This window comes from Glandiceps talaboti, chromosome 18 (assembly GCF_964340395.1).
Source record: "Glandiceps talaboti chromosome 18, keGlaTala1.1, whole genome shotgun sequence".
In the NCBI taxonomy this organism is placed as follows: Eukaryota; Metazoa; Hemichordata; class Enteropneusta; family Spengelidae; genus Glandiceps; species Glandiceps talaboti.
Genome location: NC_135566.1, coordinates 12051606 through 12275000, shown reverse-complemented (window position 1 = coordinate 12275000; position 223395 = coordinate 12051606). Strand labels below are relative to the sequence as shown.

The following is a 223395-nucleotide window of genomic DNA, read 5'->3' as shown; positions in this document are numbered from 1 at the left end:
AAGATTCTGTGAAAGTTGATTATTTGTATGTGATCATGCATCCTCAGTTGGCTTGTTACAGAATAGGAGTAAACACCACGATCACTGATTATTTCTGAATGTGTCATGTGACTAGTTTGGTAGGTGTTCATACCACCATGCAAACCAGGGACATGTGACTAGTTTGGTAGGTGTTCATACCACCATGCAAACCAGTGACATGTGACTAGTTTGTGGTAGGTGTTCATACCACCATGCAAACCAGTGACATGTGACTAGTTTTGTAGATGTTCATACCACCATGCAAACCAGTGACATGTGACTAGTTTGGTAGGTGTTCATACCACCATGCAAACCAGTGACATGTGACTAGTTTGGTAGGTGTTCATACCACCATGCAAACCAGTGACTAGTTCGGTATGTGTTCATACCACCATGCAAACCAGTGCCATGTGACTAGTTTGGTAGGTGTTCATACCACCATGCAAACCAGTGACATGTGACTAGTTTGGTAGGTGTTCATACCACCATGCAAACCAGTGACATGTGACTAGTTTGGGGTAGGTGTTCATACCACCATGCAAACCAGTGAAATGACTACTTTCATGCAACTTTTTTAGGTCAGTGATATTTATCTTCCATGTAGAAACATATTTCTTTGGAGAAATGGCAAAAACATGATATAGATGCACCCAAATGTGTATGCATTACCCCATGACAGATGAACTTTAGAAACCTAACATTAACAGAAAGTCAAAAGAGACAGCTGCAGGAGTCACTTCCTAAAGAGAAAAATAAGATTGTTTATTAGGTCAAAACAGATGTAAAGACTTTCCTAAGTATATTGAAGGTTTGGTGTAACCTTATCTGCACTGCAGTGAAAGCAGAAATCATAGCAAAGAGAAATGAATGCTTTGTCAATGTGTAAGTACCGTTTTTTCTCAAAATAGAAACCTCTATTCTATATGATACTGGTTGGTCATCCCAATATCAATGGGAATAGAGGGGTTACAGCTCTGTCTAGCTGTGATGATGATGCTTTTGTGAACTGCAGTGTCATTTTCGGGAAAACTTTCATCTGCCGAGTTAAAGCTGTAAGTTTTGTATTTTGGATCTAGATTTTTTTATACAATAAAACTGTAAGTTAAAAAACTAAAAGAAGACAGTGTTTATTTTTGTATTTGGTGAATGAAGAAAATGAAAAACAATTTTTTTTAGCACAACTGAACTGAGGTTCAGCATGCTATAGGTATCAAGTCTTGTCTGTCTGTATGTATGTCTGTATGTATGTATGTATGTATGTATGTATGTATGTATGTATGTATGTATGTATGTATGTATGTATATGTGTGTACGTGAACAACAAAGTGAGAAACTGCTGATCAATTGATTTCAAATTTGGTAGGGACATTGCTTATGGTGTATAGATGAAAAATTGTTCAAATGAAAGTGATTCCATCAGTGATTTTCAAATTATGTCCCAAAAAAATGATTTTCTAGGTCATCTTTTACAGTTGAAGTGTATGTGGTATGGTTATATTACATCACTTGGCTAAAGTTCATGGGATGTTCCATTATCCTGTAGGGGGTGGTTTCATGTTTGAGGTGTGTTTCCCTCACTCATGTGCATTCCAGACATTGGATTTCAGTTCTGCTATATTGCCATTGGCAGTATTTTTTTTAAATGGCGTAAAGGATTCATAAGTATTTGCAATCAGTCATTTTGCAACTGTAAGCCAAGCTGTTTCTGTGGTACTGTTGTTGGCAGTATATCAGTAAGTGAGCAATGTGGGTAGGGATTTGGGTGTTACTCAAATATCTTTGGCTTTTACATGGGGAGGAGGGGGAGGGCAAGATATCTATTTTACATTGATGTATAAATAGTCCACGTTTTCTTGTATTATTCTGTTTTTCATCTATCATGAAATGACAATGAATCAACAGATACATACATCTTTCAGTCGTCTTTATACTTTGCATGCAACATATGATATCCTCCTCCCCCTGCCTTTCCCAATGTTTGGCCATAGCCCTCCCCCACTCTGTGTGTGTGTGTGTGTGTGTGTGTGTGTGTGTGTGTGTGTGTGTGAGTAATGTCCACATAACACAAAGAGAAAATAATATTTTATGATACAGAGGCACTACATGTAACAAGTGGTGGTGCCTGCATTGATCTCCACCAACAAGAACACGTGAGTTTGTAAATTCAAGATGAAAATCATTCATGAGACATGCCTTAAAACAATGCATTATGATCAATATGACTGAAAGTACATGACCTCTCCTCACTTCCTGTGCCAAGATCATTACTGTAAATCATGAGCAAGACCACCATAGGTAAGTCAAACTAAGTATATAATATAACACCAGATTCAAAACCAAGGTATTGCTCAAGATTTGAACTTATCACTACACTACCTACGGATAAATTTAACCAATTAATATATAAAAAGTCTTTTTTAAAAGTTTACAGTAAAAACTGAACAATTTCAGAGGTTTCGATAAACATAGAATGGCCCCGTGCTGCATCCTGATCGATGGCCATCGATGGCACTGCTTGTGCGCCCCCTGTCGGTGAGTGCCTCGCTTTGATATGTAAAGGCAAAACAAAATGGCTGCTCCCTGACAAGCCGAAATTATTATTTCTCATTCCGAAAAAAAAGAGGATAGTTATTATCTTCTCCATGGTTGAAGACTTAGGAAGCGCTCGTCAATCAAAGGTGGAATAAGACTTGGAGAAATGGCTTCAACTATAACAGATAATACGCAATGGTTGTCGGTGACCGAGGAAACTCTTTTCCTTCACGATGGTTTATTACGAGTGACCGACATAGTTGAACTTCCTCATGATGTAAGTAGTGGCAATCAAAGCACAGAGCTCGAAAATGAAGTTGTTTCATTTGATTCGAAAAACCCAACAGAGTTATCTGATCGTCTATTGGCGGTCTGTGGGACCAGAAGCAATGCTCATGCTTATTCACGATTGCTGGAATACAGACAGAACGCCCTGAAGGGACTTTGGCTCGCGCAGCGACAGATGTCGAATGCAGACGAACAATCAGAAAGGGATGCAGCTTCGCACGAAGAAACAATTGCATTGTTGAAAAAACAAGGATTGTGGCAACAAACTGAACAGGCCCCATTTTCGTCTCGTGTTAGCCTGTTACTAACGTTTCCCCTGTTGAAATCACAAAGTAAACTTGACCCAACACTTTGCGGAACAACAGCAGAATTGCTACTGTCGTGTTTGAGAGATTGTGCACCTTTGAGCTTGACAAAAGAACCATCGGACTGTTTGAATGGTCTTGAAAATTTACTATGTTCATGGTTAGGTGAAGATGTTGAGGAAGACACAGTTCCCGCAAAATTTGATGTGCAACAGCAGGGAAATGCTGCAGCTACACTTGTTGCACTTGCCTGTGCAAGGTGAGTTCGTCTGTAATGGTGTCAGTCATGTTGACAAATATGGCATTTATGTCAGCATCTGGACACAACACAAAGGCCATTCTTTTCAACACAAAAGATTCTACATAAAAGGGGGGGGGGAGTTGATAATAGATGGGTGGATTCTATTTGATGAAAGGAATTTACCCCACCCCACTACACAGCAAGATAGAAAGTGATATTTGCAGCAACAATTTAAAATTTTTATCCTCAAATGAAATTTATGATTAACTTCTCTTGTTGCCAATGTTACAGCATCACAGGTTTTCTACAAGTTAACATCACAAACAGTACTTTCTAATGGGAGTAAAATTTATAACTCGTTTGCATATAACAGACAGTGTCGTACTAAACTTAAGCAAACTTACAGCTGCAGACAGGCAAGTGGGTGGATCATCTATGTTAACTAGTTAGACTAAATTGATTGTATAGATTTCATTCATAAAACTTGATACGATGTTTTCAAAACAACAAGACACCACTTCCTTTTAAAAGTAGTTTCAAAGCCAAGGTGGTCCTCAGTCAGCTCTGTGACAGTGAATAATTAGTCTTATGTAAACATTGAAAGTACATCATAAAGGTGGGATAAGGACATCTTCTGAATTCACAGCTAAATCATTTAACGATTTTGAGAAAGATGACTTAGAAGTATACAAAAATGCTAAAACATGCAGGCCTTTTCAGATTAGTGTTCACTATATCTGTTTGATACCACCATGAAGAATCCAATAAGAGACTGAATGTTAACGTAAATGAAATGAAGTTACATGCACCATGCAGACATCAAAACATTGGTGCTTGCGTGTCTGCATCTAGTTGTAATGTATATATGTTTATTTTATTTCGAGAAAACGTATCAAGAAATTGTAATCTTGCTATCGTAATGTGTAGAATGTGCCATTTCCTATTGATTCATGTGTTGTTGTATCAAACAGAGCCAGTGAACACTAACATGAAAAGGGCTGTAAGATAATTTGAATTCTTTGACGGTTGTACAAATGTACATTTGTACGGGGGGGGGGGGGGGGGGTGTACATTGAAGTTTACTGTATATGATGCTATCAAAGTGTTTCTCAATGTTAGAAAGTATGTACTAGTGTACTTTTTTATCATTACAACCGTTGGTATCATCACTGATAGCCTTGTGTTAAACACTGATTACATGTCTTATTAGATGTAATCAACCGTATCATGCATATCATGATTTAATTAATTCTTCCTGCACTGATAGAAAACAGCTGAATGTACATGTACATGTATAGTAAATAGTACCGTTTGCAATAGCTTTCTAACTTTTACTACAATCTACTCATTGTTCCAGTTCAGCACCATAAAACATGTCCTGTTTGATTTTTAGTGCTATACAAATTCTTTTGATTGATTGATTGATTGATTGATTGATTGATTGATTGATTGATTGATTGATTGATTGATTGATTGATTGATTGAATGATAGTACTGTTAATGCTTGTGAGTCAGCAGTACATACCATAGGCTTTTCCAAGAAATAGAAAAATCTCAAGTGTTCTTCCCAGGCATGTGGTTTTCCACATTGTGATTTCTCCAGAACAGTAGAAAGCAATTGAACCATACATTATTTTGTTTTGTAAATTTTACCCAATTCCCTGTTTTCTGGAAAGAACTCTGCTTTAAAGGAAACACAAAAGTGTGCACTGCAAGTAGAATTACATTCCAACCTTTCAATGTGCACATCAAGTTGTTAATTTGTCAAGGCAATGTTAATTTTTAAGTCTTTTAAATCTGAGACAGTTGAGTGGCAGCCTAGGTAACCCCACTTTCCATGTATATCTAATTGTAGTTGTGCCTTTAGGATTATCGCTGAATAAAGTAGCATCACTTTTTAGCAGACAGTACTTTTTTTGAACTTTAGTTTCTACAGTCACAGCCAGCAGCTGCTAAACAGTAAACAGCATTTTTTTTGTATCTGTCCTAGATTTAAGTAACCTCATAAAAATTCTTGAATACCAATGTATTACAAGTAGTTGTAGCTAAGAGATGTGTTACCCAAAAGAGTACAGATTTTGTTGTCATTGACAACACAGAAACATTTAACGTCAACTTCCCATTTTCATTAATGTTTACCAAATATAGGAAACTTAAAACTAAATGTAACATCATATAAAATATTGTTCAGAAAGAAAGAATTTAAGATAATAAGATGTTATTCCCCAATATTTTTCTCCATTCAGCTGCGGAAAATACTTGTGACCTAACAGACTTTTCCCATAGGTGATGAGTATTTTGCAGCGGAATGAAGTAAAACATTGGGGAATAATATAATTATACCTCCTCAAGCATAATTTATGAAAAATTGGAAAAAAAATGTGATTTTGACTCATATTTCATTTACTGCCAGATCAGTGATGTAGAAGGACCAGGGTATTATACATAATCTATATTTTCTGTTTAAATACAATAACTTGGCTTGAGTATGGTATAAATAGATGTTTTCCAATATTTGTCTTCCTTCAGCCAAGGAAAATATGAGTGACCTAAGGGATCTTTATTACTACAAGTTGATAGACAAGTAGTGACACCCCTTAGGTCACAAGTATTGAATGAAGAAAAATATTGGCGAAATCAGGAGAATAACATAATTATACCAGCACCAGGAATATAAAAGAAAAATTGTGGAAACTAATGGCAATTTTGAAGATTTTGATTCATATTTCAAACACAGCAGAACCAGTGACACAGACACGCATTGTTGTGACATAGACATGTGTTGTGACTTGTCGTGATGTACATGTAGAATAACCAGAGTATACAATGCATATCTATATTTTTTGTTCTAAATGGCTCATGCATCATGGTATACTAAATAATGTCTTGAAATCAGACATACATTGTACACAATGAGCAGATGAGTTAATCATGTGTGTTTGAAATAGCGAGGTTTGCCAAATACTAAAGGCGTAAACGATATAAAATGAAAGGAAACCTGGCAGGACAGAGCATAAATCAAGCTAATCAAGAACATACTAGTCAGAGTGTATTAGTAAGCTACATTTTGTATTCTGTTGAAACATACATGGGCTTGTCAAATGTACATATATATGCATTATTATATGTACATGTACTACTCCTGAATTTGCGTGTCAACGCCACACAGGAGTGAAAGCCATACTTGAGAATTTATACTATAGCCTAGGTATTCATGTCAGACACATCGGTTGTTTATTGTGATACTTTGTATTTCATCAGTCTACATAAATCTAGTTTAATGAAAGTGTGATCTGACTACTGTATTCCAACTAGAATTGCAGTTACACATGTATTTGCATATACAGTACATGTTTACTAAGCTAGAAAAAGCCTTTTATATAGACTAGTACATTGAAAGGTGTATGTACAGTACGTTGAAAGGTTAGAATGTCAATCTAGTTGCAGTGCAGTTTTTGTGTTTCCTTAGCAGGGTTCTTCTCACATTTGAGTTGTGAAAAGTTTACCAAACAAAAGAATGCCTGGCATTCCCTAATAAACATTGTGGATCTATGGATGAATGAAATGACCCTTTGCATTGCAATTGAATAATTTGCGTAACATTACGTTTATTACGTCAACCAACCAATCATAGACCACAGGGGTCAGGAGGTTTCCAGCTAATGTTTGAGCACCTTTTATACTATTGCACAATGGCGGTCATCCTCTTGGATTAAGGAATCTATACATTGTGCAAGGTGTACATGCAATGTATGTAATAAGGCCTAATAAAAAAAAGTTGTTTGGTTCCGGTTACCCGACCCCCACCTAGTTTTCACGCCGACCCTAATCTTTTTTTTTTACATACTATTCAAGAAAAAATAAATAAAATCGTGAAAATCGTGAAGTCTCGCAAGAAATAGTGGATGCAGACAGGAAACTGAAATCAATATAAAAAAACAATTATATAAAACTGTCCTTTTCCAATCTGTAATGGCTGTACATCTGATGAAAAGAAACAATAACACAGAGACCATATGGAAAACAATGGAAAACATAACTAACTGAGCTAGACACTCACATATGAAAAAAAAAAAATGATTTATTAAAGTAAAATAAAAAATCTACCTACCCCACCTATTCTAAAATTGAAAGTAATCAGAACCACACAATATTTTTTTTATGCCTAGTAATGAATGAACTCCACGAACTAACAATGGATGGTTGGGCATACAGAAATTATTTTTTGCTAATGGTGCAGTATATTCTGCTGTGTTTTTGCTTGCTATCACTCGCTAAAATACTGCCACAGGATACACCGCATCACTTGTGAAAATAACTTCTGTATGCTCCACCATCCATTGCGGATTATACGGCCATTAGGGTTTGTCATTGTATATGCCACTGTATGATAAGATATAACGGAAGTATGAACATTTTTTAAAAAGGAATCATTTTGTGTTTAATAATAGTTCCATTTATGCTTCTGTCAGGGCTTTCCAAATGAGAATAAGTTGGTGATATTGTAAATAGTCATATTAAACTGAACATGTTGATTTTAAAAAAAATAGAAAGATGATGCTGAATGGAAAATATACATGTAGCTTGTGTGTGAACATATCCAGTTGTTACAACATGGGGAAACGTCAACAATTTACTGACAAGAACTACAGTTTAGCAGGCTGAAATAAGTTAATAATTTACATATAAATGTTGAATCTGTATGTGTTGTCGTAAGGCCATACATGTACATACCAATGGACTAAAGCGATACAAATGTCGTATAGTACAGGTATTAGCCAGTTATAACTCCAGTGTTCTCCTCTGGATATAGATTGCAAGGATGTGCCTAATTAATTATTTGCATATTAATTTACATATAAATAAGATGGTAATTTGCATATTGGTTTGCATAGTGATCAGCATATAATATACATGTCTTCAACATTGGCATAAACTCTGATATGTGTATTTTAACACATACATACATGTACAATGAGGATTAGCCATTTCTCTTCATGTGAAAATATTATTATGATTTTGTTATTCAACGATTACTAAAGCTCAAGGATGGTAGAATACTTTTGAAGCAAGAGTAGAATCCTGCCAAGCATGGCGGCCTAGATGGCAAGAATGGTGTTTACCCTGTGTTTTCTCTATAGTGGGGAGAACACTGATTACTCAAGGCCTTTTGTCTGGTACATCCTGTTCAAAATATTGGATATGTAAAATTCACACTACCCTGAGTCAGTTTTAACCAAATAAACAAACCATCTGATAACCTTAAGAGATAAGTCATTGAATGATTGACAGTGATAAATTTAGAAATTTAGTACATGTGCATCTAACGTTACAATTCTTGTGGCTTTGTGATTTCTACAACTGTACATGTAGGTCTTCTTCTTCTTTTTTTATCGCTGTCAAATTACTCCGCATGTAAACTTTCATTTTAGAACACGAATACAGTAAATTCACAGAACCCAGTTGGTCAGAAATTATAAAAACATGTATATTGTATTTAAACTATGAACAGTCCCTGTAGTATAGTATTTCAAACAGAACACATACATTTTATTAAACCAGTTATTATAATATACAAAATGTATATGTTTCATTATATTAGTCTAGCGGCTATATGTGGCTTCGGTTCTCAAGATGTTTCCACAGATAACCCTTACAATAGTGTTTAATGACTATCGTAAATATAATTTTATTCTAAACTTTTAAATTTAATTTTAGAAAATAAATACACTTTATAGTGTACAGTTTGTATGACAGATTTCATGTACTAAATATGATAGGAACCAATCCTGATAGGAAGTTGCCAATATCTCAGTGACAAAGTATTTATCTTAATAAAGACCTTGCAATATTTTAATCAAGAACATAAAAGGTTGCCAGACAACAGCCATAAGGTCATAAGATCAAAGGTCACTAGCTAAGGTCATCAAGTTGACCTGCTACATGTGTAAGGCTGTTCTAATCATATTAAAATATATACTATTTGTGCATTATTTGTTAGCTGAAGATTTTGCAATATTTTGTGAAAAAAATACCTTGAGTATTCAAATATAAAATGCTGTAAGATATATGAGTAAGGTCATCAGCTAAGGTCATGAACTTTGACCAGATTTAAACACTATCAGTAAATCCTTATGTATATATTAATTATGTCCTCCGCTCCACTGTCTATGATTTGCAGATCACTCTACAAACTGAACACTGAAATTTCCTTGAAGTTGATTACAATTCTAAAAGTACACAATATAATAAGAATTTCATCCGACAATTTCCATATTGCAATATTAATTAATTATTAACGTGAATATCTAGGCTGGTTTTTTCATTGTGGTGATAATTGTTGAGACATATTTCTATAATCACTGATGATCCTTCTTTTCAAAATGTATGATGATGAATAAATTACATGTACACACACTTTCCAGGATTAAGAATATAATTACGTTATGAGTACATGGTACGATATCATATTTTTACCATTCCATCCTGGACAAAAGTAATTCTAAATTAAATTTCTATTCTTTACATGACAAATGAGAGGATGTCACTACTCTACATGTATGAAATTAAATATTTCCTGGCGACACATTATAATCGCTATGTGTCTACTGTAATAAAACTACCGTAAATGTGAAAGAAATGCAACAAGCAGCATCCTGTATTTGTTCAACCTGAGTGCATATTCTATGAGTTCAATTCTTTTCAAAGATCCAATGTGTTTGGCTACTGTAACTACTACACAGTTCTTTTCAAAGACTGTGTTCAGCAGTCAGTGTTTGCAGACGGAGAAAGTCGGAGCTCAATTCTGACATTGTCCTGTGAGAATTGAGCTCCATCTGTACATGTAACAAACACTGTGCCATGATGTAATGATAAAATATTGGTGTTCTCAAGAGTCAACACACTGTACGAGACGGGAGAAAACTAAAATGTTAATGCATCAATTGGAATTATCATGCAATATTTGTGCATCAAAATTAGAAGGCACACTGCATATACAGTATTGTACATTGTAGTACTTTTCTTTATCTTTACAGTGACTGACCACAACAATCTTTATCTTTAGACAGTTAGCATCAGCTCTCCATCCCTTGAAATATTCAAAGGATTCAAAGGAGTGGTGAAACATATCAATAGCCTCCACCTACACACAATGTTATATACTAGTCCTGTACATACATGTACATGTACCTGCAAATCGGATTATTTCACATGTACATGTACTTAAAATACCTGTGTTACTGAAATAAGGAGATTTGGATTTATTGAAAAAAGGAAATACGATAACACTGCTTGTATTTCACTTTCCTTAATTTCAAAAGGCATTAATGGAAATACTAGATGAAAAGTATTTCATATATATTATATATACTTATAAGTTTGATGCTTCTATGATGCATGGATTGTGGATATTTATCATCATACAGTATTACACTATCTTACAGTTTAGTTCTTTGGTATCGGTTGTAATTGTAATCGCAGAAAGGAACTTTACAAATAAAATTAAAATGTTCATTGGTATTATTTATGGTAGCTGTGAAGTGTATTTTTACTATAGATTATTTTCACAGAAAAGAAGAGATACATTAAATTTTAATAGAATAGGCCTTTGCAAAATATGCCATGGTGGCGCTCTACTTCCTGTCTGTGTGTACATTGGGGGGATACATGGTATAGGTTACTCAGTTAATCATAGAGCATTGCTGCTTTCCTCGATGTCTGCACAATACGAAAAACATCCCTGATTTACACTTCTACAGAATACCAAGTTAAGAAACGGTACTATGAGGTGATGATACCCCTAATTTGAGCAAGGGCGCTGTATTCTCAATTTCCTGTTTGCAGTCTCAAATGGTCTATTTAAAGGAAAACTGAGAATGGCCATAGATTGTAGTAATTTATAGTACTGACAGTTCTTTGGAGTAAGGAGGAACATTGATTTCAAGCAAAAGTGTATAAATAAGATCAAAATAAATGTGTCAGATTAGTGTTTTGTGAATCTTCTAATTTGTCTTTTCACTTTCATATTCTTCAGGGGTTCCATGAAGACATTCATACATACTGTACACCTTCTACAGAAATTACTGACTGCACTCCCAAACTTACCTGTGGCTGATGTGTTATATAAATTATTACAACTGGAAGGAGGGTCAGGCATTCCATCGTCTCTCATGGGAAGTAAACACGTTGTATGTTGGGGCTTTGAAGATATGCTAAGTGATGCGGAAAAATCTGGTGATGATAAGGACAGCAAAGGTATGTACTATCGTATATATAAAGTATTTGCCATTATTGTACAGTAAGTGGTTTCTTCCTTGCAATGCCTTTTTGTGTCATTTTTGAAAATGATGATTGAAAAAAGTACTCTGGCACACAACAGTGAGTGACTACAGGTATTTTAAAAGAGGCAACTCAAAAACATGAGATCAAGTTGAGTTCAGGGAGACATGGAGATTATAGAGGATTATGATATGGTTTTAAGAATTTGACTCTAATACCTCTACCAGCCAAGTTTTTATCACCTTTAACTGAATAATCTCCTGTCTGAGTTCCTGTGACCCAGATCTACATTTGGATGTCCATTTGTAGACTGCCTGGTGTATACAGCATGTGTTACATTTAGGATAAGCTGTATGAAGTACATGCAAATCGAAACAGTATGCAGCCCCTGGGAGTCACCATGCATTATTATGTGTATGAACTTCTCCCTGGGAAAAGATATTACAGCAGGGAGCAATTACTAGCCAGGGTACACAGGTACATTATATCATGCAAAGGCCAAGTATGTATGCATTTGATCATAACAATGTGCACCAACAATATACATGTACAACATTGATTCTGTTGACTAAAATGGTCAGAATCACCCTGTGATTTCCCGATACTTTCTTAAATTTAGTATAATTTATGCAGGTATAATTATGAATCTCCTATATTTTTCTTCATTCATTTGGAAAATACCTGTGTCGTACATTTAATGTTTTTTTTTCAAGACCCCAGTATGCCACTCTTATTTACCTCAGTTAAACAACAAAAAGTATGGGGTATAGGGTTCTAACTAACTGCATAGGTCTATAGAAGTGAGCTGTATTACCAGTATGACAGTTTACTAAAACTCGAAAAGATATGTCAAGTTTCTGTACAGGAGATTCAGTTTTGGTGGGGAAGGTTTCGATTACTTGGATACAAATCATCCAAAGACTTGATTGCCTACTAAGACTACATGTAGAAATTGCCATGGTTGCATAATCAACATAATTTGGTTTCCACATTCTCTCAGCCATGGAATGATTGATATGAAACAATATAAATCATATTAAATGAACTATAGTAGAATTACATAATTTTATACATAGGTACGAAATATGTTATGCAACTACGAATGTATGCTATAGCCTATAGAATATATACATGTATATGTTACTGCAAATGAAAGCATAGAGTCTAATTCCCAATACCTCCAATAGTATTTTATACCTTATACTAGACATACATATAGAACAAGAAGGTCAACTTATTCTCAGGCGCACCTATACTAGACTGTATTAAAGATACGTCATGTTGTTCAGCCCTATCAGGCTTTTTAAGTGAGTGCTGGCTGATAGCGTGGCACAAATGTTGTATCTTACAGACTATGCCAATACTAATGCATGTGACTTGAAGCGTGTGGCGCGAAAGTTAAGTTGTTGACCAAGAAATAGAATGTTCGTTATTTTTATGATGCAACTTGCCAGAAATATTCTATTTCAGGTACCGAGAATTATAGACACACAAGTCACAACTTTTGTAAATTGAAAGTGTAATTACCTAGATTCACATACAATCATTTATCTGTTAGATATCAACGGGAGTCATTTCGCTGGTCCCTGTGTACATTGCATATGTATGGAGGTTACCTGTGAGCTTGAGTACATGTACCTCTTACCTGAGATAACTAGTAATCACAGCTCACGCTTTTATTGGCTATGATAACAGGCGAACCCAAAATTCACTGTGAAAAATTGTGGGAATGTACATGTATGCATTCCCATGGTAATACAGGTAATGCATTCAATATGGTTGATTCAAGATGGCTAAATTACTAGTTACTTGTTGTCTCACACAAACTGATAGGTCACATGATGCCACAGGGACCAGAGAATGGCAGTTGTTTGACTAGAAAATCATCTGATACAAAATTGTACAAATAGCTCTAGGCATGTTTGTACATGAAATATCATAATAATATGTCTATTGAATACATACAGTGTATATGTTAATTAGGAATTATCTGGAGATGGAAATACCCTTCATGAAGTTACTATATTTATAGATTTGTTTATCAGATTCATAGAAAAAGATATGATTTCAGATCAACTTTATACTATTGTGGATTGTCGTTCTAATTCATTTAATTGCATCACTGCAAGACTAAAATTACAAAATCGCAAACGTACATTTTATACTTAATTGGTTTTTGCTAAAAATTACATTCTTGTCGTCATCTCAGCAACTTTGCCTCAAGACTCCAAGCCAAGCATGGACTGATATTTAATATGTGTATCTGTTTTCAATTGTGTAAGATTATATATCTGGACAAATGAGTCTGTTTTCAATTACTAATACTGCATATAGATGTTGTTAGTGGGGCAAAAATGAAGAAAAAAAATGTTTTGTTTCCGATAACATGACTTCAAAAAATAGGGTAGGTAGGTCAGAGTTTTATTTTTTATTTTTTATTTTTTGTTGCGAAATTGCTTTGTCCAATGGATAAGATTACTCAGTTTGATGAGGTTTTAAAGAAGTAAATGAAGACAATTATATGTGTAGTAAACAGATACAATATACAGAATGTATTGTATGAATTCAACTTGCAATTTGAAAGACTTGATTTCTCTGGAATGGGATTTTTAAAAAAAGAATTGACCAAAGATACTTTGGCAAGAAAAATTATACAGTAATAGAAGTATAAAAGTCTCATCATTTACCTTTTTTTGAATGTAAAAAAATGTGTAGTGTCGGTGGCTTAAACTAGGGCCGGTCGGGTTACCGGAAACACACAATTGTTTTGGCCTGATCCTAGTTTGCTGTGAAAAAAATGGTTTCATTGAAAAAAAGAGACAGTGGAATGTATGTTTATGTTCTTCTAAATTTATTTGTTGAATTTTAATTTCATACTTGCACTTGTTGAATATAAGTATAAGCAAATATTTCACATTAAAAAGTAGTCAAACTGATGCAATATGATTGTCACTTAGTATTTAAAGAAAATTTTTATTTCATAAATTATCATAACCAACTTTGTATAAAAATTATTTGACAAACTATTGAAAATATGTATAATGTGGCACTGCCAAAGATGTTTATTGAAATGTCAGTACATGTACTTTATATGAAAGGTACATTTACATTGCAGCTGTAGGGCATGGATTTACTGATTATTGTCAACCTTTCAATTATTGTGAAAATGTGACAGTGTATAAAGACAACTAAATGTATACAGTGTTTTAATCTGTATGAGTAGAGTGTGTCTGGAAAGTCTTTTGATTCATTAATATTTGTCACAATGACAAGACAAATTCATTGATCTTTTACAGGTGGTACAAATGTACATGTAAGTTATAGTTGTAGGATTTGGTTATGGTGGTGGGTGGGGGTAGGGAGAGGAAGGAGCCTATCAGTGTTTCATTGGTGAGTTGGGGTTCAGGAGAGAAGGGACCTACATGTATTGGTGTTATACTGTGGTGGGTTGGGGTGAAGGAGAGAAGGGCCTACATGGTATTGGTGTTATACTGTGTTATACTGTGGTGGTTGGGGTAGGCAGGGGAAGGAACCTATCAGTGTTACACTGTGGTAGGTCTAATAGGGTAGGGAAAAGAAGGGCCATATAGGTGTTATACTGTGGTCGACGGGGTTAAGGAGGTGAAGGAACCTATTGGTGCTATAGTTTTTAGACATGGTTGTTATTTTATGTTATGGTGTATTCTTTGGTTATGATGGTTTAGATGAACATGTCTTGGGAAATCAGCTGGAATCTGTTGACATATACAGTAATATTGTGTGGCCAAATTTCAGTCATACATTATATTAATTGACTCTTATTTACATGTAACCATACACACAATTACCATGTTCTTCATATTATCAAATTTTTGTTTCTGTTTTTGCTTTGTCTTTGAAGGCAGTGTATCTACCGGTAGGTATGATGTAGTCAGGGCAACCCTGCACAGTTGACAAAATGCATTGAAAATTTAAAAAAATTTAGACGTACAATGCATTTAAAAAAATCATAGTGAATATACATGTAATATATTTTCACACTTGTGCTTGAAAACAAGTTTTATGATCCTAGCTGTAAAAATTTGAGGCAATTCATGTTTTGTGAGTCAGAGTGATATCTAAAAATGATCATATAATCCATTGAATGAATAATGAACGTAGAGATAAATTGATCTGATTTCAATTTACTTCCATGTTTTAATATTAAAGTAAAGTAAAGCACTGCAATCATCATGCAGAACCCTTGTACAGCTTACATTGTATCTGTACATAATATTATATATTCATTCCCATCAGCTTATCTGTACATCGTATATTCATGGTGAATAAAGTGTCTCATTACTTGCATCAGTGAACAGTAGACATGGGTATAGCTATAATTGTATTAAAAGTGTCAGCCTTTCTTGTAAGTAAATGCATGCCACCTGAGGTGCAATAAGACTTCATCAATTAGACATTATTTGCATGTACATACATGTACAATGTTTTTTGCTATGGTTTTGGAACCCTGGTAACACTAACAATGGAAGGAAATTGATAAAACTTACATAGATTCTTATACCTTTTATCAGAATTTTGTGTTAGAATCCTTGTAAGAGTCTTTGGAAATCAGATAGCCTATCTGTAGACTTGAGAATGGCTATCGCTAACACTATAATTTTGCTATCCCAACGGACATTTCAAATTTTTTGAATTTGCTACTGAGTGAAAATTTACTGCAATACATGTACCTCTTCTATATGTACATGTACATGTATAATGCCTATTTAGGATTAAAATAGGTAACAGCAAATTGAGTTTGGATTCTGAGCGGACTCTCAGATTAGTACTAAAACCTCAGAACCAGACACCAAATCTGAGCTAAAACACATACATGTTATTGTAAAATATATCCCCATGTGGACAGGACTACATTGTTGTACAGTTGTATCCAGCCATTTGGTATTGTAATCAACCAGTGACCAGTACATGTATGTTATATGATATAGTTTGATCATTTCTTGGCAAATACAGACACAGTGAACATTATATATGTGTTTAGTTTACCTGTAATAAGAGTCGGAGTTAATAAGACTACAAGAAGTGTGATGTTTTGAAATAGAATTAGTACATGTACAGTACATCACATCTATCAAGCTGATTAAAATCGGATGTGGGAATATGACTTTATTTCCTTTGTCGCAAGTTTGTGCGTTATCCTTTATTTTTTATTTGATGTCCTGAGAGTTGACCACATGTACCTTATGAAGGCTTATAAGTTGACAGTTATAATTAAATCTGATGTACTGTAGGGATAGTGACTATGATACATTGTGTACTGTAAGCTACATTTTGTACTTTCTAGATTTCCTTTATGTACAAATGTACATTTACTCAAAACTTGTCTATTCCAAAGAGCATTCATGTGAACTGGGAGCGCCATTGGGCATCTTTTGATGGATATCAGGCGCTTTATAAATTTGTGTTTATATGTATATTTATATTATTTACCTGTTTATTTCCTAAATGTATATTGTTGTTTCGTTTTTATTCGGTTGCTCTGAGAGTTGATAGCCCATAAGCTGGACCTGATGAAGCCATCAACTACTCTAGTTGCCAACACATCCTTTGAAGTGCTTATTTTATTTCCAGTCTGGTGTTATTACTGAGCTAACCTCTGGGGCTAGCGTAGTGTTAACACCCTGGTGTATGCAATAAACCTTCTACATTAGTTGCTAAATACGTTGTATCCTGTTCTGATGTTTGCTCTGAGTGAGCCCTGTGCTGCACATACACGTAACTGACTATATTCTGGTTTTACATGTAATACCAGAATACAATCAGAGAGAGGTATGTAGTTGCTGGTGAATGTGTGTTATCACTTTGTTGACCTCTAGCTGAACTTTGAAAGGGTAATATCGACTTTTACAGCATGTCTGCATTTTTGTACATGTAAGTGATAGTGAGTAAATTGCAGTAGAGATATCCATAAGAAATGGAATAGTTAACAAATAGAAAAAGAGATATGGGATAATGAGTGGATAGGAAAACAAACCAGTGTGTGGCTGGCTAATAATGGGTTAAACTGGTATGATTGATATGATACAGACATTCTATGGATCAGACTCATGTTGTGTATGTCAAAATACATATACATGCTTTTCTCATGTCGAGGTCTTGTGAACAGTTTTGCTAAGGGTCAAAATCCCATGTACAGAGAAAAACAGTCGCAATTAAGTACAAAAACAGGATAACAACAGAGAATGTATTATATGTGGTTATAAGAATCCAAGGATTGGAATGTCACATACATGTATGTTTCTAATTTACCAAAAAGTTCATGATGCCAAAGTTACTATATTTCAATATCCTATTGATGATAGTACATAATTTACACTTTAATATGATACATTGAAATGAGTATATCCAAGATCTGGATGTTTTTGTACATGTATTGTTTTAAATTTGTATGAACGTTATATTTATTCCTAACTAACCTATTCACAATGTAACCACTACTCAGGGAGTCATAGCCAAGAGATTTGTAACATCAAGATTAATATCCAATGAATGATTTGATGTGACAGTATTTTGATGCACACATAAATTGTTATTGTCCTCAGAATTACATATAGTACATAAACCTGTCATAGTAATATGCAGCTGGTAATATGCATATATTAAATTGTAAGCAGAATAACTTTTTTTTTAGTTTTATTTGTCATACAAAGAATGCACACATACCTGTGTATGAGCATGAAATAAGTACAGACATTGCCAGATAAGAAGATAAAAGAGACAACAGTTATGTTTGTGAAACTGTGTGACTGGAGACTGGCAATTTAGAATAGAATAGAATAGAATAGAATAGAATAGAATAGAATAGAATAGAATAGAATAGAATAGAATAGAATAGAATAGAATAGAATAGAATAGAATAGAATAGAATAGAATAGAATAGAAAAGAAAAGAAAAGAAAAGAAAAGAATAGAATAGAATAGAATAGAATAGAATAGAATCTTTATTGCATCCATTAAGAAAAACTACATTTCTTCATTGGATTTTCTGCAAAAACTGTTAGGTGCTAAAAGAAACTAATAAATATATCAACTAGAGTAATAATAGTTGACTCAAAAGAAAAAGCTAATCGGTGGCCAGTTCCTATTCAGAGAGGTTAGGGGTTAAAGCACTCAAAGGATTTTGTGTTTACTAGTGACAATACAAGAACAAAGTGAAACCAACTGTATATGGTGAATGACCATTAGTAGCAAACCTTCTAAGGATACACATACACATACACAATTGTTACTGTAGATGAATCGTATAGAGTATGGTAACTTTAATACAATGTATGTCATATCTTTGCTCATTGATAGCTAAAAGAGAACTGACCAAGTCTTAACTTTTCTCTAATTCTAATTCTTCTTACGAGAAAAAAATAATACTGGTTGTGCCCTTTAAAATTGGCCCCAGTTTAAATTGCATTTTTGCTGGACTCGTCAATACAAAGCATGTGAACTCTGGTAGATTTTACAGACTTTATGCAAGAAATATATATTCTATTAGCCCTGCTCCTAAATTCCTATATAGTTGTAATAGATTAAATGTAGGTAATAAACCCTGAATACAGGGAACACAAAAGACTACATAGCCTTGCTTTTATTTGTAATAATATTTTAGTAGAATTAAATAACAGGATCATGTTAACCTATTACTTACTTTTGAGCACAACTGAACTAGTTACATTGTAAGTAGTGTTACATGTATACAATGTACATGTAGGTATGGTGAAATGTCATCTCGCTCCTGGACTTCGTGACTTCTGTCTTCCTAATTGTAAGGTGCACAAAGTGTGCCCCAAGTAGGATGGGGGGGGGGGGGGGGGGGGGTGAAGTCACAACAAAAATGACGTGTATAGTCACCCAGCAACTAAGTTTCTGCACATAGCAACAGTTGAATGATTGAGAGAGTATATTGCATAGGTACAGTACAATGTACATGTAACAACAACAAGGGTGGATTGGCATGTGGATAAATATTTTAAAAAACAGTATTACATAAACTGTACAGTCGTGCTACAAAGCCATTGGCACTATTTTTTGAGAGTGTGTCTTCTACACAGACTTGTTGTCGAGTCATGAGATGGCATACTGTGACTGGTTAAATGCTGTGTATTATATTGTAAGAGTGTTCCATAGAGTGGTTTCAAGAGAATTATCGAGTATATCTGTAATTTGTCATGTGTCACTATAAACAGCACTTAATGAAATCCTAATAATGCTTGATATGTTTAGTAGATAATCATTTAGATCCAATAAAAAGCCCTTAGTATGTTCAGTATTAAGTCCATTAAAGTATAGGTTTCTGTTTATGTCCTACATTTGTATATGTGTAGGCGCTATGAACCGCCTGTACAATATACAAAGTACATGTACTGTCAATGCTTTTTGGTTTCTGAGAATGTTTCATTTTCAAGCTGCACTAACTGCAACTGGAACATTTTTTGAAACTGTTTTGTTAGATATAATGACATACTCATAATATCGTACACCCTGTGCAGTATTGAATCACTTGTGGGTAAATGTATTTGTGGAGTAGCAGTACACATGCATGTACAATGTACATGCATTATGGTCCAATATATCCAATGAAGTTAATTTTTTGGGTCCTTAACCAAAAAACAGTGCCCAGATGCAACCATGATTTCAACCTATTACTGTTGTACACTGTACTTATTGATATAACTGACCTGTCCTCTAATTAACATGTACATTGTCTAATTTCCCAATTGGTATTTTAAGAATTTTCAGTGAATGAATTGGTGATTGTCTAATCAACAAAATAATACTCAAGTTACAGCAAGTGCATGTTTAGACCAAGATATATTTTATATTATCTGATATGTTTTTACTCACAAATTAAAAATGAAACTCCCCTGGCATACTGTCGATATACATTCAATTATCTTTCTCATGTTTTGATCAAATCTTATATATTAATTCTGTCAGTGAGATATTACAGGGTTGGATGGAGATTGAAATTACGTGTATATGTACAATGTTTCCAGAGATACATTTCGTAACCCTTTAGCTATACAAGACTTCAAGTTGATGGAATTAGTGTATGATTACCCAATGCCTTTCCTTTATAGATATCAAAATAGGCTGTATAAACCTCTAGCCGTAAAACACGTTGTTAATGGAATTACTCACTACATGTACTTACTATCCATGCATGTTTCTTTTATAGATACCGAAATAGGTTGTGTAACCCTCTAGCCATACAAGCAGAATTCATGTTGATGGAATTATTTTGTGTACTTATTATCCATGCATGTTTCTTTTACAGATACCGTGTAGGTTGTGTAACCCTCTAGCCATACAAGACTTCATGTTGATGGAATTACTACATGCACTGATTATCTATGCATGTGTTTTCTTTATAGATACCGAAATAGGCCGTAGCATAACTACCGATGGTAAATTCCTCTATACAACTAATTCATCAGGTCGAGGCATATCCAAGATTGGGTCTGGATTACATGGTACATTAAGGTAAGATGAATGGACATATAAACTACTTTTGATGATGACAATGTAGATCTTTCTAATACCTTGACAATCTGCTTTTAACATCATGTTTGAGTCACTGTTGCATCTCAAAGGGGCAACCTGTAATAAATTTTAACTAACATGAAAAGAAAACCTACAATATGTATGTACATGTAGTTGGTGGCGAAAGTCCATTGCGATCCTTGGTAGAAAATATATTGAAAAAAATATAGGGAAAAACTACCAGGAAACTGATTGGTGAAAGTGTACATTGTACATTAATATTTGCTGGAAAAAACTACGTGGAAGCTGATTGGTCAATTCATAAGGAAAACTATGTGTGATTGGTCAACATGCATGTGATACAGTGTTTGATAATATTGAAATGAAGATAGGTGTTATTGGTGTAGAAAGATGTCATTAAATTCTGTTCTTTTATTAATTGTATTTATATGTTACAAGTTAATACAATGTATTAGATCTTTAGTCTTCATATCTGAAAATACATCCATCCATCCATTTAATGAACTATTTATTGTCAACATATTCGTTGTCACTGTAATTATCAAAGTTGTTAACATCTATACGTTATAGTATTGGCATGACTGTTGTTTTATTTCTGAAGCATTATAAGATATTTGGTGTGAAAATCAACAATTTTTGCTGTAACAGTCTGGATGGAACAATAAGACACGGAGACTTATTTCAAGTGTCTACACCTATAGACTATAGTACAAGATGTTACACTCTGCTGATGTGATATTTCTGTTAGTATCTCTATATTTGACCCTGATTTACCTCCTAAATCAAAATTTGACAAGAGAAATGAATTTCATTTGTTAGTCACACAGAAGTATGGTGCGAGAGGAGGTGGGAGGGATTGTATCTGCTATGGAGACATCTGTTAGTCACACAGAAGTATAGTGCTTGAGGTGCTTGGAAGAGTGTGTCTGCAATGAAGACTTGCTTTTTTTAAAATTATTTATGTTTTGTATATTTTTGAATGTTACAGGGGTTATGTGTATGCTCGTAATCCTGAACCTGAGGCTGGTTGGGTGGCATATGGAGATGGATATCTTATACACAGACCGGCTGAATATGACCAGAGACCAGCTCAGTTTATCCATATCATGGACCCTAGTACACTTAAGGTAAATCAAACCATAAAGGTTTTCATGTCAAGCTTTCAAGAAAATCAAGGGTTCAAGTTTATAAAACATGGCATCTTCAAGTTTATAAAAATTATTATAAAACTGTCCAGTATGAATAGAAATTATTATAAATAAGATGAAGAATATTATTAAAACTAACATGCCAACTTTAGTTAAAAAATTACAGCCTGTGAATATTTTGGGTTCGCTGTCTCCAAGACAACCCTTTATCAATGTTAGATATATGTTAGTGTCAATGATGACCTCACCAATACTTCTGCTGATCACCATCAGATAGACTTCTCAATTACATACAATAATAATAATAATGATAGCACTTGTCAAGCGCCATATATCCTAAAAGATCATAGGCACAGAAGACTGCAAAAGCGATACAAACTAGGTTTGTGTTTTGAAAGGCTTGCAGTATAAATACAGATCAGTAAGTGGAGAGCAATGTTAATGTTTCACTAAATCAATATATGTTGTATTTTAAAGTTGTAAAAACTCATCAATATTACAAGACTAGATTTTTGTAAGATGTCGTTTAATTATTATGTATGTATATTTTGAAACACACAGATGAAATGTTCACTGTACACTCCTGAATTGTACCTGATTCCAGACAGAGCCAATTTTGCTACTATACAACTATGTAGTGATGGAACATATTTCTATTGGGTATGGGTGCCTACTCCCACTGTTGGTATTGATAAATCTGCAATGAAAGGACATACCGTCTATCTTGATGTTTTTAAATTAGAGGTAAGGAAAACAGAGATTTATGTATATGGCATTTGTCTTCCCATATATGGTCATACATGTGTAGGTCAGCATTAGGTCACACTGTCTACCTTACTGTCTACATTGATGTCTTCAAATCAGACAGGAAAATGAGACAAGCTAAATGTACATGTATGTACCTGGCATTTGATAGTCTTCCTGTTATGTAGTGTTGGGTCATAGGTCACACTCTACTGGAATGTCTTCAAATTAGACATAGGGAAATGAGAGACAAGCTAATGTACCTGGCATTTGACAGTCTTCCTGTGGGTCACAGGTCATGTTAGGGTCAGAGGTCACATTCTACCATATCTTCAAATTAGACATGAAAAATGAGAGAAGCAAATGTACTCCGCATTTGATAGTCTTGCTGTTATTTAGTGTTAGGTCACAGGTCATGTTAGGGTCAAGGGTCAAGGGTCACACTGTTTTCAAATGAGTGGTGAAAAACAGAACATAGTCTAGTGATTTAGTTTAATTTGAATGGTCAGTGTAAGAGTCATAGGTCAGTCTGTCTGTCTCAGTGTCTTCAGTTGAGAGGTGGGGAGAACAGAAATGACTTTGTTGTCTCAGTCTGTTAATTAATAAATTCCCAGAAGTCATGGAAACTGAAATGTTAAAAAGAAGATCAGCCATACCATAGAACTCCTATTGCCAGTCACCCAGACTTTCTCTTGTGATAAGTCAAATGGCAATTTCTTAGTGAGATGGAACACAAAATATTCTTTACAAATGCAAGAAGGAATGTTCATGGACTCTAGGTTCACTGTTAATAAAGAAAATATTCTACTAACAGAGCCAAAACATTTTTTGGATGTGATACTCACATTTTCACAAGCATCTCATTATCAACACCAGGTGTGTATTACAATGGGCTATTATCGAGACCCCAGCTGTTTCTCCCAAGCTTGTTTGTGTTTCTTTTTATACAAGATACATTCATGACAATACTGATGAGATGTCACCAAAAATTTTAGATTTACTTCCAATTTTTTTTACTCTATGAGCAAAACTTTTCATGAGTAACTCCTCACAAAATGACATTAATTAATCGTGGTTTTAGAAACTTTTACAAATTTGATGAAATTATTGATTAAGTTAATTGTGATATTTTCAGGAGAGAGAGGGCAGTGTTGTTGGTGTGCCTATCACATCTAGAGTGATACTACAACGGAAAGATGAGTCTTCTAAGAATGTTACTGATACACTTCTCGCTAAACTACGTCCATACAGAGCTAGTACAACGGCAACGTTAGTAGCATTGACTGGTGGTTCACTCACAACAACTACCACTAAAGAAGACCCAAGTAAGTTTTTGATAGTGATTAAATCAACCTTTCATTAAATATTGTTGGTAGTGTCTTTAAATAAATTCAAAGTTTATGAAAAATAATTATACATAGTCATACTTGGTTATAGACAGTCATACTTGGTTATGTAGTCCAACAGTGCTTATAAAATATGCTGAAATAATATGTACTGCAAAGGTTTCATTTCTTTGAACTGTACTAAGTTGTTTGTTGTTTTGTGTGACCCTAGGTACAACAAGCTGTGGCATCACGTTGAAAGTCCTGAGGAAGACACCAGTGTATTGTTGTGGTAACACAGTTGTGATGGTAACAGCGCCCCCTGGTGGCAATAGCAATTCTACAGCAAGGTCTCTGTTTGGTAGTAGTTCAGGCCTCTCAGGAACAAGGAGTAAGTGAAAAAATTATGACAGATTTTGGATGTTAATTTTAATTTTTTTTTTCATGTATGAGTGTCTAGTTCAGGTAGTTATGTTTTCCGTTGTTTCCATATGGTCTCTGTGTTATTGGTTTCTTTTCATCAGATGTACAGCCATTGCAGATTGGAAGAACAGTTTTATATACAAATGTATTATCTTTTTAAGTTGATGTCAGTTCCAGCATCCAATATTTCAATTTTCACGATTTTATTATTTTTTTCTTGAATACATAAAAAAGTGTAGGGTCGGTAGTGAAAAACTAGTGTGATCGGGTAACTGGGTAACTGGAACTAACAATTTTTTTTTTAGGCCAAACTAAGAATGTTTCATATGACAAGTCTATATCTTGGAATTGTTTACAATAACAGGTGAAGAAGGCTGAGTGATTTAGCCATAATATACTAGGATGCTCTAATTTCAGAACTAATGCGAAATATTTCATATTCATATTACAGCATTAGGAGTCAACTTTGTTTACAATGTAAATGATGGACAGTTTAGCTGTAGGAATGAATTCTCTGATGCTCCAACGTGTGCACTGGCTAGAGGTGCATCGGTCCAAGGACTTGGTAAGAAATACTTTGTAGAGACAGTAAAGGCTTGTCAAAAGCTTGATAAGTATTGTGTCTGTGTATTGATAGTAGTGGTGTATCAATATATGCTTGCTTTGAGTTAAAGTTGAGTCATTTTTGGAAGAAGATTCCTTGTTGCAGGCACAAGGCTATAGGGGATTATATCTCATCATTTGCATACAGCCTTCAGTGATTGGCCTCGATCACGCTATGTGGAATAGGGTAGTGACCCATACTGACCTCAATTTGCATAGAGCAAGGTACTAGTCATGTTGTATTTTCCCTAGGGCAATAGTCATGTAGCACAAGAATTTTTTCCCAGTGAGTTGCTTTGACTATGGAAAGACTATGTGCTTGAGAATGTGATGTGTTATGAAACACTTATTGCCTTGCCTTATTCGGGCACTAGTTGATGTCATATTACCCCCATGCTATTATGTAGGAACTATTTATGTCAGCTTTTCAGCTTCAGGGAAACCATTGCTGTATAACAGCCATCAGGGTAATAGACATGTACAAGTGCCTGAATAAAGCCAGGCAGTAAGTGTATATTCCATTGTATTACATGTAAGACATACAAGTTGAAAAATTATCCCAGCCAAGTATTTATCACACCTTAGAATAATCTCCTTTCTGACTTGTCCCTGTAAGATTCACCAAAATAGCAGAAGTTACTCCGGTAGTCCTGGAGGTCAAAACCTCCATGCTTTCAGGAAGGGAACACTCCCTACCAACTACCAACTAATGGTCTCCACCTGATTTTACAAAACTCCCAAGAAAGCACATGCTGAAAGTGATTGTCCTCACTTTGATTTACAGGTGTTTGTTATGACGTGTGGAATAACATGTTATGGACGTGTTCCAGTGAATGGGTAGATCAGTGGTATAACCCAGGACATCAGGCAGCACATCATGTATGTCAACAACTTGGAATTACCTATCAACAAATGGAAGAACCCAAAGGTAAAAGAGCACAGACTTAATTTTTCTAATTAAAAGGTTCTGTGTAGTTTGAGTTCTTTCGTAAAATAAGTTGGGTCAGTTCTTTCATTAGATAAGTTGGGTCAGTTCTTTCATTAGATGTGTCAGGTCAGTTCAAACTGTAAACAAAAGCAAACAGTGTACTTGGACTACTTAAAAGGAATCTTTGGAACTGTTCCCAAGACACAAAGGAAATAGCATACAAAACACTTGGTAGACCCAGACTTGAATACTGTAGAGCAGTCTGAGATCCATACCAGAAAACCCATAACGAACAACTCGAAAATGTACAAAGAAGAGCAGCTCAATTTGTTTATTAATGATTTCAGACATACCACAAGCATCACAGACATATTAAAAGATCTTGACTGGGACTCCCTACATGACAGACGGACTAAAGCAAGACTCAATACAATCTTCAAAGAAATGCATGGAATCACTCCTGCAAATATAAAACACCTCTAGGCTCTACCAAGATAACCATACCAAACACACCACTTGTTAAACACAGAAGCTAAACTATAATAACACTATTCACTCCAACAGAGATTGTTATCGCTACTCACTCTCTCCACAGTCCATACCTTTATGGAACTCACAAACACCAAGTACAAAAACGGCAAAAGATATGGCTAATTTTAAATCACTGATAAACCTTGAAACTAAATATGGAAATTTGAATTGCGATGCATGATGGACTGTACATTTATATCCACATCTGACGTTTTGTACAGTAGTAGACAAGACAAGATCAGTTCTTTCATTAGATTTCAGATATTTCATGACATTGCTATAACTTGTTGTTTTTTTCATCATCTGACAGCACAATCACTGGCATTATCAGCAGTGATCCAACAACTCCTTCAGCATGTAGGTAGTATGTGTTGTCATCAGATTCATAGCGATATGTTAGCCACTCCACTAGGCAGCATACTACTACGTAACCATCCCATAGATCTCACATACATGGCCAGAATTTGTGATATACTGGAGAAAGCCATCAAAGAAGAAGATGTAGGAATTGTACAGTGTATGCTTATTGTATTGCAGGTAAGTTAATGATATTTTGTAGCCAAGAATCCAGCTGTATGGTGATTTTCGTTCGTGCATTTCCCATTTTTCTTCAGTGGAACATTAAAGTTGCACAAGCTGAGTTTATAAGCTTTTGTACTCAAGTGAAAATACTTAAAAAAAACTGCATTCCAATGTAATGTTAATGTCGATACATGTCTCCTATAACATTACAATTATCTACTGACATTGTTAGAACAGTTGATTGCATAGTAGGGATTTCCTGAACATTTTTTTGATAAGTGTCATAAATTACGTCATCGGATCATTTGTGGGTTATATCTTAATACCAGGTTTGAGTTCAGTCAATTGCAAGTGGTGGTTAAGTGTTCTTCAGTAAGTACAATACTGCGAGTACCTTTTAAATCTGCAGCAAAAACTACACCCAGATATGGATAAACTCAGCTTGTGCCCCTTTAAAGTAAGAAATAAATAAAAATCATTTTTCAGTGTTTTGTACATGTATCAGAATCCATAGAATGTATGGTTCTAAATTTTGGTGCAATGACCTTTGAACTTCTACACCAATACTGATCTGAAGGTGTTTGATTTTGTCTAGGTGATATTCAAATCTTATCTATTCAAGAATGAAGAAGAAGAAAAACATTTAGTCACGAGAGCTGGGTAAGTTGTACATTCCATTATAAATATTAAAATATTCTTGTAAGTATGTTTTCATTTTCAAAGATTTATAGTTCAAAATAGTCTTTGATTTATATATATATATATAGTGGTCATATGGATTGAAATTCGGTATTTATTTTGGAATTCTGATAAAAAAACAACTTTACCATGTTTTTCTACTTGAAAAAACAATGTGAAATAACATATACCAAGTCCTTGTTTGCAAAAAGATGCAAAAAAGTGTTAAAAGTTTATTTTTGTTGATATTTTGTTAATTATAAGAGTAGCTTGTTCTTTTTGTAAATATATCCAAACTATACTAGAAGAAATGATTGACTAACAATTCCCATATATTTTTGTGTTTGTCTAGTTCACTTGTGTGGCAGTTACTGATATCATTAAAGTCTCTTGGTATGTCTGGAATTGAAAGAGAAGTATGCCATTCCATCAGGTAGGTTTAAACCCCAATGTTTGAATCCCACAATCTGGGACAAGTTAAATAGTAATAATAATGTGAATATATAATGCGCCTTTTCTCCTGACAGCTCAAGACACTCACAATTATTACCCCTGGCATGGATCAATAGAATCAATAGGCTATTCAATTTTGAGATAGATAAGTCTTGTTCCAAACAATAATACAACCATTGCAGCTGTTTATTCCTCTTTGTCTCTACCTGAACATCAAGGATATTTGAAATATTTTTAACGATGTCGATAACAGGTATCTCATTAGTCTACAAAAAACATCAATTCTGATGAATAAATACATTGTGTTACATTTTGTATATCTGTCACTCACCAAGTGGGATAAAATGTGACTGTTTATTATCAGAACTGATTTTTCTCTTCCCAAAATAAATGGTTGCAACTGCCGACATCAGGCCGTTTACAAATAGAATTTGATTTGATTTTATTTGGCAAAAAATATTCACGAAACAAAAAAAACAAAAACGGAAATAACACTACAGCTTTCACAAACAAACAAATACAGCATGGAATACCTTTGCCGAGGATAACACAAAAAAGTTTTAACAACTTATTTCCATTGTGGTCCTTCAACATGAAACATTACATAGCATAAAAAACGACGAAAAAAAAAAAAAAAAAAAAAACAGTACATAACAGACAGAATATACTAAAAAAAACTGACTGACCCGGCTACTACATATGGAGCGAGGCCAGCCTACAGTAAATAAACGAACTCACTTTCTTCCAATTCATACAATTTCTCGTACATAAAAGCTTTAACACTTTTCTTACAAAGTTGCAAAGAGCTGACATTACGAATACACGAAGGTAGACTGTTCCAGAACCTGTTATTAACAAGGAAAGTAAACAAATGAATTGGATTAATAACACTTGGCACAGCATGTTAGAACAGCAGAGACTTGTAGTACATTTCATAGTTTGATAAGAACAGTTTTATGGCCTCTTTATGTGTACATGAAATGCCAGGGGAACTTCTAATTTGTTGGTGAACGTGAACTATTACATAAAGAGGCCATACAACTGTTCTTATCAACTGATGAAATGTAATATAAGTCTCTGTACTTTGAACATGCTGTGCCAAGTGTTATTAATCGAATTCAGTCGTTTACTTTCCCTGTTTGTAACAGGTTCCGTTCATCAATGGTCTGCTGTCATGTATCCCTTGTTGGCACCATCAAGGATTATTAAACTGTTGTCCAGATAGGAGTAAAGTCAGAAGTAGAGCTGTAAACATTGTAATACAACAAACTTGTTTGTATTCATATTTGGATTCCATATTTTCTCTCAGTTAAAGTGACCTTGTCTTCATTGGTTGTTATTTTTCACTGATTATTTCAGTGCTGGACTCCACATCCTGTATCCCACAGCAGAAGACCAGAACACATTATTACATAAATTACTAACAGAGGGTGATATGAACCCAGGTCTGGCCAGATTACGTGATCTAATACTGGTGGATTTGTCTGAACAACTCAAAACTGATGCAGAGAGAGGAGAAGATAACACCGTCAGCAGGTACAGTCGGGTCTAATCCCATGTACCCATACACTGAACAAAGTTAGGACTGTATCACAGTGTGTATAGAGTCAGAAAAGTTTGAGAGACCTCATGTCAGTGTCTGAAGTTGGGACAGTTTCAAGAGGGTATCAGGGTCCCTCACATTGGCATCTAAAGTCGGGACAGTTTCAGGAGGGTATCAGGGTCTCTCACATTGGCACTTGAAGTCGGGGTTGGTTCAGGAGGGTTTCCTGAGACATTCACATTCAAATCTTCAAGACGTGTAAGATGTTCATGGGCCTGTGGTCTTGGAACTGAATAAACATTATTATTGACATGTTTGATTTCTTACTTCATATTTGCAGGTTGAATGTTGATTTAGTCTCATATATTTTGAAAATTGCCGTCAGGGAGTCCTGTCTGTTGCTACGGAGATGTCAGACTGCCACCGTGGAAGAATTTGAAACTTTAGTTGCAAGCATTCCTGTAAGTAAATGAAGAATAATATGTACACATAGTATTACTGTATTTGCAGTGAGTGGTAGACAGTGATGTAAAGAGACCATGTATTTTCATGACAGTGCAACTTGTTATAAACAATGATGAGTTCACCAAGCTCCAGGAAACTTTAAGATAATGACACTAGATGTAGACTGTATTTTCACCTTAGATATTGTATATTTACAGCTTTCTTCCCCCTGTCTACGTTACATGATGGTTTTACAATGTTACATGTTATATTTTACAGCTTTCTTCCCCCTGTCTACATTATATGATGGCATTACAATCTTACATTGTATATTTTACAGCTTTCTTCCCCCTGTCTACATTATATGATGGCATTACAATGTTACATGTTATATTTTACAGCTTTCTTCCCCCTGTCTACATTATATGATGGCATTACAATCTTACATTGTATATTTTACAGCTTTCTTCCCCCTGTCTACATTACATGATGGTTTTACAATCTTACATTGTATATTTTACAGCTTTCTTCCCCCTGTCTACATTACATGATGGTTTTACAATCTTACATTGTATATTTACAGCTTTCTTCCCCCTGTCTACATTATATGATGGCATTACAATCTTACATTGTATATTTACAGCTTTCTTCCCCCTGTCTACGTTACATGATGGTTTTACAATCTTACATGTTATATTTTACAGCTTTCTTCCACCTGTCTACGTTACATGATGGCATTACAATCTTACATTGTATATTTTACAGCTTTCTTCCCCCTGTCTACGTTACATGATGGTTTTACAATCTTACATTGTATATTTTACAGCTTTCTTCCCCCTGTCTACGTTATATGATGGCATTACAATCTTACATTGTATATTTTACAGCTTTCTTCCCCCTGTCTACATTATATGATGGCATTACAATCTTACATTGTATATTTTACAGCTTTCTTCCCCCTGTCTACGTTACATGATGGCTTTACAATCTTCCATTGTATATTTTACAGCTTTCTTCCACCTGTCTACGTTACATGATGGTTTTACAATCTTACATTGTATATTTTACAGCTTTCTTCCCCCTGTCTACATTACATGATGGTTTTACAATGTTACATGTTATATTTTACAGCTTTCTTCCCCCTGTCTACATTACATGATGGTTTTACAATCTTCCATTGTATATTTTACAGCTTTCTTCCCCCTGTCTACGTTACATGATGGTTTTACAATCTTACATTGTATATTTACAGCTTTCTTCCCCCTGTCTACATTATATGATGGTTTTACAATCTTACATTGTATATTTACAGCTTTCTTCCCCCTGTCTACGTTACATGATGGTTTTACAATGTTACATTGTATATTTACAGCTTTCTTCCCCCTGTCTACGTTACATGATGGTTTTACAATCTTACATTGTATATTTACAGCTTTCTTCCCCCTGTCTACGTTACATGATGGTTTTACAATCTTACATTGTATATTTTACAGCTTTCTTCCCCCTGTCTACGTTACATGATGGTTTTACAATGTTACATTGTATATTTTACAGCTTTCTTCCCCCTGTCTACATTATATGATGGCATTACAATCTTACATTGTATATTTTACAGCTTTCTTCCCCCTGTCTACGTTACATGATGGCATTACAATCTTACATTGTATATTTACAGCTTTCTTCCCCCTGTCTACGTTACATGATGGCATTACAATCTTACATTGTATATTTACAGCTTTCTTCCCCCTGTCTACATTACATGATGGCATTACAATCTTACATTGTATATTTACAGCTTTCTTCCCCCTGTCTACGTTACATGATGGTTTTACAATCTTACATTGTATATTTTACAGCTTTCTTCCCCCTGTCTACGTTACATGATGGTTTTACAATCTTACATTGTATATTTTACAGCTTTCTTCCCCCTGTCTACGTTACATGATGGTTTTACAATGTTACATGTTATATTTTACAGCTTTCTTCCCCCTGTCTACGTTACATGATGGTTTTACAATCTTACATTGTATATTTTACAGCTTTCTTCCCCCTGTCTACATTATATGATGGTTTTACAATCTTACATTGTATATTTTACAGCTTTCTTCCCCGTGTCTACGTTACATGATGGTTTTACAATCTTACATTGTATATTTTACAGCTTTCTTCCACCTGTCTACATTACATGATGGTTTTACAATGTTACATGTTATATTTTACAGCTTTCTTCCCCGTGTCTACGATACATGATGGTTTTACAATGTTACATGTTATATTTTACAGCTTTCTTCCCCCTGTCTACGTTACATGATGGTTTTACAATGTTACATTGTATATTTTACAGCTTTCTTCCCCCTGTCTATGTTACATGATAGCATTACAATCTTACATTGTATATTTTACAGCTTTCTTCCCCCTGTCTACATTATATGATGGCTTTACAATTTTACATGTTATATTTTACAGCTTTCTTCCCCCTGTCTACATTATATGATGGCTTTACAATCTTACATTGTATATTTTACAGCTTTCTTCCCCCTGTCTACGTTACATGATGGTTTTACAATCTTACATTGTATATTTTACAGCTTTCTTCCCCCTGTCTACATTACATGATGGTTTTACAATCTTACATTGTATATTTTACAGCTTTCTTCCCCCTGTCTACGTTACATGATGGTTTTACAATCTTACATTGTATATTTTACAGCTTTCTTCCCCCTGTCTACGATACATGATGGCTTTACAATCTTACCTACTGAGGCAAGCAGTACTGTATACCAAACCAAAGGAAAGCAAGAAGGGTGAAGAGAAAACTAAAGAGACATTATCACTTGAAACCATTCAGTCATGTGTACTTCTTATGTCTAAAAAGATATTTACTGGTTGTGAAGAGGTCAGTGAAAGTGAAGACATTATACATTTATTCATCAAATACACTAGTGCACAATTGGAAGGCTAGCAGTCTTTCTAATGCTGGATGATAATACTAATAGTATTTTTACAATGATCTACTATTGTTCCTGTTCAATGCCATAGAACATTGTATTTGATTTTGACACTATACAAATTCTTTTAATTAATTAATTGATTGATTGATTGATTGATTGGTTGGTTCATTGATTGATTGATTGATTGATTGATTGATTGATTGATTGATTGATTGATCGATTGATTGGTATATGTTGGTACATGTATGTACATTTTGTCTCTGATTTTGTTCAAACACAAACTTTAAACCTGATCCAAATTGTGCCTGTAATGTTGACCAAAAGGTAATGGTTATATTTTTGCAGGTGCTAAGTGTTCTTCTAGAAGTGACCAATGCAGTTGTTAGTAATAACTTACCAGATTTTGAAGACAGGATACAGGGGTTAGAAAGACTTATCAAAGCTACAGTATTAGGTCATCAACTACCAGTACTAATTACATCATTAACACATGTCAATTTAAGATCATTGTCTATGGCTGATGCACTGATGCCACAGTTGGTACAACTTGTCATACAAACTAGTCAGGTAAGTACAAGACCATTATGCATTGCTATGTTTCTGTCAACTCAGATTAATATTACTATACACTTATTGCCTGGCTATGAGGGCACTTGTAGACGTCTGCTGCACCGAGGGCTGTTTTGTGGCACTATTTCCTGTTGTCACCATGGGCCACAAGTCCATCCCACATGACATGATCTAAGCCAATCACTGAAGGCTGTATGAGAACAATGTACTATAAATTGCCATATCACATTTCTCTCACATACACCTGTGATATAGATAAGTGTTCACTTCTAGTCATACGTGTTACATCACACTTGTGAGAGCTAGATTAAAGTGTTCACATTAAGGAGAGTGATACTTGCCATTAACATTGTTCTGCTTATCATTGCCCATGTGCTATACACAAGAAAAAGCAGTACCTTGTCAAATTGTTAAATTTGCAAGATATCAATGTAATCTGTTTAGCGGTGTTACTAGATGAAAATCATGACAAACAGTTAATGTACATATTCCATCATATAAACATCCACTTGGCATGCAATGAAAATATTACATTCCCAATATATCTGTGATTTGGGATCAGGAGGTTATCCAGCTTCCTCATGTCAGACAGATTTACTACCCTGTCCTCAGGAGCAAATGTCCATGTTGGTGTTGTACTATAATCTATCATATTTATCACTTGTATCATAGGCTGCCTTATTGATGAAAACCCAGACTCAAAGTAGCAAGGTAGAAGATGGTATGAATACAAGTAGCGATGCTGATGTCTTTGAACTCCTAGGAGCACTTTCTACTGATAGGTAAAGTGACTGTGTTTTTGAAATTGTAGGTTCACTCTCCACTGATAAGTAAATTTACTGTGTCTTTGAACTTCTAGGTAGACTCTCCGCTGATAGGTAAAGTTACTGTGTTAGTCAGTGTTCACATATTTAGAGACAAGTATGTACCCCTATACCAAGATAAATGGTTGTCTCTACTTATTCTGTAATTTCATATATTTCACCAATCTGATTAAAATCCGATGTAGAGTGTACGTCGCAATTTCAGATAGCAGAAATACATTATTCATTGGTTGGACATTGAATATTCATGACAGCTGTTTCACACTGAAGTGTATAGCATTTTGTACTCATGAATATTCAGTGTTCAACCATTGAATGATGTATTTCTGCTATATTCCATGATGCAATAGCCCATAGCAAAGATACCCTGTAAATGCACAATATCAACTTGATGTTTCTCTGAAAGCGCAAATAATTGTAGGTGATGTAAAATCATGAAATGACTCTCCAGAACTCATAGTTTATAAAAATGCCTCTATTTCCTAGAGTGGGGTTCCTCTTTAATCTAAGATTTTACATGTAATAGTATTGAGACAAGTCTTTATGTTTCTTTTTTATTTCCAATGACAGTGATTTACAAGAGCAAGAGGAGACGGGGTTCTTAGCAGGGTTAAAGATTCCAGCTCCCTGGGCTACTGGCAAAACAGTAGAAACTATTCATCCAGTCAGAGATAACTACAAGTTTAGAGAAACTGTACATATACCAGGTGCAAGATGTTTGTATTTACGATTTGATCCCAGGTGCTCATCACAGTATGATTATGATAAGGTAAGTCTATTGGCTAATAGAGAAACTTTATGTCTACAAGGAGTAGTCACCCCAGGTGTTCATTAAGTTTTTTCCAGACATATCTGTTACAGTAGTCTAAGATCAATTTGTTCAAGTGAAAAGTGAATAAAGAGACATTCATCGTCCAAATGAAACACACACACACACACACACACACACACACACACACACACACACACACACACACACACACACACACACTTGTATATTTACTTGCTCAATGAGAGCCCCCTTATGTATTAAAACAACACATAATATAGTTTGTAACAGTTACTATATTTACTTTACAGCTTGTTGTATATGCTGGTCCAACAACAAGTTCACGTAAAGTGGCAGAGTACGGTGGCAATACACATGGCTATGGTAGCAGAAGTGTACTTGGCTCAGGATGGCCAAAAGATCTTGTCAAGGTCAGTTGTGGATATCTTAGTATATATTTAGAAACAAACAACACTGTGAAATTCAGAATTTGAGTGACATATTTTTAGATGGAAATATTAGTCAGGGATGAGGGTGATTGTAAAACACTATGACAACAATGATTCAGTTAGTCAGCACATGGTTCTGATTCTACAAGCAAAATTCATTGTAAAACTGTAACTAACAGTCACCCATGTAGATACATTTGTATTATGTTTGTATATGTTCAATTTGGCAGGTTGAAGGAAATACTGTGACATTTGCATTTGAGATGAGAAGTGGACGAGAGCACAACACACCAGACAAAGCTATGTGGGGATTTGGATGTACTGTCAGGGCACAGGTAAGTATCACACATTGTTTTTTTTACACTTGTACATATATTTTCATGTGCCTTTTCATTTGTTTTCTATCTCTCTCAATTAGTCAGTCAGTCAGTCAGTCAGTCAGTCAGTCAGCCAGTCATTCACATCACACAAGACATTAAAACCTTTCACTGTCTTTTGTGACCTTTATGTCAAATTTGAACTGGCAGCCATTTTCATTTTGAACATTAGTTTATTACCAAAGCCTACCAAGATACATGACTTGATGTTACTTCTACAAAGAGTTGTGTTTGAGGTTACCTTAAGAAGGAAGTGTCCATGGTCCGCAATTATGTCAACCTACCAGCACATAAATACAAGATAAATATACCATGGCTGACAGACTAACGGAATGTGGATGTTTTATTTTAGGAATCCGCAGATGAGGCTTCCCATGGTTTGCCATTCCTAGCAGATTTGGCATTGGGACTATCGGTACTGGGTTGTACTATGTTACATTTACTATATCAAGGGCCTGAGAAGACTTCAGATGAAGAGGCCTGCCAACATTTACTGAAATCTAAACTTTTACAAAGGTTAGTAATAGGAGACATCGCTCCTACAGGCATATATGACAGTGATTGACATCATTTTGACAAACTGGGGCAGAGACAAACTACATTAAAAATCACGAAACCTGAAACATTACATTATCTAGCTTGACAAAAATCTTACCAACAATACTACTTTTTATTGTCTGGCTCAACAAAAATCTCTCTAACAGAGATATTTGATGCCAGATGATAGAAGTAGCAATGTTCGTAAGATTTTTGTTGAGCCAGATGATAAAATGTGGCACTGTTAGTAAGATTTTTGCTGAGCAAGATGAAGCTTTGTTTCAGCTTTCATAGTTTTAATTACCAATTGCCAATTGTTGCATGAGTGGTATATTACATAAATAGATGATCAGCTGTAGCATAGTCATCCTGATACACATGAATCTTTCAAAGTAAAGTTTATGAGGTGTTATATTGGCATAGGGAATGTACCCTGGTAATTTAGCCTTTGGTTTACTAAGATAGACACAAACCCACAACATGTTGATACAACAGTGATAAGCTATTGAATGGATGTTGGTTTGATTATAGTCTCAATAGGGAGGCTTCGCAGAGTTTTATTGACTGAGTTCCATAAACCGGTAGGGTACTGTTTTGGGACTTCCAATGTTTACACTATGTTGATCACAGGGTGATTGGAATCACACAACAGAGGAACCAATATCACCCACTTGTGTAATCCACCACATTGAAGAACAATAGCTTCAGTTTGCGCTTATCTTAGTAAATTGAAGGCTCAATTACCAGAGTCTTATTTCCTATTTGTGTATTTGTTTGTTTCATCATGTCTTGTTTGTCTTGTCTTCTAGATGTGTATGGCAGCAGGAATCTGGCAAAGTGCCAAGTGAACCTGTTGCTGCAACAATCAGGGAAGATGAGGAACATCCTACAGTTGCCGGAACAACGCTTCCAAGGATTAAACTAACAAGTGATGTTATATGCAAATTTCGAGAGCTATCAGGAAGAATAGCACCACACTTCAGACCAAGCATCAAGTAAGTACATGTAGATGACAACTATGGTGTGTGATGTGAGGTTATTGAATATCCTCCATAGATGATGATTTGTTGTCTGTAAATATACAACAGTCATTGACATTCTATAGATATACTAATGACTCTTAGATCTACACTGTAAAGTACATCGCCAAGAGCGTCCTTATCATCCTCCCAGCCCCTTATGACTGTATGTACACTGTAGGATAGTGTGGTGGCAATCAAAGCAAAAGAATTCCTCTTGCCTACTGTTCCCAACAGATGTCTGATATATGTAAACGTATTGCTAATATTATGTTATGTAATCTCCTATTTATGTTATCAAATATATACATCACACATTTCTGGGAGCTATGTGCCATCTTATCTGATTGTGACCACACACACCATGTCCAGTATTGGCATGAACATTGCAGGATGTAATTGTCAATGAACTGAGTGATCTGAATGGATGCAACAACATTTTGTTGCAGAATGGCAATCACACAGATCCCCTTCAGTCATTTGTGGAAAGGGGTGATAAAAGCGCCCTCAACGGCTGATCTTTCACATCATGCATTAAATGATATAAATTATTCTTTTCCTAGTACAAAATGAACTCTTGATTCTCTTGATATCAAATATCCTAAACTTATCTTTTTTTTATTGAAACAACAGGGAGGTGCTACAGCCAGATGTGATAGAAGAAGCTATTTTATCAGTTGCCATAAAACACTTAGACTTACAGGAATGTTTACAGTACTTTTCAAGTGTAGATATACCTAATGAACAAAGAGAAAATTACAGTTTACTGTGCAATGTCATCTCAGAAGTTTACCGGAGGTTGGATGCTATCATGAGACAGATACAGGTAAATGATACTGTAAAGCCCGCCTGGCGCACATGTGAGCAATCAGCTGAGCAAAATTTCGCTCGTGGCATTTCCTTGCACCGATTCCTTTTGTGTGCGGGCAACTTTTAGCGAGATTTTGGTTATTTGTGGCCATGAGCCAAATATCTAGCATGTTTGATAATTTTGGTCACTTGTGGCACACTCTTCACCATGTACGCTGAATGCTGAGCCATCGGCTTACGACTTGCTCTTAGAGTGCATGTATGGTGATGACGTAAACAGTACACAACAATGGCTGTGCCCAATCGGTAGCATGTGAACAATGCCGTCTTTGAAGATAAACTTACTGATCTATGGCTGGATTATCCGTGCATGTGCACCTATTTTCATGATTCGGTGGCTTGTACGATCTACACGGTTGTCTATGTTGAGGTGATGTATTTACATTTGATCCAGTTTCATGGCTATTTCTTCTGTGTCTGTCTTCTTTCTGTCACGTTTGTCCCAATTTTTAAAATCAGGAGACCTCACATCACACAATCTAAATATCATCTATGATAGAAATGTAAGACTAACATGTTGTTGGCATAATTGTTTTGTTTGTAGGCTTTGGCAGAATTAGAACAGAAATGGCAACAAGAAGTAGATGACCTAAGGAAGGGTAGTTTACCATTGGGTATTGCATTCTTTGCAGATTATCATTTACAAGATGTAAGTACAAATTATCCATTGTCCATGGATATACAACCTGAGACAGGCAAGCATTTACAAGCAGAACATGTTACAATCAGGAAAAGTAAATAAATAACTTGACAAAACATGTTGGAAGTGTGTGTGTGTGTGTGTGTGTGTGTGTGTGTGTGTGTGTGTGTGTGTGTGTGTGTGTGTGTGTGTGTGTGTGTGTGTGTGTGTGTGTGTGTGTGCGTGCGTGTGTGTATGTATGTGTGTGTGTGTGTGTAATACATTTCTTGGTTTGATCATAGACAGCCAGAAATGCCAGGGGAACTTGAAATTCACTAATGAATGTGAGCTGTTATGTAAAGAGACCATAAAACTGTTCTTATCACAACATAAAATACCTGTTACCTGTTTGTAACAAGTTCTGCTTGTAAATGCTTGCCTGTCACTGGTTTTATGTCTGTGGTCATCATGGACATGATCTATTTCAGCTGTGTAATGTTTATGACTTGTATAAGGTAAAAGACTCCATGATACAATGCATTACAGCCATGTGTTTGGGAATGTGTTCATCTCATAATTGTCTGTTTTGTTTATTTTCATGGTTGTGCAGACAAAAGGCAGGGAGTTAGCTTTCTTGTGTTATCTAAAAGATGTAACACTAGATCCGCTGAATCTTGAAGAAGCTGTCAGCACCCTAAGGTTGGTATACATCATAGATATCAGAGATACTTGCTCAATCAATCAATCAATCAATCAATCAGTCAGTCAATCAATCAATCAATCAATCAATTAATCAGTCAATGAATCAATCAATCATTTAGATAATCAATTGTTCAATCAATCAAGCAGTCAAGAAGCACTTTAAGGTCTTTGCAGAACTGTTTCTAAAACATTACGCTGAAAGAAGTTTTTCCTCAAATAGTATTCAATACAAAAGTATCAACAACTCTATAAAGTGAAGTAATTCCACGTGACAAACCATGCAACAAATGAGAACTATGAACCTAACTCATTATTTTGATGATTTCATTTGTAACAGGGAAAAGCTTGAAACAGAGGCCAGCTTGAAAGAAGATGAGAATAAAATACAAACATTATCAAAAACCATATCGCTTATAGCTGGGATTTCAGAAAGAGCTGAACTATTACTACATGTCAATATTAGTAAGGAGACATCTGGTGTAGGAACAATGGCCAGGAGTGTGTCACAGTATCCAGAGAATAATGTCCCAGGTAAGGCCTATGTCATCATTTGATGAGGAGTTAGGGGGTTCATTTAGTAACAAAAGCTAGGAATATGTCCCAGGTCAGGCCTATGTCATCATTTGATGAGGAGTTAGTGGGTCCATTTAGTAACAAAAGCTAGGAATATGTCATAAAATCCTAATGATAATATCCCAGGTAAACTGTTTTTTATCATTAAATTTTGTGATAGGAATATGGTCATCTCTTACAATAAGAATGCTTATTCCACAGAGAGCAGCGAGTAGTGGCCATGTGATCTAGAATGTCACCACCATATACATTGTACATGATAAGCACATGCCTGTATATCAGGTGTGATCATTCCAAAAAAAAGTTAATACACAAAGTGAAAAAACAAGATCAAATTCTAGATCACATGCTCACTGCTTCCTCTTGTTTTTTAAGTATCCAGAGACCCAAACAAGCCTTAGAGCATTGACAATTTAGATGGGTGGGGCAACAAATGTCAGAATTTTGACTCTCGATAAAATGAGCCCTCAGGTTACTAAGATAGGCGCAAACTAAATCCGTTGTTCTTCAGTGTGGTAGATTAGATAGTGTAAACAGTGGAAGTCCAAAAACAGTACACTGCAAGTTTATGAAACTCCGTCAATAAAACTTTGCGAGGCCTGCCTACCGAAACTATAATTAATCCAACACCCATTCAATAGCTTATTGATACTATTGTATCATCATGTTGCGACAATAGTTTCAGTTTGTGTCTATGTTAGTAAACTGAAGGCTCTGTATTCAGGCAGATGATGTGTGTCCTAATATAAAAAAGTATGTGTCTCGTTAAGGTTAAGACCATGGAGAACAGTTAAACTGTGTGATAAAAAGTGATGTAATGTTACAAAGACATCAGAAGTATGATAATCACATTCTAGATATGTATATTGAATTGTGTTTTTTTGATATCAAGTAAACTATTTAATGTTTATTTTGATTCAGGTGCAGCCTCAGACACTTCTATACAATCATACAGTGGTCCGGTGCCATTAGCAAGGAGTTTATCAGCACCATCAGAATTAGAGGGTGATGTATGGGATGCCAGACATGATATGAGGAGATCACATCGGTTAGTACATAGTACTCTCCTCTCCTCTCCTCTCCCCTCCCCTCTCCTCTCCCCACTTCCTCCCTCCACCCATCCATCCAAAGATTCAGCAACATAAATTGATTGTAAATTAATCACCACGTCATCAGGATTTCAATAAATTTCAGACAATTCCAAACACTGATAATATCTCATTAACATGAACTCAGTCATGTACTGTTGTAACAGAAACTGTTTATTTATATTCCTTGTCTATCTTCATTGTATAATCAGATGGAGAGGACCCCGTAAAGGTCCAACATTACTACTACAAGAACTCATTTCAGAAGAAAGTCTTGGTGACAAGGACAAACCAGCATATTCACAAGTTTTAGATCAACTTTTTGCCTTCATTGGAAGTAACTTAGAAAAAACAGTAAGTCTACTTTTTGACCTTTATTTGAAGTATTAAACTTAGAAAAAAACAGTAAATCTGCCTTTAATAGAAGATAATGAGATAAGCTGTTAATGATTTTTTGAAATTCGAGCTATTTTTGTACATTCATTTGTACATTATTACAACAGATTGAAAACTGTGAAATGTTCTATAGTATGGAGTAACATGCTTCTGAAATGGATAATACTAAGGTGACAAAAATGACATTTCCAATGGAGGATTTTGCACCAGAGGCATAAGTTTTTGATGACAGTGTGAAAGAAGCATATATCTGAGACCAATGAATGTTTACAGTGGATTTTTAACATGACCAACACTGGAAAACGCAACATATTTAGCAAGCAGCTATAAATGATAACCATAATATGCCGTAGAAGGAATATGAACATGAAAATAAACTTAGTCTTGATTACCTAGACTCTTCCTGGTTGGGCTATAATATAAGACCGCCCAGATGGTGAAAGGTGAATTATGAATGCCCATTCTTCATGACTTGGAAGAAATGTACTATGTTTACTTACAATGCGAAAATCTTATGATTAAATTTCCTCAGATTCCCATGTGGGTAGTCTTGTAGTAGAGCCCTCAGCAGTGAGAGTCTGGGTAACCAAGACTGTTATAAACTAAGTTAATGTTAGTGTGTCTATGATAATAGACTGGGTTTCATTTAAAACTTTCCTAGGTTTCCTGCAAGAGTTTCCTATCATCTGCCCACGTAAGGTGGCGGCGTGGTACTACCAGAAAACAAGCTTTAATACACATGAAGGAACTACTAACAGCAGCATCTAGAGTTGGAGGGGGAACTCATCTTGTGGCAGCAGTGACATCAGTTTTACAGAGTGGACCCAGGTAAGGATACAGTTCAACAGAGTTTAAGGTTTATATATCAATTTTACAGATTCTTTTAAAAAAAACACTCATCAACATTCACATACTGCTATGGCAAGCAAGCAATTCCTTAGGTAAAACAGATACAAAACTGTTGTTGATCAATGTGTAGAGTACACAAGTTAGTGATGGTGGTACTTTAGTTATGTAGATGTAATTTATTATAATCACATCGTTATCAAGAAAATGTAAACACTGAATGAGGTTGAATGTGTGGTCACTTAGGGAATGCTTCCCATAAGAGATGGCACCTTACTGAGTGTAATTACATAAAAATCAGTTGCCAGCTTATATCAACATGTTGCAATAATAGGTTATTTTGTGCCTGTGTTAGCTTCCTGATAGCTGACTTGGCATCACCGTAGTGAGTTTACTTATGCTGTCAAGAGGGTATGTCCTATTATCACTATACTAAGTACCGCTATACCAGTACAGTAATTATGCTTGGTATCTTGACCAACAGGATTGAGGAACTGACGTGTGGAGGGATGGCAGATCATGTTAGAGAAGCCTTTGCAGAGACGATGACATCTGTAGTACAGCTATCAGCACGCTATCCAATAGCATGCTGTAATAGTATTGGTTTACTATGTATCATACCGTATACAAGGTAAATAGAAATACTCACTATTTTTATAAAGTCATTGTTCAATATAATAAAGTAGTAAATAAAACAAGACAGAGGTCTGTTGAGCTAGAATTCACTGATGATTAGAAATGGAACTAAAATCTAAACAGGTGTAGTATTATACTGTCTTAGATATGCATTGTTCTATTTGCATAAACAATGTAGGTCACATAAAGCCCACTCTAGAAAGTATCTTTATGGGCCTGGGTATGGGTTTGCAGACTTGGGTTGTACGGTGGAAGGGCCCAACCATAAAAGAGCTCGTAAGACTGCTGAGGTCCCAGAATCCATACCCAAAGGTTTTATCATATAGCCTGTGTAGTGGCATGGAAACATCATTTGAATCACATAATCACATAAAGCGATAGTGAAACATTATTTATGTGCAAAAATGTAAAGATATTGAGACAAAAATCAATGTCAAATCACTGAGCAAGTGAATATATATCGATGAGCAGGCCACTTGCCATATTTGGGCAAAGTGTGTCAGGGTGTGATATGGAAAATTATTGCGTGTGTTCAATGTAAGCGCTCTCCATTGAATTGTATTGGAAGCGATACTGGATATGCGATAACATTAAATTTTAAATATGTGAAGGATCAAATGTTTTCTGATATGAATTGACTGTACACTAGTATGCCATTGTATTTGATTGTATTTCATTGTATTTGATTGTATAGGAGTGAAGAGCCATGCCTCGTTAGAAGTGGTTTGGTACAGCTGTTAGATAAACTATGCAGTCTTGGTAGTGATAGAGGTGATGGTAATGCAGAGACACAGAGTATCAGACAAAGAGTGTCAGCTCTAGCCTGGGCTGGATTCCAGGTCAGTCAATCACAGCTATAAGTAACATCCAACATGATACATCTATTTTGGAGATCCTTTGTTTGGATTGACCAATGAAAATGAACTTTATGTCTTGTTTTGACAATACAGTCCTTCAAGGATGTCATATTTTGTATCGTATGAATCTTAGAAATATTTGCAACATTTTTGTTTTTGGTAGTTTGCTAATTTCCTACCGAGACTTTAACTTGGGAAGTAATATTTTTGGATGCAGTGGACAAACTCAGTCTAGAATCATTTGTTGCATGAACCTTTTGCTCCACAATGTTGTGACTGTTTCTTTATCTGACAATGGAGTCAGACTTTTATTTTTACGCGTGAAAGACATAATTATAGAATTATTGAAAAAAAAGCCATATAAAACCTCCAACCAGCTGCTTACAACGTTCTATTAACAAGCACCTAGCACAATATATTATCTGTACATCTGGCGCATTATTGTGTATTTTTCCTCTGTTCCATAGATTCTTGATAATTGTTGAGTGTTCTCACAGGTTCTTACTGTGTGTTCTCACAGGTTCTAGCTGTGTTTTCTCACAGGTTCTAGCTGTGTTTTCTCACAGGTTCTTACTGTGTGTTCTCACAGGTTCTAGCTGTGTGTTCTCACAGGTTCTTGCTAATCATTGTGTTTCCTCACAGGTTCTTGCTAATCGCTGTGTTTCCTGGGAGACAGAGGAAGGCAGTCAAGATGTTTTGGAGCATGCAGGTCTTGCTAGGCAGGTGTCGGCACTACTGACCAATCACCTGGCTAGAGCTACTGAGTCTAACGGCAATGAAGCTGCTGGAAGTGAGGCACTACAAGAAGTGCTCAGTTTGTTGAACAATCTTTCCAGGTAAAAATAATCAAAATTTGTGGATTTTGATAGAATTTCTACCCCCAAGAAAATGTCAAAAAAAGATAGGCTACAAAGAATGTAATGATTTTACAACTTCAGAATCTGATGACAAGTCAATCTTTTGAATGCTATATAAAAAACTTTGAATATTCAATAATGGTAATATTTACATGTAGTGGTCAAAGTTCTTTTCTATCTGCATGTATAAAGACATTTACACTACTCAAAAAGTATAATTTTACCCACCTTTACCCTACCTGTGACCCACCTAACCACCATCTTTGTCTAGGGGTAGTATGAGATGCAGTACCACTTTTGACTGTCTACAGCCCCCAGGGAAGAGATCACCGTGGGTAAATAATGTCAAAGGTGGAACTTTGTTTCATCATACTCACCGCATATACACATCGTCTGCTCAAGCTTTATCCAGGGTGGAAAGACATGGTCAAATATGACTTTTCGTGGAGTGAAATTTCTTTCTGAAGAGAGGCACGCTTGCAATTATTATTAAGATGTTTTCTTACTGGAAAGAAAGTACTTGTCTGGGGACTGTCTTTTGTTATACTTTACACAGAAAGAGATGTACTGAACAGACACTCAAGAGTAAACAATGTTTTTTGCTATTTTCGCACACAGAAGTCGAATGGGTAAAGCCATCCTAAGTCAACCAGCCTGTGTATCCAAATTGTTGTCTCTGTTACTTGACCAGAGACCTTCCCCTAAGTTGGTGCTGATAATACTACAGCTGTGTCATGTTGCACTGCCTTTGATGAGTGCTGAGGACTGTGAGAGTGTTAAACTGCCCTCGTGGGGTCAAGAAGTGTTAGCTGGGGAAGATGAGAATTTGTCAGACCCACCTGCTAAGATCTGTAGTTTGCTGCTAGCCAAGCTAGGCGACTATGTTGTACCTGGTAAGTTGTGGTATACATTTATGGACCAAATTGAAGCTTTTTTTAACAATTGAGGATAATATATGCATTTGAATTTAGAACAAGAATAGAAAGTCAACTTAAAGGTGAAGCTGGCCACCCATGTGGTTGGTGTTAGCCCCCTGACTTCCTAATCTTGAATAAATAAGAGTAATGAACAAGCCCCAGTCTGACCATATTTTGTTCAAAATTGTATATACCATGTATAAATATCAACTTTCTGTAACAACGCACACATTCCCAAGACATTCACACATCCACACATACCAAATTTATTACCAAAATCACCAGCTGCTCATTGTTGTCATGGATTTTCATAGAGGAATCATGCGTTGTTCACTGTACACATACAAGTTTTACAATAACCCCCATGAAGTTAGGGGGCCTTTTATATCACTGTCTTGTCTTTAATGAACATACATTATTAAAATATACTAATATAGCAAGTCATTGCTAAATCTCAAACCTTCCTGTCTATATCTTGTCTTTTTGATATTGTGACAGAATATCTGACTAAGAGTCAATAACCTAATGTCATAACTGTGATATTTCAGGAGGACAAACCACTGCCACACCAACCACTGAATATCCAGACCAGTCAGCTCTACAAAGCCAAACAGTGCCCTCTACAGTTGAAAGGGATAAAGGAGAAGAATCAGAAGCTCAGGATGGTAGAATATCTGTATTTATACACAAACGTGAAGACCAGTCTTCACATGAAGTCATACAACCATTACTTAGGTATCTACAATCTTTTCAATGGTTTCGTTGAAAATCTTACACAAGATTTGTAACTTTTCAGCACTTTATTGTGGCTGTAATATTTGTATGAAATAGCTACACATAATTCTACTGGGTTTCATTGCCAAGTCTTCTTCAGTACATGTGCCTGTCATTACAGCCTAAAGCTATGGTGTTCTGTTGTTCTATATAATAAGTGAAACCCTTATGTTTGATGGCAGGCACATCCAGTCATTACTAGAAATCTTGCATGATAGACATAATTTACAACCTACAAAGGGATAAGCTACAGACACTGACCATCAGCTTAGTTGATCTGTAGAATTACAAAGGTTATAACACACAAGTAGTCTGTACGATTCAGACATTCGTGCCATGCTATCAGCCAGCACTCAGAATCCTGATAAGGCTAAACAATACAACATATCTCTTACAGTCTAACACACATAATTCATTGGTTTTTAGCATTGAGCTACTGATTGACATACATATATTAGGGATTAAACTAACTATGTTTTTAGTTAAGTTGGTTAAAAATGATATTAAACTTCCTATAAAGAATACAGGTTCATGAATAATGCCATTATGATCTGTCACCTCGACTTCAAGCTGGTAATAATTTAGATAGCCTGACAAGACATTCAACCTATACATCAACCCTTTATTCTTTACCATGCTAACTGTACCAACACATATTTTTTCGTTTTGATTTAGTTCTGATGGGAGACCATTTAGACTTGGCAGTGGTGCTAATATGGAGAAGGTGGTTAGAATGGATAGAGAAATGACTAAGGTATGTGCACATATGTGTCTGTTAGTGTGGCTGTGGTAGGCTGAAAGATCCAGCCATTGGTCCGCCTATGTAACCACTCACTACCCCACTACTCACTTGAAAGCACATTGTATAAGCAGAAAGAAAGTCAGGATCTTTCAGGCTATTACGACTGTGGGAAAAACATTAACATTTGTCAGTTCACATTCGTGAAGACTAAATAGTCGTTTCCCAACCTTTTTTTTTGCAGACAGAACAAAGTGAGATGTTTAGAAAGCAAAAAAAAATTAAAATAATTTATAAATTTTTCATACTTGCCAATTTTTTCTTCACAGCATAATAAAGCGGAAGTGATGATGGATGATGCAGTGACAGCGTTAAGGAGGGCAGCCAAGTGGGCACAGAGTGGATTAGTTGTTAGTACAGGTCCACCTATAGAAAGTAGTGCACAGGATAATGGTGGCAGGGATAAGAAGAAAACAACCAGTGAAGCTGTGTGCAGAGAAAAGAATTCAGATTTAGCAAGGTATGTAAACACTAAGAGTAAGAATACTAGTATACTCACTATTAATTATAGAGAGTCATATTATATCATGTATAGAAATATATAGGTAGTATTATTATTGTTTATACAAACATTACATTGTAGATTCCAAGTGGTAGTGTTAAGTTTTCATTATTTTTGTTAGTTTTTGTCCATTGGGAGCAATGCACTAAATCCTACATGGAAACAACAAAAATAACACATAAAGTGTTTAGTTGTGCTACAACTCCATTGGCACTATTTTTATGTTGTGGTTAGGGTTAGACTAGTGATACAGGAATCTAGTTTTGAAGCGGGTACGTAGCTTTCGTCTGAATCCCTTGGATGTCATCAGCATAATGATATTAAGCTGCTTGGTTAGGTGGTCAATTTCTGTTCTACTAAGGGTTAGACTCCTTAGCATTGCTTTATTAGCCCCCAAAGGCAGAGGCTAATGCGATGGGCTCAGCCCACCCATTCGTCCATTCATCTGTTCCTCCGTGAGACTGTTATTGACTATGATGTATGTATTTTATTTGTGTTTTTATGACTACCATAGAACTGATCCAGTAAGACCATTTATAAGTGGACATGTAGCTAACAGTATGGCATCTGAAGTTATAGGACTATTACATGGCCTACTAATGGCACCAGAAACTACAACTGCACAGATATGGGCATCAGCTGTAGAACGGGTAAGATAACAAAATTAGATGATTCTGAAAACTGTTTTAACCAATCTCACACAACTGCAAATATGATTTTGCATTTATGAAAGCTTTGGGTGAGAACCACTTGCCTTGTTCGCTTGCTGCCACTAGAGGGCATAGTAGCAGAATAGGACTGACTGACATTGTTGGGTGGCTACAAGAGATGATCATAGATCGTAGATAGTTGGTACTGTTCTTCAGATCCATTCAAGATTAATTTCTATTTAGATGAAGTTGAAAATAAGTGATATCCTTTATTTTTGGATGAAGCAAATATGCATCTGACATGAAAAGATAAATTACTGTTAGTTATCTATATGATGTCTGGTAGTAAAACAGTGAAGTTTTTATCTGACGTATTATCAAGCTCATGTAGCAGCTTTTAGGGTATTTTGTAATATTCTGTGAACATTTTGATTCTGTTGACAGGTTTTATCACATGCATTGACTTGTGTATCACAACTGACAAACACCTTACTACACCATGCTGATCTGTTATCATCATGTTCTAATGGTGATGTCATTGATGGACTAACAGCTGTCTGTCGTCAGGCTGTAGCTGCATTGTGTGCATTGGGTGGATTTAGAGAAAGTATCAAAGTAGGATCTGCAGTAGAGGTAAGTCATTCATTTCTTGTATTGTGTGCCTTCGGATGTGTGTGTGTGTGTATGGTGGATTTAAGTCTAAGTGCATCGTATGGAATTGGGTATGTTAGCATGGTGTGAGTCTGTAGATTCAGGTATGTGTGCATTGCATGGAAACATGTCTGTGTGCATTGTATTGATTCAGGACTGCCTTTGATGGATTCATGTCTGTTAGCATGGCATACTTCTGTATACATTGGATAAATATGTGTTTGTGTGCATTGGGTAGATTCAGGTCTGTGTGCATTGTATGGATTCAGGACTATCAGAACTATTAGTTTATCAGAAAAACTTAATATTTGATACTCATGTTCACAGGTGATTGGTGAAGGTGTATTGCCAACAGCAGGCCAGGTAATAAGTGTATCAGAACAACAGGGAATGGCAACAGTGAAATTAGACATCTCACCAGATGACAGGTCACCCCGACCCAGTGATACTATGGAGGTTACAATGACTAGACTTAGACCACCAAAGAGTGAAGTAAGTGTTATATGTCAGGCCTCAAAATTAGCTGTAGTCTTGCATCAATTAAAGTCCTCCCAAATGACCACCAAATCACACAAAATCCTGGGGATATTGTCTGTGTAATGAGAAGACAGTGTAGGCTAAGTATCACATGTTATATCGAGTTGGTGCCAGACACATTTCACTGTCAAGTACGTGATATCAATTAAAAATCACTCACTTTCTAGCCATTCAGTGGCCTGGTAAAATAAACAAGTAGCTTATATTTCCACTGGGTGGAGGGTCTATGATGTAATCTACCACATTGAAGAACAATAGATTTAGTTTACATCTATCTTAGTAAACCGAAGACTCATGGCAAAAAATTCAAAAGCTTGGTGCTGTTATATGTCAAAGTATAATGTGTATGTTTTTGTTTATTGTGCATAGCCATTGTCACTGGAACAGCTATCAATGACAGAGAAGGTTGCTGCTGCCTTGCATTCCTTGTTGTTACCAATAGATGAAAGTGGATTGTCACCCCTACAAACACCCCTACCAGCTACCGGAGATGGGTCATCCATTGCTATGGCAACCTGTCGAATACTGGCTGAAATTAGATCAAGGTAAGGTCATTTGGTTCATGATGAATTCTATCAGTATCTCAATGTATGTGCAAACTTTCTGCTCGGCAAAGTATAGAAAACAGTGCAGTGTTGTTACCAAAGACATGTAAATCACTAAATACTGTCGCAATTCCAGAGTTACAGCTGACAACTAGGTAGCAGTTAGCTGTAACTATGGAATTTGATTCTGATGAGGATTGTCAAACAGATCATACCGCCACCTAGTGGTCAGCTGTAACTATGGGATTGACATTCTGATGAGGATTGTCAATCACAACAGATTGAAAACTCAATGCTAAAGATTTGAACTGCTTGAATGTGCATTATAATCTATGTAAGTCATTTGATCCACCAAGCTGGTGAACATCTTTGGTCATTTACATTCATGTACTTATATGGATGTTCCTTTCATCTGTGAAAAAAAGCAAACATTAGTTTTTGCTAGTAATTTTCATGGTTATAGTGTTACATTCTACCTTTGCATTCTGTTGTTAATTACTTGTTATATGTAATAAAAGTATATCTGAGTCAGTCTCTTTATATTAAAGGAGCACAAGCTGAGTTTATATGTTTTTGGACAGATTTATGCTACGTATTTAAAAGTCACTAGTGTATTCTACTTACTTGAAGCATATGTAACTGTCACTTACAACTTACTGAACTCAAAGCTGGTATTAAGATATAACATATAGATGATCTGATGATGTAATTTTTGTGCACATCAAAAAATGTTGAGGAGTACATACTATGCAATCAACTGTTCTAACAATGCCAGAAGGCAAATGTAATATCATAGAAGGTATGCATTGACATTATTATTATATTATCCAGGTTTTATGCAATTTTTCACTCAAGTACAATATTTATAAACTCAGGTTGTGTCACTTTAAGGAGGTTTACACTCAAATCTTGACGTTCAGTTTTAAAATATGTCTCTTCACATGCAACTTCCATACAACAATCACAAGAGAACTAAATTATGTTCTTTTTACAACTCTGTAGTCAAATCGGTATTCCCACATGCAATATTTTTTTATTGTTTTTTTCTTGTGTGGTGTACTTTATGTGCAGGGCATGTATGGTGCTGTCGGCTCACATGAAGGAATCTACCTTTGCTGCTGAATTCATCAGACTTAGTACAAGACCTATGGAGATACTTAAATCACTGGCCCAGCAGTGTAGTTCAGGTAAGGAATCTATGGAGATACTGAAGTCACTGGCCCAGCAGTGTAGTTCAGGTAAGGAATCTATGGAGATACTTAAATCACTGGCCCAGCAGTGTGGTTCAGGTAAGGAACCTATGGAGATACTTAAATCACTGGCCCAGCAGTGTGGTTCAGGTAAGGAACCTATGGAGATACTTAAATCACTGGCCCAGCAGTGTAGTTCAGGTAAGGAATCTATGGAGATACTTAAATCACTGGGCCAGCAGTGTAGTTCAGGTAAGGAACCTATGGAGATACTTAAATCACTGGCCCAGCAGTGTAGTTCAGGTAAGAAATCTACCTACAAGACCTATGGAGATACGTCTATGGAATACAGTGTCATTACAAATACAACAAAAACCAACAGGTAACAACTAACAACTTTAGAAAGCACTTAAAGACATATCTATTCCCCAGAGCAGTCTTCCTGTACAGCGCCTCTGAACTCTACATTGTAGTGGAAACTGGCATGTTTTAAATTTGTGGAATGATTGATTTGATTGATTGATTGATTGACTGACATTAATTGATTGATTGATTGATTGATTGATTGATTGATTGATTGATTGATTGATTGATTGATTGACCATTGATATATTTAACTCTGCCCCAGCATTTTAGTTCAGGTTACGGTGTTGGAAATCTCAGTAACATAACAAGATTTTTTTTTTTAAAGTAATAACAAGATTTCAATTCACTTGTAGGTGAAAGATTAACAGTGACAGAAGCACAATGTGAGAGGTTGAGAATGCTGTATAGAGATTGTGCAAGACCACCACCACCTCCCAGCAATACAATTGGTAGAAATGTGAGTATTTGGGGGGTATACACCTGTCAGTAATACAGTGGGTAGAAATGTGAGTATTTGGGGGTTATTCACCTCCCAGTACCAAAATTGGTAGAAATGTGAGTATTTGGGGTATACACTTCACAGTAACACAACATGTAGAAATGTGAGTATCTGGAGGTATGCACCTCTCAGTAATACAGTGGGTAGAAATGTGAGTATTTGGGGGTTCTTCACCTCCCAGTACCAAAAATTGGTAGAAATGTGAGTATTTGGGGTAAACACTTCACAGTAACACAACATGTAGAAATGTGAGTATGTGCCTCTCAATAACACAGTGGGTAGAAATGTGAGTATTTGGGGTTATATTTAGAGTAAATGAATGTACATGTGACCTGAATTTTTGATATTTTGGGCTTTATAACGTAAACTGTCAGTGTTGTGGAACTACCTGCAAGATTAAATTTATGGGAATTTCATAAACAATACAAATTTAACATTTTCTTTTTGACCTTTTTAACTTCAGAATAAAGAAATCACCTGGGAGCCATCTCGTACATTTCCACCAGTACGTGCCTGTCTGTATTCTCATGGTTTAACAGGTATCACCTTCCTAGGGGATCCTAGTGCTGGTAGTGGACTCCCTAGGGGAACTATGTGTTATGCAACTCAGTCCATACCTTCACAGGTAAGCAATGCTATAGACAATATCTTGCATGACAGAAATACCATAATAGTTATAATATTATGTATTACAGGAATTCTACAACATTGTAATATCATAATAATAATGAAATATGTATTTCAGGCACCATCATTTTATTGGGAGTTAGAGATCTGTTCATACGGTGAATCAGGTGATGAGTCTGGACCAATCATGTCCTTTGGATTTGCTCCAGCTGCAGAGAGGAAAGACGGTGCTTGGACCAACCCTGTAGGCACAGTGTTGTTTCATAAGTAAGTATTGGACCAAACCCTATAGGCATAGTGCAGTTTTATAACAATTTTATCTCAAGGTAGGTAAAATGGCAAACCTCTTTCCAAGAGACCTCCCTTAGAGTTATTCTATGAATTTAAATTTTAGTTGGCCCAGTGAATTTCCTTTCAAGGACAAAGTATGTACAATATTTGTTAGTTTCTACAAATTATGTAGGACTTGTAAAATAATGTTTCACAAAAGTAATGTTTTTTTTGTAGTAATGGCCGAGCAGTCCACTACAATGGTTCAAGTTTACTACAGTGGAAGAGTGTACGTCTGGACATCACTCTCAATGCAGGAGATATTGCTGGATGTGGGTGGGAAAGAGACGGAGACTCTCCCCCGTTGCCAGGACAACAGGTCAAAGGTCATGTATATTTCACCTACAATGGCAAGAGGTTGACTCAAACTTTGGATGATGTATCTGGTGGATTATGGCCTGTAGTACACATACAGAAAAAGGTAACTCAGCAGTCACATGATCTGAACTGAACAGAAACAATAGTACCTGACTAATGATCTAACTGCATTGTAAGAAAACCATAAGTTTGATTCCCATGGTCTTTGAGTAATTTCATAACTTGATAAATCATCATTTTACATGGACTGCTTTAAGATACTCTAGTACATCTTATCTCATGAGGAAATGTAACAAGAATAATTTGACTAAATTTTTAGTTCATTTTATTTCAAAAACTCCAATTTCTAATTATTTGATAGAACACACGCATTCGTGCCAATTTTGGATCCCGTTCCTTTGCGTATGCCGAAGGACGTCAGCACCGCAATGCTGCAGATGAATGTTCTGATCTGACAGAAGAGATCACTGCCAATTTTGGAGCTCTTCCATTTCACCTAGGGGATGACAGTGATACTGAAGGCAGTGGAACTGATTTGGTATCTGAAATAACTGCTACAGAAGATAATATGCCACCTGGACCTCCCTGTAGGATAGCAGAATCTTCCAAAGAACTCAAAGGCAAGAATTGTTTGACTGTGTGGAAAAAAAAAAAAAAAAAAAAAAAAAAAAAAAAACCCTACTGCACATTTCATGTTAGTGTTCACTGGCTCTGTTTGATACAACCAGGCAGTAACCAATAAGAAAATGTACATGCTACACTTTAACCCTTTCACCACCAGTACCCCATATATGGGGACGCGCTAAGGCGCCCACCAGTACCCCATATATGGGGACGGCAAAGTTCATTCACCCATGGTTCGCCTATCTCGCCGTTATGCCGTTAAACGGCAGCTATTGCTGCAAAACTTGCTGCCATAACTAGTTCCACACATGCGTATTAGCTATGTTTTGCTTGTCTGCCATTTTGAACACATGGAAGTGAACGGTTTAGAAATAGGACCGAAATGACGAGCGATCGTAATTTTTGTGTGCGTTTTTCACTGACAAAATCAAATTTCAACATGGCGGAAGTAACCAACGGCTCTTATAACATCTCCTACGATGTCAATTTGTCAACCGTCCAAAGAAATTTCCAATGAATTTTACCAGAAATACATCGTTGAATACATGTAGTTGGTCGTGGGAACGGTACAAGCATCAGAAGTACCGCTAAGTTCGTGTTATCTCCCAACGGGGAATTTACGGGTGTCGTAGTGAAAGTCGGGAAAAAGCGTAACTTGTTGACCCGTAGTCTGCGCCCATACTGTCGTCTTGGGACCAATTTTTATCGATGTAAAGAATTAATTTGTTCATATTTCTTTGTGGTAATGTTCAATAATGAATAATACTCATACAAGTTCAATTTATACTGGTCAATGGTGGGTAGATTACGCACGATCTGACGATTTTCCGATCGGATTTTTAGCGTGCGTTTTTTTAGGAAAAATTCAAATTTCAACATGGCCGCAGCCAAAATCGTCTCCCCTAACATCGTTTACGATGTAAATAACGGTTCTGTTCGTGAAAAATTCTGTTAAATTTCGACGTGGATGGCATTTTTGACTACAAGTAGGTGGCTGTATGAACTCAGTGTACTCTATGTAACCATCACGTTACAGCGACGTACGTTCAAAATGCTAGCTGCATATTTCCGTTGATCGGTGTGCATGTCGGCAAATACCACCACCTTGCCCATCCGATTTTGGCGCCGATACTACCAACTTATGGACATTTTTTACCGATTTAGAGAATAAATTTGGTGATAATTTTTTGCTGTCTTGTCAAATACTGAATTATATTTACAGAAGCTCACTTTTCAGATGGTCTTGAGGCAATGACTTTAGATATTTTAGTACACTTTCAATGCCAGTGGGGATGGACTGCAGCGTCATAAATGGATTATTGAGCCGTTAATTATTTTAATTCAAATTTAATACGACTGAAAATATCATTTTCTGCCAAATTTTCGCCAATTTTGACCATTGAACCAGTGTACAGAAGTTTTGTAGGCACTTAAATGTTGGCATTTTGAATTTTGTTTGTGACATAAATATTTTGTTTATTTGTGATGTCAATAAATAAACAACCTGTCTTTGTTTTATTAATATTTTATTACTTTAATCCATATTTCGGCTGTGTGTGTGATAGTTGACTGTATGAATTTGCATCTATGATGTAGAAAATTAATTTTCCATTCAAATGATACCTTATTTTTAAAAAATAGGCAACTCTGAATATTTTTATATCAGTTTGATTACATACCACTCACTCTCACATTATGTTAGTGAGGGGGCTGGTGGAGCACAAACAATCCCATGAGGCCAATGGTGGTGAAAGAGTTAAGGTAGCAAGATTGAATTAATACAGTTACTTGTGACATTTTGTCAAAATGCGGACATCAAAACATTGGTGTCTGCATATCTATGTCTAGTTCCAGTACGTTTAAACAGTGTATTTCATAACAGTCAAAATTGTAGCAAGAAATTGCAATCTTGCTATCTAGTGTAGAATATGCAGTTTCTTATTGGTATCTATATGGTTGTATCAAACAGAGCCAGTGAATGGTAACTTGAAACGTGCTGTATTTCATAGCAATGAATGATTTGCCATGCATGTAAAATTATAATTTTGGTTTATTTTCATATAGAGTACAACACAGACGCGTCAATTCTGTACAAGCTTCATCAGAGCTATGACAACTTCACCTCAACTGGTCCTGACATCCGATCCATGACTGCAACCTCCACTGCAACACAGGACGAAGATAGTGACGACGGCGATGTAGAAGATGAACCCCAAGAAGATCATCATGCACTACTGGTCAAAGCTTGGGAAAGTAAGGTATTCCCTGTCATTAGGAGAAGGTTCCGGAATGAAGCTGAGAGAAGATCTGGATTAGAACAAATCAAGGGAGCTTTACAACTTGGTAAGATGACAAGGATTTGGTGGTCACTTAAAGGGGCTTGTTTTGGATTGATGTAAAATGTCATCCAAAATTACAGGTTACAGGTAGTTGAACCTTCAGTTTTCTAAGATAGACACAAAACTAAAACTATTGTCACACCATGTTGATACAACAGTGATAAACTATTGAATGGATTGTTGGTTTAATTATAGTCTCAGTAGGGAGGTGTCACAAAGTTTTATTGACGGAGTTCCATGAACTTGCAGTGTACTGTTATAGTACTTCCAATGTTTACACTATCTTGATCACAGGGTAATTAGAATGACACAATAGAGGAACTGCTATCACCCACTAATGTAATCTACCACATTGAAGAACAATAGATTTAGTTTTCATCTATCTCAGTATACCGAAGCCAGAGTTACCACAGCCCTAACTCAAACATAATTAGAACGATTTTATGTCTGTGAGAAACATGGATGTTTAATAATTGAGAACATTTGAATCAAATTGAACTCTCGTCAGAAGGATAAAATATTACCATGTCCATATTGATTTGTAAATGTAATTAATACACTTTTTATGACATTAGGTATGACAGACATAGCCAGACAGACTGTTGAGTTTCTGTATGAGGAGAATGGTGGCATGCCTAGAGATTTACACCTGCCAACTATTGAAGACATCAAAGCAGAGGCTGCTAAGTTTACTATTGAGAGAGTTAGGAAGGGGACATCTGTGGTTGTCAGACAGTATGCCAATGAAACTGTGTCTGGAGGAACTGTAGTCCCTAAGTTTGCCGTCAGGGGTATGCTGAAAACGTTTGGACTGACTGGAGTTGTTCTGGATGTGGATTCAGTAAGTGTACTTTATTCCAATGTCAAGTACATAATATTGATAATTCAGAATCATTTTGTGTTGTTAGCTGTAAAATTGCAGACAGTTAGATTGATGGTTAACAAGTTTGAAGACAGATTCATTGTGTAAAAACTGCTGTGTTAACTTGAAAGTGTCCTTGTACAACCCAGACCACCAAGTAAAGCATTTTCTGTATGTACCACAATAGTTTATAGCATCCATATCAAGTGCAAACGTATACATTTCATTTGCTAATTGACGACATTAGAAAGGCGACATGCTAGGCTTGTAAATAAACCAATTGAAACAGTATACTTTTACACTTGATATGAATGCTATAAATGAGTGCAGCACATAGAGAAAGTGCTTTACTTCAGTGTTACTTGTTGTAAATGGAATTGAAAGCATAGGTGAGACAATGGGGACGAGATGGAGAAGAGTGTAACTACATGTAAACTAAGAACAAAACTACATGTATAATTCAATTGTATTGATTTGTAATAATTGCCTTGACAGCACAATGAACTTGTACAAGTAGAAACATACCTACGCAGTGAAGGTGTACTTGTCAGATACTGGTATCCGATTGACATGCTAGAGAGACCACCACCAGGATACCGCAAAAATTCTACAACTGGTCTATCAAATATTGATACCTCCAATTTACATATACACAGGTAGGTTGGACCTTGCTGTACTTTCCAGTTTATGGACATTCACAGAATCTCTTTAAAAAATGCATTGAATATATTTTACAAACATTCTGATGAAGACACCTCAAAAGTAAAGTATGGTTGTGAGTTTCTCTGGAAAATTTTGCCTGATATTCTAATTGGAAAATTTGAATTCAGATCGTAAAAAGACAGGAAAATTTGTAATGACGAATAGGGGGAACTTGCAAACGCCATCTTGAATGGTACATTATGAGAAACTACAGATAATCTACCTCAACCTTTGCAGGAGGGTTATCTTTCCAATCACCCGAGATTATGTATAATCGCAACTACAATTAATCCCACTGTCCTTTGCGTTTGAGATCAGTATTGGGTTACAAGTTGGCAACTGATGCATTTCTTCACATTTTATTTTCAGGGAGTTACTTCGTTGTGAAGCCGCAGTTACTAGAATGCATTGTAGAGGGGCTTTGTTAGAACTTATAAATCAATGTCGCAGTCCAATCAGACAATTACCTGCTTCCCTAGAGGACATAGAACCTGCACTCATTGCTGCAGCAGCAACTGCAGTTCCTGAACTTGACCTTACCCATCTACAGCTGCTATCCAATGACCTTCTAGCATCGCCTCAACCTGATGGTGTCATCACAGCATCATCCTTGACCTCAACACCGTCACCATGGAAATGCCTTGCTTCAAACACTGGCTCAATCATAGATGCATTTTACCATGACACTCACAAACTAAGGGAGGAGTTATCTATTGCCATAGCAACCGCTGCCAGACATGGAGAAGATCATCTGATGGAGTTAACAAACCAGCTGTGTACTTGTCTGCAGGTGAGAGATGTTAGCTGTGATAAGGGATGTGTCAAAATGATGTTTTCAAAGGAAAGACAGTGTAATTAGAGAATGTTAAATTTGATGTACATATATGAATTACATCCTGTGTAAAAGCATCATGAGATGCAAACCTGGCAAGACATACTGTAAATGTAACCTAGATATTTTCACTACTAGAAAATTTTGCAATTTTTGCAGTCTTCAGCTAGTTCTCAAGGACTAATTATTTTACTAATTACCAGACTGATAAATTGTGTTCATGTACAAGAAGGCATTTTAGTCACTACTTATTTTTGTGTTTATCATTTTCTAACAAAATAAGCAAAAATAAATCTTCAGCAAAATTTCCCAGCTTTACAGTATATAGCCACATTTGTAAGCATTTAACGTAATAGATCTGTGTACAAAGAAATGTAGTGAGCCACATTTTGAAAATTTTTTACTGTTTTACAAAGGGAATGATTGTATAGGAATTCTGATGTGGAAAATAATCGTAATTCTAGTGTAAACGATAGGGACATATTTATGAAAAATAGTAATAAACTGCTAGAAAAGAAGTCCTTCACCCAGTACAAAATTTAGCACTTTTATAAGAAGTAAACCTTTCGTTTCTAGAAAACCATTGTAGATGTGACCAACTAATCATAACTATTATGTCAGATATTGGTTGAATGCATGTACATTTGAAACGTGTTGACTTTTGTTCCCAGAATGCACCTAGTAACTTCTTGTGTCAAGTGCTACCAGTTACAGAGAGTAAACTCAACTCAGATATCCACTTCCCTGGTGCCTCTCTTCTAGTAGTCAGCTGTAAAGCAGATCCCAAAACAGCAAAGAAAGAGTGAGTCTACATTTGTATTGCACTTGTTGGTCTTTGTCTTCATAGTGAAATTTCAGAATAACACCATACATGTACATACTCATGTATACACATACACATGCACGAACGCAGGCATGCACACACAACCAAACACACACACACACACACACACACACACACACACACACACACACACACACACACACACACACACACACACACACATACACACACACACATACACACACACACACATACATACATACATACATACATACATACATACATACATACAATGATACATACATACATACATACATACATACATACATACACACATATACATACATACATACATACATACATACATACATACATACATACATACATACACACACACACACACACACACACACACACACACACACACACATACATACATACATACATACATACATACATACATACATACATACATACATACATACAGTACAACTCAGTGAACAAAGTATACATGGCACACCAAAGAAATTGGAAACTGTTATGAAAACTGAGTAGTCATTAAGAATTAGGAATGAATGTGATTTTTGTTGACTTTTTTTTCCTTTTTGGGCTGTTTGAATTATTTATCAACATTTTACATGTATTGAAGGACATTTTAAACACAGTCATAAGGACACAGTATCTCTAATTAAGGTATGAGACATATGGTGTTAATTACAGCATGATACTAAGTCTAAACATAGACCCTACTCGTGTAGGATCTATCATGGGCCAAAGTTAAACATTATGTCACCATAGAGTTATCGGTTGTACTAAATATGAATAAAATGAATTACTTATCTCTGTGATTCATTGAGAATATTTCGTTTCTTTTCATTCATAGCTCTTCACTGTACAAATCACCATGGGCAAGACTGTACTGTTATAACATTGGTCATCGTGTCAAGAAGACGGGGCAGACATCCAGACAGGAAGTGATCAGTTATCCAATTGAAGCATCTCTCAGCAGTACAGGCGGTTTGACAGCCCCACCTAGCAGTCAGATCGACCAATATCCAACAGTGTTATTACCATGTGATAAAATCCATGTACACATGGGAATCTCACCTCCACCTGGTGTCATCATTACAGTTCATGGACTACCACCTGAATTCCCACTCGCCCTTGCCTACCTAGAGATGCTAACTAGTGGTCAAGTGTTCAAAGAGAGGGCCTGTTTTGGTGAAATGAGTGACCAACCTGTGGTCATTACATCGAGTATATTGCTACATGCCACAGAGTTGCTTACGTACTATCTGTGGCATACAGAAGTATCAGCCCAGGTCAAGGAGTATGCTTTCCTCTTGTTAGCACAGTTACTTCGTAGGCTTCACAAAACACAGCAGATGGAGTCAGCACTTCCACATCCCAGCCCTTCCCTGTCACTACTCATGCAGCTGCAGCAATTACAGACCGAACTTCGTAAGCTTTACGATAGTGAAAGTCAGTCTGGAGGTTCCAGTGGACACCACAGACATACTACGTATTTCCATGCTTTGATGGAAGTCTGTTTAGCTTTGTCAGAGATAAGTACACCAATGAGTACAGGGTCTTCGCTGACAGGTGCTTCCTCAACGGGGTCAGTCACAGGAGCAACTTCCAGTGTGTCTACTCTGCCAACAGCTCCAACTAGTCCTGTTACAGCCGCAAAACGCAAGAAGCTAAAAACAAAGCGCATCAGTAGTACCAAACGTAGTCTTAAACCCAGTGATGGGGATAGTGCTGGTGATGTTGGTCTGAGTGGTTCAAAACCAGAAGATATGTTATGGTTTCACAGAGCCCTGACTATTTCTTTGATTTTACGACACCTAGCATACCGAGAATCACAAGGACATGCTGTGACTAATGATGCAGTGAGTGATGCCTGTCAATCACTTGTATCATCTACTGCTCATTCTCGGTTACTCGTCATCTCAGGAATTCCTACTCATTTAGAAGAAGAAGTGGTGAGGAAGGGAATTATGAAATCTTGTAATGCGCAGGGAGGTCTTTACAAGGAAGAGATCTTTATTCCGACTCAAGAAATTGAATTGGAGGAAAGTGGTTTGGAAGCAAATGATACTAGTAGGGCTGAAGTGAAAGAGCAAGCTCAAGGGCAAGACATGGAAGAGAGAGGTGTACAGGCTGGAATGTCCAATGAACCAGGTCCATCAGGTGTACTGAGAGTATCAGAAAGTGGAACACAACAGGGTTCATTAGCTGTACCAGAAGACTCTGAAACAGCAGAACAGGGTGAACCCCCTGTACCAGATGTGACTGGACATGCTGCAACACATGCTGCAACAGATGAGCAGCGGTATTCTGAAGAACTACGTGTTGAAGACATTGAATTCCAGGATGTAACTGAGGCTGAAGCAAATGTTGATGTTGTTACCACAGTAGCACAGGAGGATGTCACCATGACAACCAGTGAAGAATCAAAACGTAATGTTGGAGATAAGAAGGATGGTAACAATGAGGAAGTGAAAACAATACAATGTGTACAAGGGGTAGCTGTGATTGAGGTCAGGTCAAAGGCCAAAGTTGAAGACATTAAAGCAGCACTTTTGAGGAGTAAACCACCAATTGGAGTATGTCTGACATTTGGGGATGATGATGTCATGGATGTGACTACGGAAACAATGTTATCAGTTGCTGGTGTTAATCAAAGTCTGATAGCGGAGTCTCACACAGGAGATGCTCTTGATAGGTACTTTGAACAGAAACTGATCACCAAAAAACTTAGCGCTGGTTTGAATGTCAAAGCCATCGACACACTCACAGAAATATACACCAGTTGTGCTTTAGCTGAGCAAAAACTGAGACTGGACACCGCTAGTAAAGAACTTGTTGCCAGTGACTTGATCTTGAGTAAAGACCAAATGTTATCACAGACACCAGGAAATCTCCTGTACCAATTCTTCAGCAATGCCAGACCTCCAAAGAAGTCCATTTCAGAGCATGTTACTCATGTACTTAGACAATATGGTATTGCCAAACCAACCAAAGTCAAGGTGCAAGGTAGGAGGAGTACTAAGTATATCTATACGATGGTTCATACTCTGAAGAACAATTATAGTTCTGTTATGTGACGGTGCCTTCTAGTGTTATAGTGATATTGATAGGAGACCAAGGTGGGAAGAAAGAGTGCATATCTATATGCTGGCTCATCATCTTTTTATGTGACAGCGCCCTCTAGTGTTACAGTGATATCGATCGCAAACCAGGAAAGAAATTGCCTTTCACACTATCCATTTAAAAAAATCTGTAATCTTTGTAAATTTCTTAATTTGCATGAAGAAAACCTTTGACACATTCAATTAGGGTACAGAGTAGGGTACAAAGTAAATAAATAGTCTTTGGCTAGATTGTAAACATGGATGTCATTAAACATTGTCTAGATCTCATTGCCAGCTAAATATAATCAAGATTGTGATGGCTATCATTCACTGTAATCAGTGTGATGTTCTTTTTAGCAGAAAACACTGTTTACAAATTGATTACGTTGGATAGCCCACATTCTAGGCATAAAATTAAAGTAATTGAAAGTGTATACTTTTACACTTGATGTGAATTCTATAAATAAGTGTAACAAATAGAGAAAGTGCTTTACTTCACTGTTAAGGGTTGTATTTGATATATGCACAATAGGTAAGAATGGGAAAGATGGTGAAAAAGCTGCCAAACCAATCAAGAAGAACAGTAAAGGAAGCAAAGAAAGACTTGCTTTAGGAGAAGTTACAGCCAAGGTCAAGTAAGTCGGCTGAGTTCTGAATTTATTTTGTATTTTCAAAAACCAAAGACAATAAGTAATCGTCTAATCTGTAATCTGTCACCGAAATGAAACTCTTTTCACCTCCATTGTTGTTTCAGTAGAACTCTGATGCATCATGGGCCTTAGATGAATATGTATTAGATGAACAATATACATTCAGGCAAGTGGTTCAACTTAACCACTCGGTCAATGACAACCCCAGCTAGTAATCAGAAGTATTCAAATGATAAACAAATTATTACTTAATTGGTTCTTATTTTCTCTAGAACAAGTAGCATAGAAAAGAGAGTGAAGAAACAAGAGAAGTCAGCTAAGGAGACTAGTGAGAAAACTAAGACAGAAGATAGCAAAGTTAAGGAGTCCAGTGATGACAAAGTATTGACTCTAGAGGGCTTCCTTCAATATGTGGCTGATAAAGTGAAGCAAGATGTAAGAGCTGTGTGGAGAGCTATTATGGCATGTGGATACGATTTACACTTTGACAGGTAAGAATTCAGTCAAATATTGTCTGCCACTATTATAATTAGATGTTATTTGCCAATATTTTTCTTCATTCAATCAAGAAAAATATGAGCCCCCCTAAGGGGCCTTGTCACTATGAGTCACTAGACAAGTAGTGACAACCCTTAGGTCACGAGTATTTTTCGGCTGAATGAAGAAAACTATTGGGAATAATACAATTATATCATCGCCAGTAATATAAAAAAAAATTGGTGATTCAGTAATGGCAATATTGAACGTTTGGACTCATATTTTGAACACAACAGAACCAGTGATGTAGACATGTGTTGTCATGACATCGATGCACATTGTGGTGATGTAGAACAAGCAGGGTATATATTCCATATTTTTTGTTGAACTTTGTTCATGCATGGTATAATAATTAATAGCTGTTTCCTTCTATTTAGCCATTGCAGGTATAATATGTAAAAAATAAAATTTAAAAAATATACAAATAGAAGAGTAAACATCAACAACAAATAAACAAACTCAGAAGACATGGGCACAATCTGTTATCCCTTGTACAGACCTATAGCAGTACAAACCCATTTGAATATGCCCTTCCTGGTGCTACTATGATAAAAAAAAGACACTTGGCCCCATGTATGTGTTGTACACCATAGTTCATTTTAATCCTGGTATTCTAATATCCATAATACTAATATCACATACTCCTTCATTTCTACAGCAGTATTTTAGAATTAGAGACCTTTATCAAGTTTGTTATAAACACAAAACTTTTGTCATTCTAGAAGAAATCAGTAAATGTTTTGATTTGTTATCATAGATGTGCTTGTTCTGATGTTGCGGAGGCCTTGGAACTCTGTAAGAAATGGACACTGGAAATGGATTGTGCATTGGTATCTTTTGTCAATTCATTATGCAGACGACTGGCTGTTACCCCAGCTAGACTTCACCCCCATGAAATATACCTCACTGAAGCACAATATGCTAATCCAGACTACAACTGTTTGACAGGTAACTTAAAGTCATTATTAGAGTGAAACTCACACCACAGATAGAATGGCTGGCTTTGAATTGGAGTTGGTAGGTTGAAAGTCATCACTTGAGTTACTGTAAACTATGTAATATGTACATGGAAGCAGGCCTGTCCTCTTTTCCCTCGGTCTGCTCCCGCGGCCTTTTGGCCCCAGCCCATTGCCCCTGGTTATTCCCCCCCCCCCAGCCTTTGCCCATATGTATGTATGTATGTATGTACATACGTATGTATGTATGTATATGTGTATGTATGTATGTATGTATGTATGTATGTATGTATGTATGTATGTATGTATGTATGTATGTATGTATGTATGTATGTGTGTGTGTGTATGTATGTATGTATGTGTGTATGTATGTATGTATGTATGTATGTATGTATGTATGTATGTATGTATGTATGTATGTATGTATGTATGTATGTATGTATGTGGGGAGAGGGATGTGTAGATGTGTGGGGGGTACAAAAGTAAGTGTTGATCTCGTTACACCTATAATTCATCATGTACTTGTGTTGGCATTTTACAGCTGTCCATTCATATTTTGAAATTAAATCAGTAGTATTTGACAAGGAATTGTTACATAGTGTGTCTGTAAGCTAACATTTCCACAATAATTACACCAAGTGCAAGATTAAAACCAAATCCAATCTCAGACAATTTTTAATGAAGTACATTTTGATTACATTGACAGGTGTACCTCTGGAGAGTATCCGACTACGATATGCCTTACTTCAATCTTTGAACACAACACTGGAATCTTTTTTCCTACCATTAGTAGATCTCAGACCATACAGGACATTTAGTGAGAGTACAGCAGCTTTACTAGCCAATGCTAGAGGATTGGTATTCTATGATACAAAGACTATGTTACTCAATCAGATTTTGAATTCTACAGCACAGCGAAATTTAGATCAGGCAGCTCCAGAGATTATTCTAGATCCCTTACAGGCTGTCAGTGGTAAGTTCAATCAGATATTGATTCTCAGTACCTGAAATAGAATATTACTACCTTAAGCAGATCATACGAACATTCAATTTCAAGTGTAATACATAGAGAAAGTGCTTTACTTCAGTGTTACTTGTTGTAACTTATTTTACATGTAATCCCTCACTAGTGTATACATTTGTCATAGCATCAATGGCCCATGAACCACACAAGACTTTGTCATCTGTACACAGAACAAATATAATGACCTCTTTCAGGTCACATTTAGTGTCAGGCCACTAATTATAAAAGCAGTGAAGAATATTAAGAAGTATGAAGTTTAAGATTTTTAAAATTTGAGAATTGAAACCCAACATTTTGTTTTACATGTAAAAATGTCTGAAATAAGTTTTGATTACCTGTCAGTGTGGTATAGTACCGTTTCTATACCTACTGTAAATTAGTAATTTCTGTTTTCCATTCTTCAGGTGAACCTAAAGATGTGATGTCATCTCAGTTCTGCCAGGCATTTAGACAACTTTGTAGTATACCATCAGCTCAGTTGTGTGTCAGAATAGCCAGTGGTGGTGACCCGACGTATTCATTTAATGTTAGACTTACAGGAGAGGAAGTCCATGGTACAAGTAAGTTTAACACTTTCACATCAGATGTAAACAAAGAGTATGAATTTACCACAAACTACACAAACTTGTATTTGTAGCCCCCTCCCCAAATGTCTATTACTGTATGGGTAGAAAGTGTAACACCCGTAAAATAGAAAGTGTGAATTTAACTCCTTGAGTGTTTGGCCACTAAGCTAGTGCAATTACAAGTATATAATAATATATCACTGATCGATTAGGTATGTTATACCCCAGATAATAATGACTGGATATTTATTTATTTCACTAGGTGGATCATTCAGACATTTCTTATGGCAAGTGACTCATGAATTACAGAGTCCTATTCTAAAACTACTAATGCAATGTCCCAGTTCATCCACTGGTAGAAATAAGGGTCAATACATCCTAAGACCTGGTCCAATGACATATGCTGAGGAAAAACTGCTGCAGTTCTTTGGTCAGGTAAGTCTGGGAGTGGTTGAAGTAATTTAATTAATTTGATTGAGTGAGTGAGTGAGTGAGTGAGGGAGGGAGGAGGGAGGGAGGGAGGGAGTGAGTGAGGGAGGGAGGGAGTGACCTGACCTCACCTCACCTCACCTCACCCGACTAGACTTGAGTTGAAGAGCACATACTTTTATTCATATACTTGTTAATCCGATGTCAATTCATTGAGTGATGCGTCTTTGGGTAAGATATTCCTAGTGGCATTAAGAGAAGATATTCATCACTAACATGTACATTTCTTGTTACCATAGTTACTGGGTGTGTCAATCAGAGCAGACATTCCTATTTCTATGGATCTCCTGTCAACTTTCTGGAAATGTGTAGTGGATGTACCACTTGATTGTGAAGAAGATCTCAAAGAAGCTGATATTGTAACTTACAAGTTTATCAAGAAATTGGAACAGGTAATATACATTATGCAAATGTGAAGACCGTAGAAAATGTGGACGAACGACTCTCCTTAACCAAATTAGAAAATAAACTATTACCTTCAAATCTTGAGAAAGTCATGCCATTTTAAAATATACCCAGTACATGTAGCTTCTGATTCTAAAATTGAAATCTTGTTTATTTTGGTTCAGCTGGAGGATGAGAGTGAGTTTACTGAGATGTGTTCGGAAAGTGGTCCTTATAGATTTACATACTCATCAATGACTGGCACTGAAGTAGAACTAAAACGTGGTGGTAGAAATATCTATGTCAGGTAAGTTGATATACCACACTACTGGTCTTTTAATAACCATGACCTTTGGACCGTCAAGGCCAAATTTCAAAATTGGGGTATTCGCTGTGTACATGAACGATAGTCTATGCACATTACATCACCAGCAGAAGACAATAAGTATGTTGTAATGTATGTCAGGCTTTGATACAGCATTGGTTTACTAAGGTAGACACACACTAAAACTCTTGTGTATAGATTACACAAGTGGGTGATAGCAGTTCCTCTGTTGTGCAAAATTTCACTCTGTGATCAAGGTAGTGTAAACATTGGAGGTCCCAAAACAGTACACAGCAAGTTTATGAAACTAGTTTTCAGAGAGCCGCCCTACTGAGACTATAATTAAATGAGTGACCATTCAATACATGTAGCTTATCACTGTTGTATGAACACATTGCAACAGTAGTTTTAGATAGTGTCTAACTTAGTAAATTGAAGGCTCAATTTATACCAGAGTAATAATATTATGTTCTTACTTACATGGTTGGTCCAGAGGTAACAAGTTGTGTACCTTGTTTTCCTGATAACACCTAGTGATTCATGCATAAATCAAACTTGAGCAGACACAAATATACCCATGCTTCTACTGAGACTTGTTTATTCTACAATTCTCCAACGAAATGCTTTTACAGACCTGGTACAAATTTTCTTAAAGAATGGTAAGCTTTCCAAAAAATTCTATACAACTGGATATGAATAAATTGATATTATTAGGTATATCACATTGATATTCATATCAAAAATAATCTCTAAAATAACGGCTCTGTCATTTTCTTTCAGCTGGGAAAACAGGCTAGAGTATGTGGAGGCTGTGACTAGACTACGGATGCAGGAATTAGAATGTAGTGGTCAGTTATTGGCTGTACGTTGTGGTCTGGCATCTGTCATACCCATGCAGTTATTACCATTAATGACACCACAAGATATGGAACTCAGAACGTGTGGACAGCCAACAGTAGACCTAGATTTCCTTAAGGTGAGTCTCACAGTGTGTGTGCTATACTTCTTAAAGTTGCACTAGCTGCAACTGGAATGTTTCTAAAAAAAATATTTTCTTGGGTACAATAACTTACTCGTAATATCGTACACCATGAACGGTATTGAATCACCTGTGGATAAACATGCTGTATACACAATATATCAAATCAAGTTGATTAATGGGTCCATACCAAAAACAGCGCCCTCGCTGGTGATAACGATTTCAACCTGTTTCTGTACTACTTATGGAAAACATCGACCACTGATTAACATGTACTTTGTCTTGTTTATTTTGACAATTTTCAGTGAATATATTGTTGGCTGTGTGACTGAAAAAATAAGACCTCGGTTACAGCTAGTGCTAAAATCCACATCTTTTCATTTCACTTTTCACTGTAGTCTCACACCATGTATCAAGTTGGTCTGATGGAGACAGACACGCACATTGAATATTTCTGGAATGCCTTAGAGAGTTTCTCACAGGAAGAATTATGTAAATTTGTCAAGTTTGCCTGTAATCAAGAGAGAATACCATGTACATGTCCCTGTAAAGATGGCAATGCAGAAACAGCCCATGTACCACCCTACCCTATGAAAATAGCACCACCTGACGGTCCAAGTGGTAAGAATCTTTTGTTTTTATATCTTTCACACCATCATTACTTCCAAATATGTACATGTTGTACATGTGTTCAGCGATATGATGCCTTCCAGAGAGTCATTTCATGATTTTACATCACCTACAATTACTTGTGATTTCAGAGAAACATCAAATTGGTCTTGTGCATTTAGAGGGTATCTTTTCTATGGGCTATTGCATCATGGGAGATAGCAAAAATACATTAGTCAATGGTTGAACACTGAATATTCATGAGTACAAAATGTTATACACTTCAGTGTGAAGCAGCTGTCATGAATATTCAATGTTCAACCATTGAATACATTGTTTCTGCTGACTCCCATGATGCAGTAGCCCATAGCAAAGATTTCTCTGAAATCGTAAATTATTTATGTGATGTAATATTGTGAAATCACTCTCCAGAACCCATATTTTATGAAAAAGTCTCTATTTCCTTGAGTGTGTTCCCCTTTAACTATATAAGTACAAATGTATATTAGTTATACCATCATCTTACAAATCAAGTTATACACATGGTTTTCATCTTTGGTATCTCTACAGGTTCCCCAGACTCCAGGTTTATCCGGGTTGAAACGTGTATGTTTATGATCAAGTTACCACAGTACTCCAGTCAACAGATAATGACTGATCGACTTCTGTATGCCATCAACTGTCGTGAAGATCCACTAAGTGGATGAAATGGAACAGAAGTGTGACGAAACGGCACAGAAACAATTTTACAATTCTGAAATTAAACATGACCATGTATTTTAATGGTGCTAGTGTGTTTTAGTAAATGTATGCATAGTGAAAACTTATCGGCAGTTAACTCCTATGAATGTGGTTGATTTCAGTAGAAGTGCGCCCTCACAGCAGTTAATCCTATGATGTGACTATGTTGATTTCAGTAGAAGTGCGCCCTCACAGCTCATCTATGACATCCATAAAGACATCATCATTTCTTACCTGTATAGTTATCATGTGCTTTAGGTGTAGTACATAGATTGCATTCTTACTGTAAACATACTGCTCAACAAATGATGAATTTTGTGATTGCTTGCTCTGCCATATTGTTGAATATTTTTTTTTTAAAAGTCACATTTTTTTTGCTAATAACAGAAGTTAGTCACTTTTATTTGATTTCAACTCTTTCAAAATGTCATACAGAGAAAATGTGGATAAAGGAAAATTGTTGATTGGGAAAAGGACTATGAATGAAAATCGTAAAATGAACTCAAAGTTCAGTCTAAATATAGTTTTAAGATGGAAATGAACAAGTATTAAACCTTGTACTTTTTATGTGTAGATTATTGACTAAGATATGAACAAGGTCTTCCTATGAGTTTTGTCTGCAAACTGCATTTAGTTTGTCAGATATGATATACATATAGAAGATATGTACCAGATACAAAACTAGTGCACCAGCAACCCTACATGTATTGAAAGACAGTTTGTCCAATGTATAAAGCTGTGAGTTTAGGAGTAAGATGTAAGGGACTAGAGCTCCAACAACCCAGTATGTATTGAAATATAATTGGTCCAGTGTACAAAGCTGTAAGACTGTAGAACAGATCATCTGTGTTCACTCATGCAGTTAAAATAGTGACAAGCAGATGTATGCAACTTCTTTGGAATATAGACATTGTAAATTTCAGAAGTGATGTGTTGAGTTTGAACCACAATATTTGTAGCATAACATATATGCCAGGTAAAGCCTCTAAAGCTATTATTTTTCACAGTTTTTTTTTTCAAAACTGTTAATATGCTTTGTACTAGCGAAAGACCCATCCTTCTTCAAGTACAGTCAGCAACAGGCATGCATTTACAAGTGATACAAACAGCTAAAGTAAACAACTGAATTTGAGGATAACACTTAGTATAGTATGTTGGCAAGTACAGAGATATGTAGGGTTGGATAAGAGCAGTTTTATAACCTCTTTACATGTATATGAAATACCTAAGGAACTTGAGATTCTGTTGTGTCAAGAGGCCATACAACTGTTCTTCTCAAATGATGGAATGTAATACTTGTTTCTATGTATTTCCAACATGCTGAGCCAAGAGTTACTAGTCCATTTCATTTGTTTACTTTCCCTGTTTGTAACAAGTTTTGCTTGCCTGTCGCTGGTTGTATAATAGCTGAATTATTGTACTCTGTACACTGGCTTGAAGCCTGTGTGTAAACAGTACAAGTTTAGCATTTAAAGTGTTTGTCAACAACTTGTAAATTAATGAGATGTTGACAGGGTTTGATCACTAGGCAACCATAGGTGCTTCTCTAATTACGACAAAACATAAAAACAAACATTTTGACAATAATATCATAAGTATCAGGTATATATAGGAAACTGTATTACCCGTGAACAGTCTTTGTATTTGGCTAATATATTTTTATCTGACACAGTCAATGGTCAACTTTTATATGTTTCTTTGCCAAATATCAATTTTACTCAGTAGAATTTGGTGCTTACAATCTTTTTTTGTGTGTGGGATGGAAAAGAAAGTTTGTGTTATTCAAAAGACCGTAATTTTCTCAAAATCTAGAAGGGTAGATATTAAATTTTTTATGATGTGGAACTCAAAAATTGTCCACACAAAGAGGCAGAGGAAGATGAAACAAAAACCAGAAGAAACAAAATGCTAGAATAGGGTGATAAAAAATACCCAGAAATACTAATTTAACAAAAAAACCTCTATATACATGTATATATGAAAATCTGTGTTCTTGTTGTACTATGGAAAATAGTTTTTACAGAGTTGTTATTTTCCAGACATCATTTTTGTGCACCATTCTTGATAAGGTAGTATAGAAATAGAACAATTTGATTCAAGTCCACAAACAGTGTGATTCCTAGTAGGGGTAATATTTTTATTAGTTTGTGTACAGAAACTAGCCTTGCATAAGGCACAAAAAAAATTGTTTCTGGTCAGCGTGTGCATTACTTAGATATCCTCACATCTGTCTTTCTTGTGTGTTTGTCCAGATCATGCAGTCTGCAGATCTGGGGTGAAACACAAAAATAACTCTCCCAACTTCAGTGAAGACAACTGCAGAGCCATTCATGAACAAGCAAATAACATCTGCCCCACATACACAATTGCTCTAAAGTGCTAAATAAAAAAACAGTAACTGCCATACATAGTAGATTGAGTGACAGGTTTGTTGAGAATCAAAAAAAAATTTGCATCATCGCATTTTAGACAGGATGTCCTGACCAGAAACAATTCTTTTTTTTCTTTTCTTTTTTGGCCTAAACATCAGTGTCATTATGGCATCAATTTGGGATTACTACCAAACCAGAGAGACTATAGACTTTGAATTAGGTGGCACAATATATTGTTTACATCTCGCACTACGTTTTTGTTAACAAAATACAGGCACAGATAGCACCCACACAAGTGAAATGTTACATTTTATCTCACCTTGAACATAGTTTTGTGTTTGAATCTTCCTTGTTTCATCTCAAAGTGATGGTGATTTGTGTTGACAGTGAGATAAAATGCAGCATTTTATATGCTTGCACACTATCAGTGTTTTTTTTTTGTAATTTGTAACAAAATGTAGCAAAAAAACGTATTTGTTACAAAAAATGTGTCAAATGTAAAGAACATTGTAACAAAAAAATGTGTCAAATGTAAACAACATTGTAACAAAAAAATGTGTCAAATGTAAACAACATTGTAACAAAAAAATGTGTGAAACATAAACAACATTGTGCTGTATACTAGTCACTGTGGTCATAGACCGTTAATGAAGGGTCTGTGGTCTGGTTTGGTAGTAACATTCTACTACACTTTCACTTCATATCTTTATTGTCAATTTTATTTAAACTTTAACATCATATACCCTGCACTAGTATATACCCTGCACTAGTATATAGTTAGTTACATATTCAATGTACATTCGATATACATGTCACACTTTTGATCATTTTATTTTTCCATTTCAGTTTGACTTTTTTTCTGTCTTCATGTGAGGCCTTATGTAAAAAGGAAACACAAAAAATGAATTAAATTTCCCGATGCATGCCATGTCGTCATTGTTTAGAATAATTGACATACAGAATGTTAGTAATACAATCTTGTGTAAATAAAGTTATTTTGTATTCAGTTTAGTGTTTTTTTACCACAGGGGTCAGGGGGCATTAACAGCATTTATTGTTCATGATCTGATCAGACTCCTGTTGCCATTAGTCTGATCATAGATGTTTACACAGGGAGGGTAATGTGTTAATTGGGCAAATAGCCTGTGAGTTTGTTCTAGGATTAACTGTGCACTAATTTATGCAAAAAGTTGGTAGATGCTGGTAAGACGGTAGAAAATAGGAACGAGACAGAAGAGATAGTTATAATGGTAATATTTATTTGAAATGTAGAGAGAGAAAACAAGAAAATGATATTAGAAATTCAGGAAACCTTGAAAAAAAATGCTGTTTATCCCTCCTGACCCCTGTGGTTTTAGCTGAAAGTTCTGTAGATAAAAAGGTAGTCGATAGCTAGCAATGATGTAGATTTTCAGAACTATGAAGTGTTTTGAAATGAAGATGAAAAAAGTAGTCGATAGCTGACAGTAACAAACATTTTCAAAACTAGGGAGTGTTTTGCAATAACGATGAAAGACCTATGAAACACATTTAAAGCACAGAGGTCTGAGATGAATTGGTTTGTAGAATTAGCATATCTGAGCCTACAACACAAATATTACACCAGGTACTACAAGTTGTAGAATTTACCATGGTTTTGTCAGAGAAGAGAGGTCTTTAAAACTGATATGAAGTTCAACTTTATAATGTGTTGTTGTGCTGGTCGTTTTATCTCATTGCCTCTATAGACAGCCACGTCACATGTAATACTGTAAAAAAAGTGTTGTAATTTTCAACCAGTGATGTAGGAATACTCTCCTCAGAATGTAGATATGATGACAGTGTTAATATTACACATTCTATCTAGGGATATATGAGCTAGTGAGTTGCCTCAATGATGGCCAAACCACTTCCTATAGAGACATGATGTCACTCGCCATGTATTATCCTAGAACTGAACAAAATTAATTTGTGATGGGATGATCGAGTGACAACGGTTTTTGTGATATAATGCAAATGTTTAAAAAGAACGAGTGTTCATGGAGAAGATTTCAAATTGATAATTTTATTTGAGTTGTGTATGTGCAAGTTGTGATGTATAGAGCGAGAGAAATATTAATGTTAATAAAATTGCCATGTAATGTTATCACATTAAAAGTCTTCTCGTTTCTCTGTGTGGCTATATGAGTCTGTCAATACCTCAGCATGAAATCGACAAGCCATCTGTTTGAAAAGACATTCCTATGGAAACATAGACTGTAAGATACGTCATGACGTTTCGCCCTCACCGGCCTCCTCTCGGTGTTAGGGGTTGGCCGATGGTTGAGGGCGCCCCGTCACAGCGTACCTTACAGACTAATGGAAACAGTGTATGAAAAGTCATTAGTATTGTGTAACAATTGAAAAATGACAGTTTCTCTGTACGGCCAATAGCAACTAATGCCCAGGCCTAAGTAAATGATATTTTAGAGTTTTTGATGCAGAAATAAAGAAAAGTTACATTTTTCACTTGGTAACTGTCAGGTGTATGTTTGAACAAAAGCAATCCTTCAAACTAGTCTTGCTGCTAGACGTTCGGGCTTTCTTTCGATGCTATAACTATAAGCGAACGAAGTTCGCATGTGAGGGCTTGCCCATCCTCGATAGCGTTGTTCGGTTGTGTGTCGTATTTTATCGGAAGAACATCCGAGGGCTAGCTGATAGACTATCCTTCAAACCTACTCCAGACGATAACAGAGCTTGCGACCCCCCCCCCCCAATTAACACCTGTGAGCATTACCTATTGCTCATGCCCCCCCCCCCCTCCCTTCTCTGTGCCGCTAATTGATTCCCGTATTTTTTTGTTTCATCACCTCATGAATAAAAAAAGTGAAAAATTTAAAGCTTGTCACTATTAGAGATCGATGTGTGAGGGCGCCCTATCATAAAATATACTTTACTTGGGCCATGGACACACATGTTGCTAGCTATTGGCCTTGGCAATACAAATTAAAGAAACTGACTCTTTTCAACTTTTATTTAATACAAATGTAAGTCGTTCTGACACTACAAACAGTTAGCCCCAACTAGCTACCGATCTGAAATATTGTCTCTACGTAATCCCAGAATCAAGCCATCCCGGCCCATGTGTATGGTACGCCGTGATAGAGTGCCCTCACACATCGTCTCTAAGTAATCGTGACAACTGAGTTTTAAAAATTGTTATTTTTTTTATTCATGAGGTGATGAAACAGAAAATTACGGGAATCAGTTAACACCACAGGCAAGGGGTGAACCCATGAGCAATGGGTAATGCTCACAGGTGTTAATAGGAGAACTAAAAGCTCTGTAATCGCCTCGAGTAGGTTTGAAGGATTTCTTTTGTTCAAACATACGCCGACAGTTACCGAGTTTTCCGTGATTTGCTCTTCGGGAACAATCGGCCTTTGCTTTTCACGATGAAAACGACTTATTATGTAACAGTTGAAAAATGTCAGTTTCTTTGTATTGCCAATATCATATCAACATGTGCCCATGGTTCATATTTTAGAAGACTAGTTTTTAATCCAAAACAGAAAATTTAGAGGCGATTTTTGAACATTAATAAATATATCGGTAAAACTATCAGATACATTGAAATAATAACGGAACAGTTCGATAACTCAACTTCGTTTATTTTCGTACATTCTTGGGATATTGGTAATATCACATTGATAAGTGAATGACCGGACACAAAGGGGGTAACGACAAAGAGAGCGATTTAAAAGAAATTCATTTACACAATGTTGTTAGAAATTCCGAAAGAGGGACACCATATTTCGGGAGAAATAATCCTCCGTGGAAAACCAATAACTTGAATAAGTACAAATCGTCGCTTTTTCTTAATAAACACAATATATTTATTCAATCAAGCGTACGTTGCTATTATACATTGAAGGAAAGCACCACATTGCAGGGAAACCATTTCATATCAAAGTAGGACAGTCACTTTTAATTTAAATCTTAGGGATATTTTTTTCTTCACAATTTACTTCTGTTTCCGTGTTACCTTCCTGCATTTACCTCATCTGTGTTCGTCTACTTACCTTACATGTATAATTGTCTTCATTTACTTCTTTTACACCTCATCAAACTCTCATGGAAGTATTGTGATTGACGAGTATCTTATTCGCATGTTGGGGGTCGAAGCAGTTTATCTATTTATTTATTTTTAAATTTAAAATATAATAAAATTCCGACCCATCAACCTACCCTATTTTCTGAAGTCATGTTTAAAATTAACATGACTTCACTCACTGTACCGTTTATCAGAATTGTGGAGGATCGTACTATGTCAGTAGAGATTGTGAGTCAGGTTTGCTACTTGCATTTATCCTTTGTAAAGGAATATTCATTTCAAACATCAGGAGTGTACTCCTTGTAACTTTTGCACTCCACACACACACACACACACACACACACACACATAAACACACACAAAACATACATACACACATACCATGATACATACATACATACATACATACATACATACACACACATACACACACACATACATACATACATACATACATACATACATACATACATACATACACACACACACATACATACATACATACATACACATATACATACACACACACACACACATACATATACACACATCAACAGGTGGTCTTGCCTTTTTGCAACTAGAGATCATTCATAAACATGAACACTGGAATACACATCAAAAGTGGAATCTCATTCAAACTATTTGTACAGAACAACATGTCTTGGTTCTTATCATTCTCAATTCATAGATTGATAGTTTATTCCTGCGATATCACAATCAAAACAGAAAAGAACAAAACAAAATATAGGAGGTAAAATTAATGTGATCTAAAGTATGTGTTGATGTTCAACAATACCATAATTCATGTGCTAGAGTGAAAACCACGAACCCTGAAACAAAACGTCATCTGCCTTGACAAAAATCTTACCAGAATTGCTACATTTTATCATCTGGCCAGACAAAGATTTCAGAGGAGTTGAATCTGGCTGATTAACATTTCCACATATTGTCTGGCATGGCAAACATTGAAGTACAATTGTTACATTGTAGTCAATTGACTGTCTCAAAAATATCAGAATGAATACCACAACATTAGGTTTAATACCTTCACATGTTGGCCTTACATTATACATGTAACTGATAATGGTAGCTCACCATTGGCACAGAGAAAGTGCAGCAATGTGTTGCCCCAGACGATAAAATGTAGCAATGTGTTGTACCAGATGATAAAATGTAGCAATGTGTTGTACCAGATGATAAAATGTAGCAATGTGTTGTACCAGATGATAAAATGTAGCAATGTGTTGCCCCAGATGATAAAATGTAGCAATGTGTTGTACCAGATGATAAAATGTAGCAATGTTGGTAAGATTTTTGTCCAGCCAGGCAACATTTTGTTACAGGTTTCATAATTTCTGTCATGTATAGCAAGTCCATGAGAAACAATATCAGTGATGGAACTGAATATTTTTTCTTTCAGCTGCATTTATCCAGATATAAACCATTTACTATTGCATCTATTGTGTGGTATTCTGAATAATCCAATGGTCTTCAAAAGTTTGTCTGACCAATATAGTATGGTTAAATTCTGTAATAAATGAGATGAAAAGTACAAGATATTATGACATTTCTTTTAACACGTCCTGTTTAGGACAACCTAAAATATGAAAATAGCGAAAGTGGTATTGTAGCACAACTTAGGGATGATCACGCAATGTTTCACAAGCTCAATAAATGAACTTTGTTAATTTAGGACATAGATCCCGTCCCTAAATGAACATCAACGAGTGTGACATTGACACATTTATATGATGTAAACCATGGTGAAAATTATAGCGGCCACACCATTATGATCAATGTAAAAACATGATGGTAAACACATTAAAATACTACCCGGTAACCGGAAACCCAGCACTGTATATCACATTAGAAGTAAATTTTAATCAACTTATGAACATCGCAGTAGTAAATACAGAACCTGTTATCACTGAAGGTGTAAAAGTTTTTCCTAAATTTGGTTAGAAATGTGAAAATGAAGTTCACCAATTGCATTGATTCCAGCCCCCCCCCCCCCCCCCCCATAAACAAACACAGTTCGCTTGTGTGACATTGTGAGGTCATCCCTTATTACTGAAATAGACGAACTAACTTAAGTTTGTACTTTGCACTGATCAGTGATAGTTTTACATGAAAGTAGCAAGCACTCAGGAACCATGAACATTCATGTTCAGTTATTACATAATATTGTATATCTGCTGACTCCCACGAAGCAGATATGCAAGGAACCTACATTGAACAAGGAACATGGAAACGGTTTCAATTGTTTTTCTCAGCAAATCACACATAATGTTATTAAAAACTACTACATTAAATGACTCTCAAGAACCCTTTATTTTCTAGAGCGGTGCTCCACTACGTCAATAACGTGAGAATTAATGCCAAACTTACATCACAACATAGTATACTCTGCAGTGTTTTCAATCCAAATTTTGGATAATCTAGACTTACTTTTTGACAATTTGGATGACATCTTCATCATCAAGCAAGTGCTCTTTACCAACTTTCTGTGGATTGTGTTTCACTGAGGATCCCCATACCAGGGCATACTTGAATTCCTTCATGATGGCTTTGTGAAGGTTGTTACAGAAATCTTCCACACAGGATTGACCACTTTTCAAAACGACTGGAGCTTCGTAGTCTGGTAACTGACCTTTAGGTTTGGTGTAACTGTACAGTGACAAATGTAACAATATGAATACCATGTTGCCCTGACAACCAATCAATAAGACCTGCTTTGAGTGTGAATGTGGGTGTGTATTCAGTGTTCACACTATCTTTATTACAGGGTGATTATATCCACATAACCAAGGCAATGTTATCACTCACTTGTGTAATCTGTCACAAGCAATAACTAAAATGGTTTTACTTTGTGTCGATCTTAGTCTGCTGATACCTTGTTTTCCATAGTAGTACATGTAATTTGACCGACAATAGGAAATTGAATGAGGGATTCTAGTTAAGTATTATTATTCTTATGGGGACAGCAACCAATTTGTGCATTCTTGGTTTCATTGTATGTTTGATTTCAAATGCTATGAAACTTAGACTAGACGGGAGGTTCTATAAGTGTTATTGTTGTGAATAACTTACATTCTAACAAGGTCAAGGTATTCCCATATCTTCTCTAGTAAATCATCAAAGTTCCATTTATGATGTGCTGATATAGGTACAGTATGTGGAATCTTGTAGATTATATCCAATTCCTTGGAAATAAAACAAAGATTAACAACTTCTTGTTTTTTCAACTTTCAACTTAAATTGTCCTTGTAATTAAAATGACGTTATAGCATGTTCATTCTCTGTTTCCCTTCAAAAACACTTTGAAATTACATTTCTAGAATTCATTGTTAAAGTGGCCATATGGATGAGGATTGGGTATTTAGTTTGGATTTTTAATTTATAAAACAATTTTATCATGGCTTCCTACTTGAAAAATGAAAGTGAAACAACATTGACCAAGTCTGTGTTTGTAACACAATACATTGCAAAAAGCTAAAAAATGTGTAAAAAGTTTGTAACTGTATGTACAACAATAAATATTCTACATATGTTTTTTTTTTGCAATTTATCGAGTTTTGTTAACATCGTTTTCTCAAGTAGGATTTGCATCGATGTGCGATGCATCTTGGAACTGGTAACATATCGATTCTCTACACCAAGTATAAAGTCAATACTTACAGGGACGGAGATCTGATCAATTTTATTGAGTACATAGATACATGGGATAAATGCTCTGTTGCCTTCTATCACATCAATCAAATCATCAGTTGTGGCATCGGATCGTAGAGTAATATCAGCATTGTGAATTTTGTATTCCGACAACACAGTCTTAACTAAGTCTAGATCCAGTTGTGATTGTGCACACGTTGCTGTCAAGTTAACACCACCTTTTTCTTTCTTTCTAAATGATATATTAGGTGGAGTTTTATTTAACCTGGAGAAAAAAGAATGAAAATATGTCACTTTAACATTTATTCTGTCACAAGGGAAACGATAGTATAACTGACAATGATTGTAACAATCAAAGACAACAAGAAGATTATTTTCTAAGTAACAATGTTGTTTTCAGATTTGCTGTCCCTATAGTAAAGTTTCTGTGATTGAACTTAATTTTGAAATTTGGGGCTCTTCTCTAATACTTAGGACACAGTTTTGTAGGGTTGTGATGACACTACCATTGGGGTAACAATGTATGTAGAAGTCTCTATCATGTTGTGATAATCCTACCAGACAGGCATATAATGTATACTACAAATTCAGTCACTAACAAGCCTTGTAAAGGAAGTGTGTCTCTGCATATCTTGATCTGATCAATGTTCAGTCATCTTGGCCACTAAAGACACTTTGCGAACCACTATTCCAGATTAAGTTATATTTATATTACCCTGGTAATTGAGCCTTCGGTTTTAATACTAAGACAGACACAAACCAAAACTGTTCTCACAACATGTTGATACAAACAGTGATAAGCTATTGAATGGATGTTGGTTTAATTATAGTCTCAGTAGGGAGGCATCACAGAGTTTTATTGACAGAGTTCCATGAACTTGGAGTGTACTGTTTAGAGACTTCCAATATTACCAATAGCTTAATCACAGGGTGATTACAGTCGCACAACAGCAGAGGAACCGCTATCACCCACTTGTGTAATCTACTACATTGAAGAACAAATAGATTTAGTTTACATCTATCTTAGTAAACGGAAGGCTGGATTACCAGTGGTCATATTTATCATTTCAAAATCATATCAAAAAGTGGCAAGTTATCCTCTAGTAGAACATAAGGTGACACTTGTTATTGAATGGAATGGTCATTTAAACACAAACAAATATCTTTGTACGATTCTCAGGCTGAAATAGTGCCATAGACTCTACATTACTGTACTACATCATCATGTACAAACCAACTGATCTCATAATCTCCTTAGTACCAGTAGTAAATAAACCTGAGATATATATTCTCACCTTATACCAAAACCTTCAAGTTCTTTTTCTATAATTCTTTTATGTTGCAAAGGTTTGAGTACATCTAGTACAATCAGAATTAAACTACAAGTTCTGGCAACTGAAAGAAATACAGAATAATGACTCTAATTAACAATGAGAGTGACTGCTTTCATAGTACACAAATAGCATGTATAACTGACCATAAATCAGTGCTGTATCCCGGTAATACTTTATTACAGTACATGCAAAGTAAATATTTTGGTAATAATCAGTTTCATAAAATAATACTATCTGTCAAAAATCACAAGTTACTGGGCAATATAAACTTCACCTATCCTGCTATCATTATAAGAAGCAGCTATGTGAAGCAATGGCAAACTAGTATGTGTATGGTTAAGCAATACTCAAGACCCCCTATGTCATGAATGCGTTAGTAGTACACAAGACCCCCTATGACTATATCTATTGTATCACCTGCAATAACTTGTCTTCCTCTTCCTTTACCATCTTTAGCGCCCTCTATAATACCTGGAAGATCTAATAACTGAAATTCAAAAAAATATGAAAATTGGTATCAAACATAATTATTAATATAAAATAGTTATTTTAAGTATGTGGACAGAATGTCATTAAATTAAAGTATACATTGCAAAGGTGTCTGGTTCTTTCTACTTTCTGGAAATTGATTATATGATATATACACATTGCTACCGTTATTTAATAAGCATGACTTCTACCCAGTTTTCATCTTATTTTTAGGGTTCTCTCCAGGCCCAAGGTTTGCAGTCCAAATTTCTTGAAAAATGTTAACAATGTATATGAAAATTAATTCTTGTGTTATGTGTATTTCACTTCAAAACACAGTCGATCGGTTGGTCAGTCAATCAATTAACTTTCTATAGCGCCGATTTTCAGAGCAATGTTCTCTTCAATAGTGCGGAATGGCTAGAGCACACCATAGGAGTTTAGTTTTGAGACAATCTTCAAATACATCATTACCGTCTTTACAGAACTATTTCTCTATTTGGTAGAAACACATAAAATCATTGAGTTTGATCTTTTCATAAATCCAAACTTACTTGAATTTTTGCCCCTTTATACCTGATAACACCAGGTACAGTGGTTAACGTTGTAAACTCATAAGCAGCTACCTCTGAATAGACACCAGCCAGATTACTTAGAAGTGTAGATTTACCAACAGATGGAAATCCTGATAACCAAACATCAACACAGATTTTAAGTCAAAACATCAACCAAACTTAGATTAGTTTGATAAATAAAATAGGGAGTGATTTCCTTGTTACATAAAATTTTATAAATTAATTCTAAAGAGGCATGTCTTTTATGTTAGTCAGTTTTAGTCCTCATCTTTGTAGAGAGAGAACATTTTTACCTCTGCTCCACGCAGCTGATATATAACACTTAAACGGCTTTGTAAATAAATTATATTAAATGAACACTGATATCAAGTGTCACTCTTCCTAGATCTTGGGTTCCACTCGAGCTTTGCCAAGTAATTAGGTCTGAGTAACATCAGTTTTAATAAATCATGTCAATTCACATGTTTTTGGGGGTAGTTTTTCACCAACGTATAATCATACATTGATTCTTTACATGTCAAGTTCACTGCAAGGTTGTTTATCTACAGTTCACTGACATTGTTTCAAGTAATTTTCAACCCATCATGACCGTTACTACAATAAGTTCTTAGTTACAGTTACATACATCTTTATTACTTGCTGTGAGACGTTATATGTAAGTAAACTTACCAACAAAGCCTATCCTGGCATCTCCTGTTTTTGCCACATCAAAACCTGTCAAATAACACACCAATACATGTTATAAGTATGACTTGAGGCATGTAAACTAAATCTTTGAATCCTTGTCGTCATAGCGATAGTCAAGTAATTAAACTAAAAAACTACTGAAGCAAAACATGTCACTCGTTAAACTCTACACTTCATATAATTTGAATTCTAAACTAGTGACTTCTTCAAACCGACATTTTTGAAAAATAATAACACTTTATTCCAATTTTGTGCTGAATTGTCCAAAACTATTTTTGCATTTGGGAAGGTCAAGATCATTTTGTTCATTTTGCTTTGTGCTGCAAGAATGATTGAATTGGCAAACAATACCAATACAGTACACAACAGCCTCACTGTGTTACATACTTGACCTCACATAACCTTTGTAAATCTATTTGAATATTCATGAGTATGTAAATGAGATACCTTACCTTCACCAGTACCACCACCACCTCCCTTTGGAGTGATTAACTCTCGTCTGAGTTTAGCTAACCTTGCTTTTAAGAGACCCAAGTGACCCATTGTTGCTTTATTTCTCTGTGTACGGGCCATCTGCAAAAGTAGGATCACAAATCAAAAATTTAGTGGAAAAGTAAGAAATTGGTACCAGATTTAAGTCTGGCATTTATTCTTGAACGAGAATCTAATAGTTTACTCACTTGGAGTGTTGAAAACTGAAAACTTTATTTTGAAAAAACATGAAATCAACGTATGTATTATATACACCAAATATAAAAGAATACGATATAAAACAAGGAAAAACTACACAACCACCATATTAAATATAATTAACAAAGTGTTCAAGAAACTTCTATGAATATGAAAACCATAGCGGGCGCTATATGATCTCCCGGAACAGAAATATTTCACATATTTTTTTTTAGGAAAGGGGCGGAGGAAAACATCATAATTTATCGACAAGTTAAGTATTCAGTTCGTTCCAATATTCCTAAAATGTGTTGATTGAAATTATCATATTATGTCGTTGATACCAACACAGATGAGAATGTATGGTACAGTATGTATTATTGTGAATGTGTTTTTCGATACATTGTACCACACCACACGTGTGTTGTCAATCTGACAACGTATGGTTCTCGATTACAACATTACAAAAAGACAACGCTTACATCTTAACCCGGGATTCATTAACCTACTACTTACTTCAGCCTCGATTTCTGCTATCCTCTCTAAAATACCCATTTTTAGGCAGGAATCTGCAACTTTCGCGGGGATTACACAGGTGACGAGTATAAAGTTGGTGTCAGATTCAGATTCAGATTCTGCTAGCGTCATATTGAGCGTCAGATTCAGCGTCAGATCCGAAGACACCCGACGGACTCAATCAAACCTGAAATAATACTGTTGAGACTACAGGGAAAGATTCCGCTTCACAGCCTTTTGATGGAAGTTGGAATGTCTCTGCTTGCACAATTTTTATTTGGGAAAAATATGTGAAATAGAGTTGAAATACTTGCAACCGAGACATTGATAGCCCCAAGTTCAGCCACTGTATGTTCGTTGGTTGATACGTTTTGCCAATAATGTACATGGTCTGGTAAAAGTTAAGTTTACGTATGTAATATGTTGTCATTTTTTAAAATTTGAATTTAAAATTTAAAAATTGTGCAAGCAGAGACATTCCATCTTCCATCAAAAGGCTGTGAAGTGGAATCTTTCCCTGTAGTCTCAACGGTATTATTTCAGTTTTGATTGAGTCCGTCGGGTGTCTTCGGATCTGAGGCTATCTGACGCTGAATCTGACGCTCAATATGACGCTAGCTGAATCTGAATCTGAATCTGACGCCAACTTTATACTCGTACACAGGTGACGGAAATACGGAAGTAGTTTGTTTGTTCGTATCTTCTTTTCTCCTAACTAGCGCCCTCACAGTCATATGAAGTAAGAATAAACACCATTTGTTTTTACATGTAATACTTGTCATAATATGAGAGATTGCCATAAATGTTGTCTCGTTATAAAAATGGAAATGCTTTTAAAAAGATGAAATATTTCTGACAAACTATTTATGGACTTAAGATGATTGCCAGAGATACATGCATCCCTCTATGTTTGTCAACACTTCATCACAAAACTTCTGAATGTTATGTTAAAAACTTAAATAGCAACTGTTTTTCTTTTGATTAAAAAACAGTATAAAAATGCAGTTTTTACATCTATGAATAGACAAACTAATATGAAATAATATAATCACAATATAAATACATAAATATAATTGGCCAGTAAGGATTACTTAGTTAAATACATTCATGTAAATTATGTCCTTATTCCAGAATAATCGTTTCAGTTCAATAGTCATTGCCATTAGCCAATATTACAGGGAGGGTGAGCATGAAAGCTATGGGGAAGCTAGGAGCTTTCCTTTAGGATGGCAAAAGATCAAATCTATGTTCCCTTCCATGATTATGCAATTTTTACCGATTTCCATTCTCACAATCCAGAGCTGTTGTTTCTTCCGCGACACTGAGAAATAACAATATAATGGTGTGTCTTGGATGATGGCGTAAAAGAGGTGTGATTTACCACGATGCATAGTTCCTGTTCATAGAGAGGACTCCAATACCACACCATTACAAGTTCAAGGACAGTGCCTTTTTGATAGTTTACAAGATTGCAGACATTTTCATTGTGATAGTTAACAAGATTTCAAACAGTTTAATTGATGGTTAACAAATTTGAGGACAATTTCATTGCATTAAAGCTATGCTGTTAATGGAGACCAAAGTGTTCTGTTAACTGGAATTGAGACCATGGTTGAAACAATGGTACATCCCATATAACCTTTGTACATGGTAGTACACATCTCCAAGTTACATACCTTACACACATTCAAATTCTAATCACTTGGATCTCAATCACTCCTGATCAACCATTACCATCAAGTTTAAGACAAATAGACTTGAGACACAGTTAATGTACATTGATTTATCAAATGCTGTATTCCTTTCCTTTTTTTTAATTATTACAGTAACAATACAAAGACACTTGGAAGAAAGACAACTGATAAATGTCAATGAAAATGACAAAAACAAGGAAAGTGCTGTACAATAGTGGTGATATTTGGCTCAATCAAGTGCAAGTGCAGAGAGAATACTGTACATCCACAAAAAAGTTTCACACTGGAGAGATTTCGTGAAATACATATATTATATGACATTATATGACTGCTGGCAGTTCATTTCTAATGGATTGGATGAAATACAAGCTTTTATCACCAAGGCTCTGCATTTTAGGAAGACAACCACATGCAAATCAAGAGAGGGAATAATAAATACCATCGTACTTTCTACCAATGTTCTGCATTTTGAGTGTGAAATGAAAAGCACCTACAAAAATTCGGCCTGATTGGTTAACTTTGAAGCATTTGAAAGCTTCAAAATGATCGGTTGTTGATATGAAGTGTTTACAAGGTTCATACTTATTGGTTGTTGAATGTACAGCATTTACAAGATTTATCCTAAGTTCATCCAAATTGGTATCTTTTAATTTTGTTATATTCATGCGACATAACGTGACGTTGTGGGTTGATCCCATGAGAAATCCTGCATATGCTGCACGCAACTTCAACATATTGAGATGAAAATTGACAGTAAACTCTACTTTGCCTCATATCACTTATTACTATAGTGGCCTCAAACAAGTCAATAAGCAGAATCTCGCTATTAAGCAGGACATTTCTAAAGTGAAGACAACAAGGACATTCTCCTTACTGTATTTCTTGAAGAGTTCTACGTACCCTACTACAAAAGGAACAACTCAGAACCAAGAATTGACAAATTTCATTTGGTATTTATGTGAAAAGTTACTTAATATCTTTAAAACCTCTCCATTATGTATAGTTTCTATGAAAAGACTATCAAATGAGTATAAATGCTTCAACAACATAATTTCTTTGGATAAAATTATGATCTCAAATAAATATAAATTTAAAAAATTACGTGCAGGATTCATACTTAATCACTTAAATTTTCCAGCCCTGTCCAGTTATACTTTCAAGGACTTTTTCAGTCAATTACTGTCATTCTCCAGCTGTATTTTTCAAATAAAATGTACATCTCACTAACAAACTACTATTTAAATTGTTCATCACTTTATGGGTGATCTGATAATAACTTTCATTTTCTGGAAACTTCCCATAGTTTTCAAGACCTCAAGAACTTTAAAGAAATGCTTTGAAACTCCTACATATCCAAGGAATGGGAAAATCCTAAACTTCCAAGGAATGATTTGAAATTCCTGGACTTCCACAGAGTACTTTTGAAATTCCTGGACTGGACTGGAAATTTAATGATGTTACACAAGCCACAATGTATGAACCATGTATATAATTGTCAGTAGTTTTGTCAGGTGTAAAATGAAGAAGTAACATTGCTTCAATTACCGGTATTAGCATTTTAATACATTCACATATGAAATTGAAATCAAGAACAAATACCAAGATATTACAAGATATTATACTTTTTTGTCAAGTCCCACGGCTGTCTTTAGCCATGTTGGTTCAAATCAAAACCTTCAATACTGAAGTGTTAATCAACAGCATTTCATACTACAGTCAAAGAAATAGAAGTCATAGAAAATGTAGGACAATAGGAAATATAAATGCAAATTATAGGAACACTGAAGGAAATGATATGCACTTCAATAGGGACAGACACCTTTCACGTATTACTAGCTATATGTACTTGGTGACAAGATTATGTGCTTTCATCTAACCCATCTATGCAGCTAGACACACAAAACGTTGACTTAAGCTTTGAGACATCTCTAGCTGTGTTCACACTACCAAAATTAGTCCCTCAATTCCTATCGTAGGTGTACATAAGACTTGGCCCAGTTTAGAGGCTGTGTAGACACTCATGCAGATTACAGTGCTCTACACCTCTGCAGAAGTGCAGCACCTAAGAGAGATATTTAGGACTCCTGAATTTGCTGTAGATGTGAACTTTGTTTATTTCCAAAGTTCAAAATCCTTCAAATAAATATAAACATATCCAACCTGTGGCAGGATGTCCTACCTTTACAAATGTAAACATGGCTATTAACGTAACTCGGCAGTCAAAGCAACAGTTTGAGGAATACAGCCTGCAAATGGTTCAACCATGTTGAACTGAACTGAACAATATGGCTTGGCAAAATTTGAGGTTTGCTACACACACAGCCTTTAATGACAAAACGTTCCCTTCCCTCAATAACATAATATGTGAACATGTACAATTGATATTAAAGTGAAAATATTTATCTTGATATTAAAATACCTCAATAATACTAGGTATAGGATCTATTCTGTGCATGGAATTCCACTATGAGTTCCCACATAGATTGTAGATGAGCTAATTGGGGAACCCATTGTAGATCTCACTGTACGGAATAGGTCCTCAATCAAACAAAACATATGAAAACTGAAGATATCACATCTATACAATAAATGAAAGGCTTGGATATTTCAACATCTTGGTGAGATTATATTTCATTATAAAGTAAATTTATATTATTATAAACTGTATTGCGTATCATAGTCAGACTGAACTTGAGGAACTGGTGATGTATGCAAAACTATACCCAAACTAAAGTATTTCAAACTGAGCCCCACCAAACTTGGCCTGTCTACTCATTGCATCTACAGTGACTTCACTATACACTTGTTCTCTATCCAGCTTGTCCTGGTAGCAATTTCAACCCATATTTTAAGCCACATCCTCCAAAGACTTATTAGAATGCTTACATGTATAAATGGACACATTATCAACATTACATGTAAATCATCACACTTGTTCATTGGAGTTCAATGTTCATTTACATAATGACCACATTTGAATAATCAAACAGTCTGATGTAATAATAATCACTCCTCATTGTGACCAATCAGCTTAAGTGGACATTTCCAAAACTCAATAACAGGTTGGAATTGCTACCAGGATAAGCTGGATGGAGAACAAGAGTAGCAGTCAAAAATCCAGCCATCATCGTAAACAACTAGCTTTTTTACAACAGCAGTTAACAGATGCCCCCTTAGTTGCATCAGCGAGGTTTATAAAACATAATGTATGATTTGGAAAGGTTTGTTTGCACCATTGTTACTTCATTTGGGGTCAAAGTCTAGTTTGTGACTTAAAATGTTATTCATGAAAACTGATAGGCTGAATTATCATAGAGAAAATCAACTTCACAATGAATATTTTTGACCAATTTTATCCAAATATTTTTGTTTAAATGTATCATTCATGGCACATTAATACTCCTATGCTGAATACATAGTTTTATTTTATGATTTCACATTTTATGACGATAACTTGGTATCAAACCATTTTTACATTAAAGAATTGTACCATTTCAACTTTTAGTTACACTAGTCTTGTTTTTTAATCATAACGACAGGTTAGCTGAGTACGCCGAGTCAAGTCTTGTGAGGATGTTAAATTTGACTATAGTTTTCCCACAGCCTGGTGTCTCTCCACAGTTACAGTCTCCCCACATTATTTGACTCAACTATCACTGGGTATATGCTTGAAAACAGTTTTGTTTGAAGTTGGATGGTTCATGTAGCATTGCTTTTTGAAGTGGAAGTCTAGCATTGGTTTATATGTTGGAATATAACTTGTCGCTACATCCATCAGAAATGTACTTACCCCTGTACAAATACAGATATCAAAAGGGTGGTCTTTTTAAATGATGCAAGTCATATATAGCGCATTTGGGTACATCAGCAAGTTTACTAGAATATCTATTTCTATTTAAGTCTTGATAAACTATGGGACAGGGTAACATGATTACATAAGAGCCATATTGCTGACTGCTATGACAATGCTATTGTCATATACAGAGATATTGTTGTGTACTGCGTGTGCTGTGCACTAGACTGTGATATTGTTAAGGACTATGACAGTGTCTCTCATGTACTATGACAACGTTGTGTACTATGACAATGTTGTGTACTATGACAATATCTTGTACTATGATAATGTTGTGTACTATGATAATGTTGTGTACTATGATAATGTTGTGTACTATGACAATGTTGTGTACTATGACAATGTTGTGTACTATGACAATGTTGTGTACTATGATAATGTTGTGTACTATGATAATGTTGTGTACTATGACAATGTTGTGTACTATGACAATGTTGTGTACTATGACAATGTTGTGTACTATGATAATGTTGTGTACTATGACAATGTTGTGTACTATGACAATGTTGTGTACTATGATAATGTTGTGTACTATGACAATGCTGTGTACTATGACAATGTTGTGTACTATGACAATGCTGTGTACTATGATAATGTTGTGTACTATGACAATGCTGTGTACTATGATAATGTTGTGTACTATGACAACGTTGTGTACTATGACAATGTTGTGTACTATGATAATGTTGTGTACTATGATAATGTTGTGTACTATGACAATGCTGTGTACTATGATAATGTTGTGTACTATGACAATATCTTGTACTATGACAATGTTGTGTACTATGACAATGCTGTGTACTATGATAATGTTGTGTACTATGACAATATCTTGTACTATGATAATGTTGTGTACTATGACAATATCTTGTACTATGATAATGTTGTGTACTATGACAATGTTGTGTACTATGATAATGTTGTGTACTATGACAATGTTGTGTACTATGACAATGTTGTGTACTATGACAATGTTGTGTACTATGATAATGTTGTGTACTATGATAATGTTGTGTACTATGACAATGTTGTGTACTATGACAATGTTGTGTACTATGACAATGTTGTGTACTATGATAATGTTGTGTACTATGACAATGTTGTGTACTATGACAATGTTGTGTACTATGATAATGTTGTGTACTATGACAATGCTGTGTACTATGATAATGTTGTGTACTATGACAATGTTGTGTACTATGACAATGTTGTGTACTATGATAATGCTGTGTACTATGATAATGTTGTGTACTATGATAATGTTGTGTACTATGACAATGCTGTGTACTATGATAATGTTGTGTACTATGACAATATCTTGTACTATGACAATGTTGTGTACTATGACAATGCTGTGTACTATGATAATGTTGTGTACTATGACAATATCTTGTACTATGACAATGTTGTGTACTATGATAATGTTGTGTACTATGACAATGATTTGTACTATGACAATATCTTGTACTATGACAATGTCTTGTACTATGACAAAGTCGTGTACTATGACAATGATTTGTACTATCATACAATGTCGGGTACTATGACAATATCGTGTACTATGGCAATGTCACATACAATGACAATATGACAACGTCATGTACTATGACAATGGTGTGTACCGTGACATCATACATCAAAGACTTTTGTATACAAATTACCAATTTTTAAAAAGAAATTTACGATACACTTAGTCAAGAGGATGTAATGTATGACTTCAACATCAAAGAAAGACTATACACAACTTTACACTTTTACATCAAAATTATGCACCATGTTAATAGATTCTGTAGTAGTATTTTTTTCAGTAGACAAGACAAGCATGGCAGTAACAATATCTATTTCAATATATAAAACAAAGAGATGTGTTATGTCTAGGAAAAGAAAGAAAAAAGATTTTATGTTAGACTATAACAGATTTCAGTACACAATAATGGTTCTGAAAATTACAAAAGTATTAGGTCTTGTCAGATAGTGCAATATATACAGAAGTCCACACCTAGTATTACCAAGCTCCTACACAGTGCTACCATAAAAAAGTCGACCTCCACAACTTCCGGTCCAACTTTCCAAAGTAGCGCTGCATTCAGTGGGGGCCATATTGGATTTTATCATAAAACCAGTGTTCAAATATAAATAGTAAGAAAGTTATTTACAAGAAGATTTGTTGATAAATGATACAAATTTTCAATAACTTTTCCTCTGTGGTGAAATTTCTAAATCAATGGAACAGATTTTGACAAGGTATACACAGGATTGCTGGCCGCTGGTTGACATACAACTACAAAATTTGTATATATATGTGACACCAGCTTTTGGTGGAATTTTTGTAACTTAACAGAATGTATTTCAAAATTGAGGCAATGTATTCTATTTATGAATTAATTATTATCAAAACCTCCAAAGGTGTGTGTCACAGTATCCACTTCAAAAAGGTGGCAAACGTGTAATATAAACTCTGTGATAAGGCAAACATGGCACCACTGAAGGCAGCGATAGATTATGGGATATCGATGCGTAGGAGCTTGCTAGTATTACCTGAAGAATGTACCTGATTACCAAAATCCAAATTGTCGGCTTTCAGGCACATCTACAGCACGTTTCAAGTTACCATTCACCGGCTCTGTTTGATACAACCATGCAGAAATCAATAAGAACCATCATAATCTACACTTAGATAGAAAAGTTGCAATTTCTTGCTACTTTTTGTCAGTTACGAAATAAACCATTTAAACGTACTGCAACTACATGCAGACATGTGGGTACCACTGTTTTGATTATCTCGTGGTGGCACATTAGTTCATTTCACTTTGACAAAATGTCACAAGAAACTGTATTCATTCAATCTTGCTATCTTGAAGTGTAGCATGTGCAGTTTCCTATTGGTTTCTGCATGGTTGTATCAAACAGAGCTGGTGAACAGTAACTTGAAACGTGCAGTACGACTATGTTGATCTATACATAACGATGGCAGGCAGTGGGGAAAAAAACATACAAAGTACAAAATAGTAATGTTCGGGTTGGTACTCTAAGCCTTTATGGTACATTTGTAACTTTTATAATGACAGCGAACAATTTCAAACATTCCATCTTGCTGTTCTAATTTGTAGTGTCTCATCTCCATTGTCTTGAAAAGTGTAAGTTACTCATTTTACGCTACTGCACTAAATTGCAAACATTTACAGAAAAATAATCTTCCCAACAATTTGGGGTAATTTAGGACTATCCTTCTGATTTTACAACATAATGCAGAAAAAAAAATTGAGCCTGTTTGGCAATGTTGTTTTTTGTTTTAATTCATTTATTTGACTGTGTGTCTCTGTAAACATCTGACATTATGTTGGAAGGCTGTGTCAGCCTTGGAGTTACTTGTGAAGTGTAGGAAGGAAGGGTAGTACAAATTTGATCACACTTGTCTCTACAACGACAACAGAAAAGCACAGCCAGGGAAACATACTGTGTGTTTACAAATTTACAAATTGTACTGTACCATAATTAAAGTGAATATCGTCTTGTTACAAATAACCATATTTTTAATTTTTATTTTCCATAATGGTTATTACTGTGTTACAACCAAAATATATCAACTAGGAACAATTTCCAAATATAAATTTCTGTTATTGATGACTTAATGTCAATCCCTAGACATCAACAAGTTTTGACATGTATCAATATTGTCAATCAAATACAACTAGAACTGTGTGAACTGTGATGGTATTCAAAGTGGAAGTCAATCCATGGGATAACTAAAAACATATTTAATGCACAGACCTACACCTGTGGCACTTCACTATTGGTAGGGAGACTTTATGAACTGTGATGGCATACTGGTAGAGGTCATTGTGTGGGATACCCCCCCCCCCCCCCCCCCCCAAAAAAAAAAAAAAAAAAAAAAAACTAATACGCAGACTTGCAACCATGGCATATGGATCACCATGGGATACCTCAAAACAAATTTTAATACACCGACTTGCAACCATGGCATATCAAATACTGGTGTTGCCATTACAGATTCTTTGTCTGTGACCTGGACATGCGGCACCTAAAATTATTAAATGTATTGACTAATTGATAACTGCCAAGCAATTACTGTCATAACTAATAACAACAGCCAATGAAATACTGTCATAAACCTTTAACATCCCTTGGACACCTAAAAGTATCTCATACACGTGCCTACTTAACAGATTTCTATTCAGCATATAGCTTGTGAATGACCAACAGCAGGTTTATGTGGTATGCATACCATGTACGTCTATCTAGGTGAGAAGTAACAAACTTGATCAACATCCTAATTCTGTATGGTTAAACTTCTCTAAATATTTCAGTTTTGTTTCATACAGCACAAGATGCAACTGTGGAAGTCCAAGTTACTAGTTGATTTGTTTTGGTTGTAAATCTATGTTGTCATGGCGATTGACACCTGAACGTGAACTCGATTCAAAAAATGATGATATGAGCTGATCAACTTCTACACACATCAACTGATACGTCCAATGTATGAAAATCCAGCTATTAACACGAAGGAAGGAGTACATTGAATACCACAAATATCTATGAAAATGACAAAGACAGACATGATTGTGTTACTAATACAGACCTAGCCACATTGCTAATTTGCTGGAGTGACTTTTTAAACACATTTATTAAGATGTAATACTTCAAAAGAAACAAAAATGATTAGGCATAATGAAAACAAGAACACATGTAGTTATAAACATTTGGCTTACAGAATACAAAAATGAAATAAACGAACGAGGTCAACTTTGCCTCACACACATAATTTTTATGCAGATATTTGTCTTTCCTTTGGCATTCTCTATGATGTTATCTATAAACAATGATGACTTAACTCTCTATGTGGTAAATTTTGAGTCATTTAAACCATCCCTTAATAACAAGGTAATGCCAAGCTAGGTGAAAACAATCACTGAAACAATTTTTTATGGAATACACATTTGGACTCGGACATGATAAATGTTAAATTCACATTTTTCAATAATGTTTTCATCTTCTTATATTCTGCTATCAAAAGGCCACAAAAAAATGACAGAAAAAAAAACTATGATGAAAAAAAGAAAGGTCAAATATCAATCTTATATATTTTTTTGGTTTTCTTTTTTACACAAGTTTTGTACCTCGTAACAACATTAAGTCTTCACACTCTAGATAAATTTTCAACTGACTGGTTGAGGGAAAAAAAAAACATATTTACAGACAAAAACTTAAAGACAATATGAAAATTTTGAAAAATAACGCAATATATCAATACTCTTTGTTCATTTCGAATACAAGACCACATTACAAGGTACTGCATATGATAAACACCTCCAATAAGAAATATGAGGGGGCTGTAAATGTAAGAAAAAAATCACTGGATAACTTTTTTGAATCCAACTTTTTTCAAAATCCTAGATCTCAAAGCAACATTTATTGCTGTTAATATACGGACATCAAGAAAACAGAGAATGAAGCACCCAGAAAATTTGAACAATTTCACAAGACTCAAGAAACATGTACATTACGTTTCATAGATATTTTTTTATCTTTATCTGAAAGTGAATGAATAGTAACAAAAAAAGAGACTTTTGTGCCAAATTGGCTCCAATTATTGAAACACTACACAAAAAACAAAGTTTGACAACTTGTCACATTAATTTTATATTTTTCTTTTTCTTTTTTTTTTCTTCCAAACTTAACTGGGCAATAGTTTATTTTATTCACTGTGTGTTCCATTATTTTCATATTGCTATACCACAGTTTCTGAGCTGATTGCTGGTGACACGTACAGTTTCTGAGCTGAGTCAGTCGCTGATCATTTGGTGTCTTCAACAGTTTTTACACTTATCAGTGGCGTCATGCCATGTCAGTATCGAACAGTTCCTGAACCAGTCACTGATGACATACAAGGTCCTCAATGGTTACTGAGCTTGTCACAAGGGTGACAACTGAGGTCTTAAACAGTTTTGGGTTGATCAAGGGTGACATTCTATGTCTTCCACTGAAAACACATTTTGTCCGTGGTGTAACATTGGAGGCATTTGAGGCAGTGGTTGCTGCAGCATATCATTACCAAACCACTTGGTCAGGTTGACTGGGGACTGGGACCTCTGCGCTAGTGAGGAAAAGTTCCCAGTTGAACTTCCAAGGGGAGGTGTGTTTGGCATATCTGTTGATAACAAATAAAAAGTACTTCAAGTGAGACATGTTAGGTTGCACATGAAAGACTACAAAAAAAGATAACAATATAAGTTGGCTGGACTAGCTTTTGCTATTATCCGTTCAATGACTCAGAGAAGGATTTTACTGGTAAAAACAGGGTACAGTTAGGTATTACCCATGCCCCTGAGTAGAGCATGCTAACCCCCCAGCATGTACAGAAAATATGCCACTGTATGGGGAGAAGCGTGATGCATCTTGAAACTAGCAATAGGTCTATTGCCCATTTCCCATTGCATGGCTTGTATCATCCATAAGAGTATATACAGAAGCAGTCTTTTGGTATCTATTTCTATGTGTTTTTGCTCACCTGGTCTAGGCACATTCTGTGTCTGCTGCGACAGGCTTCGTTGCAGTCCTGCTTGTGCTTGCATAGCAGCCATAGCTGCAATGGCAGCAGCATTGGGTTGAAGCTGTCCTGTTGACGTGACTGGGAATGGTGCCCTAGAGTTCATCAGCATTGGTAACACGTTGCCAACTTGCTGCATGGGTCGGGGTCCAGGTCCAGAACCCTGTAAATCACAGTTATAGTAATTATACTGAATGACAATCCATGAAACTAAATACTGCTTTTCAGAATCAGATAATCAGGGGATTGAGGGTAGAGCTACATTTTGTATATTTATTTACACCCTAAACTTGTACCATTATTTACTGTTTTCTGGGGTCAGACAAAATTAGTATCACTTTTTCCTGACTCCTATTATCCGATCTGATTGTTTGCTTCTTTGGTATTTATGTTTCTGATGTCATTTTCCTCTTCTCTTTTTGATTGGGTAATAAAATATATCGTATTGTATTGTTTTGTACCATAAATTAGGATCAACAATTGACAAATAATAAATCTGCATTTCAACAAACTAAAATGTGTCAGTTTCTGGAGTCTGAGCAGTTAGGATCAAGAGTATTGAATCAACTGCGGGTAAACACATTTGTGTAACACTACACATAATTTGGTGCAATATATCCAATCAAATTGATTTTTTAGTCCCCACCCAAAAATCAACGCCCTAACGAATCACAATTTCAACTTATTGCTGAACAATTTGTAGATAAATTAAAACCTCTAACATGTATAATGTCTAATTATTGGTATTTTAAACAATTTTCAGTGAATATATTGTTGGTTGTCTGATTGAACAAATAATACCCCAGTTACAAGTATTGCAGACTCAAGTCACAGAAGATATATGTACAAGTATTGCAGGCTTAAGTCACAGAAGGTATACGTGGCTTACCTGTAGCCTTTTCTTACTGGACACTGAAGACGAAATTTGTTTTTGTGAAGTGGCTTACCTGTTGCATCTGCATGGGAGACATATTCCTCACGTTAGGGTTCATACCACCAGGGTACATTCCACGCATCATTGGTGGGTAAACTCCTGGACTATTAGGTGGACCCTGTCCTGGCTGCACTGGCATACGTTGTAGTAATGGGACAGGCAGTTGAGGTTGTCCCATTGGACGGTTCTGCATTTGTACTGGTCCTGTTGGTACAACACTTGGGTTGTTTTGTCCATCAACAGCTGCTGCTGCTTTTTGTTGCTGCTGCAGCTGTACTTCTCGTATTCTATTGTAATCTATATCTCCACTGGTCTCAGCAGTGTCTCTGTTTGGTTGACGCATTTGATTGTGAAGCACCCTGACTGGAGGGTGTGACGGTGTCTGATGCATTGGCATCGGTATAGGTATTGGGTTACTCCTCATAGGCTCATGCTTTGGTGATGCCTCTGGTTTGTGACAAATCTCATTTCTCATTGGTTGACGTTGAGGTGACATCATCATAGCTGTTGAATATGAAATACATACTCAATATATTTCTATAAATGATAACCCCTGAAAACAATGCCAGTGGTTATAGTATACCACTCACAACACACAAAAATTGATGACAAAGAACACAAAACTTGCTGACAAAGAGCACAACACTTGATGACAATAAGTATAAAACTAGACAAATAGCACTAAACTTGCAATTGCAGACAACACAACACTTGATGACAAAGAGCACAACACTTGATGACAAAGGGCATAAAACTCAGTTCATTATCTAGTTTTGTTTACTACAAATATTTTTAATGGTAAGATTTTCTTTGGATAACATTTTCAGATTTACGTCCATTCTGCTTAATATTCAAAGGTTCCGACAATATAAGCTTTGCTAGCATAAAAATAAGAGTAAAGTACTCACGTCTGGGTTGTTCCATTGGCTTTGGCACCTGTGGTGGTGTCTGTAGTTGTGGCTGTGGAATCATCATTTTGTTGGCAGTGTTCATGAAGCCTTGTTGTGGACTCAATATCTCATTTGTCTGTTGTTCGGCTTTGGTCTCGTGCATTTTACGAATGACTGACGTTGGAGTGAAGGCTGGGAACATACTTGGTGTACTCTGCTTTGTGAAATCAGAAAAAAGTTGTACACTCATTCAAAATATGGTTCAGATGTGAGGACATAATAATCACAAGACATGATCTAAAAGGTTGGGTAAGAAAATCAAAGATTACTAACTGTTATTCTGGGGAGTGGTTAAAATCGGTATTAATGACAAAAATGTGCACCAGTGTCGATCGACTTTACATTCTCGTAAACACTGTCATGCATATTAGTTACTCATTCAATACATATCAGTGTGGTCACATCAATACACAATTAGGTATATGTTAACTGACAGAGATATCTTGGGTTTATTTGATGTACTATCCCTTATATTGTATTACTGTAGTCGTATGTTTTTTCGGCGCTAGATTTATTTGAACTGAATAGGTGCAAAAGCTTTTTTCTGCTGAAATAAGTCCCAGTAACATACTTTACGAGTTGTCCTATTTCTATAGTCAACTGTTGTGAAAGGTGTCAACAACAGCAGCTGCACTGGATACTGTGGACTGACTGGGTAAGATATTTCCAAGTACAAGTAGTGCCTACTTTACCCTTGCACTGTCTACCAAATTAAAGTCCACCTGACATGTCTTAAATTGCCATTCCACCAAATTTTCATGCACCAAAATAGAAACAACTACAGTATAATGCAAAGGAAACCCAACAAAATGTGGGATAGTTTACATATTTTACCTATTTAAAGCCGTTACAAAAATTAAGATGACCTATTGGCATATGGTATGATCATTAATAATAAGTGGGGAAGATGGGGAAGGGGAGGGGAGATGAAATACTTACCTTTTGGATAGCAGATGGGGAGAGACAAACCTGCTGTTTTTCACATGGCATTTGCATCATATTTTGAACAGTAGGATTTGGAGATTTACCTCTGTGAAATAAAAAGACAACATGTTGTCAGCATGCAGTGTTCAACTGAGACTTGAATTATGGTATAAAACAATGAACATATAGTTATACTGACTTAGATCTGTTTACAATATGCTATAAAAAGACTGGGGAGAACCCCAAGTATGTCAGAAAACAATGCCCTGATACATGACTGACCTGACCTGACCAGACCTGATATGTCATGTTGAAAGCTTAGTACCATGAACTTCAGAAACTGAACAGGTTTTATCTAACGCTAGCCATTTGATAAACTAGCCTGTTAATGTTATGTTTAGAGACTATATAAACAGATATAGAAAAAAGTAGCCAGTTATGAAGTACAGAAAGATGCCACTGTTCTTATACCAGGAATAAAATATTGATAATAATATTCACAACGTGCTATCTGCAGTAACAGTGCCTATTTTTCAAATTAAATTTCTGTTATAGTCTGAGTTGCTGGTCTGCTCATGTAATCACTGACTACACCACCACGATTGCTCATATGGGTTTGAGCATATCACATACATGTATAAAGCGGAAACAATGACAGATCTTTCTGGCTAAGTTTTCAGTGTTAGGAATAACATGTTCCAACTTACCTTGCTGCTTCTCTAGCTAGGTATTTCTCTTTCTGTACTTCTAATTGTTTTTTAATTAAAGCTTGTTGATAGATACTCTGGGTATGTGCCACTAAATCTTGAGGCGATGGGACCCGTGGTATCACTGGTGTTCTACTCTGTGGTGTATTAGGTGGTGCTGTAGGTCCCATTGGAGATGGTCCTATAGGAGATGGCGGTGGCACTGGCATAGGTCCACATGGCAGCGGTGATGTCGCTCTTCCCCCTGATAGTGGGATGTCTGTGTTTGAATGTGAAAATGGCTATATTTTATTCATTTATCTCTAGTGGGATGTCTATGTACTAAATGAAGATGATTGTGTTATGTAACACTTATGTCATGGCCGAGTGGTTAAACCACTAGCCGCTTATGACTGCAGTCTGGCTTCAAGCCATGGTTTGGGTTTCATTAAATTAATTTACCACACTGTAAGTAAGAAGTGTCATTCAGTTTGACTCTACCAAACAATACTGATTTTCTCCAGTTTTCTCCTGCATTAACACTGAACTCATATCACTGGACTTCTTTGGAGACAACTTTATGAAAACCTAAAGAACTATCCAGTATTACTATGCCATCAGTTAACATTCAGATGTTTCAAAACTGCGCATAACGAGATGGGAAACGTGGTAAAATTTACGGACATAATTACAGATTCAATGTTTTTGATGAGGTTACAGAACCCAAGTAACACAGAAGCTGCATTTCCCATGTTTTATAACAAGTCCTCTACTTTGTCAAAGACATACTCCCCAACGATAATGTGGTATAATTTCAAAAGGCAATGAACTTGGAATACATTCTTTACAAAATACCAGCAATGGCATTGGGGTTAACAATTTTGGTTCGGTAATTCTTAATTTGCAAAAAAACTGAGGAAGTCAGATCTACCAGCCTATCAGAAATTACTTCCTGCACCAAAAGACTACAAATGCTTTATTTCAGCTTGTTCAATATTAATTATCAATACTTACTGAGCGGAGCTGGTGATGGTCCCCTTGGAGTTGATTGTGCTTGTCCTAACATTTGCTGTAGGAATTCTTGTGGAGACTGTGGTCTTTGAATAGCTGCAGCTTGTTGTTGTTGTTTTAACAGGGCTCCCAATAACTCCTGGCTTGGTGATATTGCCCTACTACAAAGTTTGAGATATAAAGAAATTAGTCAACATTTATGATGGCTGCAGCTTGTTGTTGTTGCAACAGTACTCTAAATAACTCCTGGCTTGGCAACATTATGAAGTTCGAAACAAAATATCTGTGACAACATACATGAACACATTATGAGTGTATTTTAAAGCCCCAGTAACTACTTTACCTAGAAAACAATTTTATGGACATATATGTCACACAACACTAACGTCATGCGATAAATCTTACAAATGGTTTTGTGGAAAAAAAAATTTTAAGATACAATTTCATGTCCTTGTTGGCCACACTGCGCTCATAGTTTGTCATAAACTGCACTTATTTCCAAAAGTAATTTGAGAAAGTTTGTCTGTTTCCTTTGATTATACATTTATTTTGATAAGTAACTTGAGAAAGTTTGTCTGTTACCTTCAACTATACATTTATCTTGATAAGTAACTTGAGAAAGTTTGTTACCTTCAACTGTACATTTACCTTGATAAGTAACTTAAGAAAGTTCTCTGTTACCTTGGAGTACTATACACTTATCTTAATAAGTAACTTGAGAAAGTTTGCCTGTTACCTTTGCGTCATGTTCTTCAACATCTGTTGCTGCTGCTGAGGTGTTGGTTTCAGCTGATTGACAGCAAAGAAATTGGGTGACAGAGGTCTTGCAGGAGAAGACAGAGGTCTTGTAGAGGACATCTGATTGTTTTTGACAAGTTCCTGTAGAAGTTCTTTCTGAGAAAATGTGGGTGTTAATCGACCCATCTGTGGCATAGGGATTTGTAGTGGTGGAGGGGACAGCTTTTGCTGGGGCATTCTTGGTTCAGGTTTTTGAAGTGTTATTGGGATATCCTGTTTTGGGGGAGTTGGGACTGATGGTGGACGTATCAGAACTTCTGGTTCAGGACCTGGTCCGTTCAGCTTAGGTCGTCTATTTTGTGGATTTCCTGCCACATCCAACGGTGACAAAGGACGTCCATCAGACTTTAGCTGAAGATAGAAAGATAAAATACTTGTTAAAGCCTTAAGTACATGTACATTATCTTATTAAGAAATTTACGATCTAAATCTTGATGCACCATTATCTTTGAATCTAATTCACAACATACCAAATATTAAGTCTGTTCAGATCGTGATTTCTTTTATTAACATTTCGGGCAATTTTTCTGTTATGTTCTTTGTTTTTTATTTGTTCATTTGATTCAGTTTATCCTTATCTATATAATTACTAGTCATTGGACCACAAATAATTTATCTAACTTCTTGACAAATCTCTATCGTATGATGTAGTTTAGTGGTTTTTTAATACCATTTGTTGATTTCTACACTACTAAAGAAGCTTTAATGACTTTATTTGCAAGGCATGATGGTCAACTATCAATCCACCTTTCCTCAACTGCAGTGTTCTGAATAATAAGTCCAAAAACAACAAGAAAACACTAAAAAAAAAATGCCTCGATAAAACTCTGAAGCAGCTAAGATTTTGAAGATAAAAAAACTGAGTACTCACCAAAGTCTTTGTTTGTGATGGTAAATTACCAGTTGCTTTCATGGAGAATACCAACTTATCAAATGCTGACATGCCTCCATTGCCTAAGCCTAAGTCTTCATTGCCTGGTTGTCTGTCACCTTTCTGTGTCATTGGTGGTGGTGTTGGTCTCTGCACATGTGTAATAACAACTGGATGTGTTGGTTTTCTAATGTTGTTGTTGCCAATCACTAGTTCCTTCAGTTCAGCCTCCAGTTCACTCACACTCTTCGGCTTGTTATCAATAACTACAAAACAAAACAAAAAATAACATCACATTTCTTGTCTATTTGTACTTTTCAAATCTTATCTTGGTATGTCAGGTCTTCAGAAGGATACATGGAAAGTATATGTAACTCTATGCTTCTATGATTATAATCTTTAACAATACAGGTAACAGATTGATCTAACAAGGAACTAACCCACCCCCACCCCCATTCCACATACACACCACCCCATCACCACTTATATACATGTACGCTTTTTGATTGAACAAAAATATATTATATATCTCATCTTTCTGTATAAATTGTATATTTATAACTGTTACAGTGTTTTTGCTAAGGTTGGGGACCCCAGTAACAATAATTTTGTTTGGGAACCCTGGTAAAATGACATGGGAACCCCCCGTAGATTGTACCTATTTACTGCCTTTAGCAAAAACACTGTTTATAAGAATTAGAAATACAAGGAAATCACTAGAATAATGGTATTAGTTTAATATGAAAGATATAAAATTGTATCCCTGAGAAGGACCATTGAGTCAAAACGAGTCAAACATTTGAACCATTTTTGTAATTATTTACATCATAAATTGTATCTGTATGACTTACCAGGTGCTTTGCCATCAGTGGTCTTTTCAGCAGAATTACTATTTACATACGGATTGATGTTGGCTTTGTGTAACATCTCCAGAAATGCTTGTTGTCTTTCTTTATTGTCTGGTGGTGTGATTGGTAAGAATACTGACGCTTCCGGTGATGGTACAATGTTAATCCTTGAAAGTTCTGCTGTGAGATCAAAATAGAAACACACTGTCGTATCAGATTGTTCTACGAATGCCAACAGAATACAGTGGGCTGTGTTGTGTTGTATTGTGTTGTGTTGTGTTGTGTTATGTTGTGTTGTGTTGTGTTGCGTTGTTTTGTGTTGTGTTATGTTGTGCTGTGTTTCGTTGCATTGTGGTATTGTGTTGTGTTGCATTCATAGTATTGCAGTGTGTTGCGTTGCAGACATCTAACTGATGCTTCATTTGTACAAGGATGCAGTCTAAAATATATCATTATACAAACTTCAGAAGTATAATTTAGGAAAGGATACTGTATGAATTCATTGTGTCTAATATAAGCTCGTATAATGAAAAACATAAACTGCATTGGTTTCATTTACATATTTGTACTTTCACTTCTCAAATACACAGCTGGCATCAGTTCCTGACATGCAGGCCTTGCTTGGCAACTTCTAATAAAAGCATTATTGATGCCTTCTATTGTTATTTTAACTGATAACAATACAAGCAGTCAACAATACAAAAGTATTGTAGCAAGTGTGTCTTATTGTATTCTGAGATTGCCCAATGATTAGCTTGCCATCTCATGTATCACTATCATTAAAACATGTAACATCTATGTTGGAATACAAAATAAAGTAGTTACCATGTAAAGACTCTAATTCTTCATGAGGTGTTGATCTTCTACTTCCACTGTGACTACTACTATGACTAGGATTACCACCACCAGATGAGAACCACTGACTGAACCTACTGGTTTGTGATACCTCTCCAACATCTGGAGTTACCGAAATCTGTAAAAACAGCAACATGTATGACATATCAGCACGGTAACTCAAATAAACAGATGACACATTACATAAATTTATCTAATAACAAAGACACAAGTTTTTTCCATTTTGCTGAATTTATGTCCTAGAATAGAATAAGTTTGTAGCTCTCCTCCAATCATCACACACAATAATACTCACATACTGAAATTTACTAGGCTGTATAAATTTCACAAATTGTAAATTAATCAATCTGTTAATATCTTTTCTATAACATAAACATTATTTATTTTATAAACCATCCAATAGGCAATGCCAAATAACAGTAGGGAGTTCAGTATTTGTGCAGGAGGAAACCGGAGTACTTGGGGAAAACCTGCATTTGTTTGGTAGAGTCAAACTGAACGACGCTGTTCTTACTTACAGTGTAGTAAATTTAATCAAACCCTGAAAGGGTTCAAACCTTGACCGCAGTGGTAAGAGGCAAGTGGGTTAACCACTCGGGCATCAACAACCCTTAACATAAACAACAAAACATACAAGTTTAATTTGATCAGAAAGAACTATTTGTATATGTACTTACATCCTGAAGTCCCGGAATGGCATCACTAAAATTAAAGAACTGATTTATATCAAAGCTCTGATCTTCAGTAGGTGCACTTGTGTCTTGGTCTTGGGATGTCTCAGGGGAACTGGACCGATGAGTTTCAAAACTACCATTGCGATTTTTGACACTAATAACTACAGAAAGATATAATATAATCAACATTAATACAAATGTAACTACATTTCCAAGAAACTCACGAAATGTTTTTTTACTCTTCTGGGTTAAATCCCAAAGTACTTGACATTTGACAAAAGTTGAATCTTTCAAAGTAAATGTGATACTTTTCTTTGCAATCTGTAATTCCCCGAATTAAACCATTTTTAGTCAAGTTTGAAAATGGATATTTCTGGAGTAGAGCTAATGAGTTTACAGTAAGATTTTTTTTACAAATAAGACAAGAAAATTTACAAAGGTTGTGGAACAATATTATATTTTTGACATCATAAGAATCTTTGAATTTCATTGCATTTTCTTGGAGGGAAGAGTGGATAAGGATGTGTGGGGTGGGTTGTGTGTATGTCTACATGTGCAAGGGTGGGGAGGTGTGCATGTGTGAGGGTGGGATGTGTTCATGAATGTGAAGGTGGGTAGGGATGTGTGTGTGTATGTGGGTGTGGTGTGTGAGTGTGAGTGTGGGTGTAGCATGTAAGTGTGTGTGGGTGCGTGAGTGTGCGTGGGTGTGGTGTTCGAGAATGTGTGGGTGTGTGTAAAAGTGTGGAAATACAATCTAAATCTTGTGACATACCACTACTAACAGTTTCTTACCTTCTGGTATGTGTCTACGTTCTTGTATTTCTTTGCGTAGTTCATCACTCCTATTAAATCCCCGTAATTCAATAGTCTCAGACTGACTGGATGGACCGGCTGAATACCATTCTGGTTCAGGCTCTTTGCGTCCATGGTGACCTGTTAACATATGAAATCATGTATCCATTACCTATAATGTCTCACGACATCAACATTCGAGTTAGAAAATTTCCATCTGTCACAATATGAAACATTCATCAACTACGTTGAACGGAACAGGAGATTTTTATGTTTCTATAGATCTGAAGAACTTTCATCATGACCCCTCACTTTTCATTTACATTATCAATGCAAAGTAGGTCCCGGTTCACTCCACAAAGAAATCATTGAAATCAGACCACTTGAAGTTACTTGGTCACCACTCCTTGCAGTTAACCTCTCCGGAGTCTATGAACTTCAGAGGGTAAAATCCTAAAATCTCTGGAAAACTACATTATACCTTTAAACTAATTTTCATAGCTACTTTGTTGGAAGTGTTCTACCACGTTACCCATGCCGCTGGAAAGTATATATGTAACACATATAATCTACTGAGTATACCACCATCTACAGGTCAACTTTACTTTGGAGATACAAAGTGGTTACTCTCAAAAGGATGATTTGTCATAAAGATTGAAGGTCAATGGTTCAGTATAAAATTGAACTGACTGTATGATAACTAAGATTCTTTATCACTATTGTACTTACCATATCGTTTGGAATCTTTGGACCCATATCTGTCATATCTACCATCTTTTTCAAATCTTCCATCTTTTTCAAATCTTCCGTCTTTTTCAAATCTTCCATCTTTTTCAAATCTGCCATCTTTTTCAAATCTGCCATCTTTCTCATGTTCATAATCCCGATCATATCGATCACGTCCCGGTCTGCCGCTATTCCTATCAGCCCGGTCATCATAATCCAAAGACCTTGTACGATTGGTTAGCCTCCCGCTCCCAATACGTCTCTGTGACTGGCTGCCACTGTTGCCATGGTTTCCGCCACCATCTTTCTGTTCAAGCGGACTCCCTGATCGACGTTGGTATGTGCTCTGTATAGAGCCCTGACATCCATGGCCAAAGCTGCGACGTTGTGGGCTGAGTACAATTCCATCTCTTTCTTCCTTAAGTCTCTCTTTAGCATCTGAATGTGTGAATCAAAGTGAAATGAGTACCAAGTGATTTCTGGGTATAAACTTTGTGCAATCTTTTTTGCATACTTGTTGATGCTGTGGTATTGATTACACCCCTTTTACGTAAGTTTTGAGGTTTTCAATCTAAATAGATATACTGGTGCATCTAAAACTACTAAATATATACTCAGTACCACAATGTATGTGCTTGTGGGTGTTTGGCTGAGATCTGAGATCGGCTGGTGCATGCCAGAGATACAAATGTATGAGAGTGCATGCACACAGACAGGTGGATGCATACATGGACGAACACACAAATGGATCGCACCTGAAGTAATATCCCCCTCTGAGTGGTACCCCCATTGGGGGCTAAAAATTATTATACCATGTACAAGCCAAAAATATGGAATATATACTCTGGTCGTTCTATGTCACAACAATGCAGGTCTATGTCACGATATGTGTCTACGTCACTGGTTCTGCTGTGATCGAAATATGAACCAAACTGTTCAAAATTTCCATTCACTTTCCCCTATTTTTCCTTGATATTACTAGCGCTGATATAATTATGTTATTCTCCAATATTTTCCTTCATTCAGCCAGAAAATACTCATGACCTAAGGGTTGTCACTACTTGTCTAGCGACTTCTGGTGACAAAGACCCCTTAGGTCACTCATATTTTGCTTGGCTGAACGAAGAAAAATATTGGGGAATAATATCTAAATCGTTCAGATTACTTCTGTACCCTTACCTGAAGGTCGTCTGTTGCGAAAAATATCCCTTTCTAAATCACTAGGTCTTCTGTCTATAAACTGAATTGGTGATGGTCCTCTTGATCTTTTTCCCGACTGACTCATATGCCATCTTTCAGGATCCCATCTTCCATCAGGACTGAAGTATGGTGAAAAACAGGGAATGAAATACATGCAATGTCAAACTGGTATCTTTCTGGAATCTGTCAGTTGGAAAATAGTGGGTCTTAAAAATTGTCTAAATCGCATTTTCTTATTTAATGTTTGGGCTAATGTGAAGTACTTGAAGAGTCCAACTGACTGGAAAGCATATATACTATACAATACACTTTCCTTTTAGAATTTTCGCAATTATTGATGATACATTAACTTTTGGAAAAGATTGTTGATGGATTGTTTTTAACTTTGTTTCTGTATTTGAGTCTTTTAGTGTTTTTATGTGGTTTTGTGATGATTTTTTTTTTTTTTTTTAAATTTTATATGAGCTGGTACTCGAAATAAATTATCATTATAATACAGGCCACAGATATCAAAACCTATCAGAGTGCATCTTTCAGAAGTCTTCACATTATGCAACTGTTTTATACCTAACTCACTGCACATGAAAGGAAAATTGTATAACTTCAAAAACACTTCAGTAATTGACATTTCTAGTTCACCTTTCAAATCCCACTATCTATTGATAAAAACACAATGGAAACTCACACAAGTGTATGAAGTAAGAATTTGAACAAAACTCTTTCGTGACAATGATTCTGGGATGGATTTCAATATGATAAAACATACAGGATAGATATTACTCATTGTATTTTAATAATATCTATTTACTAGGAATCACTCTTTCAGTATGATTTCTACACCCCCCCCCCCCCCCCCCCCATTCTACAACTTATAAAAAAATGACAAATAAAGCCAAACATATTCTCCTTACTACACAATAAGCACTTTCAATTTCCAAGTGAGTTTATATTCACTTTTTAACGATGGGGTTTATTTTGAACTAAAATATCATCACAATCAAAACATCTAACATAGACTTCCTTTGTGCTTCCTGAAATAAGTGATAACAAAATACCACAAAATGAATAACCAGTTGTTTGAATGTCGATTTCATCTCACAAAATTAAATACTATTATTCCGTACATAAGCCCAATATTGGGGAAAAATGTCTACTTACAGGGCAGAACAATATTTTCAAAATTTATTTTCATGTTAGTCAAAACATAAAAGGGTTAATTTTGTTCTTTGTCCATATATACCAGCATTTAGAATTCCATCTTTACAATTACATCATGTCATCTGCTAAAACTGTTGTGGTTTTTCTTTTTGAGTATCTATGCATTATTTATTGATCACGATGTAATCTCATGGAATCATTCCATAAGGTCATTTATGTTTTAATATGCCATCAAATATTTTGGGTCAATAGATTCATGTCTTAACATTATACCAGAGGGGTTGATACGAAAAATGACAATTCAGAGGTACAGGGAAAAACGGGTTCCATATTTCTGCATACACAAATCAACTAGACTGACTTTGCCAATACACACTCGAATACTCGGGTGGGTCATTATCATATGCAAGTGAGATATGTGAAATAATAGTTCAAACTGAAGTATGGCATATACATGTGTAGAAATAAACAGAAAAGTCCATTTCTGAGTACATGTATATTTTTTCATACAAAGTTCCAGTTGTGTAAGAAGAGGTTACAATTTATCAAGATTAAATAAAGTCAATAATAATAATAATGATGATAATAATAATGATAAATAAATGACTTACCCATCAAACTCTTCAGCAAGACAAGTAGGTCGTATCTTTGCAGCAGGACTCTCAGAAAATTCTACTAACTCATCCTACAAAGAATTGCAAAATTAAATCCTAACCATCATTTCAGTAAAAATGAAATCTAATTACATTATTTAGGAAAATTTTCATTAGTTGTGATTGACATTTATAATACAACTTATGAAGCAAGACGTCACTGGAGACTTCTTTCCCTGCCCTAGGTCAATCATACTATTTGCTATTTTCTGTATAAAAGAATTAAGCAATCACATAACCAAAACTACTGTCATTTTCACTGACATGTAGGTGAATCTAAGGAGAGTATACTATGTTCATCAAATCTGGGGCTGACATGAAGTCCTGCGAAAGTTCCCACTGATTACATGTATGTTTATCAAATCCAGAGTTCACATGAAGTCCTGCGAAAGCTTCCACTGCACTGATTAGAAAGCATACATACATTCATTCATTCATTCATTCATTCATTCACATGTACTAGACTTTCTGGCAACAAATTTGATTTTTTCCAATCAATCTCAGAGTGAATCTATCCATAGACCCTCCACCCACAGGATATCTATCAAAAGGATTTGCATTATCCACATGACCCCTTCATAAACATAAACACTGCCATGTGTCCTGTGATGGAACTTGACTTAACATATCTGTATCTGTATCTGTATCTGTATCTGTATCTGTATCTGTATCTGTACCTGTATCTGTACCTGTACCTGTATCTGTATCTGTATCTGTACCTGTATCGTACCTGTATCTGTATCTGTATCTGTATCTGTATCTGTATCTGTATCTGTACCGTATCTGTATCTGTATCTGTATCTGTACCTGTATCTGTACCGTATCTGTACCGTATCTGTATCTGTAGCTATATCTGTATCTGTATCTGTACCTGTATCTGTACCTGTATCTGTACCGTATCTGTATCTGTAGCTATATCTGTATCTGTATCAGTACTACCTGCATCTGTACCTACATGTGTATATCTATATCTATATCTGTACCTGTACCTCTATCTGTACCATTACCTGTGTCTGTACCTGTGCCTTTATCTGTATCTGTATCATTGACATACAAACACCCATACTGGTTGGCACGTATATAAACAAAGTACTAAGGAGCCCTAGTATATGTCTTTTTTTCAAAGTATTCATGTTTATCAAATATAACACATGACATTTACAAAGGAATACACGAGTAGGCAATATCTATATTTTGTTTTCATGTTGGTGTAGAGTGATAAACTTCAGTCTAAACCCAATAACAACCTTGTTTCAGCTAGCATAAAACTGTTTGTAATTTGTTTGTACACAGGTTAAGTATGACATACCTTAACCTAGACTACAATACAGACTTTAAGTATTTCAATAACAATATAATAGACTGAGAAATTCTTTGACTTGTAATGTGTGTTTGCAGTTTCTACATCGACTGTAGACTAGGGCCTGGTTATGATAGGCAATAATTAGTGAAATCGTCCAAGTCAAATCTGTAATATGATATACAGTTCATAAGATATTGAAATCACAATATTGACACTGATGTCACTTTGTTGTACAAATAATGTTTGGTCTTCCTCTGTACTATGGCAGACATTATGTGATGTTAAAGCCCTATAAGTTGCCCACAGCACATACATGCAGTGGCCGACTTTAGATTCTGTTTCATTAAGGTTTATGTGATGTTAAAGCCATTACAGAATCACCCAGGGCACATACAGTAATGGTTTAGGTTCTGATTCCTTAGTTTTCATGCTCTATAACACCAATGATGAGAATAATGTCGAAGTTTTTTTCCATAAATTTGCAATCTTTAAAAAGTTTGTACATAAACGAGAAGTCACATATTTCATAGGGAAAGAAATATAGGGTGAAAATAAGACCTCAGTAACAATGCTGTGTACGAAAGTTTGAATTTCCCGCATTTGCATAGATTACCAAATATGCCCTTTATATACATGTATACTCTTGTGAGTTTAAATAGATTTATAACACTAAACACATATTATGATGATGGGTAAAGAGAGAGTGAAATGACAGCTACTCGGCAACACAGATTTCAGTACATATGTATTAAAATATTCAACTTACTTTTGAATAGTGTTTTGGTGAAGTAGGTTTCTTGGAGTCGTTGGATTCTTTACACAGTCCTTCATCATTCTTTGCTACTTCAATGTTACAATTACTTTCCATTTCCTGTGCCAATACAAAGATAAAATGTCATCACAGAAGCAGGAACTGAATTCAATTACATTATAAATGAGTCCATGTTTTATTCATTTCACAAAAACCTTGTATATATCTTAAACTCCTTTTTCCCCCCATCTTGTAGTTTTTTGTGTACTAACAAATACCTCCTGGTAGAAAGCAGATTTTAAGATATACGGTACATGTACAAATGTAATAGACCAGTTTTAAATGGAGAATAAGGTTATGTTTTTTTTATAGATGAACAGCAACTTGAATGAAATAAGGCATGATTGCACAATAAATGAACTTTGTTTGTTTAGGTAGGAAGGGCATCAATGTGATTGCTGAACTTCATTGTTAGCACTTCTCACCAAATTTTGAAAACTTTCACTCTTTCAATGACAACAGGTTATGTATTTACTACTGAGATGTTGATAAGTTGGTAAAAATTTACTTCTAAAATGTAATCGTCAAGTTTACTAATGAATTGAATGTATTTGTTATTTTGAACATTGCCACTGGACGATTATACAAGTTCTATGAAACATTTTGAAAGTAAATTTATTACTGTAGTTATTCTTCTGGTTATTTGAAACTGATATCCAACTAGGAAAGCAGGATTTGCTATCTGTTGTCTGCAATTTGTGTCTGCATCTGAACCTGAGGCAAACGCCACCACCATTGATAATGTTCAGGAAACAAGGAAACAATAATGAAACTATTAATACTGGACGACTAAGAAGTGTACCTTCCAGATGTATTTCAAAGAATTTGGCAAGTTAATTCGTAAATATACCTACTATTACTATTCTCTTAAACATTGATGAACATTATTCTTTACAGCATAAAAAGTTTTAAAAATTCCAAGGCTTTCCAGGGGTTTTTCGTCAGTTTTCAAGGGGTATTCATATTGATTTGGGTCATTTTCCAGCGTGTTGACCATCAAAACTAATTTTATTGAATGACATCTAATTCTCTGACATGGACGAGAAGTAATTAACAAGGGTTCTCACAATATGTCACAAAACATTTTAAAGACAGTCAACACTCTATGTAGTTGTTGGTTTCAAATAACATCATAGCCATTAGATTAATATTTTTCATTTTCAATCAGCAAAATGGAAAAGTCATTAGCTACAATATTTAAACATTGAAAATATTAATTTGTTTGTCTACACATTTCTCTTAATCTCTGCTTCATTGTCTTATTATTTTAGTACTATGAGTCAATACTGTGATACTAGACTTCACCTCCATCAAAATCTTGACAATCGTGTTCACTCACTAGTGCATTTTTTTTAGTAGTGCTAGAATATAAATTTACATTGTAGGTCCAAGAAAGCTTATCCCTACCATCATTAAATCAACCAATTCATCACAATCTTTCAAACTACATTTTTTTGAGCAATACATTGATCAAGTGTAACTTTTACCATGTTTTATTGTGTCAGTTTGCCTGCACATTGAAATCGACTTTAGTCATGTACACCTCTGTTTTCACTCTGAGATGAGCAGAGAGACTTCCGTTCTACCCCCCAAGTACACTGTCAACAGTCGTCTTGACTTTTTGGAATTTACCTTTAATATTACTGTTGTCGCTGAAATTAATAGAATTAAATCATGGTGTGCGCAGGACGTTCCATGAAGTCAAGACGATGTTGGATTAATTTATATTTTATGTTTTTGAATCCTCAGTGAGCACGTGTTCTGTACAATGTAAGTGCATTGTGCATACTGACTATTAGATTGATAACTTATAGGTTATGTATTTATGTATTTGCACACAACTAGTATTTAAATAAAACATATTTCAGAAGGTTTTTTAGGAATACGACAAAACATAATCTGCGTCTGAATACAGACTACCCCCTACGTAGTAGTTTCGTTCCACTGTAGCATTGATTGTGTAATATTTGAGTCGCAGGATTCATCAGTCTAATACAGACATATTCGGTAAAACAAATAAAACAAATAACGTATGTCTCTCAATATTATAAGGTTTGATCTGAATATATTTAAAAGTCACCTAAAAACCGAAATTACGGGCTATGAATAACTGAACACATTCATCACTTGCACCGCAAATGTTTATGCATGGTGCTACGTGTTGCCGAATGTCACGATTTCTCAATTCAACTCGATGTTGTACTAACAGACATAAAAAAGTAGTTATTCTTTTAGAACATGTAAAACAAATTTCAATATAAATGTCAAAACTGTACTTCCACAACCTATAAATTCAACTGAACTAAGTCATCAGTGGTCTGTACGATATATCAAACTTACAAATAATGCAAAAATTTCTAGGGGTACAGTGATGCCTTGATACTCGTTATAATGTTACGATAATCATGCTAACACACCTACTGTTACAATATTGCAATGCATGGCTATGTTATGTCGCCAATATGACGACCGCAGTACAGCAGCAATACAAAGTACGCAAGATCAAAACAAACATGGCAGCGCCCAGTGATTTCTATACAATGTACACACGTTCAGTGGGCGAAGTATATCATGGAATGATCGTTTGACTTTCTGGTTTGCAAAATTTTTGATTCACCACCTTGGCAAAAGACTTTGAAAATAGCTTCGCCATTTCACTTCCACATTTAGGAGTGTTCTAAATTGTGGGTTGCTAGTGTACAAACAGAAATGTCAATCAATTACGCTCATTTTCAAAGGGTTTCCAGGGGTAGGGAGCATTTTTCCAGGGGTTTCCAGGTGTTTGTTTTTTTTAAATTCCAGGATTTCCATGATCATGCGAACCCTGATAACAATAGGCCACATGGGGTCAAAAGGTTACCAGCCGATGTCGGGTGACCCTGATCGTTTTTGCTCGTAAAAATACTGCTGCAGGATACATCGTATCACTCGCGAAAATAACTTCCGTATGCCCTACTGTCCTTTGTGAGGCTGTGGGGTTCTGTCATAGTATACCACTGTTTTAACAGGGTATAAATTAATTGAATATGCTACAACAAATGTCCTTTTTTCAATGAATAAATTCCATCTACATCAATTTTGCAATAAAGCTTGATTTTGATATACACATGTAAAACTAAAAGGTCAATTTTCATATTCTTCACAGAAAGTTCAAACATGCAAATGCGAGTGTAGACACTTCATTAAATTCAAGACACCACAAACAGTAATATTAATCAGAAGATAGTTTACAAACTAGTGAAGTCAAATATGGCTGAAATTTGACTAAATTGTTCAACACAGCTACATGCACATGTATGCACATGTCTGCTATACATATACATGTAGTCTCTCATCCAGTTTGCCCTCTAAGCAAATTTGCCATGCCACTGATGCACACAATTTCTAGTGAGGCACCAAAATCTCTTACTATGTGGCGACTAACAGGAAATCACAGTTTTTCCTCATTTTTGACTCCCAACAGCAAAAGTTGGCTATCATTAGAGGGCACACATCCCTTCACCAGGTATGAATGAAATAAATGCTTTTCAAAATTTAAAAAAGCCCTAGGTCTGTTTTGCCTGGTACTAAATCAATTTTAAGACCCTCCAGGTACGTCTTTGCTCTTTTGCATACTTTACTGCAGAGGTTGTTTACCAAGCAACATCTATAGACAAAGACAGAATCCACACATACACATTTGCTGTTTCTTGAAAGGCATGCCCAAAGGTCAAGAGATGAGGACAATTTAATATGACAAATCTAAGTAAAAACATTTTCTCAAAATTACAGAACACAATCATTTAAAAAAATATGACAAACCTTCATTGAAGACTGAGCTCCCAAACTGGTGTTTTTATGGCAAAGTTATTGTGCACATTTGCAGTGTCTGAAGCTGCAACACACCCTCATATTTATTCACCAATTTGCCATTTGACCTTGAATATGGAGGTCAAAGATACAATGTATAAAAACAAAGCCACCGTTTCTAGGGTATAGACATTTAAATGGTGTCTTCGTGTGTTCAACTTCTTGAGTTAACGTAGAAAGCAAAATTTTGGTCATCACCAAATGTTTGTCACGGTCATGCAAATGTAGGTCGTTAGAAAGCTCATCATTGATCATGCGAGGGTAAACACTTTAATGGTGTCCATACATGTATGTATCAAAACTTTTGGAGATAACCAGCAAAATGTGCTTTCTATCACAAATATGGCCATCGTTTTGCTATACAAGGCAAGGCCATGAAATTAAGTGACTTGCCACACAGTTAAACCCAAGTCATGATTAAAATGTTAATACAAATGTACTTAAAATGCTTTTATTTATGACATATAATCCATATTTGGTTATTTGACCTTGAAGAATGTTTTCAAGGTCAAAGTATTAGTATATTTATTAATTTATTTATTCATTTATTGAGATGTCTACAGGATTACACCATTTACAGGCACTCAATAATACAGGTATAGGCACTTGAATGGAGTCACTATGTATTACACCTCCAAGTTGCGCATATTGAAAAATTTAACAACAAATTTGGCTGTCAGTTTGCCATATATGATCCTGATGCGAAACAAAAACAACATGCATATGTATCACATACATGTAGCATGTTACCTTTGTACCAGATTTGGTTGAAATCACTTGGTGGATGCCAGACATATGAGGGTGAACACATGGACGGATAAACAGACACACAGACGTCACCCAATGCAATAGCTCAAAATACTATGATGAAAGTAAAGAGAAAGTAAATGTATTTGTAGTCAGTGTTATATGATTTACATTTTTTCATATAGGTTTATAAATAAATGGTGAAGAAAGATATCAAATTTTCATAAACAATCTACTACTTCTCTGTATATATCATCAAATGTTTCTTTACCTCCCATTTGATAGTAGTCTAGTTCCTCCACGGTGTCGTTATGATTTATACCTCCACTCACCTATTTGTCTTTATCTATTTGTGGTTTAGTTAGAGACCATGTTGACCTGTTTTTTATCTATTTGTGGTTTAGTTAGAGACAACGTTGACATCCAGACTAATTTGATACCATTTGTATATTGGTACCAGTATATAATAAAGTCATGTTTTTATACTTTATGTAACTTATCTTGATGTTACTTCATAACATTGATTTTATCTTTCATAAAACTACTAGACCTTTGATTAAAGGAGAATTCATTAAGGTTTAGCTTGAACTGTCATACACTGTAAATGCAGCAGGGATGCTTTTTTTGCATTTGTGTAATGTGTGCCTTTTCTAACTGAACTGAAAATACAGATGACATGCAGTGAAGCTCTTTTTCTGTGTGCATTCATTTGCATATCATTTTTTTGTGCCTGCTTGTAATTTTTGAATTTTCAGTTGCATATTTTTGAAAATGACAAGTTCTATGATCACAAGTTCGAACACAAACATTGATATTATTGTATACATGAAATCGAGGGAAAGGCTTTTGTTAACTGGGTAAATCTCTACTGCAAGACAAAGAACTTTTCCCAAAGTGAACCCTTGACTTCATGTAAATAGGCCATATTCTATGTCAGTTAAAGGGTCATGTTTCAATCCCAAGTCATCACATTAATATTATCTTAATTAATAGGGATTACATGGGATCATTCTTTTGTTCTGTGCCAACTCTTCCTGTGCTCTGCCAAACAAAATAATATCACACCCAGACTTTACATACAATCCTCATCTGAATTCTGAAGTGTGGCCTTTATGTGTGCAATGAATGTATTGAAGACTAACCACAGGGTTACCTAGATATGATGAATAGCAATACTAAATAAACAGAGACATGTGGTAAATAAACTCTTAAGCTTATTACTATAAATAGAGATGACTGAATACTGTTGTATTTTAGTAGTGCACGGTGTGCAACTTTTACTTTTCTGGTAAACAACACATTTCATTAGAATATACCTGTAGTATGTTATTGTTATGTAGTATTTTATGAGCTGCTTCCATACTAAAGCAGGGGGTCTCTACTGTACTTTGTTACCTGTTGATAAGAAAGATACTCGTACACTCTTTCATAAGATCATTCAACCATCAAAACTGATTGATTTTTTTTTTATTTGTAAGAATCTGTTCTAGTAAATGGTTCAGAAGACCTGTCAACAAGTAAGGGCAGACAATAGCTAACGGAAAACGCGGACAAATAATAGTACTTCCGCTGAAAGACATTGACATGGCCTCTACTTGTCTTTATGTTTACAGTATTCACAACCTCAATGTCAATGAAAACGGCAAGATGGCAGTGTCCATTTTTAATACGATTTTTACTACCTAATTCTGTACCGATGTGCATCCAATGTCAGTAAAATGTTATGTAAAAACAAAGAGAAAGGGAACGTAATATTTAACCGTTATACGAGAAATGGGTTACAATACATAAGCTTGTGATCATATTCACACTTGTTATTCAAAGCAGGGCAGGTGTGTCATTCACTGTTCTCCTAAATGAACAAAGAGTGAATCAGCATTCGCAACTTCCTGATTGAATCCTCAAAACACATATCTTGTTTATGTCAAATTGGTTACAGTGGTTATAATAAGTCAAATAATGTCATTTTATGTCTGGTTGGGTTGTAAGGTTACCTTGTTCTCTTGTTTTCCCAGGTGCGTATTTGAATACAATATATTTCTGCTCTGAGGGGTTTTTGTGCTTATGAATATGCACCAACACTGTGAAGAAATCGTGCACACATTCGTTGGCCTTGAATTTAGTCTCCGTGTTCTTGAGTGGCGATAAATTGGAGACCGTTATATCGTTACATAAGACCAAAAAGGGTTCCTTAGTGTTTAGTACGTCCCCTTGTGTACACTCACACATTAAATAATAAAAACAAAAATGTCTAACCTCAGCACCACACTGTCGACACAGCTTGCCACGTTGTTTCGGTTGAAACCCTTCTTCAAAAAGCACCGATACAAGCAGCTCCAATACACTAAGACCAACTAGATATCCACTAAATACGGGCTAGAAAAGCAAGGAATAATTCTAGGAGCGTCGAATACTGCTAAGATACCAAGTTCACTAACATTTTCCACGAAATTTTCCACAACAAAAATTTGAAAACTTGGAACAGCACAGAAATGGAGAAACATCATAAATTGCCCGGATGTAAACAAAGTTTATTTGCATATGAACTGGTAAATAGTGACGTCACAGGAAATACTTCCGGGTCGTGTTTATGTTTCGATACTGTATTTTATGAAATAATTTAATTGGTGTAAAAACTATCAAAGAAGATGTAAAATCCTCTAACTCAGTAAATTTTACATTTGTATCCCCATCAATCGATTATTTGATATTTAAAAACGATTATAAGTCTAACGCGAGGATACATTTAACGAACAAACCTACATAATCTGCATTTCCGTAATCGTGATTCACTCGCATGAAATCTCGAATTTGCCGTGTGTGAACGCCTTCGGTATTGTTTAGCTCTTATTAACTTAATATTAGGTAGGTAGAATCATTGTGAAAATGAGCTCAGCGGGGCCTGAGACCAGTGGACAAGACTCGGCATCAGGGGCGTCGGGAGGAGCCAGCGATGCGACGTCGGAGGGCAGCAACAATGAAATGTTCGAGTGTAATATTTGTCTTGATACTGCCAGAGACGCAGTGATAAGTCTTTGTGGACATTTATTTTGGTAAGTTTAACACCATCTAATGCAGTGATAACATGTCTTTTATTTCGTATAAATACAGGTAGACGTTATATTTTGAAAATTAAAAAACAATACGGTGTAATGTTACATACTAGTATCAGTATGATGGCATTCACATGATACACAACTGTATGTACACTGTATAACATATATGGCATGCAGGTATATCAATGACAAGACCACGTAAATATGTTGGATGGGACACGTCAGCTTAACAATAATTACAAGATTTTGAAATATTTCTTGCATCATGTAAGATACAACGATAGGTGTTAACCACAGTCTACCCCTTGTGAACACTATTAACTGACTACATCAACTTTTATATTTTTTAAATATCGTATTGAGTATTATATGCTTCAACTCAACTTTTTGTAGGTAGTAATTTCTCCATCATTTCAAAATAAGTAGTATGTGTCACTGTGCAAATGTTTTGTTCAGAGATTGTGTATTTTCATAGTTCCTATTTAAGTTGGAATGAAAGACAATGTACATCATATATGATCTTATATGAACACGGTGTGGTAAAGTCAAGTCATTTTATAGCTGCGTTGTGATTTTGAGGGTTTTTCTTCTGTCTTTGTGCTTTTTTTTTGTTCTGATGTTTAACTGGAAGCAAACGCTACAATTCCTGTAACACAAAAGCAAATACACAAGATCACGCTGAAAATGTGAGATGTCAGCGTACTACCCATTTCAAAATGCTGCATGCATTGCTACTTTTGCCAATTTTGACAAAATTAGGTACCTCTGAATACTTTTTGGGTCTTGAAGACTCTGTAATTAATGTTGGAGTTAAGAAATGCCTGATTTTTTGGCAGGCAAGGTGTAATATAGCAGCAAAATCCACCCAACTTTGTGATTCAGATCTGAATCACATAGTTGCATTAACGTTACAGTAATTATAGCTTTTGCTTCCAGTTAAACATTAGAATGAAAAAAAAGCACAAAACACAGAAGGAAAATCCCTCAAAATCACAACAAATGCTACAATTATTGGAGTCATTTTAGTGGTAATATTGGATAGAAAGTGTTGCCAATATGTTTTTAGTGGCCTGATGAAACTGAAACTTTCAATATTCCCTTTTTTGTCACATTTACCAATCTCAACTATCTACCAGATTTCTAAATGAATTTTGTTGTAGCAAACATCAGTATACATCATTTTAAATGAACAGCACAAACTTGGCTGGTGTCAAACACTAATCTTATTTCCAATTCCAAATGATACACAAATTTGTTTATCCTTTTGTGATTTGTTTTACATTTGTAGCATAAATATACTGTAAACACATGACACACTGCTTCAGTTGTCAATTAATGTACTATTTCATAAAATTGATTTTCTCATAAAATGTTACATTGCAGTTGGCCATGTTTACATCAGTGGTTGGAGACCAGACCTAACAGACAGGTTTGTCCAGTGTGTAAAGCTGGTATAAGTAAAGACAAAGTTATACCCTTATATGGCAGAGGAAACACAAAGCAAGAAGACCCAAGGTATATAAATTCAGAACTAAAACACATTGAAACTTGTAAATGATTAGTCATCAATAGTACTTTTTTAGATGAAAACATTGTTGTTGACCTAATTCTATGATGGTCTTCTGTTAGAGCCATCGCATGATATCTTCCTTTGTTTTGTTCTGCAAGCTTTGTAAACTTAGAAAGCACTAGAACTTCAAAGTCAGTTTCATGGAGGTGGTGGGTGGGGTGGGGGGGGGGGGGGGCTCTCTCTCCAGGGTTTTGTTTTATTTTAGCACTGACCATGGATAACCAAACAAATAGCAATATGATTATCTCCTGAATGAAAAAGATTTTATATGTTAATGAAATTTGTGTGAGTGTATTTGCTTGCCCAGTCAAATTCTATAGTTTGTTTGATACTAACTTGTTGATGTAACTTTGTTTTATCAGGGAAAAACTACCACCGAGACCTCCAGGTCAAAGACCAGAACCTGAGACACATGGGGTAAGTCAAATTATGTATATATCTCATCAAAGTAAGTAACTCATGTAGTTGATGGAATCTTTGAATACATTTGGCTTATTTTTGTAATTTTTCCCAACAGCAGACAGATGTACAGGTATGTCACACAAACATCAACATTTCAACCTGACTTATCCTGACCAGTGAAGAAGGGCTGTTTATCGATATCACTTGTCCCATATAAGTTGTTACAGTAATTACAGATGATCCCACAGTCCTTTGCATCTGAGCATGCTCAGTCTGCATTGCAAGATCCCTTGTAATGAATGGTATAGTTTTCATATATACATACATGTCTTCAGGAAGGTTGCTAACTTTCTAAAAACAACAACAACAATGAATTCAAAAAACGATGCAAGATACCTGGTTTTGACACTGTCTTTTGTTTTTCTTTTATTTCTAGCCATTCCAAGGGTTTGGGTTTGGAGATGGTGGATTTCAAATGTCATTTGGCATTGGCGCCTTCCCTTTTGGAATATTTGCATCAACTTTCAATTTTAATGATGGTAGACCAAGACCAGGTGAAGTACATTATATGTTTCTCACAATCACACATTTATTTTGTAGTAGTAGAAAACATCAGAAATCTGTTCTGTAAAGCCAACTGCAGACATGACCATTCTAATGAATAGCGCCCTCTAGTGACAGTGTTGATGTCACACTGGGACCTTATAACCTAGTCTTGTTGCTAGATGTTCGGGCTTTCTTTCGATGCTATAACTATAAGCGAACGAAGTTCGCATGTGAGGGCCTGCCCGAACAGTCTAGCGAATGTCATTTTCAGACCGGACATTCCATTGAGATTACGATAAGCAGTGGGTTGGGCCATATATGCATATATATACTTTAATATATTCAATCTCTGCATGCAGGTGTTGACAAACACATTTATGTCATTACTATGTCTTATCAGTTTATGGTAATTGTGTTTGATGAGTGTGTAGACGTTGTCATTCACACATTTTAGTTAACGCATTGGTGGTTATTTTTACAAGCCCCTCCTTAAGATGAATATGCATGAAAATTTAGCTATTGTCCTCTGTTTGTGCTTGTCGCTAATACGGTTCTCTGATTGGCAGTTATTTATATCCTGATGACATTCACTAGACCTCAGATGTTCCATCCTCGATAGCGTTGTTCGGCTGTGTGTCGTATTTTATCGGAAGAACATCCGAGGGCTAGCTGATAGACTACTTATAACCAAGCTACCAGCCAATTTGGCCAAAATTACCAGGGAATATCGTACCATCATCATGCAAATTACAGCAGCTTGTTGGTTGATTTGTGTATAAATTAATACAATTATTGTTGTTTTAAACATACTGCCCCATGACTACACTAACAACAATGTTCGTACTTCGGATATACTGCTTTAATAACACTGAGCCCATATCTTGATAGGGCTTTGGACAAAGCCTCTAACAATCGTCTAATCAACATAACCAGTACCGTAAACATCCCTAACCATAGTGTTACTTGTATATTGGACACTAAACATGACATGGTGAGTTTTTAGGGTTCTTACAAAATCTAATTTGTTCCTATGAACTAATGACAGTACTTTTGTTAAGGGTGATAAGCAGGTAAAATTGAGCTAAGTTCCCTAGGCATTTTACCAGGGTTCCCCACCCAAATTATGATGCAAGCAATATGGTACGGAAAGATTTTTGCATATTTTACCCACTTTCCCTCCTCTGTTATCAGGGATTCCTTGAGCTACACAAAAAGACTGAATGTCAAAGGCTAAGGTGTGAAAACTTTGAAATGAAATTCTTCTCTTTTTTTTTTTTACTTCAGCTGCACCAGGAACTCCACAGCATGAAGAAGAACAGTTCTTGTCAAGAGTTTTTCTGTGGGTGGCACTGCTGTTCATGTTTTGGTTATTAATTGCTTGACTATGGAGACCATATGTCAGTTACATCAACATAGACTGTGATTTGGAAGTCCACTGTTTCTTGTAACTCAGGGTGATGGACACAATTGAAGGGTTCCTCCATGAATATTACTCAATGTTTTCCACATGACTTGCCCTCTTACAGTGACAGAGAGCATTGACAGGAAAATAACTAACATATTTTTGAAAATGGCTGGCTGCCAATTACTGAGAGTGAGTCACACCCAATCAGCATCATTGTACAGGTTGTCCCAACTGTTCTTGCAATATCAGTGGGTACTACTATGTGCATATGGAAGTACAGCTTTTGTGAAAATATTGAATTCTGTATGGTATTTAATTTTAATTTTTCTCCAAAACATCGTTAAAAGACAGTGGAATGATCATAAGTGTATTACAGCAACAGTGATTTCATTTTGCATTAAAGACACCCTTAGTTTGAGTTATAACTATTAAACACAATTTACATAGCAAACTTTTCTACCACTATTTCAGTGATGGTTTCTTGGAAAACATGAATAATTTGTCTACTTCTATTTACAATTGAAACCAGTTAACCTGAAACAGAACATTGCCAGGCTCATTACCAATATTGTAACATTTTATCGTCTGGCTCTACAAAGTAATCAATATTTTATTGTCTGATTCTACACAAATCTTACCAATCGTGCTACATTTTATCATCAGGATCTACAAACATATTACCAAAATTGCTACATTTTATTGTCTTGCTCTACAAACATATTACCAAAATTGCTACATTTTATCATCTGGCTAGACAATATTTGCTACATTTTCTTTGCTGGATTAATCATTGTCTGAAGAGGCTGTCGTCAAATCATTTACAGTTTAACAGTGTATCCTTACAATATTACAAGAAACAATGCCCTTATCAAAACAAGTCACTTTGATACAGTGTAGCAATCTGCTAAGATAAAGTTAGCATACACAAAGAATGAAGCTATGCTGCAAAGATAACATGTTGAGCTAGATGATAAAGTGTAACAGGATTGGTAACATTAGTAAAACCAAACGGTGAAATGTAGAAATATTGGCAAGATTTGTATAGAGCCAGATTATAAAATGTAGCAGTATTGGTAACATCTTTTTTAGAGCCAGACAATAAAATGTAGCAATATTGGTAACATTTATGTAGAGCCAGATGATACAGTGTTGCAATTTGTTGAGCCAGAAGATAAAATGTTGCAATTGTAGAGCCAGATAGTGAAATGTTGCAATATTAGTACAATTTTAGTCAAGCCAGGTTACGTTCTGTGTTAGGTTGACTGTTTTCAGTTGTAATCATATGCTTCATACATACATATTTTCTCAGTCTATCGAAAAAGTTTTGTGATCAATTTTTAGTAAAATACTATGAAAAAAAGCAATGATGGACAAGTTTTTGATGAGTGTATACTGAAGGCAATAGCATAGACGCACACTAGCCATGTCATGGGTACAATATAACGCAGTTATTTATAGTAAGTCTTGATAAAATGTATTATTGGGACAGTATACATTATCATACCATTTACTTTTATTTCAAATTGTAGGATAGAATATTTTATTTTGTGTCTGTAAATAATATAAACTGATTAAAAATAAGTGGATCACTAATGAAATTTAAAAAACAAACATTTTAGATAACAATGAAATGATAAATAAATTGCTTCTTTTCATTTCCTTTTTTTCTTTCCAACAAATGAATAAATTCATTTGTCAAAATAAAAGTAATGACTTAAAAAAATAAATTAATGTTTTAGAAATTCAGTTGTTTTCCGGAAAGCTGTCATTTGCGATAGGTGATAATTTCAAAATATACTATATTGATTCCTGAGAGATTTTCGTGCAATTTTATTTTTCAAAGACTGATGTCATTATGTTATGTTAAAATAAATAGTAAAGTTGGAAAGACGTTCACCCAGATAATGATGTGTCCAAGTTTCAAGTGCCCACAGGCTGTATTTACACATAGGTTGAAAGCTTTAGTGTCATAGTCACTGACATGTACAAGAAGTGTGGAAAGCTTTATTTTAGCACTTCTGTAGGTATCCTTAGTTAAGACAAGACCAGGGGCAATTATGGTATGATACCATGGAATTGTATGCACATTAAACTGCTGCTACCAAAGATATGAATTAGAAGCAGTACTTTGCCTGTGTCGATATAGCTACTGGCTAATAGACAAGATTACAGATAGCTACTGGCCAAGAAACAGGATTACAGATAGCTACTAGCCAATAGACAGGACTACAGGTAGCTACTGGCTAATAGACAGGACTACAGATAGCTATTAGCCAATAGACAAGACTACAGATAGCTATTAGCCAATAGACAGGACTACAGATAGCTACTGGCTAATAGACAGGACTACAGATAGCTACTGGCCAATTAGACAAGACTACAGATAGCTACTGGCTAATAGACAAGACTACAGATAGCTACTGGCCAATTAGACAAGACTACAGATAGCTACTGGCCAATTAGACAAGACTACAGATAGCTACTGGCCAATTAGACAAGACTACAGATAGCCACTGGCTAATAGACAAGACTACAGATAGCTACTGGCCAATTAGACAAGACTACAGATAGCTACTGGCCAATTAGACAAGACTACAGATAGCTACTGGCCAATTAGACAAGACTACAGATAGCTACTGGCCAATTAGACAGGACTACAGATAGCTACTGGCAAATAGACAGGATTACAGATAGCTACTGGCCAATTAGACAGGACTACAGATAGCTACTGGCCAATTAGACATGACTACAGATAGCTACTGGCTAATTAGACAGGACTACAGATAGCTACTGGCTAATTAGACAGGACTACAGATAGCTACTGGCCAATTAGACAAGACTACAGGTAGCTACTGGCTATTAGACAGGATTACAGATAGCTACTGGCTAATAGACAAGACTACAGATAGCTACTGGCTAATAGACAAGACTACAGATAGCTACTGGCTAATTAGACAAGACTACAGATAGCTACTGGCCAATTAGACATGACTACAGATAGCTACTGGCCAATTAGACAGGACTACAGGTAGCTACTGGCCAATTAGACATGACTACAGATAGCTACTGGCCAATTAGACAGGACTACAGATAGCTACTGGCTAATAGACAGGACTACAGATAGCTACTGGCTAATAGACATGACTACAGATAGCTACTGGCTAATAGACAGGATTACAGATAGCTACTGGCTAATAGACAGGACTACAGATAGTTACTGGCTAATAGACAGGACTACAGATATCTACTGGCTAATAGACATGACTACAGATAGCTACTGGCAAATAGACAAGACTACAGATAGCTACTGGCTATTGGACAGGACTACAGATAGCTACTGGCTAATAGACAGGACTACAGATAGCTACTGGCTAATAGACATGACTACAGATAGCTACTGGCTAATAGACAGGATTACAGATAGCTACTGGCTAATAGACAGGACTACAGATAGTTATTGGCTAATAGACAGGACTACAGATAGCTACTGGCTAATAGACATGACTACAGATAGCTACTGGCTAATAGACAGGACTACAGATAGCTACTGGCTAATAGACAGGACTACAGATAGCTACTGGCTATTAGACAGGACTACAGATAGCTACTGGCTATTAGACAGATATTGCACTACAGGCATTGAATGTTATTAAAGTCTGATGAATGGCAGTCAACTATAGAGGAACTTTAGTGATATTTCTCCTGAAAGACAATTTTAAAAAGTAGAAGGTTTCAATGACAAAGTTTCAACTGTCATCTACTGTAGTCTGTCTTTGATACTTCCCACAAACTGCATTCCAATACGTCATCGCAAAAAGAAAATGCCTTTCTTCTGAAATTTGAAAACTGTTGTCCCACACTTTGCTTTTCACCTTCTCACTTTTTGAGAGACTCTCTCCTCTGTGAATATGTTCTTTTTTAATTGACTTGGTTCTTATTTACATTGGTGTTGAATTCATACACAAAACATAGTGTTGAATCAGTATATTATTAAAAATATCAATGTTAAGCTGCAAACTTTTATCGTAACTTGTTTGGTTCTTCTTTATTTCTAAATAGCTCTACTGAGTTTCCTCCAGGGTATGATCTTCATCTATTGTCAAAGTGGTTAAAATTGCAAACTTTAGAATATTCTTGTCAAATACAAATGATAACATTGTAATCAGCTGATGATGTATGAACGATAGTGTAGTAAAATTTACTGATATGTTAGCAAAATATATACTGTTAATGTATTAATTGATTGATAATATGGAGTCATGATGGTCGAATGGTTAGAGTGGGCTGCTTGGAAGCTGCAGGTTTGAGCCTTGTCGCTGCCATTTGTTTCTGAATGGCTAAAGTCCTTGGGTAAGATTTGAACCACAATTGTGCCTCAAGTCAACCCAGCTGTATAGCACCAGCAAAATGACAACCTATTCCAAAAATAACAACAGTGGTGGGCAGCAAAGTGAGGAGGCATTCAAAACTTGGACACAAATGTGCCAAACAACAAAGACTATACCCATAGCAACAGCCGAATTGCACTATCTACTACAAGGAGAGCGATACTGATGGGTATTTCAGTGAATGCACATACCAAAATAAACACAAATGTGTATAGCAACCATGGCCACAGCCATAGCAACAACCAGACAACTAAGTCTTCTGTAAAGTACAGACAAGGAAGCATATCAAATACTCGTACATAATATAATCGACATTCAACGGGAAGATCTACATAACATTGGATTGTTATTTTCATTTGAAAAGATGTAGACTCCCACATCAGAAACAGGGTTGCCTGATTTGTAAAAAATTATCATAGCAATTTCTTATTCCTTTCATAATGTCACATTTATCTTTAATAGACAAATCCTTGTCAGTTTTAATCTCTGACAGTGAAACGAACAGAATCTGTTATCAAAACCACTTTGTACATGTTGAAAGTGTGAATTCTGGCCTTTGGAAACAAAGTGATGTAGTAACGTAAAACACAGGGAAAAGGTGGCATGTAATTGATTGATCGATTGATCAATCAATTTATTTATTGATTGTTATTTGATTTAATGATTGATCAATTGAATGATTAATTTTTGTGGTGAAATATAACTTATTTTTTGTGTGATATTGATCAATTGACTGATTGAGTTTTGTGGTGATATAAAACTTTTTTTCCTTCTTTCCCTGGCTAGTTTTCTCTTTCAGCTGTATGTAATTCTCTCTCTTTATTGACCGAATAAAGACATCCTGTCCATTCTTCTCCTCTTATTTAAATTAAAACACTCCTAATCTTATAATTACCAAGGCATAAGTTACAGGAACAATTTGCTTTATCTCTTATCTTCATGGAGATTATCAGACCAAGCACACACTCATTCATATGCAAATTAGCTCTCTTTAATGAATGAATGAATGAGTGTGTGTGTGCTTGGTGTGATAAATTAAATCATTCAGTTGATCAATCAATCAATAAATTAATAGATCGATCGATCAATCAATCAAGTACATGCCTGCTTTTCCCTGTGGTAAAACCACGCTATTATAGTCAGCTTGTATTACACAACAATGTGGTGCCAGCTTGTAACATGTCAACTTATTGCAGTGTTATATTAATTCTGTCAAAGCATAATACTTTAGGTCGACGTATTATAGCATACATGTTTTGATAAGACAGCAAGATAGACAAACTAAAATTATTAAATTATTGCGATATGTTCAACTTGTACAGGACGTGGGTGTAATCATACGCTCATTGAAGAAACCATATATTACAGAATGATGTAGATTATTACTAGCATCAAAAAGTTGATATTTTCGTCAAACCGCGACTATATAATGTACATTTCCACCACACCGCCACCAAAAGTGTACATTTCCGTCAAATCTCCACTATGTATGATTATTATAGTCTATATTTCCATCACCACTCCGCCACCCAGTCCTGCTTGCAGATGGAGTAAGTCGGGCCCTGGAAGTCAGGACTCGATTTTGACATTGTCCCATTTCGTTTTCCTGCCTCTTTGTAAATTTCTGTGAAACTTACATTTCCATTTAACCACGCGTGAATGAAATCAATTAAATATTCAGATCTGACGATGGTATTTGGAAATACAATAATAGTATTTTATATATACACACACACACATATATATATATATATATATATAAAACTAATCAATTCATCCTCTTACCTCCACATGGGTAGAATTGGTCAAGAATAAACCACTTTATAACGGGAGGGATAGCATGTATACCAAAGTAGTCATTCTGGTGTTAACATCGCAGCGTGTACAGTTATGACAGGCGTGAAGCAAACTCAAATTAAAAAAGAAACATGTACTTTTTAATTTGTTTTAATTTCCTTGCAATTTAATATTTCTATCATTCACTCTAAATCTTTCCTGTATTTTTTCTCACGAAAAGTCAGTTTTTGTTACCTCAGGCCCCATATTTTGAAATGGTTAATCCTTAATAAAAATCGGTTTAATTTCAGCTTTTGATAAATCCAAACACCATAGAAATGAAAGGAACACCCCTGATTATTTTTTTTTTAAATTGAATGTGTCATGCGATGAAATAAATTAACATTTTGGCCAGTTCACGAAATGGCATCATCTTTATACCTCCGTTCGTCGTTATTTCGTGACCTGTCGATCATAACTGGCCGATTATTTAAAACTTGTTGTATCATTTGCTTTTGGTCTGTTTTCATCATTTCAATCGTCAATATACTCAACAGAGTAATTAACACACCAACTGAAGCAATCAGGTATAGTAGCATATTTTCCTCTAATACCAACAATATTTTATTTCCGAGTACTTTTGAATTTTGAACAAATCTGAATTCTAAAAAAGGTCAATTGTTGTTGTTGTTGTTGCTGCTGCTGCTGTTGTTGTTGTTGTTGTTGTTGTTGTCGTCGTCGTCGTCGTCGTCGTTGTTGTTGCTGCTGCTGTTGTTGTTGTTGTTGTTGTTGTTGTTGTTGTTGTTGTTGTTGTTTGAAAAGAAATATTGACTATATTGATAAACGTATACTTACAGTGTAGTTATCCTGGTTACTTCGTGGCATACTAGCGGTAGATGATATTAATGTCCGTATTTACAACAACGGCAATGGAGGTTTCGTTTTAATTACTAAGATCTCAGATCACTCAATCTATCTTTTAGTGGTCTCAGCTAAGTTATAGACACAAAATAAAACTATTACTAGTATTGTCTGGTGTAGTAGATTACACAAATGCTCTGACACAAATTAGTGACCATACATGTAGTGCCTTTGTAGTGCGCACAATAATCACCCTGTAAAATCAAGATAGTGTAGAACACTGGAAGTGCCAAAGCAGTGAAACCGCTTTAGTTGACTGTTAGCCGTTGCAATAATAGTTAGAGTAACCATGGAGATATAAGGGGAGACTTATACCTCCATGGAGTAACAGGGATATTCGCTTTCGAAATGCTTGGGACTGATGGATATCGGAATGATGGGTTATGCTTTCATCGCAGACTATATGTTGTGGTACGTGTTTCAATAGACAGCGACCAGTACTATCAAAGTAACTTACATTAATATTGTCCAAATGCAAACTTAACCTGTTTATAGCGCTTAAAAATAACAAGATGATAAGTTAAATGCCTGGTGTTTACATAGTGTAGAGAGGATCAAGTCGATTTTGAATTTAATACTCTCCACTATATTCTAATTATAGGTCCGATAAAGAACGTATAAAAGAGGATCTTGTGTCGTCTGATGATGTCAATCACACATCACTTCCCATGTCAAATGCAGACCAGTCTGCTGTCGACCAAGTTGTAGATAAGTTCCCCTGGCTCAGAAAAAAGAATTACCTACCAAACTTCTTCACCAAGCGAAAAGACGTCGATGGCCAAACAGCGCCACCTATAGAGGATTACAGAGATGGCGTTATAGTTTTTGTACATAACCAGAAATCGGGTGGTACAACTACCAAGGTGTGCATGAAGTGTCTACTCGATGAATCAGGGAGACATGTTCCCAAAATCTTAGGAAACGGTAACGCTAGGAGGTACTATTCTAAATTAATTTACGAAGGGAGTGATCAGAATCTGACCTGGGGAGTCTATCTCGGAGATTCTACTTTTGGTATTTGCGACTACAACAATAAACCGTGTTCGTATTTTACAATTCTTCGGGATCCATACGAACGAGTTATATCTGCCTACAATATGTGTCGTATGATACACCCATGTCAATGCAGGGTTCGCGATGCCAACAAACTGACGCTCAATGAATGGAGCGTTCACCAAGGAAGTTTTTTCTTCAGACAACTTTTGGGCAATCACGAGTTTTTCACCGATAAGTATGATGACTTAGTGAGCAAACTTCGAGGGCGTGTGGATACCCGTATGGCAGCCAACCTAGTACCTCCCTGGTGGAGAAACGAACTTATCCTTCGTTACTTAATGACCCCACAGCAGAAATCCGTTATTCTTGAGTATGTCTTAGACCATTTGGAAACTTGGTTCTCAGTAATTGGACTAACTAGTGAATATGATATGACCTTTAAACTTATCGAAAAGGTATATGGACTTCCATTTTTCACAGCTTGTGCCGGGACGAGGGAGAATGCCAAATACGATTACCAAGAACAACCAGAGATGGGAAACCAAACCAAACAGGAAATTATCAAATCTCTCAAAACACAACTGAAGTCAGATTACAAAGTTAATGATGCCCTGTACTATGATCTCAGAATTTACGACAAGGTAAAGGAAATTTTCGCGCGCCAAAGACGGATATACGAGGAAAATGAAAAAGAACACAAGAACAAGCAAGACCCTTAAACTTTTAAAATATAATTTATAGTGTATATTTATTGGTCTGCAGAAACGTAAAATGTGATCACGACATTTGAATTCAGATCAACCGTTTGACTCTACCGAACAACGTTGGTCTCCCCCAAAAGCATATTAACACTGTAAATTAGGCCTTATTGAACTTCTTGGGAGATAAGTAAATAAATAAAAGTGAATAAACCACAGAATGATGTAGATTATTATTATGTTATTATCAAAATGTTGACATAGACAATGTCATACATTAGGTACTAACCATACTAATTGATATGTACTTGTGAATAATGTAGTATTATGTCATCATATCTTTTCAATGACATGTTTTATAGTGCAAGAGACAGACAGAAAGGGACACACACTCAAAGACAGACAAATGGGTAGGCAGACAGCGAGGCAGGCAGGTAGTCAGACAGACATACATACATACATACATACATACATACATACATACATACATACATACATACATACATACATACATACATACATACATACATACATACATACATACATACATACATACATACATACATACATACATACATACATACATACATACATACATACATACATACATATATTCATAAGGTCTGGAATCGAAATCCTCGAAGTCACCGAAGACCAAGGTACAACGGTATGTACTTCTCTCAGACTATCTGTCTAAAGAAATAAAATATGAAATCGAACAAGTCATGATAAACCTGCACTAGCTGTAATTGATATTATTTTCCATCAAGCAACTAAAGATATATGATTTTCTTAATCAAGTACTAGTAACTAAATATATATTCACTACAATGTCATAAAAAGACATTGCACCTAGAGTTTAAACACCAAGCGTATCAACACAGTTAAAACTATGAATGACTGGAACTCATTAAAATTATGATATGAAAGCCAGTCAGGACACTAGCCCCGTCTACACGGCACTAAAAATCCTACCTGAGGTAGGATTCAGGATAGTTTGAAGCCCGTGTAGACGCAAACGCGTCCTGAACCTGTCCTGAAACCGTCCTGACTTAGGACACCTTTGAGAGGTTTCCTGAAACCCTCCTGACTTCATCCTATGTACTGTCAGGACGGAACACATGTCATCTCTGTTCTAACCTTCCTACGTGTAGACACAAATCTATCCTACCTCAGGTAGGACTTGGGACTGCCTCAGGTAGGACGACCTACGTGTAGATGGGGCTACTGATACTTTGAAGACTCCATAAACGATATTACTAGGTTTTATGTGCATCTCTCCCCCAGCTGTGATATCCGTAAGGAGATTAGCTGGTATTATATACACAGATAGGTAGGCCCACGTAGATGTAGATTCTGGAATGTACAAATTGGTCAGATTCTCAACCTCATTATTATTATGTACATTCTTATCATAGTTTTTTCAAAACTCGAAGCCACACCTGAAATATTGGGCCTCATATAATTGTGCAAAAAACTTCCATTTAGAATATATAAGTAAAGTAAGTAAACCTAATTAACTTTATTTTGGTTTGTCTATAAATTGATTTAGTTTTGTTTTCTTTCTGTGTCCTAAATTGTCAATGATTAGGTGACCTGACGTAATTTTACAATTTCGAATATATATAGTTTTCATTTCTCCAATTGTCTTCTGGCATACTTTGTGAAAGCAATTCAACGTTAACATCATAGACGCGCTGCAGAATAATTGCTTGAGTTATATTCACCTGCCAAGGTTGATATTGGCTGTTAAGTACTGCATTAACTCTATGCGAAAATAAAAAGTTGAAATTCTTGAAAACAAGACATTGAGCCCCGGCTTCTTATTACTGCAAAAGCACCCGGAACAAGATTTCATGTGGCAAAGGTTGAAGGAATTTCAAGAACTGCAACTTCGATTCCTGATTATTCGAAATTGGTCCTTGTTGCCGTCACGTGGTGCGAGGTTAACTGTCAGTGTAACTGACATCATGGCAATTATAAGCCTTCAAGGCTATAACATATTTTCATTTAGAAAAGGCGATTTGATGTGAGTGGAAGAATAGAAATAGTGAATTGAAATAGTGATATCCAGTCAATAATAGAAGAGTAATTAGCAGGAAAAGAAACGATCGGAAGTTATTCTTGTATTACATGTATTTAGTTTATAAACGGGAGAAAGAAAGACAACAGAAAAAAAATTAAGCATCACAAAAAACCATGATAGTGATTGTAGTTCACAAGTTGACGATGTTTGCTGCGCTATCTTGTGATAATAGTGTCTCCCGCCCCCCTCCCTTCCTGCCTGGGGATCACGCTCTGTAACTAGAGTGATGAGCGCCCCCAACGATACGACTGTGTATTTCAAAATGGCAGCCTCCATGAGGTACCAAACACGTCGTATTTTCGCGAGATTTTATTCGATTTCCCGCGTTTTGCAACCATCCAAAGATGTAAAAAGCACAAGACACGTCGGATCAACGACTAATATTTTGAACAATGTATTTTGCTGTCGTAAGTTGTGCTGTTCGCATAAATTTCGCCCTGTCACATGTACGAAAGGGAACTCACGTGTCTCTCAGAGTTGTCACTCCACTTGTATCTTGTACTTGCAACGACGCTACGGTACCCTGAAGGAAGACAGTACAGACGGGAAAGTAATGGGAATGAATACGAGGTCAGAAGATGATTATTTTGGTATCGATCAGGAAGGGAATTTCGATAAATTTGACACGACTTTGGACACCACTTTTTCAATTCAGGAGAAAACAGTCGACACACAACAACGACGCAAAAGGAAAAAAACACAAAGTTCTACCTCTCGTAACATTCGTGAAAAATACGTTCCCGGTGAGGACGATATAGTTGTCGGGGAAACACAAGATAATTCAGAGTCCCAAAGTGTACAAAATGATGAAGTGTCATCAAGTAAAATGTCAACTGCTAAGAAAAGTGCCATGAAAATACGCCAACAACTTTACCATGAACGGTCACAATCCAGTCGACGTGAACATACACGTGTAAATACAGAAGAAGAAAAGAGAAATCAGACAGGTAGGTCTAGATACACACACCTGCAATATGGCTAATACGAAACACAAATCAACTTTATGGGCATCGGGTTTATGTCAGGGATAGTCCTGCAGGAGAGGGACCTGGGAGAGGAACATTGTTGGAATCAGTCTCGACTTTTACTCCGTCTGCAAGCAAGACTATTATGCTAGGGAGTACTAGTCTAACTCTAACCTTATCCCAAAAGTTTATGCTAGGGAGTTCTAGTCTAACCCTATATTCCAAGGCCTAAAGTTTATGCTAGGGAGTACTAGTCTTACCCCATATTCCAAGGCCTAAAGTTTATGCTAGGGAGTACTAGTCTTACCCCATATTCCAAGGCCTAAAGTTTATGCTAGGGAGTACTAGTCTAACCCTATATTCCAAGGCCTAAAGTTTATGCTAGGGAGTACTAGTCTTACCCCATATTCCAAGGCCTAAAGTTTATGCTAGGGAGTACTAGTCTTACCCCATATTCCAAGGCCTAAAGTTTATGCTAGGGAGTACTAGTCTTACCCTATTCCTAAAGATTACTAGTATGTTCGTGAGTACTAGTGTAATCCCATTCTAAGCTGTAGTGCCTATTTCCATATATTGATAGATCTGTTCATTAAATTACCTGGATGTATGATATCAATACAATCATGATTAACTCTTATATTTTTATTTTGAAAGAGTTACCAAGAGGTAGGACCGACAGTCATGGATATCAGGTCCTATCATACCAAGTTAAAGATTTGAGCAGACTGTCTACTCAAGTTGTTGCCAAGATCTTGCATGACAGTATCATCTATGACCATGGTAAGGCCATCCACTATAGTTTAGTATCATCTATCACCATGGTAAGGCTATCCACTATAGTTTAGTATCATCTATCACCATGGTAAGGCCATCCACTATAGTATTGTAAGTATAGTATCATCTATCACCATGGTAAGGCCATCCACTATAGTTTAGTATCATCTATGACCATGGTAAGGATGTCCACTATAGTATTGTAAGTACAGTATCATCTATGACCATGGTGAATTATTGAAAAATTCACTTCCAAAGAGAGTATCATGAAACTTGGACAGTGACACCAGTTTCCGAAAAAACTCTTTGATTGTTAAAATTCAACATACATTTGGGTTATATGCATACTAGTATTATCTTCTTTGTGATGTTATGTAGTTTACATTTCAATATTAGTTCTATGGTAAAAACTGATAACAATTTATCTTTCATTACTGATTTCAGATGATGTTATTGCTATTGATAAACCCTATGGTCTTCCCTCACATGGTAAGTTACTGCATGATGCACTTTTTGCTATTAAGGGCTACTTAATCTAAAAACACAGAGAAAGTCTCCAGTGTTGGTAAAGTAGAAAGTAGAAAGTCTTGTGTAAACCACAATAGGATATTAGTTACAGTTATACAGTCAAATAATATCATATGACATGAGGTAGAAGTCATGTGACTTGATGAGGTAGTAGTCAGGTGACTTGATGAGGTAGTAGTCAGGTGACTTATTTAGTCATATAATTATGAGGGAGAAGTCATGTGACATGATGAGGTACTAACTAACTAGCCACATGTTGTGTACTAACCCCATTTTCTGATATTCAAACAATGCATGTTGCTGACAAGGGGGTGGGAGGAGGGTGTTTACCCAGACGTAACAATATTTTAATGAAGTGATCTAAAGACTTGGGAATAAACTTTGTACCATAATACTACCACTGACAATACCTACATATGAATTAAGTACTTCAAGAGCAATGGGTGGTGCAGACAATCATGTAGAGCCTGGGTATTGCAGTATTCATGTAACATTCATGTTTGTTTTGTACTTTACAGGTGGACCAGGTGTCACTAACAATGTCAATGATACCCTTCCATTGTTGGCAAGATTGATTGACAAGTCACTGACCAAGTTGTACTTGATACATAGACTAGACAAAGAAACCACTGGTGTGATGCTTCTAGCTAGGTCAGAGGTCACTGCCCGACAACTCAATGCAATGTTCAGACATCACCAAGTTGTCAAAAAATATTGGTAAATTTCCACATTTTTTTTCACATAGCCCTGTACAGTCACTTGAAGTGAAAAATACTTCAATTCTTTGATCTTGATCGTATTAAAAGCCATGTGAGGGAGATCAAACATGTTATTGATCCACTGGTGATGTCAGGGAGATCAAACACATTATTAACCCACTGGTGATGTTAGGGAGATCAAACACATTATTGACTTGTATTTCAAGTACTGCAAAACTGATGACATAGATCTGAGTTGTCATGACATAGGCAGACAAGGATATAAAAAACCAATAGTTATGTTTGAACATGTTCAACTTGGCTTGTGTATGGTATAATCTCTTATGTATAACACATTGTCTGTGCATATTGTTATGCTGTTGCCAAGTTACATTGATGTCTGCTGTAGCTGTAGTGTCATTGGCATAAACATACTACTTGGTTACTTTGGAACACATTTTTTGAAACTTTAGATTTGTTCCTGAATGTTTTCATTCTTTGACATTGTCAATCACTCATTCACTTTTCTTCTTTCATTTGTAGGGTTCTAACAATCCATGTACCAGAACCAAATGAAGGTGGGTGTGATTGTCAGAATATATATCCATTCAAGTATGGTCTTTTATAGAGTAATGGGTTCCATCCTATGATTTCACCTAATAATCAGGGTTCTCCCCAGACCTTTATAGAGTAGTGGGTTCCATCCTATGATTTCACCTAATAATCAGGGTTCTCCCCAGACCTTTATAGAGTAGTGGGTTCCATCCTATGATTTCACCTAATAATCAGGGTTCTCCCCAGACCTTTATAGAGTAGTGGGTTCCATCCTATGATTTCACCTAATAATCAGGGTTCTACACAGACCTTTATAGAGTAGTGGGTTCCATCCTATGATTTCACCTAATAATCAGGGTTCTCCCCAGACCTTTATAGAGTAGTGGGTTCCATCCTATGATTTCACCTAATAATCAGGGTTCTCCCCAGACCTTTATAGAGTAGTGGGTTCCATCCTATGATTTCACCTAATAATCAGGGTTCTCCCCAGACCTTTATAGAGTAGTGGGTTCCATCCTATGATTTCACCTAATAATCAGGGTTCTCCCCAGACCTTTATAGAGTAGTGGGTTGCATCCTGTGATTTCACCTAATAATCAGGGTTCTCCCCAGACCTTTATAGAGTAGTGGGTTCCATCCTATGATTTCACCTGATAGTCAGGGTTCTACCCAGACCTTTATAGAGTAGTGGGTTGCATCCTGTGATTTCACCTAATAATCAGGGTTCTCCCCAGACCTTTATAGAGTAGTGGGTTGCATCCTGTGATTTCACCTAATAATCAGGGTTCTCCCCAGACCTTTATAGAGTAGTGGGTTCCATCCTATGATTTCACCTGATAGTCAGGGTTCTACCCAGACCTTTATAGAGTAGTGGGTTGCATCCTGTGATTTCACCTAATAATCAGGGTTCTCCCCAGACCTTTATAGAGTAGTGGGTTCCATCCTCTGATTTCACCAAATAATCAGGGTTCTACTCAGACCTTTATAGAGTAGTGGGTTCCACCCTCTGATTTCACCTAATAATCAGGGTTCTACCCAGACCTTTATAAAGTAGTGGGTTCCATCCTATGATTTCACCAAATAATCAGGGTTCTAGCCAGACCTTTATAGAGTAGTGGGTTCCACCCTATGATTTCACCTAAAAATCAGGGTTCTCCCCAGACCTTTATAGAGTAGTGGGTTCCATGTTAACAAAGGGAGTTCTCCAAAAAGGAAGTTTGTTGTTTCTATGGTAACTGTATCACCCTATTATGAAACCATTATATAAAAACATCAAAAAATTGAAAGTAATTTTTTCCTTCAATTAAGAATGATACATCGATATCATTTTTGTGTGTTGCAGGTGTGATAGAGATTCCTATGGCAGAAGGTGAAGTTGCTGGCAAAAGAAGGGTATGTATAAATCATTGATACGGCTGAAAGTAGGCTTGCTGTACCAGTTGTTAGCTACTGAAAAAAAGAACAAATATGGGTAAAAAGAATTTATAGATGTACTTCAAAAAGTTTAGATGCCTTTGGACAAATATACTTCTGAGACCAGAGACAGTAATTGGAACGTGCCTCAATATACAATAATCCTGTATAGAAGGACTGTGATACACATTATCATTTTTTCCAGATGGGAATATGCTGTTGAAGCTTATATATCCAACAGACATTATACACATAATTCGATGCACCTCATCAAAGATTGTAATTTTTGTAGTAAAGACACTTTCATATTTTGACAATCTAAATGAATGGAAATCGTAAATATGAAAATAGATGTACCATAGAAACATTTACTGGGCTTGTAATGTAAAAAAAAATATTACAACCCCATATATAGGTGTTTATACTTTTGGATCTTGAATAACATGCATTGAATCCTCGGACACAAGCATCTACATTTTGGCTGTAATATCCAGTGTATTATTATAGCCACTGAGTCTTGTTGGAATTATGTAGTTCTTCCTCATCACATTGCTAGAGTTGTAAATATCAAACTTTTTTTCATCTTCTAAAGATGTTGCTGAGACCAGAGTATGGATTAGTGTATAAAGACTTTGCTAAGCTTCCTAGATCTAGAGGTACTGCAGCCATAACCAATTACAGAGTTCTTTCTACCAGTGGTAATTGTGCTCTAGTAGAGCTTCAACCAGAAACAGGTGAGATTTGTATAGACTAAACATCAAACCTTTGCAGTGTATGTTCATTTACTGGGATTAATATGTGCCGCAATTCTCTTCTTCCACTTTATAAAACAAATAATGTAGCAGTCAAAATATCTCCAGTTTTCCATTTGTGACATAAATGGCGATTTTGTTACATACAGGAAATGGACAAGGTGAACCTCAAATGTTGTATATAAAGTCGAGTATTGTCTAGAAACAGTTCAACTAAGCTACAATTAAAAATAACCATAGTGGTGAATTGTTTGTCTTTCGCAATTTATACCACCTATTAACCAGGTCAAAATTTCCCTACATAACATATCTCCCATCTTAATTAGCTAAGCCATGAATTGTGTAAATAAATGTATTTTGAAGTGAATAATTGTAAATAATTGATAAGGAAAGGAATGAGCTAAAATAAAATATTTTATATCGCATTGAAAGAAACATTTGCCTTGTTTTCTCCTTGATGTGTGATACCTGTAAGATCAGCTGTGATAGTAAGAAAGTTGTGGGATTCCATCGAATTCATATGCAACGTAGAAGTGGAGAGAAAGTGATAATCTGCCATAGGGTTAATAGTGGGGCTCATAGGGTTAATCTCAGTCAGCTGTTGCTGACACTGTAGCTAAACATACATGTTTTTATTCTAATTACTTATTTGCATATATGATAAGTTTGTGCATGCATATGAACATCATTATATTAATTGTCTTGGGAAAATGTATAATCCACGAAATCATTCATTGTTGTAGTTTATCAGGTTAAACATGTTGTCGTCACGGATCAAGTTGTCACAACTTACTACAAACACAAATAACAGACTAACACTAAATTTGATTTGAACAGATGATCAAGTAATCTATGTGACAGAGAGTATCACAAACTGGCCACTAGTTTGTGAAAACAAAACACATGTCAAGCACCATCAAATTGTTTTATGTAGCCCAATCACCTTCTCCTCTACAAAGGTGTCTACTACACATGTTTCAAAGCCAACAAAGACAAGGAAGTAGAACAGTGGACTGATTGTTCAATATATACACATTTGTATTCAAGCTAGGGGGTTAGTTTTAGAGTTGGGTTAGGTTAGACTCCCTAGCATAGCCCTGATTTGTACCTTCTAAAGTGGACTGACACTATTGGGGTCTTTGCCTTATGGGACTTGGCATACATACATATGTATTAGTTGAACAGTGAATATTCATGATGCCTTAGTGTTATACTACCTTCAGATAGTCATGAATATTCATTGTACAGCTAATACATATGTATGTCTGTAAGTCCCAAGAGGCAAAGAACCCAAAGTGTATGGAAATACCTTTATTTTCTCGAGTGGCGTTCCCCGTTAAAGTATCTTACCATGGTACGATACAATCCACCATAAACAAGAACTCAAAACATCACAAAAGAAATATTTTGATGACAATTTAGGCTACAAAAAACTAAACTTGTAATATTACCACTGTATTTATTTATGTTTGTTTCCGGACCCCCTGCACATTTTCTTGAAGATCTTACACCTCTAATTATTTATAAATTCTTGTTTTCAGGCATAAAACACCAGATTCGTTGTCATTTAGCGACTGGTTTGGGTTGTCCAATACTTGGTGATCATAAATATTCTCACAGCGATAGACTAGCACCACAGGTGAGTTTATTTCATTGTTTTTTCGTCCTCTGCTGTATCCTTTACTTGTAAGTTTTTCAAAGGACTTAAATTTCTTGTATATTTTTAAAAATATCTTTTGATATTAATAGGATGGATAAAGACAATCATTAAAATATTTACATTAGGACTAGGGTCTTATTTAGTTTTATAAGACATCATTTTCATACAGCCTTCAGTGATTGGCTTAAATTGGGTCACATGGTATGGACTAGTCTAGTGACCCATAATGACCTCAATTTGCATAGAGCATGCACTAGTTCAACTATTTGTGTACAAATACATCCCCATATCTTATATTCATGTATACACCACCATTCACACTCAAACACTGATCAGTTGTCAGGGGCAACATGGTATTAACATAAAAAAATACTTTTGTGATATTCGTCTATTTCAGAAAGTACCAGGTGATATGTTGCAGAAACTGGACATGAGACAGTCTAAAGCGAGAACTATACCAATGCATTTACACGCTAAGCAACTGATTATACCAGAATTCCGTGATGGCAGAAATCTCTTCATCTCAGCAAAACCTCCAAAGCATTTCACTAGGAATATGAGAAAACTGAAAATTGAATCTCCATAGTAATTCTATTGCTTGTTGCATGGAAATTGTTCATTTCATCCATGGGCTAGCTGGGTGTACCTACATGTATACACAGTTCTGGTTTTCAATGGCCAGCACAGATTTAGTTTGGTTGTAAACTGAAGGATTGTTCTAATAAACACATTCAAATGATCTTTATTTTATAGCCAATGATGTAAATATTAGTAGCAAAGCAGCATTAAAGTCTTGAATTTCAGTCTTTACCTTGCTATGTCACATCTCTATATTTATTACTGTATGGATGGAAAGAGTTCTTCTCTATCGAATGACACAGAAGCATGGACTTTAAGCTATGCACGGAACCAATAATCTTGGCAAGAATGCAGATGAATGTATGGTTTTTTAGAATGGTGTAGTGACTCTACTTTGGAAAGTATCCATGACTCATCCATATCTGATCATCAGCTGTCACCATACACACATTAAATCCATATACCTATCTGTTCCCCAGCTGCCACCATACATATATTACAACCCATAACACCAAAGTAAAGTGTTTTTGGTATGTACCACAATCATTTATAGCACCCATATCAAGTGTAAGAGTATACTGTTTCATTTGCTAATTGACCACATCAGAAAGGGGTTGTAAATAAACCAATTGAAACAGTGTACTTTTACACTTGATATGAATGCTTTTAATGAGTGCAGCACATAGAGAAAGTGCTTTACTTCAGTGTTACCCATTGTAATGTGAATGCTATAAATGAGAGTAGCACATACAGAAAGTGATTTACTTTAGTGTTACTTGTTGTAATACATATATCTATTTAGCTCGTCAGCTGTCACCACTTCTGGATCAGGTCTACATTGTGTTAGAGAAATCTCATATCCGGATTATCCTACTAACACAATGTTATTATAATTGAATGTAGTAATGCCTGTTTTGTAACTAAAAAATATACTTCTTGTTGTTATTATTCTAGGTTTCATGAGTACTTTCACCTTCTAAACCATTGCAATGTATGTCACTAAAAATGCATGGAGTCTGCTTTCCTACTATTTTTTCTTTGCAGCCTGCAATGGTTTGTCTTTTTCCTTCCTTTGTCAGTGTATGTCATTGTTTTCCCTTTTGTAGAAAGATAGAAAAACAATAAGTAATGGCATTCTACATGTATAGAAATTAGACAATATTCCCCAAGAGAAGCGTTCATGGAAATCAAAACACAAAATCCCCATTCGCCTGGATTCTAGGTTATAAGAGTGCTGTAAAATGATACAATTCACAGGGATTTCATGTACAAATATAAAGCAGCATGTATGTATATATATATATATATATATATATATATATATATATATATATATATATATATATATATATATATATATATATATATATATATATATATATATATATATATATATATATAGACTGAATTCAAAAGAATAAGGATGATATAGGTCGTTACTCGCAGTTTCACGCTTCCTCAGCGATCATCAGGTGACGACTTATAACATCCTTATTCTTTTGAATTAAGTCTATAATGCTCTGCTACTAATATTGCATCGATCACTGTTCTCTGCAGACTTGTATTTACACTGCTCTACATACATATGTATTGAGCACTGTTTACTCCAGCATAGACGCATTACATATACTGAGTTTATATACATCATATATACTGGATATAACACTTTTGGATTGGTTATTTACTGATTATAACTGATAATTGTAGTACAGGTCCTTGCCCATTTCTTGGTTTTAACACAACACTTTTGGGTAACACTGTTTTTTTGTCCAAAACAAAGCCCTTACTGTCAAAACCCCGAGTATTTTATTCGGGAATAACATAATTATACCCCTGCTGGTAATATCAAAGAAAAATTGGGGAAAATAATGGCAATTTTGAATGTTTTGACTAATATTTTGAACAGAGTAGAACCAGTGACGTAGACACGTGTTGCCTTGACATAGATGCACATTGTCGTGATGTAGAACGAGCAGGGTATATATTCCATATTTTTGGCTTATGCATGGTATAATTCATATTATGTAGATATTAGTAATGAAGCCCTCACATTTTGATTTCTGTACAAGTACTAAAAACCTTTATTAAAACTTCTAAATTCAAATGCCAAGGTCATTTGTTGGAAAAAATGAAGAAAAACAAATGAAACTTGGATTTTAACAATCGCCAATCTTCATTTACGACTTTCATATCTTTTATTCTTGCCATATAACTGCTCAAACTTAAAACTGCTTCCTTAGATAAAATAATGTACAGTATATCAATTGTGATTGTGCTGTAGGACCATTGTTGTCAAACAGAAATGTACAGTACTATATAAGGTCTGGAATATATACATGATTATAATAAATGTTTACATACAAATAATACAATGGCATTTTATTTCAAATAGTGAGTCAATCACTAATTCTGTGAATTATAAATCAAGTTTTTGTCACACTCTGATGCAGATAGCCTACCTGTACACATGTTGGACTAATACTACAACACTATTACCGCTATCATAACTGATATTTTGATTTGTGCAATTTTCGCTCCGTCCAACAAGTCTACTCCAACTTTCACTCATTAGGCCAAGCCCCGATACACATAACATGCACAAAACATTAACATAAATTAGAATAGAATAGAATCTGTTTCCCATGTAACCTCTCATGAAAACACCTAATTATGGATTCATCATGTGACCTAATTGCATGATTTCAATATGTCTAATTATGTATTCGACCAATCACAATGTATTGTGGAAAGCCATTCAAGACCAGTGCGAGTGAAGAGTTAGAGTAGACTTGTTGGATGGAACAGAAATCCAAAAAATCAAAATGTCAGTTAGAATAGCAGAAATAATGTTGAAATGTTAGTCCTACACGTCCAAAGGTAAGCTATGACACAGACATCGCCGTTTTCAGAAACCCTCCTTTGGTACTCTCGTCATGATTAACATCTCTTGGTCCAATACAAATGTACTTTTATATTGTCAAATAATTAAATAAACTGACCAAATTACACATCATGTAAATAACAATTTTTTGCATTTAAACTTTCTGGTCCACTTCACTGAAATTCTAGATTTATGAATGGCCGCTGAGGGCGCTCTTCAGTCAGCAGCAGTAACTATGGGGAAACAAAATGACTGGCTCCTTGGAAAATTATGGTTTTAGCAGTACTGGTTGATACTAACACACTACAAAATATACATCACCTATTCTCTTTAACTTGACAGTACATAATTACTAAAATTCAGCACACACAAAATACATGTACAAGAGGAATAGTAGAAACAGTAGGAGAAAATATATACTCTGTGATATACAATATGTACTTGTTTGCTATGTGTAAGGTAAACACTAACGACACCTTGGTCTCTGACATAAAACAGTTATGGAGATAGACTGCCTTATTGCAGTTGACAACATACCCCATCAGTTTAGAGTTGGAGACAGACCCCATCATTGAATATGAATTCTATGCCGTTTCATATTTTTTATTATGTTAAAGTTAAAAAGTTTTTAAACTAAATGCTTCTATACATATAAACTTTTTTCTGGAAATAAATGTATAAATTTTATAAAATACAGAAGCTGCAGATAAAAAACATAACTGGAATCTTTAACAATGATATAAATATGATATAAATGTATTATATAGTTTGTACAGAACAGACAGTAGATTACATGTACAGGGCTGTGTTTGTATCTGACCCACACTGGAAAGGAGCCCTCTACCATAACCAAACTCGGTTTTTTTAAGCAAAGAGTTTTAAAAATAAAGAGCTTCTGTAATAGAATCAATCTATCATGGAAACAGTTTTTGGTTACAATAGATAAAGCTTACATTGTTCCTCAGATAGGCTATAAAAGTTACATCTATGAGGGCTCTATATATGTTCGGCATTTGTACTACTCTAAAGTATATGGCAGCTAATCTTGCATTGCATTATATGAATGAAACATATCAGCATCTGCTTCATGATTATATTCAATCGAAAACATCGTCTTTAAATAAAAAGTGCTAGATAGACAGTGGCTTCTCCACTCTCTATGGTACTAGCTAATACTTTGATTGAATATGGCAAAACCTATTAAAATTGGGTGCAATGTGCTGTAAAATGACACTAATGTTTGTAGATGCTATTTTAAAAAATACACATTCTGTGTGTGACAGAGTTCAGTTCATTTTAAATAGCCAGCAATATTGAGTACTGTTTGTGCGTGATTTCCCAGTTTCACAGGTTTTCTCCCCCCCCCCCCCCCCCCCCAAAAAAAAAAAAAAAAAGAAAAAAAAAGCAGGACAGGGATGAAGAGTTAAAACCTGGCAAAAGAATGGCATGGAAGAAATGTTGACTATGAAATCAACAGTACTGAGTTTCATTTTTATTTGTAGCATTGTGTGTGTGTGTGTGTGTGTGTGTGTGTGTGTGTGTGTGCGTGCATTCAACATACTAAATTACAATATTGCTGCAGCATAGGTTATTCAGAACTACTGTCTTACGTCTATCTGCATTTTGAGAATGTGTGTGTATGTATGTATGCATGTGTGTGTGTGTGTGTGTGTGTGTGTGTGTGTGTGTGTGTGTGTGTGTGTGTGTTCAACATACTAAATCACAATAACGTTGCAGCATAGGTTATTCAGAATTCTATCTGCATTTTGTCAAAGTATATTCTCAATGCAATAAAATTAATTTTCTATGACTTTCGCATGACAAAGTCTACAAGATGCCAACATACAAAACCACTGGCTGAAAGTAAATTTGCTATCTAATATTACAGCTTATTTAACTTGTCCATTTGTATAAAATGCATGTAACCCTTTTTAATAACAAAATGTACTTTCAATACACAATTGGTAGATTAACAAAGTTTAATCTGTACTCTAAATATTTCATCTCCAGTTTATTATTGCCACAGACTATTTTCTATGTTGTTTTCTTGCTAGGAGAACCAGAGCAGCTCTATCTGACTTGATATTCCTTCAGCTGCTGACAATTGAGGGTTCAAAGTTCGTGACATTCACGATCACCTTGACTCTGAGATTGACAACAGACTTGTACTGACAGACTTGCTAAGGTCGAGATTTGGTGACATCTTCTCCAACAACAAGGACAAAGTAATTCCACTCTCTGTATTCAATACCATACTTTCCAGCCACTTTGAAAGAGTTTCAAAACTTGGCCTATAGTGGAAGAGAAAGAAGGAAGGAGGAGGGGAGAGAGTGAGAGAGACAGAGTGAGACAAAGTATTCAAAAATTTAACTGTGGACTATGAATAAACAGTACAGACAATACTACAACCACTGACATACAAACATTTACAAGTGTAACTTGTTACAAACAGGGAAAGTAAATAAATGAATTAGATTAACAACACTTGACACAGTTGTAACTACAATAAACTAGAATAAATTTCAAGGTTTGATATGAAAAGTTTTATCATTGTGGCCTCTCTATGTGTACATGAAATGCCAGGGGGACTTGAATTTTGTTTGCGAAAGTGAGCTATTACAGTGTGTAAAGAGGCCATAAAACTGTTCTTATCAAAGGATGAAATGCAATACAAGTCTCTGTAGTTGCAACATGCTGTGCCAAGTGTTATTAATCCAATTTATTTGTTTACTTTCCCTCTTTGTAACAAGCACTGCTTGTAAAATGTTTGCATGTCGCTGGTTGTAGTTCTCATTCTCAACTCAAGTTTACCTACTGTATTTTGTGTATGTACTGTATACTTCCCATGTCATCATTAAAACAAACCCAATGTATTTTCGAAGTGAAACTGCACATCCACATAGCTAAGATTTGCATAAAATTATAAAGTTCTATTATCAACTGCCACAAAACATTTCCCTTACCTTGAATCGGGGTCCATATTACAGCTAAGTTCTGCAATTTTGAAGAAAGCATCTGGGCATTCTTGGCAAAACTTTCGTTTAAAGACATCCACATTGAGTCCAAAGTCTGAAGTTCTTGGTAAAAAGTCTGGGTCTGCATTAACACGTCCTATCATTTCACATAACACTATCCCAAATGAAAAGATGTCCACTTTCTCATCATAAAGTTTACCTGTCAAAACACATATCATACAAGTTAGAAAGATAAAAATAACAAGTCTTCATGGCAGACATATGCGCCCCCCCCCCCCCAAAAAAAAATACTTTACTTCTATGTGACTGAATAGTGACATGATTTAAGAGAAATTGGTAAACAACAAATAAATACTACAAAGTGTCTGTTATAATGAAGAGAATTGCTGAATTTTGTTAAATTGAACCTGGAGATCAGAGTCAAGGCCAAAAGTCAATGTCTCTCAAATGAAAGTTCAAACCTGGCAATATGGGGGTAGACACTTGAATGTAGTCTCTCTGTATTATTAAAGTAGCCATATGGATGAGGATTGAGAGAGATTTTAGATGTTTAATTTGTAAAACACTTTTATCATGACTTTCTATGTGGAAAACACTGACAAAGCCTGTGTTTGTAACTCAGCAACCCTATTCTGCCACTTTAATACATACCTTTCATCATTTCAGGTGCCATCCAATAAGGGTTTCCAACAACTGTGTATCTTTTCTTTCTTACACTCCGATTACTACCAGTTTTTGGTGAGTTCTTTCCTCCACTGGGTGACCTTTTGATGGGGCTGTGTTTGTCTTCAACCATGATCCTAGCCAGGCCAAAGTCAGCCACAACAACAGATTTATCCTACAGTTTGTATAGCAACGGAATAGTTTCAGAGATTTGACAACAGATTTATTCTACAGTTTGTATAGCAACGGAATAGTTTCAGAGACTTGACAACTGATTTATCCTACAGTTTGTATAGCAACAGAATAGTTTCAGAGACTTGACAACTGATTTATCCTACAGTTTGTATAGCAATGGAATAGTTTCAGAGACTTGACAACAGATTTATCCTACAGTTTGTATAGCAACAGAATAGTTTCAGAGACTTGACAACAGATTTATTATACAGTTTGTGTAGCAACGGAATACTTTCAGAGACTTGACAACAGATTTATCCTACAGTTTGTATAGCAACAGAATAGTTTCAGAGACTTGACAACAGATTTGTCCTACAGTTTGTATAGCAACAGAATAGTTTCAGAGACTTGACAACAGATTTATCCTACAGTTTGTGTAGCAACAGAATACTTTCAGAAACTTGACAACTGATTTATCCTAGTTTGTATAGCAACCGAATAGTTTCAAAGACTTGACAACAGATTTATCCTACAGTTTGCATAGCAACAGAATACTTTCAGAGACTTGACAACAGTGAACGTGATGAACTCAGAACTCATGTAGTGCACATATAACAACTTATAATTTCAATATCGCTATTAACACAATGTGAACATATCAGTCCTAATCAATAAACCTAAATCACACCTAGCTTTACATGCATTTACTTTATTAAAAGTTCCATAAAATGTGATGGTAGAAATGTTTTGAGTGTGTGTTTGTGTGTTTGAAAGAGAGTACAGACAGTTGTGTTTACAATGACTTCCTATAGTCCTAGGAAGGATAAGAAAGCTTTGATTTCATGATTGTGAACACAGTACTCTTGTACTTACGTCTTTGACCAAGCAGTTTGCAGAATTGAGGTCTCTGTGAATGATGTCCATCTCGTGAAGGTATGTCTACAATGGACAAAAGTTTGATGATTGTTTATTCTCAGCAAACATTTAGTAGTTTTTTTTGACGAGAAGTAAAAGTCGTTATGAAAATCCGACACTCATGATATTCCGTAATTCTTTTACAACTTAACAGCTGGTAATAAAAATTGGTTAATACACCTTCTTCTTTCATGTCATTTCCATCGAAATTTAGCAAGTTACTTTTATGAATCTCGGCTTTTGAGTGGTGCACAGTGCTGTATGCAATGACTCGGAGCAAATAAATTATAGCATATTATGGGACAAAAAACTGCATATTGTGGCACTACATGTTGTGAGATACACCTTCTTGGACATTTTATGTGGGCATTCTACTAAATACTAGTCTAATATTCCAATAAGTGTCACTGCTGTATGCAAATTTGCTTTGTCAATACTGTCTTTTGCTCAAATGTGGTGGTTATACTGTAAATGGTCTTTAATGCTATGGAAATTGTGTAGAATTATTTGACAGTAAAGAAACCTGTAAAACTTGTCAGATTCTCTTTATTGAAAATCTGAAAATCTTCCTGAAATATGTTTGGCTTCAAAAATCATGTTAATGTTTCAAAATTTTCTCTAAAATGCATTGATAGGAAGGTGTGTCATATAAGACGAGGAATCTAATAGTTGATTGTCATACATACCACCCCTTTTGCTATATCTCTTGCAGACTTTATCCTTTGTAGCCATGGAAATGGATCATCCTATCAAAAGATGAAGACATGCATTAAAGATGGCTGAATGTTTTAAAAGTCATCACAAAAAGTTAATTAGCCACTGTCTGTTTCATTTTCTGGTTTTCATTAATATTTAATACATTAATTTTGTTTTTAGAACGGGTACAAAATATCTTTGAGCAAACCAGATATTTTTAAGTAAATCATTTTCTGATTTTCATATTAATAACAAGAATAATATATTTGGTTTAAAATTTAATTTTTTTTTCGATTTTCAGATTTTCATATTAATACTGGATAATACAACACAGCTGTGCATGCATGACAACTGTGGCAAGTGTGACGTTTTGTTCTAACTGAAAGGCTACAAAATTCACACATCCAGCTACCATACAGCCTTACGAAGAAATCTACAAAAAAATCACATATCCAACTTACCATATCTTTAATGATGTCTTTTAATGTTCCACCTGATATGTATTCTGAAATAATGACATTCAAGTTATTATTATCAAGACAACTCACAGTAAAATGTATACATTGAACCAATTTTCTATTATTGGTTGGAGTACACAATATATATATACACCAGATCAATTGCTTTACAGCGTTACCCCATTCTCTACTGTTGGTTTTCATTTATGATCATTTTGTACTTTGACCAGTATTATACAACAGAACAGCATTCGTGTTTACATTAAATAAAAATTTACACCTACAAAAAGTTTGAAAACAGTGCACTGAGTGAAGTTTGAAAGAACAACTTTCACACAGATGTAAGATTAAAGGGACATAGTCTACAACTACAGAGTACTTTTCATAATCTTTGTTTCCAAATAAATGTTACTTATATTTTACCATTCGCTACCACTTGTCTAAAAACCAGCACCCACTAACAAAAATCCTACCGTATAAATTGCTGTGATACTGTAGTTTAAGATATTAGAATAAGATGACACCATTTTATTCATATAGTATTAGAATACAGCATCACAGTACTGTAGTTACTAATACGGTGAGAGTTTTTAATATGATGTGAGGTTTGCCGGTGACTCGACTACTGACAGTGAATGGTAAAATGTACATATCATTATATTTGGAAACATGTCGAAAAAATTGTTAAAAGTTGCAGACCCTGTCCCTTTAACTTCTTAGCCGTAATTATAATCTGTATCTGATAAGAACTCACCTGTCACTAAATTAAGTCTCTTATCCTTGTAAAGTACACCGATAAATTTCAGTACATTAGGGTGCTCAAGTGATCTCAGTACTTTCACCTGTGGAATATGAAGATTTTACACATTTAGTAATCTTTTGCAATTTATTTATTGAGTTACAAACACAGACTTGGCATATGTTGTTTCCATTGATTTTTCAAAGTAGGATGCCATGATAAAATAGTTTTATAGATTAAAAATCAAAAATAAATACCAAATCCTCATCAATATGGCCACTTCAAGAGAGATTGTTCCACACTATTTTTTTGTCCATATCACTTGGCCTGAAACTGTTCACTTTACCCCTTTTTAATCTAAAATTGTTTTATTTACCAAATTCAAACAGATTACATATGAATTGATTTAACTTAAATTTGTCTTACTTCTTTAAGAAAATTCTTCTCAGCATCATCATCAAATTTGACTAATTCTTTGATAACCATGACTTCACCTGTCAGTCTGTGTGTTACCTGAAAGTTAGGAAGGACTGTCAGTGTGTGTAGATTTGACCCCTCCCCTCCCCTTTTCAACTCATGTAGACTTGACTTTTGATTTTTTATGCAGTATGTAGAGGTTTGACCCCCCCTCCCTTTGAATGCATGTATGACCTTTGACCCCATACTTGGGACAACATAGTGTTCAAGTTGCCTATCTTCCAAGTTTTTGAAAACATACGGTTCCAGGTTCCTGATTTCAAATTTCTCCAAGGCTTTTAACTTCTATTTTCTGGCAAAATGTAGACTTTTGACCCCCAAAAATGTTTGTAGCATATGTGCTTGTAATTTGAATCTGCCAGGATACACGTGTACCCATTCCACAGCTGAGTACCCCACCTCATCCCCCACCTACTTGGCCTCTCTCTCCCCCCAAATCAGTCGTAGCTAAGCACTCTGTAGATAAATGCATAAGAACATCAACTTCCACGGTCCATATGTATTTCATTAGATTACATCCTATATATCAAAGTGAGGAATAACATAAGTGTCATCATCTCTTGTACCTTTATAGCCTGGCCAAAAAATCCTCTTCCTAATATCTCCCCTTTGATGAGATCTGATGGCCGGAATATTCGTTGATTTTTTGGTTCCGCTTTCAAAGACTGGGTTCTTGCCAAACTTTCATATGTAGGAGATGTGACATGTGGTAAACTAGAGGGTCTGCAAGAACTAGAGGAATAAAAATATTGTTGATGACTGTAAGCAGATAAAAGAGTTACATGTACCATGGCCTACCATAAGATATACTTTCTACCTTAGCTTTATGTGTATTCTTTTACTTTGTAATAAAATTTCTACTCACAGAGTCAAAAAATTTTTTTTGGAAATGAATCCCAAATTTTCGCCAACCTCTCAGCACTGTTAGGGGTGTACTACTATGTGCTATTGTCAAGAGTCTCAGAAGAGACACGTAAAATGAGCTTGAGAGAAACAGTTGGGATCGCCATGCCTGCATCCCGGTTTCTTTTATTCGTTTAGAATTCTTAAGGTTGCATTAAATTTGCATCAAATTTCTTGAAAAAGTCCAGTGATGTGTGAAACTAGTTGAAGACTCATTTTTGTACTCATTCACTGCAGATATAATGATATTCTAAAACCTTTGTGAGAGGGCGCTGTTCAGGAACATATTAACACTTTCTGGCATATGAATACAAGAACACTGCTATTTCCACAGAAACTTACACTAAAACAAATAAAATCTATAAAATATCTTACTTTCTTGGCATAGAGGATGACCTATCAAGTTTTAACCTCTGTTTCCTTTTATCTACAACTGCCATTTGACGCTTGCGATCAAACTCAGTCTTAGGGGGCCCTGGTGAAGCTGGAACTCCACCATCTATTTCATCCTCTGCCATCGGGGTATTTTGTGAAGAGTTTCCATGGCAACAAGACAACAGTGGATCATGCTCTACTGTCAAATGTAAAACTGAAGATGACTGCTTCAACATCTGGTCAATCTGTAAGAATTAACATATAAATATCGAGGATGAAATGTCAGTCTTTCAATATCTGGTCAATCTGTAATCTGTATTTTGAGACATCAATGATACAGACTGATGACAGACAGACAGACAGACAGACAGACAGACAGAAGCCCGGCATTTCTTAAGTTCTCCCTTTACTCACTAAAAACTTGAAACTATAGTATACATTTGTATGATGTTTCATGAAAAGGTGAATTTGTACCTTTGAAAATCAAGACTTCAGTGCTCGGAAATTTCCCCCACAAATGACTTGCCACAATAAAATCCTTTTACGTAAACCTGTTGGCAAATCTCACATTCATTTTAGAGGGAATTTTTTTTTAATGTGGACATTTCATTACCTGTTTAAAACTCATTGTTTATGATATTTGATTCACTTACCTGGTCTAGACTTTGTTCCTTGATTGGTGTACCATTCACTTCCAATATCTTATCACCAACTTGTAAAGATACACCTTCTGGTGTGTAAGCAACTCTGTAAAACAAAGGTTTGATAGAAGTTTTAAATATGATTGGCAGTTTATTGATACATCAAAAAGTATGGGTGAAGAAAGTCCCATTTCTGAATTTCAGATAAATTTCTAACAGCTGATGATTCAACATTGATAGATAATACAAGAGCTGAGTACACATTTTTCAACAATTGTTCAGGCTATAATTCTATTGCAACTGTACCATATCACTTGAGTTATAACATGTAAGTTTATATGCAAGTACATATGCACTTATATGTGCATGCATAAACATACATATACATACACACACACACACCACATGCACACACATATTGTGCACACACACACACACACACACACACATACATACATACACACACACACACACATGGTGCATTCATGAACACATGCATGCTAATTTATCCACTTGCCACACACACATGCACACACACACACCACACACACACGTGCGCACACACACACACACATGTGCACACACACACACACACACACACACACACACACACACACACACACACACACACACACACACAACTTTGTTGTCGTGATCTATTACTTACTGTGTAACACAGACATTTTCATTCCTTCTCTGTAGAGGTTCACCATCACACAAACTATGGCCATTAGTGAGTTGTTTTTCTATTGAAACAGCAAGACTTTTCTGACCTTCTGGTGAGGGTGGAATTGTTAGTAGTTGTACTGTATGCGGACTTCTTGATCTAGGAGTTCTATTCAAAGTTGGCAGTATACTCCCCTGATAACATTTACCACTAGATTCAGACACACAAACAGACATAGATTGTCAGTATTTGGTATAGCTTCCTTACATAAACACAATTAACATACATATACAGCAGATTTTGCGGTACCTGAAATAAGGTATTACAGCCTATCTAAGGCGCATCGTAAAAATAATGAACATTTGATTTCTTGGTCAACACCCATAACTTCCGTTCCATGCACTTCACATGCATTACTATAGGTGCATGAGAATAAGTCGACCTTCTTGTTCTATTTTGACCCTCTAGCATGAGCTAAAAAGCTATAGCGAGTACCGAGAATTAGACTGATTTTTGTCCATCTTGAAAACTGAAATCAAGAAAGCTAGTCTCTAGCCTAGAATCCAGTAGTAGTACTAGAGGAAAGGCGAGTTCACAAATCCTCACACAACTTGATTCAAGGCTAGAAAGTCTCACTCTTCTGTGTTAACCTGCCTTTTTTTCCCCATGTACAATCTTCTCCAAATGTATTACATTCAATAATTCCAAGTGTTGAGCACTAACTTTATAACTAAGATTAAGAAGCTATTCTTTACTGTGTCAGACAATACACTAGATTGTGCTTGCATCTACTTTAAAACAGTACAGCATTATGGAAATGATTGTTACAGTAGCAACCGTAACACCTATAGGAAACTAGACTAAGGCTCTGAACTTCTATACCATATAATGTGAGAAACTTTTACACGTGTTGTGTCTCATAATACTGAGCATTTATATTTGTTTAAAGTAATGACTATGCAAAATTATAGTTACTGTTATCAGTTTATATAAATTTTCATGACTCAGAGTCATCAACAAACATCCTGCCTTTAATACATTGTGTATAACTATGATGGCAGACTGCTCTATGAAACCCTTGACTCATGTACACCTGATACTAGTAATAGCACTACTTGGAAATACATTAATAATAGAACTAAGTTACATAACTAGAGCTTAACATTACAGCGATTGCTAGTGAGATATATTATAAAGAGATTTCCTTCACAATATGATGTAAGTTATATTGCAATATACATCAATAGTGTTATCTCACCCAGTGTAACATACGTCAAGATACATCAACAGTGATACCTCACCCAGTGTGATGAATGATGGAAGTTTATTAACACACTGTAACATACGTCAATGGTGATATCTCACTGTCTGGTAATATAAGTTTATACACTGCAAAATAGGTCAATGGTGATATCTCACTGTGTGGTGCTGTAAGTTTATACACTACTAGATAACAATATCTCACTATGTGGAGGAACAGGAAATGTCACAACGTCACTATCTTATAGAATAGATAGGAATGTCTTTGTTTTGGCCCTGTATATATAGTTACACTGTCATATACGTCAACAGTCATATCTCACTGTGTGCAATGCAAGTTTATGTGATACCTCAATATTTGTCATATGTCACTATATGTGGACAAACAGGAAATGTCAAAACTCTCTATCTCATAATATGTAGATAGAAATGTCTTTGTTTTGACCATCTAGCTTTACACAATGATGTTTTTCTACATCCATTCAAGAGAGGGAAATCTGGTGACTGGTAATGAAAGATAACACACTTGTTTTGTCTTCAATATTCCCCAGCTAACAGATGAAAACAAGTATTGCTAATAACATGATTAAAACCAGCCTGTACGTGTAACTACTTACAAACATTGAGTAATGACCAGTACTTGTTTACTGACTTAATACCTGTCATACTTATTACACTTATTAAATACTTAATACTTGGAACCAAGTACAATAACCTCGCAGCCTCAATACATACCTTTCAAAAATAGATATAGTTGGTTGTCACCATATTTCATTTTTTTGGGGGTCATGACATCTCTATTTTTATATTATTAAGATTTATGACGGCAGTGATAGGGAAGTCAATGCACCCAGTGCCATAGTTGCATTCAACTGAAAAATGTCCCATTGACTTCCCAATCACTGTGACGGTACTGCCATTTACATATTTTTTTGCATTGTAAAATAAGTTTACAGATTGCAAGAGGAAAACTATTGAGCAGGCCACTGCAATTGTTCTAGTTTCACCTAATGAGAATGTCTGACTTGCCAATGTAATGTGATCTCTCTACAAGGGCATATCCCTCCTTTTAAAAGTGATTCTATCTGACGACTTACCAATATAACTGTGATCTCTCTACAAGGGCATATCCCCTTCCCCCACCCCACACACACCCCTCCAATGTGATTCTATCTGACTTTAACTGTGATCTCTCTACAAGGGCATATTGCCCCTCCCCACCCCCAGACACACACACCTCCAATGTACATTCTATCTGACTTACCAATATAACTGATCTCTCTACAAGGGCATATTCCCCACCCCCACCCCCACACACCTCCAATGTGATTCTATCTGACTTACCAAAATAACTGTGATCTCTCTACAAGGGCATATCCCTCACCCTCTCCAATGTACATTCTGCAATTCTTACATGTAAAACATTCAGGATGATACTTGTAGTCACCTGCGACCTAGTAGAAACAAAAAAAAAATGTTTAGAAAGTTAAAAACACTATTGACAAAGGTGTGCTGTTATCCTGAAACAAATATCGATAACATATTGTTACAATGAATGTTCAGGGAATCGGAATGACAGTTATAAATTCAAAAAAATTCCAAAGTCAAAAAAATTTGAAAAATAAATTCAAAATTGTCAACCAATCTAGACAACACTGACATGACAACAGTAAAGAAAATTTGAGATTCACTTTCCATATTTTTGAAATCTGTAACTGGTAAGTATAAATTATATCTATAATCAAACATAATATTTTTCGCATTTAACATTGATAAATATATTTACCATGACAGGTCCTGTCATAAGTTGTAAACATCCATGGCAGGCTGAACCATACTTCACCCAGTAGTCTGTCTTGCAGAACAAAAACCCATCTTTTTCAAAATACCAATGGGATAGTTGTATATTGCATACTGAACACCTATAGTATGATGACATCATAGAAAAGACTAGTTTAGTTACAGTGTTTACACTGTGACATGGATGTCAAACCCAGTGTTTTGCTAAGGTTGGGAAACCCAGTAACACTGACAGAAAGGGGGAAAAGTTGCATAGTTTCCCATACAATCTACCATCATTTGTTTGGAAACCCCGGTGAAATAACTGGGGAACCCCTGGTAGATTTCATCTGCTTGCAACCCTTACATACTGTCAAACCAGTGTACACAATACAAATGTACTAGTTGACAGGTAATTCAGCTAATTAGTAAGACATCTGTAGATACATTCACATTAACATGCTGAAATTGATATTTGGTCACTTCGACATAAATCTGGATGCAATGATTTGCAGAGTTGTGAAACAGAAGTAACAAGATCCTACCACTAGAGGGCGTCATTTGAGAATGTAGTGTGATCACATAGCAGTATATATGCCAAACAACTTGCACTGCATGCACTATCACAATACAATTCTTAATAGGTTAGTATCAATACAAGAAAACAATTCTTGAAATAGTCACTTATAATATTTAACGCTTATTGCCTGGTCACAGTTACACTATAAGACATTTAATACCAGGTGAGAGCCATTTAAATGAAAACTATTAAAACAAATAATCAAAGGGATGACATATTATTCTCAATTGGATGTAGTAAGTAGAGACAATCAAATGTCTTGAAACCATGCACTCTATGTAGAACTTAGTCTACAAAGTATATCTGATTCATTGTTTTCAGTATTACAAGACTCAATATATCATTGTTTTCATACAATATATCATTGTTTTCCATATGCAATGATTCAATACAGTGTGGTAAATGGTTGTTAAGACTTTGAATCGTATGTGTCAAGAATATATAACGATAAATGCACTTATCATATTAATATTAATGACTATTTTTCAGATATTAAATTCACATCTTTACATAGCAAATTCTCTTTACCTAAAACACAGCAAGTGACTTAATTCACAGTTGAAAGGTACACATCCATACATCACGCTATTATTACTTTATTCTCATACTATTATCTATTATCATTTGATATTACATTATTAATAACTTATATCATAACTTGGCAGTGCCCATAAGCTCACGCAGGGTAGACTCATTTGTGACCGGCTGCCTCAAAATGATATTGTAGATAGCGCCCTCCACGTGGAGAATGCGCATAGTTGTGCATAGTATATAGAATGTGCATGCTGCTGCAGTGCATCCTTGGGTAAAATCACCAAAAAACATCACATAGTATATAGGACGCACATGCGTACTAGTCATTGAGCCGCTATGTGGCCGCTATTATTCTTAATTTTCATAGCTTGCTGGGAGACTTGCTTCAGTTGGGACACATTTTGTTGTATGGATGTAATTGAAAGCAACAATATTTTGATTTTTAAAAACATGGTAAAATACAAATTACAATGTTTTCAAAATGAGTTAGGTGAACAATGTATTGGTAGTAATTATACATGTACAGACCAAAATTTAATACAGTGTTCACACACTTGCTCAAAGTCATGTGAATTTCCAAGAATTTTTACAACATGTATGAGAGTTTTCATGGTCAATCTTATGGGATATCCGTAGTTGATAACATAAGTTTTATTTTACAGCGATTCCGGGAATAATTTACATGTTTCCAGGATTGTCGGGAATGGTATAAATCTAGGTATTATACAACAAAGACAAAATGGGAGTACTAACGTAAAAAATAATCAGCTGTATATAAATCTGCTATAAGGCTTTCTTTCCAACTCTTAGGTTTAAAGGGCTAATTTTCAATCCCAGGTCAGTGTCTTGACACTTCCAACATGTATCACGGCAACATTTTCAAGAATACAGTCCCCAAAACACAACTAATTTCCAAAAGTACAGGGACAGATTTCTTTCCTGTATATCCATAATACTGTATAGTCCAACAGGAGGAGATAAACAGATCTGTAATACTCTCTAAAACAGCAGTTTCATAGGCACTTTATTAGCTCTGTGAGCTGTCAAAAGTCATCTAGCATAATGAGCAGCATCTTAAAGTGGCCATATGGATGAGAATTTGGTATTTATTTTGGATTTTTATTTGATATAACAGTTTCACTATGTTTTTCTACTACTACCAAAAACATAGTGAAGCTGTTATATCAAATAAAAAGCCAAAATAAATACCAAATTCTCATCCATATGGCCACTTTAAGCCAGCCCCTATTTATATGCAGAGTAGGAATTTTAAGAAGTTCAAATGAAATACAGACACACATGTGTATAACACTCATATTCTTAAGTTTAAATACTTTTCAGTCACATAGCGTTACACAACAACACATATTAACTACATTAATCATAAATAATGAACTCCTCAGAGTGTTAAAGTTAATTGATAAAGCAAATAAAATCTTTTTTTAATGGCTAAATATCACTTAATAATCAATATATCTACAATATATGTTCTACAGACAAATAAAATACCGTTGCCACATCTATTAATTTGATACTAAGTACAGTTTAGAATCCATTATGATATTCTAATATAAATATTTATTGATTTTGTCATATTTTTCCACTAATTGAAGACAATTTTTCAATACATGCATTATCATAAAAATTAAACGCATTGTATTTGACCAGAATATATTATTTTACATCATTTTTTGGTCAGATAAAATATCAATATACACATTAAAGATGAAAAGTATTACTAATATTGTAAGCTTGTTAGCGTGGGAAAGGAGTATATTTTTTCCTCCTTTTTTTCATAATGTTATAACTATTCATTGGAAGGAAAAGGGTTTTTTAAACATTAGATTCATATTAGGACCAGTCTACATTTGATGGTTTAATTAAACAATCATGTATAGTTACATGTATACCTTTTTGAAGTATGTATACATTGCTATAGTCTGAGCTGACGTCTGAACTATGATCACTTTATATTTGATGGAGTAGTCTGGATGCCAACGTGGTTTGTAACTAAACAGGTGAGTAGAGGTGTAAATGGTAATGATACTGTATAGGAACTAGACTGTGTAAGTGGAGGTGTAAATGGTAACGATACCGTATAGGGACTAGACTGTATGAGTGGAGGTGTAAATGGTAATGATACTGTATAGGAACTAGACTGTGTGAGTAGAGGTGTAAATGGTAATGATACTGTATAGGAACTAGACTGTGTAAGTGGAGGTGTAAATGGTAACGATACCGTATAGGGACTAGACTGTATGAGTGGAGGTGTAAATGGTAATGATACTGTATAGGAACTAGACTATGTGAGTAGAGGTGTAAATGGTAATGATACTGTATAGGGACTAGACTGTGTGAGTAGAGGTGTAAATGGTAACGATACTGTATAGGAACTAGACTGTGTGAGTGGAGGTGTAAATGGTATCGATACTGTATAGGAACTAGACCGTGTGAGTGGAGGTGTAAATGGTAATGATACTGTATAGGGACTAGACTGTGTGAGTAGAGGTGTAAATGGTAACGATACTGTATAGGAACTAGACTGTGTGAGTGGAGGTGTAAATGGTATCGATACTGTATAGGAACTAGACCGTGTGAGTGGAGGTGTAAATGGTAATGATACTGTATAGGAACTAGACTATTGATGGAATAAATGGCCATATCTTTGTATGCTTTATAAAACCTAGCTATTTTCAGCTATAAACATTTCTAGTTTGTGTTTGGTACTGAGGTGAGTTATCTTAGCACAACTAAATGGTTTTACTATATTTTTCCATTTCAAATGAACCACATGGCCATGTGAAGGTCAAAGGTCACACAACCCAAGTCATGTTATCCATCTTAATTCTATAATCTTAATTCTATTAGCAATTCCAACATGACTCATGATTCAATCTAGGGATTCTTCTAAGAATAATAATCAAAACATTGACTTGTAAACTCACTCTCCTTTAATCAGTGAAGTCCATGCTGTCCAGTTTAAACACAATTAGGCAAAATGTCCAAAAAAATACACAATACCTAATACATGAAGACAATTATATTGTCTGGTTTTCATTTGGAAAATATGTCAAAAAATGTGTTCTGTGTTAATCTGCTAAGGGTCTCTGTAAAGCTAATAAAGGCAAAAAATTTGTTCCAGGTTTTAAGTTATCTACAAACCATACAAATGGCCAAGTATAACATATAATATAACTGTGACTGTTTTATTTATATACTGATAACATCAGCCTATTTCAATGTATTGTTTTTTTATTGATCTTTAGTTGGATCTTGGGCCTAGGCTGGCGGTCCACTGAGAGGTGAGTCATTGCCTGTCCTGGTCTCTCCTTCGGTGCTCCCCTGGTGCTCTTAGCTGAATGCCGGGAGTGGCTGGAACATTTACTTTGAAAAAAGAGTGTTCAAAGCAGGCCCCGATGCCAGGATAGCCCAGCATGGAATAATGGAATAGGACCTCGGTTCTATTGCATTGGTTTTCGTTGGTTTTCGGAATACGAGGTACCCTAATGATTAATATCTTTATTACACGATGCAGGGATCACCCTGGCTCCAGAGCTGCATGAGCCAATGTCCCATTTGGAGAAAATGAGTGAGACAATTTGAAAACTGTGTGGGACGGAAGTAAAAATATGGCAACTGTATGTGCGTCATGTGTATATTATACTGGTATACACTGTAACACACACACACATCTATATATAATTGTGATCATAAGCCTATGGATTTCATATCAACTTTCATACTAGAATTTGCTACTGTACAAATAAACACAGTACATACACATCAACATATTAACTTCATGAAACATTTATTTCATAGGAAAATACCACGTCAACGGTCTATAACTCCTATACTTGTCTTGCATTGTACATCATTGTCCTTAACTGTAGATTTCTGCGAAGGTAGCAGATCATTTCTCCCTTGTCCTTATCGTGACGCAAAAACGACCCATACATAGCCAGCCAATTATTTTGAAATTTCCGGTTTGTCTTGCGACCTACACCAGGACATACCCATTCTTCGTCCTCACTAGCGAATGTAGTCGAATCCAGATTAGTTCCCAGCGAAGGAGTAACTTTTGTACAATAGTCCAAGATAGAGCATTTGCGTTTCTTGGTCCCACTCGTACCAATCTGATATTTGATAGGCTGGTTTTCCTGTATTTACCTTTATTCCATCGTTATTGCGTCTTTTTCGTGAGTTTTTTCCCCCGGGCGAATGCCAGTTTTTTTTCCCCCGGGGAAAAAAACTCACGAAAAAGACGCAATAACGATGGAATAAAGGTAAATACAGGAAAACCAGCCTATCTAATATCAGATTTTAATCAGATTGCACTCGTACTGGCACCCGACGTCTTTGAAAGCTCCATTACGTACACATGTACGTGTGACTAATCAGTAATGAACATTTACTGTATCAACTCTGTTGATTTGTCGATGAGCGCCTGCCTTCATGTCGGCAACCAATCATAGATACTGTTTGAAAGGGGCATGATGCAGATAAACCTTGCCGCCTGAGGGCAGCAAAAGACATGCGTAGTATGCGCCTTGTACGTTTGTAGTAAACAAAAGCTTAGATATGATGTCGCGTATCTATCACAGTGACGCGCTATTAGTATCAACGGTGCGATTTTGTGTCCCAATTGAGTTTTCTGGACGAGATATTTTTGTTTTTACAGCGCAAATAGCGCGTGATCGCGGCCCAGAGTGATCCCTGCACGATGTACCCAAATAGAATTGTCAATTTGCTATATGGTTGTAGTAAAGCTATCTCGCATCTTATCTTATCTCATAATACATGATTACATGAATATGACCACTCCACTACTTTTTTCCAAGATTTTCATTTATACATTTTAAAAAATTTACTGTGTAAATCAGGATATGAAATATTTATATTTATGTCTAGTGTGTACATTACTTCTGAAATGTAAAAGTTTAAGAATATCTAGAAATGGATATAATTCCAGGTTAGTTTATTCCAGGTTAGTCTATTATGATAAGATCAATGAATTCATGCAATATTCTCAGCATTCATCACTGGGATTTTTTAAACACACACATACAGATAACACTGGAATGTGCAGAAAACAACAATACACTGCAACATATTCATCTCACACATAATATTCAAAAGACGTTAATTAATTATGAAAGTAAAACTAGTTACTTTCGAACAGTACACTGGAGGTGAATGTAATGCTCTGATCCATCTGTTATGGACCTTGATTCAAGAGAGACACATGAACACTGCTTTAGAATAATTAAATCATTGCGTGATCATGGTCCGTAGAAGATATGCATCAAAACATCGCATTTGTTTACAATTTATAATTTACCATTTTAAGGTACCTATATTTTACTGTCCTAGTGATTCTTGGATCCATAGACAATATATTTTAAAATCAAATTATATTTGATACTTTAGTTAGTAATTCATCATCGCTATAGTTAGCTATCGTAGATTTGTACAATACACTTTGATTTATACAGAAGGTTTTGAAATCTACAGGAAACAAAAAGGCTGATTCAAAACAGCATGCATCATGCACATATTAGGTAATTTCCAATAAATAGCATGCAATAATTCATCATCACCATGGTGACTTATAATATTGATGACTAAATAATTACCTTAGTCTGTGATTAGGCAAATGGATGATATACATCATGACAAAATAGTTGAAGTACTAGTGCAGTATTTCACGGCTCTCGACAAGCATAATGATTCTATAAAACAATTTATTTTTATCACTTTTACAGATACACTTCCTTCCTACTCCATGACTTCATATATTTCTTACTTACTTCCTGTCAAAATAATGAAACAACTTCCTGTTCTAGGTACCCACAATGCAACCAATCAAAATACTGGAATAACTTCCTGTTCTAGTTACCCACAGTGCAACATGTCAAAACAATGAAACAACTTTCTGTTCTAGTTACCCACAATGCAACCTGTCAAAATAATGAAGCAACTAGTCTTGGTTACCCAGACTCTCACCGCTGGGGGCTCTTCTAAGACACAATCCAGACAAGAGTCTGGGGAAACAACACTCCAACAACCCAGCACAGGAAGTCACATAGTACATTTCTTCATGAAAAAATGGGCTTACAAGGACTGTTCATTGTAATCAAGAAGTCTCAGTTGCTTGAAAAGTGGTAACCTGTCGCAAAGGTACCTAAACCATTCAGCCAGCAATGTTGGAAATGAAGTATTATTCCCCAGCATGCACTGCTCTAGGCACTACTTCCTGCATGGGATAGTTGGAATCTTGTTTCCTCAGACTCTCGCTTCTGGAGGTCTCATAGGCAGAGCCCCCAGTCTGGGTAACCGAGACTATGCAGCAACGTTCTATTCATTACCCACACTGTAACATCAAAACAATGAAAAAACCTCCTACAGTACTTTAGTTACCCACAGTGCAACCTGTCAAAATAATGAAACAACTTCCTATTCTAGTTACCCACAGTGCAACCTGTCAAAATAATGAAACAACTTCCTATTCTAGTTACCCACAGTGCAACCTGTCAAAATAATGTAACAACTTCCAACTCTAGTTACCCACAATGCACTTGTAGGGCTACATTGTAACTCTGTATGCTATATTATACACTGTATCTAGGAAACTGTGGATAGCATCAGCAATCTCAAGTATGATTCCTGTTGTAAACAAACTTGTCATATGTAGACAAGCCTGTCCTTACACGTCACTTCTTTTCTTTTCCTTCCACATATAGTAGAACAGAACAACATGGACACCTGGCTATACGCTAACATTTTAAAAATTTTATCATTAAATTGGAATGTCCCTATGTGGCACATGATTGTCAAAATTTATTTAGCTTAGTGAGTTTTTCTTTTTTAGTCCTGTGGAAAAACCAGAGTGGGATGTTTTTTGTATGCAATATTGATAGTCCCTATATAGTGTTTACAGTAATAGAATGGTGATATTCCAACTATAAACAACACAACAATAATTTGTAATTAAAATCACAAGTGATTGAAAACTACATCTTCAGTCTTTAAACGCAGTATATATTTGAAGGTAGGGCAAAAAATTTCAGTATACTGTAAATTGGAATATTTATTCATGTACTTAAATTATTACTCGTGAAACCTTTGATGTTAAATTCATGTGCAATGTCAATTCCATGGTGGAAGTAAAAGATGTAGTTATGAGTAATTCTGTTAAATTCAAAGTGGAAGTAAAGATGTGGGTAACCAGATATAAGTTTGAACTTAAATGCCACCATAACTAGACAGGTTTCCTATCATTAAAATATATTTGGATTATTATTACAAAGCTGGACACAACACACTTTTTTCTACTTTTGATATAAAATTACTGAAGCTTCAATAATATATATAATAATATACTTTATAAAGGGAGAACCATATGTAGACATGCATTTGCATAATTATACTTTCAGTACAAACAGTAACATGCACATGGCACCTTCAAACAAATATATCATTGCACAGTAATACTTTACATTAAAATGTCAGACTGGGATAATTTTCAGGTTATAAATTTGATTCCATTATCCTCAGTAAACATAGGAATGCACAGACTTCAAGTCTATCATTATTATCAATACATGCCTGTTTCTCAGAAAAGCTATGTTGTGAACTATGAGCGCACTTTCATTTCCTATCAATTTTACATTGGAACAATTTCTGTTTCAAGACAGCCGAGTCTTCCCATGTTTCATCTCGTTTACAGAACAGGTTCGCCATAACACTATGATATTTTCAATCAGATCATTAAAAGTCTGTGTTAATTTATTTCCACTAAGCGGTAGCCCAGACACTTGTCTTTGCATAATACTTTCCCAGTAAGCTCTCTTAGTTTACCTTGATGTAGACTTCTTCAATGAGATATATGAAACCTCATTTTCCATCATGGTCTACCGCTTAGATTTTTCTATACCTTTGATAGGTTGTTCAGCATAAGATTCCAAACAAGATGCACTAAAAATCATTCTGTTGCAATTATGTTTGGCCTAAAATTCCGCTAGATTGACTGGACTAATAACAGTAACACCAGGACAATTCTCAGAGCTAACTATACTGTAAACTGAGAGCCATAGGTACAATTGTAAAAGTGAAAGCAAATACTATGAACAGATGCTGAATTTTATTTTGAATGACTATTTTCCTTGTTTTGTAATTCAACACTTGGTGGTCAAGGGATCACTGTATGAGTGAACACTGTCGTCCATGATGTCAAACAGAGAAATGTTTCTCTATATTTTGATAATTCAGTGGAAGTCTTTGATGAGGAAATCTTGTCCTACAAACACCACAAATGACAGATACATTCTAAATACAAAACTGCTGGTAAAGCTACAATTGCAGAGCATTACAGGACGTGAGCAAGGCTGTCTGTGACTGCATGAGTATGTCCATCTATGGTTTAGGCATAGTAGCAGGATATACAAAGTTAAGAATGACTCAAGTATGTTTCTAAATCTGTACGTACATGTATCTCCCTCCTTCCTATATATGAAATGCTATTTGACAGAATGGGTGCACAAGGCCAAGGTCCCCCCCCCACCCCGGTGGCGTTGGTGGATATACAACAAACACTCAGAAAATCATCCCCATAATGATACAATTTTTAACAATCAATAGCCCCTCCCCTCCCAAATAGTTGGCATGATTGGCATTGGTGGGTATACAACCAACACAGAGAATTTTTGTGGTCCTGTCTGGAGTTTATAGATATCTTTTATTTAGTTTTCATTGTTGATGTATAACCAATTCCATTTCATCACTTGATATGTCAATTTTGTTTTCTTGACTTCTGGCAAATATTGAAATAAACATGTATGTATATGTATATGTATATGTATGTGTGTGTGTGTGTGTGTGTGTGTGTGTGTGTGTGTGTGTGTGTGTGTGTGTGTGTGTGTGTGTGTGTGTGTGTGTGTGTGTGTGTGTGTGTGTGTGTATGTATGTATGTATGTATGTAAACCCATAAATTTAACAAGCTTTCACTCAGGCCCACTGCACTTGATAGAATTCCATATTACATGTAAACTGAGATCTTTTGACATTGATTATACCATGCACACGCTAAGTTGAACAAAAAAAATATGGAATTCATACCCTGGTCGCTCTACATCATGACAACATGTGTCTATGTCATAACAATGTGTTTCTACATCATTGATTCTGCCGTGTTCGAAATATGAGTCAAAACGTTCAAAACTGCCATTATTTTCCCCGAAGTTCTCCGCTGGTACTGGCATAATTATGTTAGTCTCCAATATTTGTCTTCATTTAGCTGGAAAATACTCATGACCTAAGGGTTTTGTCACTACTCATCTTGCGACTCATAGTGACAAATCTCCTGAGGTCACTCATATTTTCCTTGCCTGAACAAAGAAAAATCGTGGAGAATAACATCTAATCACAAAATGAATATGTTCATAAACATCAAGTCATTCTGGGACTGGGGAGAACCCTGATGGGACAGGTCACAGTTGTGACTTTTAAATTCTAAATACACGATAACTGTATAATTACAACCATTACAAGGATACAATTCCAAACACTCCACTTTCACTTCATAGTGTTCATTATTTTCTCATTTCGATGGATTCCTTTTACCTACACAAAGAGAGTACTCAATGATAAATTTTATTATTTATAAGATAAAAATCACAATTAAAACTACTATATTATGTTTTCCATGGATAAACACATCTTTGAAGAGAAAATTCTTGACAGAAATTATTTCACTAAAAACTCATTAAAATGATTATTAAATAATCCTGTAAATAAATGAAATCTCTTCTTGTAACTTGCAATGTGATATTTTCAAACACAGTGGAAGATATATACCAAATACATTTGGGAATGTTCCTTTATGTAAAATCTCATCGGTATACTCTTTAAGATTCACACGTTGTCAGTTGTCTATGTAGACAGTTTCTTGAAAGGCTAAACACAGTACTTCTATACAGCATTGGTGAGATGAACATGACATTTCCATGGAAACAAAGTGTTTACAAGACTTTGAAAGTAAAGCTAATAGTCTAATCGAGTGATAATGGGTATTTGAAGTGTTGCTCCTGAAGCATCCACTTTTTCCCCTTATTATATTTAGTCTACTAACCATGCTTAAAAGAGAATCAATATATTATGAATATATCTTAAATTCTGAAGTGTTTTTCAAGATGTGGCCATCAAAATGCTGTATCGCCGTGGCCCATATAATTTTATTGTAGTATGACATGGTTTTTACATCAAATACTTATTTTCATATTAATATTACAAACTGCAAATTGAAGATCATATTATTTGACATATATGTTATTAATTCTAGGATTTTAAATATTAAATATGAGCAAATTAGTTGCATCTCTATTGCCTGTACTTTTAAAGCATAGATCATTACAAATATTAAATTCAGAATATTTTAAAATTTACATTTTGGACCCCCCACCTCCAACCCTTACAAAAAGTTGTGTATGCGTCAAGAATTGACATCCAAACATCCACAAGTTACAGTTTGAAATTTACACACATTTCCTGTCAATAAATACATATTCCCCCGTGGATAAACACATATTCCCATGTGGATAAACACACTTCATGGAATGTTAGAGAGATACCATTATGATATTATCTCATGTAAAGATTAAATTTATACCTATCCCTGTGGATCACGACATATCCCCTATGGATAAACATATGTCTATGTGAATAAACAGACATATGTCCCCTGTGGACAAAACACTGTTCATGGAATGTCACAGTGATACCATGATGCCAGTCATAACTACAATAACAAGGACATTACTACAACTATGATGAACGTTTAATTGCAAACAAATTGTTTTCAGGAGGTTGAATGTTATGTTTAATAAAGTTTTTATAATGCTTGCTATTAGACCATAAAGTTATATGATTTTTAAAACTTTATTCTATACATGTATATGTCTGTCTCATGTATATTTCACTCTTTGATCTTTATTTAAACTTATGTTTAGGCAAATCAATATTTCTATCATTTTTATCATTGTGTTACTTGTGGAGTAAATCAGTGCACTGCTGATCAAGACGTGTCAAAACAACATCACTGCCTGTTATCACTATAACACCAGTTTCAACAAGACAAACTTCAAACTCTGAGACATAACTTGGGACAAGTATGGAAGACTGGAATATTTCATTGCCAACAATACAAATCAGGTTTAAGCTAGGGAGCCTAACCATATTCCCATCCCTAACTTAACCTAATCACAGCCCCCTAGCTTTAATATAAACTGATATTTTTTGTACAATAAGCCTTTCTGGTATTTTTTTCTTATTGAATATTTTCTGAAGAAGTCATAGGGTAAACAAGACTATATAGCACCCCTGTGGATATATTGTCAGACAAAGTCACACTGTAGATATCTGAACTCCTGTGGATATATTGTTTGACAGTCACATAAATAGCTGCCCCCTATGGATATATTGTCTGACAGTCACCGACTATAGACAGCTGTCTGACAGTCACCAACTATAGATAGCTGCCCCTATGGATATATTGTCTGATAAAGTACTACGGATAGCTGCCCTCTTTGGATAAAAGCAGTGCACATAATGGGGTTAGCTGGTAATAGGGTCAAGAGGTGACCTGACATGACACTAGTACTATATTGTTTCCAAGTAATGCAATAATCTTGGTCCTATTATGAATAAACAACCATTGAGTTTTAAAAACATCATTTCATTTGCCCTAAACAACTACTAAATGTAATATTCGTCACAATATGATAAAACAGTGCCAATTGCATTGTAGCACAACTGCATTTGGCTGTTGCTATGGGTGTGGTCTTGTTGCTAGGCATATTTACATTTTTGGAATCTTTATTCACTTAATCTAAACACCACCAAAATTCAATCCAATCTGAGTGGTGGTTTTGGAATTATAGATTTTTGACCATTGAAAAAGACACATTTTGTGACATATTGTCTTTTTTAGTTGATGTCAGTTTCCGCATCCACTTTTTCTCGAAGGGCTTCACAATTTTTGCGATTATATTGTATTTTTCGCATATGTAAAAAAAAGTTTAGGGTTGACAGTGAAAAACTAGGTGGGGTCAGGTGACTGGAACCAAATAATTATTTTTTTAGGCCTTATCTACATCCCTGTGTAAATTTTAGCCACAGGGGGATTTTGTCTTTAATTAGAGTTTTTAACTCATAGCAGAAAATAATGTGTATCAAGTACGTATATCTTTCTCTGATCAGTACATTGTCGTTAACCTGTAAGTATCCAAGTGTGTGAAATTTTATTATCTAATTAATTATATACATAACTGTCTAGTCTGAGATAATAGTTTTAGTACGCTATCAATTATCAAAGGAGTTGCTCAAGCTGAGAATTTAATTAAAAAGAATTTTTTATAAAAGAATGGCTATAGTTACAAGAAGCAAACTGTTACTATTGTGTATCAGATGATGACCATTTGAAAAAAATGTTGAACATGTACGAGATCTCAGAATTAATTTGGAAACTATGCTGCTGTGGACATCATGCAGATCAACTTGAGATAGCATGGATTCAAATTTCAATATGATTATGAATATACTTGTAACACTGATTATACCATGCACGAGCAAAATCTAACAAAAAATATGGAATATATACTCTGGTCATTCTATGTTTGACGACGTGCGTCTATGTTACGACAATGCATGTCTACATCACTGGTTCTGCTGTGTTCAAAATACGAGTCCAAATGTTCAAAATTGTCATTACTTTCCCTGATTTTTCTTCGATATTACTGGTGCTGGTAATCATGTTATTCTGTAATATTTTGTCATTACTTTCCCTGATTTTTCTTTGACTGATATTTCTGGCACTGGTATAATTATGTTATTCTCTCAAATATTTTGTCATTACTTTCCCTGATTTTTCTTTGACTGATATTTCTGGCGCTTGTATAATTATGTTATTCTCCAATATTTTTCTTCATTCAGCTGGAAAATACTAGTGATCTAAGGGTTGTCACTACTCATCTAGTGACTCGTAGTGACAAAGGCTCCCTCGGTCACTTGTATTTTCCTTGGCTGAAACGAAGACAAATTGGGGAATAACATCAAAATATCCCCCACTACATGTATTACAATTTGTAGGGATGTATAAAAGCACCAGTAGCTTGCAAAAACACCCATATACTTTCTTTCTGAGTTTTTCAACATTTTCAAATTCAAATCATTCTATGCTAACTTGTATAATACAAAACATGTATTTCCGTTCACTTTTTGTTTGTACATCTTTCGATTTGAGAAACATCCACTCAGCTAGCAGCATCCAGAGCTTTCAAGTGGTGCTTATATTGAAGTACCACATACTGTGCGGATACTGACCTGAAATGAACTTTTACAGAGGACAACTAGTTTTGAAATACATCCTGATATCTATACTATTATATCTTGATTATTAAAACATCACATACTCTCTGCAGACCACTCATGCATACTAAAACATTGATCTATATTAATAGGATGACCCTATTTTTTTTTCTGTTTCTCATTGCCCAACCGAGTCATATTTTCAGCTCCAACTTCAAAAAAAAAGAAGTTTTCGCCCTCCCGTAATGTTTTGCACAACAGCCCTCTCTGGCAAGAATAAGCAAGTGTCTGGACTGTCAACATCATCTACAGTCATGACGGTGGCAATGACACTTGTTCACAAACACCTAATTTCTTTCATGGCAGTAGGGGGACCTGAGAACATGCCATGGTGTAGAGAAAACCTGGGAAAGGGCTTGTTACCAGGAATCCAATAACAAAATGAAGATAGAGAGGAGGAAAAGGAGGCAGAGGAACATGAGAGTGATTTTTTATTTGTTCACATTTTTTTTAAACAAACGACCAACCGACTGATCCATAATTGCCATAAAAAAGTAATATGAAACATAAAAAAAAATTAGGGTCATCCTAAAAATATATATCTCATTGTCTATGAAGGAGGAAGTGAGATATTAAAGTGGAATTACCCCACCACCAACATAAAAAATAATAATAATAATGGTGCTGACACGTGACTCACATATTTTAAGTAATAGACTCATAATTCATCATATATAAGGGAACCATTACTTAGTTTGTTATTCTACTGGCATTCTATCATTCTAGGAGTAAATTAGAGATGAAATATGTCGTCTGGATAAGTTGTAAATATTAAATCCCAACCAGGATTATGCATGCACACACACTAGTTGTAATCGGTCACAGTACATGATATGTATACAAAATATATACTCTTGTATTCATGATGTAGTATCGCCATGCTGTGTTGTATTAGCCATTGTTTGACTACTTAATTAAATCTCACAAACCACTGACAAATTATTTCATGAATTTTGTACAGTGAGAATAAAAAATACTGTTTGAAAATAAGAATACAAATTGTCTACTTGCTAGTGTTAAATATATTTTTATTGTCTACTTGGTAGTGTTCATATTTTGATATTTTTATTATTTTTCAATATTTTGTTATTAAAATTTATATTTCTGATATAATTTAATTATTAAACTGTATTTAAAAATTAAGTTATTTTGCAAAATATAATTTGCTGAAAGCTGCACTAGCTGCAACCTGAATGCTTTTTTTTAAATGTCTTGTTAGGTAAATTAACATATTTTTTGTAGCTATATAAATGATAAATCAAATCAAATTGATTTTTGGGTCCACACCTAAAAATCAGCACCCTCAACGGCAATCACGATTTGAACTTGTTTCTGTACTACTTATGGATAATATCAACAATTGATTAACATGTACAATGTCTAATTTTCATTGAATATATTGTGGTTGTCTGACCGAAAAATGGTACTCCAACGGATTCAAAACCAAGATTTTGCTCAATATTTAAACTTATCACTACACTACCTACTGATAATACTGACCACTAATTAACAGATATATTGTCTTTTTATTTGACCAATTTAGTGAATATATCATTGGTTAATTGATGAAAGAAATGCCCCAGTTACAGCTAGAGTGTGGTCACTTGTTGTAGACATACAAATCAGGGTGGCTAATGCTATATTTATCCCACCCTATTACCCTTCACCTATTAACAAAGGGCTGCTAGTAACAGTAGAGAGAAAAGGTACTGGATTCCAGGCTATCAAAATAATCATTCTACACTACTCTTGAATATTTGCTCTTTCACTAACATGTATGTTTGTACTTTTTTTGTTAATTTATATCCTTCCTTGACCTCCAAATAACATTTCAGAATTTATTACTAGATAATATTCACATGTATATTTGTATATTGTACCTGTACCTGTATCTTGTACGTCTCTATTTACATCATATTGGTGACATAATTCTTCAAAACATTATCTTAACTTAGGGTGGCTGTACTCAATTCTACTCCTCACCCGACCAACCCTATATTTCTTTGATCTAGCAAAATAATTTTTAAAAATGACGCCCTCTATGGCAGAATTAGAAAAATCCTGCAATGTCACTGACTGTACAATGATGAACATACGTATGGCATATGAGCAAAAATTATCGTTTGTTCATATTTTAATGCTGAAATCTGGGAATTTTAATAAAACAAATCATTCAAAGTTTCCTTCTGACTTTAATTGTCATTTCTATGTCATTCAGAATGTTAAAGTATGATTATGAAATGAAAATATCATCAAGATGTACACATATGCTTAATATTTTAATACTTTTTTTTAACCAACTGACCAACCCATCATTTTTAAGTGTCCACATGGATGAGGATTGGGTATTTATTTTGGATTTTTAATTTATAAAACAATTTTATCATGGCTTCCTACTTGAAAAATCAATCTGACACAACATATGTCAAATCCTTGTTTGTAACTCAATACATTGCAAAACACAGAAAGATGTGTCAAATCTTTGTTACTGTACATTTTTTAGCGTTTAACAATGTATTGAGTTACAAACACAGACTTTGTCAATGTTGTTTCACATTGATTTTTCAAGTAGGAAGCCGTAATAAAATTGTTTTATAAATTAAAAAATCTGAAATAAATACTCAATTCTCATCAATATGGCCACTTTAAGGTGTTATGATGGGAAACACAGAATTAAGTATTGTCACTCTTACATAAGTTACAATCCATTTCTAGCTAGAGGAAACTTCTATGGCATTTCATCTTGATAACAAAGTTATGTAAAATATGCATGTGACAATTAACATGCCAGTTATTTGGGATGACATACATAACGATCACGTCATTGAAACTATATGTAATAGTTATTTTTTAAATAATCGTCAGGAATTTCAAATTTGTACGCTGACATCAAACATTTAATGTGTGTATCATGTTATGTTGTTTTAGTAATAAGTTATAGATTTCTTACAATACTAAATCAATTACAGTAATCCAATATTTGCTGTTCTCAAAATGTTGTACGTGCTGCTCATCTGAACTAGTCTAGAGGCTATCTGTGGCTTCAAATCTCTGAGTGAAGAGAGATCTGGAGATTCAAAGCCACACATAGCATACATAGCCTCTATACTAGGGGTGAAGAGAGATCTGGAGATTTGATGCCACACATAGCCTCTATACTAGGGGTGAAGAGAGATCTTAAGAATCGAAGCTACAGATAAAACTCTATACTTGGGGTGAAGTGCCATCTTAAGAATCGAAGCTACAAATAAACTCTATACTTGGGGTGAAGTGAGATTTTGAGAATCGAAGCCATGGATAGCCTCTATACAAAAGGTGAAGGGAGATCTTGATATTTGATGCCATGATAGATCTACACCATAACATTTGTAAAAGCCTTGAAAGTCTAAGAGTAATATATATTAGCTGTACAATAAAAACTTTGATCCATTCCCTATCTATATAAGAGAAATAGATATTATATAAACTTATGCAATGGCATCAATAGATTTGATATAGCTAGAAGATCAATTTACTCATAAAAAAAGAGAAATGACAAACTGTAATCTATGTAGATAGAGAGAGATATACAGTTCCAAGGACTCTACACAGGTCAAGTGTAGATTGAAGCTGTTGTCAAATTTTTGTAGCCTGTTTATGTTGCTGGGTCTGTGACAAAGTTGGCACTCCTTCTGCATACCTATTACCATGGTAGGTAGAGCAATCACTGGCATGGTCACAGACCCACAGACTTACATATGCCAGGATTTCTATTTATCAAAGTAACAGTGAAAATTGTACCCAGACTTTAATAAAAGAATAGTCTTTTCATTCAATATTTTGGTCAGTGTGTTCCCTATTAAAAAGACTAGTTTCACAGAAAACATGAAATTTTGTAGTAAAATCTTGTCTTGAGCAATTTGTTACAGGTGACTGAGATGTGCCAGCACTCTCCTACCCCAGACTCTGGTCTTCATGTTACTATTTATCTCAATAAAGATCTTTGTGCTTCACCAAGACAAATTTCTGGGCTACCACTCGCTTACATGTAAACAACCAACGCAACCATACTGTGTATTTTCCATGATAATTACAGCAAGGTATAAAAGCTATTCAAAAGTTTTTGTATGCTTTGGTCCAAGAGATGTTCACATGTGTGTATAGTGTACATTCCCCTTTTGACCCTAAGTTACAGTGAAAGGTTATACAGTACTTCTGACAACAAACTCAGGACAATAACTAGTCTATATACAGCACTCTGTTTGACCTCAGCTCTCTGTTTGACCCCAGCTTCTGATTACAAGGATGTTGTATGCCATATATATAAACAATAACTTCACTCACTGATTGCATTGAAAAACAACAACCAAAATTGACGAACATTTTTGCCCAGAAAATATCACCATTGTCTGAACTGTGTTTTTATTAATCCATTGAAGGTTAACATAAGAAAACCTTTGAAAAATATTTACTTTTCAATCTTTAACAGCAAATATAAACACCATAACCATATGGATAAAGGGCTGATACTGACTCACTTGGATTATCCAACTACAAGTATATACCATCTTGTAAACACTCCTATTACACCCTCCCCCAGACTCTCTCACAGTCCTCAGAGCATTGCATTGCTAAAAGGGCTCTTTTGTCTGTACTGATATCTACTGCATAATTGTACTGTGGGCCAACTGACGTAGTCTATATAGTACAGTACTGTATAGACTACGTCAGTAGTAAGCAGCAGTTCATGCCTGATGATCCTTCTGGTGAAACAGTCCGTAGCATAAATCCATAATGTAATATCATACTCGTCTTCTTTCATTTTATGTATGATATGCTCTCAAAGCTGATTGAGCACTCTACTTGGCGAAAGAAGAATGAAACTATATGTATTATATATACATACAGATATATATATATACACACACACACACACACACACACAAACACACACACACACACAAACACACACATACATATTACTTTCCTTTTATACAACACTTTTACAATGATACTGATACCCCAGACATTCCTTAATAGCTAGACATATAGTTTACAAATTTATGGCTATTCCTGTTCCTTTGTTTACATAAAATGAGTGGGGTTACTCAGAAGAGCTGACAGGTTTTTTTTCTATAAATAGTTCCCTGTACTGTAGCAAATAACACTTATAAAGTGTAAACCTTGAGTTTGTTGGGATGTTATGTCTCAGGTAGCTACTAGTGCACTATGTAATTTGTCACCTCCTTTTTTTCACTTTCTCTTCTGTTGTCAGATTTCAGTTAAATCAGCATCACTGACAAGAACAGAGAATCAAGTCATGGCTCCTACCTCCCCCCTACCATTCCTGGCAGTTTGCTAGCAGCTGTAATAGTCAAACCTACAAGTTAACTAAATTATGATTTCCGCATTGACTTTCAACCCCAATTAAATTATGGTAATTATGTTAACATGTATAACTTACCCTCTGAGTTGGTTCTTATTAATATCATATGGTGATACTATTGACCTCATCTTACAGGAGGAAAAAACTAAAACCACATAAGAATATGTGCCTTCTTTCAAGCTTAACATTCAATATTAAAAGTAAACTAACCTAGAGTCAAGTCGTGTGGGAATGTTGACTATTGTCTCTGTCTAGTCTAAACATTTTGTACTATTTACAGAAAGTAACTTGAGATTTGAATTGTCATGATTTATGTTTGTGACTTGTCATCAGATACAACACTAGCTACACACAATGGCATGGTGAAACCACCTCATCCAATACAACACTAGCTACACACAACGGCATTGTGAAACCACCATACAACTTTGAGGTTTCTGGTGACACCAAGACAACAAACCATACACAAACCTGACATGTATATTGGTGTTGTAGGCTACTTATATATCATAGATCCTTAAAAACACCTGTACAACACATACAGGGACTGGCAAGTGAACATGACAAACTACTTATACTTATAGTCAACAAGCTATTTTTTTAGAACACCTACAGCGTCTGGTTGATACACCCTAGCCCAGAGACTTGTCCATGGCTTGATAGGATTGCTAGATTATGTTCAGCCAAAGACTAGTCTCTTAGGTACAGAGACTTTAATACTACTGTATATAAATCTGACTCGTGTTCTGGTGAATACCATTGTCAAGCTCAGATAGCAAAGTCAATAGGCTATTAAAATACATCTAATCAGATATAGTTTCAAAACCACTGTTTCCGTATTGATCAGTTGATGCTAGGTCCATTTACTCAGTTTGCTATTTTTATTAAAATACACCATTGGGAAGGTACTAGTATGGTACATGATTTCCAAAATGTATCTAGTTTCTCTCAGCCTGCTATAATAAACAACTATTTCCCAGTGAAAGAGATACCCAACTATTTACAAAAGCTATACATTTTTTCTATCTTAATCAACATGTCTGTAATATATAACAAAAAGAATATTCTCAAATTTCTCACTACTACCCCTGTACAATAATTTAACAAATGAAGAGAAATTAATTAAAAATCATGGATTAAATAAAAATAACTTGAAATTATATTTCATTCAAAAGAGTTAATAATAGTCTACATTCGATACTAGTACATAGTCACTTAAGACACCTGATAGGGCTGAACAATGCAATGTGTCTTACAGTCTAGAGTTACTCTTTACAGTAATTTTGTGAATGTTTTCGCCTGACGTTTTAGAACCCTGGGTACAGGATGGGGAAATTCTATAGTACATGACTGTTAGTTTGAACAATTGCATGTAAATATACAACATTCGTGCCATGATATCAGCCAGCATTCAGGTTCAGAAATAGAACCCTGATATTTGGATGTATTAGGTCTCCCCTATTAGTTACATCCATGGGCTGAACAACATGACGTACCTATACTGTCTAAGTACATTGATAGTAAGAGGACCACAAAACCCACATGAAATTGGCAGGTGTTAATGTCAGTGTTATTTGTTTAGTTCATACACCGACACATGTGGGATGGAATGTACGTATTACGTTACTTCACAAGTATTTCATTCATTAATTCTTTCATTCACACCCCGTGTAGCACACCACTGTCATTATTTGATCAGCCGTTCCTATATATTCTACATATAACTGTATTGTTTAGTTTTCAAAGCAACAGTTCTATAACTTCTGGTTTTACTGCGCTGTTTATGTCTGCTGTTTCTTTCTTACGTAGTTCTTTCCCTTCAAATTATCTCCAGGTTGTTTTGGGAGGGGTAACCATTTAAGTTTACAGAGCTATATGCCCCATTAAAAGTGTACGGCAAAGTTAAAAGTAATAAATGACGGCGCCCATATAAGACAGTGGCCGTGTTGATGGGGTGAGTCACCCATTCAAAACCAAAACATCACGTTATAGCTGAGAACGTTTGTTGAGATTCGGATGATGCCAGACGGAGGGGAAATGTTTGCAAGACAAGAGTATCTTCAAGACATATATGTAAAAACAGCTTTCACGTGCTTGTAACCCATATTTAACATATTTTAAAAGCAAAACACCACACATTTATGAGACAAATATATCAGAATATACATCATTTCGAAACTACCTACCTGAAGCAAGATGTATGCCATTCACCGTTCAATGCTTGGAAAAGTGTGTCGTCGTAGATCGGCTGAGAACACCCCATACATCGTAACGTACAGCCTGTATAAGTAATATTACTCTCGTATGATTATGTTATCGACTAAATAAACCAGAAACGAAACGAAATTTCCAGAAAACCAATCATTTCTTGAATTTCTCTAGGCCTACCTGACTCCACCATGCCCGCTCTCTGTGCGCTGTGTGTTGTTTTTCTTCTGCTGTATGTAAACATGCGCAGATGCTAGATGTAGGCGTTACGATTTTAGAACACAACACTAGGTGGCGTTATCAATCACTGCCCACTGACATGCCGAGCTGCACCAGATCGATCATCCATCCACTTGAACTCGAACTTGAACACGAATAATGTCGTAGTATGTGCCTCGTTTATCGTCTACATATGTACCTTCGATGTTTATATATTGTATGAATGACAATGCTCAAATATGCCACAAGTTTAAATCACAGACCAGTATGGTATGTTCATTCATCTGATAAACAATTTATCATACGAGCTGGTGATGGCAGTTGAAGCGCATGATGATGATGATGATTGTAACCAATAGCAACTGATCTCATCCATCACAGTGGAGTCTATCTCTCAGGTGAATATGATGGTAGTATGTGAATTAACCAAATCCCCTCTCTTCACAGCAAGCTAGTTCAACCATCTTATCAAAATAGTTGAAAATATTGCAATTTCAATGAGATTGATAATAATGTTTAATTAGTTTTTATATAGCACATTTCCCCTGGCATAGACCAATAGTGACACAAACAGAACTGCTAATGCATCCTCAACTCCCTGGGAAACATAAAATCCATTGCACAAAGTTACATGTGAAGCAAATTTGCAATACGCAGGTCCTTATAATTCAGTATGCAGCTAGAAAAATGTGAAATTTTGTATAATGGATGTATTAATTGCTTGAACTGCATCTAAAACTTTTTAAAGTTTCACAATAATTTGAAGTATTCCAGTTAGTTAGTGTAGAAATAAATCACCTGAGTTCATAGTCAGTCCATTGCTTCATTGATGCTTCTTTGCATAACAATATTATAATAATATTTTCACATGAAGAGAAGTGGCTGATCCCGATGTCCATGTCTTAATATGTTAAATTTAAACATGTCAGAGTATATTTCAATGTTGAAGATGTATGTAATATATTGATCATTATGCAAATAATTATGCAAATTACTGGTATTGGTATGTAAATATTTATGCAAATTAGTCACGGTCTTTGCAATCAACCTTGGGGAGAACACCACAAAGCTATTTGTGGACACAACACTAATAATATACAACATACATTTCTAAGATGAATTATTACTTTATTAGTAGAAATAACCAACCAACAAGAGTACAGTTTCAAATAACAAAATGAATAATATTTATGTATTCCCTTCCAAAATATGCACCATGAAAACTGTGATCCAAGAACTCTATTTAGCCATTCTTATTTTTACGAGTGATAGCCAGCAAGTTACTACCTTTGTCTCCTGATGATAAATAATATCCAGTATATCACTACATTCTAGCTCTTCCTCAAGATCATCCTCTGTCTGTAAAAACTAGGCTGAACAAATTATTTTTGGATCACATTATTTTTCATCAACAATGTTAAATCATCCCTGAGATTCCTAAAACTTCCGATGTGTACAGCGCCCCCAGAGTCAGAAATATGAGAAACTGTTTCTTTTGTTTACTTTGACACCATTTCTCTAGTATATTAGGTGCCAGTACCAGTAACACAATATATTTGTGGTTTGAAAGTCCCAAACAGTATTACACTACAACATTTTGAAGGAAAAGTGGAGAATTACAAGACAATTATCACTTCATATCAAGAATGACAATTAGTAGTTTTACAGGAACCTGAATGAAAGCTGGTCTAGTATAACTTCCAACTGAAAACTATAAAGAGAATCTACATGACTTTATTATGTACATGTACATATTTCATTACATTTTTTCTATCTGAACTAAATATTAACCATAATCACTGGAGTACCACAAATCAAAATTCATCCAACTGAAAACTAATAATGAATTTAAAGTGAAAATTCAATTAACTGAACCATAAATCAGTTATTGCCATGGTAACATAGTATTTACAAACCCATAATGAAAAGTAATACCAAAATATCTTTTGATAACTTTATACTTTACAAATAACTCTATATACTAACAAGCAAACTACATACACTATTAATCTTTTACGGCCTGGATATTGGTTTTGCAGACTGAGGTTGTGCGATGGAAGGGCCCAACTTTAGGAGGGCCTGTAAACCGTATGACTGAGGTCAACAAATCCAATATCTGGGCCGTAAAGGTTTTATCATATGCCCCGTGTAGTGGCACAGAAACATCACCTGAATCACAGAACTACGTACATTGTCAGTGAAATATTATGTTTTTCGCAAAAAAAAAAACCATAAAGACAACGAAGAAAATAACAATGCCAGATCACTGAGCAAATGGATATCGACAAGTGTGCCACTTGCCATATTTGGGCAAAATGTGCCAGGGTGTGATATGGAAAATTATTGCCCAGGTTCGATGCCTGTGCTCTCCATTGCATTGCATTGGAAGCGATACTGGGTATATGATAATAGTGTAAAGGCAGCCATAGTATAAAGATAGTTTCATGACCGACCACTAAAACATAATGTATTATTACGTCAGACTGTCCAAATCAAACAACACAGCAAATACCTGGTCGGCATATATATCTTCTTCTATTTCATTTACAGTACGTAGGTATACTACTGAAATTTAAAATAATCCTCAATTGAAAAAAAAAAACAATTCTACAGTTGCGGAAAAAGTAAAAAACCAATACCTCATAATAGACAAACAACAGAAATGTGACAGCAAAAATCTGTATGACTGGTAAGCGATTTCACTGAGATAAAAAAATTATGATTCTCAAGTTTATTTCAGGTTAATGGGATTCAAGATTATGTTATCCCTCAAAATTGTATTATTTTTTTTCACTTTCTTGCTATTGCTTTGTTTGCTGTCAAGAATGCGTAGTCTGACAACACTCCAACTGAAAAACTGTATCTTGTTGTATAGCCATATACTGTAAAGGTATGCCATGATGGGGCGCCCTCACACATCGGCCAACCTCGTTCATAGCTGAGGGCAGAGCGACATGATGTATCTTGCAGTCTAACATATGTGTTACTTGTGTTTGTAGTAATTCATACAATGTATGGTCATAAACAAATAACGAAGTATGAATTATGGGACGCACATCACAACATCAATTTGTGACAAAATATAACTAATTTCTATTTTTTATAAATGTACTGTGAAAGTGTACAGTAAACATTTAATGTACGCATACATTAGTAACAAGTACACAATAAAGTCACCGTACATATACTTAGTAACAAAGTGACTGACATGTATTCATTAATAGATAAAGATGGCTGATTAAATCAAATACATTCTATAGCATCTTCTTTCATGAGAAATCTGTTGCACATGACAACTGTTATGCAACATACAGTACTGCGATGCTTCTTTACTATACTCATGAATCTACAGCACAAACTGATAGTTCATACTATCAACTTCTTACTCTCAGCTCACCTTCTGCAACTGATTCTACCATATATCACAGTCCTTCAGGACTTAGTCTTGAAGGTATGCCATGACGGGGCGCCCTCACACATCAATCAACCCCTGGTGAGAGGAGGGTGCCGTGAAGGCAGAATGACATGACGTATCGTACAGTCACCTCAGGACTGTGCATAGGTAATCTATACTTAAACTTGACTTTAAAAAAGTTAGAAGAAAAAATTCAGATTAAGTGATCATTACGTGAATTTTGAGTGATCATAACAACGTACTCATTTTACAACAACTCATTTTGCTATGGCAATCATCTCATACAACAAATCTTGGTTGCTATGGCAACTTATTTTGCTGTAGCTATGACAACCCACTCTGCTACTGATAAATGCTGTTACATAAACCAGCCTACAAGTATTATAATTTTTTGTTTTCTTCCCCCACCTAGTGATCCAGAACACCTTACATTAATATACATTAAAAAAGTCCCCGTCATATTTTTTTTAAACCCATTTTTCGAAATAACACCTCCGAAAATCATTTAAGGGCTACAAATCATGAAAATACAACACTTTTGAAAGATCGTATTGTTCACAATAGTGTCAAAAAGTAATTATGTGTCACCTTGCATCAAGAAGCCAATTCTGTAGGTCAATGAATCTATCCTTATCCATATTTGGTATGATTTCCATATTTGGTATGATTTTCTGCTTTAATACTTGACTAGGGAGTATTGTTTATGCTCGCATGCCATATTTGGTGTGATTTTTTTCCTTACTCAGCTAGGGAGTATTTATTTACCAGATAAGTATACTAAAACATAAAAAACAGGAATGCAGTACACTGATTATTTTGGCACTTTCCATGTGAGGTTGAGATGTGTCTAAAACTTACTATAAATTCAAGAAGTTGCAGAAAGGATTTGTTATATTTCATAAGTTAAATTTGGCAGAAAAGCCTTTGGTATTGTATTCAACTTTAACAAGATGCTCAAAATGTGAAATTTTAATTTGACTGTTTGGATTGTCTGACTGTCAAACTTGTGTGCAATTTTATTGTGAATCCTAAATACAAAATGAGTCACAATGATTGACACTGGAAAAAAGCAGACATTTTAGATTATTGACCTGTCTTGTATCAAACTGGCTTTCTTGGAAAAGGACTAACACATAATTTGTGTGACATATCCCAAATTTGAACAGCTGCAGTTATAAAAACACGGTACATTAAAACTTTTAAAATATGTACCACTTTGCATTGTTTTCTTGACAATTTGCATTGCTGAAGAAGTACTGCCAGCTGTGTGATAACAATGAAAAATACTTAAAACACCATTTGTATGAGACATTTGCTTTAGTATACTTGTTTCATTTATATTGTAAAATTTCTCTAACTTTCACTAATATATGTGTTAAAGTGGTCATATGGATGAAGATTTGGTATTTATTTTGGATTTTTAATTAAAAAAACAATTTTATCATGGCTTCCTATTTGAAAAATCAATGTGAAACAAAGTACGCCAAGTCTGTGTTTGTAACTTAATACACTGCAAAAAGCTAAAAAAGGTGTAAAAAAGTTTGTTATTGTACGTACAATAACAAACATTTTCCACATTTATTCACCTATTGCAATGTATTGAGTTACAAACACAGACTTGGTCAATGTTGTTTCACATTGATTTTCCAAGTAGGAAGCCATGATAAAATTGTTTTATAAATCAAAAATCAAAAATAAATACCCAATCCTCATCCATATGACCACTTTAACAAGCTATGAACACATAAATCTCGGCTTTTACTACATTTTGTTCAAAATAACAATTTTGAGCCAATAACCACTATTTTTCCATAAAATTACCCAACTCACCATAGAAAAATAAAGGATCAGTCCATATGTAGGAAGAAGAAAGGGGTGTTGACAATAATTCTTTCTAAAATTACATACATTAATTTTTTTTTATTTAAACAAAATGTTCTCACACCAGAAATTTTTTCAAAATCTGAGGTAGATACATATTTTGACATTTACAAAGCTTCTAAATCGTGATAAAACTTTCTCTAAAAACCTAAAATCAAAGCATGCATCAAACATTTTTAAAAACAACATTCATTTTGCTTTTTTCTTAAAACTGATCTCACCGTTGAAAGTAAGTGTACAAGAAAAACAGCAAAAATGAGAAGTCGGCGACAATGACGACAATCTATAAAAGCTATCATTTTAATATGAGTACCTGACAACAAAAATTAACCGAAGTATTCAAAATCGAATATTTCAAAAAAAAGTTACAAAGACAAGCATCATATAATCGATAAAACCATAAATGTTGCAAGACTTGAAGTTCAACTTGATTTTTGTTAATCAGACTTAAATTTGAGCAAAAAATTTCTAAAATTATTTTGAACTGTTGTGTCGATTTCTGATACATGAATGATAATGCTATGATGTTGATAAAAAATGACGATATTGTCAGGACTATTTATTTCTGTCAATATCAAGTATGATTGATAGAGATGATCTTGATGTTTTGACTGGCAAGTGTTTGTTCAAGCAAGTCCTCTTTGAATAAATTCTTAATAATCATGAAATGAAAGTGTGTGAAAATGTGCCCAGCTAGAATACCTTCCGAGGCTTTCATCCTAAATGATTGTTAAAATTTTCACCAAGAGTGTCACTCACACGAGAGGGCATGCCACCAAATAACCAACAGTTCAATCTAGCTATATACATACATTTCATTCTCTGTCCTCAAAACTTGTCTAAACTCCCTAAGGCTAAGTAGCTCTACAAATACAACATTGAATGAGAGATGTAAAATCTCCCAAATAATTTCAACTAAAATCGATCTTTTAAGAGGTGGAATCTTTAATGTGTGGCAGAGCAAAGTAGTCTGATTAAAGGCACCAATGCAATGATTAGACTTTACAATACAGTGTTTGTCTGACATGTCAGCAGTCTATGCAACACAGTCATGTATGTATACCATAGTGTAGACTATACCAGAGTCCCATATGTGACTGTAGTCCATACCAGAGTGCCACATGTCACTGTAGTCCTGTGTATACCATAGCCTACCAGAGCACCACGTGACTAGTCCTGTGTGTGTACGAGACTATCAGAGTGCCACATGTCACTTAATAATAGTCCCATGTACACACCATCAGATTGCCCAATGTCACTGTAGTCCTGCCTACCAGAGCACCACACGTGACTATAGTCCTGTGTATACCATAGACTACTAGAGTACCAAATGTCACTATAGACATGTGTATACCACAGACTACCAGATTACAACATGTCACTGTATTGTATTGTCTACAATTAAATTTGATCTGATATATTTTGTACATACTATATTTTTCAATCAAAAGAAAGATCCGTTCCACTTGAAATGTTGGTTGGTTTTAGTAGAAGAATCCCCATAGGAATATGCTGACAGCCATCATTATAATAGCATTAATGTTCAGAATAAGATTGGTACGTTCAGGTTGTCTTATGTCACACATTTCCATCTCTTTCTTTTTCCTTTCTTCTCTTGTCAACTGGGCACGGTCCTTTGTAGCTCCACACATGATGTCCATGCATTTTGCAGACAACTCACTCTCACCAGCTGCAAGTGAAATATACAACAAAATATTCAAGAATCTCTCCTGGCAAAGAAAGTGGTGCTAATGGCACTGTAGTACAACTGACTTTTTAATTAAATTATTTGATGTTTTGATTTGCTGAATATACTTGCTGTAGTCCTGAATATATAGTCTTGCTGTAGTTATGATCGCAATTAACTTTGGGTTGCCATAAACTTTCATGATTGCTATGAACTTTCATGGTGGCCATAAACTTTCATTTACATGCATACATACATACATACATACATACATACATACATACATACATACATACATACACACATAAACGCATACACACATAAACGTACACACATACACATACACATACACATACACACACATACACATACACATACACATACACATACACATACACATACAAATAAAGGAATAAACATTGACATATGTATATTATCATGCCAACAACACAAGATGACAAATACAAACATAGAGGCACAGATAACAATGCAAACTAACTGTGATTGAGAAATGTGATAACCATCTTGCATGGTCATCGTTAAGTTTTAGATCATATTGGGAGCAAACTGAAATATGCAATGTTGGGTTACATGAACCAAGGGAGTAACTACCTAATGTAATATATTCATTGGCTGTATATGCGAAGATGGCTACAAATTTGCCAACCCTTCAATTTATTAGCATTATATTTGCGATATAATATTTGGCTGTGTGTACTTGTGCATCCCTTTCACTGAGCAAAACCATATCATGGTTTCAATAACTTGAGAACTAAAAATTCTTTAGGAATAACTTTGGAGAGTTAACTTAGGAGATAAACGTATTAAAAGACAGCTAAAACCAATCATTACAAAATGGTTTTGAGGAAGCAGTTTTGACAGAAGGTGCATATTTTGTTGTAGGTGGTCATACATAGATAGCTATCATACTTCCAGCGATTCACAAATCACATGTGTTACATGGCAGTGTCATTATTGTATTGTGTCAGCTGTTAATGTTTATCGTAATTTACCAACAAAATAATCCTCTTATGATTCAATCTTTCTACGAAATACTTCATCAGATGTACAACGTAGACAATAACCTTCTGTTTATGCAGAAAATTTATGCAATGTGTTAAACTCTGTAAATATAAACCAGCTAGTGCAGTGTGTGTAATATATACCAGTTAGTTTCAGAGCCTGATTCCCCCATCCCCACCCCCACCCCCACCCCCCATCCCCACCACCAAACAATGTTCAATTTGTTTTTTGGTCAAGTTATTCATTATTTGGAAAAAAAATGACATGTTCCGGTTGGATATTGTAGCCAAGATACCTACAGCACCCTCACACACAATTTTATTTTATACTTTCGTTTGATTTTGATGTTACCTGTATCAATTTCTGGTATTCAAAAGACAAAATTATGTTTGATCATTTTCTGAAGGTAAATTTTCATAATAGAAAAGACACAATTACAGTGTGATGAGTTTTTTCCTGAAACATTTCTCTGTTGATTCAATAAAACTTACCATGAAGCATAGACAAAAATACAAGTCACCTAAAAATGTTTGTTAACCCCTTCAATACTGAAAACATTCCCGCCAAAATTGTTTGGACAAAATTCTTGTTTTATGTAAGTTTTTGGCATATATCAACTTCATTTTAGACTGGAATTAAAGAAATGTTACTTCCTAATAAAGTAATATTATTGTAATTATGAAAATATTCATATAAATTGGGTCCCCATATTATTTAAAACTCGTCTCTAGTCATGAAAGGGTTAAGACCTAAATTATTCAACGAGTTACTGTGTACAAATATCATTTTCTTTACATATACTGGGTTATTGATTTACTACATTTACTACATTTAGATGTGAACTATACTTTTATTTCATCGTAATAGTTTCAGAAATGATTGATAAAATCAATATCAAAGATTTATAGAAAGTAACTGCAAACCTAAATATTTTCATTACTCGAAGATTTTACAGTTTTCAGCTAGTTCTCAAAGACTAATTATTTTACTAATTACCAGACTGATATATTGTGTTTACGTACAAGAAGGCATTTTTAGTCACTACTTATTTTGCATTTTTGTTTTCCAGCAAAATAAGTTAAAACAAGTCTTTAGTGAAAATTTCCAGTTTTACTGTACCTCAATAGGGATAGGGGTGTGTCTCTAATTAGATGGGATTAATATTTATCTGACTCAACAAGATCCATTACTTCTAATCAGTTTTACAACAGAACTGTCAAAACTGAACACAATAATCTTAGCAGAGCTGCTCTCAAACCAAATAAGTAAATGACCATCAGAATTCAAATGAGTACCAAATCGATTCGATTCGATTCGATTCGATTCGATTCGATTCAATTCAATTCAATTCAATTCAATTCAATTCAATTCAATTCAATTTAAAAAAATTTATCTCAGAAAGTATCAAATGTCTAAACTTACTCCGGGTAACACTGAATTTATCGTTTGCTTGTCAAAAGAATTTTGCACACAACTTTTGCACTCACACACACACAAAACAATAATACTTACTGTCAACTTGTACATTAATGTCCTTTACATCAGCTGCAGATTTATAGATTTAGAGGGAGAAAATTTGAAAATTGCTTAGCTGCTGTGGCATATTACTGCATTATAGTTACATATAGCATGTTACTTGTTAGGAGTATTAGGAGCCATTGTGTATTATGCAAGTAAGATCATATAGACTGTGTACGCAATATTGAAGACAGATATTTGCAGGGTTAGAAAACCTATGAGAGGAAATATGCTGCAAAGCACCAATTCTCACACAAGATGTGAAAATAGATTTCTGATATTTGATCTTTTTTTTTTGAGCTTTTTTGGACAAGAATGTTATTCAAAAATGTCAATTCTGCTGTACGGTTATACATTTTTAGCCAATGGTTCTCAATCGTGCAAAAAAAATGTCTATTATGCAGTCATTTCTGTGTCAGCTTCAAATGTCAATCCTACTGCACGATTACATTTTTGGTCCACAACAGACATTTTTTTATTCACTTGTTTGAAACTATCTTTAGCATAATTTTTGCCACAAAACTGAAGACAATGCAGTACAAAACTCAAAAATGTAAAATCATATTTTCTAAATTCCATGGATCTACTTTTTATGTGACAACAAGCTAATTTCTCAAGGTTAGCTTCTCATCTGACTGACCCTAAATATGTTTTTAAAAACATTTCAAACAAACGGATATGAAATTATTTGTCTTCTTGACCTTCATGAATGTCTGTTTTCTTTCCCCAGCGATATCTGTACATATTTCATCAAACTATCACAGAATGAGTATTCTGGTCGACATTTTTTTGTTTTGAGTCGAAGTAATATTTTTCAAAAATAAAACAATTGAAAGATAAAATAAAGTAAACTAAATTCCCGAGCTACCAACCCTATTTTCTGAGGCCATGTTATCGGAAACACAATTTTTTTTTTCACCGTTAATATAAGTGAGTTATCGAACAGAATAAACAAACTGAAAAAAATTGTAAAAAATTACAGCTATCATGGTTTGAAAATGTTCAAAACCTTGAAGACATCAAATATCAGAAACCTATTTCCTTTACTAGAAAGTTTGAAATATAAAGTGTGTAGATGTAAAAGCATTAAAACAAAAATTGCAAGCAAAAACATGCATTTGATTAGTTATTAAGCAAACTAAAGCAAACCAAGAACAGAGTGAAATAGACATACCTCAGACATAGGGGATCAGAGAGACAATGTGAAATCAGGATAACGAAATATTTGGCATAAATATTTTGTTGTCATAGCAACATTTTTGTTTTTCAGTTTTAGTCAAAACATGGTGATTTATCAATTTACACATTTTGATTGATTGAGTGATAATTCTTGCAGTATAATTTCTTGGAGAAGAATATTTTGAAGTTTGTTTTGTACAACCGGAATTTATCTAAGTTGTGACCCATCTATGACATAATATTCAATTTTCTTTCATCCACATTGCCTCTCAAAGACAAAACCAACGACAAAAACACAACAATAACAACAACAACAACGCCGACGCTGACACTGACGACGACAGTGACATTATACAAGGAAACAATACATAAACCAACTAAAAGCAATCTCTCTCGTTTCTCTCCCTGATTTATTATATTTGCCAAGATGAAATTTACAATGTGTGAATGAACAAAGTTGCTTTAGAAACACAAACCCATACAGAAATACAATACAACGTACATTTACAACAACAGGGGAAACCACACAAGGAAACAAAGACAGATTTATCAAACAAACACACATTATGTTGTCATAGTGATACTTACATTCATCTATTTGCATCTTAGTTTCATCAATTTCTACGTCAATTTCAGAAGTGTTATCTCCTGTACGCTCGGCACGACTGTAACGTGTATCAAACGTCAAACGCACAAGCTGCAAAAAATATAAATAAGATATTTTTTCCTGATTTCATCATCAACTCACCAATTTATTTTCAAATATTTTTACATCACTTTTTAAGTTTTTATTGCACAATTAGTTGTGATGACAGTGTGCCTGGTATCATGAAATGAGGCACAGTTATACAAATCGTTCTAGACATTGTCTAAACAAAAGCACTGGACACTTGCCCGTGTGAGGGCGCTAACCTGAGTAAGTACGGTAATTTGAAATGTGGTTGACTCACCGCATCCTTGGGCATGGGATCTGTCAACAGACTAATAATAATGGTACAGACGATCACAAAGAGAAACAGGAAAATACCAAAGTACAAGAAATGGAAGTTCTTGATCAGTGAGATACGTGTGTCCTCTTCACCGCACGCTGGACCTTGATACACAAAGTCAAGTACCAGACGAGTCATACCAGCTGCTAATCCTAACATAAGACCCCAAAATGCACCCTGCAGAAAGAAAAACGGAAAAGTTTATTGGGTCGAAATTATTAAGGTTTGGGAGCCAGGGTAACAGTGAGGGGGGAATATGGTATAGAATTCCATACTTTGCACCAGTTTTGGTGGAGAACCCTGGTGCAATGCCATGGTAAAAACACTGATTCAAATTATAATTAAAACCATCATCAGCATTGTCTAGCTTTGGATTTGTTTTTACCAACATTGCTACATTTTCTCTGTAGGTACTAACATTCTTTCAGCAGACTGTAATGAAATTATTTAGAGTGTAACAATGTGTACTTTAATGAATATTACGATAGTAAAACAACGGTGTTGTAATCAGAGCAAATCATACATTCACTGTGAGTGTAACAATCTGGTATTAAAGATAATGGTAATCATACAGTAAGAAAATATAGTTATGTGTTCCTCAGATTTTTTTGAGCCAGACAATGAAATTTAGCAATGTTTAGCTAAAAGCGTTTTCTCTGTCTTTCATGTTGAATGGTTTGTACGGTAACACATTTGAATCACTCAAACTGGGACTGCTTACAATGGATTGAAATTCAACTGCTCCCACCACAAAACTGATTTCATTTCAACTCCCCCTCCCCTCCAAAACACACAAGTACCCTCAGTTTGTATCATTGAGAAGTGATTTACCTTTTCATTAATTCTCCACCAAGCTACAGCCAAGACGTAGACTGCACAGATAGGGGGTGCTAGATAGCTGGTAATTGATTGAATGTAGTCAAAGAGACGACCACCCTGGGCTGCTTGGATGATAGGTACCCATAGTATACTAATACCGACCAATACAAGAATGAAGACTCTGTAATGACAAAACAGATCATTAAAACATGTTAAACTTAAAACCAGTAAAAAGTTTTTAGATGAGTTGAGATGAGTTCAATTTCAGATACTATGATTTGGAAACAATACACGTGATGTAAGAGAATGAGCAAATGGTATGACAGAACCTCATGACAAGCGAGTGCAAGTATGGCATACTTGGGGGTATTTACACGAGTGCTTCAGTTTTCATTGTGGCTGTATTTTCACGAGCATAATGAGTGAAAGTGCTGCAAAAATACTGCAGCATGAATGCAACCACCACTGAATACTCACACTGGAACTCACACAGCATGGGGTTCTGTTATTATTACATTTGTTTATCCAAAACAACAAATTTCTGTAGATATGCTACTGTGCAATCACACGCTTTCATGTACAACGAATAATTGAACCCTAATTTGCATATTATTTGCATGCAGGTATGTAGTTCTGTTTTCGGTATTGCACTGCAGTGTAAATACCTCGAGTATACGCATGTAGCAGTGCAAGAAATCTCTGCTACATATGTAATAATTACCTTTCATGTTGGTATATTCAAAAAGAATAAAGTGGTAAGCTCTGATGCAAATTTGAATTGTGCACTTCAACTAATGGCAGTATTGCCACACATGAAACAACACACGACTCATAAAAACAAAAGTTCACAATATATTGGTCTCTTGGTGGTGTCCTTCATATTGCAACAGACAGCAAACTTTTATGCAGCATGCTGCATTGTTTCACATTTTGTCTGGTCAAAAAAAGAAATAAAATGAACAACAAAAACAAAATGGAAATGGAAATACAAAATTATTAAATGTATTGTGAAAAACTGAAGTCTAATAATGCATGGAGATTAATTCTCACAACTTTAGAATTGAATTTTTCAAACTCTAGAAAACTTGAAGTTCAAAGTTGTAGATAGCTATTTCATCTTCCTGTAAACTTGAAATCTATTTACCTGCCAACAATCAGTAATTCTCTCTCTGAGGCTTTATTACGGATTCTTTTGTAGATGTCAATGGTAAAAATAGTACTACTACTATTGAAGATTGAGGTCAACGAACTCATGAGAGCTGACATCATCACAGCCAACATCAAACCACGCAGACCTGCAAGACAGAGAACAGTAAATGTAATGGCAATTCAAAATCACAAAGACCTGTAGAGTAGATAATAATAAATATAATGACAAAACCACACAGACCTGTAGGGTGGAGAATAAATTCAAAAACACACAGATCTGTGGGGTGGAGAACAATAAATGTAATGGCAATTCAAAACAGACAAACTTGCAGGATGGAGAACAATAAATGTAATGGCAATTCAAAATCATGCAGACCTGAAATGTTGGAATGAAATGGAAAGGGATTCTTTATTCTGTCTGGCTAAAAAATTGCAAGAGGGCTTGATGCTCCCGTTAACTAGCTCAGAAAGAACACAAAAGTTTCATCAATATATATTACATATTACAGTGCCCATATTTAATTCAATGTTTGTTATCGTAACATCTTAAAAATGATGGGTCAATCAGTTAAACAATTTTTTTTTGAAAAGTAAAAAAAAAAAGTAAGAGCACATGTGTACAGTTCAGAATCAAACTAACATTCTGAAAATGGTTTAGCAACGACAATGATAGAAGGAAACTTTGAACCATTCATTTTATTATTAAAAGTCCCCAAATTTTAGCAATAAATGAAAATTTTCACTTGTACGGTCACCATGCATACAATCAGTGGCGTAGTGGGTTTTTCCCCAATCCTACCATAGAGGGCATCAATGAAAAAAAAAATTCAGAATAAAGAAATATAAGGTTTACTAGGTCATGAGATACATAGAATTATTAAATATGACCACTCGTATTAAACATGGTCTAAAACTGCTTACCTTGAGGCATAATAGTCAGGACTAGTTTAGGATAGGCAATATTGGTACATCCAACTGCACTTCCACATACTGCTGTACATATCTCTGGATCTGCACAGGCAACTTCCTCTGTTGGTAAGACAAAGAAGAGTCAAGACCAAAATCTTTATTATAGCATATTTGTCATTCTTTGTAGTTTTATCATTTTTGAAAGCAAAAAAATAATATGGCTATATACAGCCATGGTTAATCCTAATATACTTGTAAAGGCTGTAATTAATATACATGACTCTATATTGACATTTGTAAATAAGGGGGTGGGGGGAGGGGAGGAAGTGACAACCATGCTAGCTAGCAGGCCTACAGTTGCAGTAGCCTTTAACAAGTTTTAATTAAAAAACAAACATTTTTTTAATTTTTTGAAAAAAAAATGTGTCATCCCTTAACCAGGCAAACCTGTAATTATTTTTTTACAGAACTTGGTTTTAAGTTTTTATGTGAATGAAGTGTAATAATTCTTCTGCCTTGATTTAATTTTAAAACATAGATCTATCTCTAGAATTACTGCATAATAAGTACTGCTGGTTGAATTTCACATCAGCTGTGACTATGGTAGACAATGGAACGAGTCACGCTTTATGTAATGGGGCTTATTTTTGGAAAATTCACAGAAAGCCATGATGGTGTTGGTCTAAAGGATTTCATTCAAGTCAACTTTACTTTTACCCTGGCATAGACAAACACTGTAACAATACGAACAATTGAAACCTCACTCAATATTTACATTGGACCAAATGTTAATGTTAGGTAATGAACAGAAAATAACTTGAAATTGAGTTTATGGTGTGACTAATTCATGTCTGTCTGTTCATTTTCTACTTGCCTCATGTGTCATTACTGACTCAAAACTTAAAGCATAACATCAACCTGACAAACAAATTTGACATAAAGACACCAGATTTAAACTGAATGCCTTCCGTAAGGGTATAGTCTTGCAATTTCATGATTTATGCAAGAAATTTAGCTCTATATCTGTGATTCGTCAAGTCCCAATGAAAGTTAGTTGTCAAAAATGTTGTTGAAATGCCCGCCTCCTATTCTCAGCACAGGAAAGCTTGCCATCCTCGACTTCACTCGGTGATCCCCTACATACCCAGGATATGGCATGTGCGTTTTGAACTTATTTCTGTCCCACCACAAGTTTACAAGTCGGTCTGTCTACTCGTTTACATTCAACTTTACAACTGGTTCATGCATCCATACCAATCTGTCTTAGTTTACCCAAATATTTTTATTGCACATCATATAACGTTGAAATTTTACCAGGGTACAATGTACTACTGTAGGTTAACAAGTGATACATGACAAGGTGACTTTCACACTGATTATTTTTATGACAAGTTTAATGATTTACCAGGGAACAGTCAGGAAGGTACTTGAAAGGCAAGAATTATGACACTATGTGTAGTTTATAACGACCAGTAGCTGTAACTTAACCAACTATCAGTACTCCTCATTAGTTTTGATAATGAAAACTCAAACCTGTACTTGTGCACACGTAAATGACTTATTTACTCGTTGATCGTTGCTGTGAAAAACAGTTCTTGTTTCGGCTAAGGCTTTAAAGCAATTCAAGTTGAAGATTTTTTGGTTAATTTTTGTTGCCTTCAAGATGTTATTCATTTTATTCTAGGCAGCAATGAAACATATGAAACCATTGCTTGCAAAAAAAAAAATTGCTCGGTATTAAAAAAACTCAATTCTAATATTTAGGTAAAATATACGAATATACTTTTGAAAACTGAATAATACCAAATTTTAAATTTTAATTGTTTAAATTTAATTTTCACAAAATTGAATGTGGAGGAAACCTCTATTCATGACAACAACTATGGTTTTTCATGAAGCAAAAGTAGAACATTTGAGGATGAATTTAAAATATAACGTACCAGTGAAGAGGACTCTGCTGATCATACCAGGCAAGACAATAAGGAACATTGGTAAAACTTTCAGGTAACCAGCAAAGATGACGCCACCCTTAGCATGTGACAGATTCTTGGCAGCCAAAGCACGTTGTACAATTACCTGAAATTAAAGAATAATAATATGTAAATTGTGCTGATTAATATGCAAAAATATGTAAATTACATGGATTACCTGAAATTAAAGAACAATAACAATATGTAAATTGTGCTGATTAATATGCAAGAATATGTAAATTACATGGATTTATATGTAAAAAATTTACTCTGTTTATAATAGTAGGCAAGACAAGGAAAATGTTGGTAGTCTGAACTCTGAGGTAACCAACAAAGATGACAACACGTTCCTTTTTGGCATAAGGAAGATGAGTTTGGGTATAAGTGGAGTATATGGGTTGAGGTTGGGTATACAGGTTGGGGTGGGGTTGATGGGTTAAAGAGTAGTGTAGGCTGGGGTTGGGTAGATTGATTAATTGGGAGTGGGTTAGATGACTTGGAATGGTGTTGATGGAGTGGGGTAGATGGGTTGGGGTGGGCTGATGGGTTAAGAGTAGGGTAGGCTAGGGTAGGGTAGATTGATTAATTGGGAGTGGGTTAGATGACTTGGAATGGTGTTGATGGAGTGGGGTAGATGGGTTGGGATTGGTCAGATTGGTTGGCAATGGGGTATATTGTTTGAGGTGGGGTAGTTGGGAGGGAGTGTTTTGTCATCCTAGCAATCTGGTATATTTTCTATTGTGATACACCAAGTGAGTGTACATAAACTCAAAGGAGTTCAACTGTGTTAAAGTGTTCTATTACAAGTTATGTAATTTTTTTTACAATTTATTGTAGCGTGAAAACTACAATACATGAATTGCTCTTAATCAAATTATGAAATTAATATTTCCCATATTTTTTTTGTCAAATTTTTAGATATAAATGAAATAAGTTTTGTTTCAATCTTTTCCACCTTTTTATAACAACCAAATAAATATTATGTGGATATTCTGGCAGTTATTAAATCTATCTCTCTGTTACCGGTGTACCAACTCCCAATTAATCAATCTACCCTACCGGTGTACTCAAAGAGTAAGATTAGCAGAGATTACATCCAAATGACAGATTGCATCAAACAGGACAGTTACAATGTACATTCCTGAACTCCATATGCTGCCAGACACTACAGATTAGGGAACAAGCTGAATTTACAGGGAAGGGGTGAGGAGAGAATATCTTGGTCAATTTTTTTATTTTGCAGCCACCCTCCCCCTTCATGTTCTCAAAAAATTTCATCCCCCACCCAACCAACAAAATGAGCTCTAGAATTTTTGGAGCTCCCTCTCCACTCCACTCCAACCCCAACCCCATCACTTTCAGGGTCCATGGATCAATATATAATAACAGATTTCTTTATAAATAGACGAGGACTTCACAAGGAGTCAATTTGGTGCATATCGTGAGCGAAATATTTCATCCCCCTTTCAGACAGTCAGATATTTTAAAGGCCCCACCCTGTAATTTGCACCCCAATATTTGTTGTGCCCCCTTCTCCTACCCCTCCCCCTCCATAACATCTGCCCATTCCCTTAAAGAGTATCATAAATTGTCAACCAGTTGTTATTCACATGTCACCATGCAATCAGGAGGAATGACCGAGGATCAGTTCATGAATATTCATGAAACCAGACAGATGGTGTCTAGAGTCATGTCACATGTCATATCAAGTTCATACATATTCATGAGTTGCATGTCATATGTCAGATTCATACATATTCATGAGTTGACAGCTTGACAAAAGCCCAGAATGCATTATAGGTCAACGGAAAGATGGGTACCATCAACTTTTTCATCTACGCTCCACTTTTCAATCGAGGCTAAAAACTGAAAACGTTATTATTTTCACTTTTAAGATTATTTTCAGGAGTCTATTTTTGTTGTAGTGTGGCAAATATGTTTGGTCAAAGTTCCTACTCTACTGAGAGAACTCTGGTTCAGTGAAAAAACTTATCACTTGAAAATAAAGTTTATTTCTGTACCAATGTGCTGTGTCAGGATGACATTTCAAGTTATGATGGATAAGTTGCAGTGAATAGGACTGAAATCTAGTTGCCATGGCTACTCTAGATTTACAAATCTATGTATTACTTCTGGAATTTCAGTGAACCCACTATCATCCGAGATGAAATTGGAAGTAAGTTATATATAAAAGAAAAAAACATGTTTTTAAAGACATTTAAAATGAATAAATGACCAGATAGTGAAAGATTTCTATTTATATCTATCAAGTTTATAACAAATCTTTGCTTTGTTTGTTTGTTTGTTTGTTTGCCTATTTGTTTGTTTCTTTGTTGTGTGTCTCACCTGATCAGTGCACCAGTACCAGATGGATGAAATGGAGATTCCAAAGATCATTCCTGGCCAGGGTAGATCTGACTTGATGGGATCCCGGAAAATGTGGAAGGCATCAGCAGGTGGCATACCGCAACTATGGTTACCATACAGGGTTGAGTTTGGTACGGCATCAAAGTACATCCACTGGAGGTCATCATAGGACACTCTTAAGAATGCTATGATAAAACGAAAATTGAAGGTTAATGCAGTCATGGTGGCCGGCATAAAATCTGCAGATTCAAGCCTTATCACTGCCATTTGTTTCTGAAGATTTGTACCACGACTGTGCCCCAGTCCACCCAGATGTATAATTGGGGACCTGGTAGGATAGAGGTTGCAATGTGAATGCTTTAATCCGATGTGCTTATAGAGGCTGCAATGTATTATATGTTCCCCAAGGAGTTGAGAATATAGAACAGGCTATTGCACTGCTATAGATCAGTGCCAGGGGCAATCATTTTTTAGTGCCTGGAGCTTTTGGGAGGACAGGTACGTGCATTAACATGAATCCACTTTATATTGCATTACCATTGTTTAATTTCACCAACTTTTGTTTAAAATTTGGAATGATTATATTATTCCTATTAGTTTTTCTTTTTGAAATCTTAGCTTTAAATTGTTTCCTACTGTAGAATTTGGAAAATAAAGGCTAATTTTTTTTTCAAATCAAAATTTGTGAAAATGAAAACTTTTTCTTAACCACTACACCAAGCAGTGAGATTGTACTTTCCTAAACTCTGATTGGATTGTGATTTTATTGACATTCTCGCAAACCAGAGCTGTTATTTTGATTATTATGATCAACCATGTGGTGAATCAGATTTTAAACAGATCGAAGTGATGACTGGAGTCCCAAGTTGACAGTGAAGAATGTGACCAAAAAATTCTAAACACAAGTGTGGTATTTGGAAATGCCCCTTAGTAACTGGATGTTGTTCTGTGTACATTTGTATTTTATAAATAATCAATATATTCATTGACAGGGTGCTATCATAAAAATTAACATTCACATTTTTTTGCAACCACATGAGTCACAAAATGGCTGACACTGTAAACTTCTAACCAGCTATATCATATGTACCTAGGTATAAAAGGTGATGAATTTGTAAAAACATATTATTGATAAAACGCAGAATACAAATATCCTTTATTAGTTACTGTTGTGTTTGTCAGAAGCCTTAGGATACCATTGATAACATTCAGGTCAGTCCAGTTTGTTTAATAATCGATGTCTGCAACCAAGTGTCTTAGCTTGTCTAGACAACTATAAATAGCCTGTATTACTACAAATTCACAGAAGAGGTTCTAGCAAATTAAAATTCTCTCAGGTTGTTGTTTTCTCTAAAACATCGTAACTACCTGTTGATTCAACACCCCCACCACACACACACTTTCCTTGATTATTTGTTTCATTCCATGCTTTCTGATACATAATGAAATAATTTGATAGGTATGTGTAATTCTTGGGTGTGTAATTGCTACAGGGGTACGTGTAATTGCTACAGGGGTATGTGTAATTGCTACAGGGGTACGTGTAATTGTTATTAGGGGGTGAACAGACTGACATTTTCAATAGGGGATATTGCAGTGTTTTTTTAATTAGCATTTGGCTAAAGTCTTGCAGTCACATTATTTGTGCATCTTATGTATTGTATGCTTTACGACATGATGCTTGCTATAGCATGTTGTTATAGGGTGCAATAAACATTTATCATTATCTCAATCATTTAATTAATTGTGGACAAATAACATAAAATACCAACCACTGGTACTCTACTGACTTGTATAAGCTTACTAATTTACATTAATGTACTCTAATTAGCATAAATATTTACATTTTAAAGCATGTCTACAGAGTTTGTTTGTGTAACAACCAAGTACACTCACAACTAAAAGTTGAACTGGTCACACGATTAACACAATACAAATACTTTTAAAATTTTACAATGTCTGTTAACTTTTATTGGGTTTAGAATTTACACTTGACTTTACTTCTAACTTAACAGTGTACACAGACAGAACAGAATACTTTCAAGGCATATAGCCTAGAATCTAAAGAGTGCAACTTCAGCGCTTTCCTTCTTCTAGCTTATAGGAATAATGGCAAGGGGCCGTTATCGTTGACAACACATGCATTATGGTGCATTATTGATTTTAAACAAGGGCATTCACCCCCAGTTACGGTCATTTCAGTCAGTTTGAGAACTTTTTTTTACAAGACGTACATGTTTGTCTAGTTTTTGTACAGACCTGACATGACAAGAGTAATTTACTATGATATTATTTACACAAGGTTTCTAATGTATATAATTCTCTGTACCTGCAATAGCTGTTTACCTCATGTTAGAGGGTCAAAATAGAACAAGAAGGTTGACTTGTTCTCACTCACGCCTATATTAATGCATGTGAAGCACATAGAGTGGAAGTTATGGTGGCAACCAAGAATTCGAATGTTCTCTATTTTTATGACACACCTAGGCAGTAATATTCTATATCAGGTACCGAGAATTAGCTTGTTTAACGTTAAGGGTGATGGTGAAGGGGGTGTAGAGATGGGAGGTGACATTCTAGCTGAACCTATCTTAAGTAGACATTCTTGTTGAGATCCACCATTAAAACATGTTGTAACAAGTAGCTGCTACTGGGTTCATCTTTATTGTATTCTACCGGCCTGCAGCAAAATGACCAAATTCACTGTGATTCAACCTTGAATATATTGTGTACTCTGTGAGACATGGTAGTTACAGTCAATTCAACAAACAGATACAAGTAACACATTCACATTGCATTAACACTTTCTTAAGTCAAAATAAGTGAGATTCAAACTGATTTTACACTTAGTGTTTTATGTAAAGTTCAATTTTTTTTTTATTTTCAGTGCAGTTGCAGTAAATAATGTGAAGAGAATAATGGAAAGGCCTTTGTGGCTTTTTGAGCAAACAGAACTATTGAAGTAGACATACGTAGTGTGTTGAAATGAATTTGAACAAAAAATATGGAATATATACTCTGGTTGTTCTACATCACAACAGTGCCTGTCTATGTCACGACAACATGTGTCTACGTCACTGGCACTGGTATGATTATTTCATTCTTTAATATTTTTCTTCAGTCAGCCAGAAAATACCATGACCTAACGGTTGTCACTACTTGTCTCATGATTCGTAGTGACAAGGCCCCTTAGGTCACCACCATTTCCTTGGCTGAACCAAGAAAAATGTTGGGAAACAACATCCAAATATACAATATAACTAACATGATAGGATAGTACCAACTGTATTTGCCATATTCAGTTTTTTGTTAATTGAATGACGGCTTATATCACAATTATATGCATCTTTATAATCATTTTTGAGTGAATGTGCTCCTTAACTAATATTGTAACACTGTGTCACTAGTAGGACCTAATCTGTGTGATGTTTTTCCTCGAACACCCACATAATCTTTTCATCAACTTTGATATTTGAATACAGAACTAATAATGACTTGGCTCGGCTATAATGACCAACAGTGTGAAACAGACCTCACACAGTTAGGTGTGTTCTGAGTCTAATTATCACACTTGGGACATGAAAAATGGTTTTGTATAGCCCAAGTTTTCACACTTAATTCACCAGGCATCATACATATAGCATAGACAATGGAGAAGAAATTGAGAGACACAACTCGTCACTAATTTGTATAATCTTATCTCTTTTGAAAAGTATTGTTAGCCTTACAGTCTGAGACAGTTTTTCATTCATTGATTTTTTTTGTGAAAATACTGATAATTGGTTTGAAGAGAAAACTTACCAAGTACCATGAGTATAAAAGCACCAACAATCATGATGAGGGTTTGAGCAGCATCAGTATAAATGACGGCAGACAATCCACCTACAGAACAAAGTAGAAATTAGGTTTATTCTAGAATTCTAGAATATTAACATAAATTATAAAAAAAATAAAATCCTTGTATTTTAGTCTAAAGAATATCATGTTTTTTATCTGCCAATCCCCCCTGACACCCCCCCCTCTCTCTCTCTCTCTCTCTCTCTCTCTCTCTCTCTCTCTCTCTCTCTCTCTCTCTCTCTCTCTCTCTCTCTCTCTCTCTCTCTCTCTCTCTCTCTCTCTCTCTCTCCATATGATTTTTGAATTTCCTGTCAAATTATAATCTTTAGGAAAATTACTTCTTTGTCATCTATAAGCTGAATTGTTATGATATTAAATAGCAAAAGGTCTTTCAATAGTCATAAATCTTCAAAACAAATACTCCATTCTATAAATTCTTCTTTGATGGGAAAAATGGGAAATACATTCATGATTATTGTATGCATACAGCTGCTTTATCCTCATACAAACAGTGGATCGATTGAAAGGACGGAAAGAGCTTGTAATACATTTTGTAATCAACAATCATGATAAAGGTTTGTTAGTTCTAGTCTTCAACTAGGATTTTTGGAAAACAATGGAAAACCTGAACTAAACACTCACGCATGAAAAAAATATATATAATAAAATAAAATAAAAAATCTACCTACCCACCATTTCTAAAATTGAGCATAATCGGACCGACAATTTTCAACTTATTTTATCTAAATGCTACAAGATGTAAGCAAATTGCTTGCTCATTTCTAGGGCTACACTCATTTATGATACAATATTTTGTATGTCTAGACATAATTACTTTAAGCTATGTGTGCCATTTTGAAATCATCAGTGTAGCTGACAGTTACATATCAAGTAGTGAATTGTCTTTAAATTGCTAAGCATTCAGTTTGGAGCATCATTACAGTGTCTCTGTTGTGTTAACTTTTTTGTTGTTATTTCATGACGAATTGTGTATTTGTAACTGTGTCTTAAAACTTTTATTTTTATGGTTTACGATTGTTCTGCTGGTTTTTGTTATCTTTTACTACCGCTATACTACCGTTTCTTTTTATCGATTGTACTTTTCATTTTCCCAGACTTTTTTCAATTGTGTAACTCATTTTATTTCACCATTAATGGACACCGTTTTGAGTTGAAAATAAACCATTTTTATTATTATTATTTATTATTGTTATTATTTGTACATGATTTTTATATGGTTCAAGTCTTCAATGAGGATTTTTCAATCTAAGAAGTAAACCAAACTAGGTTTTTGGGGAATTTTTTTAATGCCAAAAAAGAGAATTTTTCTCCCCAACATTGACTTATTAACGTCATCAGGATGAAAGTATTTGGCAAAAAAATGATCAATGAGTTTTTTCTGACTTTTGCACTTTCATTTACCTTAAATTGAGAACCAAGTCAAATAAAAATTCAAGTTTGATAAAAATTCTCACAAAATTCTGGAGCTGTCACAAAAATGATATTTTATATTCAACCCAAAAATGTTACTGACTACTTGTAAGCTAGGATGCAGCTCCAGAAGCTGTGTTGCTAGGAAACCACAACACTATCCTCCTCTTAAACTTACCTAGTACTGTGTATAGAGCTGTAATCAGAAGAATGACTACGATGGCCAAGTACAGGTTCCAGCCTAACGCTTGGTTAATAAATAATGCACCTGCAAACATGTTAACCTGAAGGATGGCAAAGAAACATATAGATATGGTTATGAAAAAAAAAAATGAAATATTCATAATTTTGATGGTACCTATCCAAATTATTTTCACATTTTGATATTAACTTTAGTTGTATGATGTTACGGAATGAATTTATAAAATACACATACACACCACAAGCACGCACATACATACATACATACATACATACATACATACATACATACATACATACATGCATACATACACACACACACACATACATAGATATACACACATACACACATACATACATACATACATACATACATACATACACACATAAATACATACATACACACATACATACATACATACATACATACACACACACACATACATACATACATACATACATACATACATACATACATACATACATACATACAAGAAAATAAGTTTTGATATCTCAAACTATATTCTCAATGAGCTTGTCACAATAAACTTTCCTATATATTATTAATCTATCTCACAAATTTAATTACATGTATGTGTACTCAGGTATTCCTTGACAGTATCAAGTTTGTTTATTATCTCACAAATGAACCATTGTTGACAGAAATTTCAATTTATGGTATAATTATGTTCTTATAATAGCATTTGTTTTATTATCTATTACAGTATTTTATCTCTTTCATAATTTTATCTTTTCCATAATCATATATCTATAACCACTCCAGCCAATTTAGTATTTGCTTTTCTGTATGGCTAGATGGCTTGCTTCTGAGTTTTGAGAAGATTGATGGTCCCTCCTATGTATTTTATAGTCAGTAAATATTTATGTTTCCTGTAACAACCAACTTTTATCAACCTCAAAGAATTTGAAGGGGCAATAAATAAATGTAGTTTTAGCTTGGTGTGCATGAATTTTTGTGCAGGTCAGGGTTTATAAAGAGTCTGTCGATTCTACAATTTCGAAAAAATTGCAATGGTTGTCATATGAACTAAGACAGCTAAATTACTCTTTACCAGAAGGAGAAATGATGATTTGCTTAGTGATAAAGTTTAAATCTTTGATTACTTGCACTTGCTAATTGACATTGTTTAGATATTCAATCATTCATCTGGGACATCTCACTCTATGTTCAACTTATGAAAAGCAAGATTTTTTCCAAACCAGCTTTTAATGTTGTTTCAGCAAGAATCTGAGACATTCTTTAGTCTGTGTTATTAGTAGATCCAAGGTTCAAGAGACCTGGTGTATTTTATACAGGTTTATATATATAATGTGAAATGAGTTTACCAACCAGGAAAGACTATACTGCTTCTATTTACACAAAATGCTAATTTGATATATTTAAATATAAATTTGTTTTAAAAAATTTAAATTTAAATTTACATTTTTAATTTTTTTACCAAATGTATGTCACTGTTTCTGTCAAGGCCCAGTATCATGGTTAAACCAATATGACACAAAAATCTTGTTTATTTTCACTATTTACACATGTTGTAAACATTCTCCCCTGTCTGTTAAAACAAAGTTTAACTAGCACACTCTGGAACTGAGACATAGTTTATGGCTATCATAGTCAGTGTATGGAATCCACACATTATATACATTAAAACTTGATTAGGAGTAAACTGGTATCAACTCTGTATGATAGAGGTGGTAATATGTAAGAGATTGTAGAGACCAAGACTGTGGTAGCTGTTTTCATACCCCAAACATTATGTTATTTTCGTCTTCTATCTGAACAACTGCATGGCAAGCTCTGACTTTATTCCCTGGTGGAATGTGGGAGACCAAATAAATGAGACCACATGTTCACAATATACTGCTAACCCATCAATAAATTATCACTGAGTTGACATTGTTACCCATATTTATGAAATTGAACTGACATGTGGCACAGTTGTTGATCTTAACACACCCAAATGTCAACCAGGGTTATCAATGCTATGATGTGACTTTGCCTTGCAAAATAACATTCTTTAGCTTGTAGTTAGTACTTATTTTGTGTCGAGCTTATGAATTCTAGTCTGCAAAAGCACCCCCCCCCCCCCCACACACACACACACACACCCATTTCATCTTCAATAAAAGATTTGGCCAGTTAGTTCATTTGATTCAAGGACAGAGTAGACTAGACCAGCAATGTAGTATTCAGACAAACATTTACAATACTCAACCCTCAACCCTTCACGTAAAGGACCTTTTGTGGCGGGTCTATGCAAGTATTTATAACTTTTTAAAATCCTTTAAAGGTGAACGTTTATGGTACAATTTATTATTTGCATTTTAAGCTGCAAAGAAATGGCTATAGTATTATTTGTTATTTATTTGCAGATATCGTTCAAGTAAACATTTATAGTATATCATTCATTATTTGCATATTTTCTTACTGTTTTATATGTGTTGAACTAGCCTAGAATCCATTGAATGGGGATTTTGAATTTTAATTCCCCCTGTAATTTCCCCATCTGATGGGAGGGAAATAATCAATTTGAAACCCCCATTTGCATGGATTCTAGGCTGGTGTTGAACTGCCTAGTTTCAAAATTGAAATGATATCCCCTCCCCCTCCCCCATTCTAAAACAAGTGTTTCCATCATCTAATCACTTAATTAATAGGACACAATTTACACCTAAAGGTCAAAGTCACCCAAAGAACACTAAATACACCACAATACAAGAAAGGCACTTTTGAATATTATGTAATAATTAACTTGCTCTACAAAAGTAACTAATACATTGTGATGTACATTGTTTGTGTCTTTATCAGCCTATTGTCTTGTGTTCTAGAGGTGACTGGTGAATACACAATAGTGTGTTTTAACATAGACCCTAGGGATAATACCATGGATCTATTATTGATAATACATACTGAGATCTTTGTGAAAATGGACAGAATTAGAGCCAATGCAGCAAGATATACACGGACACGTTGACCTCCGAACCTGCGTCTTAGATACTCTGGCATTGTAAACACCTGTTGAAATGAGAAAAAAAAGTTACAAATATTTTATGTTTAGCCTATGTACACACTGCCATTACTACTTTTATATCTTGGGGTTGTGTGTACTGATAAAGTAGAAATTAGAGCAAAGTGCAAAATCATAAAGATATCATAATATCATAAGTCAAACAATTTATTGATAAAGTAGTTTTCATAATGATAATAAAGATTATAATAGGCATATTGTTTGCAAACAGAGCCAATTATTGATCATATGTTAAAGTAAATTTATTTGATGTGGGATCATTTATACTCTTTTTGAATTGATGCATGAAAGATTGGAGGATAGAAGCAAAATTTGTTTTTATTTTGGAATGTATTCAATATTGATAGAACTGTAACAAAAATTTCACAAGTGCTGAAAACAGGGTTGGAAATTAGTCATGTTGTGGATAAATTCTTATACACCAAATAGTTTATTTCTCTTACTAATTATGAAATTCACCGCATGAATAACAATTTCATCATCTCGTTAGCCAATAACAATGTGTAAGGCATATAAACAGAAAACAACATAAGTTTAAATCAACACGACTGTATTTATCACTGACAAATGACCCCAGTCTGGTATTTAATATATTTTTATACTGATTAAAAATGAATTCATAAAAAAAATAATCTTTCAATTTGAAACTGGTATGAAGTCATATATGAAATGCTTGAAATACTTTATGGAATGCTTCTGAAAGATAAGCAAGTACTATTAAAGAATTACATGTTTATTTACAAACATCTTTCATCACAGTTTATTTTTTACTCAAAATTCCATCAAGTTATATTTAGAGGGTGTGGTTGATGCTGACACTGATCATTTTGTTAAAGAAATCTCTACAACCGAATGTGGCCTACATGTTGTGGTTTTTGATTTATTTGAACAGTACAGACAGACCACAAAGTTTACATTGTAATCTAACCTTGCAGCAACACTAGGTCATCTTATATATACAACAATATAACTTAAAGAGTTGTTATACAGTTGTTATACATGTATCATGTGTAACGTAAGATTTTACAACATTTCGTTAAACGTAGGTAATTCCAGTAACAGTAAATCTGGTAAAATCTGATTAGATTTCAATACTTCAAGGCTCAATACTATCATTAAGGTGGCAATCATTTAATTGTAAGATACATTTTACCACAAAAAACATTTTGTTACCCTTAACAAAAGTTTCAGTTTTACAGTAGTACTCATTATATAACATTGAATTCCTCATATCATGAATATTCTAGTATGTTATTGTGATTTATGTATATAGTGCTTGACAAGTGATGAAGTGTGGAATAACTCTCATCACTAAACTTCTTAAGGCATAGATAATGTACACCCTACACTTTTCATATATTTAACTATTATATGACCTGACTTAAAGCTAAACCCTGTCATATGGTTTTACACAACTCATTTACCTACATTGTCTGTGTTTTGATACATATCAGTAGTTATTGAAAACATTATCATATAGCTTGACAATTAAGGAATTAATTACATTTTATATAAACATTTCAAAATATGAAAATATGAAAACTCAAGTCATTGAACCTTGCGTGGCAGCAAGGCTTCACAAAACAAACATTCAATGACGTGTTTAAAATACTGTGGTGCTAACTCGTCAGGGTCAAATAAGGTTGAAGTATTTAATGTATGCAAGAACTCGGAAATACATGTAGTGCCAGATAGTGAGAGTTATTGCTACAATTTTGTCGTCCTGATTTCCTCACAACCAGAGTTTATGTCCTGTCAAGTGTAATGTGATAATAACAACTGGATGGGTGATTCTAGATATCCTACAATGTGATATTGTTGACTGGTTGTGACAGACACAGTAAACAGCTGAATGATGAAAACCCAGCTAGGTCAGGAGTTCAAAATTGACAATGCTCCAATGAGAATGACAGAGCATATTTGTCTGGACTTGTCAACGTATATACATGAGCAAAGTTTTATTATTCTTGCAAGCTGTAAATCACATCTATCTATCTACTATCCCAGTACTAAGTGCAGTCTTTACAATTTCCAAGTGGAAAATAATATCATTTATTGTCAGCTTTTTATGTCAACAAACATGTCACACTACCTATAAACACATACAAAATGATTGTGTCGGGTAATTATGATAAATTGTTTGACTATGCATGGCCTTCCAATGCAAATAGCTGTGACTGAATATTTTCAACATAGTTTAAAATCCATAAACCCATGGTATATTTTCAGACATGATATTTTCTGTTGTCTTGGGACAATTACTATCAGCTGTGATATGTTAAATGTAAGTTGAGATACTTTTCAACAAACATGTCACATCTCTTAAACAAAAGACAATTTATTCAAGAATATATTTGTTTCTTGTAATAACTAGTAATTTATTTCAATTACAATTTTAAGACAGATTTCAGAAGACCTAGGGTTCATTCTCCTTCACACAAATCCTGGTTTCTTGCCAACTTGCACCAAGATAAACTAAAGTTTGCCATCAACAATAATGAGAATGTTGACCTAGATTTGGGAGGGTTTCAAGGAGAGGGCAACCCAAGACTTTGCTTAGTGAATAGGTTGCCAGCTGTGACCTTTGTCACTTCACAGTTTAATAGATTTAGACTTTTTGTTGTAGTTAATGTATGTTGATGTCAATGAGTAATAGTTTATGGCTTCATTTTGGTCACAATGTTTACTTTTGACGAAAGTCAATTCAGTTCAATGTCACACACATGTTTTGACAAAACAGATGGTTTGACTTGTGCAAATACTTCTAGTTTATTGACCAAGTAATCAGTGTCAAACTATGAATACCTTTTTAGTAACAGTTCATGTTTTTATTGCACTTTGTTCATACCTTTCTTGCCATCATATTTGTTTTTGACAAAGGTACAATAAGTTTGTCATTGTCTCAAGCAACTTTTGATGACCAAGAGTCTTTAATTTGAGGATGTATTTCTACAATAATCGTTTGTACAAAAATACACTTGAATTGTTGAAAAGTAAATGTCAGCTATTAATGGAAAGATATGAAGATTCAAATGAAGTCAACTCACCCCAGCAGCCATGTAAACTGGTAGAAAGACCCATCCTAAAAGCAGCAAAATAAACATAGCCTGGGGAAAAGAAAAAGAAATGAAGTGAATGCCTAGTATTTACAACGCAGTTTTCGAGAGGTCGCACAGTGCAGGATTTTTAAACATTACTTTTAAGGTCCCCTAAGCATACATGAGATAAGTTCAGCCTAAACTTTGTTCCCTACCCTCTCTTTTGCTACTTACCTTGGTTGCAAATCTTTATTATTGCGACCAAACTTGGTTGCAAATCTTTATTGTTGCGACCAAAAAACTACACTTATTTCAATTTCTTCATTTTAGTTTCACTTGTTTGGATTTACCAAATTTTAATAGAAGAGTCAGCTAGAATTAGCTATAAGGGTTTTCTCTCATGGAGGTAAATGTTCTAAAAGTGGTATATTTGAATACATGAATATAGGTCACTTTTGGACAATGATTTTTTAAAAGCCTTTTGAACAAAATGTGGAAACAAAACACTTCATAAAAACTTTCTGACAAAATATAGTATACCTGATATGCAAAGTACCGGTAGTATAAACGATGTGAAATGACATGTTTTAGAAGAATGCATATTATGGATCAGTTGTACTATTGTTGTTTTCATTTGTGCCACCTGAATGGAGCACATGGTCATTGCCCTTATAGTCTATGCATGATTGTAATGTGATTAATTCATTAAACATTGTTATTGTCATTCACTGTGGTGCCTAAACAAGTACTAATAATGTGTATATACATGAGTTGTAGCAGTAATGATGTCTAGACTCAAATTACTGATATACATTTAGAGAAACAGGTGTAAAACAGCTACAAAGAATTAAAACATGTCATTTTAGATAAATGGTTTAGATCTCTGTTGAAACATTCTAATTTCGGTATTCAGATTGTTTAGAGTGACTTTGATATATTGATACAAATAATTTTGATTCATACAGAGAAATCCAGGTGGCACCTGTTAATATACCTCTCATCCTGCCCAGAACTGGTGCTCATTAAATTACACACACAGTTTTGCCATGTGATTTCAATGTTCCCCAATGAAGCTATCTCTTTCTTCGCTATAAAATGTTTCATGACAAATAAGATATTTGAATTGTTCATTAAAAGAATTTCAAAATTTTGTCAAAACATTAGATGGCTGGATTTTCCATACGGCTTGTAAAAGTAAGATGTGGAGAAATGGGCCGGCTATGCTTCTTGAGCTTACATGTCAAGGTCACGCTTGGGTCAACTTACATTGAACTCGAATGAACCGACAGCCAATCCCGAAGCAGCACCCGTTCCAGCTAATCCAATGAAATGTTCACTTCCGATGTTACTTGCAAACAGGGAAGCACCTACTGGCCACCATACCATGGATTTACCTGCTAAGAAATAGCCTTCCATCGAACCACGTGCCGCCTTCCATGTTGCCTGTGAAAATAGTGTATACACTGTAGTTGTAGTCTTGATTACAATGTAAAGCCTTATATTTTTTTCATCCCAGTGCATTTACAAAAACAAAAACGTTTGGAAACTTCTATTCTGTAAAGCACACCAATGACAGACAAGAAGATATGTGGGGTTCTTTTTTAATTTATTGCGTTGACCAGAACAACTAGAACAAATGTAATATTGAGCTCGTGAGCGCTTTTGATTGCCACATTTGAACAAATTCCTAAATTCACTGGACGCTGTGGCCAGACACCACTCATGCAAGGTCATTTACATCATAAAACACCAGACAACCTTGTGTTTTGTCTGTTTATAGGGACCGGCCCAGTTGTCATTGAGTTGTCTTCAATTTTCACTGGTAACCATGTGCATGTACTATGACAAATTTAGATAGATAATTGGCGGGAACATCACTTTCCCTTTGCAGATTGTTTCTCATTACATTCTCTATTTTGCAATTATGTCGTAAACTCTTCATGTATATGAAGAATGTGTAGGCAGGAACGAGTTAAATAATAAACATTTACGGCATGTTTCCCTATACCCCTTGACATATTCATGGGCGGGAGGGGGTTTCTTGTGAATGGAAAGTGCAAACTCGTTTTTGTCCGATTTTAAGGATAATACAGGAGGGTGCATTCGAATGTGCACCATCAAATCAAGGACGAGACTACCATATTAATTAACGAAATTAATTATTTGATTTCTTTCTGGTTCCTTCAAATATTTAAACCTGCAGTATTTAGTTTCAGTCAGTTGTGGCTTGGACGGTGGCTTTATTCCGTAGATCTTCAAACACAACATACAATGTACGCACGTGCGACAGTATGGCGATACTTACAGACTTTATTTCTATCGGCTTTGGTGTGAGACTGTCTTGCTGAGGATAACAGTTACAAGGATAACATTTTCGGTACGATGGGGAGGGGGAGAACATTGCAGTATTAACATGTTTCCTATCATAAAAACTGACTGATAAAGAAATACCCCCTCCCAGTGAAAAGTGAACACTGCCTTACAACTGAACGCCAAGTATTGTGAGCCTGGATTATTGAGAGATTTTCAACACAATGAGGCATTCTTCTCGGAGACTGGTACTGTTTTACAAATATGTATTTAGGGCAAACCATTAACGTGTTAGTTCTACCGTACGGTACAAGTAAACGAAGTGAAGACACATGTGAATTACTGGTATTTCGCTGTCGCAAAACCTTTTATTCCAGTTTAATGCAAATAATTTAAAGCGTGTAAGCTTCGTGTGCATGCACTATACTAGTAGTTCCTCAACCAAAATAACAGGTATTTCTGACAGACCCCCCCCCCCCCCAGCCCATTCGGTAAATTAATTTTCGTGTTAGGCCTAAGGCCTAGTACCCGACTAGTTAACCACATCGTGTTAAACCATGGGCATAGATCATTGTCGCAGTCAGTTTGAGTTTAGCATTCCAAAAGCTATGAAAGCTTTCACGTAAATTACGTAAGGAATCCTTTCTCTACACTGTGTGTGAATAGCCGTGTGTTTAGGCGGCTATCACATACCGGTAACGTATGCGGGTCAATTAACACACTTTGCATTTTACGGTATACCGCATGATGCAGTACTAAAACGGTTAACCACTTCACGACGGAAATCAAATTAAATAGAAAAATAAATACAATTTTCCATACTGATACGTAATAGGGTTTCGTCACAGGCGCTCGTGAAGTTGCTAGATCATACAGAACTACGACAACGGAGTTGCTCGCTATTCGGCCACGCGACGGTCTCACTGACGTAGTTCTCCGTTGTCGTAGTTTTCTATGATCTAGCAACTTCACAAGTGCCTGTGGCCTAACCCCGGGGGACGAGTTATCGTCCCTCACTGCACCTCGTGTCTTATTGTATAGATATCAAACCGACATCATATAGGCTATTACAAAGTAGATTTACACCAAAACATTCATACACGCGTTTCAACGTAAAGATTTTCAACGCTCTTATATCTTCGCATAGACATAGCAAATGAGACAATAATGCATATAGTTTGTAGACCCAAATTGATTTTTAAATATTTGGAAATACAATAAATATACATCAAGCGGAAAGTTGAAACACGTCTGCTGTGTGACGAGTACTATATATAACATGAACATTCAAATGAATGGCTTAATTTGAATGACAATATGTCAATATTCGGGAGCGAATCTCAAGAAGAGATGTGTTAATTTTTTATATATTAGCATACGATTTCAAGTAGTAATTTCTATTAATTATTTCCATTACTCATGCATATGACAGAAAGTGTATATCTGTGTACCAAAGGTTACATTTAACGTGGTCATTACGTAATCGACTACCTTATTATGCATAATGCTTGTGACCGCCACGTACTAATGAGATAATTGTAAACGTTGCATCGTCGGATTATCTTTATTTGTCTCGTACATTTCTAGTAAAAAAAATCTTCAATATTATTTGTTTAGTTTTGTGTAAAAATTTGTTTCTATTCAAAAAGATGACGTTAACCGGACACCACATACACAGACCACGTTGTATGATTGTGATTTGTACTGATTGGTTGAAAAGGCGGTCAGGCCCCCCAATACGCCCAAGTGACGCCGTTACTTTACCCCCAGCTAGCTTGCTATGCTATGCTACGTACACAAATCGATATAAACGGACTATAACATATAAATACAGAAATGTACCGATATGTTCAAAGTCCTTTATATTGTTACCCCGGTTTTACAAAAGAACGCTTTATTTTAAATTTGACACCATGGCAGATATGGAATGTTTATTGCTAAAATGTGCAATTTATCAATGTTATTTTTAATATTCTTATGATATAGAATTAGTTCAAAGTACTAGTTTTGAGGAAATGATTGTTACTGTTCACGATTTTAACAACTATGACACTGAAAAAAACTTCAATGTCTTCAGGAGTTCATCACATCATTAAATCCGACAGTCAAAATCTCCACACGAATTGACTCTCGGCAACAATAGTGCATGCACGAAAACATGGAATATACAATGTAATCACTCCCGGGACCTTGTTTTTTAAGTTAACGGTCTGTATCATTGAGTGGACGTATTCAATAATTGGAAGAAATCAACCAAGACTCAAATTTAAACGATCATAGAAAAACACAGACTTTACCAACGCATCATGCAAGTGCCTTCGAGGCAAACGTCACACCTGAGAATGGGTTAAAAAGCTTTCACCTGTGTACACGATTGTATAACTAAAACTAAACACTATCATTTTGTGTTTACGACATTGCCGTGCAACCCGGTACGCCGTAGTACAAAGTGTGACGTGCCAGGCACAGTGATAAACAGAAATAGAAAGCAGAAACATCTTATACCATTACGTGTTTGACACTTCTATGATCTTTTGACACTATCATTGCAGATAGAAACGTTATACCATGTGCGTTCATGTTGTACGGTCTTCAAGTTTCAGGGAGTCTTAATAGGTCAAACCAGTAACTTTAAAATGATAGTGTTGAGGGTGTTAAGAACGTAAAACTTACCCATAGACCCACTGCTAGCACAAACACGAAATACACTATAATGACGACAACGTCCCACGTCTCCAGGTTTGGTTCTTGCATTGTAAAGCCGTGTCGTGCCTTTTCAAAGTTTTGCAATTTTTTTTACCAGCAGAGTAATGTTATAATACTACTACGGTTGAAGCAAATCTACCTTCCACGGCCACGCAGCTTAATTATTAATGCAGAACTCATTCACAACACACGCCCACTTTGACAATTAACTGATGTACTTTCACCGACCCGGGGGTGACACACTTAGTAAAGTGTAACACACTATAGTTCACCAATCACTGGTTTCTAGAAACAGTATTGTAAATTCTGATTTGAGAATTCGTGCACATGGACTGTAATTCATTGGCATGAAGACTGGAGTAAGCTTTATATATTGGTATGACATATGAAAGCATCATTTGCCACGTTCACTCATGTGACAAGGACCACCATCGCTTTCTAATTGGATGTTAACCAACGCTTATGAATAATTTACTCTCTGTCTTTGTAATGAAAGGGCATTTGAACCATGTCACTACTCTCTCGGTTTACGTAAGGTGACCCTGCGCACAAATGTGCACTTTTCACCTCCCTTCTGAGTACCTATAACATTTCCTCATCTCCCCGGCCGTTGCTATGTGCAGAGGCACATAACTTCCATGTTACGCAGCCGAATTACATTAAACTTTCACTAAAGACGTTGTATTACCCCCCCCCCCCACACACATACATACATACATACATACATACATACATACATACATACATACATACATACATACATACATACATACATACGCACACACGCACGCACGCCACCACCACCACCACCACCACCATCATCATCAGCAGCAGCAGCAGCGCCACCGGTACTGTTCCTCTCTTTGGAAGTAGACAAAATTGCAGCCAAGCAAGGGTTGTACCATCCTTTGTACCTACGGTGCAAATCTAGGCCTCTTTCAAATCATTGAAGCATAACGTGCAAGTATTCGGTTACGAATTGAAAAAAAAAATCACCACCTTTACAACACAGTCATATCTAGCCTGGCAGTTTTACAGTTGACTGTACACTATACCTACAACAAGAATACTATCTTACTGTCTTCTAAATTCTTTGATTTCTTTCTGGTCTTTCCCTCCAATTTTCTTGTTTTCTTTCCTTACCATCATGACATGACCATAATATTAGTGAAATTGCCATGGCGATCATATGTACACAATCTTGAAATACAAACGTATACCTCTACAGACGGTATACGGAAGCCTATTAATACGGACTTCACACTTCACACTTCATAATCATACATGTGTGAAAACCCAAATAATTCACTGACTTGCTGGTAGGTTTCTGCTCTAGAGTTAACCGTGGCTTTGAATCTCAAGATCTCCCTTCACCACGTCTAGCTAAATGAAAAATATCATGAACCAAATGTTGTTCATACAAATGAATAAACTCCCAACGGTGAGAAGAGATTCGAAGCCACGGATAGCCTCTAGATTAGTAGGTTTTCCACCTTTACTTCACGTTTAGAATAGGTGAAGGCGTTTGGTTTTATAGCATTACATTCACGCATATGAACATTGCATATAGGCACGAACTACCAAAATACTATGAGGCCATCTATCATGAAGTGAACAAGCTTTAGACTGATTGTTAGCAGTCGAAAGCGCCCAGCTTATGAAAGTATTTTGTGTGCATTGGTTTACATTTTTACTCATAAGTCTACCACAATAGTTGAATTTCCACCATTGTACCAAAATACTACTTTATTGCAGTATTATTTGTCCTGTGTCGTGAAATAATATCGAATACAAGGACTGGAAACTTTACAGTTCGTCGGTTGCCATCCCTTATATTTTGTTAAATTTTTTTGTAAGAACTGATTGCATCTATAAATTGTTATTTTACTATATCAGACTTCTTTTCAGAATATTTTGTTGTTCTTATTATTTTATCATTTGAAAATTCTAAAATAGACCGTGGTGTATGAATCAAAGGTTCATACCAAATATAATCCCTATGATAGTGTCCTTAGTGACAATATTAAGACCCAATTTTTTCTCGTAATTCTGAGATACAACTTACAAGTGTTTCTGTGCTTCAGATGGGATATACTATTGTTATTTCTTGACCCTGGGAGTCGACTAGGGTATGTCAAGTGCTAAAATATATTGTCGTTGTGTAGAGGGGTGCAAATCAAGCTGTACGCCTTACAAAGCGGTATGTACTCTACAGCTACCATGGAACATTAGACATGGGTATGCATGTCGAGGCCACCACCGTGTCGTGTCTGACAATTTAACGTATGACAAACACTCCGACATTCTTTGGTTGTATCAATTCCGAGGTCACAATTATAGCGACCAGTGAGGTCAAACAAACGTCGTTATTTGCCGAAGATCAAAAATTAACGATTTTTACCAATATTTATACAAGAAAACCATGAAGGATCTACATAACAAGGATATAAATAATTCGTAATATTTAACACCATAAGGCCTTTAAAATCAAATATCGCATGCCAATCATTTGAATTATTGTCTAACAGCCAATCAATCAAAACGTAACAATCAGTGAAAGAATAATTTTTTTTCAACATTGATAAAAAGTACCCGGATGTTCTACGTTTGACGAGATTTTAAAATCTTGTCAAATTTAGGATTTACGAAAAAAAAATGATTTTAAAGTGAAAAGTGACTTTATGCTAAGTATTGAAAATGGTAACAGTTTCAAAGTAGTTTTAGAAGGTGTCGACAAAGTGCTAACATGACAGTGATCAACTAAATTTATGATCATATGTACCGTACTCTCTATACATACCATTAATTTTCTAACAAAGTGAACCGATATTTCAAGTTGACTGACAATTTTCGCTCGTTTCTGAAACAACATGTTGACGTTCGTAACACTTCATGGAATAACAGTGTAATTCAATAGCATATAACGTTGCCATAGTAATATACCAGGGTCCGTGTAAACGAGATTGCATCAAGATTGAGTTATTTATGTCTCAGACTATTATACCATCTACACATGAAAAGAAATTCGTTGAGTTGTCATAGCAACGAATGTGAGCAATCCAAGTCGACATGGTACGATGTGAATATTTGGAGGGACTCAATTAAATATAGGTTTCTGGCAACTGAAAGGTAGGAGGCTTTTCATGTTAGCTTCAAGTTAATTAATGGCTACACCTCATCGTCGTAAACCACAGCCTCTTTTACGGCACCGTCCAAGACGCACATCCATTATTTCGCAGTGTCGAGAAGAAATAACAGCTCTGGTTTGCAAGAATGATACGTAAAAAAGGGTAAACTTCGGAAAGATCAAAGCGCGTTTTGTGATACAGCGTTTTAATTTCATTTCGATATCTGGTAAGCTTACATATATATCATTTTTATTTCTTGTTCCATGCGACAATCGGATCGAGGACTAAAACTCAATGTCGTAGTAGAGACATACTGGTTTGATATTTCTAATTGATCAACCTTGGGACATCTGTACGGTCCCCCAAGTTCCATGCTGGTTGTGTAATTACATGTAAACAGATATATAGAGGAATCTTGATAAGAAAGCAAAACCTGTCACATTTCTCCCCACATTCTTTACCATTTTTCTCTTCTTTGCATCCAAGGCTAGGTTTATAGTAAATCGACATCTCTGCATCTGCAACACACCAAGACACTGAGCCTTTGGAAAATGCATGCATTCAAGATTCGACTAAAAACAGATAGACTACTCCTAGATTATGAATGGTTTATGAATGTATATATATATTATAAATGTAGACTTGTGCTAATTTGCATATTAAACGACATAGTTTGTTTGCTTGTTCGTTTGTTTGTGTCTGTCTGGCGTGTGTTTAAAGTAGAGTACATCATCAACTATGTCGTAGGGGGCGCTATTGTCATATATCGCTCTCTCTTGTTTGTTTGCTTTCACTATTTTGCAAACTGATGTTCTTTTTTTTAAATAAATCAATGAAAACAACTATACAAATAGGTGGAATTTGATGTACTCATATGGCCATGGTACAAGATTGTGTAGATATTTCGATTTAATTTATAGTGTGGCGTATAATAAAGTTATAATCCCGACTGAGCAACTCTCTCTCTCTCTCTTTTGAATTGAATGTATTTAAAGGACAACGTGTATGTACATATACATGGCATGCATGGCCTGGTTTGAATTGTCTCTCCAAAAATCAAATCAAATTAGTTCAGTTTGTTTTCGTGTAGGGTCTTTGGTTTGGGTCAAGACCTCCGACAAGTTTTATCGACAGAAAACGCCCTCAAACGAGGTACTAAATATATATTTCGTTTGAACTCTTGCTCAAATATTCTGTCCATCTTCTCCATCTCTCTCTCTCTCTCTCTCTCTCTCTCTCTCTCTCTCTCTCTCTCTCTCTGTCTCTCTCTCTCTCTGTTTCTCTCTGTCTGTCTGTCTGTCTGTCTGTCTGTCTGTCTGTCTGTCTGTCTGTCTGTCTCTCTCTCTCTCTCTCTCTCTCTCTCTCTCTCTCTCTCTCTCTCTCTCTCTCTCTCTCTCTCTCTCTCTCTCTCTCTCTCTCTCTCTCTCTCTCTCTCTCTCCCAAAACAACAAACGGACAACGCTAACTACAATTAAGAAATCTTTATTGCCGTCTTTCAAAGACGATGGTAAATAGTGAAAATTGAAACACAATTCTGTGTTGAGTTACGATGTTAGCCATTCCTTATACCTGAGGACAATCTAACACACGTGAACAATTGAATTCCTAGTGGCGTAAAGCGCCTTATACTAACAAAATCCGAAGTCGCACTATTAAACAGATTGATATCAGCTTGTGTGTATAGGCCTACCAACACAATTTCGTGAGTGACTGCTGATAGAGATATAATGCGGTTTAAAATAAGGAAGGGTGCAGTAACATGGTGAATAGTTCTATTTTCATTATATCATAATGCCAGAGAAGTTCATCTTAAATTTATCCAGAGGTTAAGATCGCTTTCTGATATATTATGTAAATGGTTTGTGGACCTTCTTCATAATCAAACCTGTCTCATAATTTCAGCCTCACAATTTGTTATACGAGTTAAACCGAACAGTGCCCCAATGACAATACCCTCTTCATATTCCAAGTGCTCCTTACATAACAATATACACTTCTTCTGAAAATGTCAGTAATTTTTACAAGCAAGTCATTTGACATGTTCAACAAAGTCAAACAATGACTAAGATTGAAATACACATTTCTGTATCTAATAGCCTTCAAACATGTGAACTTTGGTATGTTATGCTGAAATCAGTTTAAGTTGTAGTCTGTAAGGTATGCCGTGACGGGGCGCCCTCAAACACCAGTCATCCCCCTCCCAGATGTGGCCGATGAGGGCAGAACGACACGACGTACTAGTATCATACAGTTTAGTTATCAATGTTGTTGTACAACGCAATGTTTGGGTAACTGTGTCACGGTCGTCACTTTTTAACCGTTTCTGAGTTAACATACAGAGATGAAAGTAAAGGAGTGATCTTACAAAAGGGTAACATGGAAGTTAGAATCCCTTGTTTATTTCTTTGACTTATTAGCCAATTACTTAAACATACTAGCAGAATCCCGGCGGTCTGTCTGATCTGACAAACAATTCAGGAACATTGCATCCATGGATTGATGGTTTGAAAAAAAAACACAAGCTGAATTTATTGGCTTCACAGTGCTTACTGAGAGGGTTTTTAAGAAAAAAAATTAAGAATGATTAAACCGACTTCATATTATGTATGCCCTTATTGTGGTAAACGTCACCTTCTAGAGGTGTTAACAGAGTATGGTATCCTCAAATTTATCTTAGTAAATGTAAACTAATTATATCATCGATTCGTGTATGTATTAAACATAAATAAAAATCTGAGTTCCGCCAATAACAAATGCTGGTTAAGTATGCTTCAGTAAGTAGACCAGTGTCAAGTGCCTTTTGAACTTGACTTACACACAGGCATTAAAATTGTCCCTCTCTAATATAACGTCAGCTCAGGCCACATAAAAACTAAACTATCGGAAATTATTGTAGACTTTATCTCATAATTCACAAACAAAGAAACGTGATTGTGTAACACCGCGGATCCGATGAATTCTCCTTTTCTCATGTCCTCAGTATGCAACAAAGTTTAGAGAAATATCGGCTGCTAAAAACCCATTTTCGCTTCTCTTTTTATATTATGAATGGCGCGCGGCGCAAACATGCAAAAAAAACATGTTTTCCCTTGGTTTTAGACAACACCCTTACTTAATGAATTTATGATAGTTCTAGCCACACTTTAATTCTCCTTTGAAAGTAACTTTTCTTTTTGCATTTGCCAAGATTTGTACTCTGTGTTGGTGAGTCATTTCATAATTTTGTGCATTTTTAGAAGGGGTTGCTTTGCAGTTAGCATGCGCAAAATACTGGAATATGATATCGTTGACGTGTCGCTCCCTATACATGTAACATCCAGTAAAAAATTAAAGGTAACATTGTACCACTGTGATTTTGTTATTAGTATAACATTTGAAAGTGTTAATATATCACAGATTATTTAAAGGTTAACGCACTTTTTAAACAAAGTAGCGAAGACACCTCTCTCTCTCTACTCCCACCCTCTTTGTGTATTCTACAATAACCTGCCTGCATTCTACTGGATTTGTAGAATGCTATATTTGGAGTGTACAGCAATAATGCTGTCTTTAAAACAATTCATGTCTATTTCTAAAAATCCATCGTGTACAATATGTGAAAAAAAACTAAAACCACAATTATATATGTTATACGCAGTACAATAGAACACCAAACAGTAAAACCAAAATTTATCTAACCAAGTCTATAAACTCACAACGTCTCGTAGAGAAAATTTACACTACCGCGAAAGAAACGTTATTGATATTTTTCCACAATGGAAACTAAAATCATGTGATCGACAGTACTTTTCTTACCATGTTTTTACGGCTTGATGTTTGACGATTGCTTTGCATGACACCTGTCAATCAAAAGTGGCACCTGTCAGTCAAAAATGGCACCTGTCAGTCAAAAGTGGCACCTGTCAGTCAAAAATGGCACCTGTCAGTCAAAAGTGACACCTGCAAATCATAGGTGACACCTGTCAATCAAAAGTGACACCTGTCAGTCAAAAATGGCACATGTCAGTCAAAAGTGACGCCTGTCAGTCAAAAATGACACCTGTCAGTCAAAAGTGACACCTGCCAGTCAAACATGACACCTCTCAATCAAAAGTGACA

The 223395-nt window shown here is 35.3% G+C and overlaps 8 protein-coding genes across 12 annotated transcripts in view; 4 read left to right on the top strand and 4 right to left on the bottom strand.

Annotated features, from left to right (window-relative positions):
- The window catches only part of LOC144449592 (E3 ubiquitin-protein ligase BRE1A-like), a 16351-nt gene extending 15240 nt beyond the window's left edge, over positions 1-1111 (top strand). The window contains exon 18 of the mRNA XM_078140155.1: positions 1-1111. This exon is cut by the window's left edge and continues 881 nt beyond it. The gene's annotated coding sequence lies outside the window, so the exon portion shown is untranslated.
- Positions 1112-2615: 1504 nt separating this feature from the next.
- On the top strand, positions 2616-71055 carry LOC144449673 (putative E3 ubiquitin-protein ligase HECTD4). The gene is made up of 63 exons (XM_078140246.1): positions 2616-3405; positions 11423-11643; positions 21071-21179; positions 22189-22345; positions 22910-23092; positions 24228-24417; positions 24650-24808; positions 25292-25405; positions 26228-26371; positions 27213-27439; positions 28020-28084; positions 28455-28535; positions 29915-30091; positions 30439-30559; positions 33253-33438; positions 33839-34060; positions 34736-34845; positions 35458-35656; positions 35968-36087; positions 36336-36440; positions 36835-36998; positions 37829-38014; positions 38672-38864; positions 39453-39557; positions 40138-40226; positions 40567-40760; positions 41724-41850; positions 42103-42244; positions 42948-43114; positions 43617-43763; positions 44463-44607; positions 45268-45461; positions 46101-46375; positions 46948-47134; positions 47849-47927; positions 48242-48432; positions 48989-49124; positions 49569-49757; positions 50103-50267; positions 50682-50857; positions 51929-52044; positions 52767-52870; positions 53376-53537; positions 53658-53806; positions 54047-54290; positions 54549-54807; positions 56876-57154; positions 57726-57991; positions 58508-58668; positions 59084-59504; positions 60218-60348; positions 61214-63369; positions 64000-64102; positions 64390-64608; positions 65412-65602; positions 66317-66583; positions 67039-67194; positions 67463-67635; positions 67929-68081; positions 68259-68380; positions 69179-69374; positions 69776-69998; positions 70557-71055. The coding sequence occupies exons 1-63, from the start codon at positions 2720-2722 to the stop codon at positions 70691-70693; spliced, it is 13215 nt and encodes a 4404-aa protein (XP_077996372.1). The 5' UTR covers positions 2616-2719; the 3' UTR covers positions 70694-71055.
- Positions 71056-77850: 6795 nt separating this feature from the next.
- On the bottom strand, positions 77851-85217 carry LOC144448816 (developmentally-regulated GTP-binding protein 1). Of its 2 annotated transcripts, XM_078139120.1 has the most exons (10): positions 85093-85217; positions 84360-84480; positions 83890-83934; positions 83200-83330; positions 82595-82664; positions 82139-82238; positions 80853-81108; positions 80265-80377; positions 79623-79841; positions 77851-78702 (listed from the first exon to the last, which is right to left on the bottom strand). In XM_078139120.1, the coding sequence occupies exons 1-10, from the start codon at positions 85129-85131 to the stop codon at positions 78696-78698; spliced, it is 1101 nt and encodes a 366-aa protein (XP_077995246.1). In that variant the 5' UTR covers positions 85132-85217; the 3' UTR covers positions 77851-78695. The 2 variants fall into 2 exon arrangements, with proteins under 2 accessions (XP_077995246.1, XP_077995247.1); XM_078139121.1 differs by lacking the exon at positions 77851-78702 and having other exon boundaries at positions 79619-79841.
- A 9284-nt stretch (positions 85218-94501) lies between these two features.
- LOC144448766 (uncharacterized) lies at positions 94502-119502 on the bottom strand. 3 transcript variants are annotated; one of them, XM_078139044.1, is made up of 19 exons: positions 119254-119502; positions 112357-112461; positions 110246-110319; positions 108456-108595; positions 107412-107714; positions 107268-107324; positions 106551-106691; positions 105762-105919; positions 105055-105202; positions 104233-104406; positions 103382-103647; positions 102449-102861; positions 101716-101870; positions 100723-100981; positions 100031-100121; positions 99050-99248; positions 98155-98645; positions 97169-97370; positions 94502-96808 (listed from the first exon to the last, which is right to left on the bottom strand). In XM_078139044.1, the coding sequence occupies exons 2-19, from the start codon at positions 112456-112458 to the stop codon at positions 96615-96617; spliced, it is 3567 nt and encodes a 1188-aa protein (XP_077995170.1). In that variant the 5' UTR covers positions 112459-112461; positions 119254-119502; the 3' UTR covers positions 94502-96614. The 3 variants fall into 3 exon arrangements, with proteins under 3 accessions (XP_077995170.1, XP_077995168.1, XP_077995169.1); XM_078139042.1 differs by having other exon boundaries at positions 101716-101873; positions 104233-104409; positions 107280-107714; XM_078139043.1 differs by having other exon boundaries at positions 99050-99245; positions 101716-101873; positions 104233-104409; positions 107280-107714.
- Positions 119503-119624: 122 nt separating this feature from the next.
- Positions 119625-129138, top strand: LOC144449003 (E3 ubiquitin-protein ligase RNF185-like). The gene is made up of 5 exons (XM_078139400.1): positions 119625-120050; positions 121437-121568; positions 121986-122040; positions 122462-122579; positions 123856-129138. Exons 1-5 carry the CDS (start codon positions 119884-119886, stop codon positions 123951-123953), a joined length of 570 nt encoding a protein of 189 aa, XP_077995526.1. The 5' UTR covers positions 119625-119883; the 3' UTR covers positions 123954-129138.
- A 6003-nt stretch (positions 129139-135141) lies between these two features.
- LOC144449440 (pseudouridylate synthase RPUSD4, mitochondrial-like) lies at positions 135142-142827 on the top strand. The gene is made up of 9 exons (XM_078139972.1): positions 135142-135788; positions 136461-136586; positions 137025-137069; positions 137627-137825; positions 138350-138384; positions 139704-139753; positions 140367-140508; positions 142068-142165; positions 142584-142827. Exons 1-9 carry the CDS (start codon positions 135395-135397, stop codon positions 142770-142772), a joined length of 1278 nt encoding a protein of 425 aa, XP_077996098.1. The 5' UTR covers positions 135142-135394; the 3' UTR covers positions 142773-142827.
- A 4677-nt stretch (positions 142828-147504) lies between these two features.
- LOC144448978 (LIM domain kinase 1-like) lies at positions 147505-180681 on the bottom strand. 2 transcript variants are annotated; one of them, XM_078139366.1, is made up of 16 exons: positions 180655-180681; positions 180453-180546; positions 158376-158511; positions 157934-158043; positions 155330-155539; positions 154675-154768; positions 154022-154266; positions 153310-153475; positions 152693-152779; positions 152282-152369; positions 151531-151574; positions 151060-151119; positions 150332-150397; positions 149273-149459; positions 148610-148820; positions 147505-147937 (listed from the first exon to the last, which is right to left on the bottom strand). In XM_078139366.1, exons 1-16 carry the CDS (start codon positions 180665-180667, stop codon positions 147781-147783), a joined length of 1968 nt encoding a protein of 655 aa, XP_077995492.1. In that variant the 5' UTR covers positions 180668-180681; the 3' UTR covers positions 147505-147780. The 2 variants fall into 2 exon arrangements, with proteins under 2 accessions (XP_077995492.1, XP_077995493.1); XM_078139367.1 differs by lacking the exon at positions 152693-152779.
- Positions 180682-186480: 5799 nt separating this feature from the next.
- On the bottom strand, positions 186481-216308 carry LOC144449586 (sodium/glucose cotransporter 4-like). Its single transcript, XM_078140147.1, has 14 exons — positions 216137-216308; positions 212420-212596; positions 211163-211222; positions 207998-208102; positions 205046-205151; positions 203401-203481; positions 199579-199784; positions 197203-197338; positions 195275-195382; positions 194349-194499; positions 193217-193385; positions 192347-192562; positions 191985-192093; positions 186481-187679 (listed from the first exon to the last, which is right to left on the bottom strand). The coding sequence occupies exons 1-14, from the start codon at positions 216215-216217 to the stop codon at positions 187474-187476; spliced, it is 1911 nt and encodes a 636-aa protein (XP_077996273.1). The 5' UTR covers positions 216218-216308; the 3' UTR covers positions 186481-187473.
- Between the last annotated feature and the right edge of the window lie 7087 nt (positions 216309-223395).

Excerpts from the sequence above, each read along its gene's own strand:
- LOC144449673 (XM_078140246.1), top strand. The coding sequence starts at position 2,720 with ATGGCTTCAACTATAACAGATAATACGCAATGGTTGTCGGTGACCGAG. Across the intron at positions 21,180-22,188 it reads GGATTACATGGTACATTAAG|GGGTTATGTGTATGCTCGTA; the intron begins GTAAGATGAATG and ends TGAATGTTACAG. Across the intron at positions 67,195-67,462 it reads AGAGGAAGTCCATGGTACAA|GTGGATCATTCAGACATTTC; the intron begins GTAAGTTTAACA and ends TTATTTCACTAG.
- LOC144448816 (XM_078139120.1), bottom strand. The coding sequence starts at position 85,131 with ATGGGTATTTTAGAGAGGATAGCAGAAATCGAGGCTGAA. Across the intron at positions 84,481-85,092 it reads TAGCAGAAATCGAGGCTGAA|ATGGCCCGTACACAGAGAAA; the intron begins GTAAGTAGTAGG and ends CTACTTTTGCAG. Across the intron at positions 80,378-80,852 it reads TTGATCAGATCTCCGTCCCT|GAATTGGATATAATCTACAA; the intron begins GTAAGTATTGAC and ends TTTATTTCCAAG.
- LOC144448766 (XM_078139042.1), bottom strand. The coding sequence starts at position 112,458 with ATGGAAAGTAATTGTAACATTGAAGTAGCAAAGAATGATGAAGGACTG. Across the intron at positions 107,715-108,455 it reads TCGCAACAGACGACCTTCAG|ATGCTAAAGAGAGACTTAAG; the intron begins GTAAGGGTACAG and ends TCACACATTCAG. Across the intron at positions 102,862-103,381 it reads CATCACAAACAAAGACTTTG|CTAAAGTCTGATGGACGTCC; the intron begins GTGAGTACTCAG and ends TTCTATCTTCAG.
- LOC144449003 (XM_078139400.1), top strand. The coding sequence starts at position 119,884 with ATGAGCTCAGCGGGGCCTGAGACCAGTGGACAAGACTCGGCATCAGGG. Across the intron at positions 121,569-121,985 it reads ACAAAGCAAGAAGACCCAAG|GGAAAAACTACCACCGAGAC; the intron begins GTATATAAATTC and ends TTGTTTTATCAG. Across the intron at positions 122,580-123,855 it reads TGATGGTAGACCAAGACCAG|CTGCACCAGGAACTCCACAG; the intron begins GTGAAGTACATT and ends TTTTTACTTCAG.
- LOC144449440 (XM_078139972.1), top strand. The coding sequence starts at position 135,395 with ATGGGAATGAATACGAGGTCAGAAGATGATTATTTTGGTATCGATCAG. Across the intron at positions 139,754-140,366 it reads AAGTTGCTGGCAAAAGAAGG|ATGTTGCTGAGACCAGAGTA; the intron begins GTATGTATAAAT and ends CATCTTCTAAAG. Across the intron at positions 140,509-142,067 it reads AGAGCTTCAACCAGAAACAG|GCATAAAACACCAGATTCGT; the intron begins GTGAGATTTGTA and ends TCTTGTTTTCAG.
- LOC144448978 (XM_078139366.1), bottom strand. Across the intron at positions 158,512-180,452 it reads TGGCATACATCTTGCTTCAG|GTGTTCAGTATGCAATATAC; the intron begins GTAGGTAGTTTC and ends ATCATACTATAG. Across the intron at positions 148,821-149,272 it reads GGCACCTGAAATGATGAAAG|GTAAACTTTATGATGAGAAA; the intron begins GTATGTATTAAA and ends GTGTTTTGACAG.
- LOC144449586 (XM_078140147.1), bottom strand. The coding sequence starts at position 216,217 with ATGCAAGAACCAAACCTGGAGACGTGGGACGTTGTCGTCATTATAGTG. Across the intron at positions 205,152-207,997 it reads CCATTTTCACAAAGATCTCA|GTTAACATGTTTGCAGGTGC; the intron begins GTATGTATTATC and ends GCCATCCTTCAG. Across the intron at positions 194,500-195,274 it reads CCTGACTATTATGCCTCAAG|GTCTGCGTGGTTTGATGTTG; the intron begins GTAAGCAGTTTT and ends TCTGTCTTGCAG.